The sequence below is a fragment of the Antedon mediterranea genome, chromosome 5, assembly GCF_964355755.1.
Source record: "Antedon mediterranea chromosome 5, ecAntMedi1.1, whole genome shotgun sequence".
In the NCBI taxonomy this organism is placed as follows: domain Eukaryota; kingdom Metazoa; phylum Echinodermata; class Crinoidea; order Comatulida; family Antedonidae; genus Antedon; species Antedon mediterranea.
This window is the reverse complement of record NC_092674.1, coordinates 15,527,681-15,768,978: the sequence shown is the minus strand read 5'-3', so window position 1 is coordinate 15,768,978 and position 241,298 is coordinate 15,527,681. Positions and strand designations below refer to the sequence as shown.

Below are 241,298 nucleotides of genomic sequence, written 5' to 3'. Positions count from 1 at the left end.
CAATTTTCCATATCATATCGACCCCGAAACCTAGACTCAGAAAAGCCGGGATGGTGTCCGACGGGGGATAGTTTACCACAGAATATTTGTCGGTTTTTTTTTTTTAAATATCAATTTTCCATATCATATCGACCCCGAAATCTAGATGGTGTACTTGATGATCGGTATTTGTGTTGTGACAGTTACCATTTTCAATGCCATGACTATATCATTTCCAAACGTGCCACCCTCTTATGATTTTCACCAAGTATAAGTGGTCAGACCCATGAATACTGTTTAGTTTAGTAAAGTTATTTGTAAAATCTTCATACTTATTTGAGCAGAGAAGCTATTGTTAACAATCATAATCAAAATACAGTATAACATGTTTTCCATGCAGCTAATTGCTCAAACCATTCTAGATATCACACAATTAATTCATTTAAAAAATGTAATGTTGCAGTATATTTTTTGGTAGCTGGTCATACTCTAGACCATGGATAAGCAAAATCTGCACAAATTACTACACAGTAATTTGAAAAACCCTTGCAATGACCATGACACTCAGCATTACCATCAACATAGATCTATTTCAAAAGATGTGGGTGATGGAAAATCAAGTAAATTTCGGCAGGGAGTGAGAAGGCTCGCTCAGCAATTGTAGGTTGTTTTAATTGGTTTACACATCAATATAATCAAGAATCAAGAATTGATAGGAGACTAAATAATTATAAACTATTGTAAAAAATTACTTTGGCATTACTAGTACTTAGTTACTGTGTTTTGGGATTGATGGACTTGTTGGAAAAGACATTACTACCTCAGCCTCACTATGGTTGGGATTTACTGTATGTAAAAAAACTATTTTAATCAATAAAAATCTCTATGCCGGACCAGACTATCTTCAGAATGTTTGAAATAAGATTACTACGAAAAGATTCCCTCTTATTTCTTTCACATACTAACAACATACTAAATGTCAACACAGTAAAATCTCATATACTGACGGTACAGTAGGTCCAGATCTATTATTTTTAATGCATATGTCCAAAGAATATAATTATATCACAAGATTGAGTAATCCGCGATTTTTGCATGAGGAATTTGTAACAGAGAGCTCCAGTGAGTGATGCCCGCCCTCATAAGGGCTAAATAAGACTTGATTTAATAGATATTATACATGTCACATTAAATAGAATTATGATAATAGTTTTTGCAATTGTAAACTATTTTATATAACAAACTAGTGTACATTCACTTTTACAGACAATTATTTACTAACATGCTAAGTTAGTTCACAAAAAAAGCCTAACACAGCAACACCAAAAATCACGAATCGTTACTCAGCACGGCCTATTCTTTACCATTGCCGTGTACTACTCTACGCCCGGTAAATTAAGTATTGTTTTTATGATATAAATTAGTATAAAATACATGTTATTAATAGGACAAAATGTTAAATGTCATTAACATTTATTTGTTTTACCAGAAAGAAGTTAGATATAGGAATATTATTAAACTATCCTTTGTGAACACGCCCGGTCACGCTATCGTAGCGCCCGGTTGATAAAGCAAACTGTTTATACGGCAGTTTTTACTAAATAAATTGCATAAAACGAACAATTAAATATCCAAATAGTATTTAACATGATGTTGGCATGTAGTTGATAACATTTTTTGTCATGAAAATACTACCGGTGGTCTAGCCTTTGATTATTGAAAGCGTCACAAAAAGTTGTATACATCCCAGATACATCCACACTTATGGCGGCGCCCTACCACATGGACAATATTACTGTTACAGGGAAAATCGCGGATTACTCATTCTTGTGATATATATTCTTTGATATTTCTATTGAAAGTAGTACTTCTGCATAATTTGCCATTATTTTCGTGTTTCTAGGATTTACTGTTTACGAGTTCCGAGGAATCGGACATTATCTGAGGTCAAATTTTAAATGGCCTCAAAACTTATTCAATTCAATTCAATTTTTTTATTGCTGCAAATGCCATCAGGGGCTAATATCCGCTTAAACATACATCATACAAACATATACATATTTACATTTAAAATTTAAACACAAAAATGATAGTCATTACTACGGTTGTAATTATTATTATTTTTTTTATTATTGTAATTATTGTTATTATGGTTATTGTTATTGTTATTATAATAATTAATATAAGTGTAAAAAATTATAGGTTACATCTTAAGGGCAGTTTTAATATCAAGCACAGAAGAGGAAGACACGTTAAGATGAAAAGATTGAGCGAGTGAGAGAGTGAGGTAGAGTAGAGTGAAGAAAACGAGTAGTATTATTATGGCGAAGGACCATAGACATAGTAGCCTACGAACAGGAGGAAGAAATGGACGAAGAGGGTGTTCAGGGCGTGATGGCACAAAGAAATTTAAGTAAAAAAACTGATGCCTTAAAGAGAAGGGAATAATATTGAAAAATATGGCGGGATAGGTAGAATAAGTAGCATGATCAGAGAGTTTAGCGGCATAGAGTTCGAGGCGTTTAATTCGGGCGATTTCACATTGGGGGGAGGAGACCATAGGTAGAGCAAGAGTATTCAATAGCAGGTTGTATGTAGGATTTATATAAAAAAGCAATAGTATCAGAATCAAGGGAGTGTTTAAGGTATTTAAGAATAGAGATTTTTCTGATAGCAGATTTGTAGACAGAAGAAATGCGAGTGTGCCACTTAAGGTTGTCAGAAATAAAATGCCAACAAAAGTATAATGTATAACAAAAGTTATACAGTACTGCCATACCAAGTTATACAGTACTGCCATACCAAGTTATACAGTACTGCCATACCAAGTTATACAGTACTGCCATACCAAGTTATACAGTACTGCCATACCAAGTTATACAGTACTGCCATACCAAGTTATACAGTACTTCCATACCAAGTTATACAGTACTGCCATACCAAGTTATACAGTACTGCCATACCAAGTTATACAGTACTGCCATACCAAGTTATACAGTACTGCCATACCAAGTTATACAGTACTGCCATACCAAGTTATACAGTACTGCCATACCAAGTTATACAGTACTTCCATACCAAGTTATACAGTACTGCCATACCAAGTTATACAGTACTGCCATACCAAGTTATACAGTACTGCCATACCAAGTTATACAGTACTGCCATACCAAGTTATACAGTACTGCCATACCAAGTTATACAGTACTTCCATACCAAGTTATACAGTACTGCCATACCAAGTTATACAGTACTGCCATACCAAGTTATACAGTACTGCCATACCAAGTTATACAGTACTGCCATACCAAGTTATACAGTACTTCCATACCAAGTTATACAGTACTGCCATACCAAGTTATACAGTACTGCCATACCAAGTTATACAGTACTGCCATACCAAGTTATACAGTACTGCCATACCAAGTTATACAGTACTGCCATACCAAGTTATACAGTACTGCCATACCAAGTTATACAGTACTGCCATACCAAGTTATACAGTACTGCCATACCAAGTTATACAGTACTGCCATACCAAGTTATACAGTACTGCCATACCAAGTTATACAGTACTGCCATACCAAGTTATACAGTACTGCCATACCAAGTTATACAGTACTGCCATACCAAGTTATACAGTACTGCCATACCAAGTTATACAGTACTGCCATACCAAGTTATACAGTACTGCCATACCAAGTTATACAGTACTGCCATACCAAGTTATACAGTACTGCCATACCAAGTTATACAGTACTGCCATACCAAGTTATACAGTACTGCCATACCAAGTTATACAGTACTGCCATACCAAGTTATACAGTACTGCCATACCAAGTTATACAGTACTGCCATACCAAGTTATACAGTACTGCCATACCAAGTTATACAGTACTGCCATACCAAGTTATACAGTACTGCCATACCAAGTTATACAGTACTGCCATACCAAGTTATACAGTACTGCCATACCAAGTTATACAGTACTGCCATACCAAGTTTTATGCTTCTAACTAAATTTGAAAATGTTGGGTCTAAGGAGCACTATTAAATTGTTAATGGCCCAATTATATCCTTAATTAATTAGTTTAGGTAACTGCTCTATTGTTGTGTGTCATTTTTTTCATTGCTTTGAACAAAGCAAATCAAATCAAATTCTTGCTTAGTTTCTTCTTTTCTTATGGTTAAGATTTTAGTATAGTTATAATTATTATTGAAGACAATTTCACTTTTTTGATTTTGAGAAATAAAATGTACGTATTTTTAATTGAATTGAACAATATATACTTGGAACCAATGATAGGTTTAGTAATATACAAATAATCAATGTTTATGAGGGTAATGGTACAAATAATGGCATGAAGTGAATAATGAAAGGTTATATATCAACAAGGCGACAGCCGAGTTGATATTTAACCTTTCATCATTCACCAGTTATTATTTGTACCATTACACGAATATAAAATATTCAGTATTTGTTTTATAACATCTAAATAGATTCCTGTCATTTGAATCAAATAAAAAAGTTAGGCCTAGCCAAGGCCTACATTTGATTCACATTGATTAACAGTAACATTTGGTTTTTATTAATTATATTAGATATTATTATTTATCTGGATTTTATAAACGCACCTACTATAGTGTTAATTATATCAACAAACGACCAAACAATCCTAGGCCTAGCAAGGCAGGCCTAGCTTACTAGCAGGCCTAGGCCCACTAGGCTGCAGCAATACGAAACTTCGACAGGCAACTAGAACTATATATAGGGTAATTATGTTTTTTCTAACGATTCCATGTCTTGTAGGGATGTCCCCATTAATTAATCAAAATCCTAAAAACGATCTAAAGCTAATTTAAATGCCGTTTTTGAATGAAATTAGTACATACAGTATATATCTCCAAATCGTACACATAATGCTGCTGCATATCTTGGTGGTGTTTACAAACAAAACAGAGGCAAGACAACATGTGGAGCTGTTGTATTCCACAGTAATTTGTACACTAGATCGTTTAATAGTGCGTATTATTGCACGACATGTGACCCACAATCATCCAATCAAATGATTGGTGTTATATAAAAACATTTAGGCTAAACAATTAATATGGTTTACTGTATATACAGTAGAATAGAGATCATTTCACTACTTATTTAAATAGTTACCAACTGTCTCGCATTGTGCACAACGGTGCCGCATTTCAACGTGATTTTTAATGAAACACGCATTTTGAACAAACACATGCATGACCACGCATTTAGCAGAAGTATATGCGTGATCACTTTTTATCACAATTTAAGAGGAAAATGCATTCAAATTAATTGGTATATTGCAAAAGTATAGAACATTATTAGTATTCATAACACCACACATCAACAAAAATACATAATATCAGGGAAAAATTACAATCAATTTTTAAAAAATGATAGGCCGATAGCCGGCATATTTCTTTAGTCATGATCTCTCAGGTTGGTAACTATGTATTTATTATATATTAATATTACTAATACTACTAATTAATATTTCAACATTTATCCTTGCAACTAATACAGTGCAATATACAGCAAAGATATTTTGTGTAAGTAGTCAATTTTCAAAACAGATGATAGGTCCTGTTTCTGCTGCAACAAAATGAATTAAACAATTATTAACTGTATTAATAAAGTACCCCTAATTTCTTGGCAGCAGAAAAAAAACAAATTTCAATAACCAGATAAATTGAAGCAAATAATGGTTAAAACACCAAATGAAAAACCAGTTGTCACTGTAGAACTAGCTGCAATGCAAAATAATGGCTATTTTTTAAAATTATATTTTGTCAACTACAAAAAACAAATTTAAACGGTGATTTAGGAGTCTAGATTTAGCATAAATGCGGTTGGTCTAAAAATTGTATTTTTTAATAAACGGTTTATTCGGGACTATTCAGGGAAAACAGGCCCTTAGCTATTCTTGCAATAGAAGGTTAGTAGCCATTGTAACATCGTTATTTACAACCGACAAAGCTTGTAGAACATCTGACCTGCTGAATCCCATTTCAATCAGCTGTACTATCTTATCTTCTGCTGGTGGTTGCTGTGGGGCTCCATTATCTCTATTCATATGAATTCCTGTAATAGAAAAATGTTTATACTGCCACAAACTTCAGATTCACAAAAGGAACTGTTTATAATAATATTATGTAATGTTATTTAAATTGTTGATACAGTTGTATATTATATATTGTAATATTTAGCTACATAATCTAATTATACAACTTTTAATCTCTAAATTTACCTGTTTGTATTTGGTCTTGCCGGGCATTGTGCCTTCTCCGAATGGAATGCTGAATATTGAAAAAAAAAAAAATTAATTAGATACAGTACTCTAACCAGTTTCAAATTATTCAAGCACAGAGTGTAAATATGAAATGCAAAAAAATTGCTTTCTTCATGTACACTTCATACTTATCTTTTAAGTATGCATTTTTTGAACTGTACAACTACTCTTAATGGTCAAAAGGTAGTTCTAAAGCTGTCTACACTATCAAACTTTATGTGACAAAAAAATGTGATGTGCCTATATATAGACATGATGATCTCATATCATTACCACATTGGGCATAGCACTACCATATTTGGGCACATCAAACTAGTTTGATGGTGTAGACAATGCTTTAGCCTCAATTGTAGGATCACTTGACTATGTAATGCATCCAAGAATTGTGATAAAATGCTCTGGAGTAATGACAGTTTGTGATGCAATTGAAGTTTGATTATGATATATAAATGTTTATGCATCAATGACGATGCATGATACATGACGTCAACAAAAGGTGCTCACACACATCATTATGCATCAATGACGATGCATGATACATGACGTCAACAAAAGGTGCTCACACACATCATTATGCATCAATGACGATGTATGATACATGACGTCAACAAAAGGTGCTCACACACATCATTATGCTATGATAAAAAGTGGGACATCATGATTTGAAATTCCTGTTAATACTTGATTTGCACTTATAAGATTGAAGCCAAATAGGTTGAAAATAGTTGGATACACACTTGTCTATTTAAAAAGCCTTGTGCCTGTGTTAATAGCATCTCTTGTTCTAATAACTCCATTCTTTGTTGTCGTTGAATTTCTCTCGTTGCTCCCATGGGCTGCAAAAGTCGCTGTGGTGGCTTAGTTCTTACTATGGCTCCTATGGTTCTACTAACAAAATCTGCAACACTTTCAGGAATATTAAACCAGTTTTGGAGATTTATGAAATTAAGTCGATATAAGATACCCATTAGAATTCCACAAACACTAAATATTGCATTCATTGGTTCTAAAAATACTATCTGTAAAATATAATAATTAGTTCAAATTATATGTACTACTGTATAATTGAGTATATTCCTATTCATGTGCAAGACCACCAACATGTTTGACTGTTAGAAATGCAAGTTAATTCACATTTATTTTAGTAAACCTTAAAACAGACTTTCTTTTAAACCCTTATTTAAAGCCTATCATTCTCTACCATTTAACTAGAATAAAGCATAACACAATCTTACTTGTAATCCCATAAAATAAGTAATTGACTTGCTACTAAAAGGTATCCCACATATTGAAGCTGCATTTGTCCTAGGTACATCCATGTAGAATTTGACAAAAAATGACATCAATACACTGTGACTATAGAAAACAAACAATAATGTATGTACACTACTTAAATTAATGCTAGTGTATATTTCTGATTTCAATTTCCTAGCTTTTCTGCATTCTAGTTGCAGACATTTCTTTCTTAGTACAGTATTTTCAGTGTGTCTACAATCTCTGGCATCTGACAAATATTTCAAAATACAGTAATAGTAATAATAAATAATTAATATAAATTATTAAGTAAACTTACAATCCAGGTTTCCAGGTTAGTTTTTCAAATCCATGTTGCATCACAACTAAACAAAAGATTTCCAGCAATGTACATAATATGAACATCGATTGAATATATGACTGTAATAAATGGAAACAAACATACAGTATTGTAAAAGTGAGCTTGTTAAATATTTAACATTGTTGCTATTGTAATATTGTATACTATTATATAACTTTACGTAAGCAAAAAATTCGGTAAATCGCGCCTTCTAGAATTTTTACTTGATGGTATATAAAGTTGGTTCATACTTTCGGTACTGATTTTAACTACCTGATGTAAATAACCCTGTTTACTAATTAAATTGAGTTAGATAATTAGGTATTTACAATTAAAACAAATAGGTTCAACGATTTTCCCCAAATAGGGGTGTTTTTCAATCGTGGTATACACTGTCTAATGGATGTCCATCTTGAAAAATATCCGCACACAATAATACGAGGATGCTTCGCATTTTCCTGTCTCTTTCTACGATAATTGGTTGAACAGGTTGAACAGCTCGAGTACAGCATCATAATGTTGAAGACAGGCCGATTTTATTTAACAAATACTATTTTGATAGATTTAATATACGTTTATACAAATGTATTGATTTGCAATGAATGGAACATGTCAATTTGAAGCTTCAAATTCCTCGGTAAATAGAGGGCGCATTATTTTGACAAATGCTTAGATTAGAAATAGTATCGGGTATTGTATACAGAACAGCAAACTTAATCAACACTAAGAGTGGCTTTCGGATAATTTAGATCCACAACCGATAAATGAAGATTCATCAAACTGGGAGAGTAGTTAGGCTTATAAGAAATAAACTAGGTCATTTGTTTGTGGCTATAGCTCACGTTTTCGGTCATCATCCAACCAGTGAATTAGGCCTACTCATACAACATCAAATATAAAGTTATGAAATCAAATGATTATCGTAGAGTATATAATTGGCGTCATGAATTTAAACTAAGTCTCAATTTGAGGCTAGGGAGAGCAGTTGAAAGAGTGTGAGTTATAACCATATATGGCACTAAGTCAAGATTGAACCCCGGACCTTGGGATTGGAAGGCAAACACCAACCTCCATGTACAGCTCCACTCCAATGGCCGTCAATGGTGAAAACATACAATTTGGTTTTTAATTACTCCTGTAAACAGGTGGATTACATCATTTTACAGACAACGGCAACTTTATAGTATGCGTTTTCATAAATATGTGAATAAACATATACATATTTGTAAATAAATCATTTTGTTTGACAAATCCATATTTGTGTTTTTATTGACGAGGTTGTAATAGTAACTTCAGTAAAGGTAACAGTACTTATTTGTTATACGACACAAGATGTGATAGGTACGTACATTTATTCGAAAAAATAAGTCTATATAGATCCCATAAATCGCGGCCTAACAAATCAGTACTCATGACAGAAATTCGATCCAGTTTTGTTCACACAAGTGTTTCCAGGAATTTTAACACCGCAACCGATGATTAGCCCTAAATATTTAGCAAACTGTCTTATAATCCCTAGCTTAATAAGACTGTAGACTACAATTTAATTTGTTACTAAATAAGAGCTAGTATTTCCAATCGCCGAAAGTCTTACTGTATTTATTTAGTGTGGTTCTTATACTGTATAAATACAATCAACTTTATTACTGCGGTTTTATCACCACCACCCCGTGTCACCCAATCCCTGTGGTTCCATTTCTCCTCAATTTCTTGAGTCCACATTAGTTAATTGTTCTTTATGGTAACAAAATAACGAATACCCCAATTAAGGGGAAACTTCCGTTTTTATTTTGTCTCAAAAATGTCCCTGTGGCTTCTATTGTATTAAGAGAATCATTTGTTGTATGAATTCGCCAAAATCTAACCGCAGATCAAAGTCTGTTAGCCTATCTTAGCAAGTCGAGTTCAACGTCCTGATGTTAGATTGCCTTGATTTAATTAAGAAAAAAAAAAGGCTTTTTTGGAGATTTTGGTAAAATAAAATGCTACACTGATGATAAGACTACTAGATTTGAGTCTACTACCATATCATGTATAACTTACACAGAATTTTCTTGAACCTGCTCTTCTTTCAAAAATTCGAAAGTAGTAGATAAGTATAAGGCCACACACAAGATCAGTTGTATGATGAAAAACAAGTTTACATGATAAAACCCTCCAGACCTAATAAAAACAACAGGTATTAACTTTAATTAATTTACAGAATATATACACTGTACACTGTACTGCACATTTAATATACAGTGTACAGTTAGCATAGAAGAAATGACAGGGTGCACAAATACAGTGATGATGAACGTCATCAAACATGATGTCAGACAGGTCACATGCACAACTTTATGCACTACATGTTAATTAAGCTACAAATTATTCTGTGTTGTTTTAGAGTTAAACATAACTAACAAAAATAGCAGAAGGATATTGGAATTTTATTGAAAATAATGATCTTGACAATCAACAAGTTTATCAGCCAAATTAAGATAAAAAAACAAAACATGACCATAAAAATGTGTTGTTCCTTGTTTAAAATTCATAAGAATATGCTTACTGTATGCAGTAATTACCTTGTATGGATTTGTTAAATCTTCAAGACTGTACAAGAAAAATGGCCTCAATGTGGGTGTAAAATTCAAGATTAATGATGGTATAGCGATGATCGGCATCAAAACTTTGCTTACCGGGGTTTTATCTGTGTAATAATTAATAAATTAAGTCAAATTAATTTAGAATGTAGATTTTTAAACACACCAATCCTGCTGCCCTATGGTTAGTATGGAATATTCAGTATTTATCAAAATTGTTTTAAAGAAATATTATTGTTATAAATTCCAAACTCTACATTAGATTCGTTCAACACCCTTGTCCCTACATATCGACTTTATTTACTTTTATTACGGTCCTACAAATTACTTACAAAGTGTACCTTGTTAATAAAGCACTATTATTTTTTTAAATATAACAAAAAATTCAGTATTCCATATTTTGGTTGTTTAGTAGGACCTATTATAATAGCACTGTAGCCTGAACAGTTTGTTAAATGTAATTTTTAATTTTTGTTTATCTCGACCTCATAAACCATGCATCATTCGCACTGCTGAAGCAAGTGAATTACTGGGTTTGCTGAGACATGACCATACCAACTGCTAGCCATTCATTTCACCTGCCTGGTATCAGTATAGAATGCCTAAGTGTATGGTGTGCCACTTCTGCCAACAATATCAAAGACAAATATTGATCATGCTCAATTGCCCATGTATTAATGAATTCTATTTAATAGAAGTTCTATTTTTATTTAATATTAGGGATAACGATGTATATTCAAAAGTTTGTATATCACGGTTTTTAGTATATATTATTAAATATTACAATTAAGAAATAATCATGAAAATCTGACTTGTAGATTCTAAAATATAAGGCCTAAAACATCACCGAAAATGATCGTTTTTAGCCAAAAAAGACGTAAACATTTTTCGGTAAAATAATTACATAAAATCACAATATTTTGTGTATTACTATTAACAATTGTAAAATTCAATAAAAATATGATATTACAAGATAGTAAATAAAAATTAATTATTTAACCTCATTCGAAGAATATCAATACTCTATTAGTCCTCCTGAGAGACAACGTGATTTTACGGTACAGTAGGCCTACACATGAGAAAAATGACTAAGGAGGTACCCTAGTATAATCCCACCAAGTAACTCCCAGGAGCAATCCGCCGTTTTCTCACAAATATTTAATTTCTAATACCATAAAAACCATAAGTAACACTGAAAATGTAAAAAATACACAAACGGCGTTTCATAGTTATTGTTGGCTGGAAAAAATAAAAGTGGGCTGGCTTATTGTTGGCTGGCTTATTGTTGGCTAGCTTGACCATGGAGGTACCTCCATGGCTTGACACATGCCTTCCATGATCGTGCTTTTATTCCCCAGCAGGACTGGACACAGAGTGGTTTCAGTCACGTGGTTTTAAAATACTATGCTGCCCTCAACGTTTATATTTAGTTAGACTGTACGCCAATTTGTCCTTACGCCAATTTTTGTCCTTTCGGCAATTTTGTCCTTTCGGCAATTTTTGTCCTTTTGGCAATTTTTGTCCTTACGCCAATTTTTGTCCTTACGCCAATTTAACCATACGGCAATATGTTTGTGTTTTCGTACGGCAATATTTGTTGTCACTCGAGGAATTATGTCTTTAACGCCATTAGTTTGCCTTACGGGAGCCGAATTGTTCGTACGGCAACGTTTGTATATTTTGGCCCTAATGGCCGCCCATAGTTGCTGGCCCAACCTGTCATATATAATGCCGGGCTAGAGTAGGGTCCGGGGGACAGAGTGCTAGCTAGGCCTACTGCATTTTTAGTCACACCACAATCTTTCGAGCTTACTTACCCAATTTAAAAGCGGCGGGCCTAGACGCCCTTTTTAAGCTTATTATTATTAGGCCTCTACTAGCCTACTCTAGCCTAGGCTAGAGTAGGCAAGACCAAAGCTAGCCTCCTGCCCGGCCGGGAGGCTAAAGGGTTAGGCCTAACTATACTAGCCTAGCTAGGCCTAGGCCTAGCTAGGCCTACTATAGGCTAGCCTAGTAGTAGATTAGGTAGGGTTTTGACAGACAACTAGGCCTAGGACATATTACTTACAGAAACCCTGAATATTTAATTGGATAGGCCTAGGCATTTTTGTCTTGACAACGTTCCTATTTATCTTTTTTCATTGCACCGTCGTCGACGTATAATAATCTGTGAAAAAAACATAATTGATGATGTCTCTGCGTTTTTGACACGAACTGCGCCGCCAACGTTATTAAATTTCAGAGACTCTACTCCCAAAGATTGTAGCAAAGTTATAAGTTCTTTGATTGTAGTTCATCATTCACATTATGCGTATCCGGACAACTACCCACTGGACAATTACCACCCGGACAATGATCCCCCTAGGACAACTACCACCCGGACAATTACCCCCTAGGACAACTACCCTCTAGGACAACTACCCCCTTAGAACAACTCCCACCCGGACAACTACCCTCTAGGACAACCAGGCACCCTCCTGGGACAACTAGGCCTACCCTCTAGTCCAACTGCTATTCCCCTAGGACAACAACACCCTATGAACAACCACACCTATATCATATGACACCTACACCTTGGGTTATAATTACGATCTTGTAAAACTTACTGAACTTTAAAACATAGGGAGAGTGATTGCTTATATGATAGCTTTTGATTTTTTTTTAATATGCGTATCGTCGGCAGTTATTTTACATTAAACGAGAATTGATCACATTATTAAAATGCATTCTTGAAAAATAAAGGGGTGGCTTATTTTATTCTTGTGTGACATGAAGATGCCGTATATAAATCTAGGAACATACAGTTTACCTACAGTTGTAGCTGCACCAGTCAATCAAACAGTCTTTCATTTAAGATCAATCTCTCTCCCTTTTGAAGTTCAGTAAGATTTACAAGATCGTAATAATAATCCAAGGTGAAGATGTGGTTGTTCAGAGAGTGTTGTTGTTCGAGAGGGGTAGTTGTCCTAGGGGCATAGCAGTTGGACTAGAGGGTAGTTGTAAGATAGTGGGACTGGAGAAGCCCCTTATTATCGATAAAATTGGCCCGATTTTGTTCTATCTTTTCTTTTTCAAAACAAATGTTTTACCGTAGAGCTATATTATGCTGTTTAATGACATTATACGTTTACTACTAAAAGTCCAGTAATAATGGAATATTGATTTGGCTGTTACTACTTCATAGAAGAACTTAAATTGATTTGTTTTTACATTTTTTTTCCACTCCTGACAAAATAGAACAATAAACGTTTTTAGAACCTAAAGAATAATTATATCCATGATTTTCTATTACTTAAACATTTCTACTTATTTCATTTTATTCCAATTCGTTTTCTACAGAACAGAACCTCCTAATTTGACTTTAGATTTAAAAAAACCTACACTATAAAACAATTGATTACATTAGACGATTTGAAAATCAATCTCTCTCTCCCCCGTTTGACAGTTCATACATTTCTTAGTCTTCCTATTTTGAAAACATAGCTAACTGCGCCAATTGAGGAAATCGTTTTTCATAGTTTGTCCTAGAAGTTAAAAAAAAAATAAATATCGCTACAGTTATTACAAAATATACTAAAAATGTTAGGATATTTTAATAATTTCACCTCAAATATTGTTATATGTATTTATAGTGTGGTACAACGCCCTCGTAGTCCCCTCTTTACACACCATTTGATTTTACAATAAAATTAGCACCAAAAGAAGCAGCTTGTTAATTTGGTTACCAATCGTAAGCTGTAGTTGTTCCTAGTGGGTAGCTAGAGGGTAGTTTTCCTAGGGGGTAATTGTCCTAGGGGTAGTTGTCCTAGAGGGTAGTTGTCCTAGGAGGTAGTTGTCCTAGAGGGTAGTTGTCCTAGGGGGTAGTTGTCCTAGGGGATAATTGGCCTAGGGGGTAGTTGTCCTAAGAGGGTAGTTGTCCGGGGGGTATTTGTCCTAGGAGGGTGATTTTCCAGGGGGTTATTGTCTGGGTGGTAGTTGTCCGGGTGGTAGTTGTCCAGGGGGTAGTTGTCGTAGACCCTCGTCGTATACCGTAAAACCTCGAAAAGAAGCCCATGGGCTTCTTCCTTTTTTAGTGCTCTTGGGTGGGCTTCTTTTCGAGATGGGCTTCTTTTCGAGATGGGCTTCTTTTCGAGAGTACTTTTGCAAACTGTAGAGGGGGCTTCTTTTCGAGATGCATGCTGTAAATTTTGTGAATTTCTACTACAATAATATGACTTTTGAGACATTTTTTTAATCATGAAATTATGTTTAATATACCAATTAAAAAAACAATATAAAAAGCAAAAAAAAAACAGTCCTATGATTCACCGTAATACAATCATTTGTGGAAATTCCCTGCCGATTTTACATATTTTCCAACGAAGCAGACAAGAAAAAGATACAAGATGCGATCAAAGCACCATTTGGACGACAATAAACTGTACAATAAATGTATGATAAACGCGATCATACATATTAATTATTATCATCAGTCTGCATCACAAGTATCTGGCATTAAATTATCCTAACTCTTAATCACGTGTTTGTATTGTTTATTTCTGTTCCTTTGACGTTCAGTTAATAAACCTCATTCTTAATACAGTATAGTAGTCTATCTCGAAAAGAAGCCCATACTATCTTGAAAAGAAGCCCAGGGTTAATACCATTCATAGAAGCAATTGAGTGCTTTAACTTGGTGCTAGACCAGAAATCATGCCATGGGTATGTGACTTCTTAACAAGTAGATCACACAATACGTCTCCTACCAAGGTGTTAACTTTAAAGTTGTCACCCTCCGCGCAGGTATCCCACAAGGAACTAAATTAGAACCTTTGGGATTCCTTTGCATGAATAACGATGTTGACATATCGAACAAAATTTGTTGATGATATGACGATTATCGAGTCCACATTTAGAAACGATATCCATAGACGCAATATGCAGATTGAACTGGACTAGTTAACAGTTTGGGCACATTAATATATTATGGAAATTAATCAAAGTAAATGTGCTTCTATGAATGTCAATTATGAAAGAGTACTTAATATTGATCCATTCAGTATTAATAACGAAATTATCAATGTGGTTGACTCCGTAAAAAAATTCTAGGCCAACATATAAGTTCTGATCTTAAAAGAACAATTAAAATAAATAAACCTTGATTAATATATATACATACTACGTCTTCTTTATTGAGTCTAAAATGCCAAAGGTTTTCTATCGCCAAACTTCTTCGACAAGAACAATATGACATGTAAATAAATAAAATATCTATAAATAAATAGCATTTAATACATATTGTAAGTGAAATATAATTATCGTTTAACAGAAAGTAATAAAATTATTTAAATACGTAAGTTCTATAATAGACTACTTGATTTTGTTTAATCTAGAGTTTGATATTATTCTTCGTACGCTTCGAAATAATTATGAAGCGTTCAACGCCTGTCAATATGCTATACCAATAGTTGTTAAGGGAAAATAAATAGTTACAAACCAACAAAGTTTCAAAACAGATAATGTAACCATAAATAGTTATATATCAAGTGTTCTTAATTAAACTAACGATTATCGTGAACTGCATAGGCTTATCTAATATTAATGTCGAATTGGGGTGGGGGTTAGCGCGAACGCAGTCCCCCGCTACCATAAATTATACACCCGAGTTCCCCACGTTTGGGGGAATCGCAAGGGTCAACCGCAGCCGTGCGTGCAATGCTGAGGCCTCATCTTGGGAGGACATTCCTTCCTGATCAAAGTCGCTCCTGTGCCAGGTAAGTATGCTTAAACGCCATACCACCTTCTTAGCTGACATATTGGCTTGGTATCGTTGTACAAGTGTCATTCTGGTATTTATATTCAGTTACAGTGTCATAATGTAAATAGTAATATACTCTTCTGTAACTTACATTAACTGTAGTCTATTCTCAAACATATTTTCATATCAACTAAATTTAAATGCTAGTTGTTTTTAATAGTATTGGAAGTTGTAATTTCATACCGACAAATCATTAAAGTGTCATCTGCTTTCTTTGCTTTACCGTTTCTATTGTTTTAAAATTGTTTATTGTTGCGATTGCGCCCGCGTTACTCAACGCAGCCATTGTTTCTATTGTGTTTTTCTTGTTCTTTCATTAATATCTAACCGACAAAGACATTTATAAAATGGTGTGCTTTTGATTTCTACGGCATTCAACTATTAAAGTCAACTGAATTATCTGAAAAGCTACCATTCGACTATTATCCGAACGACGAATAACCTAAATATGTCTTGCATGAGTTCTCCGATCTCACCGATACATTGATGATGCCTCTCTCATTTCAAGAACTTGTTGTGGCGGCTCTTCTCCGTTGTCCAGATACTACCAGCGGTTCTCTAAACGTGCTGCACATTATTGATACAATTTGTCCGGAGAAGTATAATATGAGGAATGTCAGAGAATGTGTTCGTCAGATCTTCAGTGAATCTCCGTATATCGAAAAGGTTGACAGACACAGGTATGTGATTTACATTATTAAACCAACTTATTCATTGCAATAACAATGTTGGTTTTTACAGGTAATTTACTGATCGATACGAAACTTCTTTCTACCACATTATTTGTAATAACCTTTTCTTAAATAAAACTCACTGCCTGCAACTTACTTACATTACTTATTCGGTTACAGTACTTTGTCATTTTACTAGTAATGCTCCTTACATTTGTAATTTTAACAGAAATACCATTGATTATCCTTATTATTTATTTACATGATCATCGTTATTAATAAATAATGTTGTTTTCTTGTTATAGGTATCGATTGACAGACGGTTGGTAATACTATCTGCCATATATCATTATAGTGAATGGAACGAAGTACCACGTAACATCCAACACTTACAACGAGTGGGTGGCATACCTGTATACGATATCACGCAATGCACCGATGGAGCTAGATCTCCAATCCATAAACCACTTGAATTGCAGCGATAGAAATGGCGAAGAAAAACAGCATTGCTTACAAACTGAAACAGAACAATTAAACGCTGTACATACTACGTCTTCATCATTGAGTCTAAAATGTCAAAGGTTTTCTATCGCCAAACTTCTTCGACAAGAACAATATGACATGTAAATAAATAAAATATCTATAAATAAATAGCATTTAATACATATTGTAAGTGAAATATAATTATCGTTTAACAGAAAGTAATAAAATTATTTAAATACGTAAGTTCTATAATAGACTACTTGATTTTGTTTAATCTAGAGTTTGATATTATTCTTCGTACGCTTCGAAATAATTATGAAGCGTTCAACGCCTGTCAATATGCTATACCAATAGTTGTTAAGGGAAAATAAATAGTTACAAACCAACAAAGTTTCAAAACAGATAATGTAACCATAAATAGTTATATATCAAGTGTTCTTAATTAAACTAACGATTATCGTGAACTGCATAGGCTTATCTAATATTAATGTCGAATTGGGGTGGGGGTTAGCGCGAACGCAGTCCCCCGCTACCATAAATTATACACCCGAGTTCCCCACGTTTGGGGGAATCGCAAGGGTCAACCGCAGCCGTGTGTGCAATGCTGAGGCCTCATCTTGGGAGGACATTCCTTCCTGATCAAAGTCGCTCCTGTGCCAGGTAAGTATGCTTAAACGCCATACCACCTTCTTAGCTGACATATTGGCTTGGTATCGTTGTACAAGTGTCATTCTGGTATTTATATTCAGTTACAGTGTCATAATGTAAATAGTAATATACTCTTCTGTAACTTACATTAACTGTAGTCTATTCTCAAACATATTTTCATATCAACTAAATTTAAATGCTAGTTGTTTTTAATAGTATTGGAAGTTGTAATTTCATACCGACAAATCATTAAAGTGTCATCTGCTTTCTTTGCTTTACCGTTTCTATTGTTTTAAAATTGTTTATTGTTGCGATTGCGCCCGCGTTACTCAACGCAGCCATTGTTTCTATTGTGTTTTTCTTGTTCTTTCATTAATATCTAACCGACAAAGACATTTATAAAATGGTGTGCCTTTGATTTCTACGGCATTCAACTATTAAAGTCAACTGAATTATCTGAAAAGCTACAATTCGACTATTATCCGAACGACGAATAACCTAAATATGTCTTGCATGATGTTCTCCGATCTCACCGATACATTGATGATGCCTCTCTCATTTCAAGAACTTGTTGTGGCGGCTCTTCTCCGTTGTCCAGATACTACCAGCGGTTCTCTAAACGTGCTGCACATTATTGATAAAATTTGTCCGGAGAAGTATAATATGAGGAATGTCAGAGAATGTGTTCGTCAGATCTTCAGTGAATCTCCGTATATCGAAAAGGTTGACAGACACAGGTATGTGATTTACATTATTAAACCAACTTATTCATTGCAATAACAATGTTGGCCTTTACAGGTAATTTACTGATCGATACGAAACTTCTTTCTACCACATTATTTGTAATAACCTTTTCTTAAATAAAACTCACTGCCTGCAACTTACTTACATTACTTATTCGGTTACAGTACTTTTGTCATTTTACTAGTAATGCTCCTTACATTTGTAATTTTAACAGAAATACCATTGATTATCCTTATTATTTATTTACATGATCATCGTTATTAATAAATAATGTTGTTTTCTTGTTATAGGTATCGATTGACAGGACGGTTGGCAATACTATCTGCCATATATCATTATAGTGAATGGAACGAAGTACCACGTAACATCCAACACTTACAACGAGTGGGTGGCATACCTGTATACGATATCACGCAATGCACCGATGGAGCTAGATCTCCAATCCATAAACCACTTGAATTGCAGCGATAGAAATGGCGAAGAAAAACAACATTGCTTACAAACTGAAACAGAACAATTAAACGCTGTACATACTACGTCTTCATCATTGAGTCTAAAATGTCAAAGGTTTTCTATCGCCAAACTTCTTCGACAAGAACAATATGACATGTAAATAAATAAAATATCTATAAATAAATAGCATTTAATACATATTGTAAGTGAAATATAATTATCGTTTAACAGAAAGTAATAAAATTATTTAAATACGTAAGTTCTATAATAGACTACTTGATTTTGTTTAATCTAGAGTTTGATATTATTCTTCGTACGCTTCGAAATAATTATGAAGCGTTCAACGCCTGTCAATATGCTATACCAATAGTTGTTAAGAGAAAATAAATAGTTACAAACCAACAAAGTTTCAAAACAGATAATGTAACCATAAATAGTTATATATCAAGTGTTCTTAATTAAACTAACGATTATCGTGAACTGCATAGGCTTATCTAATATTAATGTCGAATTGGGGTTGGGGTTAGCGCGAACGCAGTCCCCCGCTACCATAAATTATACACCCGAGTTCCCCACGTTTGGGGGAATCGCAAGGGTCAACCGCAGCCGTGTGTGCAATGCTGAGGCCTCATCTTGGGAGGACATTCCTTTCTGATCAAAGTCGCTCCTGTGCCAGGTAAGTATGCTTAAACGCCATACCACCTTCTTAGCTGACATATTGGCTTGGTATCGTTGTACAAGTGTCATTCTGGTATTTATATTCAGTTACAGTGTCATAATGTAAATAGTAATATACTCTTCTGTAACTTACATTAACTGTAGTCTATTCTCAAACATATTTTCATATCAACTAAATTTAAATGCTAGTTGTTTTTAATAGTATTGGAAGTTGTAATTTCATACCGACAAATCATTAAAGTGTTATCTGCTTTCTTTGCTTTACCGTTTCTATTGTTTTAAAATTGTTTATTGTTGCGATTGCGCCCGCGTTACTCAACGCAGCCATTGTTTCTATTGTGTTTTTCTTGTTCTTTCATTAATATCTAACCGACAAAGACATTTATAAAATGGTGTGTCTTTGATTTCTACGGCATTCAACTATTAAAGTCAACTGAATTATCTGAAAAGCTACCATTCGACTATTATCCGAACGACGAATAACCTAAATATGTCTTGCATGATGTTCTCCGATCTCACCGATACATTGATGATGCCTCTCTCATTTCAAGAACTTGTTGTGGCGGCTCTTCTCCGTTGTCCAGATACTACCAGCGGTTCTCTAAACGTGCTGCACATTATTGATACAATTTGTCCGGAGAAGTATAATATGAGGAATGTCAGAGAATGTGTTCGTCAGATCTTCAGTGAATCTCCGTATATCGAAAAGGTTGACAGACACAGGTATGTGATTTACATTATTAAACCAACTTATTCATTGCAATAACAATGTTGGCCTTTACAGGTAATTTACTGATCGATACGAAACTTCTTTCTACCACATTATTTGTAATAACCTTTTCTTAAATAAAACTCACTGCCTGCAACTTACTTACATTACTTATTCGGTTACAGTACTTTTGTCATTTTACTAGTAATGCTCCTTACATTTGTAATTTTAACAGAAATACCATTGATTATCCTTATTATTTATTTACATGATCATCGTTATTAATAAATAATGTTGTTTTCTTGTTATAGGTATCGATTGACAGACGGTTGGCAATACTATCTGCCATATATCATTATAGTGAATGGAACGAAGTACCACGTAACATCCAACACTTACAACGAGTGGGTGGCATACCTGTATACGATATCACGCAATGCACCGATGGAGCTAGATCTCCAATCCATAAACCACTTGAATTGCAGCGATAGAAATGGCGAAGAAAAACAGCATTGCTTACAAACTGAAACAGAACAATTAAACGCTGTACATACTACGTCTTCATCATTGAGTCTAAAATGTCAAAGGTTTTCTATCGCCAAACTTCTTCGACAAGAACAATATGACATGTAAATAAATAAAATATCTATAAATAAATAGCATTTAATACATATTGTAAGTGAAATATAATTATCGTTTAACAGAAAGTAATAAAATTATTTAAATACGTAAGTTCTATAATAGACTACTTGATTTTGTTTAATCTAGAGTTTGATATTATTCTTCGTACGCTTCGAAATAATTATGAAGCGTTCAACGCCTGTCAATATGCTATACCAATAGTTGTTAAGGGAAAATAAATAGTTACAAACCAACAAAGTTTCAAAACAGATAATGTAACCATAAATAGTTATATATCAAGTGTTCTTAATTAAACTAACGATTATCGTGAACTGCATAGGCTTATCTAATATTAATGTCGAATTGGGGTTGGGGTTAGCGCGAACGCAGTCCCCCGCTACCATAAATTATACACCCGAGTTCCCCACGTTTGGGGGAATCGCAAGGGTCAACCGCAGCCGTGTGTGCAATGCTGAGGCCTCATCTTGGGAGGACATTCCTTTCTGATCAAAGTCGCTCCTGTGCCAGGTAAGTATGCTTAAACGCCATACCACCTTCTTAGCTGACATATTGGCTTGGTATCGTTGTACAAGTGTCATTCTGGTATTTATATTCAGTTACAGTGTCATAATGTAAATAGTAATATACTCTTCTGTAACTTACATTAACTGTAGTCTATTCTCAAACATATTTTCATATCAACTAAATTTAAATGCTAGTTGTTTTTAATAGTATTGGAAGTTGTAATTTCATACCGACAAATCATTAAAGTGTCATCTGCTTTCTTTGCTTTACCGTTTCTATTGTTTTAAAATTGTTTATTGTTGCGATTGCGCCCGCGTTACTCAACGCAGCCATTGTTTCTATTGTGTTTTTCTTGTTCTTTCATTAATATCTAACCGACAAAGACATTTATTGTTTACTATAATGTACTTTTACTATTATGTACTTTATCCGTTTATTTTATATTGACACTGTTGATTCGTCTATTTGTTTTTTAAATATTTTTATATAGTTTATTTTATATCATTGTTGTTACTTTGGGAGTACGGAACCTGAACTCTTGTTATAGTGATTAGGTTCACTTTTAGGTTCCTGCCTACTCCCTTAGTTTCTGTGTTTGTTTGTTTGTAACTGGTTTTTGGCAATAAATAATAACAATAATAATAATAATAATAAAATGGTGTGCCTTTGATTTCTACGGCATTCAACTATTAAAGTCAACTGAATTATCTGAAAAGCTACCATTCGACTATTATCCGAACGACGAATAACCTAAATATGTCTTGCATGATGTTCTCCGATCTCACCGATACATTGATTATGCCTCTCTCATTTCAAGAACTTGTTGTGGCGGCTCTTCTCCGTTGTCCAGATACTACCAGCGGTTCTCTAAACGTGCTGCACATTATTGATAAAATTTGTCCGGAGAAGTATAATATGGGGAATGTCAGAGAATGTGTTCGTCCGATCTTCAGTGAATCTCCGTATATCGAAAAGGTTGACAGACACAGGTATGTGATTTACATTATTAAACCAACTTATTCATTGCAATAACTATGTTGGCCTTTACAGGTAATTTACTGATCGATACGAAACTTCTTTCTACCACATTATTTGTAATAATTTTTTCTTAAATAAAACTCACTGCCTGCAACTTACTTACATTACTTATTCGGTTACAGTACTTTTGTCATTTTACTAGTAATGCTCCTTACATTTATAATTTTAACAGAAATACCATTGATTATCCTTATTATTTATTTACATGATCATCGTTATTAATAAATAATGTTGTTTTCTTGTTATAGGTATCGATTGACAGACGGTTGGCAATACTATCTGCCATATATCATTATAGTGAATGGAACGAAGTACCACGTAACATCCAACACTTACAACGAGTGGGTGGCATACCTGTATACGATATCACGCAATGCACCGATGGAGCTAGATCTCCAATCCATAAACCACTTGAATTGCAGCGATAGAAATGGCGAAGAAAAACAGCATTGCTTACAAACTGAAACAGAACAATTAAACGCTGTACATACTACGTCTTCATCATTGAGTCTAAAATGTCAAAGGTTTTCTATCGCCAAACTTCTTCGACAAGAACAATATGACATGTAAATAAATAAAATATCTATAAATAAATAGCATTTAATACATATTGTAAGTGAAATATAATTATCGTTTAACAGAAAGTAATAAAATTATTTAAATACGTAAGTTCTATAATAGACTACTTGATTTTGTTTAATCTAGAGTTTGATATTATTCTTCGTACGCTTCGAAATAATTATGAAGCGTTCAACGCCTGTCAATATGCTATACCAATAGTTGTTAAGAGAAAATAAATAGTTACAAACCAACAAAGTTTCAAAACAGATAATGTAACCATAAATAGTTATATATCAAGTGTTCTTAATTAAACTAACGATTATCGTGAACTGCATAGGCTTATCTAATATTAATGTCGAATTGGGGTTGGGGTTAGCGCGAACGCAGTCCCCCGCTACCATAAATTATACACCCGAGTTCCCCACGTTTGGGGGAATCGCAAAGGTCAACCGCAGCCGTGTGTGCAATGCTGAGGCCTCATCTTGGGAGGACATTCCTTTCTGATCAAAGTCGCTCCTGTGCCAGGTAAGTATGCTTAAACGCCATACCACCTTCTTAGCTGACATATTGGCTTGGTATCGTTGTACAAGTGTCATTCTGGTATTTATATTCAGTTACAGTGTCATAATGTAAATAGTAATATACTCTTCTGTAACTTACATTAACTGTAGTCTATTCTCAAACATATTTTCATATCAACTAAATTTAAATGCTAGTTGTTTTTAATAGTATTGGAAGTTGTAATTTCATACCGACAAATCATTAAAGTGTCATCTGCTTTCTTTGCTTTACCGTTTCTATTGTTTTAAAATTGTTTATTGTTGCGATTGCGCCCGCGTTACTCAACGCAGCCATTGTTTCTATTGTGTTTTTCTTGTTCTTTCATTAATATCTAACCGACAAAGACATTTATTGTTTACTATAATGTACTTTTACTATTATGTACTTTATCCGTTTATTTTATATTGACACTGTTGATTCGTCTATTTGTTTTTTAAATATTTTTATATAGTTTATTTTATATCATTGTTGTTACTTTGGGAGTACGGAACCTGAACTCTTGTTATAGTGATTAGGTTCACTTTTAGGTTCCTGCCTACTCCCTTAGTTTCTGTGTTTTGTTTGTTTGTAACTGGTTTTTGGCAATAAATAATAACAATAATAATAATAATAATAAAATGGTGTGCCTTTGATTTCTACGGCATTCAACTATTAAAGTCAACTGAATTATCTGAAAAGCTACCATTCGACTATTATCCGAACGACGAATAACCTAAATATGTCTTGCATGATGTTCTCCGATCTCACCGATACATTGATTATGCCTCTCTCATTTCAAGAACTTGTTGTGGCGGCTCTTCTCCGTTGTCCAGATACTACCAGCGGTTCTCTATACGTGCTGCACATTATTGATAAAATTTGTCCGGAGAAGTATAATATGGGGAATGTCAGAGAATGTGTTCGTCCGATCTTCAGTGAATCTCCGTATATCGAAAAGGTTGACAGACACAGGTATGTGATTTACATTATTAAACCAACTTATTCATTGCAATAACTATGTTGGCCTTTACAGGTAATTTACTGATCGATACGAAACTTCTTTCTACCACATTATTTGTAATAACCTTTTCTTAAATAAATCTCACTGCCTGCAACTTACTTACATTACTTATTCGGTTACAGTACTTTTGTCATTTTACTAGTAATGCTCCTTACATTTATAATTTTAACAGAAATACCATTGATTATCCTTATTATTTATTTACATGATCATCGTTATTAATAAATAATGTTGTTTTCTTGTTATAGGTATCGATTGACAGACGGTTGGCAATACTATCTGCCATATATCATTATAGTGAATGGAACGAAGTACCACGTAACATCCAACACTTACAACGAGTGGGTGGCATACCTGTATACGATATCACGCAATGCACCGATGGAGCTAGATCTCCAATCCATAAACCACTTGAATTGCAGCGATAGAAATGGCGAAGAAAAACAGCATTGCTTACAAACTGAAACAGAACAATTAAACGCTGTACATACTACGTCTTCATCATTGAGTCTAAAATGTCAAAGGTTTTCTATCGCCAAACTTCTTCGACAAGAACAATATGACATGTAAATAAATAAAATATCTATAAATAAATAGCATTTAATACATATTGTAAGTGAAATATAATTATCGTTTAACAGAAAGTAATAAAATTATTTAAATACGTAAGTTCTATAATAGACTACTTGATTTTGTTTAATCTAGAGTTTGATATTATTCTTCGTACGCTTCGAAATAATTATGAAGCGTTCAACGCCTGTCAATATGCTATACCAATAGTTGTTAAGGGAAAATAAATAGTTACAAACCAACAAAGTTTCAAAACAGATAATGTAACCATAAATAGTTATATATCAAGTGTTCTTAATTAAACTAACGATTATCGTGAACTGCATAGGCTTATCTAATATTAATGTCGAATTGGGGTGGGGGTTAGCGCGAACGCAGTCCCCCGCTACCATAAATTATACACCCGAGTTCCCCACGTTTGGGGGAATCGCAAGGGTCAACCGTAGCCGTGTGTGCAATGCTGAGGCCTCATCTTGGGAGGACATTCCTTCCTGATCAAAGTCGCTCCTGTGCCAGGTAAGTATGCTTAAACGCCATACCACCTTCTTAGCTGACATATTGGCTTGGTATCGTTGTACAAGTGTCATTCTGGTATTTATATTCAGTTACAGTGTCATAATGTAAATAGTAATATACTCTTCTGTAACTTACATTAACTGTAGTCTATTCTCAAACATATTTTCATATCAACTAAATTTAAATGCTAGTTGTTTTTAATAGTATTGGAAGTTGTAATTTCATACCGACAAATCATTAAAGTGTCATCTGCTTTCTTTGCTTTACCGTTTCTATTGTTTTAAAATTGTTTATTGTTGCGATTGCGCCCGCGTTACTCAACGCAGCCATTGTTTCTATTGTGTTTTTCTTGTTCTTTCATTAATATCTAACCGACAAAGACATTTATAAAATGGTGTGCCTTTGATTTCTACGGCATTCAACTATTAAAGTCAACTGAATTATCTGAAAAGCTACCATTCGACTATTATCCGAACGACGAATAACCTAAATATGTCTTGCATGATGTTCTCCGATCTCACCGATACATTGATGATGCCTCTCTCATTTCAAGAACTTGTTGTGGCGGCTCTTCTCCGTTGTCCAGATACTACCAGCGGTTCTCTAAACGTGCTGCACATTATTGATACAATTTGTCCGGAGAAGTATAATATGAGGAATGTCAGAGAATGTGTTCGTCAGATCTTCAGTGAATCTCCGTATATCGAAAAGGTTGACAGACACAGGTATGTGATTTACATTATTAAACCAACTTATTCATTGCAATAACAATGTTGGCCTTTACAGGTAATTTACTGATCGATACGAAACTTCTTTCTACCACATTATTTGTAATAACCTTTTCTTAAATAAAACTCACTGCCTGCAACTTACTTACATTACTTATTCGGTTACAGTACTTTTGTCATTTTACTATTAATGCTCCTTACATTTGTAATTTTAACAGAAATACCATTGATTATCCTTATTATTTATTTACATGATCATCGTTATTAATAAATAATGTTGTTTTCTTGTTATAGGTATCGATTGACAGACGGTTGGCAATACTATCTGCCATATATCATTATAGTGAATGAATGGAACGAAGTACCACGTAACATCCAACACTTACAACGAGTGGGTGGCATACCTGTATACGATATCACGCAATGCACCGATGGAGCTAGATCTCCAATCCATAAACCACTTGAATTGCAGCGATAGAAATGGCGAAGAAAAACAGCATTGCTTACAAACTGAAACAGAACAATTAAACGCTGTACATACTACGTCTTCATCATTGAGTCTAAAATGTCAAAGGTTTTCTATCGCCAAACTTCTTCGACAAGAACAATATGACATGTAAATAAATAAAATATCTATAAATAAATAGCATTTAATACATATTGTAAGTGAAATATAATTATCGTTTAACAGAAAGTAATAAAATTATTTAAATACGTAAGTTCTATAATAGACTACTTGATTTTGTTTAATCTAGAGTTTGATATTATTCTTCGTACGCTTCGAAATAATTATGAAGCGTTCAACGCCTGTCAATATGCTATACCAATAGTTGTTAAGGGAAAATAAATAGTTACAAACCAACAAAGTTTCAAAACAGATAATGTAACCATAAATAGTTATATATCAAGTGTTCTTAATTAAACTAACGATTATCGTGAACTGCATAGGCTTATCTAATATTAATGTCGAATTGGGGTTGGGGTTAGCGCGAACGCAGTCCCCCGCTACCATAAATTATACACCCGAGTTCCCCACGTTTGGGGGAATCGCAAGGGTCAACCGCAGCCGTGTGTGCAATGCTGAGGCCTCATCTTGGGAGGACATTCCTTCCTGATCAAAGTCGCTCCTGTGCCAGGTAAGTATGCTTAAACGCCATACCACCTTCTTAGCTGACATATTGGCTTGGTATCGTTGTACAAGTGTCATTCTGGTATTTATATTCAGTTACAGTGTCATAATGTAAATAGTAATATACTCTTCTGTAACTTACATTAACTGTAGTCTATTCTCAAACATATTTTCATATCAACTAAATTTAAATGCTAGTTGTTTTTAATAGTATTGGAAGTTGTAATTTCATACCGACAAATCATTAAAGTGTCATCTGCTTTCTTTGCTTTACCGTTTCTATTGTTTTAAAATTGTTTATTGTTGCGATTGCGCCCGCGTTACTCAACGCAGCCATTGTTTCTATTGTGTTTTTCTTGTTCTTTCATTAATATCTAACCGACAAAGACATTTATAAAATGGTGTGCCTTTGATTTCTACGGCATTCAACTATTAAAGTCAACTGAATTATCTGAAAAGCTACCATTCGACTATTATCCGAACGACGAATAACCTAAATATGTCTTGCATGATGTTCTCCGATCTCACCGATACATTGATGATGCCTCTCTCATTTCAAGAACTTGTTGTGGCGGCTCTTCTCCGTTGTCCAGATACTACCAGCGGTTCTATAAACGTGCTACACATTATTGATACAATTTGTCCGGAGAAGTATAATATGAGGAATGTCAGAGAATGTGTTCGTCAGATCTTCAGTGAATCTCCGTATATCGAAAAGGTTGACAGACACAGGTATGTGATTTACATTATTAAACCAACTTATTCATTGCAATAACAATGTTGGCCTTTACAGGTAATTTACTGATCGATACGAAACTTCTTTCTACCACATTATTTGTAATAACCTTTTCTTAAATAAAACTCACTGCCTGCAACTTACTTACATTACTTATTCGGTTACAGTACTTTTGTCATTTTACTAGTAATGCTCCTTACATTTGTAATTTTAACAGAAATACCATTGATTATCCTTATTATTTATTTACATGATCATCGTTATTAATAAATAATGTTCTTTTCTTGTTATAGGTATCGATTGACAGACGGTTGGCAATACTATCTGCCATATATCATTATAGTGAATGGAACGAAGTACCACGTAACATCCAACACTTACAACGAGTGGGTGGCATACCTGTATACGATATCACGCAATGCACCGATGGAGCTAGATCTCCAATCCATAAACCACTTGAATTGCAGCGATAGAAATGGCGAAGAAAAACAGCATTGCTTACAAACTGAAACAGAACAATTAAACGCTGTACATACTACGTCTTCATCATTGAGTCTAAAATGTCAAAGGTTTTCTATCGCCAAACTTCTTCGACAAGAACAATATGACATGTAAATAAATAAAATATCTATAAATAAATAGCATTTAATACATATTGTAAGTGAAATATAATTATCGTTTAACAGAAAGTAATAAAATTATTTAAATACGTAAGTTCTATAATAGACTACTTGATTTTGTTTAATCTAGAGTTTGATATTATTCTTCGTACGCTTCGAAATAATTATGAAGCGTTCAACGCCTGTCAATATGCTATACCAATAGTTGTTAAGGGAAAATAAATAGTTACAAACCAACAAAGTTTCAAAACAGATAATGTAACCATAAATAGTTATATATCAAGTGTTCTTAATTAAACTAACGATTATCGTGAACTGCATAGGCTTATCTAATATTAATGTCGAATTGGGGTTGGGGTTAGCGCGAACGCAGTCCCCCGCTACCATAAATTATACACCCGAGTTCCCCACGTTTGGGGGAATCGCAAGGGTCAACCGCAGCCGTGTGTGCAATGCTGAGGCCTCATCTTGGGAGGACATTCCTTCCTGATCAAAGTCGCTCCTGTGCCAGGTAAGTATGCTTAAACGCCATACCACCTTCTTAGCTGACATATTGGCTTGGTATCGTTGTACAAGTGTCATTCTGGTATTTATATTCAGTTACAGTGTCATAATGTAAATAGTAATATACTCTTCTGTAACTTACATTAACTGTAGTCTATTCTCAAACATATTTTCATATCAACTAAATTTAAATGCTAGTTGTTTTTAATAGTATTGGAAGTTGTAATTTCATACCGACAAATCATTAAAGTGTCATCTGCTTTCTTTGCTTTACCGTTTCTATTGTTTTAAAATTGTTTATTGTTGCGATTGCGCCCGCGTTACTCAACGCAGCCATTGTTTCTATTGTGTTTTTCTTGTTCTTTCATTAATATCTAACCGACAAAGACATTTATAAAATGGTGTGCCTTTGATTTCTACGGCATTCAACTATTAAAGTCAACTGAATTATCTGAAAAGCTACCATTCGACTATTATCCGAACGACGAATAACCTAAATATGTCTTGCATGATGTTCTCCGATCTCACCGATACATTGATGATGCCTCTCTCATTTCAAGAACTTGTTGTGGCGGCTCTTCTCCGTTGTCCAGATACTACCAGCGGTTCTCTAAACGTGCTGCACATTATTGATAAAATTTGTCCGGAGAAGTATAATATGAGGAATGTCAGAGAATGTGTTCGACAGATCTTCAGTGAATCTCCGTATATCGAAAAGGTTGACAGACACAGGTATGTGATTTACATTATTAAACCAACTTATTCATTGCAATAACAATGTTGGCCTTTAGAGGTAATTTACTGATCGATACGAAACTTCTTTCTACCACATTATTTGTAATAACCTTTTCTTAAATAAAACTCACTGCCTGCAACTTACTTACATTACTTATTCGGTTACAGTACTTTTGTCATTTTACTAGTAATGCTCTTTACATTTGTAATTTTAACAGAAATACCATTGATTATCCTTATTATTTATTTACATGATCATCGTTATTAATAAATAATGTTCTTTTCTTGTTATAGGTATCGATTGACAGACGGTTGGCAATACTATCTGCCATATATCATTATAGTGAATGGAACGAAGTACCACGTAACATCCAACACTTACAACGAGTGGGTGGCATACCTGTATACGATATCACGCAATGCACCGATGGAGCTAGATCTCCAATCCATAAACCACTTGAATTGCAGCGATAGAAATGGCGAAGAAAAACAGCATTGCTTACAAACTGAAACAGAACAATTAAACGCTGTACATACTACGTCTTCATCATTGAGTCTAAAATGTCAAAGGTTTTCTATCGCCAAACTTCTTCGAAAAGAACAATATGACATGTAAATAAATAAAATATCTATAAATAAATAGCATTTAATACATATTGTAAGTGAAATATAATTATCGTTTAACAGAAAGTAATAAAATTATTTAAATACGTAAGTTCTATAATAGACTACTTGATTTTGTTTAATCTAGAGTTTGATATTATTCTTCGTACGCTTCGAAATAATTATGAAGCGTTCAACGCCTGTCAATATGCTATACCAATAGTTGTTAAGGGAAAATAAATAGTTACAAACCAACAAAGTTTCAAAACAGATAATGTAACCATAAATAGTTATATATCAAGTGTTCTTAATTAAACTAACGATTATCGTGAACTGCATAGGCTTATCTAATATTAATGTCGAATTGGGGTGGGGGTTAGCGCGAACGCAGTCCCCCGCTACCATAAATTATACGTTGATGTTGATAAAGTAAGACAATGGAAATTAGGTAATGGCTTTATATCTGAAACTGAATCATATAAATATCTCGGTGTACATATTTCTCGTAAATTAAATGACCATATACAAATTGAGAATGTTATAAAAAAAGGTCAAAGATTAATAGCGTACGTTAAATCAATTATCAGTAGCTTTGATAACTTTAACAGAGTATATTATGGGGATACTCTGTGGAGATCGATAGTTCTCCCATCTATCAACTATGGTTGTTCAGTATGGTGCTCTTTAAGTAGAATAGATATAGATAAACTAGAGCGTCTCCAGCTCCAAATGGCACGTTATATCTTAAAAGCACCTCGAAATACACCTTGTGCCGCCTTATATGGAGAGCTTGGCTGGTCTCCAATTAACGAGATTCATAACGCTCTTCGTATGAAATACTTCCATAGAATTATAAAGATGGAAAACTATCGATGGCCAAAAATTATGTTTATTGGAATGCTACAACTTAATTGTGAATTTAAAGACTTAAGGTATAAGTTTCTATCTTGTATAAACGATATTCTCTTGAAGTGTAATTGTGAATCCAAAAATATTTTCACCACTCTCTCAAATTATAAAGAAGTCTACTTTCCAATTTCTGAAATCTTAAGAAAACTTAACTATATAATGATAGATGAATGGAGAATTGAATTACAAAATAAATCAAGTCTCCACATCTATGAAACATTAAAATCAAAACCTGGACTTGAAAATTACTTAATTGATAAAACTAATTTTGAAGGTGCTGCATTAAAATTTAAAGCTCGTTCAAATACTCTACCTTTGTATGATAGAACTGCAAATTGGAATATTGATAATAATAAAAAATGTAAATTGTGCGGTACAAATTCGGACGAAGACATCCATCATTTCATCCTTAATTGTCCAGCTTTAAATAATATACGTAATCAGGAATTATTTAATTTATATGTGGATATGTATAGAAATGGCAGCAAAGATATGTTTGATACTTTTTATACTTCTCTTGAAAATGACAAACTTAAATATATTTTGGGATACTCAGATAATTTAATTGATGAAGAGTGTGAACATATTTTAGATAGTTTTTGTAAAAGATACCTAAAACAAGCATGGCAATTTCGAAATGATTCACTGAATTCCATGACTCAATAACTATGTTATCTACATTGCTACATTAAGTAAATTGAAAAAAAAGTGGGAGGGGGGAGGAGTTGGGGGTTTTTCGTAATAAGCTGTGTTTATCAGCTGATTTTATTTTATTTTATACACTTTTACTATATCTTGTTTTGTATTCATTGTGTAAAGTAATGATCTACTGTATGTATCGATGTAAATTGGGGGGGGGGGGGGGTAGGATAGGGGTTGATAGTTGCTTTTGCCTTTTTTTACTTTTCTGTTAATTGTTATATTTTATATTGTGAAGGATGCACCTTTGTGCTAAGTGTGCCACCGATCTAAAGGTGTAATTCCAAATAAATAAATAAATAAATATACACCCGAGTTCCCCACGTTTGGGGGAATCGCAAGGGTCAACCGCAGCCGTGTGTGCAATGCTGAGGCCTCATCTTGGGAGGACATTCCTTCCTGATCAAAGTCGCTCCTGTGCCAGGTAAGTATGCTTAAACGCCATACCACCTTCTTAGCTGACATATTGGCTTGGTATCGTTGTACAAGTGTCATTCTGGTATTTATATTCAGTTACAGTGTCATAATGTAAATAGTAATATACTCTTCTGTAACTTACATTAACTGTAGTCTATTCTCAAACATATTTTCATATCAACTAAATTTAAATGCTAGTTGTTTTTAATAGTATTGGAAGTTGTAATTTCATACCGACAAATCATTAAAGTGTCATCTGCTTTCTTTGCTTTACCGTTTCTATTGTTTTAAAATTGTTTATTGTTGCGATTGCGCCCGCGTTACTCAACGCAGCCATTGTTTCTATTGTGTTTTTCTTGTTCTTTCATTAATATCTAACCGACAAAGACATTTATAAAATGGTGTGCCTTTGATTTCTACGGCATTCAACTATTAAAGTCAACTGAATTATCTGAAAAGCTACCATTCGACTATTATCCGAACGACGAATAACCTAAATATGTCTTGCATGATGTTCTCCGATCTCACCGATACATTGATGATGCCTCTCTCATTTCAAGAACTTGTTGTGGCGGCTCTTCTCCGTTGTCCAGATACTACCAGCGGTTCTCTAAACGTGCTGCACATTATTGATAAAATTTGTCCGGAGAAGTATAATATGAGGAATGTCAGAGAATGTGTTCGACAGATCTTCAGTGAATCTCCGTATATCGAAAAGGTTGACAGACACAGGTATGTGATTTACATTATTAAACCAACTTATTCATTGCAATAACAATGTTGGCCTTTAGAGGTAATTTACTGATCGATACGAAACTTCTTTCTACCACATTATTTGTAATAACCTTTTCTTAAATAAAACTCACTGCCTGCAACTTACTTACATTTCTTATTCGGTTACAGTACTTTTGTCATTTTACTAGTAATGCTCCTTACATTTGTAATTTTAACAGAAATACCATTGATTATCCTTATTATTTATTTACATGATCATCGTTATTAATAAATAATGTTGTTTTCTTGTTATAGGTATCGATTGACAGACGGTTGGCAATACTATCTGCCATATATCATTATAGTGAATGGAACGAAGTACCACGTAACATCCAACACTTACAACGAGTGGGTGGCATACCTGTATACGATATCACGCAATGCACCGATGGAGCTAGATCTCCAATCCATAAACCACTTGAATTGCAGCGATAGAAATGGCGAAGAAAAACAGCATTGCTTACAAACTGAAACAGAACAATTAAACGCTGTACATACTACGTCTTCATCATTGAGTCTAAAATGTCAAAGGTTTTCTATCGCCAAACTTCTTCGAAAAGAACAATATGACATGTAAATAAATAAAATATCTATAAATAAATAGCATTTAATACATATTGTAAGTGAAATATAATTATCGTTTAACAGAAAGTAATAAAATTATTTAAATACCTAAGTTCTATAATAGACTACTTGATTTTGTTTAATCTAGAGTTTGATATTATTCTTCGTACGCTTCGAAATAATTATGAAGCGTTCAACGCCTGTCAATATGCTATACCAATAGTTGTTAAGGGAAAATATATAGTTACAAACCAACAAAGTTTCAAAACAGATAATGTAACCATAAATAGTTATATATCAAGTGTTCTTAATTAAACTAACGATTATCGTGAACTGCATAGGCTTATCTAATATTAATGTCGAATTGGGGTGGGGGTTAGCGCGAACGCAGTCCCCCGCTACCATAAATTATACACCCGAGTTCCCCACGTTTGGGGGAATCGCAAGGGTCAACCGCAGCCGTGTGTGCAATGCTGAGGCCTCATCTTGAGAGGACATTCCTTCCTGATCAAAGTCGCTCCTGTGCCAGGTAAGTATGCTTAAACGCCATACCACCTTCTTAGCTGACATATTGGCTTGGTATCGTTGTACAAGTGTCATTCTGGTATTTATATTCAGTTACAGTGTCATAATGTAAATAGTAATATACTCTTCTGTAACTTACATTAACTGTAGTCTATTCTCAAACATATTTTCATATCAACTAAATTTAAATGCTAGTTGTTTTTAATAGTATTGGAAGTTGTAATTTCATACCGACAAATCATTAAAGTGTCATCTGCTTTCTTTGCTTTACCGTTTCTATTGTTTTAAAATTGTTTATTGTTGCGATTGCGCCCGCGTTACTCAACGCAGCCATTGTTTCTATTGTGTTTTTCTTGTTCTTTCATTAATATCTAACCGACAAAGACATTTATAAAATGGTGTGCCTTTGATTTCTACGGCATTCAACTATTAAAGTCAACTGAATTATCTGAAAAGCTACCATTCGACTATTATCCGAACGACGAATAACCTAAATATGTCTTGCATGATGTTCTCCGATCTCACCGATACATTGATGATGCCTCTCTCATTTCAAGAACTTGTTGTGGCGGCTCTTCTCCGTTGTCCAGATACTACCAGCGGTTCTCTAAACGTGCTGCACATTATTGATAAAATTTGTCCGGAGAAGTATAATATGAGGAATGTCAGAGAATGTGTTCGACAGATCTTCAGTGAATCTCCGTATATCGAAAAGGTTGACAGACACAGGTATGTGATTTACATTATTAAACCAACTTATTCATTGCAATAACAATGTTGGCCTTTAGAGGTAATTTACTGATCGATACGAAACTTCTTTCTACCACATTATTTGTAATAACCTTTTCTTAAATAAAACTCACTGCCTGCAACTTACTTACATTACTTATTCGGTTACAGTACTTTTGTCATTTTACTAGTAATGCTCCTTACATTTGTAATTTTAACAGAAATACCATTGATTATCCTTATTATTTATTTACATGATCATCGTTATTAATAAATAATGTTGTTTTCTTGTTATAGGTATCGATTGACAGACGGTTGGCAATACTATCTGCCATATATCATTATAGTGAATGGAACGAAGTACCACGTAACATCCAACACTTACAACGAGTGGGTGGCATACCTGTATACGATATCACGGAGCTAGATCTCCAATCCATAAACCACTTGAATTGCAGCGATAGAAATGGCGAAGAAAAACAGCATTGCTTACAAACTGAAACAGAACAATTAAACGCTGTACATACTACGTCTTCATCATTGAGTCTAAAATGTCAAAGGTTTTCTATCGCCAAACTTCTTCGAAAAGAACAATATGACATGTAAATAAATAAAATATCTATAAATAAATAGCATTTAATACATATTGTAAGTGAAATATAATTATCGTTTAACAGAAAGTAATAAAATTATTTAAATACCTAAGTTCTATAATAGACTACTTGATTTTGTTTAATCTAGAGTTTGATATTATTCTTCGTACGCTTCGAAATAATTATGAAGCGTTCAACGCCTGTCAATATGCTATACCAATAGTTGTTAAGGGAAAATAAATAGTTACAAACCAACAAAGTTTCAAAACAGATAATGTAACCATAAATAGTTATATATCAAGTGTTCTTAATTAAACTAACGATTATCGTGAACTGCATAGGCTTATCTAATATTAATGTCGAATTGGGGTGGGGGTTAGCGCGAACGCAGTCCCCCGCTACCATAAATTATACACCCGAGTTCCCCACGTTTGGGGGAATCGCAAGGGTCAACCGCAGCCGTGTGTGCAATGCTGAGGCCTCATCTTGAGAGGACATTCCTTCCTGATCAAAGTCGCTCCTGTGCCAGGTAAGTATGCTTAAACGCCATACCACCTTCTTAGCTGACATATTGGCTTGGTATCGTTGTACAAGTGTCATTCTGGTATTTATATTCAGTTACAGTGTCATAATGTAAATAGTAATATACTCTTCTGTAACTTACATTAACTGTAGTCTATTCTCAAACATATTTTCATATCAACTAAATTTAAATGCTAGTTGTTTTTAATAGTATTGGAAGTTGTAATTTCATACCGACAAATCATTAAAGTGTCATCTGCTTTCTTTCCTTTACCGTTTCTATTGTTTTAAAATTGTTTATTGTTGCGTTTGCGCCCGCGTTACTCAACGCAGCCATTGTTTCTATTGTGTTTTTCTTGTTCTTTCATTAATATCTAACCGACAAAGACATTTATAAAATGGTGTGCCTTTGATTTCTACGGCATTCAACTATTAAAGTCAACTGAATTATCTAAAAAGCTACCATTCGACTATTATCCGAACGACGAATAACCTAAATATGTCTTGCATGATGTTCTCCGATCTCACCGATACATTGATGATGCCTCTCTCATTTCAAGAACTTGTTGTGGCGGCTCTTCTCCGTTGTCCAGATACTACCAGCGGTTCTCTAAACGTGCTGCACATTATTGATAAAATTTGTCCGGAGAAGTATAATATGAGGAATGTCAGAGAATGTGTTCGACAGATCTTCAGTGAATCTCCGTATATCGAAAAGGTTGACAGACACAGGTATGTGATTTACATTATTAAACCAACTTATTCATTGCAATAACAATGTTGGCCTTTAGAGGTAATTTACTGATCGATACGAAACTTCTTTCTACCACATTATTTGTAATAACCTTTTCTTAAATAAAACTCACTGCCTGCAACTTACTTACATTTCTTATTCGGTTACAGTACTTTTGTCATTTTACTAGTAATGCTCCTTACATTTGTAATTTTAACAGAAATACCATTGATTATCCTTATTATTTATTTACATGATCATCGTTATTAATAAATAATGTTGTTTTCTTGTTATAGGTATCGATTGACAGACGGTTGGCAATACTATCTGCCATATATCATTATAGTGAATGGAACGAAGTACCACGTAACATCCAACACTTACAACGAGTGGGTGGCATACCTGTATACGATATCACGCAATGCACCGATGGAGCTAGATCTCCAATCCATAAACCACTTGAATTGCAGCGATAGAAATGGCGAAGAAAAACAGCATTGCTTACAAACTGAAACAGAACAATTAAACGCTGTACATACTATTTAAATACGTAAGTTCTATAATAGACTACTTGATTTTGTTTAATCTAGAGTTTGATATTATTCTTCGTACGCTTCGAAATAATTATGAAGCGTTCAACGCCTGTCAATATGCTATACCAATAGTTGTTAACGGAAAATAAATAGTTACAAACCAACAAAGTTTCAAAACAGATAATGTAACCATAAATAGTTATATATCAAGTGTTCTTAATTAAACTAACGATTATCGTGAACTGCATAGGCTTATCTAATATTAATGTCGAATTGGGGTGGGGGTTAGCGCGAACGCAGTCCCCCGCTACCATAAATTATACACCCGAGTTCCCCACGTTTGGGGGAATCGCAAGGGTCAACCGCAGCCGTGTGTGCAATGCTGAGGCCTCATCTTGAGAGGACATTCCTTCCTGATCAAAGTCGCTCCTGTGCCAGGTAAGTATGCTTAAACGCCATACCACCTTCTTAGCTGACATATTGGCTTGGTATCGTTGTACAAGTGTCATTCTGGTATTTATATTCAGTTACAGTGTCATAATGTAAATAGTAATATACTCTTCTGTAACTTACATTAACTGTAGTCTATTCTCAAACATATTTTCATATCAACTAAATTTAAATGCTAGTTGTTTTTAATAGTATTGGAAGTTGTAATTTCATACCGACAAATCATTAAAGTGTCATCTGCTTTCTTTGCTTTACCGTTTCTATTGTTTTAAAATTGTTTATTGTTGCGATTGCGCCCGCGTTACTCAACGCAGCCATTGTTTCTATTGTGTTTTTCTTGTTCTTTCATTAATATCTAACCGACAAAGACATTTATAAAATGGTGTGCCTTTGATTTCTACGGCATTCAACTATTAAAGTCAACTGAATTATCTGAAAAGCTACCATTCGACTATTATCCGAACGACAAATAACCTAAATATGTCTTGCATGATGTTCTCCGATCTCACCGATACATTGATGATGCCTCTCTCATTTCAAGAACTTGTTGTGGCGGCTCTTCTCCGTTGTCCAGATACTACCAGCGGTTCTCTAAACGTGCTGCACATTATTGATAAAATTTGTCCGGAGAAGTATAATATGAGGAATGTCAGAGAATGTGTTCGACAGATCTTCAGTGAATCTCCGTATATCGAAAAGGTTGACAGACACAGGTATGTGATTTACATTATTAAACCAACTTATTCATTGCAATAACAATGTTGGCCTTTAGAGGTAATTTACTGATCGATACGAAACTTCTTTCTACCACATTATTTGTAATAACCTTTTCTTAAATAAAACTCACTGCCTGCAACTTACTTACATTTCTTATTCGGTTACAGTACTTTTGTCATTTTACTAGTAATGCTCCTTACATTTGTAATTTTAACAGAAATACCATTGATTATCATTATTTATTTACATGATCATCGTTATTAATAAATAATGTTGTTTTCTTGTTATAGGTATCGATTGACAGACGGTTGGCAATACTATCTGCCATATATCATTATAGTGAATGGAACGAAGTACCACGTAACATCCAACACTTACAACGAGTGGGTGGCATACCTGTATACGATATCACGCAATGCACCGATGGAGCTAGATCTCCAATCCATAAACCACTTGAATTGCAGCGATAGAAATGGCGAAGAAAAACAGCATTGCTTACAAACTGAAACAGAACAATTAAACGCTGTACATACTACGTCTTCATCATTGAGTCTAAAATGTCAAAGGTTTTCTATCGCCAAACTTCTTCGAAAAGAACAATATGACATGTAAATAAATAAAATATCTATAAATAAATAGCATTTAATACATATTGTAAGTGAAATATAATTATCGTTTAACAGAAAGTAATAAAATTATTTAAATACCTAAGTTCTATAATAGACTACTTGATTTTGTTTAATCTAGAGTTTGATATTATTCTTCGTACGCTTCGAAATAATTATGAAGCGTTCAACGCCTGTCAATATGCTATACCAATAGTTGTTAAGGGAAAATAAATAGTTACAAACCAACAAAGTTTCAAAACAGATAATTTAACCATAAATAGTTATATATCAAGTGTTCTTAATTAAACTAACGATTATCGTGAACTGCATAGGCTTATCTAATATTAATGTCGAATTGGGGTGGGGGTTAGCGCGAACGCAGTCCCCCGCTACCATAAATTATACACCCGAGTTCCCCACGTTTGGGGGAATCGCAAGGGTCAACCGCAGCCGTGTGTGCAATGCTGAGGCCTCATCTTGGGAGGACATTCCTTCCTGATCAAAGTCGCTCCTGTGCCAGGTAAGTATGCTTAAACGCCATACCACCTTCTTAGCTGACATATTGGCTTGGTATCGTTGTACAAGTGTCATTCTGGTATTTATATTCAGTTACAGTGTCATAATGTAAATAGTAATATACTCTTCTGTAACTTACATTAACTGTAGTCTATTCTCAAACATATTTTCATATCAACTAAATTTAAATGCTAGTTGTTTTTAATAGTATTGGAAGTTGTAATTTCATACCGACAAATCATTAAAGTGTCATCTGCTTTCTTTGCTTTACCGTTTCTATTGTTTTAAAATTGTTTATTGTTGCGATTGCGCCCGCGTTACTCAACGCAGCCATTGTTTCTATTGTGTTTTTCTTGTTCTTTCATTAATATCTAACCGACAAAGACATTTATAAAATGGTGTGCCTTTGATTTCTACGGCATTCAACTATTAAAGTCAACTGAATTATCTGAAAAGCTACCATTCGACTATTATCCGAACGACGAATAACCTAAATATGTCTTGCATGATGTTCTCCGATCTCACCGATACATTGATGATGCCTCTCTCATTTCAAGAACTTGTTGTGGCGGCTCTTCTCCGTTGTCCAGATACTACCAGCGGTTCTCTAAACGTGCTGCACATTATTGATAAAATTTGTCCGGAGAAGTATAATATGAGGAATGTCAGAGAATGTGTTCGACAGATCTTCAGTGAATCTCCGTATATCGAAAAGGTTGACAGACACAGGTATGTGATTTACATTATTAAACCAACTTATTCATTGCAATAACAATGTTGGCCTTTAGAGGTAATTTACTGATCGATACGAAACTTCTTTCTACCACATTATTTGTAATAACCTTTTCTTAAATAAAACTCACTGCCTGCAACTTACTTACATTTCTTATTCGGTTACAGTACTTTTGTCATTTTACTAGTAATGCTCCTTACATTTGTAATTTTAACAGAAATACCATTGATTATCCTTATTATTTATTTACATGATCATCGTTATTAATAAATAATGTTGTTTTCTTGTTATAGGTATCGATTGACAGACGGTTGGCAATACTATCTGCCATATATCATTATAGTGAATGGAACGAAGTACCACGTAACATCCAACACTTACAACGAGTGGGTGGCATACCTGTATACGATATCACGCAATGCACCGATGGAGCTAGATCTCCAATCCATAAACCACTTGAATTGCAGCGATAGAAATGGCGAAGAAAAACAGCATTGCTTACAAACTGAAACAGAACAATTAAACGCTGTACATACTACGTCTTCATCATTGAGTCTAAAATGTCAAAGGTTTTCTATCGCCAAACTTCTTCGAAAAGAACAATATGACATGTAAATAAATAAAGTATCTATAAATAAATAGCATTTAATACATATTGTAAGTGAAATATAATTATCGTTTAACAGAAAGTAATAAAATTATTTAAATACCTAAGTTCTATAATAGACTACTTGATTTTGTTTAATCTAGAGTTTGATATTATTCTTCGTACGCTTCGAAATAATTATGAAGCGTTCAACGCCTGTCAATATGCTATACCAATAGTTGTTAAGGGAAAATAAATAGTTACAAACCAACAAAGTTTCAAAACAGATAATGTAACCATAAATAGTTATATATCAAGTGTTCTTAATTAAACTAACGATTATCGTGAACTGCATAGGCTTATCTAATATTAATGTCGAATTGGGGTGGGGGTTAGCGCGAACGCAGTCCCCCGCTACCATAAATTATACACCCGAGTTCCCCACGTTTGGGGGAATCGCAAGGGTCAACCGCAGCCGTGTGTGCAATGCTGAGGCCTCATCTTGGGAGGACATTCCTTCCTGATCAAAGTCGCTCCTGTGCCAGGTAAGTATGCTTAAACGCCATACCACCTTCTTAGCTGACATATTGGCTTGGTATCGTTGTACAAGTGTCATTCTGGTATTTATATTCAGTTACAGTGTCATAATGTAAATAGTAATATACTCTTCTGTAACTTACATTAACTGTAGTCTATTCTCAAACATATTTTCATATCAACTAAATTTAAATGCTAGTTGTTTTTAATAGTATTGGAAGTTGTAATTTCATACCGACAAATCATTAAAGTGTCATCTGCTTTCTTTGCTTTACCGTTTCTATTGTTTTAAAATTGTTTATTGTTGCGATTGCGCCCGCGTTACTCAACGCAGCCATTGTTTCTATTGTGTTTTTCTTGTTCTTTCATTAATATCTAACCGACAAAGACATTTATAAAATGGTGTGCCTTTGATTTCTACGGCATTCAACTATTAAAGTCAACTGAATTATCTGAAAAGCTACCATTCGACTATTATCCGAACGACGAATAACCTAAATATGTCTTGCATGATGTTCTCCGATCTCACCGATACATTGATGATGCCTCTCTCATTTCAAGAACTTGTTGTGGCGGCTCTTCTCCGTTGTCCAGATACTACCAGCGGTTCTCTAAACGTGCTGCACATTATTGATAAAATTTGTCCGGAGAAGTATAATATGAGGAATGTCAGAGAATGTGTTCGACAGATCTTCAGTGAATCTCCGTATATCGAAAAGGTTGACAGACACAGGTATGTGATTTACATTATTAAACCAACTTATTCATTGCAATAACAATGTTGGCCTTTAGAGGTAATTTACTGATCGATACGAAACTTCTTTCTACCACATTATTTGTAATAACCTTTTCTTAAATAAAACTCACTGCCTGCAACTTACTTACATTTCTTATTCGGTTACAGTACTTTTGTCATTTTACTAGTAATGCTCCTTACATTTGTAATTTTAACAGAAATACCATTGATTATCCTTATTATTTATTTACATGATCATCGTTATTAATAAATAATGTTGTTTTCTTGTTATAGGTATCGATTGACAGACGGTTGGCAATACTATCTGCCATATATCATTATAGTGAATGGAACGAAGTACCACGTAACATCCAACACTTACAACGAGTGGGTGGCATACCTGTATACGATATCACGCAATGCACCGATGGAGCTAGATCTCCAATCCATAAACCACTTGAATTGCAGCGATAGAAATGGCGAAGAAAAACAGCATTGCTTACAAACTGAAACAGAACAATTAAACGCTGTACATACTACGTCTTCATCATTGAGTCTAAAATGTCAAAGGTTTTCTATCGCCAAACTTCTTCGAAAAGAACAATATGACATGTAAATAAATAAAGTATCTATAAATAAATAGCATTTAATACATATTGTAAGTGAAATATAATTATCGTTTAACAGAAAGTAATAAAATTATTTAAATACCTAAGTTCTATAATAGACTACTTGATTTTGTTTAATCTAGAGTTTGATATTATTCTTCGTACGCTTCGAAATAATTATGAAGCGTTCAACGCCTGTCAATATGCTATACCAATAGTTGTTAAGGGAAAATAAATAGTTACAAACCAACAAAGTTTCAAAACAGATAATGTAACCATAAATAGTTATATATCAAGTGTTCTTAATTAAACTAACGATTATCGTGAACTGCATAGGCTTATCTAATATTAATGTCGAATTGGGGTGGGGGTTAGCGCGAACGCAGTCCCCCGCTTATTCATTGCAATAACAATGTTGTCCTTTAGAGGTAATTTACTGATCGATACGAAACTTCTTTCTACCACATTATTTGTAATAACCTTTTCTTAAATAAAACTCACTGCCTGCAACTTACTTACATTTCTTATTCGGTTACAGTACTTTTGTCATTTTACTAGTAATGCTCCTTACATTTGTAATTTTAACAGAAATACCATTGATTATCCTTATTATTTATTTACATGATCATCGTTATTAATAAATAATGTTGTTTTCTTGTTATAGGTATCGATTGACAGACGGTTGGCAATACTATCTGCCATATATCATTATAGTGAATGGAACGAAGTACCACGTAACATCCAACACTTACAACGAGTGGGTGGCATACCTGTATACGATATCACGCAATGCACCGATGGAGCTAGATCTCCAATCCATAAACCACTTGAATTGCAGCGATAGAAATGGCGAAGAAAAACAGCATTGCTTACAAACTGAAACAGAACAATTAAACGCTGTACATACTACGTCTTCATCATTGAGTCTAAAATGTCAAAGGTTTTCTATCGCCAAACTTCTTCGAAAAGAACAATATGACATGTAAATAAATAAAGTATCTATAAATAAATAGCATTTAATACATATTGTAAGTGAAATATAATTATCGTTTAACAGAAAGTAATAAAATTATTTAAATACCTAAGTTCTATAATAGACTACTTGATTTTGTTTAATCTAGAGTTTGATATTATTCTTCGTACGCTTCGAAATAATTATGAAGCGTTCAACGCCTGTCAATATGCTATACCAATAGTTGTTAAGGGAAAATAAATAGTTACAAACCAACAAAGTTTCAAAACAGATAATGTAACCATAAATAGTTATATATCAAGTGTTCTTAATTAAACTAACGATTATCGTGAACTGCATAGGCTTATCTAATATTAATGTCGAATTGGGGTGGGGGTTAGCGCGAACGCAGTCCCCCGCTACCATAAATTATACACCCGAGTTCCCCACGTTTGGGGGAATCGCAAGGGTCAACCGCAGCCGTGTGTGCAATGCTGAGGCCTCATCTTGAGAGGACATTCCTTCCTGGTCAAAGTCGCTCCTGTGCCAGGTAAGTATGCTTAAACGCCATACCACCTTCTTAGCTGACATATTGGCTTGGTATCGTTGTACAAGTGTCATTCTGGTATTTATATTCAGTTACAGTGTCATAATGTAAATAGTAATATACTCTTCTGTAACTTACATTAACTGTAGTCTATTCTCAAACATATTTTCATATCAACTAAATTTAAATGCTAGTTGTTTTTAATAGTATTGGAAGTTGTAATTTCATACCGACAAATCATTAAAGTGTCATCTGCTTTCTTTGCTTTACCGTTTCTATTGTTTTAAAATTGTTTATTGTTGCGATTGCGCCCGCGTTACTCAACGCAGCCATTGTTTCTATTGTGTTTTTCTTGTTCTTTCATTAATATCTAACCGACAAAGACATTTATAAAATGGTGTGCCTTTGATTTCTACGGCATTCAACTATTAAAGTCAACTGAATTATCTAAAAAGCTACCATTCGACTATTATCCGAACGACAAATAACCTAAATATGTCTTGCATGATGTTCTCCGATCTCACCGATACATTAATGATGCCTCTCTCATTTCAAGAACTTGTTGTGGCGGCTCTTCTCCGTTGTCCAGATACTACCAGCGGTTCTCTAAACGTGCTGCACATTATTGATAAAATTTGTCCGGAGAAGTATAATATGAGGAATGTCAGAGAATGTGTTCGACAGATCTTCAGTGAATCTCCGTATATCGAAAAGGTTGACAGACACAGGTATGTGATTTACATTATTAAACCAACTTATTCATTGCAATAACAATGTTGGCCTTTAGAGGTAATTTACTGATCGATACGAAACTTCTTTCTACCACATTATTTGTAATAACCTTTTCTTAAATAAAACTCACTGCCTGCAACTTACTTACATTTCTTATTCGGTTACAGTACTTTTGTCATTTTACTAGTAATGCTCCTTACATTTGTAATTTTAACAGAAATACCATTGATTATCCTTATTATTTATTTACATGATCATCGTTATTAATAAATAATGTTGTTTTCTTGTTATAGGTATCGATTGACAGACGGTTGGCAATACTATCTGCCATATATCATTATAGTGAATGGAACGAAGTACCACGTAACATCCAACACTTACAACGAGTGGGTGGCATACCTGTATACGATATCACGCAATGCACCGATGGAGCTAGATCTCCAATCCATAAACCACTTGAATTGCAGCGATAGAAATGGCGAAGAAAAACAGCATTGCTTACAAACTGAAACAGAACAATTAAACGCTGTACATACTACGTCTTCATCATTGAGTCTAAAATGTCAAAGGTTTTCTATCGCCAAACTTCTTCGAAAAGAACAATATGACATGTAAATAAATAAAATATCTATAAATAAATAGCATTTAATACATATTGTAAGTGAAATATAATTATCGTTTAACAGAAAGTAATAAAATTATTTAAATACCTAAGTTCTATAATAGACTACTTGATTTTGTTTAATCTAGAGTTTGATATTATTCTTCGTACGCTTCGAAATAATTATGAAGCGTTCAACGCCTGTCAATATGCTATACCAATAGTTGTTAAGGAAAAATAAATAGTTACAAACCAACAAAGTTTCAAAACAGATAATGTAACCATAAATAGTTATATATCAAGTGTTCTTAATTAAACTAACGATTATCGTGAACTGCATAGGCTTATCTAATATTAATGTCGAATTGGGGTGGGGGTTAGCGCGAACGCAGTCCCCCGCTACCATAAATTATACACCCGAGTTCCCCACGTTTGGGGGAATCGCAAGGGTCAACCGCAGCCGTGTGTGCAATGCTGAGGCCTCATCTTGGGAGGACATTCCTTCCTGATCAAAGTCGCTCCTGTGCCAGGTAAGTATGCTTAAACGCCATACCACCTTCTTAGCTGACATATTGGCTTGGTATCGTTGTACAAGTGTCATTCTGGTATTTATATTCAGTTACAGTGTCATAATGTAAATAGTAATATACTCTTCTGTAACTTACATTAACTGTAGTCTATTCTCAAACATATTTTCATATCAACTAAATTTAAATGCTAGTTGTTTTTAATAGTATTGGAAGTTGTAATTTCATACCGACAAATCATTAAAGTGTCATCTGCTTTCTTTGCTTTACCGTTTCTATTGTTTTAAAATTGTTTATTGTTGCGATTGCGCCCGCGTTACTCAACGCAGCCATTGTTTCTATTGTGTTTTTCTTGTTCTTTCATTAATATCTAACCGACAAAGACATTTATAAAATGGTGTGCCTTTGATTTCTACGGCATTCAACTATTAAAGTCAACTGAATTATCTGAAAAGCTACCATTCGACTATTATCCGAACGACGAATAACCTAAATATGTCTTGCATGATGTTCTCCGATCTCACCGATACATTGATGATGCCTCTCTCATTTCAAGAACTTGTTGTGGCGGCTCTTCTCCGTTGTCCAGATACTACCAGCGGTTCTCTAAACGTGCTGCACATTATTGATAAAATTTGTCCGGAGAAGTATAATATGAGGAATGTCAGAGAATGTGTTCGACAGATCTTCAGTGAATCTCCGTATATCGAAAAGGTTGACAGACACAGGTATGTGATTTACATTATTAAACCAACTTATTCATTGCAATAACAATGTTGGCCTTTACAGGTAATTTACTGATCGATACGAAACTTCTTTCTACCACATTATTTGTAATAACCTTTTCTTAAATAAAACTCACTGCCTGCAACTTACTTACATTACTTATTCGGTTACAGTACTTTTGTCATTTTACTAGTAATGCTCCTTACATTTGTAATTTTAACAGAAATACCATTGATTATCCTTATTATTTATTTACATGATCATCGTTATTAATAAATAATGTTGTTTTCTTGTTATAGGTATCGATTGACAGACGGTTGGCAATACTATCTGCCATATATCATTATAGTGAATGGAACGAAGTACCACGTAACATCCAACACTTACAACGAGTGGGTGGCATACCTGTATACGATATCACGCAATGCACCGATGGAGCTAGATCTCCAATCCATAAACCACTTGAATTGCAGCGATAGAAATGGCGAAGAAAAACAGCATTGCTTACAAACTGAAACAGAACAATTAAACGCTGTACATACTACGTCTTCATCATTGAGTCTAAAATGTCAAAGGTTTTCTATCGCCAAACTTCTTCGAAAAGAACAATATGACATGTAAATAAATAAAATATCTATAAATAAATAGCATTTAATACATATTGTAAGTGAAATATAATTATCGTTTAACAGAAAGTAATAAAATTATTTAAATACCTAAGTTCTATAATAGACTACTTGATTTTGTTTAATCTAGAGTTTGATATTATTCTTCGTACGCTTCGAAATAATTATGAAGCGTTCAACGCCTGTCAATATGCTATACCAATAGTTGTTAAGGGAAAATAAATAGTTACAAACCAACAAAGTTTCAAAACAGATAATGTAACCATAAATAGTTATATATCAAGTGTTCTTAATTAAACTAACGATTATCGTGAACTGCATAGGCTTATCTAATATTAATGTCGAATTGGGGTGGGGGTTAGCGCGAACGCAGTCCCCCGCTACCATAAATTATACACCCGAGTTCCCCACGTTTGGGGGAATCGCAAGGGTCAACCGCAGCCGTGTGTGCAATGCTGAGGCCTCATCTTGGGAGGACATTCCTTCCTGATCAAAGTCGCTCCTGTGCCAGGTAAGTATGCTTAAACGCCATACCACCTTCTTAGCTGACATATTGGCTTGGTATCGTTGTACAAGTGTCATTCTGGTATTTATATTCAGTTACAGTGTCATAATGTAAATAGTAATATACTCTTCTGTAACTTACATTAACTGTAGTCTATTCTCAAACATATTTTCATATCAACTAAATTTAAATGCTAGTTGTTTTTAATAGTATTGGAAGTTGTAATTTCATACCGACAAATCATTAAAGTGTCATCTGCTTTCTTTGCTTTACCGTTTCTATTGTTTTAAAATTGTTTATTGTTGCGATTGCGCCCGCGTTACTCAACGCAGCCATTGTTTCTATTGTGTTTTTCTTGTTCTTTCATTAATATCTAACCGACAAAGACATTTATAAAATGGTGTGCCTTTGATTTCTACGGCATTCAACTATTAAAGTCAACTGAATTATTTGAAAAGCTACCATTCGACTATTATCCGAACGACGAATAACCTAAATATGTCTTGCATGATGTTCTCCGATCTCACCGATACATTGATGATGCCTCTCTCATTTCAAGAACTTGTTGTGGCGGCTCTTCTCCGTTGTCCAGATACTACCAGCGGTTCTCTAAACGTGCTGCACATTATTGATAAAATTTGTCCGGAGAAGTATAATATGAGGAATGTCAGAGAATGTGTTCGACAGATCTTCAGTGAATCTCCGTATATCGAAAAGGTTGACAGACACAGGTATGTGATTTACATTATTAAACCAACTTATTTATTGCAATAACAATGTTGGCCTTTAGAGGTAATTTACTGATCGATACGAAACTTCTTTCTACCACATTATTTGTAATAACCTTTTCTTAAATAAAACTCACTGCCTGCAACTTACTTACATTTCTTATTCGGTTACAGTACTTTTGTCATTTTACTAGTAATGCTCCTTACATTTGTAATTTTAACAGAAATACCATTGATTATCCTTATTATTTATTTACATGATCATCGTTATTAATAAATAATGTTGTTTTCTTGTTATAGGTATCGATTGACAGACGGTTGGCAATACTATCTGCCATATATCATTATAGTGAATGGAACGAAGTACCACGTAACATCCAACACTTACAACGAGTGGGTGGCATACCTGTATACGATATCACGCAATGCACCGATGGAGCTAGATCTCCAATCCATAAACCACTTGAATTGCAGCGATAGAAATGGCGAAGAAAAACAGCATTGCTTACAAACTGAAACAGAACAATTAAACGCTGTACATACTACGTCTTCATCATTGAGTCTAAAATGTCAAAGGTTTTCTATCGCCAAACTTCTTCGAAAAGAACACTATGACATGTAAATAAATAAAATATCTATAAATAAATAGCATTTAATACATATTGTAAGTGAAATATAATTATCGTTTAACAGAAAGTAATAAAATTATTTAAATACCTAAGTTCTATAATAGACTACTTGATTTTGTTTAATCTAGAGTTTGATATTATTCTTCGTACGCTTCGAAATAATTATGAAGCGTTCAACGCCTGTCAATATGCTATACCAATAGTTGTTAAGGGAAAATAAATAGTTACAAACCAACAAAGTTTCAAAACAGATAATGTAACCATAAATAGTTATATATCAAGTGTTCTTAATTAAACTAACGATTATCGTGAACTGCATAGGCTTATCTAATATTAATGTCAAATTGGGGTGGGGGTTAGCGCGAACGCAGTCCCCCGCTACCATAAATTATACACCCGAGTTCCCCACGTTTGGGGGAATCGCAAGGGTCAACCGCAGCCGTGTGTGCAATGCTGAGGCCTCATCTTGGGAGGACATTCCTTCCTGATCAAAGTCGCTCCTGTGCCAGGTAAGTATGCTTAAACGCCATACCACCTTCTTAGCTGACATATTGGCTTGGTATCGTTGTACAAGTGTCATTCTGGTATTTATATTCAGTTACAGTGTCATAATGTAAATAGTAATATACTCTTCTGTAACTTACATTAACTGTAGTCTATTCTCAAACATATTTTCATATCAACTAAATTTAAATGCTAGTTGTTTTTAATAGTATTGGAAGTTGTAATTTCATACCGACAAATCATTAAAGTGTCATCTGCTTTCTTTGCTTTACCGTTTCTATTGTTTTAAAATTGTTTATTGTTGCGATTGCGCCCGCGTTACTCAACGCAGCCATTGTTTCTATTGTGTTTTTCTTGTTCTTTCATTAATATCTAACCGACAAAGACATTTATAAAATGGTGTGCCTTTGATTTCTACGGCATTCAACTATTAAAGTCAACTGAATTATCTGAAAAGCTACCATTCGACTATTATCCGAACGACGAATAACCTAAATATGTCTTGCATGATGTTCTCCGATCTCACCGATACATTGATGATGCCTCTCTCATTTCAAGAACTTGTTGTGGCGGCTCTTCTCCGTTGTCCAGATACTACCAGCGGTTCTCTAAACGTGCTGCACATTATTGATAAAATTTGTCCGGAGAAGTATAATATGAGGAATGTCAGAGAATGTGTTCGACAGATCTTCAGTGAATCTCCGTATATCGAAAAGGTTGACAGACACAGGTATGTGATTTACATTATTAAACCAACTTATTCATTGCAATAACAATGTTGGCCTTTAGAGGTAATTTACTGATCGATACGAAACTTCTTTCTACCACATTATTTGTAATAACCTTTTCTTAAATAAAACTCACTGCCTGCAACTTACTTACATTTCTTATTCGGTTACAGTACTTTTGTCATTTTACTAGTAATGCTCCTTACATTTGTAATTTTAACAGAAATACCATTGATTATCCTTATTATTTATTTACATGATCATCGTTATTAATAAATAATGTTGTTTTCTTGTTATAGGTATCGATTGACAGACGGTTGGCAATACTATCTGCCATATATCATTATAGTGAATGGAACGAAGTACCACGTAACATCCAACACTTACAACGAGTGGGTGGCATACCTGTATACGATATCACGCAATGCACCGATGGAGCTAGATCTCCAATCCATAAACCACTTGAATTGCAGCGATAGAAATGGCGAAGAAAAACAGCATTGCTTACAAACTGAAACAGAACAATTAAACGCTGTACATACTACGTCTTCATCATTGAGTCTAAAATGTCAAAGGTTTTCTATCGCCAAACTTCTTCGAAAAGAACAATATGACATGTAAATAAATAAAATATCTATAAATAAATAGCATTTAATACATATTGTAAGTGAAATATAATTATCGTTTAACAGAAAGTAATAAAATTATTTAAATACCTAAGTTCTATAATAGACTACTTGATTTTGTTTAATCTAGAGTTTGATATTATTCTTCGTACGCTTCGAAATAATTATGAAGCGTTCAACGCCTGTCAATATGCTATACCAATAGTTGTTAAGGGAAAATAAATAGTTACAAACCAACAAAGTTTCAAAACAGATAATGTAACCATAAATAGTTATATATCAAGTGTTCTTAATTAAACTAACGATTATCGTGAACTGCATAGGCTTATCTAATATTAATGTCGAATTGGGGTGGGGGTTAGCGCGAACGCAGTCCCCCGCTACCATAAATTATACACCCGAGTTCCCCACGTTTGGGGGAATCGCAAGGGTCAACCGCAGCCGTGTGTGCAATGCTGAGGCCTCATCTTGGGAGGACATTCCTTCCTGATCAAAGTCGCTCCTGTGCCAGGTAAGTATGCTTAAACGCCATACCACCTTCTTAGCTGACATATTGGCTTGGTATCGTTGTACAAGTGTCATTCTGGTATTTATATTCAGTTACAGTGTCATAATGTAAATAGTAATATACTCTTCTGTAACTTACATTAACTGTAGTCTATTCTCAAACATATTTTCATATCAACTAAATTTAAATGCTAGTTGTTTTTAATAGTATTGGAAGTTGTAATTTCATACCGACAAATCATTAAAGTGTCATCTGCTTTCTTTGCTTTACCGTTTCTATTGTTTTAAAATTGTTTATTGTTGCGATTGCGCCCGCGTTACTCAACGCAGCCATTGTTTCTATTGTGTTTTTCTTGTTCTTTCATTAATATCTAACCGACAAAGACATTTATAAAATGGTGTGCCTTTGATTTCTACGGCATTCAACTATTAAAGTCAACTGAATTATCTGAAAAGCTACCATTCGACTATTATCCGAACGACGAATAACCTAAATATGTCTTGCATGATGTTCTCCGATCTCACCGATACATTGATGATGCCTCTCTCATTTCAAGAACTTGTTGTGGCGGCTCTTCTCCGTTGTCCAGATACTACCAGCGGTTCTCTAAACGTGCTGCACATTATTGATAAAATTTGTCCGGAGAAGTATAATATGAGGAATGTCAGAGAATGTGTTCGACAGATCTTCAATGAATCTCCGTATATCGAAAAGGTTGACAGACACAGGTATGTGATTTACATTATTAAACCAACTTATTCATTGCAATAACAATGTTGGCCTTTACAGGTAATTTAATGATCGATACGAAACTTCTTTCTACCACATTATTTGTAATAACCTTTTCTTAAATAAAACTCACTGCCTGCAACTTACTTACATTACTTATTCGGTTACAATACTTTTGTCATTTTACTAGTAATGCTCCTTACATTTGTAATTTTAACAGAAATACCATTGATTATCCTTATTATTTATTTACATGATCATCGTTATTAATAAATAATGTTGTTTTCTTGTTATAGGTATCGATTGACAGACGGTTGGCAATACTATCTGCCATATATCATTATAGTGAATGGAACGAAGTACCACGTAACATCCAACACTTACAACGAGTGGGTGGCATACCTGTATACGATATCACGCAATGCACCGATGGAGCTAGATCTCCAATCCATAAACCACTTGAATTGCAGCGATAGAAATGGCGAAGAAAAACAGCATTGCTTACAAACTGAAACAGAACAATTAAACGCTGTACATACTACGTCTTCATCATTGAGTCTAAAATGTCAAAGGTTTTCTATCGCCAAACTTCTTCGAAAAGAACAATATGACATGTAAATAAATAAAATATCTATAAATAAATAGCATTTAATACATATTGTAAGTGAAATATAATTATCGTTTAACAGAAAGTAATAAAATTATTTAAATACCTAAGTTCTATAATAGACTACTTGATTTTGTTTAATCTAGAGTTTGATATTATTCTTCGTACGCTTCGAAATAATTATGAAGCGTTCAACGCCTGTCAATATGCTATACCAATAGTTGTTAAGGGAAAATAAATAGTTACAAACCAACAAAGTTTCAAAACAGATAATGTAACCATAAATAGTTATATATCAAGTGTTCTTAATTAAACTAACGATTATCGTGAACTGCATAGGCTTATCTAATATTAATGTCGAATTGGGGTGGGGGTTAGCGCGAACGCAGTCCCCCGCTACCATAAATTATACACCCGAGTTCCCCACGTTTGGGGGAATCGCAAGGGTCAACCGCAGCCGTGTGTGCAATGCTGAGGCCTCATCTTGAGAGGACATTCCTTCCTGATCAAAGTCGCTCCTGTGCCAGGTAAGTATGCTTAAACGCCATACCACCTTCTTAGCTGACATATTGGCTTGGTATCGTTGTACAAGTGTCATTCTGGTATTTATATTCAGTTACAGTGTCATAATGTAAATAGTAATATACTCTTCTGTAACTTACATTAACTGTAGTCTATTCTCAAACATATTTTCATATCAACTAAATTTAAATGCTAGTTGTTTTTAATAGTATTGGAAGTTGTAATTTCATACCGACAAATCATTAAAGTGTCATCTGCTTTCTTTGCTTTACCGTTTCTATTGTTTTAAAATTGTTTATTGTTGCGTTTGCGCCCGCGTTACTCAACGCAGCCATTGTTTCTATTGTGTTTTTCTTGTTCTTTCATTAATATCTAACCGACAAAGACATTTATAAAATGGTGTGCCTTTGATTTCTACGGCATTCAACTATTAAAGTCAACTGAATTATCTGAAAAGCTACCATTCGACTATTATCCGAACGACGAATAACCTAAATATGTCTTGCATGATGTTCTCCGATCTCACCGATACATTGATGATGCCTCTCTCATTTCAAGAACTTGTTGTGGCGGCTCTTCTCCGTTGTCCAGATACTACCAGCGGTTCTCTAAACGTGCTGCACATTATTGATAAAATTTGTCCGGAGAAGTATAATATGAGGAATGTCAGAGAATGTGTTCGACAGATCTTCAGTGAATCTCCGTATATCGAAAAGGTTGACAGACACAGGTATGTGATTTACATTATTAAACCAACTTATTCATTGCAATAACAATGTTGGCCTTTAGAGGTAATTTACTGATCGATACGAAACTTCTTTCTACCACATTATTTGTAATAACCTTTTCTTAAATAAAACTCACTGCCTGCAACTTACTTACATTTCTTATTCGGTTACAGTACTTTTGTCATTTTACTAGTAATGCTCCTTACATTTGTAATTTTAACAGAAATACCATTGATTATCCTTATTATTTATTTACATGATCATCGTTATTAATAAATAATGTTGTTTTCTTGTTATAGGTATCGATTGACAGACGGTTGGCAATACTATCTGCCATATATCATTATAGTGAATGGAACGAAGTACCACGTAACATCCAACACTTACAACGAGTGGGTGGCATACCTGTATACGATATCACGCAATGCACCGATGGAGCTAGATCTCCAATCCATAAACCACTTGAATTGCCGCGATAGAAATGGCGAAGAAAAACAGCATTGCTTACAAACTGAAACAGAACAATTAAACGCTGTACATACTATTTAAATACGTAAGTTCTATAATAGACTACTTGATTTTGTTTAATCTAGAGTTTGATATTATTCTTCGTACGCTTCGAAATAATTATGAAGCGTTCAACGCCTGTCAATATGCTATACCAATAGTTGTTAAGGGAAAATAAATAGTTACAAACCAACAAAGTTTCAAAACAGATAATGTAACCATAAATAGTTATATATCAAGTGTTCTTAATTAAACTAACGATTATCGTGAACTGCATAGGCTTATCTAATATTAATGTCGAATTGGGGTGGGGGTTAGCGCGAACGCAGTCCCCCGCTACCATAAATTATACACCCGAGTTCCCCACGTTTGGGGGAATCGCAAGGGTCAACCGCAGCCGTGTGTGCAATGCTGAGGCCTCATCTTGGGAGGACATTCCTTCCTGATCAAAGTCGCTCCTGTGCCAGGTAAGTATGCTTAAACGCCATACCACCTTCTTAGCTGACATATTGGCTTGGTATCGTTGTACAAGTGTCATTCTGGTATTTATATTCAGTTACAGTGTCATAATGTAAATAGTAATATACTCTTCTGTAACTTACATTAACTGTAGTCTATTCTCAAACATATTTTCATATCAACTAAATTTAAATGCTAGTTGTTTTTAATAGTATTGGAAGTTGTAATTTCATACCGACAAATCATTAAAGTGTCATCTGCTTTCTTTGCTTTACCGTTTCTATTGTTTTAAAATTGTTTATTGTTGCGATTGCGCCCGCGTTACTCAACGCAGCCATTGTTTCTATTGTGTTTTTCTTGTTCTTTCATTAATATCTAACCGACAAAGACATTTATAAAATGGTGTGCCTTTGATTTCTACGGCATTCAACTATTAAAGTCAACTGAATTATTTGAAAAGCTACCATTCGACTATTATCCGAACGACGAATAACCTAAATATGTCTTGCATGATGTTCTCCGATCTCACCGATACATTGATGATGCCTCTCTCATTTCAAGAACTTGTTGTGGCGGCTCTTCTCCGTTGTCCAGATACTACCAGCGGTTCTCTAAACGTGCTGCACATTATTGATAAAATTTTTCCGGAGAAGTATAATATGAGGAATGTCAGAGAATGTGTTCGACAGATCTTCAGTGAATCTCCGTATATCGAAAAGGTTGACAGACACAGGTATGTGATTTACATTATTAAACCAACTTATTCATTGCAATAACAATGTTGGCCTTTAGAGGTAATTTACTGATCGATACGAAACTTCTTTCTACCACATTATTTGTAATAACCTTTTCTTAAATAAAACTCACTGCCTGCAACTTACTTACATTTCTTATTCGGTTACAGTACTTTTGTCATTTTACTAGTAATGCTCCTTACATTTGTAATTTTAACAGAAATACCATTGATTTTCCTTATTATTTATTTACATGATCATCGTTATTAATAAATAATGTTGTTTTCTTGTTATAGGTATCGATTGACAGACGGTTGGCAATACTATCTGCCATATATCATTATAGTGAATGGAACGAAGTACCACGTAACATCCAACACTTACAACGAGTGGGTGGCATACCTGTATACGATATCACGCAATGCACCGATGGAGCTAGATCTCCAATCCATAAACCACTTGAATTGCAGCGATAGAAATGGCGAAGAAAAACAGCATTGCTTACAAACTGAAACAGAACAATTAAACGCTGTACATACTACGTCTTCATCATTGAGTCTAAAATGTCAAAGGTTTTCTATCGCCAAACTTCTTCGAAAAGAACAATATGACATGTAAATAAATAAAATATCTATAAATAAATAGCATTTAATACATATTGTAAGTGAAATATAATTATCGTTTAACAGAAAGTAATAAAATTATTTAAATACCTAAGTTCTATAATAGACTACTTGATTTTGTTTAATCTAGAGTTTGATATTATTCTTCGTACGCTTCGAAATAATTATGAAGCGTTCAACGCCTGTCAATATGCTATACCAATAGTTGTTAAGGGAAAATAAATAGTTACAAACCAACAAAGTTTCAAAACAGATAATGTAACCATAAATAGTTATATATCAAGTGTTCTTAATTAAACTAACGATTATCGTGAACTGCATAGGCTTATCTAATATTAATGTCGAATTGGGGTGGGGGTTAGCGCGAACGCAGTCCCCCGCTACCATAAATTATACACCCGAGTTCCCCACGTTTGGGGGAATCGCAAGGGTCAACCGCAGCCGTGTGTGCAATGCTGAGGCCTCATCTTGGGAGGACATTCCTTCCTGATCAAAATCGCTCCTGTGCCAGGTAAGTATGCTTAAACGCCATACCACCTTCTTAGCTGACATATTGGCTTGGTATCGTTGTACAAGTGTCATTCTGGTATTTATATTCAGTTACAGTGTCATAATGTAAATAGTAATATACTCTTCTGTAACTTACATTAACTGTAGTCTATTCTCAAACATATTTTCATATCAACTAAATTTAAATGCTAGTTGTTTTTAATAGTATTGGAAGTTGTAATTTCATACCGACAAATCATTAAAGTGTCATCTGCTTTCTTTGCTTTACCGTTTCTATTGTTTTAAAATTGTTTATTGTTGCGATTGCGCCCGCGTTACTCAACGCAGCCATTGTTTCTATTGTGTTTTTCTTGTTCTTTCATTAATATCTAACCGACAAAGACATTTATAAAATGGTGTGCCTTTGATTTCTACGGCATTCAACTATTAAAGTCAACTGAATTATCTGAAAAGCTACCATTCGACTATTATCCGAACGACGAATAACCTAAATATGTCTTGCATGATGTTCTCCGATCTCACCGATACATTGATGATGCCTCTCTCATTTCAAGAACTTGTTGTGGCGGCTCTTCTCCGTTGTCCAGATACTACCAGCGGTTCTCTAAACGTGCTGCACATTATTGATAAAATTTGTCCGGAGAAGTATAATATGAGGAATGTCAGAGAATGTGTTCGACAGATCTTCAGTGAATCTCCGTATATCGAAAAGGTTGACAGACACAGGTATGTGATTTACATTATTAAACCAACTTATTCATTGCAATAACAATGTTGGCCTTTAGAGGTAATTTACTGATCGATACGAAACTTCTTTCTACCACATTATTTGTAATAACCTTTTCTTAAATAAAACTCACTGCCTGCAACTTACTTACATTACTTATTCGGTTACAGTACTTTTGTCATTTTACTAGTAATGCTCCTTACATTCGTAATTTTAACAAAAATACCATTGATTATCCTTATTATTTATTTACATGATCATCGTTATTAATAAATAATGTTGTTTTCTTGTTATAGGTATCGATTGACAGACGGTTGGCAATACTATCTGCCATATATCATTATAGTGAATGGAACGAAGTACCACGTAACATCCAACACTTACAACGAGTGGGTGGCATACCTGTATACGATATCACGCAATGCACCGATGGAGCTAGATCTCCAATCCATAAACCACTTGAATTGCAGCGATAGAAATGGCGAAGAAAAACAGCATTGCTTACAAACTGAAACAGAACAATTAAACGCTGTACATACTACGTCTTCATCATTGAGTCTAAAATGTCAAAGGTTTTCTATCGCCAAACTTCTTCGAAAAGAACAATATGACATGTAAATAAATAAAATATCTATAAATAAATAGCATTTAATACATATTGTAAGTGAAATATAATTATCGTTTAACAGAAAGTAATAAAATTATTTAAATACCTAAGTTCTATAATAGACTACTTGATTTTGTTTAATCTAGAGTTTGATATTATTCTTCGTACGCTTCGAAATAATTATGAAGCGTTCAACGCCTGTCAATATGCTATACCAATAGTTGTTAAGGGAAAATAAATAGTTACAAACCAACAAAGTTTCAAAACAGATAATGTAACCATAAATAGTTATATATCAAGTGTTCTTAATTAAACTAACGATTATCGTGAACTGCATAGGCTTATCTAATATTAATGTCGAATTGGGGTGGGGGTTAGCGCGAACGCAGTCCCCCGCTACCATAAATTATACACCCGAGTTCCCCACGTTTGGGGGAATCGCAAGGGTCAACCGCAGCCGTGTGTGCAATGCTGAGGCCTCATCTTGGGAGGACATTCCTTCCTGATCAAAGTCGCTCCTGTGCCAGGTAAGTATGCTTAAACGCCATACCACCTTCTTAGCTGACATATTGGCTTGGTATCGTTGTACAAGTGTCATTCTGGTATTTATATTCAGTTACAGTGTCATAATGTAAATAGTAATATACTCTTCTGTAACTTACATTAACTGTAGTCTATTCTCAAACATATTTTCATATCAACTAAATTTAAATGCTAGTTGTTTTTAATAGTATTGGAAGTTGTAATTTCATACCGACAAATCATTAAAGTGTCATCTGCTTTCTTTGCTTTACCGTTTCTATTGTTTTAAAATTGTTTATTGTTGCGATTGCGCCCGCGTTACTCAACGCAGCCATTGTTTCTATTGTGTTTTTCTTGTTCTTTCATTAATATCTAACCGACAAAGACATTTATAAAATGGTGTGCCTTTGATTTCTACGGCATTCAACTATTAAAGTCAACTGAATTATCTGAAAAGCTACCATTCGACTATTATCCGAACGACGAATAACCTAAATATGTCTTGCATGATGTTCTCCGATCTCACCGATACATTGATGATGCCTCTCTCATTTCAAGAACTTGTTGTGGCGGCTCTTCTCCGTTGTCCAGATACTACCAGCGGTTCTCTAAACGTGCTGCACATTATTGATAAAATTTGTCCGGAGAAGTATAATATGAGGAATGTCAGAGAATGTGTTCGACAGATCTTCAATGAATCTCCGTATATCGAAAAGGTTGACAGACACAGGTATGTGATTTACATTATTAAACCAACTTATTCATTGCAATAACAATGTTGGCCTTTACAGGTAATTTAATGATCGATACGAAACTTCTTTCTACCACATTATTTGTAATAACCTTTTCTTAAATAAAACTCACTGCCTGCAACTTACTTACATTACTTATTCGGTTACAATACTTTTGTCATTTTACTAGTAATGCTCCTTACATTTGTAATTTTAACAGAAATACCATTGATTATCCTTATTATTTATTTACATGATCATCGTTATTAATAAATAATGTTGTTTTCTTGTTATAGGTATCGATTGACAGACGGTTGGCAATACTATCTGCCATATATCATTATAGTGAATGGAACGAAGTACCACGTAACATCCAACACTTACAACGAGTGGGTGGCATACCTGTATACGATATCACGCAATGCACCGATGGAGCTAGATCTCCAATCCATAAACCACTTGAATTGCAGCGATAGAAATGGCGAAGAAAAACAGCATTGCTTACAAACTGAAACAGAACAATTAAACGCTGTACATACTACGTCTTCATCATTGAGTCTAAAATGTCAAAGGTTTTCTATCGCCAAACTTCTTCGAAAAGAACAATATGACATGTAAATAAATAAAATATCTATAAATAAATAGCATTTAATACATATTGTAAGTGAAATATAATTATCGTTTAACAGAAAGTAATAAAATTATTTAAATACCTAAGTTCTATAATAGACTACTTGATTTTGTTTAATCTAGAGTTTGATATTATTCTTCGTACGCTTCGAAATAATTATGAAGCGTTCAACGCCTGTCAATATGCTATACCAATAGTTGTTAAGGGAAAATAAATAGTTACAAACCAACAAAGTTTCAAAACAGATAATGTAACCATAAATAGTTATATATCAAGTGTTCTTAATTAAACTAACGATTATCGTGAACTGCATAGGCTTATCTAATATTAATGTCGAATTGGGGTGGGGGTTAGCGCGAACGCAGTCCCCCGCTACCATAAATTATACACCCGAGTTCCCCACGTTTGGGGGAATCGCAAGGGTCAACCGCAGCCGTGTGTGCAATGCTGAGGCCTCATCTTGAGAGGACATTCCTTCCTGATCAAAGTCGCTCCTGTGCCAGGTAAGTATGCTTAAACGCCATACCACCTTCTTAGCTGACATATTGGCTTGGTATCGTTGTACAAGTGTCATTCTGGTATTTATATTCAGTTACAGTGTCATAATGTAAATAGTAATATACTCTTCTGTAACTTACATTAACTGTAGTCTATTCTCAAACATATTTTCATATCAACTAAATTTAAATGCTAGTTGTTTTTAATAGTATTGGAAGTTGTAATTTCATACCGACAAATCATTAAAGTGTCATCTGCTTTCTTTGCTTTACCGTTTCTATTGTTTTAAAATTGTTTATTGTTGCGTTTGCGCCCGCGTTACTCAACGCAGCCATTGTTTCTATTGTGTTTTTCTTGTTCTTTCATTAATATCTAACCGACAAAGACATTTATAAAATGGTGTGCCTTTGATTTCTACGGCATTCAACTATTAAAGTCAACTGAATTATCTGAAAAGCTACCATTCGACTATTATCCGAACGACGAATAACCTAAATATGTCTTGCATGATGTTCTCCGATCTCACCGATACATTGATGATGCCTCTCTCATTTCAAGAACTTGTTGTGGCGGCTCTTCTCCGTTGTCCAGATACTACCAGCGGTTCTCTAAACGTGCTGCACATTATTGATAAAATTTGTCCGGAGAAGTATAATATGAGGAATGTCAGAGAATGTGTTCGACAGATCTTCAGTGAATCTCCGTATATCGAAAAGGTTGACAGACACAGGTATGTGATTTACATTATTAAACCAACTTATTCATTGCAATAACAATGTTGGCCTTTAGAGGTAATTTACTGATCGATACGAAACTTCTTTCTACCACATTATTTGTAATAACCTTTTCTTAAATAAAACTCACTGCCTGCAACTTACTTACATTTCTTATTCGGTTACAGTACTTTTGTCATTTTACTAGTAATGCTCCTTACATTTGTAATTTTAACAGAAATACCATTGATTATCCTTATTATTTATTTACATGATCATCGTTATTAATAAATAATGTTGTTTTCTTGTTATAGGTATCGATTGACAGACGGTTGGCAATACTATCTGCCATATATCATTATAGTGAATGGAACGAAGTACCACGTAACATCCAACACTTACAACGAGTGGGTGGCATACCTGTATACGATATCACGCAATGCACCGATGGAGCTAGATCTCCAATCCATAAACCACTTGAATTGCCGCGATAGAAATGGCGAAGAAAAACAGCATTGCTTACAAACTGAAACAGAACAATTAAACGCTGTACATACTATTTAAATACGTAAGTTCTATAATAGACTACTTGATTTTGTTTAATCTAGAGTTTGATATTATTCTTCGTACGCTTCGAAATAATTATGAAGCGTTCAACGCCTGTCAATATGCTATACCAATAGTTGTTAAGGGAAAATAAATAGTTACAAACCAACAAAGTTTCAAAACAGATAATGTAACCATAAATAGTTATATATCAAGTGTTCTTAATTAAACTAACGATTATCGTGAACTGCATAGGCTTATCTAATATTAATGTCGAATTGGGGTGGGGGTTAGCGCGAACGCAGTCCCCCGCTACCATAAATTATACACCCGAGTTCCCCACGTTTGGGGGAATCGCAAGGGTCAACCGCAGCCGTGTGTGCAATGCTGAGGCCTCATCTTGGGAGGACATTCCTTCCTGATCAAAGTCGCTCCTGTGCCAGGTAAGTATGCTTAAACGCCATACCACCTTCTTAGCTGACATATTGGCTTGGTATCGTTGTACAAGTGTCATTCTGGTATTTATATTCAGTTACAGTGTCATAATGTAAATAGTAATATACTCTTCTGTAACTTACATTAACTGTAGTCTATTCTCAAACATATTTTCATATCAACTAAATTTAAATGCTAGTTGTTTTTAATAGTATTGGAAGTTGTAATTTCATACCGACAAATCATTAAAGTGTCATCTGCTTTCTTTGCTTTACCGTTTCTATTGTTTTAAAATTGTTTATTGTTGCGATTGCGCCCGCGTTACTCAACGCAGCCATTGTTTCTATTGTGTTTTTCTTGTTCTTTCATTAATATCTAACCGACAAAGACATTTATAAAATGGTGTGCCTTTGATTTCTACGGCATTCAACTATTAAAGTCAACTGAATTATTTGAAAAGCTACCATTCGACTATTATCCGAACGACGAATAACCTAAATATGTCTTGCATGATGTTCTCCGATCTCACCGATACATTGATGATGCCTCTCTCATTTCAAGAACTTGTTGTGGCGGCTCTTCTCCGTTGTCCAGATACTACCAGCGGTTCTCTAAACGTGCTGCACATTATTGATAAAATTTTTCCGGAGAAGTATAATATGAGGAATGTCAGAGAATGTGTTCGACAGATCTTCAGTGAATCTCCGTATATCGAAAAGGTTGACAGACACAGGTATGTGATTTACATTATTAAACCAACTTATTCATTGCAATAACAATGTTGGCCTTTAGAGGTAATTTACTGATCGATACGAAACTTCTTTCTACCACATTATTTGTAATAACCTTTTCTTAAATAAAACTCACTGCCTGCAACTTACTTACATTTCTTATTCGGTTACAGTACTTTTGTCATTTTACTAGTAATGCTCCTTACATTTGTAATTTTAACAGAAATACCATTGATTTTCCTTATTATTTATTTACATGATCATCGTTATTAATAAATAATGTTGTTTTCTTGTTATAGGTATCGATTGACAGACGGTTGGCAATACTATCTGCCATATATCATTATAGTGAATGGAACGAAGTACCACGTAACATCCAACACTTACAACGAGTGGGTGGCATACCTGTATACGATATCACGCAATGCACCGATGGAGCTAGATCTCCAATCCATAAACCACTTGAATTGCAGCGATAGAAATGGCGAAGAAAAACAGCATTGCTTACAAACTGAAACAGAACAATTAAACGCTGTACATACTACGTCTTCATCATTGAGTCTAAAATGTCAAAGGTTTTCTATCGCCAAACTTCTTCGAAAAGAACAAAATGACATGTAAATAAATAAAATATCTATAAATAAATAGCATTTAATACATATTGTAAGTGAAATATAATTATCGTTTAACAGAAAGTAATAAAATTATTTAAATACCTAAGTTCTATAATAGACTACTTGATTTTGTTTAATCTAGAGTTTGATATTATTCTTCGTACGCTTCGAAATAATTATGAAGCGTTCAACGCCTGTCAATATGCTATACCAATAGTTGTTAAGGGAAAATAAATAGTTACAAACCAACAAAGTTTCAAAACAGATAATGTAACCATAAATAGTTATATATCAAGTGTTCTTAATTAAACTAACGATTATCGTGAACTGCATAGGCTTATCTAATATTAATGTCGAATTGGGGTGGGGGTTAGCGCGAACGCAGTCCCCCGCTACCATAAATTATACACCCGAGTTCCCCACGTTTGGGGGAATCGCAAGGGTCAACCGCAGCCGTGTGTGCAATGCTGAGGCCTCATCTTGGGAGGACATTCCTTCCTGATCAAAGTCGCTCCTGTGCCAGGTAAGTATGCTTAAACGCCATACCACCTTCTTAGCTGACATATTGGCTTGGTATCGTTGTACAAGTGTCATTCTGGTATTTATATTCAGTTACAGTGTCATAATGTAAATAGTAATATACTCTTCTGTAACTTACATTAACTGTAGTCTATTCTCAAACATATTTTCATATCAACTAAATTTAAATGCTAGTTGTTTTTAATAGTATTGGAAGTTGTAATTTCATACCGACAAATCATTAAAGTGTCATCTGCTTTCTTTGCTTTACCGTTTCTATTGTTTTAAAATTGTTTATTGTTGCGATTGCGCCCGCGTTACTCAACGCAGCCATTGTTTCTATTGTGTTTTTCTTGTTCTTTCATTAATATCTAACCGACAAAGACATTTATAAAATGGTGTGCCTTTGATTTCTACGGCATTCAACTATTAAAGTCAACTGAATTATCTGAAAAGCTACCATTCGACTATTATCCGAACGACGAATAACCTAAATATGTCTTGCATGATGTTCTCCGATCTCACCGATACATTGATGATGCCTCTCTCATTTCAAGAACTTGTTGTGGCGGCTCTTCTCCGTTGTCCAGATACTACCAGCGGTTCTCTAAACGTGCTGCACATTATTGATAAAATTTGTCCGGAGAAGTATAATATGAGGAATGTCAGAGAATGTGTTCGACAGATCTTCAATGAATCTCCGTATATCGAAAAGGTTGACAGACACAGGTATGTGATTTACATTATTAAACCAACTTATTCATTGCAATAACAATGTTGGCCTTTACAGGTAATTTAATGATCGATACGAAACTTCTTTCTACCACATTATTTGTAATAACCTTTTCTTAAATAAAACTCACTGCCTGCAACTTACTTACATTACTTATTCGGTTACAATACTTTTGTCATTTTACTAGTAATGCTCCTTACATTTGTAATTTTAACAGAAATACCATTGATTATCCTTATTATTTATTTACATGATCATCGTTATTAATAAATAATGTTGTTTTCTTGTTATAGGTATCGATTGACAGACGGTTGGCAATACTATCTGCCATATATCATTATAGTGAATGGAACGAAGTACCACGTAACATCCAACACTTACAACGAGTGGGTGGCATACCTGTATACGATATCACGGAGCTAGATCTCCAATCCATAAACCACTTGAATTGCAGCGATAGAAATGGCGAAGAAAAACAGCATTGCTTACAAACTGAAACAGAACAATTAAACGCTGTACATACTACGTCTTCATCATTGAGTCTAAAATGTCAAAGGTTTTCTATCGCCAAACTTCTTCGAAAAGAACAATATGACATGTAAATAAATAAAATATCTATAAATAAATAGCATTTAATACATATTGTAAGTGAAATATAATTATCGTTTAACAGAAAGTAATAAAATTATTTAAATACCTAAGTTCTATAATAGACTACTTGATTTTGTTTAATCTAGAGTTTGATATTATTCTTCGTACGCTTCGAAATAATTATGAAGCGTTCAACGCCTGTCAATATGCTATACCAATAGTTGTTAAGGGAAAATAAATAGTTACAAACCAACAAAGTTTCAAAACAGATAATGTAACCATAAATAGTTATATATCAAGTGTTCTTAATTAAACTAACGATTATCGTGAACTGCATAGGCTTATCTAATATTAATGTCGAATTGGGGTGGGGGTTAGCGCGAACGCAGTCCCCCGCTACCATAAATTATACACCCGAGTTCCCCACGTTTGGGGGAATCGCAAGGGTCAACCGCAGCCGTGTGTGCAATGCTGAGGCCTCATCTTGAGAGGACATTCCTTCCTGATCAAAGTCGCTCCTGTGCCAGGTAAGTATGCTTAAACGCCATACCACCTTCTTAGCTGACATATTGGCTTGGTATCGTTGTACAAGTGTCATTCTGGTATTTATATTCAGTTACAGTGTCATAATGTAAATAGTAATATACTCTTCTGTAACTTACATTAACTGTAGTCTATTCTCAAACATATTTTCATATCAACTAAATTTAAATGCTAGTTGTTTTTAATAGTATTGGAAGTTGTAATTTCATACCGACAAATCATTAAAGTGTCATCTGCTTTCTTTGCTTTACCGTTTCTATTGTTTTAAAATTGTTTATTGTTGCGTTTGCGCCCGCGTTACTCAACGCAGCCATTGTTTCTATTGTGTTTTTCTTGTTCTTTCATTAATATCTAACCGACAAAGACATTTATAAAATGGTGTGCCTTTGATTTCTACGGCATTCAACTATTAAAGTCAACTGAATTATCTGAAAAGCTACCATTCGACTATTATCCGAACGACGAATAACCTAAATATGTCTTGCATGATGTTCTCCGATCTCACCGATACATTGATGATGCCTCTCTCATTTCAAGAACTTGTTGTGGCGGCTCTTCTCCGTTGTCCAGATACTACCAGCGGTTCTCTAAACGTGCTGCACATTATTGATAAAATTTGTCCGGAGAAGTATAATATGAGGAATGTCAGAGAATGTGTTCGACAGATCTTCAGTGAATCTCCGTATATCGAAAAGGTTGACAGACACAGGTATGTGATTTACATTATTAAACCAACTTATTCATTGCAATAACAATGTTGGCCTTTAGAGGTAATTTACTGATCGATACGAAACTTCTTTCTACCACATTATTTGTAATAACCTTTTCTTAAATAAAACTCACTGCCTGCAACTTACTTACATTTCTTATTCGGTTACAGTACTTTTGTCATTTTACTAGTAATGCTCCTTACATTTGTAATTTTAACAGAAATACCATTGATTATCCTTATTATTTATTTACATGATCATCGTTATTAATAAATAATGTTGTTTTCTTGTTATAGGTATCGATTGACAGACGGTTGGCAATACTATCTGCCATATATCATTATAGTGAATGGAACGAAGTACCACGTAACATCCAACACTTACAACGAGTGGGTGGCATACCTGTATACGATATCACGCAATGCACCGATGGAGCTAGATCTCCAATCCATAAACCACTTGAATTGCAGCGATAGAAATGGCGAAGAAAAACAGCATTGCTTACAAACTGAAACAGAACAATTAAACGCTGTACATACTACGTCTTCATCATTGAGTCTAAAATGTCAAAGGTTTTCTATCGCCAAACTTCTTCGAAAAGAACAATATGACATGTAAATAAATAAAATATCTATAAATAAATAGCATTTAATACATATTGTAAGTGAAATATAATTATCGTTTAACAGAAAGTAATAAAATTATTTAAATACCTAAGTTCTATAATAGACTACTTGATTTTGTTTAATCTAGAGTTTGATATTATTCTTCGTACGCTTCGAAATAATTATGAAGCGTTCAACGCCTGTCAATATGCTATACCAATAGTTGTTAAGGGAAAATAAATAGTTACAAACCAACAAAGTTTCAAAACAGATAATGTAACCATAAATAGTTATATATCAAGTGTTCTTAATTAAACTAACGATTATCGTGAACTGCATAGGCTTATCTAATATTAATGTCGAATTGGGGTGGGGGTTAGCGCGAACGCAGTCCCCCGCTACCATAAATTATACCCGAGTTCCCCACGTTTGGGGGAATCGCAAGGGTCAACCGCAGCCGTGTGTGCAATGCTGAGGCCTCATCTTGGGAGGACATTCCTTCCTGATCAAAGTCGCTCCTGTGCCAGGTAAGTATGCTTAAACGCCATACCACCTTCTTAGCTGACATATTGGCTTGGTATCGTTGTACAAGTGTCATTCTGGTATTTATATTCAGTTACAGTGTCATAATGTAAATAGTAATATACTCTTCTGTAACTTACATTAACTGTAGTCTATTCTCAAACATATTTTCATATCAACTAAATTTAAATGCTAGTTGTTTTTAATAGTATTGGAAGTTGTAATTTCATACCGACAAATCATTAAAGTGTCATCTGCTTTCTTTGCTTTACCGTTTCTATTGTTTTAAAATTGTTTATTGTTGCGATTGCGCCCGCGTTACTCAACGCAGCCATTGTTTCTATTGTGTTTTTCTTGTTCTTTCATTAATATCTAACCGACAAAGACATTTATAAAATGGTGTGCCTTTGATTTCTACGGCATTCAACTATTAAAGTCAACTGAATTATCTGAAAAGCTACCATTCGACTATTATCCGAACGACGAATAACCTAAATATGTCTTGCATGATGTTCTCCGATCTCACCGATACATTGATGATGCCTCTCTCATTTCAAGAACTTGTTGTGGCGGCTCTTCTCCGTTGTCCAGATACTACCAGCGGTTCTCTAAACGTGCTGCACATTATTGATAAAATTTGTCCGGAGAAGTATAATATGAGGAATGTCAGAGAATGTGTTCGACAGATCTTCAATGAATCTCCGTATATCGAAAAGGTTGACAGACACAGGTATGTGATTTACATTATTAAACCAACTTATTCATTGCAATAACAATGTTGGCCTTTACAGGTAATTTAATGATCGATACGAAACTTCTTTCTACCACATTATTTGTAATAACCTTTTCTTAAATAAAACTCACTGCCTGCAACTTACTTACATTACTTATTCGGTTACAATACTTTTGTCATTTTACTAGTAATGCTCCTTACATTTGTAATTTTAACAGAAATACCATTGATTATCCTTATTATTTATTTACATGATCATCGTTATTAATAAATAATGTTGTTTTCTTGTTATAGGTATCGATTGACAGACGGTTGGCAATACTATCTGCCATATATCATTATAGTGAATGGAACGAAGTACCACGTAACATCCAACACTTACAACGAGTGGGTGGCATACCTGTATACGATATCACGCAATGCACCGATGGAGCTAGATCTCCAATCCATAAACCACTTGAATTGCAGCGATAGAAATGGCGAAGAAAAACAGCATTGCTTACAAACTGAAACAGAACAATTAAACGCTGTACATACTACGTCTTCATCATTGAGTCTAAAATGTCAAAGGTTTTCTATCGCCAAACTTCTTCGAAAAGAACAATATGACATGTAAATAAATAAAATATCTATAAATAAATAGCATTTAATACATATTGTAAGTGAAATATAATTATCGTTTAACAGAAAGTAATAAAATTATTTAAATACCTAAGTTCTATAATAGACTACTTGATTTTGTTTAATCTAGAGTTTGATATTATTCTTCGTACGCTTCGAAATAATTATGAAGCGTTCAACGCCTGTCAATATGCTATACCAATAGTTGTTAAGGGAAAATAAATAGTTACAAACCAACAAAGTTTCAAAACAGATAATGTAACCATAAATAGTTATATATCAAGTGTTCTTAATTAAACTAACGATTATCGTGAACTGCATAGGCTTATCTAATATTAATGTCGAATTGGGGTGGGGGTTAGCGCGAACGCAGTCCCCCGCTACCATAAATTATACACCCGAGTTCCCCACGTTTGGGGGAATCGCAAGGGTCAACCGCAGCCGTGTGTGCAATGCTGAGGCCTCATCTTGAGAGGACATTCCTTCCTGACCAAAGTCGCTCCTGTGCCAGGTAAGTATGCTTAAACGCCATACCACCTTCTTAGCTGACATATTGGCTTGGTATCGTTGTACAAGTGTCATTCTGGTATTTATATTCAGTTACAGTGTCATAATGTAAATAGTAATATACTCTTCTGTAACTTACATTAACTGTAGTCTATTCTCAAACATATTTTCATATCAACTAAATTTAAATGCTAGTTGTTTTTAATAGTATTGGAAGTTGTAATTTCATACCGACAAATCATTAAAGTGTCATCTGCTTTCTTTGCTTTACCGTTTCTATTGTTTTAAAATTGTTTATTGTTGCGTTTGCGCCCGCGTTACTCAACGCAGCCATTGTTTCTATTGTGTTTTTCTTGTTCTTTCATTAATATCTAACCGACAAAGACATTTATAAAATGGTGTGCCTTTGATTTCTACGGCATTCAACTATTAAAGTCAACTGAATTATCTGAAAAGCTACCATTCGACTATTATCCGAACGACGAATAACCTAAATATGTCTTGCATGATGTTCTCCGATCTCACCGATACATTGATGATGCCTCTCTCATTTCAAGAACTTGTTGTGGCGGCTCTTCTCCGTTGTCCAGATACTACCAGCGGTTCTCTAAACGTGCTGCACATTATTGATAAAATTTGTCCGGAGAAGTATAATATGAGGAATGTCAGAGAATGTGTTCGACAGATCTTCAGTGAATCTCCGTATATCGAAAAGGTTGACAGACACAGGTATGTGATTTACATTATTAAACCAACTTATTCATTGCAATAACAATGTTGGCCTTTAGAGGTAATTTACTGATCGATACGAAACTTCTTTCTACCACATTATTTGTAATAACCTTTTCTTAAATAAAACTCACTGCCTGCAACTTACTTACATTTCTTATTCGGTTACAGTACTTTTGTCATTTTACTAGTAATGCTCCTTACATTTGTAATTTTAACAGAAATACCATTGATTATCCTTATTATTTATTTACATGATCATCGTTATTAATAAATAATGTTGTTTTCTTGTTATAGGTATCGATTGACAGACGGTTGGCAATACTATCTGCCATATATCATTATAGTGAATGGAACGAAGTACCACGTAACATCCAACACTTACAACGAGTGGGTGGCATACCTGTATACGATATCACGCAATGCACCGATGGAGCTAGATCTCCAATCCATAAACCACTTGAATTGCCGCGATAGAAATGGCGAAGAAAAACAGCATTGCTTACAAACTGAAACAGAACAATTAAACGCTGTACATACTATTTAAATACGTAAGTTCTATAATAGACTACTTGATTTTGTTTAATCTAGAGTTTGATATTATTCTTCGTACGCTTCGAAATAATTATGAAGCGTTCAACGCCTGTCAATATGCTATACCAATAGTTGTTAAGGGAAAATAAATAGTTACAAACCAACAAAGTTTCAAAACAGATAATGTAACCATAAATAGTTATATATCAAGTGTTCTTAATTAAACTAACGATTATCGTGAACTGCATAGGCTTATCTAATATTAATGTCGAATTGGGGTGGGGGTTAGCGCGAACGCAGTCCCCCGCTACCATAAATTATACACCCGAGTTCCCCACGTTTGGGGGAATCGCAAGGGTCAACCGCAGCCGTGTGTGCAATGCTGAGGCCTCATCTTGGGAGGACATTCCTTCCTGATCAAAGTCGCTCCTGTGCCAGGTAAGTATGCTTAAACGCCATACCACCTTCTTAGCTGACATATTGGCTTGGTATCGTTGTACAAGTGTCATTCTGGTATTTATATTCAGTTACAGTGTCATAATGTAAATAGTAATATACTCTTCTGTAACTTACATTAACTGTAGTCTATTCTCAAACATATTTTCATATCAACTAAATTTAAATGCTAGTTGTTTTTAATAGTATTGGAAGTTGTAATTTCATACCGATAAATCATTAAAGTGTCATCTGCTTTCTTTGCTTTACCGTTTCTATTGTTTTAAAATTGTTTATTGTTGCGATTGCGCCCGCGTTACTCAACGCAGCCATTGTTTCTATTGTGTTTTTCTTGTTCTTTCATTAATATCTAACCGACAAAGACATTTATAAAATGGTGTGCCTTTGATTTCTACGGCATTCAACTATTAAAGTCAACTGAATTATCTGAAAAGCTACCATTCGACTATTATCCGAACGACGAATAACCTAAATATGTCTTGCATGATGTTCTCCGATCTCACCGATACATTGATGATGCCTCTCTCATTTCAAGAACTTGTTGTGGCGGCTCTTCTCCGTTGTCCAGATACTACCAGCGGTTCTCTAAACGTGCTGCACATTATTGATAAAATTTGTCCTGAGAAGTATAATATGAGGAATGTCAGAGAATGTGTTCGACAGATCTTCAGTGAATCTCCGTATATCGAAAAGGTTGACAGACACAGGTATGTGATTTACATTATTAAACCAACTTATTCATTGCAATAACAATGTTGGCCTTTAGAGGTAATTTACTGATCGATACGAAACTTCTTTCTACCACATTATTTGTAATAACCTTTTCTTAAATAAAACTCACTGCCTGCAACTTACTTACATTTCTTATTCGGTTACAGTACTTCTGTCATTTTACTAGTAATGCTCCTTACATTTGTAATTTTAACAGAAATACCATTGATTATCCTTATTATTTATTTACATGATCATCGTTATTAATAAATAATGTTGTTTTCTTGTTATAGGTATCGATTGACAGACGGTTGGCAATACTATCTGCCATATATCATTATAGTGAATGGAACGAAGTACCACGTAACATCCAACACTTACAACGAGTGGGTGGCATACCTGTATACGATATCACGGAGCTAGATCTCCAATCCATAAACCACTTGAATTGCAGCGATAGAAATGGCGAAGAAAAACAGCATTGCTTACAAACTGAAACAGAACAATTAAACGCTGTACATACTACGTCTTCATCATTGAGTCTAAAATGTCAAAGGTTTTCTATCACCAAACTTCTTCGAAAAGAACAATATGACATGTAAATAAATAAAATATCTATAAATAAATAGCATTTAATACATATTGTAAGTGAAATATAATTATCGTTTAACAGAAAGTAATAAAATTATTTAAATACCTAAGTTCTATAATAGACTACTTGATTTTGTTTAATCTAGAGTTTGATATTATTCTTCGTACGCTTCGAAATAATTATGAAGCGTTCAACGCCTGTCAATATGCTATACCAATAGTTGTTAAGGGAAAATAAATAGTTACAAACCAACAAAGTTTCAAAACAGATAATGTAACCATAAATAGTTATATATCAAGTGTTCTTAATTAAACTAACGATTATCGTGAACTGCATAGGCTTATCTAATATTAATGTCGAATTGGGGTGGGGGTTAGCGCGAACGCAGTCCCCCGCTACCATAAATTATACACCCGAGTTCCCCACGTTTGGGGGAATCGCAAGGGTCAACCGCAGCCGTGTGTGCAATGCTGAGGCCTCATCTTGGGAGGACATTCCTTCCTGATCAAAGTCGCTCCTGTGCCAGGTAAGTATGCTTAAACGCCATACCACCTTCTTAGCTGACATATTGGCTTGGTATCGTTGTACAAGTGTCATTCTGGTATTTATATTCAGTTACAGTGTCATAATGTAAATAGTAATATACTCTTCTGTAACTTACATTAACTGTAGTCTATTCTCAAACATATTTTCATATCAACTAAATTTAAATGCTAGTTGTTTTTAATAGTATTGGAAGTTGTAATTTCATACCGACAAATCATTAAAGTGTCATCTGCTTTCTTTGCTTTACCGTTTCTATTGTTTTAAAATTGTTTATTGTTGCGATTGCGCCCGCGTTACTCAACGCAGCCATTGTTTCTATTGTGTTTTTCTTGTTCTTTCATTAATATCTAACCGACAAAGACATTTATAAAATGGTGTGCCTTTGATTTCTACGGCATTCAACTATTAAAGTCAACTGAATTATCTGAAAAGCTACCATTCGACTATTATCCGAACGACGAATAACCTAAATATGTCTTGCATGATGTTCTCCGATCTCACCGATACATTGATGATGCCTCTCTCATTTCAAGAACTTGTTGTGGCGGCTCTTCTCCGTTGTCCAGATACTACCAGCGGTTCTCTAAACGTGCTGCACATTATTGATAAAATTTGTCCGGAGAAGTATAATATGAGGAATGTCAGAGAATGTGTTCGACAGATCTTCAGTGAATCTCCGTATATCGAAAAGGTTGACAGACACAGGTATGTGATTTACATTATTAAACCAACTTATTCATTGCAATAACAATGTTGGCCTTTAGAGGTAATTTACTGATCGATACGAAACTTCTTTCTACCACATTATTTGTAATAACCTTTTCTTAAATAAAACTCACTGCCTGCAACTTACTTACATTACTTATTCGGTTACAGTACTTTTGTCATTTTACTAGTAATGCTCCTTACATTTGTAATTTTAACAAAAATACCATTGATTATCCTTATTATTTATTTACATGATCATCGTTATTAATAAATAATGTTGTTTTCTTGTTATAGGTATCGATTGACAGACGGTTGGCAATACTATCTGCCATATATCATTATAGTGAATGGAACGAAGTACCACGTAACATCCAACACTTACAACGAGTGGGTGGCATACCTGTATACGATATCACGCAATGCACCGATGGAGCTAGATCTCCAATCCATAAACCACTTGAATTGCAGCGATAGAAATGGCGAAGAAAAACAGCATTGCTTACAAACTGAAACAGAACAATTAAACGCTGTACATACTACGTCTTCATCATTGAGTCTAAAATGTCAAAGGTTTTCTATCGCCAAACTTCTTCGAAAAGAACAATATGACATGTAAATAAATAAAATATCTATAAATAAATAGCATTTAATACATATTGTAAGTGAAATATAATTATCGTTTAACAGAAAGTAATAAAATTATTTAAATACCTAAGTTCTATAATAGACTACTTGATTTTGTTTAATCTAGAGTTTGATATTATTCTTCGTACGCTTCGAAATAATTATGAAGCGTTCAACGCCTGTCAATATGCTATACCAATAGTTGTTAAGGGAAAATAAATAGTTACAAACCAACAAAGTTTCAAAACAGATAATGTAACCATAAATAGTTATATATCAAGTGTTCTTAATTAAACTAACGATTATCGTGAACTGCATAGGCTTATCTAATATTAATGTCGAATTGGGGTGGGGGTTAGCGCGAACGCAGTCCCCCGCTACCATAAATTATACACCCGAGTTCCCCACGTTTGGGGGAATCGCAAGGGTCAACCGCAGCCGTGTGTGCAATGCTGAGGCCTCATCTTGGGAGGACATTCCTTCCTGATCAAAGTCGCTCCTGTGCCAGGTAAGTATGCTTAAACGCCATACCACCTTCTTAGCTGACATATTGGCTTGGTATCGTTGTACAAGTGTCATTCTGGTATTTATATTCAGTTACAGTGTCATAATGTAAATAGTAATATACTCTTCTGTAACTTACATTAACTGTAGTCTATTCTCAAACATATTTTCATATCAACTAAATTTAAATGCTAGTTGTTTTTAATAGTATTGGAAGTTGTAATTTCATACCGACAAATCATTAAAGTGTCATCTGCTTTCTTTGCTTTACCGTTTCTATTGTTTTAAAATTGTTTATTGTTGCGATTGCGCCCGCGTTACTCAACGCAGCCATTGTTTCTATTGTGTTTTTCTTGTTCTTTCATTAATATCTAACCGACAAAGACATTTATAAAATGGTGTGCCTTTGATTTCTACGGCATTCAACTATTAAAGTCAACTGAATTATCTGAAAAGCTACCATTCGACTATTATCCGAACGACGAATAACCTAAATATGTCTTGCATGATGTTCTCCGATCTCACCGATACATTGATGATGCCTCTCTCATTTCAAGAACTTGTTGTGGCGGCTCTTCTCCGTTGTCCAGATACTACCAGCGGTTCTCTAAACGTGCTGCACATTATTGATAAAATTTGTCCGGAGAAGTATAATATGAGGAATGTCAGAGAATGTGTTCGACAGATCTTCAGTGAATCTCCGTATATCGAAAAGGTTGACAGACACAGGTATGTGATTTACATTATTAAACCAACTTATTCATTGCAATAACAATGTTGGCCTTTAGAGGTAATTTACTGATCGATACGAAACTTCTTTCTACCACATTATTTGTAATAACCTTTTCTTAAATAAAACTCACTGCCTGCAACTTACTTACATTTCTTATTCGGTTACAGTACTTTTGTCATTTTACTAGTAATGCTCCTTACATTTGTAATTTTAACAGAAATACCATTGATTATCCTTATTATTTATTTACATGATCATCGTTATTAATAAATAATGTTGTTTTCTTGTTATAGGTATCGATTGACAGACGGTTGGCAATACTATCTGCCATATATCATTATAGTGAATGGAACGAAGTACCACGTAACATCCAACACTTACAACGAGTGGGTGGCATACCTGTATACGATATCACGCAATGCACCGATGGAGCTAGATCTCCAATCCATAAACCACTTGAATTGCAGCGATAGAAATGGCAAAGAAAAACAGCATTGCTTACAAACTGAAACAGAACAATTAAACGCTGTACATACTACGTCTTCATCATTGAGTCTAAAATGTCAAAGGTTTTCTATCGCCAAACTTCTTCGAAAAGAACAATATGACATGTAAATAAATAAAATATCTATAAATAAATAGCATTTAATACATATTGTAAGTGAAATATAATTATCGTTTAACAGAAAGTAATAAAATTATTTAAATACCTAAGTTCTATAATAGACTACTTGATTTAGTTTAATCTAGAGTTTGATATTATTCTTCGTACGCTTCGAAATAATTATGAAGCGTTCAACGCCTGTCAATATGCTATACCAATAGTTGTTAAGGGAAAATAAATAGTTACAAACCAACAAAGTTTCAAAACAGATAATGTAACCATAAATAGTTATATATCAAGTGTTCTTAATTAAACTAACGATTATCGTGAACTGCATAGGCTTATCTAATATTAATGTCGAATTGGGGTGGGGGTTAGCGCGAACGCAGTCCCCCGCTACCATAAATTATACACCCGAGTTCCCCACGTTTGGGGGAATCGCAAGGGTCAACCGCAGCCGTGTGTGCAATGCTGAGGCCTCATCTTGGGAGGACATTCCTTCCTGATCAAAGTCGCTCCTGTGCCAGGTAAGTATGCTTAAACGCCATACCACCTTCTTAGCTGACATATTGGCTTGGTATCGTTGTACAAGTGTCATTCTGGTATTTATATTCAGTTACAGTGTCATAATGTAAATAGTAATATACTCTTCTGTAACTTACATTAACTGTAGTCTATTCTCAAACATATTTTCATATCAACTAAATTTAAATGCTAGTTGTTTTTAATAGTATTGGAAGTTGTAATTTCATACCGACAAATCATTAAAGTGTCATCTGCTTTCTTTGCTTTACCGTTTCTATTGTTTTAAAATTGTTTATTGTTGCGATTGCGCCCGCGTTACTCAACGCAGCCATTGTTTCTATTGTGTTTTTCTTGTTCTTTCATTAATATCTAACCGACAAAGACATTTATAAAATGGTGTGCCTTTGATTTCTACGGCATTCAACTATTAAAGTCAACTGAATTATCTGAAAAGCTACCATTCGACTATTATCCGAACGACGAATAACCTAAATATGTCTTGCATGATGTTCTCCGATCTCACCGATACATTGATGATGCCTCTCTCATTTCAAGAACTTGTTGTGGCGGCTCTTCTCCGTTGTCCAGATACTACCAGCGGTTCTCTAAACGTGCTGCACATTATTGATAAAATTTGTCCGGAGAAGTATAATATGAGGAATGTCAGAGAATGTGTTCGACAGATCTTCAGTGAATCTCCGTATATCGAAAAGGTTGACAGACACAGGTATGTGATTTACATTATTAAACCAACTTATTCATTGCAATAACAATGTTGGCCTTTAGAGGTAATTTACTGATCGATACGAAACTTCTTTCTACCACATTATTTGTAATAACCTTTTCTTAAATAAAACTCACTGCCTGCAACTTACTTACATTTCTTATTCGGTTACAGTACTTTTGTCATTTTACTAGTAATGCTCCTTACATTTGTAATTTTAACAGAAATACCATTGATTATCCTTATTATTTATTTACATGATCATCGTTATTAATAAATAATGTTGTTTTCTTGTTATAGGTATCGATTGACAGACGGTTGGCAATACTATCTGCCATATATCATTATAGTGAATGGAACGAAGTACCACGTAACATCCAACACTTACAACGAGTGGGTGGCATACCTGTATACGATATCACGCAATGCACCGATGGAGCTAGATCTCCAATCCATAAACCACTTGAATTGCAGCGATAGAAATGGCGAAGAAAAACAGCATTGCTTACAAACTGAAACAGAACAATTAAACGCTGTACATACTACGTCTTCATCATTGAGTCTAAAATGTCAAAGGTTTTCTATCGCCAAACTTCTTCGAAAAGAACAATATGACATGTAAATAAATAAAGTATCTATAAATAAATAGCATTTAATACATATTGTAAGTGAAATATAATTATCGTTTAACAGAAAGTAATAAAATTATTTAAATACCTAAGTTCTATAATAGACTACTTGATTTTGTTTAATCTAGAGTTTGATATTATTCTTCGTACGCTTCGAAATAATTATGAAGCGTTCAACGCCTGTCAATATGCTATACCAATAGTTGTTAAGGGAAAATAAATAGTTACAAACCAACAAAGTTTCAAAACAGATAATGTAACCATAAATAGTTATATATCAAGTGTTCTTAATTAAACTAACGATTATCGTGAACTGCATAGGCTTATCTAATATTAATGTCGAATTGGGGTGGGGGTTAGCGCGAACGCAGTCCCCCGCTACCATAAATTATACACCCGAGTTCCCCACGTTTGGGGGAATCGCAAGGGTCAACCGCAGCCGTGTGTGCAATGCTGAGGCCTCATCTTGGGAGGACATTCCTTCCTGATCAAAGTCGCTCCTGTGCCAGGTAAGTATGCTTAAACGCCATACCACCTTCTTAGCTGACATATTGGCTTGGTATCGTTGTACAAGTGTCATTCTGGTATTTATATTCAGTTACAGTGTCATAATGTAAATAGTAATATACTCTTCTGTAACTTACATTAACTGTAGTCTATTCTCAAACATATTTTCATATCAACTAAATTTAAATGCTAGTTGTTTTTAATAGTATTGGAAGTTGTAATTTCATACCGACAAATCATTAAAGTGTCATCTGCTTTCTTTGCTTTACCGTTTCTATTGTTTTAAAATTGTTTATTGTTGCGATTGCGCCCGCGTTACTCAACGCAGCCATTGTTTCTATTGTGTTTTTCTTGTTCTTTCATTAATATCTAACCGACAAAGACATTTATAAAATGGTGTGCCTTTGATTTCTACGGCATTCAACTATTAAAGTCAACTGAATTATCTGAAAAGCTACCATTCGACTATTATCCGAACGACGAATAACCTAAATATGTCTTGCATGATGTTCTCCGATCTCACCGATACATTGATGATGCCTCTCTCATTTCAAGAACTTGTTGTGGCGGCTCTTCTCCGTTGTCCAGATACTACCAGCGGTTCTCTAAACGTGCTGCACATTATTGATAAAATTTGTCCGGAGAAGTATAATATGAGGAATGTCAGAGAATGTGTTCGACAGATCTTCAGTGAATCTCCGTATATCGAAAAGGTTGACAGACACAGGTATGTGATTTACATTATTAAACCAACTTATTCATTGCAATAACAATGTTGGCCTTTAGAGGTAATTTACTGATCGATACGAAACTTCTTTCTACCACATTATTTGTAATAACCTTTTCTTAAATAAAACTCACTGCCTGCAACTTACTTACATTTCTTATTCGGTTACAGTACTTTTGTCATTTTACTAGTAATGCTCCTTACATTTGTAATTTTAACAGAAATACCATTGATTATCCTTATTATTTATTTACATGATCATCGTTATTAATAAATAATGTTGTTTTCTTGTTATAGGTATCGATTGACAGACGGTTGGCAATACTATCTGCCATATATCATTATAGTGAATGGAACGAAGTACCACGTAACATCCAACACTTACAACGAGTGGGTGGCATACCTGTATACGATATCACGCAATGCACCGATGGAGCTAGATCTCCAATCCATAAACCACTTGAATTGCAGCGATAGAAATGGCGAAGAAAAACAGCATTGCTTACAAACTGAAACAGAACAATTAAACGCTGTACATACTACGTCTTCATCATTGAGTCTAAAATGTCAAAGGTTTTCTATCGCCAAACTTCTTCGAAAAGAACAATATGACATGTAAATAAATAAAATATCTATAAATAAATAGCATTTAATACATATTGTAAGTGAAATATAATTATCGTTTAACAGAAAGTAATAAAATTATTTAAATACCTAAGTTCTATAATAGACTACTTGATTTTGTTTAATCTAGAGTTTGATATTATTCTTCGTACGCTTCGAAATAATTATGAAGCGTTCAACGCCTGTCAATATGCTATACCAATAGTTGTTAAGGGAAAATAAATAGTTACAAACCAACAAAGTTTCAAAACAGATAATGTAACCATAAATAGTTATATATCAAGTGTTCTTAATTAAACTAACGATTATCGTGAACTGCATAGGCTTATCTAATATTAATGTCGAATTGGGGTGGGGGTTAGCGCGAACGCAGTCCCCCGCTACCATAAATTATACACCCGAGTTCCCCACGTTTGGGGGAATCGCAAGGGTCAACCGCAGCCGTGTGTGCAATGCTGAGGCCTCATCTTGGGAGGACATTCCTTCCTGATCAAAGTCGCTCCTGTGCCAGGTAAGTATGCTTAAACGCCATACCACCTTCTTAGCTGACATATTGGCTTGGTATCGTTGTACAAGTGTCATTCTGGTATTTATATTCAGTTACAGTGTCATAATGTAAATAGTAATATACTCTTCTGTAACTTACATTAACTGTAGTCTATTCTCAAACATATTTTCATATCAACTAAATTTAAATGCTAGTTGTTTTTAATAGTATTGGAAGTTGTAATTTCATACCGACAAATCATTAAAGTGTCATCTGCTTTCTTTGCTTTACCGTTTCTATTGTTTTAAAATTGTTTATTGTTGCGATTGCGCCCGCGTTACTCAACGCAGCCATTGTTTCTATTGTGTTTTTCTTGTTCTTTCATTAATATCTAACCGACAAAGACATTTATAAAATGGTGTGCCTTTGATTTCTACGGCATTCAACTATTAAAGTCAACTGAATTATCTGAAAAGCTACCATTCGACTATTATCCGAACGACGAATAACCTAAATATGTCTTGCATGATGTTCTCCGATCTCACCGATACATTGATGATGCCTCTCTCATTTCAAGAACTTGTTGTGGCGGCTCTTCTCCGTTGTCCAGATACTACCAGCGGTTCTCTAAACGTGCTGCACATTATTGATAAAATTTGTCCGGAGAAGTATAATATGAGGAATGTCAGAGAATGTGTTCGACAGATCTTCAATGAATCTCCGTATATCGAAAAGGTTGACAGACACAGGTATGTGATTTACATTATTAAACCAACTTATTCATTGCAATAACAATGTTGGCCTTTACAGGTAATTTAATGATCGATACGAAACTTCTTTCTACCACATTATTTGTAATAACCTTTTCTTAAATAAAACTCACTGCCTGCAACTTACTTACATTACTTATTCGGTTACAATACTTTTGTCATTTTACTAGTAATGCTCCTTACATTTGTAATTTTAACAGAAATACCATTGATTATCCTTATTATTTATTTACATGATCATCGTTATTAATAAATAATGTTGTTTTCTTGTTATAGGTATCGATTGACAGACGGTTGGCAATACTATCTGCCATATATCATTATAGTGAATGGAACGAAGTACCACGTAACATCCAACACTTACAACGAGTGGGTGGCATACCTGTATACGATATCACGCAATGCACCGATGGAGCTAGATCTCCAATCCATAAACCACTTGAATTGCAGCGATAGAAATGGCGAAGAAAAACAGCATTGCTTACAAACTGAAACAGAACAATTAAACGCTGTACATACTACGTCTTCATCATTGAGTCTAAAATGTCAAAGGTTTTCTATCGCCAAACTTCTTCGAAAAGAACAATATGACATGTAAATAAATAAAATATCTATAAATAAATAGCATTTAATACATATTGTAAGTGAAATATAATTATCGTTTAACAGAAAGTAATAAAATTATTTAAATACCTAAGTTCTATAATAGACTACTTGATTTTGTTTAATCTAGAGTTTGATATTATTCTTCGTACGCTTCGAAATAATTATGAAGCGTTCAACGCCTGTCAATATGCTATACCAATAGTTGTTAAGGGAAAATAAATAGTTACAAACCAACAAAGTTTCAAAACAGATAATGTAACCATAAATAGTTATATATCAAGTGTTCTTAATTAAACTAACGATTATCGTGAACTGCATAGGCTTATCTAATATTAATGTCGAATTGGGGTGGGGGTTAGCGCGAACGCAGTCCCCCGCTACCATAAATTATACACCCGAGTTCCCCACGTTTGGGGGAATCGCAAGGGTCAACCGCAGCCGTGTGTGCAATGCTGAGGCCTCATCTTGGGAGGACATTCCTTCCTGATCAAAGTCGCTCCTGTGCCAGGTAAGTATGCTTAAACGCCATACCACCTTCTTAGCTGACATATTGGCTTGGTATCGTTGTACAAGTGTCATTCTGGTATTTATATTCAGTTACAGTGTCATAATGTAAATAGTAATATACTCTTCTGTAACTTACATTAACTGTAGTCTATTCTCAAACATATTTTCATATCAACTAAATTTAAATGCTAGTTGTTTTTAATAGTATTGGAAGTTGTAATTTCATACCGACAAATCATTAAAGTGTCATCTGCTTTCTTTGCTTTACCGTTTCTATTGTTTTAAAATTGTTTATTGTTGCGATTGCGCCCGCGTTACTCAACGCAGCCATTGTTTCTATTGTGTTTTTCTTGTTCTTTCATTAATATCTAACCGACAAAGACATTTATAAAATGGTGTGCCTTTGATTTCTACGGCATTCAACTATTAAAGTCAACTGAATTATTTGAAAAGCTACCATTCGACTATTATCCGAACGACGAATAACCTAAATATGTCTTGCATGATGTTCTCCGATCTCACCGATACATTGATGATGCCTCTCTCATTTCAAGAACTTGTTGTGGCGGCTCTTCTCCGTTGTCCAGATACTACCAGCGGTTCTCTAAACGTGCTGCACATTATTGATAAAATTTTTCCGGAGAAGTATAATATGAGGAATGTCAGAGAATGTGTTCGACAGATCTTCAGTGAATCTCCGTATATCGAAAAGGTTGACAGACACAGGTATGTGATTTACATTATTAAACCAACTTATTCATTGCAATAACAATGTTGGCCTTTAGAGGTAATTTACTGATCGATACGAAACTTCTTTCTACCACATTATTTGTAATAACCTTTTCTTAAATAAAACTCACTGCCTGCAACTTACTTACATTTCTTATTCGGTTACAGTACTTTTGTCATTTTACTAGTAATGCTCCTTACATTTGTAATTTTAACAGAAATACCATTGATTTTCCTTATTATTTATTTACATGATCATCGTTATTAATAAATAATGTTGTTTTCTTGTTATAGGTATCGATTGACAGACGGTTGGCAATACTATCTGCCATATATCATTATAGTGAATGGAACGAAGTACCACGTAACATCCAACACTTACAACGAGTGGGTGGCATACCTGTATACGATATCACGCAATGCACCGATGGAGCTAGATCTCCAATCCATAAACCACTTGAATTGCAGCGATAGAAATGGCGAAGAAAAACAGCATTGCTTACAAACTGAAACAGAACAATTAAACGCTGTACATACTACGTCTTCATCATTGAGTCTAAAATGTCAAAGGTTTTCTATCGCCAAACTTCTTCGAAAAGAACAATATGACATGTAAATAAATAAAATATCTATAAATAAATAGCATTTAATACATATTGTAAGTGAAATATAATTATCGTTTAACAGAAAGTAATAAAATTATTTAAATACCTAAGTTCTATAATAGACTACTTGATTTTGTTTAATCTAGAGTTTGATATTATTCTTCGTACGCTTCGAAATAATTATGAAGCGTTCAACGCCTGTCAATATGCTATACCAATAGTTGTTAAGGGAAAATAAATAGTTACAAACCAACAAAGTTTCAAAACAGATAATTTAACCATAAATAGTTATATATCAAGTGTTCTTAATTAAACTAACGATTATCGTGAACTGCATAGGCTTATCTAATATTAATGTCGAATTGGGGTGGGGGTTAGCGCGAACGCAGTCCCCCGCTACCATAAATTATACACCCGAGTTCCCCACGTTTGGGGGAATCGCAAGGGTCAACCGCAGCCGTGTGTGCAATGCTGAGGCCTCATCTTGGGAGGACATTCCTTCCTGATCAAAATCGCTCCTGTGCCAGGTAAGTATGCTTAAACGCCATACCACCTTCTTAGCTGACATATTGGCTTGGTATCGTTGTACAAGTGTCATTCTGGTATTTATATTCAGTTACAGTGTCATAATGTAAATAGTAATATACTCTTCTGTAACTTACATTAACTGTACACACTTAAAACTAAAGGTGCAATAAAAGGTGCAAACCTATAAAAGGGTGCTAATTTGCGCCTTTTTCTCATAAAATGGTGCAGAGTTCATAAAAGGTTTATTTTTGCACCTTTTATATCGAAAAATGCAGACAAGTATAAAAAGGTGCAGAACTGCACCGCAAAGGCCCAAGTAGGCCATGGTGACTGTGTGACAAATAAGACCTATTAGATTAATGAACGCTTCTTGATATGTTTAACTTAGGGCTTCTAAAAGCTTAAAAGGTGATGATAAGGACAATTTTTTTAGAATGACATTATTGTGGTAAGTTAAAACAAAAATAAGAAAGATTAATAATAATATAGATAGGTTTGTGGGGACAGCTATCGGAATTCGAACAAATCTTTTTTTTACGGAACATTAGAAAGTCGCTGGCTTGTAGGCCTAACTGAAAATTAAAGTTTAATACCTTTAACATGATAAATTCAAAGGTTCAACTGGGCACCCTATAAGGTTTAACATCAGTTAAAAGGTGCATAATAGCACCTTTTTGTACAATTTTTGTACAATTTTCGTACCGTATGCGCACGCAAGATGTCTGTAAACAATTGTTAAAATATTGAATTTCAGAGGTTATTTACTCTGGTTTGCTTAATTCTAGAATAAGTAAACTTTTCTGTCATATTTAACAATATTATTAGAATATCTAATATCATAATGTAGGCATCTGTTCTAAATTTATTTGAAACAGGAATTGAACAATAATTTTAGGCGCGTGCGGTTGTTAAACATGCAGTTTGAATTGAGGAGTTTGCGCCCAAAAAATCAGGCTATAAAATTAAACTAGGCCTAGGCTAGCTCCCACACCTCTCCAGTGTAGGATAGCTGTTAAAAGTAAGTAACGAAGCTTTATAGGCATGTAGTTTGGTTGTTTTTATTAGATTAATTATTGTATAGGCCTATAAGCCTAGGCTAGGCCTAAAACTTAAAAATGATAGCTAAATAAATAAATATGGCTAGCTAGAGGCCTCCTACCTAGCCCTAGCCTATCTAGGCGGCCTATATTAGGCCCAGGCCTAGGCTAGGTTAAGCCTAAAGTAGGCAGTCTAGAGGCCTACTTAGCCTACAGTAGCCTTTCGGGTGGGGGCTAGTCCTAGACCAGGCCTAGCCTACTTACCTGGGTCTAGCTAGTAGGTTAGGCATATAGGCTAGCTAGGCTATGCCTAAACTAAAGGTTACTAGGCCTAGGTAGGCCTAGACCTTAAACTTAATTAAAAGCAGTCCTAGGCCTAGCTACCCGGCTAGGCCTATAATTAATAATAGGCCTAGCTAGGCAGGCCAGGGGCCTAGTTATTAATATTAGTTATTACAGTAGCTGGGTATTATTAGGCCTAGGCCTATATTAAATTCTTATACACATTATCATTATTTTTAATTATAGTTACAGCCTACATGATGTCATGGAGGGATAAAATAAGTTTAAAACATGAAAGAGCACCTCTGCTCTAATCAGCAGCAATAAAGATGTTCAGAAAAGGAGAAAGAAATGTGACCACATGTACTGTAATACTCTAGTAATGTATATAGGGCCTACTATACTACGAGCTGAGGAAAGGGAGAGGAACATACTTTAAAGTATGTAAAGCATGTGGTCAAGGTAATTTGACTTTAAAAATCAGAACAATGTCAATAATGTATTGTATGATGTTGTCATATTAATGATAATATATAATAGTTTCCCTTCCTATTTCATGCTTTTTAGGAAAGTACTTAATCAGGTGAAAATGTTCGGAAAAGGTGAACCAGACATCAAGAACACTGTTTCAGATATATGGGGATAAGAAGAGAATACTGCCAAAGATGTCATCATTAGATAATTTTAACAATAGGCCTATTGTTGGTTTGAGAAGAGATGGCCACACTCTATTTAAGGTGCAGAGACTGGTAATTGCCATCCATTAATTCAGCAGTTGAATTGAATAATGTAATGTTTTAAAGTTGAATAAAATTATATAAAGCTTAATCAATATTTTTTGTATTTTAGTGATTTTTATTTGTGCACCTTTTTAACAGAAATTTGAATCTTAGAGGAGCATTATTGAACCTTTTATTAGGGTGTAAAGTTGCACCTTTATTTAGAGGTTGAATTTTGCTCCTTTGGGGAGCTGCTATTGTTGCATTTAGTTTGCACCTTTTAGGGTAGAAAATTACACCTTATATGGTGCAAATGTGAACTCCAAAGGAGCATTATAGCACCCTTTATCAGGGTTCAAAATTGCACCTTCCGTCAAAGGTGCAGTTGTGCACCTTAAAGGGAGCTGCTATTGTTGCATCGGTTTGCACCTTTTTAGGTAGAGATTTGCACCTTTTTTTTTTAGTGTGTAGTCTATTCTCAAACATATTTTCATATCAACTAAATTTAAATGCTAGTTGTTTTTAATAGTATTGGAAGTTGTAATTTCATACCGACAAATCATTAAAGTGTCATCTGCTTTCTTTGCTTTACCGTTTCTATTGTTTTAAAATTGTTTATTGTTGCGATTGCGCCCGCGTTACTCAACGCAGCCATTGTTTCTATTGTGTTTTTCTTGTTCTTTCATTAATATCTAACCGACAAAGACATTTATAAAATGGTGTGCCTTTGATTTCTACGGCATTCAACTATTAAAGTCAACTGAATTATCTGAAAAGCTACCATTCGACTATTATCCGAACGACGAATAACCTAAATATGTCTTGCATGATGTTCTCCGATCTCACCGATACATTGATGATGCCTCTCTCATTTCAAGAACTTGTTGTGGCGGCTCTTCTCCGTTGTCCAGATACTACCAGCGGTTCTCTAAACGTGCTGCACATTATTGATAAAATTTGTCCGGAGAAGTATAATATGAGGAATGTCAGAGAATGTGTTCGACAGATCTTCAGTGAATCTCCGTATATCGAAAAGGTTGACAGACACAGGTATGTGATTTACATTATTAAACCAACTTATTCATTGCAATAACAATGTTGGCCTTTAGAGGTAATTTACTGATCGATACGAAACTTCTTTCTACCACATTATTTGTAATAACCTTTTCTTAAATAAAACTCACTGCCTGCAACTTACTTACATTACTTATTCGGTTACAGTACTTTTGTCATTTTACTAGTAATGCTCCTTACATTCGTAATTTTAACAAAAATACCATTGATTATCCTTATTATTTATTTACATGATCATCGTTATTAATAAATAATGTTGTTTTCTTGTTATAGGTATCGATTGACAGACGGTTGGCAATACTATCTGCCATATATCATTATAGTGAATGGAACGAAGTACCACGTAACATCCAACACTTACAACGAGTGGGTGGCATACCTGTATACGATATCACGCAATGCACCGATGGAGCTAGATCTCCAATCCATAAACCACTTGAATTGCAGCGATAGAAATGGCGAAGAAAAACAGCATTGCTTACAAACTGAAACAGAACAATTAAACGCTGTACATACTACGTCTTCATCATTGAGTCTAAAATGTCAAAGGTTTTCTATCGCCAAACTTCTTCGAAAAGAACAATATGACATGTAAATAAATAAAATATCTATAAATAAATAGCATTTAATACATATTGTAAGTGAAATATAATTATCGTTTAACAGAAAGTAATAAAATTATTTAAATACCTAAGTTCTATAATAGACTACTTGATTTTGTTTAATCTAGAGTTTGATATTATTCTTCGTACGCTTCGAAATAATTATGAAGCGTTCAACGCCTGTCAATATGCTATACCAATAGTTGTTAAGGGAAAATAAATAGTTACAAACCAACAAAGTTTCAAAACAGATAATGTAACCATAAATAGTTATATATCAAGTGTTCTTAATTAAACTAACGATTATCGTGAACTGCATAGGCTTATCTAATATTAATGTCGAATTGGGGTGGGGGTTAGCGCGAACGCAGTCCCCCGCTACCATAAATTATACACCCGAGTTCCCCACGTTTGGGGGAATCGCAAGGGTCAACCGCAGCCGTGTGTGCAATGCTGAGGCCTCATCTTGGGAGGACATTCCTTCCTGATCAAAGTCGCTCCTGTGCCAGGTAAGTATGCTTAAACGCCATACCACCTTCTTAGCTGACATATTGGCTTGGTATCGTTGTACAAGTGTCATTCTGGTATTTATATTCAGTTACAGTGTCATAATGTAAATAGTAATATACTCTTCTGTAACTTACATTAACTGTAGTCTATTCTCAAACATATTTTCATATCAACTAAATTTAAATGCTAGTTGTTTTTAATAGTATTGGAAGTTGTAATTTCATACCGACAAATCATTAAAGTGTCATCTGCTTTCTTTGCTTTACCGTTTCTATTGTTTTAAAATTGTTTATTGTTGCGATTGCGCCCGCGTTACTCAACGCAGCCATTGTTTCTATTGTGTTTTTCTTGTTCTTTCATTAATATCTAACCGACAAAGACATTTATAAAATGGTGTGCCTTTGATTTCTACGGCATTCAACTATTAAAGTCAACTGAATTATCTGAAAAGCTACCATTCGACTATTATCCGAACGACGAATAACCTAAATATGTCTTGCATGATGTTCTCCGATCTCACCGATACATTGATGATGCCTCTCTCATTTCAAGAACTTGTTGTGGCGGCTCTTCTCCGTTGTCCAGATACTACCAGCGGTTCTCTAAACGTGCTGCACATTATTGATAAAATTTGTCCGGAGAAGTATAATATGAGGAATGTCAGAGAATGTGTTCGACAGATCTTCAATGAATCTCCGTATATCGAAAAGGTTGACAGACACAGGTATGTGATTTACATTATTAAACCAACTTATTCATTGCAATAACAATGTTGGCCTTTACAGGTAATTTAATGATCGATACGAAACTTCTTTCTACCACATTATTTGTAATAACCTTTTCTTAAATAAAACTCACTGCCTGCAACTTACTTACATTACTTATTCGGTTACAATACTTTTGTCATTTTACTAGTAATGCTCCTTACATTTGTAATTTTAACAGAAATACCATTGATTATCCTTATTATTTATTTACATGATCATCGTTATTAATAAATAATGTTGTTTTCTTGTTATAGGTATCGATTGACAGACGGTTGGCAATACTATCTGCCATATATCATTATAGTGAATGGAACGAAGTACCACGTAACATCCAACACTTACAACGAGTGGGTGGCATACCTGTATACGATATCACGCAATGCACCGATGGAGCTAGATCTCCAATCCATAAACCACTTGAATTGCAGCGATAGAAATGGCGAAGAAAAACAGCATTGCTTACAAACTGAAACAGAACAATTAAACGCTGTACATACTACGTCTTCATCATTGAGTCTAAAATGTCAAAGGTTTTCTATCGCCAAACTTCTTCGAAAAGAACAATATGACATGTAAATAAATAAAATATCTATAAATAAATAGCATTTAATACATATTGTAAGTGAAATATAATTATCGTTTAACAGAAAGTAATAAAATTATTTAAATACCTAAGTTCTATAATAGACTACTTGATTTTGTTTAATCTAGAGTTTGATATTATTCTTCGTACGCTTCGAAATAATTATGAAGCGTTCAACGCCTGTCAATATGCTATACCAATAGTTGTTAAGGGAAAATAAATAGTTACAAACCAACAAAGTTTCAAAACAGATAATGTAACCATAAATAGTTATATATCAAGTGTTCTTAATTAAACTAACGATTATCGTGAACTGCATAGGCTTATCTAATATTAATGTCGAATTGGGGTGGGGGTTAGCGCGAACGCAGTCCCCCGCTACCATAAATTATACACCCGAGTTCCCCACGTTTGGGGGAATCGCAAGGGTCAACCGCAGCCGTGTGTGCAATGCTGAGGCCTCATCTTGAGAGGACATTCCTTCCTGATCAAAGTCGCTCCTGTGCCAGGTAAGTATGCTTAAACGCCATACCACCTTCTTAGCTGACATATTGGCTTGGTATCGTTGTACAAGTGTCATTCTGGTATTTATATTCAGTTACAGTGTCATAATGTAAATAGTAATATACTCTTCTGTAACTTACATTAACTGTAGTCTATTCTCAAACATATTTTCATATCAACTAAATTTAAATGCTAGTTGTTTTTAATAGTATTGGAAGTTGTAATTTCATACCGACAAATCATTAAAGTGTCATCTGCTTTCTTTGCTTTACCGTTTCTATTGTTTTAAAATTGTTTATTGTTGCGTTTGCGCCCGCGTTACTCAACGCAGCCATTGTTTCTATTGTGTTTTTCTTGTTCTTTCATTAATATCTAACCGACAAAGACATTTATAAAATGGTGTGCCTTTGATTTCTACGGCATTCAACTATTAAAGTCAACTGAATTATCTGAAAAGCTACCATTCGACTATTATCCGAACGACGAATAACCTAAATATGTCTTGCATGATGTTCTCCGATCTCACCGATACATTGATGATGCCTCTCTCATTTCAAGAACTTGTTGTGGCGGCTCTTCTCCGTTGTCCAGATACTACCAGCGGTTCTCTAAACGTGCTGCACATTATTGATAAAATTTGTCCGGAGAAGTATAATATGAGGAATGTCAGAGAATGTGTTCGACAGATCTTCAGTGAATCTCCGTATATCGAAAAGGTTGACAGACACAGGTATGTGATTTACATTATTAAACCAACTTATTCATTGCAATAACAATGTTGGCCTTTAGAGGTAATTTACTGATCGATACGAAACTTCTTTCTACCACATTATTTGTAATAACCTTTTCTTAAATAAAACTCACTGCCTGCAACTTACTTACATTTCTTATTCGGTTACAGTACTTTTGTCATTTTACTAGTAATGCTCCTTACATTTGTAATTTTAACAGAAATACCATTGATTATCCTTATTATTTATTTACATGATCATCGTTATTAATAAATAATGTTGTTTTCTTGTTATAGGTATCGATTGACAGACGGTTGGCAATACTATCTGCCATATATCATTATAGTGAATGGAACGAAGTACCACGTAACATCCAACACTTACAACGAGTGGGTGGCATACCTGTATACGATATCACGCAATGCACCGATGGAGCTAGATCTCCAATCCATAAACCACTTGAATTGCCGCGATAGAAATGGCGAAGAAAAACAGCATTGCTTACAAACTGAAACAGAACAATTAAACGCTGTACATACTATTTAAATACGTAAGTTCTATAATAGACTACTTGATTTTGTTTAATCTAGAGTTTGATATTATTCTTCGTACGCTTCGAAATAATTATGAAGCGTTCAACGCCTGTCAATATGCTATACCAATAGTTGTTAAGGGAAAATAAATAGTTACAAACCAACAAAGTTTCAAAACAGATAATGTAACCATAAATAGTTATATATCAAGTGTTTTTAATTAAACTAACGATTATCGTGAACTGCATAGGCTTATCTAATATTAATGTCGAATTGGGGTGGGGGTTAGCGCGAACGCAGTCCCCCGCTACCATAAATTATACACCCGAGTTCCCCACGTTTGGGGGAATCGCAAGGGTCAACCGCAGCCGTGTGTGCAATGCTGAGGCCTCATCTTGAGAGGACATTCCTTCCTGATCAAAGTCGCTCCTGTGCCAGGTAAGTATGCTTAAACGCCATACCACCTTCTTAGCTGACATATTGGCTTGGTATCGTTGTACAAGTGTCATTCTGGTATTTATATTCAGTTACAGTGTCATAATGTAAATAGTAATATACTCTTCTGTAACTTACATTAACTGTAGTCTATTCTCAAACATATTTTCATATCAACTAAATTTAAATGCTAGTTGTTTTTAATAGTATTGGAAGTTGTAATTTCATACCGACAAATCATTAAAGTGTCATCTGCTTTCTTTGCTTTACCGTTTCTATTGTTTTAAAATTGTTTATTGTTGCGATTGCGCCCGCGTTACTCAACGCAGCCATTGTTTCTATTGTGTTTTTCTTGTTCTTTCATTAATATCTAACCGACAAAGACATTTTTAAAATGGTGTGCCTTTGATTTCTACGGCATTCAACTATTAAAGTCAACTGAATTATCTGAAAAGCTACCATTCGACTATTATCCGAACGACGAATAACCTAAATATGTCTTGCATGATGTTCTCCGATCTCACCGATACATTGATGATGCCTCTCTCATTTCAAGAACTTGTTGTGGCGGCTCTTCTCCGTTGTCCAGATACTACCAGCGGTTCTCTAAACGTGCTGCACATTATTGATAAAATTTGTCCGGAGAAGTATAATATGAGGAATGTCAGAGAATGTGTTCGACAGATCTTCAATGAATCTCCGTATATCGAAAAGGTTGACAGACACAGGTATGTGATTTACATTATTAAACCAACTTATTCATTGCAATAACAATGTTGGCCTTTACAGGTAATTTAATGATCGATACGAAACTTCTTTCTACCACATTATTTGTAATAACCTTTTCTTAAATAAAACTCACTGCCTGCAACTTACTTACATTACTTATTCGGTTACAATACTTTTGTCATTTTACTAGTAATGCTCCTTACATTTGTAATTTTAACAGAAATACCATTGATTATCCTTATTATTTATTTACATGATCATCGTTATTAATAAATAATGTTGTTTTCTTGTTATAGGTATCGATTGACAGACGGTTGGCAATACTATCTGCCATATATCATTATAGTGAATGGAACGAAGTACCACGTAACATCCAATACTTACAACGAGTGGGTGGCATACCTGTATACGATATCACGCAATGCACCGATGGAGCTAGATCTCCAATCCATAAACCACTTGAATTGCAGCGATAGAAATGGCGAAGAAAAACAGCATTGCTTACAAACTGAAACAGAACAATTAAACGCTGTACATACTACGTCTTCATCATTGAGTCTAAAATGTCAAAGGTTTTCTATCGCCAAACTTCTTCGAAAAGAACAATATGACATGTAAATAAATAAAATATCTATAAATAAATAGCATTTAATACATATTGTAAGTGAAATATAATTATCGTTTAACAGAAAGTAATAAAATTATTTAAATACCTAAGTTCTATAATAGACTACTTGATTTTGTTTAATCTAGAGTTTGATATTATTCTTCGTACGCTTCGAAATAATTATGAAGCGTTCAACGCCTGTCAATATGCTATACCAATAGTTGTTAAGGGAAAATAAATAGTTACAAACCAACAAAGTTTCAAAACAGATAATGTAACCATAAATAGTTATATATCAAGTGTTCTTAATTAAACTAACGATTATCGTGAACTGCATAGGCTTATCTAATATTAATGTCGAATTGGGGTGGGGGTTAGCGCGAACGCAGTCCCCCGCTACCATAAATTATACACCCGAGTTCCCCACGTTTGGGGGAATCGCAAGGGTCAACCGCAGCCGTGTGTGCAATGCTGAGGCCTCATCTTGGGAGGACATTCCTTCCTGATCAAAGTCGCTCCTGTGCCAGGTAAGTATGCTTAAACGCCATACCACCTTCTTAGCTGACATATTGGCTTGGTATCGTTGTACAAGTGTCATTCTGGTATTTATATTCAGTTACAGTGTCATAATGTAAATAGTAATATACTCTTCTGTAACTTACATTAACTGTAGTCTATTCTCAAACATATTTTCATATCAACTAAATTTAAATGCTAGTTGTTTTTAATAGTATTGGAAGTTGTAATTTTATACCGACAAATCATTAAAGTGTCATCTGCTTTCTTTGCTTTACCGTTTCTATTGTTTTAAAATTGTTTATTGTTGCGATTGCGCCCGCGTTACTCAACGCAGTCATTGTTTCTATTGTGTTTTTCTTGTTCTTTCATTAATATCTAACCGACAAAGACATTTATAAAATGGTGTGCCTTTGATTTCTACGGCATTCAACTATTAAAGTCAACTGAATTATCTGAAAAGCTACCATTCGACTATTATCCGAACGACGAATAACCTAAATATGTCTTGCATGATGTTCTCCGATCTCACCGATACATTGATGATGCCTCTCTCATTTCAAGAACTTGTTGTGGCGGCTCTTCTCCGTTGTCCAGATACTACCAGCGGTTCTCTAAACGTGCTGCACATTATTGATAAAATTTGTCCGGAGAAGTATAATATGAGGAATGTCAGAGAATGTGTTCGACAGATCTTCAGTGAATCTCCGTATATCGAAAAGGTTGACAGACACAGGTATGTGATTTACATTATTAAACCAACTTATTCATTGCAATAACAATGTTGGCCTTTAGAGGTAATTTACTGATCGATACGAAACTTCTTTCTACCACATTATTTGTAATAACCTTTTCTTAAATAAAACTCACTGCCTGCAACTTACTTACATTTCTTATTCGGTTACAGTACTTTTGTCATTTTACTAGTAATGCTCCTTACATTTGTAATTTTAACAGAAATACCATTGATTATCCTTATTATTTATTTACATGATCATCGTTATTAATAAATAATGTTGTTTTCTTGTTATAGGTATCGATTGACAGACGGTTGGCAATACTATCTGCCATATATCATTATAGTGAATGGAACGAAGTACCACGTAACATCCAACACTTACAACGAGTGGGTGGCATACCTGTATACGATATCACGCAATGCACCGATGGAGCTAGATCTCCAATCCATAAACCACTTGAATTGCAGCGATAGAAATGGCGAAGAAAAACAGCATTGCTTACAAACTGAAACAGAACAATTAAACGCTGTACATACTATTTAAATACGTAAGTTCTATAATAGACTACTTGATTTTGTTTAATCTAGAGTTTGATATTATTCTTCGTACGCTTCGAAATAATTATGAAGCGTTCAACGCCTGTCAATATGCTATACCAATAGTTGTTAAGGGAAAATAAATAGTTACAAACCAACAAAGTTTCAAAACAGATAATGTAACCATAAATAGTTATATATCAAGTGTTCTTAATTAAACTAACGATTATCGTGAACTGCATAGGCTTATCTAATATTAATGTCGAATTGGGGTGGGGGTTAGCGCGAACGCAGTCCCCCGCTACCATAAATTATACACCCGAGTTCCCCACGTTTGGGGGAATCGCAAGGGTCAACCGCAGCCGTGTGTGCAATGCTGAGGCCTCATCTTGGGAGGACATTCCTTCCTGATCAAAGTCGCTCCTGTGCCAGGTAAGTATGCTTAAACGCCATACCACCTTCTTAGCTGACATATTGGCTTGGTATCGTTGTACAAGTGTCATTCTGGTATTTATATTCAGTTACAGTGTCATAATGTAAATAGTAATATACTCTTCTGTAACTTACATTAACTGTAGTCTATTCTCAAACATATTTTCATATCAACTAAATTTAAATGCTAGTTGTTTTTAATAGTATTGGAAGTTGTAATTTCATACCGACAAATCATTAAAGTGTCATCTGCTTTCTTTGCTTTACCGTTTCTATTGTTTTAAAATTGTTTATTGTTGCGATTGCGCCCGCGTTACTCAACGCAGCCATTGTTTCTATTGTGTTTTTCTTGTTCTTTCATTAATATCTAACCGACAAAGACATTTATAAAATGGTGTGCCTTTGATTTCTACGGCATTCAACTATTAAAGTCAACTGAATTATCTGAAAAGCTACCATTCGACTATTATCCGAACGACGAATAACCTAAATATGTCTTGCATGATGTTCTCCGATCTCACCGATACATTGATGATGCCTCTCTCATTTCAAGAACTTGTTGTGGCGGCTCTTCTCCGTTGTCCAGATACTACCAGCGGTTCTCTAAACGTGCTGCACATTATTGATAAAATTTGTCCGGAGAAGTATAATATGAGGAATGTCAGAGAATGTGTTCGACAGATCTTCAGTGAATCTCCGTATATCGAAAAGGTTGACAGACACAGGTATGTGATTTACATTATTAAACCAACTTATTCATTGCAATAACAATGTTGGCCTTTAGAGGTAATTTACTGATCGATACGAAACTTCTTTCTACCACATTATTTGTAATAACCTTTTCTTAAATAAAACTCACTGCCTGCAACTTACTTACATTACTTATTCGGTTACAGTACTTTTGTCATTTTACTAGTAATGCTCCTTACATTCGTAATTTTAACAAAAATACCATTGATTATCCTTATTATTTATTTACATGATCATCGTTATTAATAAATAATGTTGTTTTCTTGTTATAGGTATCGATTGACAGACGGTTGGCAATACTATCTGCCATATATCATTATAGTGAATGGAACGAAGTACCACGTAACATCCAACACTTACAACGAGTGGGTGGCATACCTGTATACGATATCACGCAATGCACCGATGGAGCTAGATCTCCAATCCATAAACCACTTGAATTGCAGCGATAGAAATGGCGAAGAAAAACAGCATTGCTTACAAACTGAAACAGAACAATTAAACGCTGTACATACTACGTCTTCATCATTGAGTCTAAAATGTCAAAGGTTTTCTATCGCCAAACTTCTTCGAAAAGAACAATATGACATGTAAATAAATAAAATATCTATAAATAAATAGCATTTAATACATATTGTAAGTGAAATATAATTATCGTTTAACAGAAAGTAATAAAATTATTTAAATACCTAAGTTCTATAATAGACTACTTGATTTTGTTTAATCTAGAGTTTGATATTATTCTTCGTACGCTTCGAAATAATTATGAAGCGTTCAACGCCTGTCAATATGCTATACCAATAGTTGTTAAGGGAAAATAAATAGTTACAAACCAACAAAGTTTCAAAACAGATAATGTAACCATAAATAGTTATATATCAAGTGTTTTTAATTAAACTAACGATTATCGTGAACTGCATAGGCTTATCTAATATTAAAGTCGAATTGGGGTGGGGGTTAGCGCGAACGCAGTCCCCCGCTACCATAAATTATACACCCGAGTTCCCCACGTTTGGGGGAATCGCAAGGGTCAACCGCAGCCGTGTGTGCAATGCTGAGGCCTCATCTTGGGAGGACATTCCTTCCTGATCAAAGTCGCTCCTGTGCCAGGTAAGTATGCTTAAACGCCATACCACCTTCTTAGCTGACATATTGGCTTGGTATCGTTGTACAAGTGTCATTCTGGTATTTATATTCAGTTACAGTGTCATAATGTAAATAGTAATATACTCTTCTGTAACTTACATTAACTGTAGTCTATTCTCAAACATATTTTCATATCAACTAAATTTAAATGCTAGTTGTTTTTAATAGTATTGGAAGTTGTAATTTCATACCGACAAATCATTAAAGTGTCATCTGCTTTCTTTGCTTTACCGTTTCTATTGTTTTAAAATTGTTTATTGTTGCGATTGCGCCCGCGTTACTAAACGCAGCCATTGTTTCTATTGTGTTTTTCTTGTTCTTTCATTAATATCTAACCGACAAAGACATTTATAAAATGGTGTGCCTTTGATTTCTACGGCATTCAACTATTAAAGTCAACTGAATTATCTGAAAAGCTACCATTCGACTATTGTCCGAACGACGAATAACCTAAATATGTCTTGCATGATGTTCTCCGATCTCACCGATACATTGATGATGCCTCTCTCATTTCAAGAACTTGTTGTGGCGGCTCTTCTCCGTTGTCCAGATACTACCAGCGGTTCTCTAAACGTGCTGCACATTATTGATAAAATTTGTCCGGAGAAGTATAATATGAGGAATGTCAGAGAATGTGTTCGACAGATCTTCAATGAATCTCCGTATATCGAAAAGGTTGACAGACACAGGTATGTGATTTACATTATTAAACCAACTTATTCATTGCAATAACAATGTTGGCCTTTACAGGTAATTTAATGATCGATACGAAACTTCTTTCTACCACATTATTTGTAATAACCTTTTCTTAAATAAAACTCACTGCCTGCAACTTACTTACATTACTTATTCGGTTACAATACTTTTGTCATTTTACTAGTAATGCTCCTTACATTTGTAATTTTAACAGAAATACCATTGATTATCCTTATTATTTATTTACATGATCATCGTTATTAATAAATAATGTTGTTTTCTTGTTATAGGTATCGATTGACAGACGGTTGGCAATACTATCTGCCATATATCATTATAGTGAATGGAACGAAGTACCACGTAACATCCAATACTTACAACGAGTGGGTGGCATACCTGTATACGATATCACGCAATGCACCGATGGAGCTAGATCTCCAATCCATAAACCACTTGAATTGCAGCGATAGAAATGGCGAAGAAAAACAGCATTGCTTACAAACTGAAACAGAACAATTAAACGCTGTACATACTACGTCTTCATCATTGAGTCTAAAATGTCAAAGGTTTTCTATCGCCAAACTTCTTCGAAAAGAACAATATGACATGTAAATAAATAAAATATCTATAAATAAATAGCATTTAATACATATTGTAAGTGAAATATAATTATCGTTTAACAGAAAGTAATAAAATTATTTAAATACCTAAGTTCTATAATAGACTACTTGATTTTGTTTAATCTAGAGTTTGATATTATTCTTCGTACGCTTCGAAATAATTATGAAGCGTTCAACGCCTGTCAATATGCTATACCAATAGTTGTTAAGGGAAAATAAATAGTTACAAACCAACAAAGTTTCAAAACAGATAATGTAACCATAAATAGTTATATATCAAGTGTTCTTAATTAAACTAACGATTATCGTGAACTGCATAGGCTTATCTAATATTAATGTCGAATTGGGGTGGGGGTTAGCGCGAACGCAGTCCCCCGCTACCATAAATTATACACCCGAGTTCCCCACGTTTGGGGGAATCGCAAGGGTCAACCGCAGCCGTGTGTGCAATGCTGAGGCCTCATCTTGGGAGGACATTCCTTCCTGATCAAAGTCGCTCCTGTGCCAGGTAAGTATGCTTAAACGCCATACCACCTTCTTAGCTGACATATTGGCTTGGTATCGTTGTACAAGTGTCATTCTGGTATTTATATTCAGTTACAGTGTCATAATGTAAATAGTAATATACTCTTCTGTAACTTACATTAACTGTAGTCTATTCTCAAACATATTTTCATATCAACTAAATTTAAATGCTAGTTGTTTTTAATAGTATTGGAAGTTGTAATTTTATACCGACAAATCATTAAAGTGTCATCTGCTTTCTTTGCTTTACCGTTTCTATTGTTTTAAAATTGTTTATTGTTGCGATTGCGCCCGCGTTACTCAACGCAGCCATTGTTTCTATTGTGTTTTTCTTGTTCTTTCATTAATATCTAACCGACAAAGACATTTATAAAATGGTGTGCCTTTGATTTCTACGGCATTCAACTATTAAAGTCAACTGAATTATCTGAAAAGCTACCATTCGACTATTATCCGAACGACGAATAACCTAAATATGTCTTGCATGATGTTCTCCGATCTCACCGATACATTGATGATGCCTCTCTCATTTCAAGAACTTGTTGTGGCGGCTCTTCTCCGTTGTCCAGATACTACCAGCGGTTCTCTAAACGTGCTGCACATTATTGATAAAATTTGTCCGGAGAAGTATAATATGAGGAATGTCAGAGAATGTGTTCGACAGATCTTCAGTGAATCTCCGTATATCGAAAAGGTTGACAGACACAGGTATGTGATTTACATTATTAAACCAACTTATTCATTGCAATAACAATGTTGGCCTTTAGAGGTAATTTACTGATCGATACGAAACTTCTTTCTACCACATTATTTGTAATAACCTTTTCTTAAATAAAACTCACTGCCTGCAACTTACTTACATTTCTTATTCGGTTACAGTACTTTTGTCATTTTACTAGTAATGCTCCTTACATTTGTAATTTTAACAGAAATACCATTGATTATCCTTATTATTTATTTACATGATCATCGTTATTAATAAATAATGTTGTTTTCTTGTTATAGGTATCGATTGACAGACGGTTGGCAATACTATCTGCCATATATCATTATAGTGAATGGAACGAAGTACCACGTAACATCCAACACTTACAACGAGTGGGTGGCATACCTGTATACGATATCACGCAATGCACCGATGGAGCTAGATCTCCAATCCATAAACCACTTGAATTGCAGCGATAGAAATGGCGAAGAAAAACAGCATTGCTTACAAACTGAAACAGAACAATTAAACGCTGTACATACTATTTAAATACGTAAGTTCTATAATAGACTACTTGATTTTGTTTAATCTAGAGTTTGATATTATTCTTCGTACGCTTCGAAATAATTATGAAGCGTTCAACGCCTGTCAATATGCTATACCAATAGTTGTTAAGGGAAAATAAATAGTTACAAACCAACAAAGTTTCAAAACAGATAATGTAACCATAAATAGTTATATATCAAGTGTTCTTAATTAAACTAACGATTATCGTGAACTGCATAGGCTTATCTAATATTAATGTCGAATTGGGGTGGGGGTTAGCGCGAACGCAGTCCCCCGCTACCATAAATTATACACCCGAGTTCCCCACGTTTGGGGGAATCGCAAGGGTCAACCGCAGCCGTGTGTGCAATGCTGAGGCCTCATCTTGGGAGGACATTCCTTCCTGATCAAAGTCGCTCCTGTGCCAGGTAAGTATGCTTAAACGCCATACCACCTTCTTAGCTGACATATTGGCTTGGTATCGTTGTACAAGTGTCATTCTGGTATTTATATTCAGTTACAGTGTCATAATGTAAATAGTAATATACTCTTCTGTAACTTACATTAACTGTAGTCTATTCTCAAACATATTTTCATATCAACTAAATTTAAATGCTAGTTGTTTTTAATAGTATTGGAAGTTGTAATTTCATACCGACAAATCATTAAAGTGTCATCTGCTTTCTTTGCTTTACCGTTTCTATTGTTTTAAAATTGTTTATTGTTGCGATTGCGCCCGCGTTACTCAACGCAGCCATTGTTTCTATTGTGTTTTTCTTGTTCTTTCATTAATATCTAACCGACAAAGACATTTATAAAATGGTGTGCCTTTGATTTCTACGGCATTCAACTATTAAAGTCAACTGAATTATCTGAAAAGCTACCATTCGACTATTATCCGAATGACGAATAACCTAAATATGTCTTGCATGATGTTCTCCGATCTCACCGATACATTGATGATGCCTCTCTCATTTCAAGAACTTGTTGTGGCGGCTCTTCTCCGTTGTCCAGATACTACCAGCGGTTCTCTAAACGTGCTGCACATTATTGATAAAATTTGTCCGGAGAAGTATAATATGAGGAATGTCAGAGAATGTGTTCGACAGATCTTCAGTGAATCTCCGTATATCGAAAAGGTTGACAGACACAGGTATGTGATTTACATCATTAAACCAACTTATTCATTGCAATAACAATGTTGGCCTTTACAGGTAATTTACTGATCGATACGAAACTTCTTTCTACCACATTATTTGTAATAACCTTTTCTTAAATAAAACTCACTGCCTGCAACTTACTTACATTACTTATTCGGTTACAGTACTTTTGTCATTTTACTAGTAATGCTCCTTACATTTGTAATTTTAACAGAAATACCATTGATTATCCTTATTATTTATTTACATGATCATCGTTATTAATAAATAATGTTGTTTTCTTGTTATAGGTATCGATTGACAGACGGTTGGCAATACTATCTGCCATATATCATTATAGTGAATGGAACGAAGTACCACGTAACATCCAACACTTACAACGAGTGGGTGGCATACCTGTATACGATATCACGCAATGCACCGATGGAGCTAGATCTCCAATCCATAAACCACTTGAATTGCAGCGATAGAAATGGCGAAGAAAAACAGCATTGCTTACAAACTGAAACAGAACAATTAAACGCTGTACATACTACGTCTTCATCATTGAGTCTAAAATGTCAAAGGTTTTCTATCGCCAAACTTCTTCGACAAGAACAATATGACATGTAAATAAATAAAATATCTATAAATAAATAGCATTTAATACATATTGTAAGTGAAATATAATTATCGTTTAACAGAAAGTAATAAAATTATTTAAATACCTAAGTTCTATAATAGACTACTTGATTTTGTTTAATCTAGAGTTTGATATTATTCTTCGTACGCTTCGAAATAATTATGAAGCGTTCAACGCCTGTCAATATGCTATACCAATAGTTGTTAAGGGAAAATAAATAGTTACAAACCGACAAAGTTTCAAACCAGATAATGTAACCATAAATAGTTATATATCAAGTGTTCTTAATTAAACTAACGATTATCGTGAACTGCATAGGCTTATCTAATATTAATGTCGAATTGGGGTGGGGGGTTAGCGCGAACGCAGTCCCCCGCTACCATAAATTATACACCCGAGTTCCCCACGTTTGGGGGAATCGCAAGGGTCAACCGCAGCCGTGTGTGCAATGCTGAGGCCTCATCTTGGGAGGACATTCCTTCCTGATCAAAGTCGCTCCTGTGCCAGGTAAGTATGCTTAAACGCCATACCACCTTCTTAGCTGACATATTGGCTTGGTATCGTTGTACAAGTGTCATTCTGGTATTTATATTCAGTTACAGTGTCATAATGTAAATAGTAATATACTCTTCTGTAACTTACATTAACTGTAGTCTATTCTCAAACATATTTTCATATCAACTAAATTTAAATGCTAGTTGTTTTTAATAGTATTGGAAGTTGTAATTTCATACCGACAAATCATTAAAGTGTCATCTGCTTTCTTTGCTTTACCGTTTCTATTGTTTTAAAATTGTTTATTGTTGCGATTGCGCCCGCGTTACTCAACGCAGCCATTGTTTCTATTGTGTTTTTCTTGTCCTTTCATTAATATCTAACCGACAAAGACATTTATAAAATGGTGTGCCTTTGATTTCTACGGCATTCAACTATTAAAGTCAACTGAATTATCTGAAAAGCTACCATTCGACTATTATCCGAACGACGAATAACCTAAATATGTCTTGCATGATGTTCTCCGATCTCACCGATACATTGATGATGCCTCTCTCATTTCAAGAACTTGTTGTGGCGGCTCTTCTCCGTTGTCCAGATACTACCAGCGGTTCTCTAAACGTGCTGCACATTATTGATAAAATTTGTCCGGAGAAGTATAATATGAAGAATGTCAGAGAATGTGTTCGACAGATCTTCAGTGAATCTCCGTATATCGAAAAGGTTGACAGACACAGGTATGTGATTTACATTATTAAACCAACTTATTCATTGCAATAACAATGTTGGTTTTTACAGGTAATTTACTGATCGATACGAAACTTCTTTCTACCACATTATTTGTAATAACCTTTTCTTAAATAAAACTCACTGCCTGCAACTTACTTACATTACTTATTCGGTTACAGTACTTTTGTCATTTTACTAGTAATGCTCCTTACATTTGTAATTTTAACAGAAATACCATTGATTATCCTTATTATTTATTTACATGATCATCGTTATTAATAAATAATGTTGTTTTCTTGTTATAGGTATCGATTGACAGACGGTTGGCAATACTATCTGCCATATATCATTATAGTGAATGGAACGAAGTACCACGTAACATCCAACACTTACAACGAGTGGGTGGCATACCTGTATACGATATCACGCAATGCACCGATGGAGCTAGATCTCCAATCCATAAACCACTTGAATTGCAGCGATAGAAATGGCGAAGAAAAACAGCATTGCTTACAAACTGAAACAGAACAATTAAACGCTGTACATACTACGTCTTCATCATTGAGTCTAAAATGTCAAAGGTTTTCTATCGCCAAACTTCTTCGACAAGAACAATATGACATGTAAGTAAATAAAATATCTATAAATATACATATTGTAAGTGAAATATAATTATCGTTTAACAGAAAGTAATAAAATTATTTAAATACGTAAGTTCTATAATAGACTACTTTATTTTGTTTAATCTAGAGTTTGATATTATTCTTCGTACGCTTCGAAATAATTATGAAGCGTTCAACGCCTGTTAATATGCTATACCAATAGTTGTTATGGGAAAATAAATAGTTACAAACCAACAAAGTTTCAAAACAGATAATGTAACCATAAATAGTTATATATCAAGTGTTCTTAATTAAACTAACGATTATCTTGAACTGCATAGGCTATCTAATATTAATGTCGAATTGGGGTGGGGGTTAGCGCGAACGCAGTCCCCCGCTACCATAAAATATACACCCGAGTTCCCCACGTTTGGGGGAATCACAAGGGTCAATCGCAAGGGTCAATCGCAAGGGTCAATTGCAGCCGTGTGTGCAATGCTGAGGCCTCATCTTGGGAGGACATTCCTTCCTGATCAAAGTCGCTCCTGTGCCAGGTAAGTATGCTTAAACGCCATACCACGTTCTTAGCTGACATATTGGCTTGGTATCGTTGTACAAGTGTCATTCTGGTATTTATATTCAGTTACAGTGTCATAATGTAAATAGTAATATACTCTTCTGTAACTTACATTAACTGTAGTCTATTCTCAAACATATTTTCATATCAACTAAATTTAAATGCTAGTTGTTTTTAATAGTATTGGAATTTGTAATTTCATACCGACAAATCATTTAAGTGATGTACGGTCTACATCAGACCTGCGACACTCAGGCCTTTTAGGACGCAGAGCAAATTAATACAACGTCCCATAGACCACCGCATCATCCAAGCAAACATTTGGCTTCAAGTCTACCAAAAACCCACCACCGATCGAAGAACTATACAAATTCGAAGATGACATACTCCATCTGATACAATCGACAACATTCAAAAACGCAGACAACCCTCTACTCAACAAGTTAAAAACCGACTCCAAGAAAATTGAAAACGAGCCCGAACTTTTAATTGCAGCCGACAAAACCACAAATTTTTACAAACTAGACCCACCGACGTATGACAACCTCCTAGAAGAAAACATCACCAAATCATACAAGAAAGCAGAACCTGAACTCGTACAAACGATTCATAGAAAAAACAAAAGTATTGCAACAAAATTGAACATCGCCAACAGAGTGGATACAACTGCAAATAAAGATGCTTTCATAACCCTTAAAGACCACAAACCGAACTTCACTAACAAACCGACTTGCCGATTAATAAACCCGACCAAATCCGAGATAGGCAAGATAAGCAAAACTATACTCGATCGTATTAACAGCAAAATTACATCAAAACTTCGCACCAATCAATGGAAAAATACCTCATCGGTCATCGACTGGTTTAAGAGCATCGACAAGAAACAACAACACAACTTTATATGCTTCGACATCGCAGAATTTTACCCCTCTATCAGCAATGACCTGCTGAACAAAGCACTAGACTTCGCTAATAGATACGATGATATTACCTAACGACGAAAGAGACATCATCGTACATACCAAAAAATCAATATTATCACACAAACAGCAACCGTGGCAAAAGAAAGGCCCCACAGCATTCGATGTGACTATGGGTAGTTATGATGGCGCAGAAACGTGTGAACTTGTTGGAAGCTTCCTGTTACACCAATTACAACAGAAACTAGGAATCAACATAGGACTTTACAGAGATGACGGCCTTGCCGTCACAGACACCACACCTAAAAGCACAGAAAACATTAAAAAAGACATATGCCAAATATTCAAAGATAACGGCCTACGCATTACCATAGAAGCAAACAAACAAGTCATCAACTTCTTAGACGTCACACTAAACCTAGCGAGGAACACATACCAGCCCTACACCAAACCAAACGTCACGTTACAGTATATCCATCAACAAAGTAACCACCCACCGACCATCCTAAAGAATATACCCGCCGGAATAAACAAACGACTCTCGTCCTTGTCATCCGACAAGAATTCATTCAACCAAGCCGCCCCTGTATACCAGAAAACTCTCAACGACAGTGGATACCAGTACACACTAAAATACGAGCCGGTAACCCAGACAAGACGAAAAAACAGACAACGAAACGACATTCTGTGGTACAACCCACCGTTCAGCAAAAACGTCAGCACAAACATTGGACAGAAATTCCTATCCCTAGTAGACAAACATTTTCCAAAAGATAACAAACTAAGAAAAATTTTCAACCGAAACACCATCAAGATTAGCTACAGTTGTATGAACAATATGAAACAGATAATACACAGTCACAACAAGAGAATACTCAACCAGCCCGAAACAACATCCATGGAAAACACGCAAGAAATCAAAACATGCAACTGCCGACAGAAAAACACATGCCCGCTAAACGGAAATTGCCTACAATCATCTGTAATATACCAAGCCACAGTTACACGCAAAGACAAATCCACCTCGGAAACTTATATCGGACTCACTGAAACTGATTTTAAAACACGATACAGAAATCACACCTCATCATTCCGTCATACACGTTCTAGAAACTCAACCGAACTCAGTAAACATATTTGGACACTCAAGGACAACAACACAGACTATTCAATCTCATGGCGCATCTTGGCATCTGCTAAAGCATATAGTAGCGCAAACAAAAAATGCAACCTCTGCCTCAAAAGCCCCTTTCTCACAGATGTGCCTGCAATATACCGGTACAGTGCTGGCGTCGTGCCGGTATCGTTACCGGCATATACCCATTCTCATCGGACTATCGTGCCGGAAATATAACCGGTATATACCGGCTTTCTGTGAGAAAGGAGTCGGGCATATTCGGCCAATAAAAAGTCTCTGACAAATAATTATTGAGGGCGTCCTTTATTGTTATTATTTTTGTCTAGCGATGATATGGCGGCGAATGTTAAGTTACAGATTATTATCTTCCTTTATAGCATATTTATGCAATACATGCTATGTACAGTATATTGTGCATATATTATACAGGTATAGCAATTAATTTGCCGTCATCGGCAATCTGTAAAACACCTTATTAGAAGGCTGTAGGCCTACAATTTACAAGGCGACGAAAGGTCAGGCACCAACAAACGAATCAAAGAGCTATGTTATGGCCTAGCCTAGCCTATAGATTATGCTACAAATTTCTTCTTGTGTCCTTATTTTAAGCAGCTCTCTTATCTCATTATTTGAAACGATAAAGATGAGGAAATCTGTGAGAATGAGAAAAAGTCGCCCCAACCGAGAGAATGTTAAAGAGTCGTTATCCAATCGAGTTCGAACAATACCATGAAAGCCCCAGTGGTCTAATGGTTAGGACATCTGCATATCAAGCAGGCGGTCCGAGTTCGAATCTCGGTTGGGGCGACTTTTTCTCATTCTCACAGATTTCCTCATCTTTATCGTTTCAAATTAATTAATTAAATTTCAGTATATCACCGGGCGGTTTAGAATTAATGTTCTTTGCCTCTTGTGTTTATATATATATATTATATTATATAATTTGAAACGATAGAGATGAGGAAATCTGTGAGAATGAGAAACAGTCGCCCCAACCGAGACTCGAACTCGGACCGCCTGCTTGATATGCAGATGTCCTAACCATTAGACCACTGGGGCTTTCATGGTATTGTTCGAACTCGATTGGATAACGACTCTTTAACATTCTCGGCGTGGTACGGCGGAACAGCACTAGTCCTCAGTTGTACGCACGCGCAACAGAGATCAAATTGATACGCCCTCATCTTTCAGTATTTTTATTCACGAGGCGGGATCTCCGAAGAGATACTTTTATATATATAAACACAAGAGGCAAAGAACATTAATTCTAAACCGCCCGGTGATATACTGAAATTTAATTAATTAATTTGAAACGATAAAGATGAGGAAATCTGTGAGAATGAGGAAATCTGTGAGAATGAGAAACAGTTGCCCCAACCGAGACTCGAACTCGGACCGCCTGCTTGATATGCAGATGTCCTAACCATTAGACCACTGGGGCTTTCATGGTATTGTTCGAACTCGATTGGATAACGACTCTTTAACATTCTCGGCGTGGTACGGCGGAACAGCACTAGTCCTCAGTTGTACGCACGCGCAACAGAGATCAAATTGATACGCCCTCATCTTTCAGTATTTTTATTCACGAGGCGGGATCTCCGAAGAGATACTTTTATATATATAAACACAAGAGGCAAAGAACATTAATTCTAAACCGCCCGGTGATATACTGAAATTTAATTAATTAATTTGAAACGATAAAGATGAGGAAATCTGTGAGAATGAGAAACAGTCGCCCCAACCGAGACTCGAACTCGGACCGCCTGCTTGATATGCAGATGTCCTAACCATTAGACCACTGGGGCTTTCATGGTATTGTTCGAACTCGATTGGATAACGACTCTTTAACATTCTCGGCGTGGTACGGCGGAACAGCACTAGTCCTCAGTTGTACGCACGCGCAACAGAGATCAAATTGATACGCCCTCATCTTTCAGTATTTTTTTTCACGAGGCGGGATCTCCGAAGAGATACTTTTATATATATAAACACAAGAGGCAAAGAACATTAATTCTAAACCGCCCGGTGATATACTGAAATTTAATTAATTAATTTGAAACGATAAAGATGAGGAAATCTGTGAGAATGAGAAACAGTCGCCCCAACCGAGACTCGAACTCGGACCACCTGCTTGATATGCAGATGTCCTAACCATTAGACCACTGGGGCTTTCATGGTATTGTTCGAACTCGATACACAAGAGGCAAAGAACATTAATTCTAAACCGCCCGGTGATATACTGAAATTTAATTAATAACTAATTATCAACTACACCTACTATCATCAAATCAACTAAACATTTCTGAATGTTAAACTACTTTTTTTGATTGATTGAATTTATTTGATGCTCAACATTAAAATAACAAACAGACAAAAGACAAAATGACGAGCATTAGGAACACCCATTATGCCGGAAAAACCAGCCCATTTCCAATGGGGTCCAAATTGCACATAACAAACAATAGAAAATGTATTGTATTGATATTTTTAATGTTTTATATATTGTATGTGTTTTTAAGCATCAAGGAAAACCAATTTCATGTTCGCCTTGTTGTGTTCATGACAATAAAGATTTATCTTATCTTATCTTATCTTATCTAAAATACAACATTTATAAAAAATATATATATATATATATATATACATTAAAAATAAAGCCCAGTAAAACAGAAAAATTAAAAGAGAAAGCAAACAAGTAATGAGTAAGATTGCACGTTATCAAGACCATTATAGTTATCAAAATTATTATAAATATTAAATATTGCGTTCAAAATGTTTTTTAATGAGATTTGAAGGTAGTTATGATGGAAATTAATTTTAAGTTTGATGGAAGAGCGTTCCAGTCTTTGATAGCAGAGAAGAAAAAAGTAGAATGAGACTGTTTATTTCCTTTAAGTAGAGGTAAAACCAGATTAACATTACGTTGGCGTGTGTTATGTGTGTGGATTGTGGATGTCCGTGAGAAATGTTCAGATAGATATGGAGCTGCTTTGTTATTGAAAATTTTATGAACATTACAAAACCTGAGAAATTTTACTCTACTTTCCACCTTAAAATGGATATGAAAGGATTTTAAAATTTCACAAAAATGACTTTGTATGAATCCTTTTAATGTTAATAAACAGCACACAAAAAATTAGATTCAAATACCTAGTAGAACTTGAGAAATAAACAAATTAAATTTTGGTATAAAACGTCCGCAAAATGGCCGACTAACTGGCACGCCATCTTAATTTTTATGAACGTTCTATACGCACGTACGAGATCGTCAAATTTAGAGTTTGAAACACCCGGGGTTGTAGCCACGGCAGCAGTCGTTTTGTGATTGGTTAATGAATTTTAATACAGTCCAATCACCGCCTTGTCTCGTTCGCGGACTGTGTGGTGTAAACAAAATAAACAAACCCATCCTACACGAGACTCACGTGTTGCAAGCTCCCTGTTGCTGCAGTCGTAGAAAATATCGATATTTCACAAATCAATAAAAAGTTATGTCTGCAAAGATTGTACGTGAAAAGAAGAAAGTGTGTATTTGTACATCTCTCACACTAAACCACTCACGCAGACTACAAATTAGGCTAGGTCTAGTAGACTATAGTTTCTTCTAAATTCGCTAGTACTATACTAGGCTAGGCCAGGCCTACACATGGAGTTACTCCATGGCCTACAGTACAAGAGAGTAGTAGTCGCCGGTCCACCGACGAACCTCCAGGAAGTGGACAAGGCGCGGGCGTAGACGTATGTAAAAGGCGACGTAAATAAAAAAGGTAAGCTTGTGTTGAACTTGTTTTTGGCTCTGACTTTTGTTATTGACTAATAATATAGTAATACAGTATATTATAATAATACTAATAATTAAAGTAGAGCAGAGGTGAGGCATAGAGGATTATTATAGTTTAGTTAGTAACTGTAATTAAATAATTACCTCTTTCTGTTTGTTACCAAGTCATAAAATATAATACTATAGGGCCTAGGTAGGATTGAATAAAAATAATAGTACATTTCCATCCATTTATTGGTCTTATCTTTGCAGATTTATGGAATCAACAGTACATGAGATGGCTTTGAAGAACTGTAATAGTACTAATAATAAAATTGTAAACATCAACAAATTATATGGCAGAAATACTAATAGTGTGTGGAATGAATTTTATTGAACAAATGTATCATAATGAGTTTGGAACAAGCAGGATTTTTGAAACGGGACATAAATTACTTTTGAGACCTGAGTGATACATTTTAATTCTATCTACACCAGCCAGCTCCATCATATTCAAGAGATGGATTCTTTCATAAATGTCCATTGTACATAGTATTTGGCTAAATAAATAAAAAAAAGTACAGTAGTGGTTTATTTGTTTATATACCCAGAGTTACAGTATGACTGTAACCCTAGCACTCGCGTCTAAAGAATTCTATTATGCATATTTTACTAGTATTCTTCATAAATATTTAGTTCTGTAATTTTAATTGTCTGCGCTCATTCTATACTTGGTGTCTTAGTATACTGCATAAATGTATCGTGCAAGCATGATGATCCAAGTAGCATCTATTATAAAGTACGCTGGGCATCTTTCTATTCACCTGAAAAAAGGAAAATGAATAAGCACATGTTTATCTGCCCTCAAAACAAAATAATAATTTAGTATAATGTATTATGTAGGTTTGATCAGTTTAAAATAGCAATGCTCAGTATCTGTTACCTTAATATTATAATTTGACTCTAACATTTGCGCTTCCATTCCAATCAATAAATACATTTGCTTATCCCGTCCATCAATTATCATAGTTGCACTCCAATTATAGACCTGTAGGTAGGTAAAAATACAAATGAATTGTTTATTTACTGTATATGATACAAGCTCAAATACCCCTAACTAGGCCTGGCCTGTTATAACCTTTATTACTACATTAGAGAAAATCCACCTCTATTCATTTTATTGGGAATCCTAATATTTAGTATTCAGTGTTGCCTAGCTAGGGCGGCATGTAATAACAAAAAAATATTTTAATAATGCGTTAGTCAGGACACTACAGCACACAACAATATTAATAAACGTACTTATAAATAATGTGCATATACATAATACAGTAACACAATTGTGCCTACCATTAACACCCTCAACGATACATAAAGGAGCATACGCTCTCAGCTCACCTCTGGCCGGGCGACTAAACACCGTATCCAGCAGTCATCACTACTAAAATAAAAGACCTAGGCCTCTAGGACTAGGCCTAGCTAGCTCCAGGCCATGGCATTGTCAAACACCATTTACTCGTCCAACCGTTTCTTCAAAACGATGTTAACACCCGTGTTAACAAGACGATGTGGACAAATTTCCATCAATTTCAGTTAATTACAACGAAATAATAATAAAATGAATGTTTCAATAATACGTGTATAATAAATATAAAATAGCGAAATAAACATCGCCGTGGTTAGGATTCCGGCACCGGAACTCAACTGCCCACCGTTAGGGAATCCGACACGCTATTGCGCATGCTCATAGCTCTGGGAAGTGAATTATAGCTTGCACTTATAGAGTGCCACACACACCACACCACCGAGAGTCGGAGTGTTATAGGGATTTACTGTAGCCTAGATAGTCGTTGCGCGAGCGAGAGAGCGATGGATGAAACTTGGCCTATGCCATACATGAATTAATAATTAAAATACGACTACGCCACGCGTTAAAATAATTATAATGATATTAATAAGTATCAGTATCTATCTAAGAATCGTAATGCTGTTGTTAGCGTTGCGACCCTGACTTTCCGAACAGTTTTCACATCCACGCGGTGGCTGCCGTCAACAAATCAACTTGTGATTGCATGTTGTTATGTACAGTATAATGCGTTATGAAAAATCATAAAACTAGTCATGTAATTATATAATTCATAATGATATGAAGTTTATATATGAATGAAGCAACCACTATTTAATTAAAAAATAAATAGGCCCACTGGTCACGTCTAACTGGTAACCCTAGCCTAGATTAGTGGATACCGTATTAGTAGGCATCTAGACTAGTTTGCCGTGTGTGGCGCAGCTATGAAATGATCCATCGCTGTTGTTGATAGGTGGTATCAAAGAATATATATCACAAGAATGAGTATTCCGCGATTTTTGCATGAGAAATTTGTAACAGAGAGCTCCAGAGAGTGATGCCCGCCCGCATAAGGGCGGATGTATACATACTAAATAAGACTTGATTTAATAGATATTATACATGTCACATTAAATAGAATTATGATAATATATTTTGCAATTGTAAACTATTTTATTACAAACTACATATTTATTAACAAACTAGTGTACATTCACTTTTACAGACAATTATTTACTAACATGCTAAGTTAGTTCACAAAAAAAGCCTAACACAGCAACACCAAAAATCAACGAATCGTTACTCAGCACGGCCTATTCTTTACCATTGCCGTGTACTACTCTACGCCCGGTAAATTAAGTATTGTTTTTATGATATAAATTAGTATAAAATACATGTTATTAATAGGACAAAATGTTAAATATCATTAACATTTATTTGTTTTACCAGAAACAAGTTTAAATATAGGAATATTATTAAACTATCGTTCGTGAAAACGCGTAAACACCAACACGCCCGGTCACGCTATCGTAGCGCCCGGTTGATAAAGCAAACTGTTTATACGGCAGTTTTTACTAAATAAATTGCATAAAACAAACAATTAAACATCCAAATAGTATTTAACATGATGTTGGCATGTAGTTTATAACATTTTTTATCATGAAAATACTACCGGTGGTCCAGCCTTTGATTAGTGAAACCGTCACAAAAAGTTGTATACATCCCAGATACATCCACACTTATGGCGGCGCCCTACCACATGGACAATATTACTGTTACAGGGAAAATCGCGGATTACTCATTCTTGTGATATATATTCTTTGGTGGTATAGAGTCGCCGATTACCTCACTCTGGGCATGCGCAATAGCGTGTCGGATTCCCTAACGCTGGGCAGTTGAGTTCCGGTGCCGGAATCCTAACCACGGCGAATAAACATCGCTCGCGAGAGGAGGGTCGAGAGAGAGGCCAATGAGATCGACTCTGTGATTCTCACGCATGCGCAAAATAACTCCGTGTACCCAGCAAGATAGGCATTTGGCTATGAATTTCGTAAAAGGTGGCCTTGAAAAACGAAATTAAAATCCGTTAAAAAAAAAAAAGGGTGATAATATGAATTAATTTTATTCGATTAGGCTAACATACTTATCCAAGAATAAAAATATCAAAGCGATAAGTAATTACTACCATGCTTTTGCATCAATCAATGATTTACTGCTAAATTCCTATCTCTGTAATACAAAAATAACTTTTAGTGACGTCACAAAAAGTTTTTCACAGGTTTCTCAGTGGCGTTTTGAGGGCGTTGTCGTCCTCCAAAACATTAAGTATGACTATGGCAAGCTTAAAACTGATTGATCTACACGTTGAGCCAATAAAATGATATTGCTAGGAACCCTTTCATATCCATTTTAAGCATGCCAATGTCTGATAACTCCTTCTGACCAATATGAGATCGTGGTCCGAAACCGTAAATAAAACGCACAAATTTGTTCTGAGTGGTCTGTAGTTTTTGCTTCAAAACTTTGTCAATACCTTCATACCAAGTCGAAGCACAATAATCAAACAAGCATTGAATTAAGACAGAGCATAACAGTTTTTTTGTATTTTTGTCCAAGCAACTAGCCTGACGATATAAATACCTTAATCTACTATTCGCCTTTTTTATTACACTTTTGGCGATGTTGTTACAAGAGGCAGAACTATCAAGTTCTATACCTAAATATTTTACTGATTTTGAACCCGTTAAAGTAACGCCATGAGAAATAATATTGAAAGATCGTAAACGTTGAAGCCTTTTTTGGGTACAAAAGATGATAGATTCAGTTTCACTGATATTGATAGATAGTTTGTTATCGACAAGCCATACTCTACATGAATCAAGAGCTTTACTATGTTTATCAGCGACGACAGTCGGATCTTTGTGCCAAAAAACAATTGCACTGTCATCAGCATATAACAGCAATTTGCATTCAGGGTCGATACTTACAACCATATCGTTTATGAAACATAAAAAAAGCAAAGGACCCAATATGCTACCCCGTGGAACTCCACGTGAAATATCCATGGGAACGGATAAGGAGTCTTCGATTTTAACAATTTGGCTTCTGTTTGACAAATATGAACGAAACCAATTAAATCTAATGAGGTGATGCCCATTAACAAAAGCTTTTCACACAATATATCATGATCGACAGTGTCGAATGCCTTACATAAATCTATAAGTACCATACCAGTATGTGTACCTTTGGAGTTATTTAATTTAATTGTGTCTAATAGATTAATTAAAGTTCTTTCGGTAGAATGAAATTGCCGAAAACCTGACTGATATTGATAAATAAGATCATTTTCCACAAGGTACTGTTCTAACTGAACATGAACCGACCTTTCGAGAAACACATGTTGTGTTTAAATTAGCCAAACAATTACTGATTAATCAACTACCTTTATTACTAATTATCAACTACCCCTACTATCATCAAATCAACTAAAAATTCCTGGAATATTAAACAATTACTGATTAATCAACTACATTTATTTTGTTTGAATCACCTGAACAATAACTAATTATCAACTACCACTACTATCATCAAATCAACTAAACGTTCCTGAATATTAAACTACACATGTTGTGTTTAAATTAGCCAAACAATTACTGATTAATCAACTACATTTATTGTGTTTGAATCACCTGAACAATAATTAATCATCAACTACACCTACTATCATCAAATCAACTAAAAATTCCTGGAATATTAAATTACACATGTTGTGTTTAAATTAGTCAAACAATTACTGATTAATCAACTACATTTATTGTGTTTGAATCACCTGAACAATAACTAATTATCAACTACCCCTACTATCATCAAATCAACTAAAAATTCCTGGAATATTAAACTACACATGTTGTGTTTAAATTAGCCAAACAATTACTGATGAATCAACTACATTCATTGTGTTTGAATCACCTGAACCATAATTAATTATCAACTACACCTACTATCATCAAATCAACTAAAAATTCCTGGAATATTAAATTACACATGTTGTGTTTAAATTAGTCAAACAATTACTGATTAATCAACTACATTTATTGTGTTTGAATCACCTGAACAATAACTAATTATCAACTACCCCTACTATCATCAAATCAACTAAAAATTCCTGGAATATTAAACTACACATGTTGTGTTTAAATTAGCCAAACAATTACTGATGAATCAACTACATTCATTGTGTTTGAATCACCTGAACCATAATTAATTATCAACTACACCTACTATCATCAAATCAACTAAAAATTCCTGGAATATTAAACTACACATGTTGTGTTTAAATTAGCCAAACAATTACTGATTAATCAACTACATTTATTGTGTTTGAATCACCTAAACTACTAATTATCAACTACCCCTACTATCATCAAATCAACTAAACATTCCTGGAATATTAAACTACACATATTGTAATAAATAAAAAATAATAATATAATAATAATTACTGATTAAACTGCATTACTGTGTTTAAATTTCTCATACAAACAACTAAACTGAACTGCATTCTTCTGTTTAATTTTGCCCTTAACAACTAACTAAACTGAACTGCATTGCTGTGTTTAAATTTCTCCTACAACCAATAGATAAAACTACAATGTACTATTAATTATGCTCTATAATAATTGTATCCCTACACATGTCTAACTACTTGAATGTACTGTATTGTTGAGTTGTTCAATAAATGATTTATCCCAACTTCTTTCTTCCCAACTAAACTAAACTGAACTGTTGTGTTTAATTGTGTCCTCCAACCAACTAAACTAAATTGCTCTGTTTAATTTTGTTCTAGAACCAACTTAACTAAACTGAGCTGCTGTGTTTAATTTTGTTCTACAACCAACTAATCTAAACTGAATTGCTGTGTTTAATTGTGTCCTACAACCAACTAAACTAAACTTCTCTATTTAATTTTGTTCTACAACCAACTAAATTAAACTGATTTGCTCTGTTTAATTGTGTCCTACAAGCAACTAAACTAAACTGAGCTGCTGTGTTTAATTGTGTCCTACAACCAACTAAATTAAACTGAGATGCTGTGTTTAATTTTTGTTCTACAGCCAACTAAACTAAAGTAAACTGCTGTGTATAATTTTGTTCTAAAACCAACTAACCTAAACTAAATTGCTGTGTTTAATTGTGTCCTACAACCAACTAAACTAAACTGAATTGCTCTGTTTAATGTTGTTCTAAAACCAATTAAATTAAACTAAATTTCTCTGTTAAGTTTTTGTTCTACAACCAACTAAACTAAACTAGAATTGCCCTGTTTAATGTTGTTCTACAACCAACTAAACTAAACTGAATTGCTCTGTTTAATTGTGTCTTAAAACCAATTGCTAATTGTGTTCTATAATAACTGTACCCCTACATTTGCCTTACTAGTTTAATGTCCTGTATTGTTGAGTTGTTCAATAGATGATTTCTCAACCAATTATACTTTTAGATTTGTCTAACATATGCACTCCTAATTATTTTTTATAATAACTGTACCCCTACACATGTCTAACTATTTGAATGTCCTGTATTGTTGAGTTGTTCAATAGATGATTTCTCAACCAATTATACTTTTAGATTTGTCTAACATATGCACTCCTAATTATGTTTTATAATAACTGTACCCCTACACATGTCTAACTACTTGAATGTCCTGTATAATTGTTTTGTCTAATAGATGATTTCTCAACCAATTTCACTATTAGATTTGCTGTTTTATTTTGCCCTAACAACATTAAACTGCATTCCTCTGTTTAATTCTGTCCTAAAGCAACTAACTAACGGCATTGGTGTGTTTAAATTTCTCTACAACCAAAAGACAAAACTAAAAAATTGTGCTCTATAATAACTGTACTCCTACACATGTCTAACTATTTGAATGTCCTTTATAATTGGGTTGTTCTATAGATGATTTCTCAACCAATTATACTGTTAGATTTGTCTAAAATATGTACTTCTAATTGTGTTCTATAATAACTATACCCCTACACATGTCTAAATATTTGAATGTCCTGTATTTTTGAGTGGTCTAATAGATGATTTCTCAACCAATTGTACTGTTAGACTTGCTGTGTTTTATTTTTGCCCAAAACAAATAATTAAACTAAACTGCATTTCTTTTCAATTTTGTCCTAAACGAACTAATTAAACTAAACTGTATTCCTGTGTTTTATTTTGCCCTAAAACAAACCAACTAAACTAACTACATTGCTGTGTTTAATGTTGTCCTACAAATAGATAAAACTACAACAATGTACTCTTAATTGTGTTGTATAATAACTGCACCATACACATGTCTAACTACATGAATGTTCTATATTTTTTAGTGGTCTACTACTGTTAGATTTGTCTAAAATATGTACTCTTAATTGTGTTCTTTAATAACTGTACCCCTACACATTTCTAACTACTTGAATGTCCTGTATTGTTAGGTTGTTCTATAGATGATTTCTCAACCAATTGTACTGTTAGATTTGTCCTAAAATATGTACTCTAAATTGTGTTCTACTAGATGGTACGCTCGCTTCGCTCGCGTACAGATGGTTCTCGAATACATAGTAATTTCAGCGTAACAAAACTGACGATTTCAAATGTACGTACCGCAGGACTATAAAACATTGTCGTTTACAGAAACAAATAAATAGACACAATGATTTGTGTAGTCAATCAAAATTAGCACCTAGAAACTTGTCACAAAATAATATTTTAAAATGTTTGTAATTATTAATTAATACAAACGTTGAGAAGCAACTGTCAGTAATAAAGTATTATATTATTATGTGTTTATAATCTAAAAGTAGGAGCTACCCACACTCACAGTAATAAAGTTTATTAGTATTTTTGTTTATATTATATCTAACAGTACCAACACACTTTTGATTCAAATGGCGATCAAAAGTGATTAATACCTATTTGCAGTATTGTATAGCATTACAATACTATTTATGTTTATTCTACAAGGGTCCATAAATTTACCTACTTGTATTAAACCATGGAGGTATGCAAGTATGGTTAAATCGAATAAGTTGGAATGTTCCATTCATTGCAAATCAATACATTTTTGTATAAACGTATATTAAATCTATCAAAATAGAATTTTTTAAAGAAAATCGGCATGTCTTCAACATTTTGATGCTAGTTGTACTCGAGCTGTTCAACCGGTTTTCAGCTATTAAAAACAATTATCGTAGGAGGAGATAGGAAAATGCGAAGCATCCCCGTATTATTGTATGCGGGTATTTTTCACGATGGACATGCATTAAACAGTGTATACCACGATCGGAAAACACCCCTATTTGGGGCAAATCGTTGAACCTAAATTTGTTTTAATTGTCAATAACTCATTATCTAACTCAATTTAATTAGTAAACAGGGTTACATCAGGTGGTTAAAATCAGTACCGAGATTCTAACCAACTTTATATACCATCGAGTAGGCCTAAACATTCTAGAAATAACGCGCGATTTACCGAATTTTGCCCTTACGTAAATTTATATATAGGTAATAACTGTACCCCTACACATCTAACTACTTGAATGTCCTGTAATGTTGTGTTGTCTATTAGATGGTTTCTCAACAAATTATTTTGTTAGATTTGTCTAAAATATGTGCTCTTAATTGTGTTCTATAATAACTGTACCCTTACACATGTCTAACTACTTGAATGTCCTGTATTATTGAGTTGTTCAATAGATGATTTCTGTGAATTATTATATACTGTGAATTAAATGCTGTGTGTGATTTAGGCTAATTTTACTACAAGCATGTGTATGTGAATTTGGTGTAATGGTTATGTAACCAGCATTTCAACTAACAATAGTATCATTTGACTAAAACCAACGGGTGAATTTTAAAAGAAATAGGTTTTTTCGTTTACTCGTATTAAACAAGCACGAATGTGCGATACTCGGGGTACAGCAAAAGAAGCTGGGATGTAACGTCACGACGGGATGTAACGTCACATACACATCAATAACCTCGCTACCAAATACGGCTATATTCCGAAAAGTTGCGTCACATAACCGGAAATGGCATAATTACGGTAAATTATGAAATCTCAAACTGATTTTTTGCTATTTCCTGAAGTAAAAGTGACGTCACAATATCATAAATAGGTTTTACTGTATATATTCTTAAGATTCTCCAAACACGGCTATATTACGACGAAAATCGTTTGCCACCAAGGTACCATCTTCGAGACGTCATATGGCTGCATCCGGTTTGAAATTAAAAAATCCGGTTCTATAACTTTAAGGACATGTCCCTGTAGTATACCCATGACAAATCCTAGCTCAATACTACAACGAATAAGGGAGGAGTAGTACTTTATAAATCGCAATTTTTTTTTATTGGTACCATGTTTATGACGTCATAATTCTGCATCCGGTTGAAGTACGAACAATAGTGTCCAGATGGAAGAAGTAGGGGAAGAGGAAGAGAAGATGAGCGAGTCCTAGACTCGGGTACCCCGAGTAAAAACCTGTAAATTAAATCAAATTATGTTTTAAAATTACAAATCACAGTTTTTTGAACAAGCAGTTCTCTAGAAAATGCAATTCCAGTTTACTTGTTATTACTTTAAGACTGTTCGCCGGCTTTTGAAAATCCTGTCCTATCTTTTAACACTAGCAGGTCTGAAAGTTATACTAAAAAGTCCTAGGCTACTAATATTCAAATATAGTTTAAATCCTTCCCAGACAATTGCGGGCATTTTGATATCCCATATGTCTATATATTTATTTATTGATAGCCTGAGGGCGTGATTGAGCGGTTGGTTTCAATTTGTCTCATACTACTGTAAATAATTATCATAACATTTCAGCTTTTCAATAGCTGATTTCTAAAATATACAGTAGGCCTACTAAGGACATTATTAATTACAATTGTAGAACTTATATTTATCTACTTTGGAGTGAAAACTTGTTTTCAAACGCGGTTTTTTAAATTGATCAGGTAGGCTCATGTAATGCAATTGTACCTTTAAATCGTTTACGTTCGATCTACGACGTAAACCGACCCCCGCTGCCTCTCAATTCGGTCATTCGTAATGCAACTTGGCCTACTTTAAATTAATTCGACCGTTTAACTTTATAATTGAACAAATACCTCAACGATCTTGACAAGCTCGATATCAGACACAAGTATTCAAATATCATATTATTATGGTTGTTTTTTATACATTTAAATCATTTATACTTGGATCACATATTTTGGGAAATTACGTAACACGAACTGTCAAGGATCACTTGACGCAATGTCCCTGGAACCACCGGTAGGTGGGGCTGTACACAACTAAAACTTTCGTAGAGAGACTATCATGTAATGACCAAAAATGCCAGAGATATGTATGTTGTAGCCAACATTTTGACATTGTATCGCATGGAACGCGTTCAAAGGGGTTGGAAACGCTGAAAAAACATACGAAACAGTATATATCTGAGCCAAAAAGTGAATGTTATCATTTTATTTAAAGTACCTGTGACGTCACAAAGAACGTAATCTTCGGCATGTCTTCGGAAGCAACGTCTTCGGATCATGCTGATTGGTCAGTTAAAATGCTTACGTATATGTTTTATTCATTCATACACAAATTAAAACCCGATTGAATCGACGAGCTGGATGGCTCAGTGGGATTGTATTGAGGGTATTGCCTAGGGGGTTGCAATAATTCTCTACTTGACAATCTTTGTTAGTTTGATAGAGATTAATTAGAGGGTTGGGTTTTTAGGACGAATTTTATTACTTATGTTTTTATCAAGACAAGTTCATAGTAGATAAAACTAAGCCGTCAGACAGATAGATTCACTATTAGACTAAACAACGATGCCACATACATGACCAATGTGAGTACAGACACATCCCAACATTCACTTCCAACATCAAAATCAGTAAGTGAGAGGATGCATTCCCCGTATGGGTAATGCATCCTCTCACCACCAGAATCCTTCATCAACAACAGTCATACTCCAAGCACAGGAGGAACATAACACAACATGGTGTGCAACATTAAACAGCTCAAGACATATACACCAGTACATTGACATCCCTTCACCATTCCATGCTTTTAACAAGCACTGCATGTTAATTAATTGTACCTGGTCATTTTGCTAACATCTTCATCTTTTAATTATTGTGCAGTGGCACAATATCTATAAATGTACGGGTACCCCCTTTCATCTGACCAGACGCAACACATGGCATTTATTTCTAGTTCCGAAAAACTCTGGTTCTGAATGAGCCGTTGTTAGTTGGTTGCCTGATCGTCACGCTTGACCGTTGTATAACAATTATTTTCAACTAGAGGGTGAGCTCGCTTCGCTCGCTCCCCCTCTAGGAAGTGTAGACGATGGTTCTCGGAATGATAATGTTCTCCTTATACGTTTTCTGTCGGTTACCATTATTGAAAATGCTTGACATTCGTAAAACTAAACTACTTTGTTTCACAGTGTTTTAGATGATTAATAACATTTTAAAGTATAGTTTTTATTGTTTGGAGGGCCCTTTGGGGAGGCGGAGGTCATTTGAGGGAGGTGCTTATTCGAGGGATATATGTTAAATTTTTTAGTTTTAATAATATGGTAACATTTATAATCAAATGAAATCCTCTAATACAGTAGATATGAAAAGTGGTAAAAAAGAATAACAAATGTGAGTGGGGGGGGGGGGGTTATTATTCAAAGTGATGTTTTATTGGAGAGGCGTTTATTCAAATGAATACCATCCTAATAATTATTAATACATTATTTAATTTAATCATCTTTTGAAACTGCCGTAACAGAGTGGGCCCCAAGAAAGAAGACATTACGGCTTGCAACATGGGCAGACATCTCGGTCCTAACGGGACACAGGAAGATAGCCTACAGTTATTCCTGCAATCTTCCTCAATAAAACTCAGCTATCGGGATTTCACTCGTAAAATGTCTTATCATCAAATCTCCCTATGTAATTTTATAATACTATTCCCCACAATATATTCTGATTCTTTATGACGTATATTAAATTTGATCTTTATTAATTTGCAGTATAATTTAACTACTGTACCTTCACACACGCGTGGTATGTTTTAAAATAAACAAAAAACTGAAATGGCTATGACTAATGGCCAACTTCTGATTTTTTTTCATCTTCCAAAGGGACACTGTATTGATTGATGGAAAGTGCCTGTTTCCAGTCACCTTTAGGGTCAAATCTATTATTTTAACTGCTCCCTTGTGTTTAAATGAGAGAAAATATTTGAAACCAGGTCGTTGTAAGGTGAACTTATCTTAAACCCGGAAATTACTTTGACCGGGAAGAATTGAAATTGAGAGGAAAATCCAATGTTGAAATCATAAATGTTGTTAAAAAACTCTTTATAATATCTTCCTAAGATATAAATATGGAACAATAGCGTCGGCGTGCACACTAATGTTATCAAATCTACGTTTCGCGGTACATCTCGGATAGATAAGGTAGGTATCCAAGGCGGAGATTTGTAGAGAAGTTTTTGCATTGTGCTCGCCTATGTCAGAATTAACCATAATTTATATATAGATTCAAGATAATATTTTATTATTATTATTATTATTATTTAACATGTTGTAGGCATACCCTTGTAAGCTGTTATAATCTATAATATACTTTGTTATATTTGTTGTACGCCATCAATCTATGTTATATTAGCGATTTTGTTATGATGTGGACATATATAATAGATAAAATCTTTTACCAGGATTATTTCCAAAATGAACAATAACGTCATCAAACGCTGTGAATTATAACCTACAGTAGGTAAAACCAATTGAATAACAGGCGATAACTTATTATAGGCCCACGTGTGACTGAATGTACACAAGTTATCAAGATAATGCAATCTTAATCATACATCCGATGACGTGGGTGTTATAATCAGACACATTACCAACAATCATGGGCTAGACAAGATATCATAACATATGAAATGATACTAATTGTTATGTTGTTACACGTCATCATTATTTAATATTATGTAAGAAGTTATTCTTTTCTGAACTTCAAAATCAAATTTTATAAACATAGTCACCTTTTTCTTAAGAGCATATAGGGCCTAAACACAATATTTGACGCTGTTTTCACGGAGATACGGATTTCCAAGATATTGCTGAACATTTTATATGAATGTTAAGAGTAATATTAGATGAAATTTAATTTTGATTTAACCTTGTATGTTAAAATCAATACTTTGTTGTTCTTCTTAATTAATGTACTTCAACATTTGTTACTATTAGTGTTAACATTGGAGGTCACGTGAAAACGGTTAATTAACAAAAAATTCAAAAACCGTACAATTACACGTGTTCTGGTATGAGTTGTACATATCGATGTTATCTTCAACCCACGATGCAAGCATGAGACACCTCAAGTAGCACAGATTATTTCCGAACTACATGACCATAAAATATCCATTAATTCATTTATTGGATCATATCAATCACGCCTACGGTTGGCCTACGCATAGGTATGTCGCACAAAACAAACTTGCAACATAAGAATCTGTATTCAAATATTGTATTTAAATCAACATTGTTTTATTGCATGTTGAGAATGTAAATACGTTATCAATTATGCCACAGTAACTGGGTTATTTGGAATAAAGACCAACTACATTTCAATAATAAATGCACAACAATAGTATCAAAGTACATAATTGTAATATACAAATGAAGAGAGAAATAATGTAGTAGAGGGCATCAAAAGGTAAAATTGTATTGGAATAAAAATGTAAATGTAGGCCCTAGTTTAGATTAACCATGAGTAAAATAGTGAATATGATTAAGACAAAAGAGTTGGTGTACTGTACTAACAGTCTCGAAATATCGAATAACCGAATTTTAGTAATTTGTTTTATAGTTTAGGCCTATAAATCTTGTTTTGTACCAATATTATTTTTAAGATATTCTTTCTCTGACTTTCATATTCATTAAAATAAATGTTTAATCTTATTGTTGTCCGATCAAATATTGCTTGTTGTACAATTGATAACGTACTTTGTGTTTTCGTATCTGAGCTCCCTGATACTTTTTGATTGAATTGTTTGAGTTTCATTTCTAATTTATCTGAATTATCTTGTGGGTCAATATTTGTATACTGCATGCACTCATAAACTGTTATTGCAACTATATAAAAGTACGAACCATCGAATGATCTCATCAATCGTTACCGTATAATAGTTTGTTGCAAACATGAAGATCACTGTTTCTCTCTACCTCTTAGCAATTTTCTTCACAGCAAGTGAGTATTTGCATTAAATAATTTCAATATCATAACAATATTTTTGTTTCTATATGTTTTCTTGGAGTTGATAACTATCTATTTCTACTATTTTTTCTTTTACATAAAGTTTCTCAATTCATTTACCCATTGGATATTCTCCACACGTTATATAATTCGTTCATTACCATTGAAAATATTTTAAAATGTCCATGTTCTTTTATTTTTCTTTATATTTTACCCATTTTTGATATTGACAATGTAATTGTGAGAATGTGTTGGTGTTTTTAATATTTTTATCTGTTATAAGCAACATAAGTTTCAAGCCACGCGTATGCGTTTGACCGTAATTCATTCATTCTTTCATTTCCTTGATTTCGGATAGTACCGTACATCCATATACAAATCATACAAACCAAAAAAATAAAAAAAGATATAATAAAAAAAGATAAAATAATATAAGCAACTTCCACAAAACCAATCTACAATATCCTAAACTAATAATTTGCACCAACGCTGATGTGGGTTGGATTGTTGAAGTACGTTTACTATGGTTTTAATCAGACTATACAACTGTCCCTGTTATTACAACTATGTAATAAATTGAATTTGTGATAAATATAATATTTGTATATTTACAGATGCTGAAATTGTTACTCAATATGTTTGTGAGGGCAGTACATTGAAGATAAATTGTGGGAATGAAAAGATTAATGTGATTTCTGCTGCTTACGGACGCTCCGTGTCTTACAGTGAACGATGTTACGCCTCCATCTCAAAGCCACCTAGCACTTCGTGTCTTGCAACTTCATCCGTCTTAAATGTTAACCAGTTCTGTCAGAGTCAGTCGTCATGTAATGTCCACGCAAGTAATAGTGTGTTTGGTGACCCATGTGTCTCTACATACAAGTACCTACAAGTAACATACGAATGTAAGTAAGAGTTTTTAATATTTGAGAACTTAAAAACCGTGAATGCATAAACATTCTAAAATGTGTCGCTTTAGATATAAGTTGTGTCATCAGCATAACCATTTCAGATTATATTAGACGCGCCTCTTTCGGCGGATGAATTTCATTAGTCGCGTGCAACTCGACTCTACAGCTCACTATGTCGGTCGGTTGGCTGGTCAGTCGTCATTTTATGTCTTTAGGCAATGTGGCCAAGGATTACCAATAGTGAATTAATCACTGTCCTATCAGATAGGTGGTAATCCTCCTGATACAGGGGCTATTGTGTGAACCAGTTCACCGGGGTAACCCCCTACTCTTTTTCGAATAATGAACTGGGTTCTTTAAAGTACACACAGGTTATAACTGTGTACACTAGACCTACGGTTTATAGTCCTTATCCGAGAAGACTTGTTCCACCACCAGAACTAGGAGCGAGTCGGCCTCGAACCCTTGCCGATGTTGTTGTTGGCTCTTTAGATACGGTAAACGGCGCCCCTGCCTTAACCGCTCGGCCATATCACTCTGTCTGAGCCAAAGGGTTAGTACAAAACTTACATTACTTTATACCATGTCATTGATTTGCTTTTTTCATTTCTTGTACTTATGTGTAGGTATCGGTGAAAATGGATTTGGAGTGGAAGAGGGAGAAATAAGTTTTGTTCACGGACCAGCCACAGGTAACGACATTACAGTTTAAATCATTTAACATTAACTGAGTGAGTGGCCGAGCGGTTAAGACAGTGGAACCGTAATTACGTAGCCATAACATCGGCAGGGGTTCGATGCTCACTCACTCCATGGTTCTGGTGGTAGAACGGGTCTTCTCGGATAAGGACTATAAACCGTAGGTCCAGTGTACACATCTAGCTCGTGTGCACTTTAAAGAACCTAGTACATCTTTCGAGACGAGTAGGGGGTTACCCCGGTGTATTAGTACATCACAGCCACTGATCACCAACTGGGCCCTCTGGGAGACCAGTCTTTGACTGAAGAGGTTACCCAGTATAAATATAAATTTCAATTCAAAAAACATTAGATCATTTAACTGTTTATGATCAGAGTACGTTTTGCTCATATATAAATAAATAATTGCCTTAAAATTCATTAAATTTGAAATGATCCATATTTAAAAAAATATTTACTTAAGACACAAATTCATATTCAAACTATGCGGTTCTTGATTGAAAAAATTTAATAATCAAAGTGCTAGTGATTACTAAACATTTAAATGCAGAATGTATATTTTAGAATACTCACAAAACACCTTCATACCATTAATTGACTTCAATAATAAACAATAATATTTGTTTTAAATAAATTAATTAAATGGGAAAAAATAGCCTACTAACAGTTTTTAACATAAGTTTTCTATCTTCTTTCTATCAATTGAATGCATTTGTATCCGATTATTTCAGAGAGCGTATTAGTACCGGTAACTCGAATTATAGAAGCTAAACAAAGTTCGACGCGTGACGCTGGTGGTGCTGCTAGTAGAGCCATCGATGGAAACACAAATGGAATTTTTAATAAACATTCGTGTACCCACACCGGTAAGTTTAGGCCTATACGGCCGAGTTCACATCATACATCCACAACATAATAATAGGCAATTAATTTGCGTCTGGATTCTCAACCCATTATTTGATAAGACTGGTTAACAAATATAATTTGACCTTAGACTTGACTTTAGATTTGACATTGATGATAATCCTATGGTACATTATTCCTACTTATACTTTAACACGTTTTTTGTTTTGTCAGTTCAAAATTTGTACTGTATTTCTACAGGTTTTGTTTAAATATGCATGTACCGGTACCGATCTGGCATCCAGCTTACTCTACTTTAGCAATCAGCCATAAACGGATCCGAAAAGAGCCTACACAATAATTATTGATAAATTAATCCCCAAAAAAGAAATCAGAGCTGAAATATAATGATTTACACTACGTCTAGTTACCTAAGTTAAGATTCGAAGAAAATTGATATCTTATACCATATTATTCCAATTCCACACATGGTTAAATTGATGAATATGAATTCTAATCTAGTAATACCAATTGACATTAGTGTTTATTTACGTATCTTACTATATACTTCAGTGCACTGTTTAGGTGGTTTTGAATATTTTTTTGTTTGAATTACATTTCTGATGTTCATGTTTGTTCATGATAGTTCATAATATGACAATGATAACGTTTTGTTTTGTTTTTATTTAGAGTTTTTTGCCAATGTATGGAACTGTTTATATTACAAAAACAATTTATATTGTATGCATCTATAGACCACCGAGTTTGTCTGTCACCGACTTTCTTAATGAATTTGAAAATATGATTTTTGATTATCTCATTATTCCATCAGAAGTAATTTTTTGTGGGGATTTTAATATCCACATTGATAAAAATGAGAATATCGCTGCAAATAAATTTAATTGTCTATTGCAGTCTTTCAATCTTATACAGCATGTAACCTACGCATGATGGTGGTCATTGTCTTGATCTCATTATTACTAGAGATGTTTCTCTGATCTCGGGGATCACTGTAAAACCGGGTATCTCTGATCATTTTTCTATACTTTGTAGTCTTGACTTCAAGAAACCACCTCTTCCTAAATCTAAAATTAAAATCCGAAATATAAACAGTATTGATACAACAATATTTTCAGATGACATACAAGCTCGGTTGTCTAATATGCATGATGGTACTTTGCAAGAAAATATTGAAAGATACTGCTCTTTAAGAGAAGTTATGGATAAACACGCACCTTTAAAAACAAAATGTATCAAACTAAATTCTTCAAAACCGTGGTATACTGATGAAATTAGATCTGCGAGGAAACTCCGTCGCGTATTTGAGAGAAAATGGATGAAATCAAAAAATACCTAATAGACAGAAATATTGTCATCACCGGTGTATTGTTAATATGCTTGTTGAAAGTGCTAAGAAACAATATTATTCTGATCTGGTCGAAGATTGCTCAGGTGATCAGAAGAAGCTGTTTAAAGTTGTAAACAATCTTTTACACTGTTCTAAATCGTCGGTGCTTCCATTTTCTCACTCAGATGAGTTGCTTGCAGAAAGAATTTCCGTATTTTTCAAAAATAAAATTGTTAATATTCGTAAACTTCTTGTTAAAGATAGTGCTGGAAGTTTGTCTCATTACTTTAATAACGACGTATGCTGTGGAAATTATAATTGTCCTTCCCTTTGTAAATTTGAACCTGCAAGTGAAAAAGAAATTTCTGAAATTGTCAAAAACTCGCCTGCTAAATCTTGCAGTCTTGATCCAGTTCCTACTCTGTTAATTAAGAGAAATGCTGTTGTTTTTGTTCCACTAATTACACGTGTCGTTAATCTGTCTTTGGAAACTGGGGTTTTCCCAGATATTTGTAAAATCTCGCACATACGTCCTCAATTAAAGAAATCGGGTCTTGATCATGAAAAGCTATCCAATTACAGACCAGTATCAAATCTGTGTTTTCTTGGAAAAGTAATTGAAAAAGTGGTATCTAAACGTATACTATCACATGTAAAGGATAATTCTTTACTTGACCCGTTTCAATCAGCGTATAAAGCACATCACATTACTGAAACTGCACTGCTGCGCGTTAGCAATGATATACTTCGTGCGATGGATGTTGGAAAAGTAACTGCTTTAATTTTACTTGATTTGAGTGCTGCGTTTGATACGGTAGATCATAGTATTCTGATTGAGAGGTTGCATGCTTCTATTGGTGTTGAGGGATGTGCACTAAGATGGTGTCAATCATATTTGGCGGACAGACCTCAACACATTTGTATTAGAGAGGTAATCTCTCAACCTACCACTTTAAATTACTCTGTTCCGCAAGGATCTGTGTTACGTCCACAATTGTTTACAATTTATGTATATCCTATTCGTGATATCATTAAGAAATATAATCTTAGCTATCATGTTTACGCTGATGACACTCAGATATATATATATCGTTTAAACCTACCATGACACAGAGTGAATTATCAATTGATTTGCTTGAAAAATGTATCTCTGAAATTCGTATCTGGATGGCCAAAAACTTTTTAAAACTTAATGATGATAAGACTGAGTACATTCTATTTGGTTCGCAACAACAATTAGAGAAAATTCCATCTAGGAGGGTTTCCATTGGTAACTTTTGTACTAAAAATACTACACAAGTTGGAAATCTTGGTGTAATTCTGGATTCTAATATGACAATGACGGCTCATATTTCTAAAATTACGTCTGCATCGTCATATCATTTAAGAAATATTCGAGGCATCAGAAAATACTTAAATCGTGCAGCTGCTGAGCAACTTGTACATGCATTTGTTAGTTCGCGTCTCGATATGTGTAACTCCTTGTTATTTGGTCTCCCACAAAAACAACTCCACAGGCTTCAGCTGATTCAAAATACAGCGGCACGAGTTGTTAAAAAACTACCAAGATATGCACACATATCAAATACCTTGGGAAACTTTGCATTGGCTTCCTGTTAGGTACCGCATTGTTTTTAAAATATTACTCTATGTTTTTAAGTCTATTAATTCAAGAGTGAGTGAGTGGCCGAGCGGTTAAGACAGTGGAACCGTAATTACGTAGCCATAACATCGACAGGGGTTCGAGGCTCACTCACTCCATGGTTCTGGTGGTAGAACGAGCCTTCTCGGATATATGGACTATAAACCGTAGGTCCAGTGTACACATCTAGCTCGTGTGCACTTTAAAGAACCTAGTACATCTTTCGAGACGAGTAGGGGGTTACCCCGGTGTATTAGTACATCAAAGCCACTGATCACCAACTGGGCCCTCTGGGAGACCAGTCTTTGACTGAAGAGGTTACCCAGTATAAATATAAATTCCAATAATGGCATGGCTCCTGAATATATTTCTGACATGCTTAGGCTGTATGTTCCCAGACGGAATCTGCGTTCTAGTGATACGCTGCTTCTACATCAACCTAAGTCTCACCACTCATGGGGAGACAGAGCTTTCACCGTTACTGCTCCTCGTCTATGGAATGCTCTACCGAGCTCTATCAGATTTTGCAAAACTGTTGATACTTTTAAAAAATTATTAAAAACACATTTATTCATTAAGGCATATGGAAATCATGAGGTTTCTTAAAGTTCTAGAATGTTATAGTATACTTTTTCCTGACCAGCATTATCTTTGGGGTGCCTCTGTCTTGGTTGTTGTCTCTGAGCACCCGGTCATCTGTGGCAAGGCAAATGTGTATCCTGCTCCTTTGTTTGGATGGGGACCCTCTAAAGAAATTGCATTTTATTTGTCAGGCATTTGTATGATTTATTTTTTTTTTTTTTTTAATGCGCCTTGAGCACTCCTGAGTGGTATGTGCGCTATAAAAATCCTGTTATTATTATTATTACTATTAAACTAATTTGTTTTGGTTTCCGGAACATATTTAGGCCTACTGTAATTCCAAACAAATCTATCTTACATAATAGTCTATAAAAGTATATCATGCACTTTTATTCAACAGCTTGTGGAGATGAAAAAAATCCTTGGTGGTATGCGCAGTTAGACTCATCGAAACCTATTTCAAAAGTTGTGATATATAACAGAGAAGACTGTTGTGGTAAGACATCCTGTTCTAAAAAGTAGAAAATATAAGTAAACATACATTTGTGGTAAAAAATAATATAATAATTTAATAATATAATTCATTGTTTGAAGGTTTGCATGGCAAAATCAATATGTTGATATAAAGTTAAACCACGTTTCGATCAATATATTTCGAGCGTCCTTAGGAGTGAGAATGATTTTGTGATTCTCACTCCTAAGGACAATCGAAGTATATTGATTGAAACGTTGAAAAACTCAACAGTTCTTTACAGAATTACTATATAACGTGGTGCACCGCAAACTTTATAATATAACAAATCAGGTCGAAGTGTGATAAATTGAAGTCATGTGAAATATTGAAATTGTACATGTAAGCCTAGTATAACATTTAATGTATACATCAATTAATACTAAAAACAATGCGAAACGTTCTTTCAGGTTTTACTAAGGATCCCTAGTTTTACACACGGAAATGCTTTTCGGTTGATCTTCTGATTACGGTAGTGCTTTTGAAAATAAACAAAGTAAATGTAATACTCTTTATAAAATATGTATGACAATTTCTTTAAAATAGGTGAAAGGTTAATTGGTGCTGAAATTCGAGTTGGAGATGACAACAAGTCACCCTTTAATGAAAATGCACAATGTGGAGCTACTCTTACATCAGCTATGATTGGTTCAAACCCCATTGAAGTTATATGTAACAAGCCAATCAAAGGAAAGTACATCAGTGTTCGTCTTCCTGGAAAAAAATGTCTTACTCTCTGTGAAGTTGAAATTTATGGTAGGAATATTTGTCATAAAACGATACTGAATATTTTTAATATATAATTCATATTCTAAATCTCATTTATAAACATTAGTACATAAACATCATTAAACTCAGCAGCTACTGAATTATTTTGAAACATATTCATGTCAAACAAACGTGGTTTTAACGGGATGCGAGTCGTTTGCAGGCATGCGAGTCATTTGCAGGCATTTTCCTTATTTCTATATATAGTATTTAAACTATATAATAATAATGCAAACAATAATACAACAAATAAATAGAAAAATAAACAAAATAAAAAATTATAGAAATAAAATAATGGACAATGATTTGATTTAATTTTATCTCAAAGCACCATTATTTTTTTACTCAAATATTTTAGAGAGTGTATTAGTGACCCATTTTGTAGGAGCGAAACAAAGTTCAACACGTGGCGCAGGAGGTGACGCTAATAGGGCCATTGATGGAAACACAAATTCAATATTTAATCAAAATTCATGTTCCCACACTGGTATGTATGTATACGACCTCTTTATTATTTATATTATTTGAATGAAATACTGCTGTAATGAATGTGAATTTTTGTAAAATCGGATCGATCGATCTTCAACCATGCTACAATAATATGTCTAAATCTGTTTTGATGGATTTTTCAAAAGCTGGTGAAAGTGACAAAAATCCTTGGTGGTATGCCGATTTAGGAACTCCGAAACCTATTTCAAAGATTGTTTTATATAACAGACAAGACTGTTGTGGTAAGTAAGACCATGGAAATTGTATAGTTCACTATAATATGGTAAGGCACAGTTCTGTGGGTTTTATAAAATAGAAGTACACGTTTGAAGTAATGGTATTGCTAAAGATAACTCTTTAGGTTAAAAACAATAATCAAACCCTAGACATAAAGGGAACTGTCCTAACTTACGTCATCACTTCTTGCTTTATCATTTAATTCGAAAGTGATCTCTACGGTTACTGTATTATCAAGTTGGAAAAGGAAATGGCACTGTATTTGATTTTTTAATCACTTTATAACTTATGATAAGATCTTTAGTTATAACGGGTACTTTGTGGTTAGCATGAATAGTAGTAAATGTTTTATTTATTTGAAAATAATAAGCAAAATTCTAATTATACCTTTATATACTTTTTCTAACCAGCTGACAGGTTAATTGATGCTCAAGTTCGTGTTGGCAATACAAGCAAGTCCCCTTTTACTGATAATGTTCCATGCGGCAGTACTGTAACATCAACTATGATTGAGTCAAATCCCATCGAAATTGTATGTAACAAACCAATCACAGGAAAGTACATAACTGTATATCTCCCAGGAACAAAGATTCTCACTATTTGTGAAGTTGAAGTTTACGCAGGTAGGAAAAAACAACGTTGAGGTCCTACATCATGACCCACGAACATACATACATACATATGGGATCCTCCTCTTCTACGTCGTAGAACTCTGGAGTCGAAAACCTATTCAGCACCAAATAGCCTACTAAGGTGTTCGTTAAGAATTTTCGTCGATTGTGTAATGGCTTTGGCTTGCCTGATTTTCATACTTAAAATACGAGAGATTTTAATCCACGGATCACGATAATACTGTCTTGTTGTTGGAACAGCAAACAGCATCTTTTTTGTAATTGATGTATTCGGTCCTCTACAGATTTGACCAACGTATCGGATATACTGACTGTATATGCAGTCCCTCAAGGAAGATGTTCCAACAATTTTACATATCCTTTTGTTGGAATATACAAGTCTGTAGATATCCTCATCTGGTTGGTCAGCCTCTTTCTTTGCCCTGTCAAACCCTCTCTTGACCATCTGTCTCAATATAATTTATGCCAACACGATTCCAGCTTTCTTTATTTTATTCTCATTTGGAAACCATGCTTGTGTACCATATAAGAGCCTGGATCTTTTGCAGGCCTCTAAAACTTTCTTTCTTGTCTTCATATAGACATCATGATCTTTTAAAACTTCTTTTAATTCATGTAACTTTCCTACAGCACTTGATGTTCTATGGTCAGTGAAGCAGCCATCCTCTCTATTTGTGATTGTATGCCCCAAATAAACAAAGTCTCTTACATTTTCAATATCCACTCCATTTATGTTCACTAAGGAACTTTTCTCTGCTAGATGTTGTTCACCAAACACCTGAGTCTTCGTTTTCTTCAGGGAAACATTCAGCCCGTATCTTCTGCAAGTATCACAAATAATGGTTAACATTTGCTGTGATTCTTTAAAATTTTTTGAGAATAAAACAAGATCATCTGCATATAAGATCCACTTGATTATTTCCACTCCATTCTGATTAGCTTCTTTTCTCTGTTCTCTGATTGTACATTCATTTGGAATATTTTAACGAAATCCAATACCCCATCCATCGGGAAATTCCTTATCGATTTGAAATGCAGAAATTTTGAGGACAATCAAAAATACAAATTAAAAAGGCAAGGGGATTCCTAACCACCTTGTCTGCATCCGACTCTCACTTCAAAGAAAGATTTCATCCCGTTGATGCATGCTGTTGTTCCATCATACATAGCTTTTAGAATTGAAACGATATGTGTAGCTTTTGTCCTGAGAAGTAGAACTTTAAAGAGTAGGTGTCTTGGTATGTGATCATATGCAGCAGTGAGAACAATATAGGTAGTAATGATTGTACCTTGATGTTTCTCGATAACAGCTCTGGTTATAAAAATAGCATCAGCAGTTGATCTATTGCTGCGGAATCCAAACTGACTCTCACTTAAATGACTTTCATACGCCCCTTTCAATCTCCATGTAATAATCTTGGATAGAATTCTGCTTAGATTTGAGCCTATCGATATCCCTCTGTAATTCTTGGCTTCACTGACATTCTCCTTCTTAAAAATACAAGTGATCTTACTCATCAGCCAAGAGTTAGGGACCTTCAGTGTGGAACAATAATCATAACTCTGGTCTATACAGCTTTGTAATTTACTTCAAAATTGTCGATATGTTATTAATTAAGTTAAGTTAAGGTAAATTAATTTGCATGTTTATTTATATTTGAAATAATGATTACACATTAAATTACTCAAAATCAAAATGAATTGCAGTATTATTAAATTTGAATAATACTACACGTAACATTATTATCATTAATATTATCATTAATATTGTCATTGTCATTGTCACTGTCACTGTCATATAATATATATAATAAATTGCACGTGTAGAGAGCGACAGAGGGTGTGTTTAATATTCATGCCCATATTGAAGATACGATAACTCGATATTTGATGAAGCTTTTACGACGTCACAGATTTATTGATATTCATAATAAACACGCATAAAAACAAATTCCAAATGGGTAAATGTGAGGAATTTAGACGTCCTACGCTATTGCATACAAAATGGTGAATAATTGTCAATGTGATGTACGGTAAACCCTCCACGATTTCATTTATTTTGAGTTCCGTTTGACAGTTTTAGATACCGAATTAATAAATACAATGTTGTGTCAGTATGAAAGGATTTACACTGTATGTTTCTTTATTCTACAGGTATTTGGTAAGCAACCATTAAAAAACAGAAGAATTACAGTACAACTATGCATACTATATTTACTTTTGAAACATAATTGGTAGGCGAACATACGAATTGCCGATAGGCATTTATTGTCAACCTTTTTTTTTACCCATCAACCAAAGAATTTTTTTTATAAATCAATCGAACTGAAAGATGAATAATGTAATGTTTTGCGTTTTGTTTATTAAGCAACCAGCACGTATTATAGCAAAAATTATAAATGGAAAATGTTTAGTTTAAACAACACATTTAATTTGTTTTTTTTTAAATTTGATTATTAACAAAATGAAAGGAGATTTGAACAAGTATCTTCATCTTTTGGAGTGATAGGCCTACGATTACTATTATTGATTGTCATGGTCAATTGAAATTGACGTAAAAGTAGCATACTTTATTACAAAAATATATTTCCCAACTGCAATAATAAAGTTTATAAATGATTATTTTGTATTTCGTGTTTTTTAACAATGTACTGTACCAAACACAAAGGGTAATAAGGTACAGATATTATTTAGGCTAAATAAAACCATTCAGCAAACATTTGTATTAACTAACTAAAAATCTAATTCAGCATAATATTTGTGAATATAAAACGATTCAGTACATGCCTCGTGAATATTTGCTAAAAGGCATGGTCATTGACAGTACACCATAGATTTGTTTATGTTTATAACAATATACATTACCACAAATAAATTAAAACATTTGCGCTTATATACTTTTTGAAATTTTTACTGTGAAATAGTTACGATTCACAGATACTAACTGATACAAAACTGTAGAAACAATTTTGGCCTAGGCTAGGTTCCTGTTCCCTAACCTAAGTGTGTAGCGTCAGGACGTCGTTTCGCACTTTGCAACCTTTATTGTTGGAAAGATTAATTCACGAGCTTTCTAAAAATACCACACACTAAGGGGTCTTCCCATAATGAAAGATGTACAAATTGAGTTAGAAATAGGCACAATTAGGCCTACATAAATAGAACTTCGTTTTATCATCACAGACGAAAAATAGGGTTTCATAAAATTGTCATTTTTCATTGATTAATATTCTGAATTTCTTAGAAATAAATAGACTTTTGAAATCTAAATTAGATTTGCTGTCGTATTAGCGGAAAATAAATACAAGACAAGATATAGGTTTTACACATTGAGACGCATTATTTACAGAAATTCCTTCCTGTCGACAAGCGTTAGTTTTGGTCTGGCTGCACACCTTTAACCGATTTCATACTTTTGGGAAATTCCATTTATTAAAAGACTACTCTGTCCAGCAAAAACAACTAACCGGTTTAATTTAAAAACCTAAAAGATTTTTGTCAGAAACAGTCATTTATATATACTGTATATACAAAAAGAAGGGCTAGTGTTACCCGAAAGCTCTACTACTTTTTTTCTGGCTGTTTTACATTTAGTTTTGATTTAACATTTTATTTTGTATCTCCATTGAGATCCATCCACTGATACCCACAGCATTGTCATTATTTTCAGTAATTTGCCTTTGGATTTATACATTTTTTAAAGCAAATTGTGATTAATAAAAAAAAATGATGACCTGATTATACACCTATTGGTTAGAACAATTAAAAATGTTGTGATGAAAAAAAAAATATTTGTAATTATAGATTATATAATTCTCAGTTCTAGTGTCATTTTTAACGTTATATCTCCTGGAAACATTAAAATATCACTCCTCCCTTATTTTAAAGTTCCTACTTTGGTAAAACGTTTATTTGCTCACCTATTATCCATAGACTACTTGATCATCCAGCAACCCAAAAAGATTTTAAAACTGGAGATCTGGTGTACACATCTGACTCGTTTCGTGTGCACGTTAAAGAACTTAGTACGTGTTTCGGAAGAGTGGGAGGCTATCCCGGGATACCGCACCTGTTGTTGTAGCAGCACTCGACACGAAGGAGAGAAAAAAGGGAGAAGAAAGTTGTAGTATGTGTCGTCCACGTATGTGCGCAATTCAACTCATTTACATACATTGGCGGGTAAAAACAAATTTGCAAGGAAGGAATGAGTGTATGAGTAATACCTACCTTACTAAGTCCCTCACGCTAGAGGCCTCTTTCACGTTTAAAATATCATGCACTGGTCCGTATTAATATTTGGTACAATATTTAGAAAATAAGAACTTCCATTATTCCCCAGCATATTAGAGCATACCCTTTCTCTAGTTTTTCACAAATTCACTAATATTGATTTCAGCATAAATATTGTACCATAAAATAAATACATCAACCAATGTCCAAATATGGCGCATACATCTACATAATAGGGAGTTTTTGCAATCTTACGAATACGATAACGAAAACGGATACGTCACGCACACGTATTCGTATTTCGTAAGCCAGTAAAAATCTGTTTTGCATGGCAACGAAATACTGAGGTCGCCGTCCAAAATATGACTGCGGTAAATTTGAGCGAAGCGTAGGTACGTGTTGCTTGGTGCTTGGCTGCCTAGGCCTAGCGTAACATCAAAGCGAGTGAGGACTTTCAAAACTGCGCTGTTGCGCATGTAAAGTATATAACAACATATTAAGACAGAAAAAGACCGTGCAGAGCACGGGTTACTGCTAGTCATTGTTAAACAGGGTTCAGCGAATGAGAAAACACTGTTTATAATGTGTAAATGATTGGTCTGTTGGGGTACTTGGATGTTATAGACCTGTGTTTTATCTTGTCAATAATATATGAACTATATTCAATAAATAGTAATTTAAATATGGAAGTAACTTATTAATCTGTAACAGCAAGAAACTCAAAGTCTACAACCATAGCACGTTGTCGTCCGATCACCGCTGCTGCATGTATAGACAAAAGAAAAAACGTACAGACGTATAATATAATTAACGATGAAATTATTTATTGGTATAAATCAGGAAAATATTTCGTTTCAGAAAGTATTACTGTAATAAATCTAATAGATATATTATTTACACATACAATTCACTATTTACTCAAATGAATCCACATTAATCCGCATTTTGAGATATTGAGCTTATTAAACTATTCATTAAAATTGCTTGCGAAAATGGAAAAGTTAAATTGTACTATTATGTAATATTATTACTATAGTTTTAGTTATTGATTTAGGCTATTATCAACTATAATTTCACGTATGGAAATGATAAGAGAAATGATGAATGAAAACATGGAACAAAGATAAGAAACACACACTGCAGTTTCAAGGAAAACTATTAGAGAAATTAAATTACTCCAATGAGACCTATACTATTAATCTATATTATAAAGATTACTAAATGACTTCTGTAAATAATAAAGGTACAATATAGTGACCATTTGTAAAATGTCTTATGACACAAATATTGACATTTTGTTTGGTTTTTTTATTATTCTTAAAAAGTCACTGATAATTTCATTTACATGTTTATATCTTTAGAATTTACATAATCTTTACAGTTGAGATTTAGTTTGTAAAACAAATGATAATGTATTATGTGATATATCAAATACGGGTGTTTTTCTTAAAGCAAGTTGACTAAGAAGTAATCCAACAGCAGGAGCTAGTTTAAAGCCATGACCTGTAAACAAACATACTTATTTTTAGATTATGTTTGATGATGTAGAAAGGTCTACCGCCATTATTATACCGTTTTGATAAAGGTTATAAGTCATATAAGACACATGTCGCCACTGACAACCCTATAATTTGAAATAAATTATGTCTTACCTGAAAACCCACAGCCAATGACAATGTTTGGATAATGTGGATGAACATCGAGGATGGGATCACAGTTGTTCGTATTCTAAAATTATTAATACAGCTATTAATAGTGTGACAATATGCATACAAGTAACAATTAATAGGTACAAATGTGTAATTATAATGTTTATATCATATTTATAGTAACCGTAGTTTGTTTAATTTGGCTTTTACCGTGTACATGCAGGTTTCTACAATCGATGGTGTAGATTCAAGTCCTGGAAAGTGGTCCTTTACATATCTCTTTAATATATTAACATCATCTTTTGGGCAATCATCATAACATATATCACGTGAGTCTGGATCAACCTCAACTCCACCATGAAGGCATATCTAATTATATACACAAATTATATAATGAAAGATTTGATTGAGACAATTTAAATAATATCAAATTAAGGCCAGTTTAATATAACACAATTGAGTATTTTAGATTTGATTCATCCCAATGGAATTAAAAACCTATTTATAATAAAAAAAATTTAGGTCATTTTAAGGCCTGTTTCCATTATGGCGAATATAAAAATACTGATTTTTTTCTCCTGTATTCATGACTAATTAGTGGAAATATGAATACGTTTGGACCAAAACCATATTCAATTCATGAACAGGCTGATCTTGCCCGCTTTTAATCGTTTTGTTAGAATTGCGTTGGTAAACGATATGAAATATATAAAACTTTTCTGATAAAAAAAATACAAAGAATATGATCGCTACGATGTTGGATAATTACCTTCATTAGCCCTGGGTATTCTATGCTTGGTAAACCATATATGTGGTATCCATTAGATGTATCGACAAAAGTAGGCATGTCATTTGGTTCATAACATTCTTTCCAGCGCCAAAAAAAAACATTGACACGTAAGACCTGCAAGTAAAGTTCCCGTTATTTAAGAGCGGTTGACTACAAATATCAACCTATTTCATTAAAAAGTGTCCTAATGCCAAAAAAATGGAATTTCTTCATACTTTGGTAATTAATCACCCCTGAAATATTTCAGGGGGGAAATGGTTGTTAACAGGTTTGTGATTTTCCCCAAAAAAACGCAAATGTTACCATTTTGGCATGTGAAGTTTGCCCTTATTTAGATATGGCACCTATTTTCTCATGTTATTTGTAATATAGAAATAGGTGGTATAGCTTTTGCAGTCCAAAATGATTTTTTGTTGCTGTTAAAACATACTAAAATATAGACCTATATAGATACTAGTATCTAAAATCTACCATGGGTTGTTTATTAGTAATTATCTATTTTCCATAAAATCAAAATGACTGCCATTTGAAAAATTTGTCCCTAATTATCTCTTTAACCACTAAGTCTTGACCCCCACACTTTTTTTTTATTATTGAGTAAGCCATTTTAATGTCACAATAGTTATTCACTTTGACAAAAAAAAATTGATAGAAACGAAAAATTATTTAACTTAATAAAATCATAATATAACAAGTGTAATAAACTTGAAGCTCATTGTCTGAAATTCAATGGGTTTGTATGGACTGTTTACTGTTTCTTATTTTTTATAAGCTAAATCATTAATTTTTTTTTAAACCTGATTAAAACTACAAAATTTCTTTTCAATGTTTGATTTTAGTATTCTTTAATTTTTGCATAAAAAAGAAAGTGACTGTAAATTATAAAACGTAATATGAAGTTGCTTGATAGCCTTGCACACTAGACTAATGAAAGTGGTCTATTTTGTTGGCAAAAGGAAGAATAACAAAATCAGGAGACACCATAACATCTTGTGATTAAGTTCTTGACAAGGCCACAAGTTTGACCATTGAAGTAGTGAAAGGGGAAAATGGGTTACAAGCAACAAAATACAGTACATGGGATATGAGCGGTCTAAACTACGTAAATCTTAGGGTCTTTATGTATGCCTACCTATATCCAGTGAACACAAATATCGATGTTAACATTAAATATTCTCATACCTACGGTGGGATTTTAACGCATTTCTAATTATACCAATCAGTTCCACATTTTGAACAGTTTTTAGGTAGGGAACACAAATATCTGTATCTGTTTTCCTTGCTCATAATTTTTGGTATCAATGTATAAAGCAATGTCTCTTTATTCTGATGTTAGTTGATTGTAATTAGATAATTAATGACGTAAGAAAAGGACATAAAGATTAATTACATCAGACTTTGAATAGTAGCTTTAATCAAGTTAATCAATTGAAAAAAAAATAAAAATGACAAAATAAATTTTTTTTTAATCCAAGTTTTGGTCAAAGTGGATAACTATTAAATGATTGTTTGCCTTTTATCCATTTACACAAGGTCCATAGAATATATATAATCAAGATTCAAGTGTGAAGCTCCAAACTTTGGTCAAAATTGGATTTTTTACCACAAGTAAAAACACCCCTATTGAAAATAAATGGTATCCATGCCCGACCAACAATTTTTTGATTTCAGTTTGTTCATAAGTCTTTCATCAACTTTTCTTAAAAATTAAATTAAATTTCAACAATCCGTGAAAGAGTTATTAAAATCAACGTTTACCTTATTTGACAGTGAAATAATAGCAAAAATTACAAGAAAAAGCTGTAGTTTTTAACAATGGCCGTTACAATAGCAACAAGATACAGATATCAAAAATAATTTTATCTGTGCATGTTTCAACCAAACCTCTTTCATTGTACACATTTTAAAGAAAATCTTTTTTTTTACTTGGCCACCTAAAGGTCGATATTTATAGAAAACTACTCTTAATTATTATTAATCTTCCTCCATGAATAGGCCTATGTTAAATTCACTCCTGTAATTTAAAGATGGCTATTCAGTAAATAATCTCTAGATATATATGTATGCATGAATGAGGTTATTGTGGATTCAACACCTCTAGTATTCTTTGGGGGCACACAGATTAAATACATAACATGTGAAAACATAAATTTGTAATGCGGAGGCAACCAAACTGAAACATGCAAATTACCTTAAGAGGAATATCAATTCCAAGAGGTCGAAGAACTTTAGAAGCCCAAGCACCTGGTGTAATAACAATGCTCTTTGCTTTGTACCTGTTATGTGAAGTTACAACTGTCACTTCTTTTCCCGGAAGAATCGTTATCACCTGCTCATTTTCTTTTATGACACCACCAAGTTTTTCAAATATTTTCTGTGACAATACAAATACGTTTACCAAGTAATTATGTTAATTCATAAGTCCTGTCATTCAGCATGGTCCTATTACATTTTTAAAGACAAAAAACGAACTTATATTTATTTATTTTATTATTACTTATGTTTTGCCACATATTAGTGAACGTAAAAACTTGTATGACCAGGGCTACCTGTATTGAACAAACGAATGAGCACTTACTTGAAAAGCAGTAAGACACCGATCAGCCCTTAAAACTCCAGCATCTTCATCCATGAATATGTTAAATTCGGTGCTGAAATTTATAGATGGCCACTTCTTACAAACCTCAAACGGGGTCATATCATGAAACGGTAAATTATTTACTTTCATTAGATTGCGAGTTTGCTGAAATTCCACTCCATCTTTATTTTCTATTTGAAGCATGCCACGTTTTCTAATAATCGTAATAAAATAGATAATTAGCGTGAGACTTACACGTATTAAAATTAAATATATTTTCATTCGTTGATAACTCGTCTAACAAAACATTATACCAGTCCAGAATTTTCTAATGAATGCCAATAATAACTTCATTATAAACATTCATTAGTATACTGTTCATAATAAAAACTCACATATATAATTCTTTTCCCACTTCGTGTTCTAGTATTTTCCAACGTCTATAATTCTCTGGCATCATCTTCATATATTGATCTTCGTAATATGCATAGCGAGTTACTCTGGTGTGTCCATGTGAGCTACCCCTCGTATGAGGTAAACAAAACTAAGAAAAAATATTCTGATTTAGTACATTTATAACTGAGCCTGCCTAGCTTGGAGGCTACAATGATGTTGTTGATGAAATGTAATTTAAAGTATCTCCTAGTTTGTGTATCTTACATGTTGTTTAGAAAATAAGATATATTTTTTAAGTGTTTTAAATGCATAACCATCTACAAAATCATACTCTTAGAGTGATTTTGTTGATGAAATTCTGGTTCGATAATCGTGACAACCTCAAAGTTCACATTGTTCCTCTTCCACTTAAAGCAGTCTTTGAAGACGGATAGGAGCATAACATATTGAATCCATTGTAACATGGATCTTGAGCTCGGGAAATATTACAGAAAGGACACAGAAACTACTGCCAATAAAGAACAACTCGTGTGCTTTTATTCTAATCAGGGAATAGAACAGTATACTAATTCATGTTATTTAATTAACACATTATTGGCGCCAAATGTCCACGAATGCCACTTGGCTTCATCTTAGATCAAATTGAAAAACACTGCGGGTGTCACGTGTACAATAATTGCCATGCAATAGATGGTTTTTGAATACTAGTATAATCAGCGTAAAAAACTGACGATTTAAAATGTACGTACTGCAGGACAATAAGAAACTATACATAATGAAAAGTCAACTAAAATTAGCACCCTGGGAAGTACTTCCGAAAGAGAAAGTCGCAATGAGTCAAAATGTTTGAGTCAAATTATAACCCAATTTGTGTTTTGTTTGTAACATTAGGGTTGGGGGATGGGGAAATGGATGGTGCAAAGAGGAACAATTTTTAAATATATACTTTATCCATTCAGTAACGAAACATTAATCGTTTTCATGTTTTACAAATAATATACCACTTAACACAGTAAAACATTTAATACTGTGTTGGAACTGTAGAATTATTCCAAAAGAGTAACAAAATGAGTTCAAATATTTGAGTCAAATTTACACAAATAGTCGATTGAAATAGTAAAAAACATGTAACGATACACCACTACGACGTTTATATTTTTTGTAATTACAGTATTAATTAATACAAACGTTGAGAAGCAACTAACAGTAATAAAGTTGATTGTGTTTATATAATGTAGAACAAAATCATAAATTCGCTTTAAAATAATTATTTAAATCAAATAAATTAGTTAGCATAATGGTTTTCAATTGCCAATTTATACTTAATTTTTTTTCCTACATACCAAAGTTTTTTGCGTTAGGGCATGTGATCCTTTGTATTGTTATTATGCTCAAGTCGGCTAAATAACTAATGCCTAAACGGGCACTTAGAAAGTTTTGGGAGACAGTGGTTTTGGTAAAAGCACCTCTCGGGACAAATCGTTTAACCTAAATTCGCTTTAATCATCAATAAATAATTATATAACTCAACTTAATTTGTAGGCATAATGGTTTTCAATTGCTAGTACAATTTAGTACGGAAAGTATGAACCCACTTTATTAAGCATTGAGAAAAGGGTTACGGGCGATTTACTGAAATGTCCTTAATACGAATATGAATAAAACAATACGTCCTAAAAAAACCTACGTCCTTACGTAAATGTATACATACGCTCTTTCAATTGCCCAGATGGCTCTCGAATACAAGAACGTTGGCGTTAATAACTGGAAATTGTAAAAAATGAAGACAGGGCGAATGAACACAGTCAAACACGATGTAATGAGAATTTTAAAATGAAAAACAAACTTTATTTACTTGTTTACTTGTTTCCGGAGCTCAGCAATGCTGGGTCCGGAGTCGAGGCTAGGCTATGCCTATAAGCCCCTCTTGATAATTACATCAACTCTTGAATATGGCGCAAATTTAAGAGGGTGGTTGGACCATGCCCGTTCAAGACCAGACTTAAATTGATTGGTTGATCTTGAAGCTACTACATCCTCCGATAACGAATTCCATAATATAATAGCTTTTCGACCAAATGAGTCCCTCATCCAATTTGTGCGTGAGAACTTAAATTTTAATTTAAAAGAATGACCACGTGTTCTAACATCTTCATCACGCTCAAAAAAAGAATCAGCAGAAATACTATCCACTCCATGTAAAATTTTAAAAATCTGTATCAAATGAGCTCTTTGCCTTCTGTATGCGAGAGTAGGTAGGTTGAGAATTTTCAGCCTTTCTGAATAAGGTAAATGACGAATGGAAAAAATAAGCTTGGTGGCACGTTCTTGGACTTTTTCCAATAGGTCTTCCTCCTTACAATGTAGCGAGTTAAAAACAACGTTGCAGTATTCCAAGGTCGGACGAATAATAGCTTTATATAAACGAAGAAACCCATCCATATTTAAAAACTTGAAAGCTCGATATACCATGCCCAACTTCCGATTTGCTCTCATTGCTACATCTGCCACATGTACATTAAAAACAAGTTTAGAGTCAATAGTAACACCGAGGTCTTTTTCATGATTAACTTCATTCAATAAGAAACCACGCATGGCATACAGATGTTTGTTGTTTTTCTTCCCAAAGTGCATTACTTTGCACTTACCCTCGTTAAAAGGTAATTGCCATTTGTCAGACCAGTCACATGCTTTCTCTAAATCTTCTTGTAGAACTTGAGCATCATTCACAGTGTTAACTACTCTATACAATTTAGTATCGAAACCAGTTTAGAAGTTTACCTCTAATACCCAATGCACTCATTTTCAGAAGGAGTCTATGATGAGGCACACTATCGAAAGCCTTCTTGTAGTCAAGGTAGATACAATCAAAACAATCCTGATTATCAAAATAAGAAAACCAGTTTTCAAGAACATCAAGTAATTGTAAAGCACAGGAACGACCTTGCCGGAAACCAAATTGCTCATAACAAATAAGTGAGTGATGTTCAAGAAAGTCCAGTAATTCCTTCCTGATAATTCTCTCCATAATTTTACCAACTACCGAAGTTAAACTCACAGGTCTATAGTTGCTTGGGTCAGACTTCACTCCTTTTTTAAAAATCGGTACCACTGTAGCCCGTTTCCAACTATTAGGGACGGCTCCTTCTTGAAACAATTTCGTAAAAATAATATGGAGGGGGTAGCAAATGATATCCTTTAGTTCGACTAAGATGCGTGGGTGAATACCATCAGGTCCAGCTGTTTTAGTAATATTCAACGTTGATAAAATATTTAAGATTTCGTCACAAGGAAAGTCAACTTGAGATAAAAAATCCTCTGAAATGTCATCAATAGCCGGTAAATTCGAAAAATTTTCATCGACAAATACACTACTAAAAAACGTGTTTAGCAACTCAGCCTTATCCTTGTCATCAGACACATGCCTTCCATTACTATCAGTTAAGTTGGGTATACCAGACTTTATATTGATCTGAGAACTGAGATACCTCCAAAAAGACTTTTCATTAGATTTGATCTCAATTGCTATTTATTTTCGAAGTCAGATTTACTACATCGAATCAGATCTACTGTTTGATTTCTTACTTGGACAAACTTCGACCATTTTGCTGACACACATACTTTTTGTTTTCTCTTGGCCTTTATATACTGTTTCCAACATTTATTCTTTTTGGCAATCTGCTTTTCAATTTTTTTGTTCATCCAAAGAGGTTTTCTTCCGTGGCAAACCTTCCTCATCGGGATACACTCATCAATATTCTTCGCAAGAATATGCTCGAATTCGTCCCACGATTGAATACCTGATTTGTCATTGAAAACCACATCCCAATCTACCAAACCAATTTTCTCGCGCAGCAAATCATAGTTACCATGCCTGTAACTTCGAATATTTGGTTCAATTCTGTCATCTCTTACAAGATCCAATGAAAATTGTAACATCATATGGTCGCTTTTACCCAGTGGTGGAGACTGCATAATGCCATTTATAGTATTCTCTTTGTCTGTAAAAACCAGATCCAAAACATTGGGTGTTTCGCCTTCTCTGTATCTAGTAGGTTCCATAACGTGTTGAATTAAAAATAGATCGTTGATGGTGTCAAAGAAATGTCTGCTGGAATCTCCATCTTCCGAAGACACACAATTTAATTCCCAGTTAATACTTTTATAGTTAAAATCGCCGACAACGATTAAATCAGAAAAAGATGATTTATATATTTCACGGAACAATGAGTTCAGCTTGATATTATTATCCATACTACAAGTCGGGCTACGGTAAACACAACCTAATAAAAGATCCGTTTTTACTTCTTTTACTCTAACCCAAACTGACTCTTCAAACTTATTCTTCTTAAAGAAAATTTGAGAAACTGAAATTCCATTTCTGACATAAATTAAAACACCACGACCAGAAGTAAAATCCTCATTCGAAAAAAAATGCTTGGTAACCTTGGACACGAAATTCATTTATCAGTGGCGGGTACAAACAATGCTTTGGTAAAATCTCTGTCAATGCAATAAAATCAACTTTTTCTGAAACCAAACGGGAAAGTAACTCTGACTTCTTATTTAGAAAACCATCACAATTTGAGTACCAAAAGTTAAATTTCTGATTGGAAAACGTACTTTCTTTTAAATTAGAGAACTTTCTGTTTTTATTTTCTTTATTGGGAACGAAAAAGCTTCACAATCTTCCCACTTCGGATAACTATGTCTTTCTCACCTGCATCTAATCGCGTTTTTAATTCACCTTTTAACTTAGTGAATGCTTCTCTTTCTTTCATGGTTCTATCATTACTAACAGCAAAACCCTTTTGAATTGCTAGAGAAAAAACTTGACGTTTAATAGACTCCTTTCTGAAAACTAATTTCAAAGGCCTCTTAATATCCTTCTCAGCTTTTCCAACACGATAGATAACTTTCATTTCGGCGTCGATATCAACTGAACCGTTACAAAAAGAACGGATAACAGATAAGTCATGTTGTTTGCGGATCATGGGATCACTACTTGTATTTTCCTCAATATTATATAACATTAGGTTACACCTTCTTCTTTCCTTCTCAGCTTCATCTTCAAATCTCTCATTTATTGCTGTTAACAAATCAATCTTATCAGTTGAATCCTTAGCCTTGAGATCAGCAATATCACTTGAATTTCGTGTGATAGTTTCATCTATACGTTTTATGTCTTTGAGAATATTTTCTTGTGTTTTACCGATCGTCGACAACGCTTTCAAAAAACCACAAGCAGACTTATTACAGGTACGACAATACCAATGAAATAACATCAAATAAAGACTTTCCTACGTCTTGACATGAACAATGAAAACAAAACCCACACATGCCACACGTTACTGATTGATTGTCAACAGCTTTACTACAACTACCACATAGGCCTAGATGAGGTATCGAATCATCCCCCGCTGGGGGCTTGAATTGTCTGTATATTGCATGGTATCGGCCTGTTAAAGATGGAGTGGTATCTTCAAATTTGTAAAATTCAAACATGGATTGTTTTCTTACAACATCGTCTTGTAGTTAAGAAATATTATATACAATAAATATTTGTTGTATATTACTCATACATCTACTGGTATTATTAGCATAAATCATATATTTTAACGGTCTGATCTTTTTTTAAATGTAAATCATGACATTGAGGGGAGAGGTCGTGGTGTGGGTGTTGGTGGTTGAACCGCAATAATAAAGTCGATTGTACGGATATAGACGGCGACTGAAAAAGCTATATCTGTAAAAACAATACCTATATATCCGACCTCTGCAGTCACAGATTTTTTTTTTAATGGATCGAAATTCTGTTCCGAGTGTACTTGCCTTTGTGTTATTACGCCTGAGAGAATATACACTTGTGGAAGAGACCATTTTTTGCCAAGCAATACGTTTGTATAAACGTAGGCCTATATTTAATTAATCTAAATAGTATTTTTTAAAGACAATCGGCTTGTCTTCAACATTATGATGCTGTTCTCGAGCTGTTTTTTAGCTATTAAAAACAATTATCGTAGTACGAGATAGGTAAATGATTATTTTTGCGTGTATTTTTTGGCATCGACATTCATTGGATGAGCATATTTCATTTAATAATATCCAGTAAATTAATCTTTAACAGAGACGGTGCTGTTAAAGGTACACAGCGATATCATTTGTCCTTGGATAAAGGTCATGCTGTTGCACTGGTCGTGCAAGATCTTCCGGCCGCGTTCGACACGATTGACCACATAGCTTTACTTCAGCGGCTGCACAATCACTTTGGAATACACGGTAATGCTAACGCATGGATAGCTTCTTATTTGAGTGATCGTTACCAGTCGTTTTCAATAAATGGCTCACGCTCGAACCCACTTCATCTTAAGTATGGTGTTCCGCAAGGATCGGTCCTTGGACCAAAACATACACTCCGTCTCTGCTAACATGTGGACGATGGTAAATTTGCTGAAACTAAATGATGCCAAAAGTGAAATTGTTTTGTTTTCTCCACGTCATAAGAAATATAAAATCGAACATAATATTGAGCGAACTATTGATAATGCTGTAATTGAATCTACACCAAATGCGAAAAATCTGTGTATTATTTTTGATAAGCACTTTTAAGAAAATATTCTTTCAATCTCAAGGCAGTGTTATATGCAGCTACGGAATATTTCTCACATTCGTCGCTTTCTCACAGTTGACTCTATTAAGTCAATAATACAGTCATTGTCAAACAGACCTCTTCGTTCAAAATACTCTAACGCGTTACGCGTTCCTAAGATCAAAACGAGATCCTACGGAGATAGATGTTTTTTTAAAGGCTGCGCCAACTTTCTGGAACACTTTGCCCTTTGAGTTACGTTGTACTGCTGCTTCTTTGAGCATTTTTAAAACATTATTGAAAACACACCTTTTTGTCATGTACTATAGTAACGATCAGTAAACTTATATATTTATTTATTTTTGTGATACTGTAATGTTTTATAATGCTGTATTTTGATAATTAAAAATTATAATAAATAAACAATATAAATATATAAATAGTATTTTTAATGATTTAATGATTTTTAAGAAATCTATTTTTCTTACGTTTAAATGTTGTATTTTTTATATTAAAATATATAAACTGTATTTTAAATTGTAACGATTTATATAATAATGGTATTTTTTAAAAGGTTGTGACAAAATGTTTATTATAATCTAATTTGTCATATTTTTTAATGTTGTATTTTTTATGTTTTAAGTGTATAAACAATATTTTTAATGATGTTATAATTAAAGGTATATTATAAGCTTCGCTCGCGTACCATCTAGGTCGTGTCCACAGATTGTTCTCGAATACACAGTAATTTCAGCGTAACAAAAAACTGGCCATTTCAAATGTACGTACCGCAGGACTATAAATACATTGTCGTTTTCAGAAACGAATAGATAGACACCATGATTAATGTAGTTAACTAAAATTAGCACCCTGGGAATTAGACCTACTTCCGAAGGAGAAACTGGTCCTAAAAAAGATTCCAAATTTTTTATTTGAACTCATTTAAACAAACCCAATTTGTGTTTTGTATACTACATTACAGTTGAGGGATGGGGAAGAGGATGGGAAGAACAATTTTTAAATATATTCTTTATCCACTTAGTAACGAAATATTGTTTTAAATGTTTTATAGGCCTATCAATAATATACCACTAAAAACAGTAAAACATTTACGATTTAATACTTTAAACTGTCCCTGTTATAGTAGATTGAAATAGTAAAGTACATGTAACGATACGACGTTTATATTTTTTATAATTATTAATTAATACAAACTTTGAGAAACAATTGTCAGTAATAAACTTTTCTTTTGTATATTAGGTGTTTAAATATCCAGCAGTAGAGCCTACCCACAGTCACAGTAATAAATGTTCTTTGTATATGTGTTTATATAATATCTAACAATAACCACATTCACAATAAGAAAATTTCGATTCAAATGGCGACCAAAAACGTATCTACAATATTGTCAAAGTATTGCAATACTTATCTCAGTTGTAAGTTTATTCTCCAAGGGCCCATATATTTACCTACTTGTGTTAAGCCAAGGGCTCATCAATTTACCAACAAACTGGGAGTCTGAGAGATTGGAATGTTCTATCCATCGCAAATCAATACATTTGTATAAACGTATATTAAATCTATCAAAATAGTATTTTTTAAACAAAATAGGCCTGTCTTCAACATTATGATGCTGTAATCGAGCTGTTCAACCGGTTTTCAGCTATTAAAAACAATTATCGTAGGAGGAGATAGGAAAATGCGAAGCATCCTCGTATTATTGTGTGCGGGTATTTTTCAAGATAGACCTCCATTAGAAAGTGTATACCACGATCGGAAAACACCCCTATTTGGGGCAAATCATTGAACCTAAATTCGTTTTAATTGTCAATAACTAATTATCTAACTCAATTTAATTAGTAAACAGGGTTACATCAGGTGGTTAAAATCAGTACCGAAATTACGAACCAACTTTATATACCATCGAGTGAACATTCTATAAGTAAGGCGAGATTTACCGAATTTTGCCCGTAAATGTATATATAGATGAGACTGTCCTGTTAGCGTTATTGGACAAAGGCCATAATTGTTGTCCAAGTTATGTTCAATATCAGTGCTTCCTTCGATAGATCACGCCATACCTTTTGACTACAGCATCCTTATATCAAAGACGAGGCTTTACAATAGATTAAGTCGTACTTGGAACATCGTACTAATTTGGTCCTCGCTTTCACGTCGTCAACTGGGAAGAGAAGGATCAACATCAATAAACTATCAGAACAAAGTATCGAATTCAGATTAGAATTTAAAAACAGATTTGCATCATTACACGATCAGATGGATTACCAAACAGTAACCGAAAGTTACGACCAAATCGTCCAGACTACACGTGAAGCTGCTGAGAAACTAGCAAAAGAAGAAGCAACACATGTTACAATAGATAACAAAAAGATGGCAGAAATCAGACAAATGAACTAGAAAGAGAAAGCACTGAAACCCCATAGGCAATACTCTGTTCTACACCAAGTAGAATATACAGAACTCAACAATACTATAAGGAAGAAATAGCAGGGTTGCTAACTTCCATTTTTTTATGAAGATTGTGCATTTTGTGACAAAAGCACCAAATTTGGCACAAACCTTCTTTAGGGGTATATCTAACAATCCTAGAAGGGGTGCCCAAAAATCTGAACAATTTAACGACGTCATTTGGACCACGCCCTTTTTTTAGTATTACGTAATTTATGTGAAAATAAAGCTTTCATATAGACATGTCATGTTTGGTATTAAATTAAAGCTTATGACATGTAGATTGTCATACACTACATTATCTCCAGAGACTATCTAAGGGTTAATAAAGGTTATTTCCCTTCACATGGACAGGTTTATCTCACCTTCACATGGACAGGTTTATCTCTGCAAATTATCATAATTATTGTGAGAATAAAAAAACTATTCTGCTGTCTAATTATAAAAATGATCCTTACTTAAAAAAATAAAAGCAGCCAATGTATGCATGCAACGAGATGCTTGGCACTTCAATGAATCTCAAAGTTTTGATGTGTGGAGACAGGAAATGATTAAGGAAAGTCCAACCTTTCAGTACTGGGATATTATTCTAGAATTTGAATTAACTGTTCTGATGTTCGTTCGTGCCCACCGCACATGGGATATATGTAGAGTCACTGGAAGCTCTGGTACCCTGTTTGTTTTGCTATGGATCGTCCCAACTATGCCCGATGGATTCCCATCCACATTAGGGACATGAAAACACTACCTTTAAACATCAAAGAAGATTTTAAGAAGTTCTGGGTTATTCCAAAAACCACAAGAAAGTTCTCCTGTATGCCCATTGACCAATCTCATGAGCAGAACAACGAATTAGTAAAAGGAACTGGGTGCAGTCGGACTTACTGAAAATCCAACAGCGTTTAGGAGGTGGATGGTGGTGGGGCCAGAACAAGCAAGATTGATTACAGAGTTCGAGAGTCAGTTCATGGTTGATGATCCGAATGACTTTCAGCAACGAGAACAAGGACTCTCTACCCAAGAAACATTTAAAGTTTAGGTCAACAGGCTACACGAAACAATTTCAAACTTACATTACATCAGGTAAGTTTTATTATGATACATACTAATTTATTTTGTTTGTAACCAAACGATTAATTTACTTATACAGTTTCGTACCAATAATTAATTAAAAAGGCATATTAAATTAGTAAGTAATTCTTGATATATGTCCTGTAGGCGAGTCTGTTGTATCCCGGACATCTACTCAACCTATGTCAATCTGCGACCATGAAGAGGCCGACTCCAGGATGTGCATTCACATTGCTGATGCCTTAAAGAAAGGTAGCAGGGTTATTTTGGTGCGTACAGTTGATACTGATGTCATTGTTATCCTGGTTGGTATTTTCTGCAATATAATAGCCTGTTATCCTGGTACGTGTATCTGGGTCGCATTTGGCATGAGTAAGCACTTCCAATATTTTAATATAAATACCATCTGCCATAACCTAGGAGAGGATAAGTCAAGAGGGCTGCAAGTTTTTCATGCATTTACTGGGTCCGATACTACATCCCAGTTCTTCGGAAAAGCAAAACACTCCGCATGGGAGACGTGGAACTCATTTCCAGCAGTCACAGAAGCCTTTTTTTCATGGCACATCACCCTTTCAAATCTCTAGGAGTCAACTCATCTCAATTCCAGTTGCTAGAGGAGTTTACATGTCATCTATACGACAAGACAAGTACTTTAAGAAGTGTTACTAAGCTAAGACACAAGATCTTTTTTTCAAGAAAGGCACGGACAATGGACAACATTCCTCCTACACAGGTAAGGGGAGCTTCCATATAATTGTCAATTGTGGTATAATCATTTATTATCAGGTTCATGTTTTTCTTTCATTAAAAGGTAACACCAATCTTTAACGAAGGGATAGATCAAAATGGTTCAAGAGGTTCTTGAAAAGCACAAGGGGCCAGGGTTTATCAACAGAAAAATGCAAACTGGAAAACAAATAACTTGTTTGAAGGACTCAGATAGAAATGAAACAAAAGACAAACAGCAAATCAATAAAGTTTTAAAGGACTTCTATAAGACTCTTTATAATAGCAACCAATCGGACTGGAGAGAGAATGAAAATTGGTTGCTGATGGTTGTCCTCCTATCATACCGGGTGAAGTGCGCCATGCCATTAAGAAAATAAAAAATGGAAAGGCAACAGGTGAAGACCAGCTAACATCTGACATAATCTGCCTGGGGCATGAAGAGGCAATTACTATAGTCACGGATCTATTCAACAAGATCATACTAGAAGAGGAAATCCCTCACCAGTGGGATGAAGCCAAATGAATTCTTATATTCAAGAAAGACAAAAAGGATGTTACAAATTACACACCAATCAGCTTGCTTCCTCACCTGTATAAAATATCTAATAGTAGTGTAGGCTGATATGTCAGCTTGCTTCCTCACCTGTATAAAATATCTAATAGTAGTGTAGGCTGATATGTCAGCTTGCTTCCTCACCTGTATAAAATATCTAATAGTAGTGTAGGCTGATATGTCATTTATAGGAATTTCGTGTATATTTTTTGTTAAAAGCAAACTTTGACTTTATTTCATATGTTATAAGGAATGAAAAAAAATATGTTGCCATTTTTTCTAAAGACATTTATAGGACAAAATTCAAGATGGCCGCCAACATTCAAATAAACCCTAATTAAAAGTCGGTTTTTATGGTATTATTAAAATACCATATTATATTATACAATCTATGTAAAGCGATAATTTGTCAGCCATCTTGGATTTTAAAATGGCCACCACTAAAAATTAAATTTATTATTATTTTTATAAATATGTGTGCATAATTGTTTGTATACAATGATCTAAAATAGTCACTTCTCATAGGATTGGCGAATATTAGGCTGTTTAAGATGTCAATGTTCTCTATAATAATAGATATATAATACCCCACATGACCCTTAAATGAATTCATCTGAACAACTTACAAATTGACAACAATTACTTCTAATTCTTAATTATAGATCTCATTTCCTTTCATAAAGCTGAAACTGTTATTTCAGTGTTTGTATCTAAGACAGGACCACAATATAAAACAAGTGTATTTATACCTAATGTGAAATAATAAATGAGTTATTGCCATGTAATTAAATGCCTGAACCTTCAGGCCCATAGTCACCAGTATGGATTGTAAGTTTTCAACATGACCACCTTTGGCCGCAGGTTGAAGGAAATAAAGATACAGCTCATTCACAAGCTTCATAGGAAGCATTAACTCCGACTTCTCACAGTCAAATTCTACAATCTCTACCGAATAAATTAGATACACACTGCAGATGGACTACTATTACACATGGTTTTGGTATAACAACTCATGTAATAGGGAAAGGCAAGATAATGCCTAATGATGACTCTTGACCGACATTAGTGGAGGTGCACAGAGAGGACATCAAGAACGAAGCAATTCTTAATTTCAACCCAGCGAGCTATATTATGGCTTTTAAACATGTAGCATTGGGCCAGTGCTTTTGTTGAAACTGAACTTGTATTACCTACAACAGTGACACAAATATCCTAAATGGAAAACATCTATAATGGACGTCACAGAAGCACATACTAACTCTGGTTCGGTACTAGTAGAAGTTGATGGATACAATAGTGGAGAACAAAAGGAAGGATAATTTACTGTATCACATTCAAGACAGCTCACTTATTAGAAATACTTCGGCAGAGTTAGTTTATGAGAAGGGTTAGGGTTAGGAAGAAGTGTACTCCTGATGGTCACCATTTTGTGTTTAATCACCATGTTGTTGTCATAGGTGAAGGCCTATTATTTTGTGTAATTTCAATTTAATTTAAACACATCTTAATAAGAAATTTAACCTATTTTAAACAACATGGTGATTAACACAAAATAGCAGCCATTTTGAATTACCGCTATTTTGCGTTAATCACTTGTTGTTTTCATAGGCATATCAGTGTATTTGACTTGAATCAATGTTATAACTTGCAAAGAAATTTAATCCATTTTTGTTTAAATGGCTGCCATTTTGAAATTCAAAATATCAGAATACTGATAAATATAGGTTTAATAATGCTTATATGGCTGAGAACCCATATGCCATTAATTTTAACTGAAAATATCATTCATAATGGGTGTTACTTTGCAATGGCAATACATTGACTTTAATAGTAAACTGTTAAAAATTGCATCTTCAGAAACATGCAATGTATTATGTAATATTTTCGTTAATGAAAGGAGAGATTAGAAAATTGCAAAAACCATCTCAAGGAACAAACATATTTAAAGTAACTATAGACAAATTTCGGTATTTGGCAATTCAACTTCATAAATATAGACCAATATACATTTAGAAAAGATTACTCAACAATTGTGAAGTGTTCTCGGCCCAGTACTCTTTTAGATCTTCATTAACGACATATCACTATCTGTAACAAATGCATCTTATATGTATATACGCTGATGATGTTGTTATATATATGTTTCAGAAAAAAACGATTAATAATATTAACTATAACCTACAGACGACAGTTGATCATCATTTATATTATGAAACTATATCAATGTAAAATGTGTTTTATTTAGAACATATTGTGTAAATATGTATTGTGCTACATTATGGTGCAACTATAATCAAGGTACCTTGCGATCTCTTCAAGTATGTTACAATACTTCAAACTGTTTTTGTCATGACTTTTTTTTTTATTATTTAATAATTATATACAAATGTATGCCTTTACGACGCCTGAAGGAATAGACACTTGTGGAACAGAGATTGGAATGTTCCATTCATCGCAAATCAATACATTTGTATAAACGTATATTAAATCTATCAAAATAGTATTTTTTAAAGAAAATCGGCCTGTCTTCAACATTATGATGCTATACTCGAGCTGTTCAACCGGTTTTCAGCCATTAAAAACAATTATCGTAGGAGGAGATAGGAAAATGCGAAGCATCCTCGTATTATTGTCTGCGGGTATTTTTCAAGACGGACATCCATTAGACAGTGTATACCACCATCGAAAAACACCCCTATTTGGGGCAAATCGTTGAACCTAAATTCGTTTTAATCGTCAATAACTAATTATCGAACTCAATTTAATTAGTAAACAGGGTTACATCAGGTGGTTAAAATCAGTACCGAAAGTACGAACCAACTTTATATACCATCGAGTAAACATTCTAGAAATAACGCGCGATTTACCGAATTTTGCCCTTACGTAAATTTATATATAGATAATGGTTTAATAATGTTGCTACAAAGGCCTCGACATTGCAGTGCCAGCCTTATGTTTACGGAATGTAGAATTCCTTCTTTCTATGAATTGTTAAGAAAATCATGAGATATATTATATTATACAGGTAGGAACAAATGATGTCTCAAATGGTAAGGTGGTAACAGAAATCCAAGAATCAATGGAAAAAAATAATCACGATGGTCATGATGAAGTCACCAACATCGAAGCTTTATATATCAGCAATTCCTCCACGCCCAAATCATATGGATGATATTCAAAGTGTAAATACAGCACTTAGCGATCTCAGTACACGGCTGGATACTGGCTTCATAAACATCTCTTCAAAATTTGTGTACCAATGTGGCTCAGTTGATGAATCCCTATTCATTGATGGCTTACATTTCAACATAACAGGATCCATACGACTAGCTAAACTATTCTATGAAAATATTGATGATCTCCAATTTCTATATACAGAGAAATCATCATCCAGGCAACATGCTCAAGAATGTCAGACAAACAGAAATCAAAATACAAGCCCCTGGAAACGAAATAGACATGGTTATTATAATCAACAAGGAAGAAATGACAGTTACCAACACTTTAGTTATGGCTCCAAAGAGTCAAACTATATGTATGAACCATGCTGGAAATGTGGACTAAACAACCATCAAGCTTACGAATGCTACTATCAAGAACAGTTAACATGTAAATCGTGTGGTCAATATGGTCATAAAGCAAGATATTGTGGTAATGTACATAATTATGATCATTATTATTACGAACGAAAAAATTGACCAAAGAGTCTAAGAAGTACATTAAAGTCACAGTCCGAAAAAGAGACTAACAATAGTACTGAATGTTCCCAGGCCATAGATGATGTATTAATTAATGATAACCACTCATATGTAATAAATGATAGGAATAATACAATAACAGATATAAACCAAATAGTAAAAAAAGATCCTCATATATTTGAGGAACTAAATCAAAAGGGTTTTATATTTGCACATTTAAATATACGTAGCCTAGACTTACATTTTGATGAATTGCAACGTATTCTAAATAACAACAATTTCAATGTTTTTGGTTTAAGCGAAACATTTCTAGACAATACATTTATTGATGAAGATTTTCATGTTGACAATTATATATTACACAGACTAGACGTAAAACTAAAAAAGGTGGAGGTGTAGCACTCTATATAAACCTAAAAACCAACCACAAAATTAGGAATGATCTAATGTGTAATGAACTCGAACTCCTATCTATTGAAATAGTACGTGATAAATGTAAAAATCTAATTGTTCTATTGTGGTATAGACCTCCAAATACTACAGCAGTTCTTTTTGAATATTTACAAAATATATTTCAAAAGATTGAACTGGAACACAAAGATGTTATGATGATGGGAGATTTAAACTGTGACGTTATGTCTGACAATCCACATTGCTACACAAAGAAACTAATTGAATTAAGTGAAAATTTTAATCTAAAACAGATCATTGAAGAACCAACACGTATAGAAAAACATTCCTCTACATTAATAGATGTTATGTATTTCTCAAATGTTTCTAAAATATTAAAGTCTGGAGTTATCCACGTCGGCTTAAGTGACCACTCAATGCCAATCGCTATAATGGGAAAAAGGGCGAAAAATATTAAAGATTCCAATAAAACAAATAAAATTATTAAACAGGATCATAATTATAAAATGACACGAAACTTTAAAAAATTTAATGAAGACAGTTTTTTAAACGATTTATTAATGGTAAATTGGAATGGTATTACCGCCAGTGGCGACGTAAGTCAGAGTGCCAAACTTCTCGAAACTACACTAACCAACATTTTAGATAAACATGCTCCTTGGAAAAAACACAGGGTACGTAAAAAAAACAGCTCCTTGGCTCTCTGATGATGTAATTGGAAATATGAGAGAAAGAGATAAACTCAAAAGAGAATGTAAACATTCTAAAAATGAATCACTCTGGAAAAGGTACAGAAAGTATAGAAATATGTGCAATAAATTAATACGTAAAAGTAAAGCTAATTTTATTCAAGAAAGTATAAAAGAAAATAAAAACATGTAAAAAAAACATGGGATACCATAAGATATATTTTATCGTCAAAAAAGAAAACTCAAACTATTCAAACAATTTGCAATGATAATGGCGATGTCCTCTATAAAGCTAAGGACATCGCAAATGAAATTAATACATTTTTCTCAAATATAGGTTCAAATCTTGCATCACAAATACATGAGCCGATAAATGATATAAATTATGATGAAATCGATGCTTTCACCGAAAATAATTTTGAATTCGAACACATCACATGTGAATTTGTATATAAATACTTAAGTAATCTTTCAAAAAACAAAGCCACTGGTCATGATAACTTACCACCGGGCATTCTAAAACTGTCTGCCCCGATTATATCCCCAACAATTACAAGAATCATAAATCACTCCTTCACAACATGTAAATTCCCAAATACGTGGAAAATAGCAAAGGTCACGCCAATTTTTAAGAATGGTGAAAAAACTAACCTTAATAATTATCGTCCCATTTCCGTCCTACCTATACTTTAAAAAATAATTGAACGAGTCGTTTTTAATCAACTTTATGCTTTTTTGAATAATAATAATCTGTTATGTATAAATCAATCAGGTTTTCGACCATCATACTCAACATCTACTGCACTTACAAAAGTGACGGAAGACTGGTATAGTGCAATAGACGAGGGTAAGCTGGTCGGAATCTGTTTACTAGATTTTAAAAAGGCCTTTGATACGGTAAACCATAACATACTATTAAGCAAATTGAGACTTTATGGTTTAAGTAAATATGTTTTAAAATGGTTCGAGAGCTATCTGTCTGAGCGAAAGCAATTCACAAATGTAAATAATACATTGTCTGACTATACACACATCCAATGTGGAGTGCCTCAGGGGTCAATCGTGGGCCCACTTGCTTTCCTCTTAAATATAAATGACCTATCGAAAGTTGCAAACAAATGTAAAATAAGTATGTATGCTGACGATACTATAATTTATTGTTCTTCAAAAAATGAAAATGAAATATACCAAAGTATAAATGAAGAACTTATACAAATCGACGATTGGCTAAAAAATAATAAATTGAGTCTAAATGTCTCTAAATCCGAGTTCATGTTGATCGGATCGACAAACCGATTGGCAACCACCAAAGAAAAAAATAGATCAGTTAATATAGATAACGATGTTGTACCACGCGTTCGATATTGCAAACATCTCGGTATCATAATAGACGAACATTTATCATGGAAAAATCAGATTGAATACATTCGAGGTAAAGCTCTAAATGGATTGGGTATGCTCAGACGATGTAGCTATGATTTTCCACAAAACATATTAAAACATATTGCAAACTCTATTGTAATACCTTACTTGAGCTATTGTAACATAATTTGGGGAAATAGTAGTCAAACTCTAATGAAAAGAGTTCAAACTATCCAAAACAGAACAGCTCGAATCGTGTGTGGTCTAACATGGGACACACCTAGTAGTGAGGCACTAAGACAAATTAATTGGTCACCTTTATTTTATCAAGATAGATATGAATGTTGTATGGTTATATATAAGGTTTTGACAGATAATGCCCCACCTTACCTAAATAATGTATTTACATACAATGATATAAATTATAATCTAAGGCACAGTGATACACATCTATTCATCCCGAAGCCAAAAACCGATTTTAAAAAACGAAGTCTGTCTTATCGTGGAGCAATTATATGGGATAGTTGATACCCTTCCAAATTCAGTTAAGTTATTTAAAACGTATCTGAAAAATGCATTGTAAAACCTAATGGTATGGTAATCTACGATTTTGTACATCCAACTTTTAAAATGGCTAAATACTATATAAAATGTGTGTTTTATCACTAATTTATTTTAAGGTAAATGAAATCAAAAAGATGTATTATGTATTACAGTAGAATCCCCATAAATTATACACTACGATAAAGGTTCCCGTTTACACGGGAAGTACCGGTATGGTGTACCCTAAATAGAGGTGTCAGATGAAGGGGATTCTGCTGTAATTTTGTTTCTTTCTGTCGTATTTATATGGTGTTGATTTTTTTGTTGTAATACAGTATCACGAACTTGTGTAAAAACAATCAATATTGATTGAACGAGTTGTACTGCACATCAGTCTCGTGTCTAAATAAAGTTTATATATATATATAATATATGGCCTGATGGGTAGACTAAATGCAAAGGAAAATGTTTTAGTCTCAACGATTATGAGCAATGTCTTAGTTAAGTCGAAGATGCTCTCCAGATGGAATGCCATCCTAAGATGAGTAGTAGTAATTAGTCTTGTTTATTTTATTTTATTTATATGTACTTTTTCCTTTCTATGGACCAGAGATTCCGAAATAAAAGATTGAATGAATGAATATTTATAAACGATGAGTAAATAAATCATAACGTTTAATACCTAACAATAATATAACGTAGTGGAAACGTTACTCTAATGAGAAAAAATAATGATGATGCGAAGTTTTTAATCAACATGTGCAGTACATATAAATTATTAGGAATTAGGCCCTACATTATATCCAAATAATTTCTCCATGGACCAGGGCCAGAATCTGGGCTCAGTGTGATTTGGTCCGGCGCAATGAGAAAATAGCGCGAGCATTAAGTGTGCTTTTTCACACGAATAACGAACGAATTTGGTTATACGGTGTCAAGCGAGGTCATTCATGCTCACTGTTGATTGAAAAAACAATAGTACGATTTTAGGAAACAAATGGCTTCTTAATCCATCGCTCCGAATTCAGATTCCGAATCAAGTACGTATTCAAATCGTACGATTTTGGTGTGAACGATTCTATGCTTTACCACTGAACCCATTTTCCACGATATGTTCTCAAGATTCCGATCCAAATTTAGGCGCGACTTTTGTCGTACATAAGTAGTGTGACGTAAATAAGAATTGACCTGACTACAATTCGACACGGAATTTATTGTATTAAATCATCAGTATACGGAAGCGTCGAAGTGCCATACACTTGACGACTTGTCAAGACAATTTATATTGTCAAGTCGACACAATATTCTTATTTCTGTTGACATAATATACGGTACCATGGATTATGTCATCATGGCTAGATACATTACCTTGCAAATTACAGTAGAGAATATATTAGGGGAAACCTTCGGGACACCCAACAAATTGTTTTTTTTTTATGATGAAAAACCGGTTGAATCAAACATTTGGCACGCCTAAAAGTGTCCCCTTAATAGAGGTGTGCCTTGAGTAGGGGTTGACTGTAGTGTTACATTATATTTCCTAAAGGAGGGTTATATTGTAGCGTTTACTTCACAAAAATTGCATACTGCAGAGCATACATTGTCAAAGGAATTACAGTATGTAGCTGAGTACACTACCATTTTCTTACCTGATCAAGTAACATAACGTGTTTAGTCTGTTTAACCAGGGAGTATGCTGTTGATGAGCCGATGATTCCTGCGCCAATTACAATACAGTCGAACGTATCTTGAGATTTGTTCGTCTTTTCCATTGTTAAGCAAGTTTCCACACAAAGTTAAACCCAGTTATTGATATAGGCCGCCTTTGTCATATCCTTTGGAACTCTGCAAATGAAATTGTTATAAACAAGTCGATAATTTCTAAACTTCTGTGTGTAAAAGGATACTCTAAAGTTTTTTTAATATCAGATGGTTTCATAGCTGTATGGGAACAAGCCATTACATTTTCATATGTAATGGTCTGCGCTCTCTGAGTACCATCATACTATAGTTACGTATTCGTCAGTGACCCCACAAATGGCACATTAGTCACTAATCATACAATGGTGTTATCGTACCATTTATTGGTTGTGGGGTCACTAACTAACTATATTACATAGCCTATGTAAATACGCGAACGTGATTGGTTGAAACTGCATCACATGACTACTGCTGCGAGGATCGTAAATCGTATATATCCTCGAGAACGATGATATTGACTGTAATTTTCGCGTAATTATCGTGTCCCCTGTCATTAAACATATAGATTCTCGAGTTCGATGATATTGACTGTGTAATTTTCGTGTGCCAACACTCGCGTTGCCGATAAATAAACAAAAGTCATCAACTCAATCTTGAACTCGGGTGGAATTGTCACTCCATCGCAAGACAACGCTTCAACCCCTGCGCCACTGAACTTGCTTGAAGAAATTAATCTTCTAAACTATTTAAGCTATGCATACATAGCGCCCTCATTTGTTATTAGTCCACCCTAACCTAGTAACTAGTACGCGCTGAACATCCGGTGATTCGGCTCCTCGGTCGAAGAGAAGTTAAGAAGACGAATTTTTATTCGGCCTACCTGATTATAATATTATTATTAATAGGCTTATTGATGGAAATTCTTCTGTTAATTTAAACGACCTAGGCCTAAGTAAATATTTTATTGCCAAGGAATCATTAATTAGTAATTATCTGTATATTATTCTTCGCAAGGTAAGGTGTCTAGGCAGGCTTGTTTAAATACAATACAAATATAGGAGGCCTAGCCTAGCTTCACCCAACCCAGCAGACTTGTTCTTGGCTATATAATATAACAGATATTGCCTTTTATATCGGTTAAATATAAGATTTGACATCTCCTCGGGAATGATATTATTACTTAATATCATTCCCTCGGGGATGTCAAATCTTATATTTAACCTCTAAGCAGTCAATATCTGTATAATAAAACGAAATAAAAACTAACATTTAACATAAAATTTAATGTTTTATTCTAATCAATCATACGCAATTAAAGAACACTCTATCATTTCTTCAGTTGACATCAACATTTCAATATGCATATTAGGTAGTAATCACATTATTTGATCAGTAAAGTTATGTTATTTCATATAATTGTGATTATGTATGATTATAATACTGTAATTAGTCACTTTATTGACCTTAAATAATATAAATGATTAAAAGCAAAAGTTATAACACCTTTTAAAATTAATATTTGCAAATATTGGTTAGAGCATGGTTGCAGAGCTCCTGCAATTTTAATTTTGAGGCAATAAAATATCTGATTTGATCTGCTTCTTTATGTTGGCTTGGCAATCATTTTTGTTTTATTTATTATGTATTCAGCTCATTGAGAATAACTAGATATGTGGCAGCCAGTCTGTGCACCTTAACTGGTAAATAAAATACAATTATGTGGTTTTTATCTAGATTTAATAGTTTTTTTAAGTTTACGGATTATTTTTCGATTGGGTTTTCACAGGCCTTGACCACTTTGGTGGATGCGCATCTAACAAATCTTACTATTATTGGTTAGCACTTTTTCATCCTCAACGCAAACAGAACATAGTAGTTCAACTAGTACATCCACGTGATATGTACATACCAGCCCAGTGAAACCCATCCATGATTTTCTGGATAATTCAAACACTATCCTGTGCGCAGCCTGTGCAACAAAAGGACGTATTCTTGCATTGCTATCATTAAAATGATTCCAAAAGAAATGATTATCAGACTTTTTTTCTTTTATGGGCGATTTTTAGAAATCCACGTAAGATGCTTGTACCACTTGTTAGATCACCCAAATCTAAATACTGTATAACCTTCTCAGGAAGGAATGGAATGGAATGATTTAGATGATATACTTACTGATTGTAAAACCTTAACAATTGTTTGAGTCAAATTATCATAAGTAAAGATATAAATGTTCTCTGCATATATTTTTGTTCATACTTACATATATGCCTAATTTGAAGTTTAAATATGGCGTTTACCTAATTTCACATTGCATGTTGTAGTCTTTGTTTGATTGTGGCGTTCTTGGGCGTTAGCAGCTCGGGAAGCTGCAGGCCTATGAAAGTCTTAATACTTTACTTTATCTTTTGTCAGGACACTGCAACCGTTGGAAATATTGCTATTTTCGACTACAGCCTCTTCTCTACGTACAACATCACTGATATCTTCTTTGCCACTAGTATTGGTTTAGTTATCACTTTCATCGCTATCGCCAAGGCTCCAACTTAGATCTTTATTCTTAAGTCAATGAGGTTCTTCGACAATTTGTGTATGAACTGTTCACCAGACGTTGGTAAAAAATCACCGTTGTTTCATCTTCACTTTCGTCATTGCTCAAAACTGAAGATTGTTTGTCAGGAATTTTTGTTTCTTGGCAATATTTAGCAACGTGACCTTCTTTGTGGAAGTGTATGACTTGATATCAAGGCAGGAGTTTACTTCTTTATGCCCAATTTCCTTACATTGGGAGCATCTGTTCTTTGTGAAAGAGCCTTGCAGCAAAGCCATTGATTTTAGTGACCCGTGATAGGCTTCCTTTAAAGCATTCAACTTATTTCATATAGTTTTCCATTTATATGACATTTTACATACTGAATTGTTCCGATTATTGTGCATCCTAATTTTTGAAGGCAGTTTCTGATTTCGTCGTTGTGCACAGAAATTGGTACGTCTTTCACAAGAACACGTACGCCGTTGTTCACAGGTAGTTACGGATTTACGTCGTGAATTATCTGACTTTTGTTATAAAGCGCATATGTTTCACAATTTCCAGACACTATTCTGTGAAGATTTTGGCTATTGCCTAGTTCTGCAGAAACTATAAATTGTTGGAACTTTTTGCCAAAAAATGTGATTGAATCTCAAAATTTAAACCAATTTAAAACCGCACTAACAAACACTGGTCAAACCACACGTTAAAATACAGCCTATATAAGAATGATATGTTCTGGTAAAGAGGGGCACAGAAGCATTACCAGGTAGATTCCCTGTGTAAATCCTTACCACATAATGAAAAAATGATGGTATCTTCATCTGGTGGACTACGAAAACTAAAGACGACACTTACTTTCTATGAGTTTTAACTTTTTCAATGATGAAGATACAATCCTTTATAGTATTTTGGAAAAAAAGGTTCGAATATTTTTTGGAAAATTTGCGTGTTTTTATGAAAACTAAAGTGCCTTCAAGTTAGAGGTATGTCGGATAACTTTAAAAAAAACTAATAGTGTTTTAAGTTGGATAATTTTCCAATTTTAAAAAATTAATAGGGCCTCAAGTTGACGTATTTTGGACAGATTGCGTATTTAAAAAAATGAATAGCGCCTTCAAAATTACGTACCTAGTGGCCAGAGGCCAGAGGATTCCTATCATTTAACTACGTACTAGCAAAGAATATATATCAAAGGTGATGAATCCGCAGTTTTCTCTGTAACAGTAATATTTTCCATAGGGTAGGACGCCTACAGTTATTTAAGTAACTAGAGGTCAAAAGGTCATTGACCTTTTACAAAAACTTAAATGTTTTCATAAAAAAATGATTTACTGTAATGTTTTATGCCATAATTGTGGATGTAGGGATGTATTTGGTACAAATAATGCTTTTCCTGCACTTATCGTCATGGAATAGGAACAATTATGCTAGCTACAGGAGAAAAAGAACATTAAAATCCATTACCGGCGGCATGTATTATTGTTATTCATTAATGAGTCTTGATAATTTTGAATTAACATTTTTTGGGGTTGTTGATTTACTAGATGATTTTAGTATCAACTTGTATAGCCTATAGATTGTTTAATCATTCAAATAGAAAAGGATTCATGTATATGTCATCAGTACCACTTCTTGTTCGGGTAGATTCACATTAGTACAATTCACCACATGTAGTTCTAGTTACACCTGATTGCTTCAAGGATATACTCAGGTACCGTCTAAGTCTGTGTAGAGAAACCATGTTTCCATCACTGATCTTCCATCCTCAATCTTTGGTACACATATAAACTCCACTCTGAAGTTGGCGATATAAGTGAAGAAGTCAAAGGCATTCCACGTTTATCCAGGTCGTCTATTGTACAGACATACTAATTATAAAGCATTTTCTCTAACTAACACGATGTGTCCTTTGTAGCTTGTTTGCATCTGAAGTCTACAGCCTATTGCCAGAAATAAGTATGACAAGCTTTTATAGAGTCACTTTTTTAAAATTTAGAAGTCTCTGGATGTAGTGTCACCAGTATCGCATGAGCAAACAGAAGGTCAGTGACGGATCTAGAGGGGCGCACAAACTCCATACCAACCTCCCCCCCCCCCGCCCCCAATAAATCTGGTGAAAAAACTATTCTACATAAGGGAAAACAAATTGGGGAATAGGAGTAAAAGTAAAGTACTTTCAATTTTGATTAAAACACATTGTTTCAGCGCCGTGCTAATTCAGAGGTAGCCATATCTGTTGTCTCACAATTACGACATTTAGGCCTCCTACAGCCGTAAAACACGCTCAGATATATATATATATAAGATATAAGATAAGATATGTATTCGTAATTGCTTTGCTTGGCATTGACACATTAAAATACAGAGCTCATAAATAAAGTTAACATACATAAAACATTAAAAATAATAAAATACAAATGAGTTAAGTGATAAAATTACCACCGTTCAACCTGATCATCTATTATATTGATATAATGAATTAATATGGTTTTTTTTTTTCTTTAATAATCTTAATAACTTTCTTTTTAGTTCGGCTGGTATAAATTGTTTCTTAGGTTTCAAAAACAACGCCCTCTCCTTTATACGTTTAGCGGCTTTAATTGTACGTTTAAGTTTATTTTTGTTCTTTTTCGTCATGTGACCATACAATTAAAACAATCTAAAATAGATCCAAAGTTAAAATTCCAAGGACAACAGATTTATTTATTAAAATCGTTTTATCTACGTTAAAATAGTTTTCTTTTGAAATACAATCACTGATTTGCTTTACGTGGTGTAATTTCTGTTGTAAAATTGAATTTTTTGTCTATAGTAGTAACTATTATATATTTGTATTCGTTAACTTCCTCAATAATTTCATCTTTAATTCTAAGAGATTCTAAACTATTTTGTACCTTGCGGAAATCAATTATCATCTCTTTGGTTTTTTTCATGTTGATTTCTAAATAATACAAAGTTATCACTTTCATTAAGATATATAATATCATCATAATTTAAACATCCAGTTATAACAGTATCGTCTGCATATATAATTATTAAACAATTCTCAAATGTGCTTCTGCAATCATATGTGTACAAACAGAAAAGGATTGGGGAAAACACACATCCTTGTCGGGTTCCTGAACTGTTAGTTCTTCTAATTGATTTGCGGTCGTTTTGTTAAAAAAAATTGAAATAAAGGATAAAATGTTTGGCACCTCTGCTGTTATTTTCCCTAATTTTATCATCGAGTACTTTTCCGTATTTAGGTTTTTGCTTCTTTTTGCTTTTGTTTGAATACTTCCGTATTTTTGTTAGCAAATGTCTTCTGTTTTTCGTTAATTAACAATTTGAATTTGGCTGTCATCCATGGTTTGTTAGGATAAAATCTTTTTTTTTTCAGGAGCAATGGAGTTGACACAGATAGAAGTCAATGTAAGAATTTAGCACCAGCAAATGCTTGTCCATATCATTTTCAAGAAAAACGTTGCAGTTTGAGCTTTCGAGTCATCCACGCAGTGTGCAACAACAGAATTGATAGACCAAGTACGATAACTTATGCTACTCGATTTCTTTTGTTTCAATTATTATCTGTAGCTATGTAACAAAAAATGGGTTTTGTGATCAGAGAGTATATACCTTAACGTTGTATTTTTCCTTAAAGTTTCCATAGCATTTATCCAAGATGGTTTCCACTCTCTCAATATATTGAATTAATTCACATATTTTAAATCGCATTTGTTAAAATCTCACATAACTAATTTCATTGAATCGGGCGATTCTGTTTCAATTTGATGTATTCTGTCTATAGAACATTGTTTATGTATAGTGTATTGAAATGAAAATGTGTTTAGAGAAAAATATATGTAAAGAGATAGGAACATATGCATGGAAATAAAAGTGGGATAAACCCACATAAAAAAAAAGTAAGAATGTAAATGAATTAATTTATTGTTTACATTGTATTATAAATCTAAATATATTAAATCCGCAGAAAGATCAATAATGATTTGGAGCTTGTTCCGATTAGAATTAGAATTTAATAGCTAATCAATATGCTTGTAATGTAAATAAAAGGGCAGCTGTAAAAGAGAAATTAATGAATATGAATCAGATATATTGAATTAATTTTTGTAATACTTTTTAACACTTATCGTATTCTATCTATAAAACAAAAAGATGAAAAAGAAAGAAAGAAAGAAAATGTATAGATCAAAAAAACAACGCTTCAACACGTTGGCCAAATTTTATAAGAGGGTATGTGCCAATATAACTAATTTTGTTATGTTTTAAAAAGATATAATCTATCTTTTTAATTATATTATAGTACATATGTTACAAACATATGTTGTTTTTTCAACAAATGTTTTGTTTGTTTTGTTTTTTTAATTTTTTATATCTTTGTCACGGAATGAAAACATGATAAAAAATGGGCTACACTCACAAAAGAGAAAAAATAGAATAGTTATTGCATCACATATCATTCAAATGGATGCAAATCCCTCCTTCTTTCGTGTTACCCGAATTTGTATTGCGATCACCTCGTGTTAAGGTAAAGTTATCAATGCTTACTACGCTGTCCAGTATTTGTTCATTCAACCATGTTTCAGAAAAATACATTATGTTAGCATCCCTGCACTCAAATTTGTATGTGGTAGCTATAGTCAGAAATATTTTGTATTGAACAAACATTTCCAAGTATGATGGTTGGTGCGGGTGTCTTATTTTTCCCTTTTTCTAATCCGTAACATAATTTCCCCTTTTTTTACCACTTTTTTACCTAGCCTTATCTTGATTTCGCGTGGGTAAGTTAAAACTATTCGTCATTCTGTCATACGTTATACGTACTGGGGGTGCATCACAAATGCAAGTGTTAATATGTATGTATATTATTTAACATAACTAGGCCAACATGATAACTTTGAAGTCACGTCACTTTTTTAAATGTTAAAAGTAGACCGTACCGGAATTACCTTAATCGTGGACGTCCTACTGACGTTCGCATTGAACGCAAACAATGTTATCCCTAATCGCGTGTTTTTACACACGCATCCCCCCCCCCCACCCCACCCCGTTTTTACTAAAAGGCTGGATCCGCTCCTGGTCAAAATAATAGGGGAATTGCCCTCTTTTAATAGGCTATTTATAATAAGAGCCATTTCCGACCATAGATGTGCCATATTTTCAAAATCGCCTCAACTTACATCCAACTATGGTGGGGCTGAGTGGGTGTGGACTCTCTACAGTTCAGTACAGTTAATTTTCCAAAAGTAGTATGTTGGTAGTTTTAAAAAGTGCTGTTGGTTAACAAAGTTCACATGTTCAAAAACTTCCTTGTTGTTCTTGTGGTAATCAGGCGCTAGAACAGTAGGGTCAATGCAGAAAGTCTAATTACCTGTATGTATGTATAGATTACTTTATTGCCAGGACCTTGAATACATTGCAAGATCTTCTGGCCTAACATACCATTCAAAATAGTCAATGCTTACACAACACCGAATAAACAACGATGTCTGAAGATAGCATCAGTGCTTGATAGAGTTGTGCAAACAAGTCAATTTTCATACTGCGTTGAAACCCCTGTTCTCGTCAGATTACCGAAGTTAAGCAACGTTGGGTCCGGTTGCATTCTAGGTGGTAGACCGTCTGTAACTAGCGGGTGTTGTGTATACCGAGGAGTGATGATGTAATGATAATATCGGACTAGCATGTGATAGGCATGGGTTCGAGCCTATCTGTACCATATTGATTGCATCCTTAGTTAAGATACTCTCATTGCCTCGTCCTTCGTATGGGATGTAAAGCCGTTGGTCCCGTGTACTGTATATATAGATTGTTGAAGAACTGTTCGAAAAAATAATAGGGGATCGTCTCTCCCGGTGTGCTGATCTGGTTATTGCTGCACTGCTGGCTGCCGTGGGTCCGTTAAGGGCTTAATCCATATTTCCTCAGTTTCCCGTTAAACTTGAGGCCCAAGAATAAAATGCAAGTCTATGAGTTCCAACCTTTTATATCACTGACTACTTTGTATAATTTATTGGTACACTTAAAGTAGCATTATTCTAAATGCCAAATTTATGTCAATGGTTACCAGATGTCTCTATGTAGACGGTTACCTAAACCAGTATCAGTTACCACATGGTCAATATTAACGAGTCACCTGCATTAACTCTTGTGTCAATGCTATGAAGATTCCGAGTCGTAACCAAATTGTCATTGTGTTCCTTTTGACGTGTGGCCGTCCTTATGTTTGTCACTGGTGGAGTAACGCCCTGATACATTACATTCATTTCAGCGATGATTTGGTGGTCTGAAGTACTCATTCCTCTGCCTCTTGTCAAACCTCTGGTTGTCTTTGAAGCTTCTCATAGGAACCTCTTCAATCACCGGGTCTGTTGAAAATTCAGCCCAGTAACATTATAGGCCTACAACATGGATGTTATCAAACTGCTTTGTATTTCTACTAGTTAAAACTTACAAAATATTATACTTATACCTCCAAATATAAACCATGGCAACAAAAATGCCATCTGAAAAAAATAGAATGTAGATCATCCAGAAGCAACAATAAAGGCGATGTCACTCCTATTACATCTTGAGCTAGTCATGTGTATCGCTCTGTGGAATGAAAATGCGTACGCGGGTGTGTTTCACATTGTTATTTACAGCGAAATTGACTCATTTGTTGTGTTTTCTAAAAAATGCTATGACAATAATAATATCACTGGAAAGGAAATTTAATAAGCTTTAACATGACATGAAGCACACTCGTATACAATGTATTACAAATGGTTCGATTTATGTAATTAATGGTCCATATAAATTTTGACTTAAAATGACCTTTATGAACATCTGACCCCTTTATCCAATGCTTGGATTTTCGATGACTTTTAGTATGTCATTCTGAACTTTATATGGAATTCAAAAATACTACTGCAATATGGTGGGTATATTATTAATGATTAACTGGATTAATACTGCCTCTCCTAAAGTGAACAGAATAAAAACAACAGAACGAGGAGGTTTTTAATCAGGCTATAATGGTAATGGTAACTGGACTGGATTCCTATCATTTAACTACACAGCTAATAGGTCTACTCACCATATAAGTGGCACTAAAATCACCACAATGTCCATTCATGTTAGTAGGCCTACAACTCAGATTATTGGTGTTTAGGCCTAACCATACTGTATATTTAATTAATAACTGATTTACATACAATTGGAAGAAACTGGGTCGGCAGTGTAATAATGTACGAAGCGCCGTTTGTAATCGTACGGTTAAAGGTGACATATTATCTTATCTATTATTTATTAACTTTAACTTCAAATACAATATAGCAGATACAAAATCAAGAACCGTGTTACAAGCTAATGTAGAAACAACCTTTAAAAATGTATTGTCTCCAAAAAACATAAAAAATGAAGATTAATAAAATCAGACTTTCAATAGGTTATTTTGTAGATTTAATATTATTCACTTCCGTAGCAAAAAAACGGGAAAAAAAACAAAGTCTTCCTTTATAAAATGACCAAATTACTGATTAAATTCAAACAAAAGCAATAGGGTTGGTGAAATTCAGTCCAAAATATGCAGAATTTTTTTCAAAAATACGTCAACTTGACGGCGCTATACTAATAAAAAAAGCGAGTCTTTCCAAAATACGTCAAATTGAGGGCGCTATTCATTTTCCAAAATACGGGAATTGTCCAAAATACGGGAATTGTCCAAAATACGTCAAATTGAGGGCACTATCAAATCCAAAATACACAGAATTTTTCTAAAATACGTCAACTTGAGGGCGCCATACTAATCCAAAATACGTGGGTCACGTCTTTCCAAAATACGTCAACTTGAGGGCGCTATTCAATTTCCTAAATACGCAATTTCTCCAAAATAGTTTTTGAGGAACTTGTTTTGAAATACTTCAACTTGAGGTCACTATTAATTTTCTAAAGTAGGAAAATTATTCAACTTAAACAAATTTTGTAACGCTATTAATTTTCTACAATAAGAAAGTTAGCGATAATGGTTTTTAATTATTATTATTTATTTTTTATCAAGATTTAAGATGATATTATAGTTTGAGGATCATAATATTGTTACATTTAGATCTCTCTCGCTCAACCGAAGCATTTTAAACTGTTTTAACAATGGCTATTTTGCCAACATTTTCGTGTAAAAAAATAATTACTAGTACTTCTTCTAACCAATTATTGATATTATTTGAATTACAATACCATTATGCTTTTTATTATTATATTATATGAAATAACTATTATGGTAGATTTCAAATTAGGTAACTTGTATTAGACCATAAGTACATTAAATTGAAAGCGATTTAGGTCTGTCGAGCTCGGGAAAAATATCAATTTTGTAGATCACCAAATATATAACACATACATATTATGACTATAATTGTCACATGCTCTTTTTGTAGCTGGTTTATGCCTCATTTAAACTAGCTACGTCTGGCAATGCAATCTTACATCGTGCAGACATTATTAATGTATATTATAGGTACTGCCTATTGACTGATGTTGGAACATATTTGTTTTTATCAAGTAATAAATGATTACATTGAAAAATAAAAATTGGCTACTCTATGGCATTTTATTTACAAACAATTCTGCCTTCCAAAAATTTCATTTATAACTTAAACTTTTTCTAATAAATTAAACTGTAAACCTTACACTCTCAATATTAATGATACATTTTGAAAGGCTCTCGTATTTTTGAAAAGTTTGCCGCCCTCATTTTGATGTATTTTGGAAAATTACTAGCGGTCCCAACTTGACGTATTTTTGGACAAATCGCGTATTTTGTAAAAATGAATAGCACCCTTAATTTGACGTATTTTGGACAATTCACGTATTTTGGATAATTTATAGCGCCCTCAAGTTGACGTATTTTGGAAATACTTACGTATTTTGGATTAGTATAGCGCCCTCAAGTTGACGTATTTTGAAAAAAATTCTGCGTATTTTGGACTGATGTTCACCAACCCGCGACTGCAGCCTTGTATATGGCCTTGCATATAGGCGCAGTTACGTTTGCACATTGATGTACCGTAAATGCACGATTTCATATCATTCTATTAACCTGAATAGTTGAGATCATAGGCTTATAATTCACATAATGAAAAATGTTTATTCAAATCTTGTCAAAATGAGTAAAGAGAGTAATACAGTAATAGGTATGCTTATTCTTCTTGTTATTGCTGTCTACTGGACAGGATAGTTCTATTTTCATATGCTTCATTAAAAAAAAAATACAATTATTAGATTTTATTAAAAAGAAAGGCTCTTATTAGACTTACAGGAAATGTTAACGTTTTTAAATAATGTCCAAGTTAATGAACAACCATTTCTGAAATATTATATATATACTGTAACTTTAAGAAGGAACCAACACATTTCAGACTGTTATTTTTGTCAGAATAACTAAGCGTTTTAATAACAAATTTAGGTAGGCTAGCATGCCAATGCATTTGAAGAAAATAGTTCTTTGAAAAAAATAGCAAATTTAATTAAACCTAACTATTTCTTTAGCTATTAAGTTTTATTGTGGAATTCTTCAGTATATGTGTTTTACTTGTTGCTATACTGTTTTTATGTATTATCATGTACAGTAGCATGTACATAGATAATTTTCCAAAAGGTATTTGATATTTTAAAGGCTTCATCAACATTCTAATTTATAAGCTTCAGGTTTTATTTGTGTCAGCTTCTGTTGTTTTTATTGGCACTTTAAATCCTGGCCCATGTCCTGGTATTATGTAATTTGCTACGCCTAATACTATATTTCTACTCTTTTCTTGCAACTTTTCATCTTCACTGTTGCACATCCAGTACTCGGCATTTATTAAATCTTCCATTTTCTCAAATAAATCACCTTTAAAAAACAACAAAATACAGTATATAAATACCTTGTTTTTTAAAAATAGATGTGTGTCGAATAAAGGGTAAACAATCATATTTCAAATACAAACTAGATATGTGTACTGTAATATATTTATTTACTGACAAACCTTGTATTGTTCTCATTCTCTGAAAACTTAATTAGTAATACATTTTGTAATAAAATAATCAAATATATTGTATGTGGAGGACACAATAATAATTTATGTTTTGGCTGCCATAGAAAACAATCAATTAATACAACTTTTTGACAGATTCACAATTGCATCTTCATTTACCATTCTTCACCTTTTAAAACTAAGGTCAAAGATTTTGTTAGAAAAGCAGAGCAACTATAAATTCTCATAAACTATTTCACTAATGTACATTGAAATTGTTTGTTTGATATCATCTAAAAGAAATGTTATTTCTTTTTTTTACTGAAAGTTGAGCCTTTTCTCTCCTTCCTTTTTGTCCACTTTAAACATTTGTTTTTTAGAGTGGGGTTGGTGAGCATCAGTCTTCGTCATTTGTGATTATCTTGGAAGTTTTTTATCCAAATTTGTAGTAAAGCAAAATCTATCTCTCAAAAACAGAAACATGCATGTTATTTTCCATTGGGTGCAAAAAGCAAAGTCCACAAGCACTCCAATTTTGGTAGTGTGTTTCTACTTCATGCATATATTTGTTTTGGCTTTCTTGGTTTTATTCATCACTTTATCTTGTTTCTTTATGCTGATTGATTCTTTAATTTTACGTTTGAGCCAACCTTGTTCTTTATGTAATATGTCTATATAATATTATTTTAATCAGGGTGATATGGTTAACATCATTGTGTATTCCAAAAACCATAAATAATAGTACTGTTACCTGCAACTACAACAGTTCCTTTGATAGTCTTCTTAACCACAACACTAACATCATTATGTGTGTGACCAGGAGTTGCTATAACTTCTATGTCATCATCTATTATAAAGGGTTCACCCTAAAATAGAAGAATTAATTATTGAAAGCATATAGTAGTATTTCAGTAGTAGAAAGTGTTTTGAATCATATGAATTGAAAATGTTGTTCATTCTTAGTTGGTTGGAAAGTGGCAACAGAATAAGCTGGAGGTGGTAATAATAAAACAAATGTCAGACAAATTAGCAATCCGTGATTTTCGCATTAGAAATTGTATCGCTTTTCAAACAAGCAAATGTACACAGACTTTATAAAACATCATCATTAAATAAATGATATCATACACTTAAATAAATTTAGGGTAGATGTAATATCCTTAGGAAGTACATTAAATAATATAAAGTCACTATATCGGACATTGTGTTGAATTAAAGTAAGTTTGATTAAAGGAAGATGAAGGGCGTGCGAGGCCCTAGTGTTGTAAGAGTGGATTTCTGAGTTTGATAATTCTTTTATTGCCTAAATGTATGTGGCTCCCTACCCCATGAAGAGCTATTATACAAAAAAAATCATGAATTGCTGATATTATCAGAATACATAAAATTATAGCATTTTTTTTTCTTTACAGCCTATATATAAAAAAACTAGGCTGATTCTAGTTTTAATTTGAATTACCTCAAATTAATTACAAAATATTACAATTTTAAATTAATTTATAAGCGATGTACTGACCAATGCAAATGGATGATCAACATATTTATCCTCAATGCAGATATCAAATCCAACAATTTGTGTTGCTTTCAGAAATAGGTTCAGGTTTCCTACATGATCACAATGACCATGAGTACAAACAACATACTGAATTTGGTCTGGCTCTAAATTATGTGTTGACAGTCCTAGAAAGAAACATTACATTAAAACTTAATGATGTATTGTGCCCCAAAAACATAACAAAATAAAGGATTAATAAAAAAATATTTTGAATAGGTCATTTTAGAGTTTTATTAAAGTTAATGCATTTCCATAGAAAAAAAAAATATAAAAAAATAATCACTGTTTACTTTATGAAAATACAAAATAAAAGGTCAAATTCAACCAGAAACTTGTTGACACTGTACTGTAGGAAAATTGGAAAATCTTATTACAAAATTGAATGATGTGCAGAATTGCATCTATATCAGTTGACTTTTTTTAATTGCATGTTGACCAAACGAAAAAAATACATGACAGTTGCACATCTGTAGAATAGCCATGATAGAACTGCCATGACATGTAGAAATTGTTTGTTTTTAAAATATCCTGTAATTGAGTTTAAACAATAATACAAAATGACTAACCATCCAGAATGACTTGCCTGTCCCATGCATTACCCGTGTCCACCACTATGTTCATTTGTCCCTTGATAAGCGTTATTGATCCATCCGCTCTTTGATTTCCTTCTTCGTCAGTGTAAGAATATCCTTCCTTCAGTTCAATTACTTCATAATTTGTTGAATTCTAAGAAAAAAAGCTATCCATCATAAGTGTGCTGTTTAGTACCAGTTTTAATCCATCCACTCTTTTTTCTCTTAAATGGAGACTGTTCCAAAGTGAAGAACCAAAAAAGGTAGTTTCTAGAACATCAATTATAGTTCATGAGTCAGACTGTATCACATTGGTGGCAAATTTCATCAATACGTTTTTGAAACGCTTGTCTACTTTTCAGAATGTCATATAGGTGTCAATTGTAAAGCTTTCTTAATAGTAACTTTTGATGATTATATCATCAATATATATATATCATCAATAAATATTTATATAATTTATTATTATTTATTACACCAATTATTGTAACGAAATTGTATTGTATTCCATTTGTAAATGGTAAGATGCTGTATTTTTATAGGTTGTTTTATAAACTCATTATCTATATATTCTTCTTCATCTTTGCAGTGCTGTCTTTATCAACTTCCTGTAGTGTAATTTTTAGATTTTGCATTACATCATTAGGTACCGGATAATGCAAAAACATTTTGCTATGCATGTTCTCACCTTAGTTTTAAATGTTTCCTTACCTCTTGCTTGTCAATAATACTGTCTATTTGAGGTACATCACAAGATGGTTTTTCTGTCTCTATGTCTGTCTGTGATTTAGAAGGATAATCATCCATAACTTCAATAGATGGTACTGCAATAACGGTTTTTAAAAAACCACATAATTAGCAAAACGTGTATATAAAAATGTTTGACATTGTCCTTTAGCCTTTTTAAATTTAGATTTAAAATCATTTGAATTGCTGTTGGTATCAAAGAACAACACAGTAGGCTCAAGACTGGGATTGTTTAAAGGGGGGTTCCGGATTTAAAATGAATAGTAAAAAATGTAAAATATATTTGTTTGTCTCTTGAACGGTAAAAGTTTCAATTTATATAAGCGCCCAGTGAAGCAGAACGAAGGCTGTGAAATCAGGCCAGATTACAAGTGCAGCTACGGCAAAATCACACTATGGTTACAAAATAGGAAATTCGTGAAATGGTCCGTCTTCCGACGACTCGTTATCATTAACCATATCAATTACTTTTGTAAAATTATACTTATCTGATGTAATTTTAGTCGGTCTTCCCATTTATAAAGTAAATTTTTTATGAAAATTCATCAAAATAGTGAAAAATTAGATATGTTTGCACTTTACGTTTGCCGATTTTCGCACCGACTTAGGGAAAAATCAAAATCAATGAAGCGTAACGTATACTGTACATTCCTGCTGAGGATCGGATCGAGCGAGACGACGATACACATGCTCTCTCTGCTGCCCGGCATGCCTGGCATCGTCACGTGATAAGCAGATACAACAATACCAAACTGGTCGGGTCGAGTATACCCCGTCTATAATCACAACATGAACGATATACAGTATTTGATTGAAGGTCGACTCGACCTACCGGAATGGTATAGATAATATAGCTCGAATGAGAGAGTTGGAATATTTTTGTAGTGCAGCCTATAGTAAAAGGCCTGGTAGTATCAATTCGCATAGGGTCTACTACACTAGCTAGCGCAATTTTTAACTGGGCCGGATCGGCTAGGTCTCCTTCCTACTACCTGGTCTACAGTACTGTACTTGCTTGATGCATGAGTATCCGCTTTTTTGGAGAGTAAACTAAGCCTATTTTATTTTAGACGATCGGGAAACCATACGTGTGGACGGCGATCGGACCTTGTTTTGCTTCAATATTTACAGCCGATTTTGTAGAACGTTTTAGGTTTAGATTGTTTATGAGTTTGGTTGATAGGATGGGTTTTGTTATTTATGGGCCAATCGTCTAGTAGTAGGCTAGCTAGGGCTATGGGCCCCACTGTTTTAACGTAGCCATCGTGGCATGGAATCCCTAGTCAGAATGGCTCTCGCCCATTAGGCTAGGCCTCGAGTAGTATTGTACGTGAAGCCGATAATACGATCTGTACTATAGAGGTATAAAAATAGTATAATTTATGACTCCGTAATCTGTACTAAATTTTGTATTTCATTAAATGTCAAATAAATATATGCTACTACTGTTATTATTACACTTTAGGCCTAGCTTAGAAAATCTACAAAAAATGTATTTCACAATGATCGGGTGGTCGTCGTTTGACAGGGGAGAGAGATGTAAATTAGTTGACAAAGACAACGTACATGACGTCGCGAGTTTGGAATCCACTGGTGATGTGATTTTGTAAATATCTCATGAATATTAATGAGCTTCCCTAAGCTGCTGAAAAACAGACTTTCTATGAATTTACCCTAAAATGTATATGAAATTTAATTTTTTTTTTATTTCTCGTTATTACTTTTTCATTCTGACATGTCTATATTGTTATAATATTTTTTATTTAATAAATAAACGATATTTAAAAGCAATTTTAAACCCAGAATCCCCCTTTAAATATAAACCAAACTAACATAACAATATTCACATACATTATACTCGTCCAAATTAATGAGTTGAAAAGTTGATTGGGAACCCTCCAAGTGGCGTTTCTCTCTCCCAACATTCTGTATCAGCTTCTTACTGTTGCAGAATATCTATTAAATTAAAGAATATTACCTGGAGCACTGCTAATAAGTTCATAGGAAGAATGGTTGGCCCAGCCATTTATTGGTTCAACTAAATGTTTACCATCTTCTGATGTGCATACAACTTTTCTCTCCTTTCCATCACCACCAACTCGATAGCTAAGTCCTACTGCACCATCAAAGTAGATGCCTTTCAAATAAAATAGTAGTAAACATCTATTATATTATAATTCAAAATGTTATCATTCTGTATCATGTCATCAATTGTAATGAATTTTGCCTTAAATCCATCAAGATGTTTCTTTATGTTTCTCAACTTGTACAGTATGAAATTTTATTTAATGATTTTCTTTGTGATTTTTTTATTTTTTTTCAAAGGGTCTTAAAAGATTCCTGCAATAAGTGTATGTAGCAATGTAAATATATATTTATGTTTAAACATGTAAAAATACTTAAATATTTTTTTTAATAAAAAAAAAATGCTCTATTAATTAATATTGTATTCTATGTACTAAAATGGAGACAAGAATGCAATATTTTATAATAAATGACATTATATTTAAAGTGTTTATAATAAGTATTTATGTATTACATTATATTTAAAGTGTTTATAATAAGTATTTATGTATTACATTATATTTAAAGTGTTTATAATAAGTATTTATGTATTACATTATATTTAAAGTGTTTATAATAAGTAAACGTATTTAAATATTTACGGTAATTCATAATAATGATATACTAAAGGTGCAAACTTATGTAATGATTGTGTATGTTTACATGTTTGTATGTAGGTGTGCAGGTTAATACTTAATACTATCAGTGCACACACCATACAATGCATTTAATCTACTGTATGTAGTTACTGTAGTATAAAAGCACAGTTAAATGAGTAACAAAGACTGTAATTTTGATTAATATACAATTGGTTTTGCAAATAGATGATTTAACCAAATAAATACTTGTATTAATGTATAGTAATTATACAGAAAACAAAAATGTTAAATGAAATATAAATGAATGTGATTTAACAAAAATCATTTTTACTAATGGTACAGTATGATTGATACTAAAGGTTAACATTATGATATTAATTTGGGCAAAAAAAGGAAACAAACAAACAAAGGTAGAAAATGTTTAGAAATTATTTACTGAAATATTGAATGAATAAAAAGGTGGTGGTGAACTACAAAGAAAATATATATATATATATATATATTGCTGAATAAATGTGAATTGAATTTAGTTGTATTCAAGTTTTACTAATCATGTTGCTAAGACTTGAACATTTGATTAGAAATATTGAGTGGAGACCTCAAAGTGACACAGAATGTCCCATTGGGTGATTTAGGATGATAATAAAGTAAGGTGACCCTTGATACTTACCAAGTGTTCTCAGAGACACTACAAAGCCTGAAGAAGGCGTCTTTCGTAGAGGAACATCGACACTTGAATTGGTTAACGGATCAAAGACATTGATTTGCATTGTCTAGTTGGCAAGTACTGGTCTGTTTGGGATACTAAAATACAATATAAATTTATAGGAAATATTAATTGATAGGAAGTTTAAACACTCTACTATTAAAAATATTAAATTTTCCCTCAAATAAAGTCAAAGTTGGTTATGCCTCCATAGACAATATCGAAGAAGCAACTAAGAAAAAATGATTTGTTGTAATTTTGTTATGGATATGTACACACCTACAATTTGGCACAGCCGGCATTTTTTAATTTCTAGGGAAAAATTATAATATTAATTATAATTTTTTTTGTAAACATTCAAATAAATTGCCCTTATGTTAGAAAAATGAAAAATTAATTTACTTTTGTTTGTAAATTCAGTTTTTAGCAAAATTCAGTAAAAAATGAGAAAATGTATTTTTTAGGCTAGAAAAAAATATTTGGGTTTTTGTCGGATTATATGTATAGGCCTATATATAAAATTATAATTCATAAAAGTTCAACTAATAATCTTTAAAAAAAATAGCACTATTTGTTGGCTACCAATCAATTATAATTAATCGCATTCATCAGGGAGTTGTAAACCGCAGCACAGCCACAGGCCAGCACATTCTCTTTAATGATTGAATTAGAAAGTTTAGTTTCAACAAATCTTTTAAAACTTAATAAATTATATCATTATATATAAATATATTAGGCCTAGCCAGCTATATAGAGTAGAGGTGGTCAGTAAGTCATCATAGCATGCATGCAGTAGACCTGGAGTAGGCATTCAGACACTTTTCTTTCCGGGCTGGGCTGAGTGGCACCCTGTGGAGCCGTGAAATGTGCAAAAAGTCACATTTGTGCAAACAACCACATTTGTGCAAACATTTTACCTTCAAATGTGCAAACAACCACATTTGTGCAAACATTTTACCTTCAAATGTGCAAATCTGTAAAAATGTATAACCTGCAAATGAAACGCAAAAAGTGCAAATGAATGGGACAAAATAAGTCTACTGAACAGAAGAAAAATAATAAAAACGAAGTGCGCATGTTATAGGGATGAATATTAGAATGAATATGAATGTTAGTTGACCGATTAGTTTTTGGCCGAGTTGACTTGAGGCCGAGTTGACTTCAGGGCGAGTTGACTTGGGGCCGACTTGAATTTAGCCGAGGCGATTTGGAGCCTTTGATTATAATAAAATACAACAGTATAATTAGTTATGATATTGAACATTTTATTATACTCTTTTTCCTATTGTTATTTCTACTCTGAAAGACCTACGAACCAAAAATATAAAATGGAATAGGAGCTTGGTTGAAGAATGCTTTGCACATTTGTAGAATACCTTTTGCACATTTAACGTCAAAACTGATCGTTTTTACATTTAACGGCGTGATGTTTGCACATTTGCGGGTTATGAATTTTAACAGATTTGCACATTTGAAGGTAAAATGTTTGCACAAATGTGGTTGTTTGCACATTTGAAGGTAAAATGTTTACACAAATGTGGTTGTTTGCACAAATGTGACTTTTTGCACATTTCACGGCTCCACACACCCCAGTCTAGCTAGGCAGGCTACTTACTTTTAATGAAACTAGTAATTCATCATAGCATGCATGCAGTAGTAGGCCCTGGTCCTGGAGTAGGCATTCAGACACTTTCTTTCCGGGCTGGGCTGAGTGGCACCCCAGTCTAGCTAGGCCTAGGTAGGCTACTTACTTTTAATGAAACTATTACTTGGCGCTTATAACCATTATTGTCAACTTGTATTGTAATGTAAGTTTAGGCCTAGGCTCTTCTTAGTTTAGGCCTTGTTTTCTCTTGCCTACTGCATGCTAAGTCTCTCTCTCTACGTCATGTTTATATCTGCTGCCCCCAAAAGCAAAGAATATCAAAGATCTTATACTAAAGATAGGACACTCTCGGAATTTTACGTGCAATTCATGTAACACACATGGAGCTCATTTTATAGGGCGCCCTCTCGCTCAAACGAGTAGATTTATGGATCAGATATGTCTACTGTATTGTAACTGAATACTCAATTTTTTTCATCACAATAATAGTATATGATCTTTGGTTTATTCCAAAGATCTTATATACTACTTTTCATCCAGCAGCAAAACAGTGCATATTAGGAAAATATATTAGTCAAATAGTGTGTTATAAACAATTAAAAAAGAACAAGAAGTCACTTTTTAAAATCACTACTTCGACTATTTTATTGCAGTAATTTTTAGGAATATATTTATAAACAATCATAGGCTTAAGCCTACAGTCATGACATGAAACAAATTATGATAGTCAATTCTGAGACAATTCATACTAGGACTACTGCATTATGTACCCATCATTCGCCATGACATTCATTTGTTATTATAATTTATTTAAAACCTGAGATAGCAATTAGTTATGTTATAGTATAGTCTCAGTTTAAAATTAACTCAATAACTATTGCAAAATGATGCACGGGCCACCCAGAGGAAATATAAAAAATGTAGAAACATTGAAATAAAATCATCATATTTACAATTATTCAATCATCATACCAGACCGTCGTAATGATCATCATTTGTAGCCGATAATGCACAGACCGGGGCGCGTACAGACCTCCTACAACTTTACCATACCTCATAAATGTGATACTTTAATTAATTTTTTACTCTTCTTCTTATCACTGATTATGTCTCTGTTGAAGAATTTAACAGCATAGAATATGCGTAGGTTTACGTACGTTTCAATTAGCAATGTTTCAATTGATGGTGAACAAAGATTCAACTTCATACCAAATCTATGTAACATGGTAGCGATTTTTAACTTTATTTTTCTGATGATGTTTGATGTATGTAAGTATTTGTTAAAATTAGAAACAAAAATCTTTTCACATATAGATAGGACATTAACTACATTGTCAGTAGGCATAATTAATCCTCCGAAGTCGTTGTACTGGTTGATGGGCATATAAGACTTAAAATGTGTTAGGAACTGCCTTGGGTCTTCCAGTTTTTGATTGGTTTCTCGCATCGCACTGTTACAGATATCGCAGTTGTGCTTTACACTTACTTTCTTGACGACGTAACCGGCTACATATACTAAAGTATTTAGCTGAGTCATCTCATTTGATGGCAGGTTTCAGGGACATTTCATCAAGGGACACAGCCACCACACGTTCACGTTCGTTGAATGTTGCACATCTAATTTTTAATGATGAAAAAGTGGCATCATTAAATCCTGGTTTCACTTCGACCCGTTGTAGCCACCTTTTCAGTGATCTTGGGTGTGGAAGGACAAACATCTTTCTACAAAACCTGTAAGCCCTGGGACCTTGGAAATGTAACGCCATTGAAAACAAGCGGTCTTTCACTGTATAACGACGGCCCTTTGGTTTCTTCTTGCCAATTCGTAGTTGACCGGCAAAGAAATCTAAGGCATTAGTACTCATGTAGGTTTTAGCTTTCTGAATTATACTTTCGATTTGATCACCACCTGCTAGTTCAATGATGGTAGACTGTATCTTCTTCATTTTTGCTTTAAGTCGGCATACCCTCACTCGATATTTCAAAGTACTGGCATGTCTTGAAGTTGACGGACATGATTGTCTAGCCGGCGTCTCATTTAAGGGTATCGGTATATCTGGAAATAAAAAGGGAACACATGCATCTGTGATTGAGAATGATAATAATAATAATTATTATTATAATATTAATAATAGTAGTAGTTGGAATCAGTCAGTCAGTTATCCAATCAGTCAATCTAGACTTTAATAAATAACATTTTGTGTATAGGGTATATAATGCTTACTTGGAACTTTGCACTCATCTTCAGTCCTGTCTTGTGTTGAAGGAGTCACGGTAGACGTCATAGCATAGTTATGATCAGAATGATGACGGGGAGCCCCTACACAAAAACAACAATTAAGAATAAGTACCACGTCACACAACGAAATATTAAATGCCAACATAACTTTTTTTGACAGGCCAAATACGGTAAGTATAAAAAGAGAACATTAATGAACGATATGTTTGTATCAGGAAGAAAATAAGAACTTTCACAATCTAATTATTGTAATGTATTTTATTAGTACACTAGTACTATATTCACTTACTTGTTTCACTGTGAACAGTCTGTAACGTTCGAACATTGTTTTCTGGAGTTGGTGTTGCCTCCGAGTGTCTTGTGGGTAATTTACGCCGCACTGTTACTTGGTGTGGTGGATTTGGGACATCAAATATTGTAGGGACTGCATTCCATACAAGTCTTCTTGTGACCATCAGTATTTGAGATTCTTCGAAATGAATATTGCACAAGCGGCAATTACGATGTAAATAGGAACTTGGTTTCCTTCTCAAATTCGCGCGTCGTGTGTTCTGGGCCCATTTTGCACACCTGTAAATTAATAATTGTCTGGTGAGTTTTTGCTTTATTATAATTAACGTTTACGTAATTATAGGACGTCTGCGTGCATGCTAATTGATTTTCAAATTGGTTAGGGCCTAAAGTCAAATACTTAAGCCTAACCTAAAACCACTAACTAACTAACGGTTGAATTTCATAAATATTAAGTATAAGATTCAATTAAAAATTGTTTGTTAGGGCTACTCAACGGATAAGTAATATAACCAGGGAACAATCAAAATAGTGTAATTTCACTGTTATTATAACTAATGTCCTAGCCTAATAATGATAATAATAATCATTCCATGCGTTAATATACTGTAATGTACGTAACGGCTAGTTAAATTAAACAAAATAAAATAACCATGAGACAGAAAGCAAATATTAACCATGAGACGGAAAGCATGAAATAATTAAGATCACAATTTGTTTATATTAAGTATTATTATTATTTATTATTATTTGTATAATGTAAAAAGAGGGACTACAGCGACATGCCAATTGGGCTTCTTGTAGTCTTTCGACCAAATTTTTACTTATATGCCAACAATTGTAATGATATAATATTTGGTCAATAAATGTTTCTTGAATTGAAAGTTTTAAAAGTTGTTTAAGGTACTAAATTTTAAAGGATAAAGTAATATAACCAGGGAACAGTGAAGAAATTAGTGTAAGTTCATTGTTATATAATTAATGTACTAGTAGTAGCCTAATAATGATAATAATAATCATTTCATACCTACGTTTAAATAATAATTATTAATAATAGGCCTACCTAGCCTAGTTTATTAATATATGTATAAATTGAATACACAGTAAAGTAAGGTTAGTCCCTACATAGCATAGGCCTATGTTAAGATGTAGGCTACTTATTTAATTACATAAATTTACCTGTTCTTGTCTTTGGGAAAATTGTAAAACTTAAGTTCTGGGTTGGCCTTTGAATTGCTTTTACAATTAATTGCAGCACAGTATATCCCTCCACTTTTTCTCTTTTCATTCATTGTTTCTTAACCATACAAACTTTGGCGCGACTCCTCAATCCCATTTTCTTAAGAATACTGCGATCGTCACGCAAAAGTTCGTTACTCGTTTAAGCGAGGGGGCGCACTATAATTTGACGCTTCTAAAGTGTTACGCGTAAACGCGGGAAGTGTCACATCTTTAGTATATAAGATCTTTGATATAATTTATGAGTATTCCGCGATTTTTGCATGAAAAATTTGTAACAGAGAGCTCCAGAGAGTGATGCCCTTATGAGGGCGGATGTATACATACTAAATAAGACTTGATTTAATAGATATTATACATGTCACATTAAATAGAATTATGATAATATATTTCGCAATTGTAAACTATTTTATAATACAAATTTATTAACAAACTAGTGTACATTCACTTTTACAGACAATTATTTACTAACATGCTAAATTAGTTCACAAAAAAGGCCTAACACAGCAACACCAACATCAACAAATCGTTACTCAGCACTGGCCTATTCTTTACCATTGCGGCGCGTACTACTCTACACCCGGTAAATTAAGTATTGTTTTTATGATATAAATTAGTATAAAATAAATGTTATTAATAGGACAAAATGTTAAATGTCATTAACATTTATTTGTTTTACCAGAAACAAGTTAAATATAGGAATATTATTAAACTATCCTTCGTGAAAACGCGTAAACACCAACACGCCCGGTCACGCTATCGTAGCGCCCGGTTGATAAAACTGTTTATACGGCAGTTTTTACTAAATAAATTGAATAAAACGAATAATTAAATATCCAAATAGCATTTAACATGATGTTGGCATGTAGTTGATAACATTTTTTATCATGAAAATACTACCGGTGGTCCAGCCTTTGATTAGTGAAACCGTCACAAAAAGTTGTATACATCCCAGATCCTCACTCATGGCGGCGCCCTACCACATGGACAATATTACTGTTACAGGGAAAATCGCGGAATACTCATTCTTGTGATATATATTCTTTGCCCAAAGATAGTCCAGTCAAAAATCACCCTCACCATGGTATAAGAACGTACCCTAATAAAATTTCATCCGTAGGTTCTATGTATATAGGTAATAACATTTCTTGATGTTGCGTCTTGCAAAACTTGAGATTTTACGAGAAAATTTGACTTTTATACCCAATTTATAACTACCTCATGTCGTATTATTGTGTACAGCGAATGCGACGAAGCGTGACTGAAATTACGAGACGCCGTTTGCGCCCGTTGAAAAATGCATTAACAAAGCTAAAAACCTACAAAATTAATAGTTTATACAATAATTTAAATATAGTTTACAATAAATTGTATAATAAAATACATAACATATAAAGAAAACTCAAGTATAATCTCAAATATTTACAGATATGTGTTTAAAAATCTACAAATCAAAATGGCCTTCCATAAAATAAAGTGCGCCCTCACTTGTTAGTTATTGCCTCTGCAAGAGGCAGAATATTATATTTTCACAAATATATTTCTAGTTTTTATCATGGAAAAAAAGAATTGTATATATTTAAACACATTACAACCTCCAGTCTACCATCATGGTGGATTAAGTGAAGCGCCGTATTGTATATGCTATAGCGTAATGATCTTCTAGTTATCTGGTTATATTACATAGCCTATGTAAATACGCGAACGTGATTGGTTGAAACTGCATCACATGACTACCGCTGCGAGGATCGTAAATCGTATATATCCTCGAGAACGATGATATTGACTGTGTAATTTTCGCGTAATAATCGTGTCCCCTGTCATTAATCATATAAATTCTCGAGTACGATGATATTGACTGTGTAATTTTCGTGTGCAACACTCGAGTTTGCCGATAAATAAACAAAAGTCATCTACTCGATCTTGAACTCGGGTGGAATTGTCACTCCATCGCAAGACGACGTTTCATCCGCTGGGCCACGGAATTTGCTTGAAGAAATTAATCTTCTAAACTATTTAAGCTATGCATACATAGCGCCCTCATTTGTTATAAGTCCACCCTAAATGTGATGAAACACCGTTTATGATTGGTCAAAACTCACGGTAGTAACCTAGTAACTAGTACGCGCTGAACATCCGGTGATTCGGCTCCTCGAAGATCGAGAAGACGACGAATTGTTTATTCGGCCTACCTGATTATAATATTATTATTAATAGGCTTATTGATGGAAATTCTTCTGTTAATTTAAACGACCTAGGCCTAAGTGAATATTTTATTGCCAAGGAATCATTAATTAGTAATTATCTGTATATTATTCTTCGCAAGGTAAGGTGTCTAGGCAGGCTTGTTTTAAATACAATACAAATACTATAAGGAGGCCTATAGCTAGCCTAGCTTCACCCAACCCAGCAGACTTGTTCTTGGCTATATAATATAACAGATATTGCCTTTTATATCGGTTAAATATAAGATTTGACATCCCCTCGGGAATGATATTAAGTTCTCGGGGAATATATATTTCCCTCAGCTGGCGCTTCGGGAAATATATATTCCCTCGAACTTAATATCATTCCCTCGGGGATGTCAAATCTTATATTTAACCTCTAAGCAGTCAATATCTGTATAATATTCTGGACATTCTTTTTTTCACAGCATTACTTGCGTGGATATCACAATGCATTTGTTTATTCGCGATTATAGTCAATATTAATTTGAGTAAGAATCATTTTTAAATGACAGTCCATTTCGCGTATACGATATAATAAAGATTTAAATTAATAAAGTACTCTGAAATATTTTCTCATTGGTTATCCGCAACAAAGAATCCTTGTGATTGTTAGTTTTGTTTAATTTTCTTTGAATTGTTTATTGGCATCCATATCGTATGATGTGTGAGACAATTTCGTGTTTTAGAAAATGTAATCCTGCCACCGAAGATTCTATCTGTTCGAAGACTTCTGACGGATAACTGTGTTATTCTTTTACATTTAATTAATTAATTAATGTGTTCATCTTCACTTTTGGGAAAAATAGCCTACATCTTTTAGGTTTAAAACGTCATTTATAAGCATTTGAATAAGCCAACAAATTAAACTACTGTGTTCTCCCAAGCTTTTTAAATTTTATTTAAATGCATTAAAATGCGGATAACAATATTTGAAATAAATGCATATAAAACTTTTGTTCTGGACTTTACTTTTTTTGTCCCAAGTGAGAACTTTCAGGCCGTGGAGGTGAACCGATCGTTTATAAGAAGCTTTTGTGTACGTGTATAAAATGTCCAATAATAATTGTAGGACTACTCTCAACCAAAACACTTTATATTAGAATGTATTTAATATACGTCACGTCTTAAAAAATTGGGAGAATTGGGTAATACAGTATGTCGTTTCTCGCGAATCACACTCCAACATTCTCACTTTCTTTTATTTAGTGAAATGTGAACGGTGGAAAAACGGGAAAATACTTTAAATTTAGAATGCTTTGAATTCTGGAAGACGACTTCGAACTTAAAGAATCGTCATGAATGACGTTTATTGGCTCAAACTTCACACATCGGTACGATGTGAAGGCCAGACGGATTCAGAGAGGATCAAACCGGCTCCTCCTCCCCATTGGCAGTGGGGGCATGGGCGGGTGAAAGGGAAAAATGATAAATGTTGATTCAGACGAATGCCAACCAGCCCCTTTGATACGCTCTTAATAATTGTTGGAAAGTGAAAGTAGGGCTACTTGAGGTAGGGCCTAGCATATTTCGTATAGGCCTACACGAAATGGATTATCCTTAAATGATTGGTTCTTGATCTAATTAAGATCATAATCGCGAATGATAGTTCAAAATATGCAATGCATTGTGATATCCACGCAAGTAATGGTGTGAAAAAAAAAGAATGTCTAAAAATAAAACCAGCAAAACTAGTAGATCATTACGCTTCAGCAGATATACAAATATACACTTAATCCATCATGATGGTATACTGGAGGTTGTAATGTGTTTAAATATATACAATTCTTTTTTTCCATGATAAAAACTAGAAATATATTTGTGAAAATATAATATTCTGCCTCTTGCAGAGGCAATAACTAACAAACCGCATCGTGTTTCATATTAATGCCTTGTATAACCATCCATACAAGTCCGATAAAAGTATGACGAGTGAGGGCGCACTTTATTTTATGGAAGGCCATTTTGATTTGTACATTTTTAAACACATATCTGTAAATATTTGAGATTATACTTGGGTTTTCTTGATATGTTATGTATTTTATTATACAATTTATTGTAAACTATATTTAAATTATTGTATAAACTATTAATTTTGTAGGTTTTTAGCTTTGTTAATGCGTTTTTCAACGGGCGCTAACGGCGTCTCGTAATTTTAGTCACGCTTCGTCGAATTCGCTGTACACAATAATACGACATGAGGCGGTTATAAATTGGGTATAAAAGTCTAATTTTCTCGTAAAATCCCAAGTTTTGCAAGACGCAACATCAAGAAATGTTATTACCTATATACATAGAACCTACGGATGAAATTTTATTAGGGTACGTTCTTATACCATGGTGAGGGTGATTTTTGACTGGACTATATAGATTATCAAATAAAAAGCACGCGAGCCACTCTATTAACTAATGGGACTCAATTTTAAGGGCGCCTCGCACGTCGAGCAATAGGGATACGCAAAGTTATTCTATGGGAACGTGGGACAAGGATGCCCATTATCCGCTTTACTTTTTATAGTTGCGGTAGAAATAATAGCTGTAAGCATTAGGAATAATCCAAAATGTAAAGGGATTGTTCTACCAAGAACAGAAAACGTTCATAAGAACACTGTAAAAATTGCTCAATTAGCAGACTACAAAGTCATTTTTACAAGAAACAAGTTTAACATTTCTTTAATGAATTTGAACGATTTTGTAAAATGTCCAGCCTAAAATTAAATAAAAATAAAAGGAATGTAAATAGGTTCAATGAAGGAATGTAATGATACCCCTTTCAATATCACATGGACACAAGAACCAATCAAATTTTTAGGTAGCTATGATAAAGATATATGTATTATATGAAATATTTCTTACAAAAAACGCTGCTCAACATTTTAAAATTAAGCATTGTTCTTTCTTCAGATATAGGCTATTTATGATTAATTATTAAAAAGATGTCCTTTAATCCCAAAAATACATACAAATCAAAGATAGTTCTTTAATTATGAATCACATGCCCGTTTAAAAATGTATTTATAAATTTATACGTGCGTAGCCTGTCACTTTTGACGTGCTCGTATAACGTAATTTCGAGTTGAAATGTAAATCAAATAGGATGATATTATTAAAGAAAGGTTGTAAAACAGAAATCGGGCAAAAAGAGTGCATATTAACATTTGCAAAAATCTGCGCACTCATGGCAATTTTTTAAACGCTTAAAATTGCCTGAAACGTTGTCTTATTTCATCGAGAACAAAATTGAAAATTTTAAGCTACGCACGTAATTGTATTGCCAAAATAATGATGATTTATGCCTTGAAATTTATGAATACCAAATTTTATTAAATTGTGGTTCATGCTTGTGAAGATATGATTACAAACGTGATTTTGTTAAATCGTGCGTAGACCGCGTAATTTTTGATTGCGCGCCGTGAAAACATAACCACATCGATTCCTGGCCATAAGGAATATACTCTGAAAAATTGACTTAGCTAGAAACTGATCAAGACAAGTTAGTGTTTACCGACCGACCGACATAGTGAGCTGTAGAGTCGCGTTGCACGCGACTAAAAATACTATTATAGTATTTGAGTTGTGTAAATATGTATTACTCTAAATTTGTTAGAATAATGATAACATTAATATATGAAAGCGCAACAAGTATAAACAATGACAATCTATCAAATCAAACTGATATATTATTCAATCCTATTACTCTATGTAACAACTTTGACGAACAGGATGAACTAACTGATCATAGTCTTAGCAATAAAATATGTACGATAGAGACATGCTCGTATATGAGCACAGACCAGTTAAATGACTCTGTTAATAAAATAAATAATATCAGCTACTCATTTTTACACTATAATATCAGAAGTATTAACAAACACTTAGATGAATTAATTACTTGTTTAAACGGCATTAAACACCCATTCACTGTAATTGGCATATCAGAAACATGGCTTAAAGAAACATCACCTAGACCATACTTACCAAACTACGATTTCCATGCTCTAGACAGGGAAAATCGAAAAGGAGGTGGTGTTGGCTTGTTTATTTCAAATACTATAGAGGTCAAAACAAGAACCGATTTGAAAATTAATTTCTGTGAATGTCTGTTTATTGAGATAATTGAAAAAAAGTGTAAAAATGCAATTGTTGGTACTGTCTACAGACCACCAGACATGAAAATAGATGTTTTTAATGATTCACTTGAAGATGTCCTCACTGCTATAGACAAAGAAGGTAAACCATGTTATATCATGGGAGATTTTAATATCAATCTGCTTAAACATGTAACATGCAGTGATGTAAATGATTTTATTGAAATAATGATGTCTCACTCGTTTTATCCATCTATATCTAGACCAACTAGAATACAAGATCAGTCAGTAACACTAATTGACAACATATTTTCAAATACAATTTCCGAAAAAGTTCTATCTGGTATACTAATCTCGGACATTTCCGACCATTTACCAGTATATCAAATAACTCACTCTGCTTCGTCTTCCCACGTAAACACGCACATGAATAAAGGCACCTCAGTCTCATGTGACACGTATATAGTTAACAATAGAAATATTATGAAACTAAATAGTGATTTATTAAGTGCAGAGTGGCTTGGAGTATATGAAGCGACTGATCCAGAAATCGCTTATAATGATTTTCTGGATAATTTTAAGTTTCTATATAACAAACACCTTAAAAAAACTGCAAAGTCATCAAAACAGTATGACAAATTCAAGCAGCCCTGGATGAGTTTTGGGTTACTAAGGTCAAGTAAAAGAAAGCATGTACTGTATAAAAGGTTCATAAAACACCCTACTGTAAAAAAACAAAAATACGTATAAAGAATTTAAAAAAGCTTTTGCACGCACGTGCAAAATCGCCAAAAAGATGTATTATGAAAATCTTTTCAATCGAACAAATGGTAATATTAAAAAAACATGGAATGTTATAAATGATGTAATTGATCCGAATAAAGGAAAAACTAAAGTTCCATCTTCTTTTACACATAGCAATGAAACTATATATGGTTGCGAAAATGTTGTAAATCATATTAATGATTATTTTATTAATGTAGGTTGTAAGGTTCGAGACAATATTGAGTCTACTACGACAAAATATTCTGAATACCTCACAAACAAACAACGCAACTCAATGTTTTTTTGCTATGTTGATGAGGAGGAGGTACTAAAAGTTATTGAATCTCTCGATTCAAACAAAGCCCCCGGATTTGATGATATTTCAGCAAAAGTTGTAAAGGAAGTAAAATACAATATTTTAAAGCCGCTGACATATATTTTTAATTTATCACTTCAAACTGGACTAATACCAGGGAAGTTGAAAATTTCCAAAGTAGTTCCCATACATAAAAAAGGGGACCGCCATTTGGCCTCAAACTATCGTCCCATATCGCTGTTGCCCATTTTTCGAAAGTTTTTGAAAAGATTATCCATAATCAATTATACAATTATCTTACAAAATGTAAAGTGTTAAGCAACAATCAATATGGATTTAGAAACAAACACTCAACTTCTCATGCTATGATCGACTTGGTCCATAAAATATTAAATGCATTTGAAAAAAAGGAATATGCACTTACTACCTTTATGGATTTGTCAAAAGCGTTTGACATTATCGATCACAGTATTCTGTTGAGCAAATGGGCGCATTATGGTATAAGAGGCATCGTTTTAATGTGGTTTAGAAACTATTTAAGTGGCCGCAAACAATATGTTTATGCCAACGGTAGATCATCATGTTTAAAAGACACCAATATAGGGGTGCCACAGGGTTCTGTTTTAGGACCACTTTTGTTTTTAATTTACATCAATGATATAAGTCGAGCAAGTAGTCAAATTGATATAATTAGTTTTGCTGACGACACAACTTGTATAACAAGGGGAGATGACCCTACAATGTTAAACCATACTATGAATATTGAACTAGAAAAAATAAACGTATGGCTTAAAGCAAATAAGCTGTTACTGAATGTCAGCAAAACTAATTACGTTGTTTTTAGAACTAACCAAAAGAACTTTGACAAAAACCAGTTTAAAATAAAAATGAATAATGTGTTATTACATAGAAAAGAAAATGTGACATTTCTAGGTGTAATTTTAAACGAAAATCTTAACTGGAAACATCACATACAGCTTATTAGGAAAAAAATGTCTAGGGCAATTGGTATACTTTTAAAATTAAGAGAATTCTTTCCTCATAAAGTCCGTATTAGTCTTTATAACACCTTAGTATTACCTCACCTTCAGTATGGTAACTTAATATGGGGAAATACATACAAGAGCACGTTAGAATTAATACTAAAACTCCAAAAGAGAGCTGTAAAATGCATTACCTTCTCTAAATCCAGACAAGCCTCAGAGCCACTGTTTAAGAAACTAAAAATATTAAACGTTTATGATATTTACAAAGTAAACGTCATAGGATTTATGGCAAACGTAAAATTCAATGAATTACCACATCACATTTTAAATATTTTTAAATACTGTGACAGTATTAGGCCTACTCATAACCTCAGAACAGAAACTGAATTCGAAATTCCCTTCACAAGACTAACTTGCAGTCAACAGTTTATACACATATATGGACCAAAATTGTGGAAAGAATTCACTTGTAATGGTGGTAATAAACCGGTTATCTTAAAGAAACAAAATAAATGTATAAAAAAATAGGTTAAAAAATACTTTTTATCACTATATGCTGATTAACAACACCTTTGTTTATTTAAGTTCTATATACTTGTTCTTATGTAAAAGGGTCCTACAAAAAAACGAAGCTACAGCTTTTTTATGCAGGATCCCTGTTCTCAGTTGTACTGTAATTATGATGTACTGTAATTGATGACTAAATAAATGTGGAATAATGATGTGGTGGGGGGAAATGTCCAGAGATAGTCCGGAGGAATGTAACGGGGATGGGAGAAACGTCCGGGGGGAAATACCGGGGTAAACGTCCGGGGGGAAATACCGGGGTAAACGTCCGGGTAACCAGCCTAGAACCATAATACATACTGTAAAATAAAAGTGTACATATAATTTATGATTGTGCAATATTAACTTTGCAATATCGACAACTAGCTTTTAAAGTAACATTTATGTATTCTGTAGTAAACATTAATATATTTCAATGTGTCATAGCTCTAAATAACATTTGACCTACTCAATTTACCCGCACAAGAATTGTTTCCACTTCTTAACACAATGTGTGTCAGGTGGACATTATCGGCGGTCCCAGATTGATTCAAATCCTATTTCGGCGTTTCAAATCACTGTTCAGAATGTTCATTGTAATGTTTTTCATAACCTCTGTTTGCACTTGCATAGATTATCGACCATATGCCCTACGATAACAATTGTGTGATTAAAGTTTTGATCGCTTTGTGTTGTGTTTTGATTGTGAAAACATATGCATATCGTTCTTCATTTGTGGGCAGACGTGTTTGCAACAATGGCAGGTAAGTGCCATTCGGTGTTTTTGTATCCTTAACTCCTGTTTCTGGTGTTTTCGACACAAACATTAATGTTGGGGGTTTTCTGTTTTTTTGGGTTTTTTTTTGGTTTGGTTTTTGTAAAATTGATAACGAAAGTCAGTTTCCTGGATTGAATAGTGAGCCGTCAGTCTCGGCTCACATTCACAGGAAAGTACTGTAGTGAGGCTTATGTTTGTTGAATCCGCTATTGTTTTTAAATAATATTCATTTGCCGGATAAACTAAAATCAGCGGTGGCCAAAACGGGTGAGCCAGTTTCATTGACCGAGGTTTGAATACTTAACATTCCAGTTTTAAGAATAAAAAGGGGCATGTGGCTGTCCTAATTTTGTAGAGATCTTTTTTTTTTTCATAAACAAAAATGAGTATTACCGTTAATGGCATACAACAACTATACAGTACGCCGTACGGATATAATTATGTGTAAATAATGAAAAATAAAAAAACATAATCAATCAACACGACACATGTATTCTTTAAGAATGTATTGTAAGAATTATCCCAACATGAAATATTATAACAAACATTCTGTGGCTGCTAGGAGTCAATTGAAATAACAAAATTAAGACAAATCTGAGACGAAATCCGGTGATCTTACCTGGATAAAATTAATAATAATAATAATATATTGTTTAAATTATTTAATAGGCCTACATCTTGAAACTAAAAGTCTCAGCAATAGTTTACTGAGTAAGGTTCTTTTTTTCTAACTTCATTTATTTGTGTTCAAATTGTCATAGTTATTTAAACCAATTGAAATTACCTAGAAAGTGAAAAGCTGTCGGTGCCCTGTAGCTATCAGTTTTCGCCACGTTTGTAAAGTCCGGTACTCCAAATATTTGACCCTGATTTTATCGTTGACTGCGCCCCTGGAGCGCGCAATTTTCCTCCACTTGTAAACAAGTCGACACATAATCAATATTGACAAATGGCGATAATTTAGCTTACTCTTAAAGCTTATCAATCCGCAGCTACATGCGCATGTCCACTAACTACTGTATACTGCTAAAATATAGCAATAAATAGGCATTATAACGTTATCTCGTAAACAACAACCAACACTATAAAACATCATTTCCTGTGCCCTATGGATACTATAGAAAGAGAGATAACAAAATTAAGAAAAACATGAGACAAAATCGAATATTATTTTCTGAATGCAATGAGCAGCTTGGCCTGAAAAGTAACAACAATATTAAAGAAAGTTTGTTATATTTTGAGGCTTTGAGCAAACGTTTTAAAATGAATGAATGAATAATAATTGTTGTTTTGTTATATATTTAAACTGCAGAATTAAAGAGTGAAGTCCAACGGCGCAATGCAGAATTTCAAGCCATGTTCAAAGCAGGCAACTTTAAGAAAGCTGCTGAAAACTATGCACCTGACTGTAAAATAATGTTAGCAAACCATGAAACATTAGAAGGCAGAGCCAGTGAGTATCCATGTGACTCTCCTATGTTATATCACCATAATTATGGTTGCATTTTATTGCAATGTTTTGAGAAACCTTCTATGGGTTTGGAGGTTGTCGTTTGTTTTGTCAGCTGCTTTATTAACAATGTTTTATTGACTATTAGTGGCAGAAAAGATGTTAGAAGACATGTGGAAAAATTCACCAGAATTATCATTAGAAGTAGACGAGGTTGGTCCATCTGGCGGTGAATATGTATTTGAGCGGGGGCACTATCGATTGATTGGTGATGATGGTACTAACAAAGATACTGGAAAGTAAGACGTTTCCCAATAATGACAAATACATTCGAAAAAAAAATATTACACTACTATATTAATTAAATATTTCATTGATCCAAAAACGGTTGTAAAACAAATAATTGTGTTTCTTCACAGGTATGTTGTTATATGGAAACGAATTGACTGCAAGTTGTGTATGTATATAGATATATTAAACAGCAGCTTGTCAACATAAATGAGTTACAATACACTGGTTAAAATGCGAATTCAATAAAATATACTACTGGAGGCAGTTTGTCAAAATTAGAGAATTGTCAGCGTGTACCTATTCTTTTCCTGTCGAAACCTAAGCTAAAGCTAATGGCCGTGGTGCCCATCTCAATTTCTTTAGCGTTTGGGCCAGACTCCATTAAGTGTGTATGTTTGTGAGGGTACGCTACTCCTCTCGCACAAACGGGTCTGATTTACTTTTCCAGTACTTTTTACATACCGGTACCCATTTCTATCACCTGGGTGGGGAGGAACAGTGTGGATAAAGAATCTTGCTCAAGGACTAAACACTGCCGGCAATCTCTTTATTGCAAGTCCAATGCCCTAACAATTGCGCCACAGTGCTCTTTTCCTGTAAAATCGTTGAATCCTGTCAATTCAACGCAACTAATAAACGTAACTCAACGATCGACAGGTAAAAAGGCTTTACGAACGACTACTATTAAAATCACAACTTCTCTTGAACAAAGAACTATCATCCCTTTTACTTGGTAGCGATGCAATTTGCATCTATTGACTTAGTACGGAGATGGTTCTTAATATCTTCTACTTGTACCCGGGTTCATTTTCCCAGGTACATATTAAAAGTTGTCTCGCTTTTAGGCCAATATTAAAATATTAGCCTAAAACACGCTTTATCTTAGAACGTTTACGTTTGGTCGCTCTCCAAGACTGTCGAAACCCATCAGCATCGACACCACCGACACCGCTTGACGCATCATACAAACCAATTGCCATACTTTTATGGTTATTATTTTGAGATTGGTGTACGCCCGTCGTAAACGATAAATTAAAAGTAATTTTGAATACATTTCCAAATACCTGGGTTAGGGTTTAGGAGTCTCTTAACCCAACTCAACTTTAAAGAGTCAAGTAAGACATTAAAATTCACCATATTTATACCACCTTTATATAATGTGTTTTCTTTGAACATTCACCCGTTTCCTTCCCCACAAAAATCTATATAATAATTTGTCAACTTTTGGAAAGATATGTTAATTATACAAGCATTGTATATTAATTTCAAAATGTACATACAAAGAAAGAAAAAGACATACATATAAAAAGAACAGAGTACATTCAGTGAAGGATGGGACCAACAGGTGGTAAACACCTCTAGAACGGTCCAATCCCAAATTGCACAATGAGTAATGAAAAGGTTTATAACTTTATAATAAATATTTAAATATAATAGTAATTAATAAATTGGTATTATTTAAGATTAAACTAAGTTGGCCGACATTTAAAGCAGTGACAACAGGACACCTATGTGCACATATTGCCTGTCTCATACGTATTGGTAAATAATAATAAATATTTCTTACCCCTAGCTTAAACCTGCAAGATGTAGGTGCTTCTCTAGTATCTTGATCTAACTGATTCCACATGGGAACAATGCGTTGGAAATATATCAATTTATGTGATTCAGTATGACCATTTCTAACAGTAAGATTGAGGTCATCAACAGATGATCTTGTTGCACGACCATTATTGTCTCCGGAAAATGTAACGAAATCCTTGATTTCATGTTAAGCAAGCATTGATGGAAGAAGTTAACATCCATATATTCTCTTCTATATGATAGGGTCAGTAAATTGAGCAATGTTAGACTTTCTTTGTAATCTTGATCGGGGTAATTCAAAATGTATTTGGTAGCTTTACGCTGTATTATGTATTATTCTTTACGATTGTATTATCGTTACCTTGCCAAAACGTAAAGTTCCATTTTTCCATAGTTTTAGAGTATTATCTAAATTTTAGAACGGTATCATCCCAATTTCCCAAAAACACTGTAGGGTTTATCATACCCTGCGTAGATTCCAAGAAATTCACTGGTTCTTTTGTTTATTTGATATTAAATGGCGATGTTCGTTAATTTTTATTTGCGCCAATCTAAATTCCTTTCGATTTATTTTATTTACCCTTAAAACTGATATTGAACAAAGCATTTCAATTTCACGCAGAATGTGATCTAATTTACTTTCATCTTTTGTAAATATTACAATATCGTCAAATAGTTGAACTATTTTAAACAATATGATCTTCATTCTCAAATGTAGGTAATTCTATTCCTTTAGGCCTACATAATGTGTTTTCTAATATTAGTTGCCATTTTATCTCAAAGAATAATAACAAAATAAATAAAGCATACAAAGGATACCCTTGTCTTAAACAACATCTCATAATAAACCTTTCTAGTTCTGCAGATATCCAACCATTGTGGATTACTATGTATCAGATATCTGTTTACATAGTGTTTATCAAGTTAATAGCCCAAACCCATATTTAGGTTTATATATCGACATAAAAACATTACATTTCTATAGAGAATCAAACGCTTTTGGAAATGTCCAAAAAAGTATTGCACCTGGATGATACATCTTCTACTAACATAATATTTTTCCCTCCATGTTTAGCCATGCATTTTTTTAAACCAGTGAAGAATACTCTTTATATATATAATATACATGCCTTCTTCCAATAATGATGTATTTCTCGTTTGTATTACACAATGTATTAATTAAAAACAACAACAATGCACTTTCTTTATTATTAAGTTAAGGGCATGTATTTTTAAGTTGTACGTATTATTGTGTTTTACACTAAGGGTAATAATTCTACCCTCTTCTTCAATATATTTGCATTCTGTATCTTTTTTACAGTCAAAGCTTTCGATTCCATACCAAGGGAAAAGCTGTGGAAATGTATGTAATATGAATATTGTATCACTGCAAGATTAGGAAGAGCATTAAAAAGCATATACAGTCCATGCCTCTGTAAGATTAGGACGCGTTTTGAAAACAAGACATTTTCAATGTAGAATTCATAATGGAAAGGATTAGACCTATGAGCAAGCCTGGGCAAAAGGATGAGTTTTTAATAATTTTTGTAACGATAACAATTCATAAAAAGAGGGAATTCTACATTCCGTAAACATGAAGCTGGCACTGCAATGTCGAGGCCTTTGCAACAACATTCTTAAACCATTATTGTAGCATACCTGGAGAGATCGCAAGGTACCTTGATTTTAGTTGCACCATAATGTAGCACAATACACATTTACACAATATGTTCTAAATAAAACACATTTCACATTGATAGAACACATACTAAATTTTCTGACCAAGGAGTTGGCTCGGATACACAAAGATCTGTATTGCCGCTTTATATCAAACTCATCACATAAATCCAAGGATAACATGACCAAGATATGTGGTTGAGTCAACATATTCTAAGCTTTTGCCAATAATGGTAATAATAGGTTTTAATTGAATCCTCCGTGACTTAGGACAGATTATCATACAAGATGATTTCTTAGCATTGTAAACAATATCATTTTTGGCCGCAAAGCATTCAGAAATTTTAATTAGATGTTGCAACCCTGATGCAGAAGGTTATAAGCACCATGTCATCTGCATACGATAGGTTGTTAAATTTAATATTATTTAACTCACACTCTTCTTTGCTGTTGCTAAGCTTAATGATAAGATCATTTATATACATATTATACAGATGGGAAGACATCACTCCTTCCTGTCTAACACCATTTGATACATGAAAGGGCTCCGAAAAGGATTTACCCCATTTAATAATAAAACACTGATGAATATTATACCAAGCTTTTAGTACTCTAACAATTGGACATGGAGTATCATTAATAATTAATTTCTTAAACAGTTTCCAATGGTTCACCCTATCAAAGGCTTTAGAAGCATCGAGGTAGCATACATAGACAGGGCTACCATTACGATAGTAGTAATCAACTATTTGTTTAAAAACAAAAATACAAGTTTCTGTACCATGGTTAGATTTAAAGGCAAATTGTCTGTCATCAGAAGTTATAGTATCACCAGATAATTCGATAAGAACATGTTCTAAAACCTTAGATATTACACAGACTAGGGCAATCGGTCTATAATTATCCTTGCTTGTAATGTCGCCTGACTAAGATTTTACGATAGGTACAAGAATGACATGAGTCATACCTCTTGGGACCGTACCGTATTTTAAACAAAGGTTAAAACAAATACTAAGTAGAACTGAGAGTTACAATATTTTATAGACAATACGGTGCTGAATATGAAGCCAATGTAACTCTGTAAGAGTATATGCGATAACTGTTTACATTTGTGATATTAGACGTGCAGAAGCATTTTGAATAAGCTGAAGTCATTTGATTTGCTTATTTGGTAATCCGTAAAACAGCGAGTTACATAATTATATCAATACTCTTAATGTTTCTAAAACAAAATGATGATGCTGATATGATAGTTGAAATATGACTATTCATTTTTTATATTAGCATCCATGGTGACCTTAAGATTTCTGACAGTAATAGCAGAGTCAATTTTAGACTCATCAATGAAAATAGAACCTTTGGCAGTTTTTCAAGCTGTTTTCCGGACCCAAAAAGTATATACTCAGTTTTTTCATCATTTAGTTTAAAATAAAACGTTTCATCCAAGCATACAACTCGGAAATACAATTTTCTAGTGATTGTATACAAATGTCATGTTACGTAGTTGACGGCTTGAAAGAAACGTAAATGTTGGTTTCATCCGAATATACATGATATAACACATTGTATTTACTGATTATATCTTTAATTAGTTGAACAATAGTGGTCCAAGAACAGAACCTTGTGGAACAGAAAAATTCAATATACTAGGTTCTGAGGTAAAGTCTCCAATACAAACATATTGATATCCAGGTAGGAACCTTTCAGTGTACAACCTTCCACGCCAATATACATATTTAATCTATAACTAAGCAAAATCTGTGTCAAACGCAGCACTTAAATCTAATAGCACCAAAGCAGTAAGATGACCATTATCCATTGCAAAAAGTATATCATTATTTATACGAAGCAATGCTGTTTCCGTATACTATGAAATTCTGTATAAGCCGATTGGAAAGAATCCAGAAGGGAATGATCTAACAACCGGATTGAAACAATTTGTCAACAATTTTAGAAAGAAAACGTAGGTTTGAAATAGGTCTATAACTTTTTAGTTTTCTTAAATGTTTGACGGATATTTGCAACCTTCATAGTATCGGGAAAACAACCACTCATAATAGTGTTATTTACAATTCGAGTTATAACAAGAATGAAGATTCCAGGACTAGCTTTTATCAAAGCCGTGGGTATAAAGTGCACAGGTTTTAGAAGATGAGCCTTTAATTATGATATTAATTACTTCTTCACTTGCCAATTTAAGCTCCGACAGCTTAATCAAGTTAGATAGACACTAACTGACTGACTGGCGAAAGCCTACCTGGGAGCTGAAGTAAGAAGAATGTAAGTAATCTCTTGTATCAAAACTAGGCTTAAATAATATACACCTCAAGTCGTTATTCCAAAACTATAAAACATTTTACCCTCCGTGGAATATTGTTAAAACTTATTGATTTTTTATTAAAGTGAGTTTCTTGTAACAAAGCAATATCAACTTTCTGTTATTCTAACCATACCTCTAACATTTAATGATATTAAACGCATAGAATTATTTTGTTATATATCATTATTTTATATATTTTTTTATTTTAATTTTTTTATTTATGAGCTTATTTATGATAAGCCGTTGATATCATTGCTCAAAATTGCAATAATTATTTGTTATAACGGTAAAGGTAGTCCGCTAGTTATGGGATTACGATATTCTGTCACTGAAAATAGTATGATATACATTTAATTGTCTAGATCGTGCCCAAAGATGGTTTTCGAATACACATAGTAATTTAGTAAAAAACTGTATTTACCGCAAGCCTATAACATACATGTCTTTTACAGGAATGAATAAAAAGACACGGTGATTCGTAGGTAATCAACTAAAATTAGCACCCTGGTAGTTACTTTCAAAAGAAAAACTTTGACTCAAACATTTTTTAGTCAAATTTTAACAAACCCAATTTGTGTTTTGTATGTAACATTCAGGTTGAGGGCCGGCTTCAGGGATGGGGAAAATGATGGGTTCAAAGAGGAACAATTTTAAAATATATTCTTTTATCTACTCAATAACGAAATATTGGTTTTCATGTTTTATAAACAATAAAATTAAACACTTAATTAATCAATTAAACATTTGTGATTACACATAGTACATTTATAACGATACACACCACTACGACGTTTATATTTGTTGTAATATTTATTGTTTGGTAGGGCCCATTGGGGAGGCGGAGTTCATTTGAGAGGGGTGCTTATTCGAGGGATATATGTTAATTTTTGATTTTTTTTAGTTTTAATAATATGGTAACATTTATAATCAAATGAAATCCTCCAATAGATATGAGAAAGTGGTAAAAAAAAATAACAAATGCTTGGTAAATTGTAGATAACAGTGCGATGAATTCTACTACAAATAGTATAATGATTATTATTCAAAGTGATGTTTTATTGGAGAGGCGTTTATTCAAATAAATACCATCCTAATAATTATTAATACATTATTTAATTTAAACATCTTTTGAAACTAACTGCCGTGTGGGCCCAAGAAAGAAAGAAGACTTGCAACATGGGCAGACATCTCGGTCCTAACGGGACACAGATAGCCTACAGTTATTCCTGCCAGTTTACTCAATCAATTATCGGGATTTCACTCGATTTTAAACAAAATGTCTTATCATCAAATCTCCCTATGTAATTTTATAATAATATTTACCACAATATATTCCGATTCTTTATGGGCTATATTTAATTTGATCTTCATTAATTTGCAGTACAATTTTTATTTTTTAACTACTGTACCTTCACACGCGCGGTCCGTTCATAAAATAAACAAAAAACTGAAATGGCTATGCAACTTAAGCTCCAGTCCTACTATAGTTTTTTTTCTTCCTTCTTCCAAAGAGACACTAATAATTATTAATACATTATTTAATTTAATCATTTTTTGAAACTAACTGCCGTGACAGAGTGGGCCCAAGAAAGAAGACATTACGACTTGCAACATGGGCAGACATCTCGGTCCTAACGGGACACAGGAAGATAGCCTACAGGTATTCCTGCAAGCTTACTCAATAAAACTCAGCTATCGGGATTTCACTCGAAAAAGTCTTATCATCAAATCTTCCTATGTAATTTTATAATACTATTCCCCACAATATATTCTGATTCTTTATGGCGTATATTTAATTTGATCTTTATTAATTTGCAGTATAAACCCTATTATTTAACTACTGTACCTTCACACACGCGCGGTATGTTTTAAAATAAACAAAAAACTGAAATGGCTATGACTAATGGCCAACTTAAGCTCCAGTCCTACTATCTGATTTTTTTTTCGTCTTCCAAAGGGACACTGTATTGATTGATGGAAAGTGCCTGTTTCCAGTCACCTTTAGGGTCAAATCTATTATTTTAACTGCTCCCTTGTGTATAAAAGAGAGAAAATAGTTGAAACCTGGTTGTTGCAAGGTGAACCCGGAAATTACTTTGACCCGCGAAGAATTTAAATTGAGTTGAAAATCTACTGTTGAAATCATAAATTTTGTTAAAAAACTCTTTATAATATCTTCCTAAAATAGAAATATGGAACAATAGCGTCAATGTGAAAACTAATGTTATCAAATCTACGTTTCGCGGTACATCTGAGATAGATAAAGTAGGTATCCAAGGCGGAGAATTGTACCGAAGTTTTTGCATTGTGCTCGCCTATGTCAGAATTAACCATAATTTATATAGATAATGTGTCTATATATCTAACAGTGCCCACACTCACAGTAGGAAATTTGCGCTTCAAATGGCGACCAGAAATGGTTAATATTTATTTACAGTATTGTCAAAATACTACTTAGGGTCTGTTTCTGCTGAAAAAAATAAACATAGTCAACAAAACCACAGAAATGACCGCGTTGCACCTGAAAATGTTCTCCGGCGTTAATCGGTTATCTGGTAATCGCTTTATAAAAATCACGTCATCCATACCCACAGCGCAGTTCAAGTTATGGAAGGCCAATGATATATGATAATAATAATTTATTTGGAAAACGCTTTTTGAACAGCGGCGGAACATACAATATAAAAATATATGAGTATCAAAATAAAGATAGACTAGATTAAAACAGATAATGCTCAGATAAAACGGAAGTTCGGTAAAACCAAATTAAAAATAAACTGTAATACTAAAACCAATTAAATGCAACCCACATACATAAGCTTGGACACTAAATTAGCATATCAATTAGTATATGAACAAAGGAAAAAACAGTACTTAGAATCTATGTTAAGATATACACATTCTTGTGATAGTTGGTTGTTTACATCCTATAAATCGCTGCCTAAAACTCTATATAATTAACTAGTGACCCGAACGGGCTTCCGTAGAAAAGATTTTTATGCAAACCACATCATATATGGTCCATCAAACTGACATCTGGATATGTCGCCGCAACTCTAGGGAAAGTGACGCTTAGTAACGCAATTTACCTACAAAAACAAAGTAAAGATATTTTTCCCTCTAAAAAAAAGAATATTAATAGAATAACTTCCAACATGCCCGTATTAGTCACACATTTAAAATAAATAGGCCTACTCCAGTCATATTGTACCACGACCATGATTTTGATCATATAAACGATGAATTAATTTGTTTAATATACTGTGGACTATCGCACCACCCACCATCTAGTTCCGTTTAGGCAGGGGTTTGGGTAAGTGGGTAAAGTGTAACAGCATGGCGAAGGATCGGTTTTTTGTGAATGAATTAAGCCTAATTAAATCTATTGTTCAATTTAAGTAAGTATACGTCACCGGGTAGTCAATACAAGCGTCTATTATCCTGAATTGTCATTCCTGAGGTTAGTAGATAAAAGGTCATTGCTACTGTTGGTTAGTTGCGTTTACCAAAAAAATGACTTTGAAATTGCTGACGACAATCACTCTATTGCTATACTTTTACAAATCAGGTAGGTAATAATTATTATATAAATCTTGATTTTATTATTATCATCAACGTAATGCTATAAATCTCCGAACACTGGTAAAGCAATTTTTCTTTTTCATGGATTATGATGGCTACGTTCAATAATGTACAGTACATACTGTTTTGTTCAACGACACCGTGAAACAGAACAAGTGTGCACGAAGCGTTATTCTTTATAACTGAAAATAAACTCAATAGGAAAAGCAACTAGATTTATTGCTTAATTAAAAAGCACACAGTAAGAATGAACTCCGGCAATCCAGAGTGCAACCCCATACAACGATAGGAGATTTAGTAATTCCTTTTGTGTTTCCTGCCACTTACTTTGTGGTTGAGTTATTGTTATGTTTAGCGCCTATGGCAATACGAATAAAAGAATATCAACAATGTATTTAACCTTGGAATCAATAACATTATAGAACATTGCCTAATAGGGTACCGAGTATGAAATTTACTGTATGCCGCATGGACTGCAAACTTTGAAAGAAATATGAAAATACATCATACATCATCAGTCGGAACTAGACTGCATAACAAGTTTTAGGCCACAACTAATAGAACTTGATGTATACCCATAAATATTGATAAGAGGAGTTCTGGCAAGTTATTTTAGGTGGTAAACGGCACCATAATACGCGGACTAAGAATAATAAAATAAAAGTCATATCGTTTACATTGGGAATGAAAAAGCATAAACTATAGTTGGAATGATTTTCAACATATTAAAGGTATATTTTTTTTAAGCTGTTTAAATTGAATCTTTACCATCTTAAACTTGATTTTGTTTTCATGAAACATTCTTTATCCTTTACTGCAACCTGAATACACACATTGAAGTTTAACAAACCATACAATTATATAGCTATCATTAAACAAAATCGGTCAAACACAGTCAATATAAACACATAAAAAGGTACATAATAATGAATATCTTTTTCTTCGCTTAATCTCATTGTCATTACTTAGTACCTATATCTACTTGCACATAATACAGTACGTAATAGTTACACACCTAATTGGTGACAGTAGCTTAGGCTGCTTTTGTGATTTCCTGGCAGCTAGTGACTATGATGTTATATTTTCTTCCTGCATCGTGTTTGTTTAATTTGTTGATTTGTATTATATTTTGTAAAATGTATCTTTCGGCTGAATAAATAATAATAATACTAATAATTATATATATGTGAGTACGAGAAACGAAATCGAGATGTTTTTATAAATATATATATAGAAGTAAACATAGAAAAAAGGTTAGGTTCGAGAACAAAAGAAGTCGTTCGTTAAGGCGAAAAAATACTGTCCTTATGCCGAAAAAAATTACCAAATATTTTCTCTCTATGGGTAGAGATAGATATAGAAATCCAAAGGCAAATTACTGAAAAAAATGACAATGCTGTGGGTATCAGTGGCTGGATCTCAATGGAGATACAAAATGACAATGCTGTGGGTATCAGTGGCTGGATCTCAATAGAGATACCAAAAAAAACAAAAAGCTAAATAAAATCGATAGAGTAAAACAGCCAAAAAAATTAGCAGCGCTTTCGAGCAACACTAGCCCTTCATCAGTGCAAGTGAAGGAATTTGGATAACGTCATAGCATAAGAACTGGCAAGTGTTGCCTGAGTGGACAGGGGTAAAAGAATACAACAAAAGGAGACAAGGTGGTCAATGGTCACTGGTGGGTGGAGACTGAATAAGAATAGAAAACAAAGAAGGTAGCTTGGTAGTGATATAAACAATTTTGGAATGGAACTATATACTGAACACTAGACTCACACTACAAGTGTTAATTAACATGATAGGTAAAATTGACTTTATCTACATGTATATACAATGAATTTTGAGAGTGCTACTATGCGTTTTCGTCTATGAGTTTAAATAATGACTTTAGACACATTGTGTAAATTGACCTTCGTTATCACAAATGTGTTAAATGCATACGTCCACATGTAACTTGTTTTTCACCTTGGTATTAGATTAAGGTCTACTTCCATAGTTTAACTATTTACCGATACACTTCTTTTCATCAAACACAATATATTTAATCAAGTAAAGGTTAGCAGTTCGTCTAATGATGGAAAATAGAGCCTAGTTAATAAATAAAAAAGCCGCATTATTGTTAGGGCACTTCCAACTCGAACACATCGATCCTCATCACAACAAATTGGTGGAATATTTGCGCGAGCATTTTTATTTCATAGTTCAACTTATAATCGGCAAAAACCTTTGGAAAGCACGTTCATAATTATGCTTTAATATATGGTGATTTGCTACTTCATGTGATTATTAGGATAACATGATTTAATGTTCAAACAATCTTAAGGATCAATATTCTTTGTCCACAATAAAGGCGACTAATAAAAATTGCAGAAAGAAAATAAGAACAATGCTGGTTTATTCATATGTTTAGATATTGAAACATTGATACCCGGAAGCAATAATGGTAATAATTTGCTTTTGTCTGTTGTATCTGAATACTATAGACTTATATTTTTGAAATACGTCCATACTGCGTTGAAACACTGGTTCTCGGCAGATTACCAACGTTGCACCTGGGTGCGTTCTGGATGTTAGACCGTCGGTGTGCTGTGTATACCTATTTATACCTCTATGGTATACCCAAGTGATAATATGTTTATAAACGGTATTTATTCACGAGATTGATGTACAGCATAACTCGTTCCATCAATATAAGTTCGTGATATTACAAAATTAATCAAAATACCATATAAATACGAAAGACAGAAAAATTTAAAGAGAAAATTACATTAGAATCCCTTCCATTGGACACCCCCTATTAGAGAAACCATACCGGTGCTTCCCGCGTAAACGGAAACCCTATCGGACAAGCATGTGATGAGCATGGGTTCGAGCCTATCTGTACCATTGCATCCTTATGAAAGCTGCTTTATTCTCATTGCCTCGTCCTTCAGATGGGATGTAAAGCTGTACATGTATTAGTGCACGTTAAAAAAAGTAAGGAATCGTCTCTCGGTGTGCTGATCTGGTAGGCGCTGCACTATTGGCTGCCGTGAGTCCGTGGAGGGTCTAATCTGAAAGCTTGAGGACAAGGATTAATACATTTACATGAATAAATATATTTACATTTTTAACTTGTTTAGGAGCTGTCCAATACTTTACCGATGGCAGTGATTGCAAACGAGAATGTAAGTGGCCGGCAGAACCAGCAATCTGCCGTTTTAACTTTACTTTGGAATTATATTACTCTATGTCAAAAGCATGTTACGATTGCCCGTTCAATATAACTAACTGTGATTTGCAAGACTGTGTGCCACTCAATGGTGTTGCCAGAGCCATTATGACGGTTAATAGACAGTTTCCAGGACCAAAAATTGAGGTATGCATTATAGTATCCGAAACTAAATTAACTTATTATTTTTTTTAATTTTTATATCACAAAATTATCCATTATGTACGAAAGAGCAAATTATTTAGTATCTGTTAACATAGTACGGTACTTGCTTAGACATATAACAAGGATGACATAATCATGTTACTGTTTAGGTGCTATTTTTAAGAATTAATGTTTGATGATAAATGTCTTTCAGGTTTGCGAGGGAGACAGTATCGAAGTTGAAGTCACTAACCTCCTTGGAAATTCTGAAGGAACAACTATCCATTGGCATGGTGTTCATGTACGAAATTCACCGTACATGGACGGCGTACCAATGATTACTCAATGTGCTATTCCAACTCACACCAAATTTGTCTATTCACTACTTGTGGAACCGACAGGTACACATTGGTGGCATGCGCATTCAGGGATGCAGCGTTCTGATGGACTTTTTGGTGCCCTTATCGTTCGCCAGGCTCCTTTACGGAATCCAAATTCTTATCTATACGACTATGATCTGTCAGAACATATTATGATTGTACATGATTGGCTTGATCAGCTGACTTTAGCTAAATTTGCTTCACACCATCATGATGATGGAAGTAATAAACCAGAAGCTGTACTTATAAACGGTAAAGGAAAACGACATGAATTTATTGATGAAAATGGCCAAACACAATTTACACCAAGAGAAGTTTTTGAAGTCGAACAAGGCTTTCGGTATATGTTCCGATCAATCAGCAACGCAATTACAAACTGTGCTCTTAAGATATCAGTCGATAACCATACATTGCTTATAATATCATCTGATGGAGCAGCGATTAATCCGATCGAAGTTGATGCATATGTCATATACGGCGGGGAACGCTTTGGATTTGTCTTGAATGCCAATCAATCTATTTCAAATTATTGGGTACGAGTAAAGGGACTTGCAGATTGTAGATATGTACAAGAATTGGCCATCATACGTTACAAAGGCGCTGCTTCTGAGATTCCAAAAGAGAACGAAGATATTGATAGGCAAGGAAAGGTTTTGAATCCGTTAAACAAAGAGGAAAGTGAAGACAATATTCCAATTGTGGAACTTACTTCCACAGGTATGAACAAGATTCCGCCGTACCACACCAAAAGTGTTAAAGATGTATTGTCCCCCAAAAACATACAAAATAAAGATTAATTAAATCAGACTTTGAATAGGTTATTTTGTAGTTTTAATCAAGTGAATTACTTCCGTATAAAAAAAAACGGAAAAATAATGTTTTCACTTATAAAATAACATGAAAAATGATTAAATTCAACCAAAAATCCATTTGACAATTTTTTGCTTTAAATTCCAGTTTTTTCAGGTAAATAAATTTTTTTTCGATCCAATTTTTGGTCGAAGTCTATAACTATTATGCGACATTAAAATGGCATATTCAACAACAAAAATTGAAAAAAAAAAATTTTTAGGGGGACAATACATCTTTAAAGAGTCGCTATTCAATCGAGTTTGAACAATACTATGAATGGTCTAATGGTTACGATATATCTGCATATAATATTCTCGGCGTAGTACGGCGGAACAGCACTAGTCCCTCAATTATATATATATTTATATAATCATTTGTGATTAAAGTGAAGTACGTCCAATTTTTGGTTGGTTGACTATACGTACCGTCAACTACATTTAATTGAGTATCATGGACACATTCGGTTAATTAAAATATTAAGAAATCACAAAATCAGATCATGCCAATTGATCGTTTAACGAGTAACTTACAGAATTATGTTAATTACCTCCGCCAAGGAGGTTATGTTTTCACCCCTGTATGTTTGTTTGTGTGTTTGTGTGTGTGTGGGTGTGTTTGTGTGTGTGTCTGTGAACAGCCTGGAGGCCACAGTTTTTATCCGATTCTAACCAAATTTGGACACAATGATCTATGCCCAAAAAGCTCGGACGAGTTCGAATTTGAGGGGGAAAGGTCATAGGTCAAGGTCACAACTAACAAAAAACTATTTTACTGCCTAGAGACCACAGTTTAGATCCGATTCTCACCAAACTTAGCCACAATGATCAATGACACATCATATAATTGTGGTTACATTTTGAAGGGTCAGGGTCAAAGATCAAGGTCCACCAAAAAAAAAAAAAATTAAAAAAAAAAAAAGAAAATCCCTCAGTGGGACTTGAACCAGCGATCTCAACTGTGAGAGGCTGGATACATAACCATTACACCACACTGTCATCCACAACTTTGTAGTGTGCAGTTAACATATTTACACTTAGAACTAATAAAAAAAAATGTAAAAAAAAAATATTCAGGGGGCATTTTATGTAGGGGAATTTTACAGTAGGCGGAGGTTTGTACTCTCGGAGTACACTCTAGTTTGAATTGTTATGTTTCGCATTTTTTTTTTCATAGATGAAGAAGACGATCCCGCTCTGTTGCAGCAAGAACCAGATAAGAAGTTCTACCTTGCAATGGATTTCAACAAAGTGAACAACTACAATTACCATAAGCCGGAGCACTATCCAATTGAACAAGTTGATCGTTCACATCATCTGTATTCACCACAGTTTAATCATATCAGTTTTGAATTTCCATCATCGCCTCTTCTAAGTCAGCCATCAGACAATCTTGAAGAAGAGTTGTGTACTGAAGAGACCTTTTCAAACTCAAAAAACTGTTCTGTCGAATATTGTCAGTGTACCTATACTCTGACTGTTCGCTTGGGCGATGTAAGTTGGACTTTATATGGTTTCAAACACTCTATGTTTATTCAATCTTTTATTTCGGAATCTCTGGTCCATAGAAAGTAGAAAAGTACATATAAATGAAATGAAATAAACAAGACTAATTACTACTACTCATCTTAGGATGGCATTACACCTGGAGAGCATCTTCGACTTAACTTAATAAACTATGTATTCCTTATATTTTTATTTAGACCTCTTGTCTTCCTTTTTTCATACTGTTTTACAACATTGATATTCCAAACATATTTCTTCTATGAGAAACCTTTTCATTATTTGTGCTAGGTTGTAGAGTTGATTATCGTTGACGAAGGCGTCACATTTGACGCTAGTCATCCTGTACATTTGCACGGCCAGTATTTTAGGGTGATTGGTCAGGGGAAATTAGGAAGTTCAACTTCAGTTGAAGAAGTAAAGCAATTGGATAAGAACGGTACGTATATTCTCGTTCTTGTATATTGACTTGAGCGGGAACGACAGGCATAATTAAGAGAGTGAAAGTAATATTATGTTCACCACCTCCTTTAACTTTGTAGTTCTTCTTAGTTTCACGTATAATTAAATTCTTAATCAAAAGCAATGTATGCGTTTGTTGCAGGCATTTTGACGCGAACATTTTATCAACCCGTTAAAAAAGATACAGTTATCGTTCCTGATGGTGGTTATACTATTCTGAGATTTCATGCAACAAATCCAGGATGGTGGCTATTCCATTGTCATCTGGAGTTTCACATTGAGGTATTTAGAATGTTAACTTATTTATGGTCTTAGGATAACTGGTACTGGTTCAGGTAACCGTCTAATTAGAGACATCTGGTAGCCATTGACAATAAATTTGTTTATCTTATTAGAAATGTTCTTTTTTCCAAATCAAACTGTTGATTTGAATAAAAGAACATTTAGGCCTATAATAAGTTATTATTACAAACCAGATGAACATTTTCAATAAAATTTCTTTATCATTTTTAGATCGTTTCTAATTAATTAATACATTTTCAGTATATCTATGCACTTATGAAGGGCTAGTGTGGCCCGAAAGCTCTGCTCTGTTAAGACCCTCTGCTCTGGCTGTTTATCTTTTTTTTTGTATCTTTATTGAGATCCAGCCACTGATATCCACAGCATTTAAATTTTTTCAGTAATTTGCCTTTGGATTTATATAATGCGCTATAATAATGCCACATTTATATTGCACTCTATTTCATGAAGATCAAAGCACTGCGGACTTAGATGTTCCACTTTCTTAACCGCTCGGGCACTCGCTCACTAACTAAAATTCAATTTTAATTTTTAAACGCTCTTATAATATCATATATAATATATTGTTTTGATATTTATTGATATTTTGTTTTTATACAAAAGTTTCCTGTCAGGTCATCGTCATCACCTTAATATATGCCCTATTATCAGGTTATTCTCGAATGCTACTATTATCACCATTAGTAACATCATAATTATCAGCTTATTATTTCACTGTCAACAACACTTTTAAAAATACAGACAATTACAAAGGTTATATTTACTCTATTGATAACATTCACAAATAACTGAATGCACTTTGTTTATATTAATGTTTTAAAGTTCATCATAATCCTTTAACATTAATTTTACACAGATTGGCATGGGCCTAGTGATTCACGTTGGTGATGATTCTGACTTGCCCGAGATTCCTGATAACTTTCCGCGTTGTGGATCCTGGCCTCAAAGTGTATCAGTATTGAAGCCAACAGAAGAAACCAGATGTCCTCCGACGAGTACAGGTTGCAGTGTATTCTCTAATATTAGTTTCTATTCATATTGTCTTATTGTTCTTTCGTGCTTTCGTTATTATAAATGAATGCTAAAACGCAAGAATAGCAATACAATTTAAACTCCTTTTTATTAAACTTTTAAATTAACGGTATGCCTAATAAAATTGTGTCAAGTATTACGTTAAAAATAATATCAAATTAATATTATGCGTTTAAGGAGGTATAAATATCCACAAAATCATGAAAAAATAAAGATTTGTAAAATCAGACTTTTAATAGCCCATTTGCAGTATTAATGAAGCTATTCACTTCCATAGAAAAAAAAAACGATTTCACTTACAAAAGGACAAAATAAACATTTACATTTTAATCATCGAATTTTTTATCCAATTTTTGGGTCAATTTGAGTGATTAACTATGAAATTATGTAAAATAGCAATTAGTAATTACTAGATGGTACGCTCGCTTCGCTCGCGTACTATCTAGTTCGTGCCCACAGATGGTTCTCGAATACATAGTAATTTCAGCGTAAAAAAAACTGGCGATTTCAAATGTACGTACGGCAGGACTATAAAACATTGTCGTTTACAGAAACAAATAAATAGACATTTATGTAGTCAACCAAAATTAGCACCTAGAAACTTGTCACAAAATGAGTCCAAATTTGTTATTTGGACTCATTTAAACAAACCCAATTTTGTATCTATTAGAGTTTAGGGTTCTGTATCTAACATTATAGTTGAGCGTTGGGGATGAGGTACAAAGAGGAACAATTTTTAAATATATTCTTTATATTAAATTATTCTTTATATTATCCACTCAGTAACGAAATATTTTTTTATAGGCCTATAAATAATATACCACTAAATAGAGTAAAACATTTCCGATTTAATACTTTATTAAAACTGTCACTATCTCATGGTCGATTGAAATAGTAAAGTACATTTAAAGACCACTAATACGTTTATATTTTTGTAATTATTAATTAATACAAACGTTGAGAAACAACTGACAGTAATAAAGTATATATTATTATGTGTTTATAATCTAAAAGTAGGGGCTATCCCACACTCACAGTGATAACGTTTATTAGTATATTTGTTTATATTACCGTATATCTAACAGTGTTACACCAAAACACCTTTGATTCAAATGGCGATCAAAAGTGCTTAATACCTATTTGCAGTATTGTATAGCATTACAATACTATTTCTGTTTATTCTCCAAGGGTCTATAAATTTACCTACTTGTGTTAAACCATGGAGGTATGCAAGTATGGTTAAACCAAATAATTTGGAATGTTCCATTCATTGCAAATCAATACATTTGTATAAACGTATATTAAATCTATCAAAATAGTATTTTTTAAAGAAAATCGGCCTGTCTTGAACATTATGATGCTGTACTCGAGCTGTTCAACCGGTTTTCAGCCATTAAAAACAGTTATCGTAGGAGGAGATAGGAAAATGCAAAGCATCCTCGTATTATTGTATGCGGGTATTTTTCACTATGGACATGCATTAGACAGTGTATACTACGATCGGAAAACACCCCTATTTGGGGCAAATCGTTGAACCTAAATTCGTTTTAATTGTCAATAACTAATTTTCTGACTCAATTTAATTAGTAAACAGGGTTACATCAGGTGGTTAAAATCAGTACCGAAAGTACGAACCAACTTTATATACCATCGAGTAAACATTCTAGAAGTAACGCGCAATTTACCGAATTTTGCCCTTACGTAAATTTATATATAGACTAGATGGTACGCTCGCTTCGCTCGCGTACCATCTAGGTCGTGCCCACAGATGGTTCTCGAATACACAGTAATTTCAGCGTTAAAAAACTGGCGATTTCAAATGTACAATAATGCAGGACAATAATATATGTCGTTTACAGGAACGATTAAATAGACACTGTGATTTATGTACTCAACTAAAATTAGCACACTGGGAATTACTTCCGAAAGAGAAAGTTGTCACAAAATGAGACCAATTGTTTAAGTCAAATTTAAACAAACTTAATTTGTGTTTTGTATGTAACATTATGGATGAGAGATGGGGAAGAGGATGGGTGCAAAGAGGAACAATTTTTAAATATATTCTTTATTTTGTAACGAAATATTAATTAACATGTTTTACAAATAATATACCACTAAACACAGTAAAACATTGCGATGTAATACTTTGTTGAAACTATCACCGTCGTAGTCGATTGAAATAGTACAGTACATGTAACGATACACTACGACGTATGTTTATATATAATGTTAAACAATTGTGAAAACCACCTCTATTCGGGGCAAATCATAAATTCGATTTAAACGGTAATAAATATTAAATTACGGCGACTGAAAACGCTAGCTCATTATCCGTTAAAAAAAATTATATCCAACCTCTGCAGCACAGATTGAAAAAAAAAATGGATCGAATTTCCTTTACGACGCCTGAGGGAATAGACACTTGTGGAACGACACAGAGATTGGAATGTTCCATTCATCTCAAATCAATACATTTGTATAGACGTATATTAAATCTATCAAAATAGTATTTTTTTAAGAAAATGGGCCTGTCTTCAACATTATGATACTGTACTCGAGCTGTTCAACCGGTTTTCAGCTATTAAAAACAATTATCGTAGGAGGAGATAGGAAAATGCGAAGCCTCCTCGCATTTTTGTGGCGGGTATTTTTCAAGATGGACATCCATTAGACAGTGTATACCACGATCGGAAAACACCCCTATCTGGGGCAAATCGTTGAACCTAAATTCGTTTTAATCGTCAATAACTAATTATCTAACTTAATTTAATTAGTAAACAGGGTTACATCAGGTGGTTAAAATCAGTACCGAAATTTCGAACCAACTTTACATACCATCGAGTAAAAATTATAAAAGTAAGGCGCGATTTACCGAATTTTGCCCTTACGTAAATTTATATATAGATTATTGTTATTATCTTCCATATATATTTTTTTTCTTTTGCCAATTTGTATTTCACAATGGTCGACGTTCCACACTAAACTTGGTCATCTATGGTATCATAGGAAAAGGAATGTAATACTGATCATTTTATTCCATTACAACCATATCAATAAACGCATAATATAGTTATTGTACCGTTTGGTATTGTTGGATAGGTTTTTAAATTCTAGATCTATTCTATTTTAGTAGTATAAATTTCTGTTTTCGTAAAAAGAAAATGCTACGGGTCATGATATCATTTGCGTAGCGTTCAAAATCATTTGTATAACAGTGTTATTGTTGTCAAAGCGGATACCACACAATATAAAGTCATCTGTCCAGAACACCAATGTTATTTGGCATGCCTTTCTCTTTGAACATAAGATGAAATTGGATATTATTATACAGTGAAATTATATCAAAATTGTAAAAACCATTGTCTGTAAGAATCAAAGAAATATCAAAAATTGTGGCAGATTTTTAAAAATGGATTTCGTTCAAATTTTGCACATGGCTACATATGTGTTGGGAGAAATCAAATATGACGTTTTTTTTATTTCACACATATATATATTTCCATTCCATTTCCTTTTTTAAGGTTTTTTTAAATGGATATTGGTAGTATTTTGATGAACGATATTTTTTTTTTTATTTCATACCTTGGGAGATACCATTTATTTAAAAAGGGATTCTTTCAGTTTTTTATAAATAGTTAAAAACAATGATTTAGGCCTATTACAAATATGTAGTTCTAGTGTTTAATAAGTGATTTCTAAAATAAAATACAGGGGTAATTTAAAAATCTACAAGCTGTGTTACCGGAACATATGCATTTTTATTTTTAAAAAACATGGTACATTTTTTGTCTTTGATTATCTGATTATACCCCCATTAGTCAGAACTATTCTTATTGTTTTATATAATTCTAGTTGTGTTGTGAGAAAAAAAAATAATATTTGTAATTCCCGCCCAGTTTAAGTGTCATTTTTCTGAGTTATATTCTCTAAAATTGGAATAAATTATACCACCCCGCCAAATTTAAAAATTGCAATGCAAAAGATAGGACATAAAGTTAAGTTCAGATCTTTACTTTAATTGTTAAGACCCTCGACTCCAACCATCCCCATAACTATTTCAAAATCTAGATCCACCACTTCCCCTCCCATAATAGAACCAATCAAAAGTCAATGATATTCTCATGTATGTTAATGCTACATAACAAATATTGAAGCCCTGATGTGAAATGCATTTTTTTATTTAAAATTTTATGATACCAATTTTATTTAAGGTCAGCATTTAAAATATCACATTTTATATTAAATATTGATTATAAATTTCGTGTTTATATCTGGTTAATTCTATGTCTTCTCAAATTACCGTTTTTGGACATTAAGGTTATTAGAATTTGTTTGCTGTGATTTTTGGATTCAATAGTGTTATATACTTATCAACTGATAATTTATTATTAATTGTATCTAAGCTCGCTTCGCTCGCGTACCATCTAGGTCGTGTCCACAAATGGTTTTCGAATACACAGTAATTTCAGCGTAAAAAAACTGGCGACTTCAAATGTAATGTAGACAACTAAAATTAGCACACTGGAAATTAGGCCTACTTCCGAAGGAGAAACTTGTCTTAAAATTAGTCCAAAAAACTAAAACTGTGCCTGTTATAGTCGATTAAAATAGTAAAGTACATGTAACGATACACAACTACGACGTTTATATTTTTTATAATTACTAATTAATACAATAAACAGTAACCACATTCACAGTGAAAATTTCGATTCAAATGGCGACCAAAAATGGTTATTACGTACAGTAGCCTATTTACAATATTGTCAAATGCTATATCTCAGTTTTAAGTTTATTCTCAAAGGGCCCATGAATTTACCTACTTGTGTTAAACTATGGAGGGCTCATAAATTTACCTACAAACTGGGAGTCTGAGAGATTGGAATGTTCCAATCATCGCAAATCAATATATTTGTATAAACGTATATTAAATCTATCAAAATAGTATTTTTTTAAGAAAATCGGCATGTCTTCAACATTAAGATACTGTACTCGAGCTGTTGAACCGGTTTTCAACTATTAAAAACAATTATCGTAGGATGAGATAGGAAAATGCGAAGCATCTTCGTATTATTGTGTGCAGGTATTTTTTAAAGAGGACATCCATTAGACAGTGTATACTATTGTCGGAAAACACCCCTATTTGGGGAAAATCGTTCAACCTAAATTCGTTTTAATTGTCAATAACTAATTATCTAACTCAATTTAATTAGTAAACAGGGTTACATCTGGTGGTTAAAATCAGTACCAAAAGTATGAACCAACTGTATATACCATCGAGTAAACATTCTAGAAATAACGCACCATTTACCGAATTTTGCCCTTACGTAAATTTATATATAGATGAAAACCCAAGATTTCCCTTAGTTATGCATAGCAACAATTGCTATGGTAACATTATAGGTAAAATTGAGATATTTTCATACTATCTTATACAAATTAAAATGTTTAGATTATTAGCAGGCATGCATTATTTGCGTTTTAAAATCACCATTTTACAATTTCATATTCTTAATTTTTATTCATGGAAACCCCATATTTTTATTTATTTACGCATAGAAACAGGTTCTAAAATAAAAAAAATAATACTTATTTTTTCACCGCATCGTTTATTATTCATACTTTTTAAAAAATACCTCTCTATTTACAACATTTGTGTACAAAAGAATAAAGATTTTACTGTGTAATTTGGACTATAACCCACTGATAAGAAAGTGGTTATGTTCAACAAGCTCGTGTAACACAAATAAAATCCAAAAATGATGAAACATATGGTAAACTATAAATCGATAATTATTGGAATATATGATCTGGCCTTTAAAGTCACTGCTGGCCTGGATGTGTCTGACTGTTAGTTGGGCAAGCACACACAGGCTTAAGTTTTAGAGGGACTTGTTGCCTAATAACTCCTAAATGTATATTTTCTTTTCACAACAATCAGTCACGTCGTATTTGTTTGTATTTCTGAATAATAAGAAGTTCCAAAACTAGGCTAGGCCTACTACGGCACTCTTATTTATTGTCGTCTTTGACTCGACGGACTCAAGAAAAAAAGTTGATAGATGAAGTAATTTCAATCAGTCGTTGGTTGGCCAGAATCCATAATTACCGCGCAGTATTTTCACAAAATCAAATCTAGAAGCAATTACATTTGAATGGAAGGTACTGTTTTTCTGGCAATTAATTGAAATAAACCTGGCAACAAACACTTTCTCGTATTTTATCTAAACTATTCGTATGACTCTAGTAGCATTATAACAATCTAGATATACATATTGTTTTTGGTTAAGCACATCATTTGATGAAAATAACAATAATATAATAAATTATTGGATTAGCCATATTTGAATTTTGTTTCTTGTATTTTGTTTGTTTTTATTTTGTTTATATTTTTGTATTTTCCGTATTTTTCAACACAAAACCTATGTATGTAATCTACCTCATTTTATTTCGTGATCATTGTTGAAAAAATTATTGACAATCAGAATACAAAAGCTTATTGATATAAAAACACCACTTTGGAAGGGTATAATACATTACACACAAAAAAATGTGAAGGAGAGAGGACCAAAACTTTTATCTATTGGTATATAATGCCTCTCTCCATTTGTAGTACATGTTTGAATCCATCAACAAATATTTATATATACAAATTAACATTCTGTTTTCGCTTTTCATTATTCTTGTAAGAAATCGGTAAGTCGAAATCCTCAAATATTTATAAAATGATGGAATATTGTTTTCCACAAACAAATTCCTCGCACTAACAAATCTGGGTTGTCCCAACAACCACCGGAAAGCATCATTATAACAAATTTTAAGTCGGTTGATATATTTTTTTAAATGATTAGACCATAAAGGTCTGAAGTGAAGCAATGGATGAGACTCTGTAGTAGCCTGAAATTCTATATCTGAAATATTTCACAAATCCGGAGATACCTTGACACCAAACTGTGTCATGCAGTAACCATGGCACTCGTTTTATCAAGACTGGATTATTGTAACTCTTTACTACTCGAATCCTCAAGGTCAGATCTTAATCACTTTTAACGTGCTCAGAACTAGGCTGCCATTGCAAGATCATCTATGGTGGTAGGAAGTTTGACCATGCCTCGCGCCATATTTGCGTCAAGTACATTGGTTACCGGTGCGGGAGAGGATTAAATTTAAAGTCATTATGATGGTTTTAAATGCATTAACGCCTAGTTCCAGACTATCTATCAACCTGCTTGCCGTTGCATTGCTCTGGGCGCGTTTAAGGTCTGGAAATGATAATACCCTGCTTCAGGATTTGGCACCAATCAACTCACTTATAACCTCACATCGCCGGACTTTCTCTTATGCTGTACCTTATTGCTGGAACAATCGACCTTGCAATATCCGCTCGGCCGACACTACCGTACTGCGGCATTTAAAAAAGCTATTAAGACATATTTATTTTCGATAGACTAGGTTTTTGGTAGGAATAGACGCCAAACACAATTATGGCACTTGTGAATACTGTCCAGACGGGCCTTGCGCCTTAAATTGCAGGGGACCAGTGCGGTGGTGTTTGAATCATCTTCGTTGTTTATTATTTTATTTTCATTAACGGGTTGTCTTTGGTTAGTCTATTTCCTGTTCAGAATCTAGATAGAATCTAGAAAGCGCTCTGATCTTTACGAAATAGTGCTATATAAATGTCGCATAGATATATTTTCTACCTTAAATACAATCAATACTTGGTTATTTACGCTGCTATAAACAAAACTGTATAAAAAGTTTTTAGTCGCGTGCAACATATAAACATCACAGGAACAGAATAAATTCTAAACCGGATTCGAGTCTCGGTTGGGGCGACTTTTTCTCATTCTCACAGATTTCATCATCTTTATCGTTTCAAAAGTAACTCTTTAAGCATAAGGTTCCAGGTTCGAGTCTCGGTTGGGGCCACTTTTTCTCATTCTCACAGATTAAATTTAAGTATATCACCGGGTGGTTTAGAATTGATTCTGTGCCTGTGATGTTTATATATTAAAAAGTATCTCTTCAGAGATCACGCTTCGTGAATAAAAATACTAAAAGATGAGGGCGTATTAATTTTATCTCTTATGCGCGTGCGTACAACTGAGAGACTAGTTGTTCGGAACATGATCTTATAATCACGTCGAGCATGACTTACCTCCAAAATCTATTTTACGTCGCACCAAATTTACCGGGAAAGCAATAGTTATTCGATCTTATTTTTTACTTGCAATGCGAAAATCGGGCATATTGAGGATCTTGATAGTTATACTTAACTTTTATACTAAAGTATGTTTACACACTGAAATTGTTATTATAACCAGATAAATGTTACAAACATTTGAATGAATTGTTAAACCAATAAGAAAAACCGTATTTATCTTAATACGAAGGAGAACTTTTTGATTGTACATTTAAACACAATTTATGTATATATTTATACAATTATGACAAAAAAACAAAGGATATTAGTAAAACTGTATTCAGAATAAAAAAAAAGTTATTTTTTGAACAAAGTTTTTGAGAAAATTAAATGTTGACCTTATGACCTTTATTGGTCACGTGACTTGTTTTAAGGTTAAATAACTTCATTTTATTTTATTTTATTCAATTTTCAGGCACAAAAACATATAAAACAAAACAGCGCTGCACTACACTGAGGATTGCCAAATTGGCTCTCCATATACTACACATATAGAAGTGAAACAATAGAAATACAAAGATATAAAGAATTGAAAATTGCGTAGCATCAAATTGAACAATCATTAAAATTAATTATAAAAAATTTGCATGTGGATGTAATGGGATAATATGATTTCCGGGGAAGCCATGGATGACAAAGTTTGGTTTGGAATTTCGGCCATTTTGAAATTCAAAATTTAGCAACTCAAGAATAACAAAGTTAGCCAATAAAATCTATTTTGGCGCAAATATCAAGCTGGAGCTAGTTTTCTTTACATATGTGACTGTACTAAATATAATACAGGAAAAAATATATCGTTAATGATAAATCTTAATGTAGGCCTAAACTTTGCTAGCTATCGATTTCAGTACGTAGCTATTTATAAACTATTTGTTTATATGTTAAATAAATTCCTGTCAATGATCGGACGACTGTGGGTCACATGGCGTGCAATAGTACGCACTATTGAATAGTCGTTCTATAGTACACACTATCGAACGGTCGTTCAATAGTACTTTTTTCCGTGTACGGAAAAAAAATCTTATCACGTTTGGAAACTATTTTTGTTTTACAATTGCTTTAAAAATACAACAGCGCCGCCTATTCTGTACTTTCGCGCGAAGATTCAGTGTGATGACTGGTATCGACGAAAATACATTAGAGAGATATGTACTAATTTTTTAAAAAAAATTTAAAAAAACATTAAATTTAGCTTTATATTATTTGTATGATTTTGATTAATTAGTGGGAACATCTCTACAATGCGAATTAAATGTAGGCCAAAGCCTACCTTTATTTAATCTGATTCAAATGACAGGAATCTATTTGGATTTTATATAAAACAAATCATTATTTATTTAATGGTTATTATTAATGGTGTTGAAATCTAATTGTTACTGTACATTGTGTCACACGTGTAAAACACAGGAAGTACAGTATAAAAAATGCCTTTAAGAATAATACAATCACTAAGTTTCAGGAAAAAAATTGAAATTACTAGATAATAAAATTACACATACTATTTTAAGTTCATAACATGACGAATATGATGAAAGTATATTTTAATAGATTAAAATTAAATTAGCACGTATAAAAAAGAATGCTTGTAAGAGAAATACAATAAGTTAAACTAATTTTCAGAACATAATGAAATGACATATAATATTAGGTGTATTCATTCATTTATTCATCTTTTATTTCAGAAAAAAAAAATAATTCTCCATAGCTCAAGAACAAAGGAAACAAAAAAAATATATATAAATATAAATATATAAAAAAAAACCTACGCCATATAGTCACGTGGTTAAAACAATAGCTTCATCCATCTACCATGTAGATTGGATGAAGGAAGAGCAAATTCATGAATACATTTTGTGACAATATTGTCCGACCTCTCTAACCTGCACAACATGCCATACACCAGCTTACGTTGTAGTTCGTAGAACGAGCAGATGTGGTTTTCTACAAACATGGTGCTGGCACTGCATGACCTAGGTTTATTAAGGAGCAGGCGTAAGGCATTGTTGAAGCACACCGTTAGTGCTTCCATAGATTTTACATTAAAATTTGCCCACAGAGAAGCACAGTATAAGTTATTACAATATGTTTTAAACAAAAAACACTTTTAGACCGGGCGCCCGGAAGATTTATTCATGTGAAAAGATACAAAAGGTTTGATGATGTAGTTAGTTGCGTATTAGGGCGAGATGCAATATTCGATATTGCTGCCGGGTCACAGCCTGTACAAGGGGCCTGTGGGGATCATAACATAGGGGGGTAAAAATGCATTTATTCATGTGAAGCGATACAAGGATAAACTTGTTTGGATATCATTCGCAGTGGGCTACTAATGATTACATCACCAATGACAGCAACTTTATCCTGTACGGGACGCCAAACAGCAACATTTTAGGGCCACGTCCAAATGGGTTTATTCATGTGAAGCGATACAAGGTTGAATCTTTTTTTAATGGCAGCAGTACATATTGGGGATGACAAAAACACCAATGACAGCAACTTTATCCTGTACATAAGCTCAGACAGCAGCCCTAAAGGTCCGCAGATTCCCCCTATTATTCGACTATACTCGGCGCGTATGTCGTCTTATGGCGTTCAGCTGAGTTAGAAATACGTGATACGGACTCGGACTGACAATAAATACACAGCAGAATGATAAAACAATAAATAAAGAGAGCAGTTGTTTGCTGTACCAAATCATCAAACATCAAACTCTTAGGAACTCGCCCAAAATTGGTTTATCCATGAAGTATGAATCATTTTTTCTCTCTTTCTCTCTTTTTTGCTCCATTCGTGATCAACAATGTCGATAATACAAACACATTTACGATAACGAGTGACTTTTATTTTATAATTGAAATATATCTTTATTTTGGAATAATAAATAACACCAATAAAAACACTTAAAAATAACCAACAGCAGATTTGTATTTTAGGGTAACATTTTGAACAATCAATATTATATCAAAATTATTATTTCGATCAAAATAATATAATTTAAGAAAATTTTTCAGGTAAACTAAATAATTACACTCATAATGATTGACACCGGTACCTATTAGTGTACATTATTATTATAACTCGATTTAAATATTGTTTTAATTACACACTAGACACTAGTGATATGTCTATATGAAAAAAGGCAACGAAATCTAAATTTGCAACATTTTTTAACATAACATAACATAATAGTAAAGTAAATAATAGTTCGAATTCAACATAATCACTTAGAAAATTGGTAAGGTATAGATTAGACTATCGATTGCACACTATTACTAAAAAAAAGTAACCGTTTTCATGTGAATTAGACTGATAAAAACCAACAAAAAACTTAATCTGCCAACAAACGTCGTTACTTGTCCATAATGGATCGACTATTGTATCGATTACATGTACATTGTTTTACTTTAACTGAACCAAAGTCAAACTTTTAATTGTTACTGTACTAACATTAGACAGTGATATCTGATAAAAGGCAACATTAATTAATATTAATAATACTGAACCAAATTAAATATCGTTACTTATCCACAATGGATCGACTACTGTATTGATTATTGCACATTATTTTACTATAACTAACATAAGAAAGTGATATCTGATAAAACGCAACAAACTGAATCGAATTAAATATCGTTACTTAACCATAATGGATCGACTACTGTATTGATTACTGCACATTATTTTACTATAACTGCCCAAGTCAAATTTAAAATTGTTACTGTACTAACATTAGACAGTTGTATCTGCAACATAATCGGGACCAAATTAAATATCGTTACTTATCCATAATGGATCGACTACTGTATCGATTATTGCACATTATTTTACTGCCCAACTGCCCAAGTCAAATTTTAAATTGTTACATTAATAACACTGGACCAAATTAAATATCGTTACTTATCTCCAACTGAACCCAGGTCGAATATTTTGCATACCGACACACTGTAAAAGCACAATGAGCAAAGACATCGAGTTTACTGGCTGTATGCATTAAATAACTAAATATTGTACATTCCTCATATTCCATTACTAGCTGAACAGAATACACGATATAATAAAACCAATACGGGCTATTGGATTTCTTTTTACATGATTTGTGACAGCGTCATTTATAAATTTGATTATAATCACACTGTAATGATACTGGATTTTACCGCAAAGGCAAGTCATTGCGATCGCTTTGTGGTGACAGGATGGACAAACCCGCAGTCACTGCCTATGTATGCAAGATATATGGGTTTAAAAGCATGAACAGTATTAATGAGGCCAGGTACCAATCGTTTCGCAAAATGACAACTGGAAAGAAGAAAGTCAAGAAGATCAACTGTTCGTCATTGCCACCATGTGAAATCACAATCACTCAGCATCTGTTGAGGGCAAATTATGTATCTATGTGGAGACACGCTCATACTCCTCAGCCAACACAAAACCTACGCCCATTAAAATATGGATGGGTTGATAATGGTGATGGAAGGTATGTACCGAAGGTTTGATGGAAATGCTCTACCAGATCCGTTGACTAGTGATCCACACTCGGAACAAAGTTCTTGACGATACTGATGCAGGAATATTGGAACAAACTGATGATGAAGAACTTGAAATAATAGATTTTGAAGCTGAAATCGATGATGACCAACCTTGGAGTGATGACAGTGAAAGTGACTGTGATGATGACGAATAGATAAACTAAAAAGATTATGCATTACGGCTGATTTAATAGTTTTTAATCGTTTACATAAAACATTTGACAGTTTTGAAGTAAATATTGTATAATATATCAAATGTAAATACTGAATTATTTGATCCATAGATAGTTTGCAAGCAGAATCCAGTATCATTACAGTGTGATATAATCAAATTTATAAATGACGCTGTCACAAATCATGTAAAAAGAAATACAATAGCCCCTATTGGTTTTATTATATCGTGTATTCTTTTTAGCTAGTAACAATGGAATATGATGAATGTACAATATTCAGTTATTTAATGCACACAGCCAGTAACCTCGATGTCTTTGCTCAATTGTGCTTTTACAGTGTGTCGGTAGTTACACTGCATGTAAAATATTCGACCTGGGTTCAGTTAGAGAAAAATAATGTGCAATAATCAATACAGTAGTCGATCCATTGTGGATAAGTAACGATATTTAATTTTGTCCAGTATTATTAATGTTGCCTTTTATCAGATATCACTGTATAATGTTAGTACAGTAACAATTTTAAATTTGACTTTGACAGTTATAGTAAAATAATGTGCAATAATCGATACAGTAGTCGATCCATTATGGATAAGTAACGATATTTAATTTGGCCCTGAGTATGTTGCATTTTATCAGATATCACTGTATAATGTTAGTGCAGTAACAATTTTAAAATTGACTTGGGCAGTTATAGTTAAATAATGTGCAATAATCGATACAGTAGTCGATCCATTATGGATAAGTAACGATATTTAATTTGGTCCTGAGTATGTTGCATTTTATCAGATATCACTGTCTAATGTTAGTACAGTAACAATTTTAAATTTGACTTGGGCAGTTATAGTAAAATAATGTGCAGTAATCAATACAGTAGTCGATCCATTATGGATAAGTAACGATATTTAATTCGATTCAGTTTGTTGCGTTTTATCAGATATCACTTTCTTATGTTAGTTAGTAAATAATGTGCAATAACCAATACAGTTAGTCGATCCATTGTGGATAAGTAACGATATTTAATTTGGTTCAGTATTATTAATATTAATTAATGTTGCCTTTTATCAGATATCACTGTCTAATATTAGTACAGTAACAATTAAAAATTTGACTTTGTTTCAGTTAAAGTAAAACAATGTGCAGTAATCGATACAGTAGTCGATCCATTATGGACAAGTAACGATGTTTAAAATGTTGGCAGATTAAGTTATTTGTTGGTTTTTATCAGTCTAATTCACATGAAAACGGTTACTTTTTTTATTTAAATTGAATTAAAAATACAGTAATAGTGTGCAATCGATAGTCTAATCTATACCTTACCAATTCTCTAAGTGATTATGTTAAATTCGAACTATTATTTACTTTACTATTATGTTATGTTATGTAAAAAATGTTGCAAATTTAGATTTCATTGCCTTTTTTCATATAGACATATCACTAGTGTCTAGTGTGTAATTAAAACAATATTTAAATAGAGTTATCTATATATAAATTATGGTTAATTCTGACATAGGCGAGCACAATGCAAAAACTTCGGTACAAATCTCCGCCTTGGATACCTACCTTATCTATCTGAGATGTACCGCGAAACGTAGATTTGATAACATTAGTGTTCACAGCGACGCTATTGTTCCATATTTCTATCTTAGGAAGATATTATAAAGAGTTTTTTAACACAATTTATGATTTCAACATTAGATTTTCATCTCAATTTCAATTCTTCCCGGTCAAAGTAATTTCCGGGTTTAAGATAAGTTCACCTTGCAACAACCTGGTTTCAAATATTTTCTCTCTTTTATACACAAGGGAGCAGTTAAAATAATAGATTTGACCCTAAAGGTGACTGGAAACAGGCACTTTCCATCAATCAATACAGTGTCCCTTTGGAAGACGAAAAAAAAATCAGAAGGACTGGAGCTTAAGTTGGCCATTAATCATAGCCATTTCAGTTTTTTGTTTATTTTAAAACATACCGCGCGTGTGTGAAGGTACAGTAGTTAAATGGGTATTGCTAAACACCGCAAACCCCCGCAAACCTCCAAAAAACATAGCAAACCCCATCGAACCAACATAAAAGTGATTGAATCATGTAGTGTACAACCCACTGGGTATATCAATGTAAAAAAAATAATACATTTTTACTGTTAACTAATTATTTTTAAAGTGATTGAATCATGTAGTGTACAACCCACTGGGTATATCCATGTAAAAAAATAATACATTTTTACTGTTAACTAATTATTTTTAGGGTCAAACATCATTTTTTGGTCAAAAATGATTGCTAATTTTTAACCAAAAAATGATGTTTTATCCCCAAAAATAAATAGTTAACAGTAGAAATTTAATAATTTATATACCCAGTGGGTCGTACACTACATTATTCAATCACTTTTATGTTGGTTCGGTGGGGTTTGCTATGGTTTTTTGGAGGTTTGCGGGGTTTACCAATCACATTTGACCAAAAAATGATGTTTTACCCCAAAAATAAGTTGTTAACAGTAGAAATTTAATATTTTTTTTACATTGATATACCCAGTGGGTTGTACACTACATGATTCAATCACTTTTATGTTGGTTCGGTGGGGTTTGCTATGTTTTTTTGGAGGTTTGCGGGGGTTTGCGGGGTTTGCGGTGTTTAGCAATACCCTAGTTAAATAATAGGAATTATACTGCAAATTAATAAAGATCAAATTAAATATACGCCATAAAGAATCAGAATATATTGTGGGGAATATAGTATTATAAAATTACATAGGGAGATTTGATGATAAGACATTTTTCGAGTGAAATCCCGATAGCTGAGTTTTATTGAGTAAGCTTGCAGGAGGAATAACTGTAGGCTATCTTTCTGTGTCCCGTTAGAACCGAGATGTCTGCCCATGTTGCAAGCCGTACCATAATGTCTTCTTTCTTGGGCCCACTCTGTCACGGCAGTTAGTTTCAAAAGATGATTAAATTAAATAATGTATTAATTATTATTAGGATGGTATTCATTTGAATAAACGCCTCTCCAATAAAACATCACTTTGAATAATAAACCCCCCCCCCCCCCCCAACCCAACTATCTAATAAACGTCCATCCACATATTTATAACAACACAATTATACGGTACTATTTGTAGTAGAATTCACCGCACTGTTATCTACAATTTACCAAGCATTTGTTATTCTTTTTTAGCACTTTTCATATCTATTAGAGGATTTCATTTGATTATAAATGTTACCATTTAAAACTACAAAATTTAACATATACCTCGAATAAGCACCTCCCTCAAATGACCCCCGCCTCCCCAAAGGGCCCTACCAAACAATAAAAACTGTACTTTAAAATGTTATTAATCATCTAAAACACTGTGAAACAAAGTAGTTTAGTTTTACGAATGTCAAGCATTTTCAATAATGGTAACCGACAGAAAACGTATAAGGAGAACATTATCATTCCGAAAACCATCGTCTACACTTCCTAGAGGGGGAGCGAGCGAAGCGAGCTCACCCTCTAGTAATAATAATGCACAATAATCGGTACCGGTGTCGATCATTATGAGTGTAATTATTAATTAGTTTATCTGAAAAATATTCTTAAATTATATTATTTTGTGTTGTGAAATAATGATTTTGATATAATATTGATTGTTCAAAATGATACCCTAAAATACAAATCTGCTTTTGGTTATTTTAAGTGTTTTTGTTGGTGTTATTTATTATTCCAAAATAAAGATATATTTCAATTATAAAATAGGCCTAAAAGTCACTCGTTATCGTGAATGTGTTTGTATTATCAACATTGTTGATCACGAATGGAGCCTCGGGTATTTGAGCTGCTGTGTACCAAAAAAGTGAGAAAAAAAAACCCATTTTTAAAAAAAATGATTACACACTTCATGGATAAACCCATTTTGGGCGAGTTCCTACAAGTTTGATGTTTGATGATTTGGTACAGGAAACAACTGCTCTCTTTATTTATTGTTTTAGCATTCTACTGTGTATTTATTGTCAGTCCGAGTCCGTATCACGTATTTCTATCTCAGCTGAACGCCATTAGACGACATACGCGCCGAGTATATAGCCGAATAGGGGGAAACTGCGGACCTTTAGGGCTGCTGTCTGAGCTTATGTACAGGATAAAGTTGCTGTCATTGGTGTTTTTGTCATCCCCAATATATACTGCTGCCATTAAAAAAAGATTCAACCTTGTATCGCTTCACATGAATAAACCCATTTGGGCGTGGCCCTAAAATGTTGCTGTTTGGCGCCCCGTACAGGATAAAGTTGCTGTCATTGGTGATGTAATCATTAGTAGCCCACTGCGAATGATATCCAAAAAAGTTTATCCTTGTATCGCTTCACATAAATAAATGCATTTTTACCCCCCTATGTTATGATCCCCACAGGCCCTATGTACAGGCTGTGACCCGGCAGCAATGTCGAATATTGCATCTCGCCCTAATACGCACCTAACTTCATCATCAAACCTTTTGTATCTTTTCACATGAATAAATCTACCGGGCGCCCGGTCTATTTATGTTTTTAGAGCATTTTGAGAATGTTCTACATAGTGTATTAGCTCTAATGCACAATGACCTGTACTGTCGTTTGATATCCGTTTCATCTTTTAAATTGGGTGTCAAAGTGTGACCCAAGTAATTAAAAACTCTAACAAAGGCAAGTTCCGACTCAACTAAGTTTAAAGTGGGAAGCTTTGACAATTTCCTGACTGCACGACAGAATAACATACATACATATTTGTTCTTGTTATACAATATATCATGCGTTAATGAGTATTTTTCACACATATGAATTAGATGTTGTAAGGCGGAAGCAGATGGTGCAATAAGTACCATATCATCCGCGTAACTAAGGTTTAGTTTTATACCGTGTAATTCGCATCCCATTGCGAGACATACTGAGATTGACAATTAAATTATCAATATAAATATTAAAAAGTAAAGGAGACATAACTCCACCTTGTCTAACACCATTGGTAACTGGGATGTCTCTAGAAAATGACTTTCACCACCGAACATGAACCCTTTAGTTAGTATACCAAGATAATAATAATAATAATAATACCACATTTATATAGCGCCCTTTTCTTGAGTAATCATGCTCAAAGGCGCTTTACAAGGATTATTACCCCAGTATTTTTTGGGATCAAACACGTATGGAAACATACTCCCATAATGCAGCCGGTAACCAGCGCAAAGTTGTGTCTAGATCTAACTGGGTACCCATTTATACACCTGGGTGGAGAGAGGCAACGTAAGATACAAGAACTCTAACTACACATAAGGGGGTTCCCCTATTAATCAGTTTCTTGTACAGTGTCCAATGATTAATACGATCAAATGCTTTGGAGGCATCTAAAAAACAGGCATAAATCGGGCTACCATTTCTATTAAAGAATTCGATTGTCTGTTTGAGAATAAAAATACATGTTTCAGTTGAATGGCCATTTTTAAACGCATACTGCCAGTCATTTGATTCGAGTGTATCATCACACATATAAATCAAAACAGACTCAAACACTTTAGACATCACGCATGCAAGCGCAATAGGACGGTAGTTGTCTTTACTTGTAATGTCCCCTGTTTTAGATTTCACAATTGGTATGAGCACAACTTTAGAAATCTCTTTTGTCACAAAATCTACCTAATGTGTTCGCCTGTCAAACCATCAAATCCAGAGGATTTACCCATGGGGAGTTGATTAATTAAATCATTAACTTGCAAAGAATTAGTACATAAACAGTCGTATGCATGTGTATATAACATATCATTAACAAACTTTTCATTGGAAACATCAGAGATACAATTAAATAATGATTCATAATGATTAGCCCATTGTTCACAAATTTCATCTTCACCTTTAGCCTGATCAATTGAGTTGGAAAGTATGTTAGAGGTTGTTTTAGATTTTTTAATCTGTTTCCAGAAAGATTGATAATCATTTTGAGTAAACGATTGGGCCATAGAATCTGCTCTCAGTTTATTTTCATTAGCTTTACAAGTTCTAAGAACTAATTTGAATCTAGAGCGAGATGTTTTCATTGCTTCATATAATGGATCATTTCTAGGTTTACCATTCTCTTTCCAAAACAAGAAGGCTTCTCTAGCAATACTGTGTAAATCCGAGACATGGTCATTCCATCCAGGAACGATATGGGCATTAATATTATTCTTTCCCCCTTTTGAGTTACTGAAGGCAATATCAAATGCTTGTTGAAGGCACAAAATCATTGTACAGCTAATCTATTTATTGATATGCTCCTCATTCGAACATTTGTCATGAGAGCAAGTAAAACCTTCACTACTTACATTAAATCTACTCAGAAGTTGGTCAGTAATCATACAATATTTATCGATATCATTTGTTGATACTTTGTCCCAGTTTACTTTTACATTTATGTAATGATGATTTTTTGTTAGGTTGTTTGTTTTGTTAGTTTTCTTTTAAATTGTATTGGTTAATTTTTATGATATGTTTTTCTTATTTGTATTATATTTTGTAATAATATGAATATGAAACAAATAAATAAATAAATAATAAAATGACTTCATATTTGTATATGTTTGGTCATTGGTCGAAATCTAAATCATTTTCAAAGCAGACCGATGATTGCACCGTACACATTAGGAAACATTTATAGAAACTAAGAACGTTTAAAATGTGGGATTTGTGTGTGGTTTAGATGACGGTTTTAAAAGAATATGATTTAACTTGAAGACCAATACAATAATGTAGGTTGACGTTGTAGCGTGTAGACGTGTGTCGCTGAGCTATCTGCAAGACACCTCTATTTTCCTTATTTTCGTTGTTTAACTTGTTGATGTGTCTTATTTAGCGATTACTAAGTGTTGCTTGTTGGTTTAGATGATATTTTGATGAATTTTGATGGATTTTTGTGCTTGTACGTTCATAATTTAGCCGTTTTTGTGCTTGTCGCCGGTTTGGTCTTGTTTTTTTTTTTTTTGGACACGGCACGGTACGCAATGACAAAGGAACTGCATATACAGTAGATAGCGAATCAACAAGTGTTAAAACAAATGAATTTCTTACTGTGCTTAATGGGAAATTTGCAGATTTTTTCCCCGTGAAATCGATTTGCCATAAGAAAACCGATAAGCCGTGGATGACGCCGAGAATCAAGAGATTGATTGTAGAACGACAGTTGGCCTTTTCTAGTAACCATACCCAACAATGGCGAAGGATACGTAACTCCATACAAAGAGCAATTACGCACGCGAAGGAGAAGTTTTACGCGACCTCATTAAAGTGTCTAAAAAGCAATGGCCCTGCTAGATGGCACAAAGGAATTGTGAATCTCTGCAATCTAAAGAAAAAAGACACGTTTAACATCCCTGGTCTATCAACGCAAGCGGCTGTTGAAGTAATTAACCAACATTTTGCCACGATTTGTAGTGAACTTTCAGCACTTGACATTACAAAACTACCAAGTTACTTACCAGCATCGGAACCCCCACCCGTTATCTACCCAGGACAAGTGAAATCTGCAATCGATAAGTTAAACATACAAAAAGCAGGACACCCAGAAGATCTACCGATCAGATTAATTAAGGAATTCTCATTTGAACTCTCTTATCCATTAGCGGACATTTTTAATTCTTCTTTAAATGAAGGTAATTTTCCTGAACAATGAAAAAAGGCTACTATTATACCAGTTCCTAAGGTTCCAGATGCTAATAATTGTAATGACCTTCGGCCTATATCCCTAACACCCATTTTTTCTCGGATATTTGAAAGCTTTTTAGCGGAGTGGGTAACTAATGATATAAAAGATTCTTTAGATAGTAAGCAATTTGGTTGTCGTAGAGGCTCGTCAACTTCATACTACCTCGTAGACTTGATAAATTCTGTTGTATCTGACCTGGAGGGGGGTAGCAAATATTTAAACTTATGTGCTGTAGACTTTACGAAGGCTTTCGATCGTGTGGATCATAATGTTGTCATAAATAAATTAATATCCATAGGAGTGAGGCCGTCCATTCTTCCTACCGTTTGTAGTTTCCTCTTAAATCGCACATGCAATACCAAAGTTAAGGGAGCCACCTCTTCAAATTCTAATATTACTTGTGGGGTGCCCTAGGGCACGAAGTTGGGTCCCCTTCTCTTTTTGGTATTAGTCAATGATGTTGCTGAGGGAACTGACAGGCGGTGGAAATATGTGGACGACCTCACTCTTAGTGAAGTAGTTAGAAGTAGTGATAGCCAATTGTTGCAGGACACTTTAAATCAACTTGATGATTGGTGTTTGATAAATAGAGTCCTCCCCAAGCCATCCAAGTGCAATGTGATGCGTATTTCCTTCCTAAAGTCCGACTGTCCTCCTCCCAGTTTCAATCTAAATGGCCATAATCTTAAATGTGTAAATCACATTAAACTGCTTGGTGTCACCTTGCAGGATAACCTTAAATGGGAGATGCATATTCATGATATCGTTGCTAAAGCATGTCGACGTTTGTACACTTTGATTATACTTAAGAAAGCCAAGGCGCCTTCTAAAGATTTACTACAAGTATATACTTGCTATATACGTCCTTTAGTTGAATATGCATGCCCTGTGTGGCACAGTTCAATTACGAAAGACCAAACTAAGTCAATAGAAAGAGTTCAAAAAGAGCTCTACGAATCATTTATGGCATGAACTATGTATCCTACGAGTCTGCTCTTAAATTGTCAGACCTTCCATCGCTAGTTAACAGAAGAGTCCAACTCTTACTGAAATTTGGTAAAGGAACAAACCGAGGCATATAATAGCTAAATTTCTGTACCGTCCACAAAGAAACCAAGTCCTAAAACTAGGAAAAGTAAAATTAAAAAGTAAATCACAAAACGTATTTATTACTGAAGATTTACCTGACGCGGACATGAAGAAAAAGAGAGAATTATCTACAATTATGGCGCAGGCATATGCCGAAAAACGTAAGCCCGTATTCAGAAATGGACAACTGTTTATCGACGGTAAGCCATACAAGCCACTAAAATAACTATAATTAAGTCATTAAGCCAAATTAATTAATGTTCAATTGAACACAATTAATTAATGTTTATGAATTATATTTCATACCTACATTACCGCAGAGTCTATCATTGTCTTGTAGAACGTAGACTAATTATGTGATTGTAGTAGTATTTCTACCGTTATAAATTGTAAATAAACGAAGTTTGTTTGTTTATGTCGCGCACCTGGCTGTTAGTGTTATGTTCTGGATATCTCTGTCCATTCAAACTTTAATTCATGTGACCCACGGCGATAGTGTTACATAATGAGAAATACCAACAACAATTAAGTGGCTGTTGACGATGTAAGTTTCAACGTAGTTGTTTACCGGTAATTCATCGATGAGTTACTGGGTTGATCAAACTCGTAAACGTTAAACACATCGTTTTAATGAAACACAACACAACTAAATGTATTTAAGTTATACTATCCGTACTTTACTAGTGATGTATAATGACAAATTATAACAACATTAAGTGGCTGATGTGATTAATAAGTGAGCGCCGTTATTGAGACATCATGTTCTAGACCGTTTCAACGTAGCTGTTTACCGGCGATGTTTGACTTACCAGTGAGTAACGATAACTTGCCATAATAATACATTCTGGACATCGGTGAGTTAGATTGATCAAAATCTTTTAAGTTAACCAAATACTTAATTGGCGTCCATGATCATCATTATTGTTTCACTGCCTGTCGTTTAGTTGTTGTTGGTATGTCATGATAAAACAATTCATATTACATTGTATATATTGTAATTTATTGTACATACTTGTTAACTTAGGCTATATAGTGTTAACTATTCTCTGCTGTAAGCAGCTTGCTCAATTTTATTCATTTGTCATTTCCTTTTCTGTCTAATTTAAATGTTTGAATGTGACCTTTTTGATAATGTAAATGTGAGCACAGAATATTTTAACGAAGATAACTTAATTTCTTCACTTGAACATTCTAATTTATCATCAAACTTTTCTATATTTGGACTAAACTGTCGTAGTGTTGTTAATAAGTTTGACTTAATCTCAAACTATTTAGACTCACTCGTACATGCCTTCTCCGTCATTGCCTTCAGTGAAACCTGGTTAACCGAAAAAGATAATATTAATCTATACCAGTTACCAGGCTACAGTTTGATTCACAATGATAGGAAAGATAAGAGAGGTGGTGGGGTAGCGTTCTATGTTACCAACAAACTAACATATATTATTAGAAATGATCTGTCATCTTGTATGACTGAAGCAGAGACTATTTTTATTGAGATTGAGTTAGAATCAGGAAATAATGTTATTTGTGGTATAGTTTATAGACCACCCTCACGTTCCTTGCAAAAGTTTGATGATGAATTAACATGTGTAATGCAAATGATTAATCTAGAAAAAAAGAAAGCTTACCTTGTGGGAGACTATAACATAAACTTACTCCAACAATCTACCGACAACACTATCCAATCACACTTAGACACAATATTTTCTCAGTCATTTCAGCCAATCATAAAAAGTCCTACTAGAATATCCGATAATTGTGCTTCAATAATTGATAACATTTATTGCAACATCGATTCTTTTACTACGTCCCTTAAAAGTGGAATACTTATTACTGATATTTCTGATCACTTCCCAATATTCTGTGTAGATACTTTGGAAAAACATAATAAGCAATATCCTCGATTTGTATATAAACGACAATACTCTCCTCAACAAACGGAGTATTTTTTGCAAGAATTACAAAGTAATCAGTGGAATGATGTGCTATTCTCAAATAATGCGAATGTTGCTTATCAAAATTTTACAAACACTTTAAATAAAACAATTGATAATTGTTTCCCTTTAAAACGAATTAGAAATAAGGCGAACAAGTTAAAATCTCCTTGGATCACAGCTGAAATTGCCAGAGCTATCTCTCAAAAACATAAATTATATAAAAAGTACAAACAAAATAACACCACTACTAATAAAAGTACGTACATACATTTTAGAAACAAGTTAACCACTACTATTAGAAATCGGAAAAAAGAATATTATATGGTCCAGTTTGAACGAAATAAACAAGATATTAAAAAAACGTGGACAATCCTAAATGATATAATGGGTAGGAAAAAGACTACCAATTTGCCTACAAAAATAAAATTGGGTACT

The 241,298-nt window shown here is 33.8% G+C and overlaps 6 protein-coding genes, 2 long non-coding RNA genes, 49 other non-coding genes and 1 pseudogene across 59 annotated transcripts; 5 read left to right on the top strand and 53 right to left on the bottom strand.

Annotated features, from left to right (window-relative positions):
• Positions 1-4,975: 4,975 nt before the first annotated feature.
• LOC140048636 (ubiquitin-associated domain-containing protein 2-like) lies at positions 4,976-12,680 on the bottom strand. Of its 2 annotated transcripts, XM_072093395.1 has the most exons (8): positions 12,544-12,679; positions 10,458-10,582; positions 9,937-10,056; positions 7,873-7,973; positions 7,535-7,655; positions 7,037-7,318; positions 6,258-6,306; positions 4,976-6,091 (listed from the first exon to the last, which is right to left on the bottom strand). In XM_072093395.1, the coding sequence occupies exons 1-8, from the start codon at positions 12,578-12,580 to the stop codon at positions 5,928-5,930; spliced, it is 999 nt and encodes a 332-aa protein (XP_071949496.1). In that variant the 5' UTR covers positions 12,581-12,679; the 3' UTR covers positions 4,976-5,927. The 2 variants fall into 2 exon arrangements, with proteins under 2 accessions (XP_071949496.1, XP_071949498.1); XM_072093397.1 differs by lacking the exon at positions 7,037-7,318 and having other exon boundaries at positions 12,544-12,680.
• A 3,389-nt stretch (positions 12,681-16,069) lies between these two features.
• On the bottom strand, positions 16,070-16,236 carry LOC140050582 (U1 spliceosomal RNA). Its single transcript, XR_011845431.1, has one exon. It is a non-coding gene; the product is annotated as a U1 spliceosomal RNA (small nuclear RNA).
• A 1,691-nt stretch (positions 16,237-17,927) lies between these two features.
• Positions 17,928-18,094, bottom strand: LOC140050581 (U1 spliceosomal RNA). Its single transcript, XR_011845430.1, has one exon. It is a non-coding gene; the product is annotated as a U1 spliceosomal RNA (small nuclear RNA).
• Positions 18,095-19,788: 1,694 nt separating this feature from the next.
• Positions 19,789-19,955, bottom strand: LOC140050599 (U1 spliceosomal RNA). The gene has a single exon (XR_011845446.1). It is a non-coding gene; the product is annotated as a U1 spliceosomal RNA (small nuclear RNA).
• Positions 19,956-21,648: 1,693 nt separating this feature from the next.
• LOC140050598 (U1 spliceosomal RNA) lies at positions 21,649-21,815 on the bottom strand. Its single transcript, XR_011845445.1, has one exon. It is a non-coding gene; the product is annotated as a U1 spliceosomal RNA (small nuclear RNA).
• A 1,954-nt stretch (positions 21,816-23,769) lies between these two features.
• Positions 23,770-23,936, bottom strand: LOC140050603 (U1 spliceosomal RNA). The gene has a single exon (XR_011845449.1). It is a non-coding gene; the product is annotated as a U1 spliceosomal RNA (small nuclear RNA).
• Positions 23,937-25,891: 1,955 nt separating this feature from the next.
• LOC140050597 (U1 spliceosomal RNA) lies at positions 25,892-26,058 on the bottom strand. The gene has a single exon (XR_011845444.1). It is a non-coding gene; the product is annotated as a U1 spliceosomal RNA (small nuclear RNA).
• Positions 26,059-27,755: 1,697 nt separating this feature from the next.
• LOC140050586 (U1 spliceosomal RNA) lies at positions 27,756-27,922 on the bottom strand. Its single transcript, XR_011845435.1, has one exon. It is a non-coding gene; the product is annotated as a U1 spliceosomal RNA (small nuclear RNA).
• A 1,693-nt stretch (positions 27,923-29,615) lies between these two features.
• LOC140050585 (U1 spliceosomal RNA) lies at positions 29,616-29,782 on the bottom strand. Its single transcript, XR_011845434.1, has one exon. It is a non-coding gene; the product is annotated as a U1 spliceosomal RNA (small nuclear RNA).
• A 3,197-nt stretch (positions 29,783-32,979) lies between these two features.
• Positions 32,980-33,145, bottom strand: LOC140050607 (U1 spliceosomal RNA). The gene has a single exon (XR_011845451.1). It is a non-coding gene; the product is annotated as a U1 spliceosomal RNA (small nuclear RNA).
• A 1,693-nt stretch (positions 33,146-34,838) lies between these two features.
• Positions 34,839-35,005, bottom strand: LOC140050596 (U1 spliceosomal RNA). The gene has a single exon (XR_011845443.1). It is a non-coding gene; the product is annotated as a U1 spliceosomal RNA (small nuclear RNA).
• A 1,680-nt stretch (positions 35,006-36,685) lies between these two features.
• On the bottom strand, positions 36,686-36,852 carry LOC140050595 (U1 spliceosomal RNA). The gene has a single exon (XR_011845442.1). It is a non-coding gene; the product is annotated as a U1 spliceosomal RNA (small nuclear RNA).
• Positions 36,853-38,382: 1,530 nt separating this feature from the next.
• On the bottom strand, positions 38,383-38,549 carry LOC140050594 (U1 spliceosomal RNA). Its single transcript, XR_011845441.1, has one exon. It is a non-coding gene; the product is annotated as a U1 spliceosomal RNA (small nuclear RNA).
• A 1,690-nt stretch (positions 38,550-40,239) lies between these two features.
• On the bottom strand, positions 40,240-40,406 carry LOC140050580 (U1 spliceosomal RNA). Its single transcript, XR_011845429.1, has one exon. It is a non-coding gene; the product is annotated as a U1 spliceosomal RNA (small nuclear RNA).
• A 1,693-nt stretch (positions 40,407-42,099) lies between these two features.
• On the bottom strand, positions 42,100-42,266 carry LOC140050579 (U1 spliceosomal RNA). The gene has a single exon (XR_011845428.1). It is a non-coding gene; the product is annotated as a U1 spliceosomal RNA (small nuclear RNA).
• Positions 42,267-44,937: 2,671 nt separating this feature from the next.
• On the bottom strand, positions 44,938-45,104 carry LOC140050602 (U1 spliceosomal RNA). Its single transcript, XR_011845448.1, has one exon. It is a non-coding gene; the product is annotated as a U1 spliceosomal RNA (small nuclear RNA).
• Positions 45,105-46,797: 1,693 nt separating this feature from the next.
• On the bottom strand, positions 46,798-46,964 carry LOC140050578 (U1 spliceosomal RNA). Its single transcript, XR_011845427.1, has one exon. It is a non-coding gene; the product is annotated as a U1 spliceosomal RNA (small nuclear RNA).
• Positions 46,965-48,657: 1,693 nt separating this feature from the next.
• On the bottom strand, positions 48,658-48,824 carry LOC140050575 (U1 spliceosomal RNA). Its single transcript, XR_011845426.1, has one exon. It is a non-coding gene; the product is annotated as a U1 spliceosomal RNA (small nuclear RNA).
• Positions 48,825-50,517: 1,693 nt separating this feature from the next.
• LOC140050574 (U1 spliceosomal RNA) lies at positions 50,518-50,684 on the bottom strand. Its single transcript, XR_011845425.1, has one exon. It is a non-coding gene; the product is annotated as a U1 spliceosomal RNA (small nuclear RNA).
• Positions 50,685-52,377: 1,693 nt separating this feature from the next.
• On the bottom strand, positions 52,378-52,544 carry LOC140050573 (U1 spliceosomal RNA). Its single transcript, XR_011845424.1, has one exon. It is a non-coding gene; the product is annotated as a U1 spliceosomal RNA (small nuclear RNA).
• A 1,693-nt stretch (positions 52,545-54,237) lies between these two features.
• LOC140050593 (U1 spliceosomal RNA) lies at positions 54,238-54,404 on the bottom strand. Its single transcript, XR_011845440.1, has one exon. It is a non-coding gene; the product is annotated as a U1 spliceosomal RNA (small nuclear RNA).
• A 1,530-nt stretch (positions 54,405-55,934) lies between these two features.
• Positions 55,935-56,101, bottom strand: LOC140050572 (U1 spliceosomal RNA). The gene has a single exon (XR_011845423.1). It is a non-coding gene; the product is annotated as a U1 spliceosomal RNA (small nuclear RNA).
• Positions 56,102-57,794: 1,693 nt separating this feature from the next.
• Positions 57,795-57,961, bottom strand: LOC140050584 (U1 spliceosomal RNA). Its single transcript, XR_011845433.1, has one exon. It is a non-coding gene; the product is annotated as a U1 spliceosomal RNA (small nuclear RNA).
• Positions 57,962-59,654: 1,693 nt separating this feature from the next.
• Positions 59,655-59,821, bottom strand: LOC140050571 (U1 spliceosomal RNA). The gene has a single exon (XR_011845422.1). It is a non-coding gene; the product is annotated as a U1 spliceosomal RNA (small nuclear RNA).
• Positions 59,822-61,514: 1,693 nt separating this feature from the next.
• LOC140050591 (U1 spliceosomal RNA) lies at positions 61,515-61,681 on the bottom strand. The gene has a single exon (XR_011845439.1). It is a non-coding gene; the product is annotated as a U1 spliceosomal RNA (small nuclear RNA).
• A 1,530-nt stretch (positions 61,682-63,211) lies between these two features.
• Positions 63,212-63,378, bottom strand: LOC140050570 (U1 spliceosomal RNA). The gene has a single exon (XR_011845421.1). It is a non-coding gene; the product is annotated as a U1 spliceosomal RNA (small nuclear RNA).
• Positions 63,379-65,071: 1,693 nt separating this feature from the next.
• Positions 65,072-65,238, bottom strand: LOC140050569 (U1 spliceosomal RNA). Its single transcript, XR_011845420.1, has one exon. It is a non-coding gene; the product is annotated as a U1 spliceosomal RNA (small nuclear RNA).
• Positions 65,239-66,918: 1,680 nt separating this feature from the next.
• Positions 66,919-67,085, bottom strand: LOC140050590 (U1 spliceosomal RNA). The gene has a single exon (XR_011845438.1). It is a non-coding gene; the product is annotated as a U1 spliceosomal RNA (small nuclear RNA).
• A 1,693-nt stretch (positions 67,086-68,778) lies between these two features.
• Positions 68,779-68,943, bottom strand: LOC140050604 (U1 spliceosomal RNA). Its single transcript, XR_011845450.1, has one exon. It is a non-coding gene; the product is annotated as a U1 spliceosomal RNA (small nuclear RNA).
• A 1,693-nt stretch (positions 68,944-70,636) lies between these two features.
• On the bottom strand, positions 70,637-70,803 carry LOC140050601 (U1 spliceosomal RNA). The gene has a single exon (XR_011845447.1). It is a non-coding gene; the product is annotated as a U1 spliceosomal RNA (small nuclear RNA).
• A 1,530-nt stretch (positions 70,804-72,333) lies between these two features.
• LOC140050568 (U1 spliceosomal RNA) lies at positions 72,334-72,500 on the bottom strand. The gene has a single exon (XR_011845419.1). It is a non-coding gene; the product is annotated as a U1 spliceosomal RNA (small nuclear RNA).
• A 1,680-nt stretch (positions 72,501-74,180) lies between these two features.
• Positions 74,181-74,347, bottom strand: LOC140050567 (U1 spliceosomal RNA). The gene has a single exon (XR_011845418.1). It is a non-coding gene; the product is annotated as a U1 spliceosomal RNA (small nuclear RNA).
• A 1,693-nt stretch (positions 74,348-76,040) lies between these two features.
• Positions 76,041-76,207, bottom strand: LOC140050566 (U1 spliceosomal RNA). The gene has a single exon (XR_011845417.1). It is a non-coding gene; the product is annotated as a U1 spliceosomal RNA (small nuclear RNA).
• Positions 76,208-77,900: 1,693 nt separating this feature from the next.
• Positions 77,901-78,067, bottom strand: LOC140050564 (U1 spliceosomal RNA). The gene has a single exon (XR_011845416.1). It is a non-coding gene; the product is annotated as a U1 spliceosomal RNA (small nuclear RNA).
• A 1,693-nt stretch (positions 78,068-79,760) lies between these two features.
• LOC140050563 (U1 spliceosomal RNA) lies at positions 79,761-79,927 on the bottom strand. The gene has a single exon (XR_011845415.1). It is a non-coding gene; the product is annotated as a U1 spliceosomal RNA (small nuclear RNA).
• Positions 79,928-81,620: 1,693 nt separating this feature from the next.
• On the bottom strand, positions 81,621-81,787 carry LOC140050562 (U1 spliceosomal RNA). Its single transcript, XR_011845414.1, has one exon. It is a non-coding gene; the product is annotated as a U1 spliceosomal RNA (small nuclear RNA).
• A 1,693-nt stretch (positions 81,788-83,480) lies between these two features.
• On the bottom strand, positions 83,481-83,647 carry LOC140050561 (U1 spliceosomal RNA). The gene has a single exon (XR_011845413.1). It is a non-coding gene; the product is annotated as a U1 spliceosomal RNA (small nuclear RNA).
• A 1,693-nt stretch (positions 83,648-85,340) lies between these two features.
• LOC140050583 (U1 spliceosomal RNA) lies at positions 85,341-85,507 on the bottom strand. Its single transcript, XR_011845432.1, has one exon. It is a non-coding gene; the product is annotated as a U1 spliceosomal RNA (small nuclear RNA).
• A 948-nt stretch (positions 85,508-86,455) lies between these two features.
• On the top strand, positions 86,456-87,622 carry LOC140050042 (uncharacterized). Its single transcript, XR_011845350.1, has 3 exons — positions 86,456-86,518; positions 87,066-87,281; positions 87,387-87,622. It is a non-coding gene; the product is annotated as an uncharacterized lncRNA (long non-coding RNA).
• Positions 87,623-89,564: 1,942 nt separating this feature from the next.
• On the bottom strand, positions 89,565-89,731 carry LOC140050559 (U1 spliceosomal RNA). Its single transcript, XR_011845412.1, has one exon. It is a non-coding gene; the product is annotated as a U1 spliceosomal RNA (small nuclear RNA).
• Positions 89,732-91,424: 1,693 nt separating this feature from the next.
• LOC140050589 (U1 spliceosomal RNA) lies at positions 91,425-91,591 on the bottom strand. Its single transcript, XR_011845437.1, has one exon. It is a non-coding gene; the product is annotated as a U1 spliceosomal RNA (small nuclear RNA).
• A 1,530-nt stretch (positions 91,592-93,121) lies between these two features.
• Positions 93,122-93,288, bottom strand: LOC140050587 (U1 spliceosomal RNA). Its single transcript, XR_011845436.1, has one exon. It is a non-coding gene; the product is annotated as a U1 spliceosomal RNA (small nuclear RNA).
• Positions 93,289-94,981: 1,693 nt separating this feature from the next.
• Positions 94,982-95,148, bottom strand: LOC140050558 (U1 spliceosomal RNA). Its single transcript, XR_011845411.1, has one exon. It is a non-coding gene; the product is annotated as a U1 spliceosomal RNA (small nuclear RNA).
• A 1,530-nt stretch (positions 95,149-96,678) lies between these two features.
• On the bottom strand, positions 96,679-96,845 carry LOC140050557 (U1 spliceosomal RNA). Its single transcript, XR_011845410.1, has one exon. It is a non-coding gene; the product is annotated as a U1 spliceosomal RNA (small nuclear RNA).
• A 1,693-nt stretch (positions 96,846-98,538) lies between these two features.
• LOC140050556 (U1 spliceosomal RNA) lies at positions 98,539-98,705 on the bottom strand. Its single transcript, XR_011845409.1, has one exon. It is a non-coding gene; the product is annotated as a U1 spliceosomal RNA (small nuclear RNA).
• A 1,693-nt stretch (positions 98,706-100,398) lies between these two features.
• On the bottom strand, positions 100,399-100,565 carry LOC140050555 (U1 spliceosomal RNA). The gene has a single exon (XR_011845408.1). It is a non-coding gene; the product is annotated as a U1 spliceosomal RNA (small nuclear RNA).
• Positions 100,566-102,095: 1,530 nt separating this feature from the next.
• LOC140050554 (U1 spliceosomal RNA) lies at positions 102,096-102,262 on the bottom strand. Its single transcript, XR_011845407.1, has one exon. It is a non-coding gene; the product is annotated as a U1 spliceosomal RNA (small nuclear RNA).
• A 1,694-nt stretch (positions 102,263-103,956) lies between these two features.
• LOC140050552 (U1 spliceosomal RNA) lies at positions 103,957-104,123 on the bottom strand. Its single transcript, XR_011845406.1, has one exon. It is a non-coding gene; the product is annotated as a U1 spliceosomal RNA (small nuclear RNA).
• Positions 104,124-105,803: 1,680 nt separating this feature from the next.
• LOC140050605 (U1 spliceosomal RNA) lies at positions 105,804-105,996 on the bottom strand (annotated as a pseudogene).
• Positions 105,997-108,804: 2,808 nt separating this feature from the next.
• On the top strand, positions 108,805-108,876 carry Trnad-auc (transfer RNA aspartic acid (anticodon AUC)). The gene has a single exon. It is a non-coding gene; the product is annotated as a tRNA-Asp (tRNA).
• A 562-nt stretch (positions 108,877-109,438) lies between these two features.
• On the bottom strand, positions 109,439-109,510 carry Trnad-auc (transfer RNA aspartic acid (anticodon AUC)). The gene has a single exon. It is a non-coding gene; the product is annotated as a tRNA-Asp (tRNA).
• A 656-nt stretch (positions 109,511-110,166) lies between these two features.
• On the bottom strand, positions 110,167-110,238 carry Trnad-auc (transfer RNA aspartic acid (anticodon AUC)). The gene has a single exon. It is a non-coding gene; the product is annotated as a tRNA-Asp (tRNA).
• A 2,214-nt stretch (positions 110,239-112,452) lies between these two features.
• On the bottom strand, positions 112,453-113,266 carry LOC140050008 (uncharacterized). The gene is made up of 3 exons (XR_011845347.1): positions 113,180-113,266; positions 112,773-112,877; positions 112,453-112,653 (listed from the first exon to the last, which is right to left on the bottom strand). It is a non-coding gene; the product is annotated as an uncharacterized lncRNA (long non-coding RNA).
• Positions 113,267-126,427: 13,161 nt separating this feature from the next.
• Positions 126,428-127,395, top strand: LOC140049736 (L-rhamnose-binding lectin ELEL-1-like). Its single transcript, XM_072094685.1, has 2 exons — positions 126,428-126,476; positions 127,097-127,395. The coding sequence occupies exons 1-2, from the start codon at positions 126,428-126,430 to the stop codon at positions 127,393-127,395; spliced, it is 348 nt and encodes a 115-aa protein (XP_071950786.1).
• Positions 127,396-131,387: 3,992 nt separating this feature from the next.
• Positions 131,388-137,347, top strand: LOC140049735 (uncharacterized). Its single transcript, XM_072094684.1, has 7 exons — positions 131,388-131,757; positions 132,908-133,003; positions 133,565-133,774; positions 134,145-134,273; positions 134,422-134,517; positions 134,923-135,135; positions 137,299-137,347. The coding sequence occupies exons 1-7, from the start codon at positions 131,388-131,390 to the stop codon at positions 137,307-137,309; spliced, it is 1,125 nt and encodes a 374-aa protein (XP_071950785.1). The 3' UTR covers positions 137,310-137,347.
• A 3,402-nt stretch (positions 137,348-140,749) lies between these two features.
• On the bottom strand, positions 140,750-174,398 carry LOC140049734 (peroxisomal sarcosine oxidase-like). The gene is made up of 9 exons (XM_072094682.1): positions 174,217-174,398; positions 164,554-164,749; positions 144,787-144,935; positions 144,392-144,605; positions 144,005-144,187; positions 141,793-141,927; positions 141,234-141,392; positions 141,027-141,102; positions 140,750-140,877 (listed from the first exon to the last, which is right to left on the bottom strand). Exons 2-9 carry the CDS (start codon positions 164,674-164,676, stop codon positions 140,750-140,752), a joined length of 1,167 nt encoding a protein of 388 aa, XP_071950783.1. The 5' UTR covers positions 164,677-164,749; positions 174,217-174,398.
• Positions 174,399-176,239: 1,841 nt separating this feature from the next.
• On the bottom strand, positions 176,240-185,272 carry LOC140048618 (metallo-beta-lactamase domain-containing protein 1-like). 2 transcript variants are annotated; one of them, XM_072093371.1, is made up of 8 exons: positions 185,128-185,272; positions 183,341-183,474; positions 181,986-182,144; positions 179,972-180,084; positions 179,255-179,414; positions 178,650-178,813; positions 177,885-177,999; positions 176,240-177,009 (listed from the first exon to the last, which is right to left on the bottom strand). In XM_072093371.1, exons 2-8 carry the CDS (start codon positions 183,438-183,440, stop codon positions 176,822-176,824), a joined length of 999 nt encoding a protein of 332 aa, XP_071949472.1. In that variant the 5' UTR covers positions 183,441-183,474; positions 185,128-185,272; the 3' UTR covers positions 176,240-176,821. The 2 variants fall into 2 exon arrangements, with proteins under 2 accessions (XP_071949472.1, XP_071949473.1); XM_072093372.1 differs by lacking the exon at positions 185,128-185,272 and adding an exon at positions 184,992-185,127.
• A 23,870-nt stretch (positions 185,273-209,142) lies between these two features.
• On the top strand, positions 209,143-217,579 carry LOC140048938 (uncharacterized). Its single transcript, XM_072093739.1, has 7 exons — positions 209,143-209,345; positions 212,485-212,720; positions 212,932-213,814; positions 215,123-215,439; positions 215,740-215,887; positions 216,053-216,192; positions 217,070-217,579. Exons 1-7 carry the CDS (start codon positions 209,291-209,293, stop codon positions 217,289-217,291), a joined length of 2,001 nt encoding a protein of 666 aa, XP_071949840.1. The 5' UTR covers positions 209,143-209,290; the 3' UTR covers positions 217,292-217,579.
• Positions 217,580-241,298: the final 23,719 nt, after the last annotated feature.

Excerpts from the sequence above, each read along its gene's own strand:
- LOC140048618 (XM_072093371.1), bottom strand. The coding sequence starts at position 183,440 with ATGCAAATCAATGTCTTTGATCCGTTAACCAATTCAAGTGTCGATGTT. Across the intron at positions 182,145-183,340 it reads AGTGTCTCTGAGAACACTTG|GCATCTACTTTGATGGTGCA; the intron begins GTAAGTATCAAG and ends TTTATTTGAAAG. Across the intron at positions 179,415-179,971 it reads GTATTATTGACAAGCAAGAG|AATTCAACAAATTATGAAGT; the intron begins GTAAGGAAACAT and ends TTTTTTTCTTAG.
- LOC140048636 (XM_072093395.1), bottom strand. The coding sequence starts at position 12,580 with ATGCCTAGGCCTATCCAATTAAATATTCAGGGTTTCT. Across the intron at positions 7,656-7,872 it reads CTAACCTGGAAACCTGGATT|TCACAGTGTATTGATGTCAT; the intron begins GTAAGTTTACTT and ends TGTTTTCTATAG. Across the intron at positions 6,307-7,036 it reads AAGGCTTTTTAAATAGACAA|CATTCCATTCGGAGAAGGCA; the intron begins GTGTGTATCCAA and ends TTCAATATTCAG.
- LOC140049736 (XM_072094685.1), top strand. The coding sequence starts at position 126,428 with ATGAAGATCACTGTTTCTCTCTACCTCTTAGCAATTTTCTTCACAGCA. Across the intron at positions 126,477-127,096 it reads AGCAATTTTCTTCACAGCAA|ATGCTGAAATTGTTACTCAA; the intron begins GTGAGTATTTGC and ends GTATATTTACAG.
- LOC140049734 (XM_072094682.1), bottom strand. The coding sequence starts at position 164,676 with ATGGAAAAGACGAACAAATCTCAAGATACGTTCGACTGTATTGTAATT. Across the intron at positions 144,606-144,786 it reads GTGGGAAAAGAATTATATAT|AAAACGTGGCATGCTTCAAA; the intron begins GTGAGTTTTTAT and ends TACGATTATTAG. Across the intron at positions 140,878-141,026 it reads CATTGGCTGTGGGTTTTCAG|GTCATGGCTTTAAACTAGCT; the intron begins GTAAGACATAAT and ends GTTTGTTTACAG.
- LOC140049735 (XM_072094684.1), top strand. The coding sequence starts at position 131,388 with ATGACACAGAGTGAATTATCAATTGATTTGCTTGAAAAATGTATCTCT. Across the intron at positions 131,758-132,907 it reads TAGTTCGCGTCTCGATATGT|CTTGTGGAGATGAAAAAAAT; the intron begins GTAACTCCTTGT and ends TTTATTCAACAG. Across the intron at positions 133,775-134,144 it reads CTGTGAAGTTGAAATTTATG|AGAGTGTATTAGTGACCCAT; the intron begins GTAGGAATATTT and ends CAAATATTTTAG.
- LOC140048938 (XM_072093739.1), top strand. The coding sequence starts at position 209,291 with ATGACTTTGAAATTGCTGACGACAATCACTCTATTGCTATACTTTTAC. Across the intron at positions 213,815-215,122 it reads TGTGGAACTTACTTCCACAG|ATGAAGAAGACGATCCCGCT; the intron begins GTATGAACAAGA and ends TTTTTTTCATAG. Across the intron at positions 215,888-216,052 it reads AAAGCAATTGGATAAGAACG|GCATTTTGACGCGAACATTT; the intron begins GTACGTATATTC and ends CGTTTGTTGCAG.